This window comes from Eretmochelys imbricata, chromosome 10, assembly GCF_965152235.1.
Source record: "Eretmochelys imbricata isolate rEreImb1 chromosome 10, rEreImb1.hap1, whole genome shotgun sequence".
Taxonomy (NCBI): domain Eukaryota; kingdom Metazoa; phylum Chordata; order Testudines; family Cheloniidae; genus Eretmochelys; species Eretmochelys imbricata.
In genome coordinates, this window is record NC_135581.1 from 77,134,634 (window position 1) to 77,377,532 (window position 242,899).

At 45.1% G+C, this 242,899-nt stretch overlaps 2 protein-coding genes across 5 annotated transcripts; both read left to right on the forward strand.

Moving 5' to 3' along the window:
* The first annotated feature begins 7,344 nt into the window (after positions 1 to 7,344).
* On the forward strand, positions 7,345 to 55,419 carry ALDH1A3 (aldehyde dehydrogenase 1 family member A3). Its single transcript, XM_077828000.1, has 13 exons — positions 7,345 to 7,480; positions 12,191 to 12,295; positions 23,369 to 23,509; positions 27,805 to 27,934; positions 29,649 to 29,710; positions 33,403 to 33,531; positions 36,220 to 36,333; positions 39,681 to 39,783; positions 40,575 to 40,759; positions 48,690 to 48,854; positions 51,307 to 51,464; positions 52,740 to 52,814; positions 55,291 to 55,419. The coding sequence occupies exons 1-13, from the start codon at positions 7,382 to 7,384 to the stop codon at positions 55,361 to 55,363; spliced, it is 1,539 nt and encodes a 512-aa protein (XP_077684126.1). The 5' UTR covers positions 7,345 to 7,381; the 3' UTR covers positions 55,364 to 55,419.
* Positions 55,420 to 63,670: 8,251 nt separating this feature from the next.
* Positions 63,671 to 169,414, forward strand: LRRK1 (leucine rich repeat kinase 1). Of its 4 annotated transcripts, none has more exons than XM_077828354.1 (34): positions 63,671 to 63,799; positions 68,559 to 68,774; positions 91,237 to 91,400; positions 93,181 to 93,352; positions 95,934 to 96,113; positions 96,742 to 96,890; positions 108,575 to 108,801; positions 109,184 to 109,311; positions 109,599 to 109,762; positions 110,567 to 110,704; positions 114,939 to 115,051; positions 116,286 to 116,362; positions 121,768 to 121,897; positions 122,743 to 122,855; positions 124,127 to 124,341; positions 127,454 to 127,618; positions 128,594 to 128,766; positions 131,459 to 131,579; positions 131,864 to 132,023; positions 132,981 to 133,257; positions 137,981 to 138,152; positions 139,360 to 139,523; positions 141,055 to 141,194; positions 143,739 to 143,988; positions 147,567 to 147,733; positions 149,571 to 149,768; positions 150,434 to 150,711; positions 151,530 to 151,724; positions 152,614 to 152,765; positions 154,314 to 154,431; positions 156,179 to 156,295; positions 163,178 to 164,022; positions 165,830 to 165,931; positions 167,873 to 169,414. In XM_077828354.1, the coding sequence occupies exons 2-34, from the start codon at positions 68,708 to 68,710 to the stop codon at positions 168,048 to 168,050; spliced, it is 6,009 nt and encodes a 2,002-aa protein (XP_077684480.1). In that variant the 5' UTR covers positions 63,671 to 63,799; positions 68,559 to 68,707; the 3' UTR covers positions 168,051 to 169,414. The 4 variants fall into 4 exon arrangements, with proteins under 4 accessions (XP_077684480.1, XP_077684481.1, XP_077684483.1 ...); XM_077828355.1 differs by lacking the exon at positions 63,671 to 63,799 and adding an exon at positions 63,898 to 63,997; XM_077828356.1 differs by lacking the exon at positions 63,671 to 63,799 and adding an exon at positions 67,649 to 67,748 and having other exon boundaries at positions 68,562 to 68,774.
* The last annotated feature ends 73,485 nt before the right edge of the window (positions 169,415 to 242,899 follow it).

Sequence of the window (242,899 nt, forward strand, 5' to 3'; positions counted from 1 at the left end):
TGGCATAGGTAGACAAAACTGAAGCACAAAGGTGTGTTCAGGTCTAACTGGCGGCAGTGCGGGAAGATCAGTCTGCTTGTGACCCAGCACCAAGAAGGCAAAGGAGCTAGTGCTGGATGACTGAGAGGAGATGGGAGAAAAGTGTTGAGAGACGTGGCTCTGCAACGATGCAAACCAACAAAACAACCCAGAGCTGAAGCTGTCACCCTTAAGGCATCAGGCTATGCCGGAGGTATTGCAGACATCCGTAAATATTGCTGCAGTGGCTGGATGGAATAGGGTGAGTCAAGAGTGGTGTGACCTTTATTTTAATAGTCTCTTCCTGCTACATCTACTTCTGACACATCTATGAACAATTATGAGCTTACCCATTTTTCACCATCTAAATGGCAGCCTGGTCTTATTGCACTGCGTGTAGGGTTGAGAACCAAAACCACCCGAGTTTGAATCCTGGCTCTGCCTCAGACTTGCTGCATGGCCGTGGGTGACTCAATTAGTTTGACCCCCGTCTCCTACTGAAGGCATCTCAACAGCTGGCAGGACCCAGCCCCAAACTCTCTGGATGAAATTCAAGCACTGGCACAAATAAATACGACTCCTGTTGAACTGAGGGGAGTTGTGCCCCCTTATGCCAGGTCTGCATTGGTCCTTCTGTGTCTTGTGTTCCCTATGAGTAAAAGGGGGGTGGTCATTCTTGCCTGCGTCACAAGGGGATCAATACATGTTTTTAGATCTCTTTTTGAAGGTGAAGAAGTTTTTATTGTTCTTATTGGTGGTGTTATTAGGGGAGTTATACCAGAAGGCTACACATAAATGTGGCTGGTCAAAGTGCATGATTTCTGCCCATCCTTTCTGTGTCACCAGCTCATACCCTATATTCATGTTAATTCCAAACCACCTTTTAAAAGAACCAGTAGCATGCAAAACATCTGCCTTAAACACATCTCCCCCCAAATATCCATAAATTCAAACAAAGAACAAACCAGGTATGACTAAAATACTCTCCCAACAATAGTGTATAAATAGACCATCTCCCTTTATGCTGTGAAATACACGTTGTTTTGTTTTCACTCCATCAGGGGTGACCCACTGGCATGACTCGTTAGATTGTTCTGGAATTTCTTCTTCCTCTTCCTACTTCTCCCCCAGATATTTTGTCCCGCTATAACACTCATACTTGGCACTTCAGCTGAGCAGTCCTGGTAGGCAAAATAAAGACCGAGGGCAATGGATTAATTCTAATAGTGTGCTTTCCACTCTACCAATTTTCTAATGCATTCCCTCTGGCCAGACCTTACCCAGTTAACTTCCTCTGCATATGACAGTGGATAATCAAATCCATCGGGAAGTCACCCACTCGATAGTCCAAATTCTGACGGCCAAAAAGAGTACATCCATAGCTACCTGGAATGTACAAACTCTAAATGGTGCAGGAAATTAGCACAGGTAATTAAAGAAATGGACAGATATAAAATTGACATCCTAGGACTTTGTGCAGTTAGATGGAAAGATCAAGGTATGATAACATTTGGAGAAAAAACAATGTTATATTCAGGTGGAAACAAATATGAGAGGGGTGTAGGAATCCTCATGAATACTGCTGCAAAGAAATTGCTTCTGACTTGGCAGCTAATATCCTATAAGCTACTGGCAGCTCGATTCCACTCTCGGCACATTAAGTGCACCAGAGTCCAGGCATATGCTCCAACAAGCAATGCAGATGAAGAGAACAAAGAGCAGTTCTATACAGAATTGAACGGTGTAATGAAAGAAACACCAGACCACAATCTTGTCCTGGTTACGGGAGATTTTAATACCCAGATCAGAAGTGAAAGAAGAGGTTGGGAAACAGCCATCGGCCCCCATACAACTGGAACAACGACAGACAATGGCACAAGACTTCTTGAATTTTGTGCCGAAAATAATCTTAGCATCTGCAATTCTTTCTTCCAACACAAAAAGACATGGATTTCACCAGATGGCCATACACAAAATGAGATTGACTACAGCTGTGTTAGTCAGAGGTGGAAAACATCAGTGTTAGACACAAGATTATTCAGAGGAGCAGATATAGGGAGCGGTCACTACTTGCTGAAAGCAAACATCAAATTGAAAATTAAAGCGCTCAAAAAGAAAGAACCCAGACTCCGATTACTCAATACACAGAAACTACAAGATTGCAGGATACAAAAAGAGTACCAGAGAGAGGTCAAGAACAGGTCTGAGGCCCTTAAAGATCTTGAAGAAAACAAAGTGGGAAAATACTTCAAAAAAGTGCTAAACCAACCAGAACCAATTACAAGACTGGAATTTAACAATGATACATCTATATCTAGGTCTAATGGTTTATCTGAGGTAAAAATTGAAGAAGTAAAAAAAGCATTGCAGAAGCTGAAAAACAACAAGGCACCTGGGCTGGATGGCATTCATCCTGAGATACTTAAATATGGAGGTGAAGATGTGGAATCAATCATCTGTTCGCTGTCCAACAAAATATGGATGGAGGAGAAAGTGCCGGAAAAACGGACCCTTGGTATCATAATCAAGTTACCAAAGAAAGGTAATCTAAACAATTGTTCAGATTGGAGGGGAGTAACACCTGAAAAGTATTAGCAACACAGAACAGAATGAAAGAAAAGATGGATACCATCCTACGTGAACAACAATCTGGATTTAAACAAGGGAGATCGTGTACAGATGCTATTTTCACCCTGAGACGGATTATTGAGAACACAATTGAATTCCAAAGCAGTCTTGTCATCAATTTTGTGGACTTTCAAAAAGCATTCGATGGTGTAAACAGAGAAACAATGTGGAAAATTGTGGAACAATATGGAATTCCAACAAAATTAATCAACATTATGAAGGCATTCTATGCCAGCTCAAAATGCTGCATTAAAATGGATTGAGTAAGCCATTCAGCATCAAGACAGGTGTAAAGCAAGGGTGCGTCATATCTCCTTTTTTATTTACGCTAGTCATCGACTATGGATTAAAACAATGCAACAGTGATACATATGGCCTAAAATGGAACAATTCAAGGCTATTTGATCTGGACTTTGTTGACGACATCGCTTGTATCAATGAAGGTGCCAACGGACTACAAAAATGCACAAACCAACTAAAAGAAGTAATGGAAATGTAAAGTCATGTTAATGGAGACTACAGGGACAGAAATCAAAATTGAAGAGGAGGAAACTGGAGAAGGTGAATAATTTTATGTATCTTGGAAGTAGCATCAGCCAAGATGGTACTAGTTCCGAGTAAATAATAAGAAGAATCGGGAAAGCAAATGTGGCATTTGGAAGACTCAGAAATATCTCCCTCAAGACAAAACTGAACATGAACAAAGTAATTATTGCCATCACAACATAGATCAGTGAGAGACAGCAACTTACCAAGACAGATACGCAAAAGCTGGATGTATTTCATCACACGTCTGAGAAGAATATTGGGAATAACAGAGAGAGATAGGAAGACTAATGAAGAAGCCAGAAAAATTACTGGACAAAGTACCCTCTCACAAATCCTCTACAAAAGACCTCAGTGGCTGGGACATGTGCTGGAATGGAAAAAGAACGCTTACCAAATACCGCCCTTGAATGGAAGCCAGAAAACGCAAGAAGAAAGAGAGGAAGACTGCAAATAACATGGAGATGAACAGTCATCAAGCACCTCAACATGAAATGTGAAGATTTGGAGCGAAGGGCAGCTGACAGGCAAGGCTGCACATTGGGCTACCCACATTTGCCATCAACGGATGGGATGGACTAAGGTAAGGACTGCTCACATAGTCCCATGTCATCTACTGGCCCAGTTGGGAATTGCAATTTATGGGGGACCAAAAAAATCTTCAGCACTGAGATGGGCCAGCGAGCACAGGTTTTAGTTTTGCAAAACCAGTCTGAAATCAAGGCTTGTCCTGATAAAATGGACTCTAGATCTGCTCCACCCAAAAGGTCATGGTTTTGTCCAACTCTTGCAACAGGCAAGCTAGGATGATTTTGACTTTGCAAAATCTTATCAGCCAAGTGTTAGTGAAACCCAATGAAAACTAGGGATAGTTTGGATCCAAGTTCCACGTTCTCAGAACCACCAAAATTTGGGGATTTCATTAAGAGATTCTTGCTTTGACCCTCTCTAGCCTAAATGAGAAGTGACAAGCTCAAAGGTGGTGGGTAGTTTATAAACAAATTTATTCCATAATTGTCTATGTCTGACTCATTTGACGACAGTATTCTCTAAAGCGACACCTACATACCAGGATAGCTGCAAAAAAAAAAGTGAAAAGTTATTTAAAACATAATAATATCCCCCACAAATTATTTAGAAATAATGCACATTGGCACTCGGTTTTGTTATTGCCAGGCATCTGTCCCTTTCAGTGTTTGCAGCTCCCAAGGGAAAGCTGGCTAGCGATTTGTGACTAATGTGGCTCTTCTGGCTGTGGAAAATATTATGTTGCGTTACTTATCAGCTTTCACAAGCCGAGCCGAGCCAAGCAGTGTCCGACTGGGTTCTTACCTGGATGGAAGATCTCAAAGGGAATACAGGAAGTCATGCTTATGATTCATGCTGTCGTGCTTTCTCTTCTAAATCAGTATTAACCATTAGACTGGCGTGATGTTATGAGGCCTACCACCACTGGTAGTGCTATTCTTTTAGCCAAGATATAAAAGCAAAATCCTGACTTCTCCTGGAGATTCGAGACCCCATAAAACATTTTGTAGGGTAATTCTGGTGTCCTGACTCATCTTAATATGTTGTATGGAACATTTATTTTATATCGGACAAAAATAAGCATGGTGGAGTTTCATTTTTATATGTGAAATACTCTACAAGGAGAATTTACTAAGTGTGTGTGTCTATATGTACATACACATGTACTGACTTGCCCTCAGTATTCATTAAGTCCTGCAAAGACTTACACACATGCCTAACTTTACTTATAGTGAGTAAAGTTAAGCAACTGGGTAAGCCTTTGCAGGATTCAGCCCTAAATCTGACTCTCTGGACATGTTCTGAGTCTCTTACAACTCTTTAAAGGAAAGGACTTCTCCCGATGTTTAACTTATATAATGTTATTGATAGCTTGCCCTAGGTGTGAGGCACACACGTAATGGCTGATCACCTCCCAAAGGGAGTTGTAGCTGAAGGACCCAGTTCTGTTTCCTTTCAAGTCAATACAGCAAAACTGCCATTGTCTCAACTAAGACAGGCTTGGGCTTGAAGTCAGACCCAGATAATACAGTAGACACACATGGGACTTGGGGAATCCAGGTATCATATTAGTCTGGAGTTTTTGTTTACTTCTTCTTTTTCTGTCTCTTTTTAGAATACTCTTGGGAAGATTTTTGGTTTGCAGAAGACGTGAGTGTGAAGGTTGCCTGAGGAAAGGGAGGTGGTTTGGTGCACCAGGGAAGTGAGGTGTTTCCAAACAAAGGCAACATAGAGGAAAGCATGATGTTGAGGTCAGGAGAAAGATCCAAAGAGGGGCGGGGGGAGTGAGCCAGGAGACAGGGATATAGCGCAATTCCCCATACATCTAATGAGGAGGATGCAGCCTTTTCTGTGGGATACGGACATTGCTGCTGAGATCACCTTGAGAGTAGAGGACTGCAATGCGAACAGGGTCAGAGTTTCACATGTGGGGCTAGTCTGGGAAACTGAAGCTAGTAGAGATTGTGGCAGCTCATGCTAGGTGGAGCTACTCCTCATGAGTATATATCAGTCAGTTCTCCAGGGTGTGAACAGGCTGCTGCTTGGCTTTGGGAGGTGTGACTGTGAGTATCCTGAGGCTGACTCACTGCTCTTGGCAAGTGTCCTTCCATAGGCCAAACTGAGGAGATAATTGGTAAAGGACTGGATGATTAACCCATTAACAATGTGATTCAGCTGGTCCGGTGAGGACAGGGAGGAGAGGGGAAGGCCAGAAAAGTGATATCTCTTGCCTTGTGCCTAAGGAGAAGACAAAAGCCATATGCGGGAGAGAAGGCTTGTATAGCAACTTCATAGAATCCTAGAATATCAGGGTTGGAAGGGACCTCAGGAAAGTCCAACCCCTTGCTTGAAGCAGGACCAATCCCCAATTTCGCCCCAGATCCCTAAATGGCCAACCCTGGGTTTAGCAGGTCAATGCTCAAACCACTGAGCTATCCCTCCCCCCACTGAGCTATCCCTCCCCTTGCCAGCAGTGTGTGCATGAGGGCTGTTTGGAGCAAGGAATAGAGGGGTGAGGGGCCCCCACCCTTGTGACACACACCCTTGTGTTTAAGATTTTAGTTTTGACTTAAAGGCATGAATGACTTGTGATATGCATCCTGGAGAGACGTCCTCACTGGGCCGTGCAGTCATGGAGGTGCCCAAACTGGATCTTCAGGGTTTGAAATAGGAGCTGCCAACAGGGCATTCTCCAGAACTCTCTGCCTGCCCTCCCCTGAGCCAAAATGCCCAAGTCAATAGCTTCCAGGCATCTCTTTAGAGACGAGTCTTAACGCATCTTAGACCTTGGGGGGAGGGATGGCTGTGCTGAGGATGGGATATGTATGCCAAGTGCTAAGGTTCATAGAATATCAGGGTTGGAAGGGACCTCAGGAGGGCATCTAGTCCAACCCCCTGCTCAAAGCAGGACCTTTTTTTTCTTCTTTTTGCCCCAGATCCCTAAATGGCCCCCTCCAGGATTGAGCTCACCATCCTGGGTTTAACTAGGCCAATGCTCAAACCACTGAGCTCTCCCTTTTGTTGGGATGAGTGTAACTGTTCTCAAGGTTGCCAAAGCTCTTCGCCTACCCTGCAGCACCCAAGCAAAGTGGAAGCCGGCCCTGAGCCAAAGTCAGTGGGTAAACTTTTAAAAGGGGGGAGGAGGGGGAACGCGGTTGGTCTCTGGTTGCCCCGAAAAGACCAGAGAGACCTAGCTGGTGGGCTCCGTGCCTAGCCAATGGGCTGCATGTTCCAGGCTTGCTCTTGGACCCATGCAATTTTGTTAGTAGGTTAATTTGCTATCACATCCCCGCCCCAAGGAGACCCTTACAATCACCCTCATTGTTTGAGCCCTGCCCTCATTCCTAGGGCCACAGCTCAGGGCCAGCTGCTGCTGCAGGCGCGGGCTCAGCAGCGCCCCGGGCTGGAGGGACGGGGAGCGCGAGCGGCAGCGGGCAGAGCGGGGCCGAGCCCCCGGGGGACGCTGTACCTGCCCCGCCGCCGCCGCCGCCGCGCGGTGCCCGGGGATGGAGGGGGCGTGGCGAGGGCGGCGCGCGGAGCCTGTGGGCGCTCGCCGGCCGGGAGCCCTTAAAGGCCGCGCCGCCCGGCTGTCAGCCGCAGAGGCAGGGCTGGCGGCGGGGCGGCCGGAGCGCGGCGCTCGGCCCGTCCTCTCCCTCCGGCGATGGCTGCGGTGAACGGCACGGTGGAGAACGGGCAGCCGGACAAGAAGCTGCCGGCGCTGCCTCGGCCCGTGAAGAACCTGGAGATCCAGCACACCAAGGTGAGCCGGCGCCGCGCACCTGCCGCCCGAGACCCGGCTCTGCCCGCCGGAGGTGCACATGGCCCGGCAGGAGCTCCCCCAGTCTGCCCGCGCTGGCCCGGGCGCGGGGCGCCCCGGCAAAGGGGACCCCGCTCTGAAAGGAGGCACCCCGCTTAGATCCAGCTGGGTGGGGAGATGGACAACCACCCCGCGGGAGACTCTCTGGCTTTATTCTAGCCAGGATTCCGGGTGCCCGGGGGGACCGTAGATTCTGGCCAACCTGGTCGGGAGCCAGCGGGGATTTAAAGCAAAACAAAATCTAAATGTCCACATCAATGTAAGCTGACTCTAAAACCAAACAGCTCCGGCGCAGAATGCACTGGGCCCTGATCCTGCGACGCCCTCAATCCATATTGAATGCCAGGGGAGATCTGGGTGCTGCAGGAACGCAGGGTCTGACCTCTCAGGCAGGAAACTTATTGTTGTGCACCTCTTCATTGTATTATGTCAACAATAAGATTAAAGAGTAGATGGGGAAAATTAGGTCATTTCCTCCTCAAAACCTGAGTTTGCAAAAACTTTCCCTTCTTTGTTATAATTCTTCTCTGTAGGAGCGGGACTCCAAACACAGAAGTGTTGCACTTCCCATTGTTGCAGGATACATCTGTCTAGTACTTTTAATTAACAGCAGATTTTCCCCCCTGTCTGCTGTGATTCAGAGGCTCAGTTAAATCCTTATTGATCATGCAGTGTTCTGTTTAATTCCTTTTTTGTTGTTGTTTTAGCTTGATATTCCACAACCTCAGTCTGTGCTCTTGTATTTTAACAGACTGGAAGTTTATTGTGGTATTTGTAGCAAGTGGAGAAAGGTGCATGTTCTAGGAGGGATACAAAAAGATATTTGTCACTGGATGTCTCCTGCCTCCTGCAGACATGTCAACTGCAGGAAATCAAGTGAAATTGATTTTTGGGGTGTTTCCCCCTCCCAAAGTTTATGATTTAGCAATTTCTGCTACAGGTTGAAGTTATAGTTTTCCTCTTCTGCACATTAGACTCACTTCAGCCCCAAATGAAGTTGCATCTGTGTGTTCCTGAATTTGTACTGCTTAGTCACCCTTTCTTTGGGATTTTGCTATCGAAGAAGAAAATGGTTTTTGTACTGAGTATGGACCTAATGTGCCATCCTGGGTCACTAACAGGGTGAGGCCATATTCCCAAATTAGTATGCTGGGCATACAAGAGCCAATCCTCCAAGATATGGAGCACTTCTTGGGAACTCAGAGGGCTCAGCAGTTTCCATTGAAGTCACATCTGGATAGAGTGAAGCTGCGAGGAGGATTTAAAAAATTCCTATAAAAACAGGGTTTTTTTTTTTCTGTGGATTCAGTCCTGTTCCCATTGTGGATACTGGGGGTTTTGCAGTGGCTTCGTTGATGGCAGGATCAGACCCTATATTTATAGTATAGGAAAGGGAATTGGGAATCAATGTTGCAAAGTTCAGAGGGCCCTCAGCTTCTGCCAGAGGCACTAGGAGTGAAGGGTGCTCAGCAACTTTTAGGATCAGACCCAAAATTGCTGGTTGCGCTGATCGTACCCCTCTCAAAATGTCTGATTTTACACTTGGGGGAAAAAGCTCCTGGTATCCTTGCTAAAGTCAGGGCTTCAGTGTAAAAACACACAACCAAAAGTCCAGTCCGCTCTTATGCGATCAACAGAGCTTCCCTTTAAAACACAAAAAGAAAAGGAGTACTAGTGGCACCTTAGAGACTAACCCAATTTACTTGAGCATAAGCTTTTGTGAGCTACAGCTCACTTCATCAGAAAGCTTATGCTCAAATAAATTGGGTTAGTCTCTAAGGTACCACTAGTACTCCTTTTCTTTTTGTGAATACAGACTAACACGACTGCTACTCTGAAACTTTTAAAGCACCTTGGTTATCCCAAGCCACTGAAATGTAAAACTTCCAAAGCCCTTGTTAGAAGACTCCTGGTTTTCCTACTTTGTTCTTGATATCCAAGACATCTGCTCATTGCTGGTTTCTAAGGCATAGAGTTGAGTCACTGCAGACCTCAACATCCTTTTTTAGGAATTGTCACATTGTGGTAGTTAAACCCCTATGTTGTTTTCACCAGTATCATACAGCACTGTTCCCTGTAGTGGAGGGACTCCTCAGGTCTATTGACGTATGACCTTTACTTTGCTAATTTCAACTATGCGACTGGACTAGACAGGCTAGTGGGGTTTAGAATGTTTTAGTTAATATAAAAGAATTCATGCTGCTTACATTATATAAAAGAGATCATTATAATTTGTCTCCCAGCTGCGAGAGGACAAATAAAGCTGAACTGCATTAATTTCTCAAGTTGAAAGTTGTTCCTTCGATGTGTACCTGGATCCAAATGTGATTAGCCATTTATTAATAATTTGTCAGCAGATAAGCCGTCTTCTTAAACCAGTTTTCCCTACGTTACTTTTTAAAAGCTGAGCTTTCTGCTAACCTGGGACTTGCACCTTCTGCTGCTGATTTCAGAATGGCGTAATGTTACTTTGGACAGACTTTTATTAACTTCACTGGCGGTTGCATGTGAGATGGGTGTGGAGAATAGGACCCCTAGAGATGTCTAGACAATCCAATAGACTGTCTCAAAAGTGGAAAGTGTTATTAATTAGAGTATAAGTTCTGGTTTGATGCTCAGAACACATCATCTGATGAGGAAAACTGTGGGCAATATTAAGCTTAGAATGATGATAAATACACATCTATGGGGGGATTCTGCAAACTCTATCAACTTCTCCCAGATGTTTGCAGCTGTCTCCCACCAGCACTCATCCCTCTGTAAAGTGAGAATCTTCTTTTCAATTCTACTAGCTACTGAATTGGGGAAATGGTTTTAAGACCAAGTCTTGTATTGATCAGCATGATGCTTTTATGAAGCAATGATCGCTCACAGATGATCTTTCCATAATGTCCCTAGAGATGAAGATGAAAGCGAGGTGCGGTGATGATCCATGTCATACGCTCAGAGTGACTTCTTATGGAAGAACCAAGCTTAGTTGTATGACGGTGAAAAGAATCTTGGCGAGTCTGTCAGTCACTTTGCGTCCGCCATTCGCTGGAGTGATTTCATCTCCAGCTCCCTGGTCCATAATTAATGCTAACACACAGATGCAGGAAAATGGTGCCCCATTCATTAGTATCTGTAAACATTCCATTGTAGTTTCATGGGCTCCCCTCCCTGTATCTCTCAAGTTTGCAGTGAAATGTTCCCCATTTTAGACCCAAATTTGCCTTTGTCTTCCATAAACCTGCTCACTCTTACCATTTAAAAATGTTTGCATCCAAAGTGCCGGATTGTAATTTGTGAGCTCCAGGCTACTTAAAACTTCCCGTGCGGTGAGTTCCCTTCCAAAACTCCATTTTGGTGTCTTGTCACACTGAGTATGGTAATCGTGACACCTCTGCCCCCCACCCCCCAAAAAGTGGAAAATCCTCCAGGATAGGTGGATCTAAAAATCCACTTTCAGACGCGTTCACATATAGGCAGCTTCCTCCAGTATGTGCTGCACACACTTTGCAGAAGTAGTCAGAGAATAATATTTATTTATTTTCAGTACTAATGTTAAGGAGTAATTTATGCTTTGAAATGGGCAAGAAAAGAAATCTATGCGATCCAATCCAATGGGCATGTTGAGTGTGCAAAGACTGCAGGATTGGTTGGGTTTTTGGTTTTTCTTTTTTGTGGGACAGAACTCTAGCATGAGCTGATGTGCCAATAGACTTGTACGTTGCATTGGAAAGGGGAAACACTTTTGTTCAAATAAAATAATTTACTGTCTTGCAAAGATTAACCAGGGCTCATTATCTAAAGACTATTTGATCTCATTTTATTTACAAGGAATCATTAATAAAAGCATCATCAGATAGTGTCAAGCTGGGTCAGAATAGTGCAGATGCTTGTTGAATCAATTCTATACTGGTGTCTATGCACAGTTCATACTAAATATCAAAATTTTAATCATTTTAAAAGTATTTGAATGCATTTTTAGTTACACAACATTGGGACTCTTTGTCCTTGCTATAGAAAGGCTTATGGGTTTGTTTGCTTCTTTTGGTGTGTGTGTTTTTTTTGTTTTTTTTTTTAATTGGCATATAAGAATAAACTGCCATAGACAAAACTTTTCCAATTGATTATTGACAAAAGACTGGCAAAGTGTTAGGGGCGTGTGTGAGTAAGGACTCCTTGGGTGAGGTAGCATTGCAAAATTGGGTCCATACTGCACATTCACTGGTGGAAAATGCTAATGGAGAAACCACTGATGAGTAGCCCAAAATAAGCAACATCAGCAGCATATACCCAACATCTATAATGTTTGTGCTTGAAATATGTAGATTTGTCTCGGTGATGGGATGGAATAAATCCTGGCTATTTCACAAGTCTAAATCACATGAATTACACTGCGCAGACCTGATCCTGCATTCTTTGGTCAAGCAAAACTGCCTTCACTGGACCTCTATGTATGTGTACTTCCCTCGGTTTGGTTTGTTTAACTGCAATTAAAAATGGAACCCTTAGGGCCTAATCCTGCAAAGCTGCTCAATGTTCTTGACTTCCTTTGGCTTCAGTGGGTTCTCCACTCCTTGCAGGATCAGGCCCATAGAGAGATATTTGAGCTTCCACATGGTACATGTATGTTTGCTATTTTTTTTTTTTCTTTTTGACCCCTGTTAGATATTTATTAACAACGAATGGCACGAATCCATGAGTGGAAAGACGTTTCCCACATATAATCCCTCAACGGTTGAGAAAATCTGTGATGTAGAGGAAGGTGATAAGGTAAGTTTCTCTGGGTTACAAGTCAGGAAAGCATCCTGCGTTCGTTTTTCCTACAAAATGTGGTTGGCCCACCTGTAGGTTTAAAGCCTGTGGTAGCTAACCATTGTGGCATGCTCATTCAAATGCATTAGAGAGAATCAGTTATGTCCCACTCTGCTAGAATCATGAGTTGCTTCTTTGCTAAGGATGGTGATTACTGTAACGATTTAACTGAATCCTAGGAGTGATACCAAGTATTGTTTAGAAGGAAGTAATTGATTAAACACCTACTGCCCCATTGCAGCCCTTTTTTGGTCACTTATTTGATGTAATTCAGCCCCCCCCACCCCCCAGCTTAGCTTTACGCACATGAACAGGCTCAGTGATTTCAGTTGGTTTACTCACATGTGTAAAATGAAGCCTTTTCAGGGTTGGGGACAGAGATTGAGACCAAAGAAGGAATGCACATTTATTTTTAAAGATCCTTTTAGGGAAAGTTTTTTAAAAACAAACTACCTTGGATTCTGGTCCCTTCTCTGTGGATGTGCATTACTCCCATTAATAGGTGATGATCAGTCAAACCAAAGGATGAGTGGGAGTGCTCAATATTTTATATTGGCTTTAGTATCAAGCACTCTATAGTCCATGCCTTGTGCATAGGGCTGGATTAACCATTCGGCTAATAAGGGTATAGCCTTAGACCCTCCTATTTTTTTAGGCCCTACTGATCAGGCAGGGGGCATGGCCAGGTGGGGGGAGCAAGCTTGCCCCCTGTGGCTTGGAAGGAGCTCAGCCTGCTGCGTCTCCCCATGCTGCAGGAACACACTGCCAGGGATCCGGTTAACACTGGTGACCAGACACTAAAAATCGGGTTACCATGGGAACCCATGCCAGCCATGGGTGTAGTTTGAGCAGGCATTGTATACACCCCTGATTTCTCCAGAGCTCCTCTTAGCTGACAGGGGAGGGAAGAGGCTCCCTCTGTCCCTCTCCTCCACTGAGGCTGGCAGGCAGCTCCAGACGCTGGGTCCTAGTGCTAATCATCGTCCTCTTCTATGTGTGCTCGGTCCCATTTCTGGACAACTGGTGAGTGCTGGGGGGGAGGGGGCAGGGCAAGGGGATAGCAAGGGGAAGAGACCGTACGAGAGCGGTAGGGTGGGAAGCTTGCACAGAACCTGCACGCAGTCTATCCAGCTCCTGCCAGAACTACTGTCCCTCCCGTGTATAAGGAACGAATTCCCACACATTTGTAGGAGAAACAAAACATTCCATTCTGGATACCAGTCCTTTAACTTTTACAGAACCTTCCCTTGTGGGGCTTCAGATTGATGAGGCACTGTGTTCAATACTGTATTGAACTGTACTAAAAATCAAAGAAATCCAAATTTTTTTTTCTTTGATGTATTTTTCTGTATTGCACAGGCAACCAAGTTCTTTCCTTATGCTCAGCCTAGTTCCACATGCCAACGCATCTTTGTACATTTAAGGGGTTGAAAAATTACTGCAGGAAGCTCAACACACAATGTTGTAGGTTTCTCCCTCCCCACTCCCTCAAGGATTTTAAATCCACTTCTTAGCAATGTATGATAGAAAGACTGGCTGAATAGGTTAAAGGCAGGTTCTGTCCATTTGCTAGTTCTCTAGAAGTTCAATCCATCATAAAAGTAGCTCACATTTGATTTCTTTTGAGTTTCATTCCAAAATCTTAAAGCTAAATAAACTTGAAGTTAGTCCTCATTTTTCTGCCCCAACTCAAACCAACTTCTTTCCCAAGGGGAAATTGTTGGGTAAGCATGGGATGTGATTCGAGAAGGGAATGAGAACACAGGCCAGTTCCTGCTGACCATTGCACCTGTGTAGCTGTATTGACTTCAGGGATTTTTGCACAAGACTAGATTTTTGGTTCCTTCTGCTTTTTCACACCTGGTATAAACAGAATCTCATTCACTTTCCTCCCCTAAACTCGGAACACTTAAGGGAAAAAAATAAGCAAGGTCTGCTTGATTTACACAAATAAAACAGGAACACCAGACCTGATGTTACAAGGGTGTCCCTGCAGCAGCCTTGGTCGGATTGTTCTTTTGAAAGGTCCTCAATAGTTCTTTTAAGAGACTGATTTTTCAGTGAAGTCTTTTTGTCCAGGAGAGCAGAGAGCACAACATGGAATAGCTCTGTTTTGTCAACTCCGAGTGATTCAAAAGCTGAAAGGCTTTAGATTGTTTAATGTTTGTACAGTGGTTTTTGAAGAGCTAACACAGTACAAAAGTGCTAAATATTATGACAGGGCAACCACTTACAGATTGGTGTCCCTTCTAGCTGTTACCTTTTTCTTACAGAAAGCTTAAAACAAACAAATGCAAACCATAGAACTCATGCCTAGGAAACCTCGTATCAGAGCTGCTGATCACACGTTCTAGAATAGATAATGCTTAGCCCTTCCATGAGCACAGGGGACTGGACTAGATCACCTCTTGAGGTCCCTTCCAGTCCCATGATTCTAATTGAGGAAAAGCTTGGTGACAGAATGGCCTGATGTGGTGCATCACTGGAGATTAACTACACAAGCTGGGTATCACCCCACAAATATTTGGGTTCAATGTGAAAATGGCAATTCATTGTCCTCAGCCAGTGCAACACTGGAAGGCTGCTTTCTGAGCAAGACAGCCTAAAATTATGCCACCCCATGTAACTTTCCCACTACTACTTGCTCTACTTCAGTGGATTTTACACCTGAGTGTTTTCTTTTACATAACAAAAGCTGGCTGCCTCCCAAAGTGCAGTCAGAGGGAGATGGGGTCTGTGGTGTAGAGGCCATAGCTTGGGGAAAACACCTGCAGGGCTTGGCTTTGCACAGTGCCATGTGGAGAGCTGAGGGCTGAAGCACCAGGTTGAAAGAGGTGAGCAGGATGGGGAGTGTTGGAGTGTTCACCCTCATACAGACGAGCATCCCACTAGCTAGGAGGAAGGAAGCCTAAGAGAAGGACTGCATAGCATCCCCTGTGCTACCTCCTACTCAGAAGTATCTGTTTGAAGAATGGAGTGTCGAGGGAGTAGAATAAACTATTTAATGTTACAAAAATAAATGTCAATATGTATGTAGAGAAATGTTTGATGCCTTCATAATTTCTTTTGCAATATGTCATTCATACTTAGGCCTTTCCCTCCCATTAGATTTAGGTTGCTCATAACCTTAATCTGGCCCTGCTTGTGCACACAAACCTCTGATTGGAGTCAGTGACACTAGAAGGGCTGCCTTCTCCCCATACCACAACTCTTCACAAACATGGGCCTTGTGGAGGTGCTGTAGGGGGAAGGACAGGTCCAAGAACTTGCCTTTTTCCATCTGATGACTGGAAGGCTCTCCTGTCACCGTTGTTAGTGGTGGGGCCTCACCCTCATGTTGTGGAACGACATCCCCTCTTTATCAGCAGTGGGATGGGGAACGTTTTAAGCACAGTGAGTATCCTCACCTCTGTGGCCAAGCTACACACCACAGCTCTAGGATAGGAAAACTGAAGGGCCAAAGGTTCTTTGTTAGAAGAATGCCCCTGCCCATCCCAATGAAGTTCCCATGGACCCTAATGCTATAACAGGGTTGCCACTTCTGCAGTACAAAAAATCAGGATGTCTCGGAGTGCTGGTACAGTACACTGAGCACCCTTCCAGATTTCCCAGAAAGCCACCTCCAGAAAAAAGGAATGATCCTGGGAAAACCTGGGCAGGTGGCCACCCTGGCTATATATGGCAATGGGGTGGAGTCTATGACTTGGCCTGAGGGAAGAGGGCAAGGCTGGGTAGTGGTGCAAGCTTGTCACCAGCTTATTGCAGCCATATCCAGAGAGAGGAACCCCTTGGAATAAGGAGAAGCCTTCCTGCCTGCAATGTCCAGAAGAGTTGGCCTGTCCATGGACAATGCAGCAGTGGAGGCAATTGTAAAGTGGCCAGATAATATCATGAAATTACATGTAATTATAGGCTAATTTTATATAGCACATCATTGTATCTAATTATAATTACCATATAAACTGAGGGCTGAGGCTAATCCTGAGGTAACTTTGTTTTACTAGGCAGAAACCGTGGCTCCGCTATAGCTAAGTGCCTCTTCGAGTAGTTACAAAGTCGTTACATGGGTATTTCAGGCCTGCTTTTCATGCCTCTGTTAAAGAAACCTGTTGAGCAAAACCAAGAAGACAACCTCATGTCTTGCCTACAGAAAGAGCCCTCATTACTCGGTTCTCTTCTGGGTGCCAGGGAGAGATTTTAACTTCTAGCTCATGGGACTATCATTGGAAAAATCCCATCTCTGGGCTCTCCTGAGAGAGACTCTCTCTGGCCTATAGGGATCAATCTGTGGAAGGTCTGGAAGTTTCTGTGGATATCCAGTGTGCAGGCTAATCTCTATACAGGGGGGAAAATGCACTATATTCTGATCAGAGGGTATGTCTACACTGCAGTGTAAAGGCCTGTAGTACGGCCATGGCTGGCCCAGGTCGACTGACTTGGGCTTGTGGGGCTTGGGTCATGGGGCTGAAAATTGCACTTAGACCTTTGGGCTCAAGCTGCAACCTGGGCTCTGAGGCCTACTAAGTGGGGGGAGGGTCTACATTGCAATTTTCATCTCCATAGCTAGAATCAATTGCCCCAGGCTCTGAAATGCAGAGCTGTGGGTTTTTTTTATTGTGTTTTAGCTGTACCCAGAGAGTCTCTCCTTGCATCCCCTAAATCCTACATGCAGACGCTCCTGCTGTATGTATGGGGTGGCAAGGGGGCAGCAGGCAAGGCTGGCGTTGGAGCTGAGTGAGTTTAAAAACTTGTGTTCGGGGCCCAAAACAGGCCAAACTGGGTGTATTCACCTGAGCTTTGCTTTGCAACTTTGGGTTTGTTGGTACCTAAACATGACACTCTGAGGTTAGTGGTTGCAAATCCACATGGCCTGGAACCAAAGAGTCTTGTGCAAACCGAACCCCCTGAGACTAACACAGCCCCAGTTTAATTCCCCCCATCCTAGATCTCTGGAAGTTTCATGCAGGCAGACTTGGGTTTGTTAATGAAGAACGCTGTGGAACTGGGCTCCGGAGCATTCTCAGTAGGGTGCCTTGAGGAGACAGAAGCTACGCAGTTGCGGTGGCTAAAACTCTTGTAGGGGCTGCAGTCACTGGTGTTGTCGCTACAGAAGCTGCTGCTCACCCTGACTCTAGATTGTGGGGGCTGGATTCCATCTCCCTTACCCTCTGTGTAAGTCCCTCCCGAGATGCCTGTTTGCTTAGGCTGTGCATGAGGGATGGGAATTTGGCAACTAATAATCTGGCGATGACGGTTGGCTGTGGGGCTGAAACGTGGCCAACTTGTTGTTCGCTTGGGAGCAAAGGTTTTGTTTTTCTTTAGTTACAAAATTAAAATGGAATTACTTGCAGTCAGAGGGAAATCCTGGGTGGGGAAAGAGGAGCTGGCAGTGATGCTCTGCTGGAGTTTTCCTTGGCCTACAAATAAGGGCTGAGTGTTCATGTCTGTCGGGCTGATACCAGGCATGGGAATAACTGATTTGACTAATGTTAAGGCTGTGTCATTGTGCTGCTTGCAGGGCTGTTACCCATCCTGACGTGGCAGACCAGTTCCCTGTAAAATACTCCATCTGTCCCAGTTTGCCTCCAGTGCGATCACAGAAAATATTCTCTGTTTGCCTGTGGTTGGCATAGTCCTGTGTGCAAGAGTGAATGTCGAGTGCTCAAGGGGTGCCTCGCTTTGTTTTGTCTTTCTGCACATGGCTGAGTTCCACCCTGGAGTGGAAAACCTGCAATGCTATGCCCTGGCTTTATGGGTCACAGCCAGGCCAGAGGAGTCGGCCTTTCCTGTGCTTGTGATTCTTAGGAGTTTTAAGGGTGTCTGTTGCTATCCATGCCACCCATCCTTGTATTTTAGGGATGGACTGAGATTAGGAGGAGCAGTTATAGATGGGTACTTACTACAGGCTGAGCTGGTGGGGCTGCTTGTAGTTAAAGTGACCCAGCGTTTCCCATTGTTACCCTCCTGCCCCTTTTTTAGTTGCTTGTAACTTTGTCCAACATTGACCGTTTGGGCTGAAACTTTCCATGCTGAATGTCTGCCTCAGTCTGAATATTCTTGGGGTGATTCAGCCATTTATGAGAGAGATTGGAAGGGAGAATACATTGTTTTTGCCCATGTTAACAAAATTCTTCATGCTGCTTCATTGAGAAGCTCTAGTGACTCCATGCTTTGAAACAGGGACTTGACATTTGGCAGGGGTTGTCACCTTGGTCTCGGGCATGTGCCTGTTGCTGTTCCTGTGGAGATGCCCAAATTTGACTTAAGTGTTCAAAGACTTATTCATCTGTTTGCCCATGATCAGTAGAGACTTTCCGGAATTCCCTGGAGACTCTATCTGCACTGGGCAAGCTCTACCCCCTCTCTTCACCTACTAACCATAGTGCACGTGTGCTATCCTCACAGAGCCTGGAGCTGACCAGGACTTTCTTTGCCATTGCTCCTCTGGGCTGCTGTGGCACTGGGCTTGGGAACTAATAGTTGGGGGACCGTCTTCCTAATGGACTCAATGTTCCACCTGCTGGCACCCTGACAGGGAGGAGGAGGAAGGGGCCTGACTCTAATGCACAGGTGATGAGCTGGACCTGTGAGTTTGAGTAGGAGGTTGGGGAGGGGGAAGAGAGGGTTAGACTGGGATGAGCCGTAAGGGTCCTGTGGAGAAAGTAGTCTGTGATCATGTAATGAGAGACTGTATCACAATCGCATACACACAAGGGGGCTGGATTAAGGTTTCACAGGCATCTTTAATTCTAGCGTTTCATAACCTTTTAGCATTTGACTTTGCAACCTTAACACTCTTGAGGTAGTCTTGTGTGTGCAATACTAAATAAATTCCCCCCACAGATTGAAACTCTGTGAATGGTTAGGTCTTGTGTGTCCCTCCTTTTTGTCCCATGTTTTGTCCTTGGCACCTTGACAGCTATGACTCTGTCCTTATGTCACATATTGTGTCTACGGATTGCAACATCTGTGTACTGTAATGCACCGTTCTGACCCCTTTCGTGCCTAGTTGTCATAGGGTGGATTAAGAATGGAATTTCAGCCTTACCTAAGAATTTCCTGGTCTTTGCTGGTTTGAACTCAGACACTTAATGTGAGGGGTAGCTGAGTTTTATTGTGCCTGTATTGTATGGCATTTCCACTGAGGTATTTTGGGGAAGTCCTCCTGCTTGCATGCATAATGACTATGCAAAACACCAAACCATGTATGGTATCTGGGAGCGCAGCGAGTAGGAATGAACATAGCTAACCACAGAGTCGCCCACATGCCCAGTTTTGGAGAACAGTCATGGTCCATAGTAATGCTGTGTTCTGTAAGATTGCTCCTAGCGTGACTTCTGGAAAGGGCTGGATTGTTGATGATGATTGATGATGATCTCAGTGGAAAATTGCAAAGCAGCTGAGGGCTAAGTCACTTCTTTTTGTGATGCTAGCACACAGGGTAGTTAGTGCAGGAAGGGGGGCCTTTCCCCAATCATGGTCCCATGAAAGGAAATGAACAAGATCTTTATGTAGCTCTCAGGAGCCCAAGAGGATGTGGTCTGCAGATTAGGGAGTACATCTAGCATCCCAGCTGGCTAGCAAGTATTTTGCAATCACCTGAAAGTGCTACCCAACAGATGATGCTCCCACGCAGAAGCACTAACGGCCATCCCACCACCTAGGACTTCTGCTTTGGCTTGCAGGTCTCCTTTTGTGGAGGATGTACCAGGCAGCATTTCTGTTCCTTCTTCCTACACTAGCCAGGGCAGGACTGAGCCTTATAAATACTCCACTCCTGAGTCTCAGATGTCCTTTGCAGGGAGGTAGTCATGGTATTCAGAAGGGATGTTTGCTCTTTTAAAGAAACAACCCGGTTTTAGTAACAGTTTGAATGTTCAGTAATATACTGCAGATCAATTAGCTTGTCTACTTGTGAGTGCAGTGTGTAAGCAGCCTCAGGTGACCAGATGTCCACATTTTATACGGACAGTCCCAGTTTTTGGGTCTTTTTCTTACATATTCTCCTATTACCCTCCCCACCCCTGTCCCGATTTTTCACACTTGCTGTCTGGTCACCCTAAAGCAGCCAGGGTTCTGTACTGAATTATCCCCGTCTCTCTTTCATTTTGTGCATTGGTGCCTTTCTGCTGGATGAGGCAAATACACATTTGGGTCTAGATTGTGGCTTTAAGCCCTAGCCCAGTGGTAGCTCATGGAGCATCACGCCACAGATAGTGACTTGGAGCACTGGGTGAGCGAACAAACCACCCGTGATTGCTATCCCAGTAAGCTTCAGAGCTCCCAGTTCTTGGAGCTTGACTCCACTCCCATTGAAACCAATGGAAATATTCCCATTGACATCAGTACAAGTTGGATCAAGCCCCAGGTGTGCCTGGGGCCTGGTGAGCACAAGCCTGTGCATTGCACAAGTGTGCAAGGCTGGTGGGAAGGCTCTTTGTGCTGCATGCCTGCCATCCCATTTGTGCACTCTCAGAGCTAGGGGCAGTCCTTGTAACTTCATTTCCCACAGGCCTGGCCAGCATGGGCGTAGTGCTGCCTCGTGCATCACCTGTGCTAAGGGTCTTCCATATCCCAATAAACACAACAGCGTTTAAAGGGAATGTGTTTAAACCTGACGCCTTCATTATGTTTTGTGTCCTGCCTGATTTACCGTTAAAATATTTTTCAGCCGTGGCTTGCAGATCCTAATTTCAGCATGAAATTGGGGACTTCTTAGAAGTGGGAAGGTTTGACACTGGTTTCTGCTCTGATTGGCAGGTGCCAAATGAGTTGATTCAGATTAAACCAATTATGTCAAATTGTGCCCTGTATGTAACCTGTGTGAATTCAAGGTAGGAGCTTGCCAGTAATTCCAGAGCCCTGCTACTGTCTGTTAATGCATCCACCCAGTTACAGTGTGCATTCACTCTGACACCCCCCATTCCCACATACACGTCAGTCTCACAGAGCCTACCATAGTTGTGGAGATAAAAATAGCCTGACATGACCAAGGTAACTGGGTGCCCAAATGCACTAAAGTCATAGAATATCAGAGTTGGAAGGGACCTCAGGAGGCCATCTAGTCCAACCCCCTGCTCAAAGCAGGACCAATCCCCAATTTTGCCCCAGAACCCCCTAAATGGCCCCCTCAAGGATTGAACTCACAACCTTGGGTTTAGCAGGCCAATGGTCAAACCACTGAGCTATCCCTCCCCCCTCTCAGGCAGCAGCATAGCCAATGCCCTTCTGACAAGGGTGGGGTTCTGTATTCAGCTGCTTGTACAAATAGGCTGATTAAATACCATGTAACCCATTGCAGACCTGGAATAAGTAGGTGTGCCTGTAACAGGGTGGCTTGCCTCTTTAGACCTAGAGACCTGGGGACAGCCCACCCTAGTTATTAAGGAGGCGCATCTGAACTCTGACTCCCCTGTAACCAGCCTCAGGAAGCTACAGAGAGAGAGGGTGCCCAGGGAAGCTCAGAGGCTGTTGGAAACAAGTAAGCTCCAGCAGAGAAGCTTGGGGTGAGACTACAGGCAAGAGAGGCCTGGGAGCGAAGGGTTAAATGGATGGATGTGTGGTGGGACTGGAGAACTTTATTTTGAATGCTTGTTCATTTAATACAACAGGACCCAAGAATGGCTGTGAATGGACAAAAGGGGGGGAAACTGCTTGCAGGACTACCCTGAGGTGATGGGGGGGGGGGGGGGGGCATATAGGAGGCAACTTGCCCAAGAACATTAAATAACAATGGGATATGGCTGTTTATAAACCTTCTGGTGTAATTTTAATCACCAGTTGTGTTTTTCTGTAGCACTCTTCCATGACCCACTCCTCCCTTGAAAGTGTCTGTCCTTAGTAAGGTGTCATTTCTTGTTTGTTGGCATTCAATATGTTCTGGGATAGGTCTGTCTTGTTGTCTCCCATACTAGAGGATTATGTAGTTTCACAGAGTTAGAATAATCCTGGAGAAGAAGACAAGATGTGTTCTAGAAGATCTTGCACAGGGCGGAATTCCTTCCAAAGAAGGCGGCAGTGTCCATCAAACATACACTTGGGGTGAAATCCTGGCTCCATTTAAGCCATCAGCAAAACTCTCATTGGTTTCAGCAAGACCCAGATTTCACCCTGTTTGAAAAATATCAGTGTACATTTAGAGGGGAAAAATTGCTGGGGCATATCTTGACCGGATAAGATGTATGTAGGGACACTTCACTCATGTGAGTAATCCACAGCAACGTCTTGTGTGAGTAAACGTAGCAGCCAGTGGTACAACAAAAAACATATTTATCGTCATGGGGCCCTATCCCCAGCTGGAAATTGACTTCAGTGGAGCTATGCTGGTTTGCATCATTTGAGGGTTAGGGCCATAGCATTGAGCTAAAAACACTAGTAGCCCCCCATAAAGGGGGACATGTGGTTCTTCTGAAAATGCTGTCTAGGATCTAAGTGAATTTTGTGAATTTAAAACTGTTATTGACACATTTGATTATGGGTTTATAAGGGAAAACTAATTTACAAGGGAAAACTGGGATTGTCCAGTGAGGTCTGTGAGCTGTAACTATTCCCTGGGCTAAAACCATCATAATATCCATACTCTGAATATATCCTCTTTCCCACCTCTTTGTTTTAAAAAATACTGATCCATCCAGATTTGGCTTGTGAGTGCACCAGGCCCAGTCTTGCTGTCAATGAAAGTCTTGCCTGTTCCCCACTAGGACGGGGGCACACTTTTCACTCTTGCCAACAAAGTATGTAGATAAGAAAATATAGGGGCTTGAATATCTGATTGTCTCTGCAAAATTTGAATTTAGGTTCCTATCCGGCAAGGTCAAATCCTACCAGAGTCTGAAGCCACTTAGGTCAGATCTTGCTAGATTCCATGTTCAGCAGCAAAACAGCAGACTCTCTTCGCAGATGATTCAATATTACAGTAGGCAGGCTCTGCAGGACACTGCATAGGAAGCAACCTGCTTGGGAGCTGTTCATAGCACTATGCAATTTCTCTCTCTCACCTGAATATTTCATGTGTGTGTTTGGTTGCTTTAGCCAGATGTAGATAAGGCAGTAGAGGCTGCAAAAGCAGCATTCCAGAGAGGATCTCTATGGAGACAAATGGACGCCTTAAGCAGAGGGAGGCTCCTCCACAAACTAGCTGATCTCATCGAGCGAGACCGAGTCATTTTGGCGGTAAGTGAAACGTGGTGGGGGGGAGCGATAATAAACCAGAAGCAATTGACTGACTACTTAATTCTGTCCCTCTGACTGCCCTGGAGATCTGGGGCTGTTTGTAGCTTGTGTTTAGTTTGTTTGAAAGGGGAATCCCATCTGCAGGGAAGCTTCCGTTTCCCAAGCTCCCAGCTTGGTTTAGTAACATCTGGATAGAGGGACTTTTTAATAATAATTTAAACAGCTCTCTCAAAATCAGTGACTTTTTTTTTTAAGGGCATCTTTGCCTTGTTAAAGGGAAAAATTCCAAATCCATCGTTTGTACTTTTCAGTGCTCTGGATGAGGTCACCCTAGACCTTAGCATTGCAGGTGAAGCCTACCTCCCTCTTCAAACTTGAATAGTGCGCCCTCCCCATTTCCCCCCCACACCTCCCCGCCACTCCAATGCCCACACACCATGAGAGGGGAAATCCCCTGGCTGACTTGGAAAAGCTGCCTCTCCTCCCACCGTTTGATCTCCATGTCCCATGCAATGGGAGGCTAGGAAAACTTTCCAAGTCAACGGGCTTGAGTTGTCCGGGAACAACAGCAGCGAAGCCTCACCTTCTTAACTCATTTCTTTTTGCCATATCCTCCCCCAGCCCCGTGTCCACTTGGTGAAGTACAGTTGATGGTTGTCTAGCTTTTGGGGGTGGGGGGACAAAGGATGCTCAACACTTAATGCTGCTTATACTTACTCTGTGAGGAACACTGTTTTAAACTACTAGGTGGCGTTTGCTAAACCAATTTTTTAAAAAAAGAGAGAGTGAGCAAGAGAGCCATGGAGCCATATAAGCATTGTCTTTGGGGCTGCCTCTGTGCTGATTGTTTAGCAGTCTATCGCAATTCAACAAAGCGCACATAACTTTAGACAGGTGCTTAAGTGACATTGACTTCAATAGGGCAACTGACTTGTTTAGGCTAGGCTGGGCAAAACTGAGGCCGACCTGAGTAAAGGCTGCAGAAAGGGGCCATGAGGGCCTGCATCCACGGAGTGGATTCATGGGAGGTGGTGGCACCCATGGGCAGTCATATTCATCCTTGGCTTAACGGCATTGGTGCCAGGGGTGAATTCAACTCCCTCATTTTAAGAGAGTTCAGGTCATGCATCAGATGTCTGTATCATGTGTTATCTTTGAGTTACTGATGTAAAAAAAGACCATATCCCTACTTGAATGTAACGTTCTTGCCTATGGTGTTGAATAAATCTTTAAATAAATGAAGTCCTAGAACAAAATGAGCAAATAACCCCCACCCTGTTTAAAACTAACAGACAAAGACAACTGACTAAGGCTAAAAGCATCTATAATCACTATGTTAACTATTGAATCGTCTGTAGAATTAATGAAAGAAACGTGAAGAGAATAACAAAGATACAGAGTTGGGAACAATCTTGCATTGGCAAAGGATGACCTAAATAGGTCTGTGCCATGCCTGACTTGGGTGTTCTACTCATCAGAACATTAAAGGGGACAAGTGACAATGGCAACAATAAAACAACGTGACTGATCTGCAGTAAACCACATCAAATGGACTGTCTAAAGGATTTAACTTCCTTATAGCAATTGAAATAAATGGCAGAAAGATGTGTGTGAAGATTTTGAGCTATTCACAAAACATCCATTTGTTCCTCTGGCTCTTCATAAAAATTATTCCACGGTGACTTGACTGCTCACAGAACCAATGCACCTGCATTGTGTATTGCAACTCCTCCCTCTTCCTAATCTGGTTCCCCCAGGAAGCTTGGTCCGTGCAGTTCGGTCCTGACCTACTTCTAGTTCCTCTGCCAGATAGAGAAGTGAGTGATGCTAGACTGTGATGGCTGTGTGATATGGGACCAGAAGGTGAGACACCAGCTCATTTGGACGTGACATTTGTCATCTTTTTTTTTAAAAAAAAAAAAAAAGGCAAAAATTAATTTTTGCCCTAAGCCACAAAGTTCTGGCTCAAATTTTTGCAGAAATTAGAGTGGTTAGATCTCAGTAACCAACAAATTTTTTTTAAAGTTGGCCTTGTGCCCCTTTTTCTTTCCAATGGACAAATTTTTCTGCTTGGTTTTTAACCTTCAATATCAGGAATGTCCTGTCTGGTCGTCTTTGTTTGCCAAAGAATTTGATGGGATTTCAGAGGATGTCTGTTAGTTCTCACATTTTAACTGAAAGAGATTTAACAAGAATTTCTCCGAAATGTCGACTGGCCATTGATATTAAATGTGTGTTAATACAAACAGTTCTTTTAAACTGTTAAAATTTTCCTTCTCCGCTTTTTCAGTCTTCACTCTTGTGATGCTGTCCTGGAGTCTTCCAGGATAGACGATGTAAAAACATATATGCACAGAAATCTCTTGACCTTTTCTATATATTACAGAGGAGCAAAGAGGGTGCACATCCAATTCTTGTCAATTTGCAAGTTACTCTTAATTAAAAAAAAAAAAATGTAAAAGGTAGCACAGGGTAACTACTTCCTGCTGCTTTTAGTTCAGGACTTAAAATGCATCATTGGGCATGCTTTTCACGAACATGCTGCTCGCAAAATGAAACTTCAAGTAGGATGTGACACTGTGTGAATTTGGACACGCTCTTGTTTACACCGAAAAGAGAATACCATTTTGCAATAACGTCCCGGTCTTGAAGAACGAAGCCTCGTGGTCAGTTGGAAAGGAGGACCTGCTCCACAACCTGATAGTCAGTGGAGAGACTTCCATTGATTTCTGTGGGACTCTCTTCTCTAATTTTGGATGTGGGGCTAAACTAAAAAACATACAAGCCCTCCTGGAGTTCAGGGATGTTGGATCTGTACTCAGGCCAAACTGTATGTTCATATTGGCCCTGATTCAGCATAACACTAGAGCTTTTGCTTAGTTTTAAGCACAGGCTGAAATCCACCCGTACCTAGCACTGCACTTCAGAACATGCTTATGTCTTGTGGCCATTGGGACTTAACCACATGCTTAAAAATTAAACACCTACTTAAGTGCTGCGGGGAATAGCAATGGGCTCAGCCGTGTGCTTAGAGTTAAGGATGTGACAACTTGCTGTGGTGAGCTGAGGCTTTTCCTGGGGCAACCTCATTGACCAGTCTTCATGGTTGACTCAAATCTCAAGAATGAGCACAACCAAAACCCCAGTTCTGAACATCCCTGAACTCAGGAAAAATCCAAGTCTGCATCCATGTGGTCTGCATCAGAGTATCATAGAAGATTAGGGTTAGAAGAGACCTCAGGAGGTCATCTAGTTCAACCCCCTGCTCAAAGCAGGACCAATCCCCAGGGCTTTGTCAAGGTCTTAAAAACCTCTACAGATGGAGATTCCACCACCTCTCTAGATAACCCATTCCAGTGCTTCACCTTCCTCCTAGTGAAATAGCTTTTCCTAATATCCAACCTAGACCTCCCTCACTGCAACTTGAGACCATTTTCTCCTTGTTCTGTCATAAGCTACTACTGAGAACAGTCTAGCTCCATCCTCTTTGGAATCTCCCCTTCAGGTAGTTGAAGGCTGATATTAAATCCTTCCTCCCCCCCCAACTCTTCTCTTCTGCAGACTAAATAAGCCCAATTCCCTCAGCCTTACCTCATAAATCATGTGCCCCAGCCCCCTAATCAGTTTTTGTTGCCCTCCACTGGACTCTCTCTAATTTGCCCACATCTTTTCCGTGGTGCGGGGGCCCAAAACTGGACACAGTACTCTGGATGTGGCCTCACCAGTGCCAAATAGAGGGGGAATAAGCACTTCCCTCGATCTGCTGGCCTTGCTCCAGCTAATGCAGCCCAATATGCCGTTAGCCTTCTCGGCAACAAGGGCACACTGCTGACTCATATCCAGCTTCTGCAGAAAATGACTTGGGGATTATAGTAGATGAGAACTGCCATTTAGCCAGTCGGTCCCCAGGTTGTAGCAGTGCATGGGGTTCTTCCATCCTAAGTGCAGGACTTAAAACTTTTTGTCCTTCTTTTGGCCCAATCCTCCAATTTGTCTAGGTCACTCTGGACCCTATGCCTACCCTCCAGCATATCTAACTCTTCTCCTCCCCCCCACCCCCACTCCCCAGCTAGGTATCACCTGCAAACTTGCTGAGGATGCAATCCATCCCATCATCATCCATGGTGTGGGGGAGGGGGGAAGAAACCACCTCTCTCCATTGTGCAGGGTGGGAGAAAGATGAAACCTTGTGGATTGCAGAAAATTTTTTGTCTAGAACCTTTAAAAACCACCCCAACCCCCACCCCAATAATTATTAAGCAGTATATAACCATGCATGTGATTTGTTGTTTCAGACCTTGGAAACAATGGACACAGGGAAACCTTTTCTTCATGCCTTCTTCATTGACTTGGAAGGCTGTATAAAGACACTTAGGTATTATGCTGGGTGGGCTGATAAAATCCAAGGAAGAACTATCCCAGTGGGTAAGTTGAATCATTCCATGTTCACCTTTAAAAACTCCTTCAGTCTGTGATATCAAGTACATTGAGACAATCAGTTTAAGGAGTTTCCCTTCTGAAAAAATCATCCCTCCCTCCCACCCCACAAATTACTTTATGCCTTTTCCCTTATGGAAAGGCCATAGAGTTTAATGGAAGATTATATTCCTCCCTGAGAGTTTTGGAATTGCCCTATAGACTTTTATGAGAATTCTATCCCTGGTTATTGTACATCCAGTTTCACTGAAACTAAAGATTTCGCTGTTGGTGAGAGTGCATTGGAAATCAAAGTTCAAAGGATATTTTTGAGTACCTTCTTTGTTGTTAGTTAAATTAGGTTTATTGGAGAGAGGCCAGATCTGCTAGCTCAGATCTGTCGGTAATCCAAGTACATGGCAGACATTCAGTTCCTGGGGGTTCGGTCAAGCTCTAGTTTGTAGGGGTATTTAATTTATTTCTAAACACTTGCAGCACTCGTTAAAAACTCCTCTCCTAGGGTCTGTGCTTCATTACACCCATGCCAATGAATTTAGTGTGAGTAACTTAGGGAAGAATCTATCCGCTCATGTGTGAGCACAGGTGTGGCCTTGGGAAATGACGGCTGGTTTTTAAGATAACAAGGGTGTTTGCACGAAGTCAGCGAACAGCTAATTGAAAGTCATCAGCCTGCTCCTTTCCTTTGCCCTAGTGATAGCTGGTGGTCTATGAAGGAAAGAGCACCACAGACAAAGGTTAGACTGGCTCCTTCTGGTAGCTGTGAAGGACTGCACTCCTTGCCCGCCTCCCGCCAGTCAGCATTGATTTAAGGGTAGCAGAGTCCAAGCCGATGTCAAATCAGATATTTCTGTCACACAAGCTCAGTTTAATTTGTAGAATTTCTCTCTATGGAGATGGCTCTCAGTCTTGTCTGAGATCACTTCCAAAGTGCATAATAACTAGAGACCGCCCCCTAACATGGAGCTTCATAAAAAGCAAAAGTTCTAGTGGGCAAATGGTTTTATTAAATAGTCCTTTTTTTTGTTTTGGTTTGTTTCTGTTCTCAGAAACAAAATGATTCTAATTGAATCAAAACAAAGCTTGATTTTTGTATCAAATTGAAATACTGTTGTGTTTTTGTTGTTTGTTTTTTTTTTCCACATATTTCTTGTGGGAATCTGTCACAAAACTTAGGAATCTTTTCCCTAAGAAATAAACCTGTTTCCCCCCCACCACCACCAAAACTAAAAATCATAAAAGTGTTGATAATTCATTTTCTTTTATTCGTCACTGAAATGAAGAATTACACCAACTGAACATGTCTGAGCAGCAGGAGCAAGTGTAAGGGAGGAACTGACCCAGTGGAATTGATGTGATGCAAGTCAGTGGATTTCAAAGGGTTATACCAGTCTGAATTAGAACAGCACTTGGCCCTCTGTAGATCGCAGATCTGAATTGTTCTGTGATAGATGTATCCTATTGAATAACTTTCTTCCTTTTTGAAGAGCACCTTGCCTGAGTGTGGGATAGAATGGGTGACTCCACAATCTTCTCAGATTAGCTTCACCTCATATAACTCATTTATATTCATTCTGCCTCACCCTTCTGTTTATATCATCATTTTATATTGTTTCCACTATTCAGCCCTGCACAAGTGCAGTACATACAGGTATGTCACAATATTGGCTTTGATCCCTTACACATTTTGGTTTTTGTTTTGCAGATGAAAATGTTGTCTGTTTCACCAGGCACGAACCGATGGGTGTCTGTGGGGCTATAACTCCAGTAAGTATAAGACTGGCTAATGTTTTTAGCCAAGAGGTGCTCGGACCCTGAGGATCCCCTCTATTTACAAATATATGTATGCCCCACAGCATTACAGCCATTGCCCTCTGTCGTGGGGCAAGTGCGCCCTGTCCCCTCTTGGGGCAGGGTAATTACTTCCCCACAGTCATGTCCTTACAGCCACCCCTTGTCTTGGAGTTGTGTGGACTAACAGTAAAAGTCAATATGGCCGCACTCTCAAGGTTGTCTGGCCCAATGGCCAGAGTCAGGGTGATGGCCCCTTCCCACAGGGCTGTGGGATCCAATGGCCCAAGTCACTATGGCTTCAGCTTGACTGGGGTGTATTGCCTAGTGGTCATCAGTCAGTGTGGCCACCTGGCAAGAATCAGTAAGTTCGCCCTCTCTCAGGGCTGTGTGGCCTGGTGGCCAGAGACCGTATAACTGCCCCTTCCGTGGGGCTACGTGACCTAGTGGCCTGTTAGAGGAGTGGGTGGCAGCCTGGTAGGAGGGCCCAGGCCCTCCCTGCTTCACCAGGTCCCAGCTCAGGGCTCGGTCAGTGGCAAGTATGCCTGTCACTGGGGAATCCATCCAAAATATGCTGATTCCACTCGGCAACAGAACTAGTCTCCCTGAGCTACTTCCTACTCAGTTCCTGATGCCATGGTCCCAGCGTTGCCATGGTCCCTGGGCTCCTCGGTCAGTGCGGCTCCCAACAACTCCGCCATGCATTGGGTGTCCTCCAGAGTCTCAGCATCCCTGGCTTCCACTCTCTGGGGCTTCTGTAGTTCCTGGGCTGGAGCTTGCAGCGTGCATCCTCTCTCTTTGGTGGTCAGCCCTGAATGAGCTGAGCAGCTTCCTTTTATACCTAGTCTCTAGCCAGAGCATGCCTAGCAGGGCCACAGGGTTGTGGCCTCTTCGGCCCAGAGAGTGGAGTTAACTCTCGCAGTAGCAGTGCGGGGCAAGTGCGCCCCATCACACCCTCCTAGGCAAGGAGGCTGGACTGGAGGGCATTTCCTTTGGAGCCTGATGATGTTTCTTGACTCATCAGAAGGAATTGGCCTATGGTATTCCAAACAGCTCTCTGGCATAGAAGGCTGGGTCTCAAGATCAAGTGTCAGTCTCCCATATGGCACTTACACAAGAGTCACCAGTGACCAATCCATGATCATCTGCTATTCTTACCTCTTGAGCCTTTTCTTACTGAGTGGTTGCAAGCTAGTTGTCCTGACAGTTATGGTTGCTGACTGGCTCTGAGGCATTGTGGTTTTTTTTTTAGTTTTAAATTGTCATTTTTTAGTTTTTTTCCTTGTTCCGTAGTTCGGTTTTATAGCTGATCAATACCATTTTTCTTCTCCTGGTGGGTTTGTTTCTGATGCTGAGAAACTCTGGCTAGTACTTGAAATTCCTCAGTTCTTCAGCAAGTGGTATTTGCTTTATTTAAATAGGCAGCCGGACTTTACAGCTGTTGAGGAGACCCTAATGGCTGTAAAGTGCTTTGACCATCTGTTATAGAGGCAGAGTAGTTTGTGAGCTACTCTGCTGTGAGAGTCTGTTGAGGAAGGTCAGAGAAAGATCTTGGGCCAGTGTTGTGGAGGGTGAACCAGACTATACTAGAGGCTAAAACAACTCTGTGTTTTTGCTGGGATGCTGGAGACTTTGAGCCTGATCCAGTTTGCATTAATGTCAATGGACGTTTTTGCTTCTAACTTCAGTGGGAACAGGATTGGGTCCCTCGTGACTGACTTCTGACCTAGATCTTGGAGTTGAATGGGCTGTTTGTTTGGTTTTTTTGCCCGATAGAGGTGACTGCAGAGAGAATAGAAGATGGCATAGATGAGTGTCCTGTAGATGATAGATTGACATGCGGAGACCGAGTTTGGCTTGGGAATGCGTGCTGTCTCACTCTGTTTTACAGAGCCTGGCTTGGTTGAGGTAACAGAGCATTGTCATTTTGTGACTGTGCTGCATTTGAGTGAATCGAGTCCAGTGAAGTTGAGACTCAAGTGTTTTGCATTAGGGGCATAAGACTGAAGAGGCCCTCTTGGGTCATTGAATCTGCAGCCAGCCCAGTCCTACAATCCTGTTCATACACTTTGCAAGCTCCAGCTTGCATTGACCGCTGATTTAAATGCCTCCATTTCCATCCTCCAAATGGACCTGACTGTTCGCAGATGCTTTTTTGGATTTACGCCCCTTCAAAAATTCTGTGGTGGCTATTTTCAGGCAGGAGGTTTGGAAAGCCACCATATCGTGGGGAGGGGGAAAGAACTGAGCAGATGCTATCTCAAGATTCTATCTCTAGTGTTGCTATTTATGGGAATTGTACACAAATATTGGGCTTAAACTGCAAATGTAATCGTTATCCAGGCTGATATGACTCTGTGCACCCTGAGGCATATTGTTCCACTTTAAGGACATTGTCATAATAAAAAACCAAGGCCACTATCCATTCTGGTGTGTAATTGCCTTGATTTCAGTAGCATCTGTATTCGTATTTGCTTCTGTAAAACCTCTTATTTATTTTATTTTAAAATATCTGGACAGAATCCCTGTACATTTGAGATTGTTTAGCTCAACGTCAATTATGTGGAGTTAAATGATTTGATTAATGATCCCTCCAACGTACTGAGACCCACCTATGTTCAGAGGTGCTGACTCTGTGGGTGCACCAGGGCTGGAGCACCCATGGTGGGGAGGAGTGGGTGCTGAGCACCCACTAGCCACCAACTGATCAGCTCCTTCTGCTCCCCTCCAGCAGCTCCCACCTGCCACCATCAGCTGTTCAGCAGCAGGCAGGAGGTGCTGGGGGGAGGGGGCGGAGCTGGGGCAGGAAGAGGCAGAGGAAGGCCGGGGTGTGTTTGGGGAAAGCTGAAAGTCAGCACCTGTGCCTTTATTTACAAATTATACCAACCTCCTTTTGTAAAGTGCTTTGAGATCTACTGATTGTAAGAGCTAGGTATTATTGCATGGTGGTTTGTCCCAAGTCTGGCTCTCTGGCTAGTCTCTACCATTGTGCTGGTATAAGTGAATTCTGGGGTGGGGGGGATCCTGGCAGGTTTGGATCACACCTTCACAGCATGGTTTTCAGGTGTTGATTTTTAAATCATGGGTTCTAAACCTGAGCATTCTGGCCTCCAGGGAGGGCTGGCAACAGGCATTGGGGAGGGGTCATGGCCACGGTGCCCTTCTCAATTGCCAAATCGGTGAAGGTCCCAGTTTGCTGGGTGAGGCATCATGTTGTGGAAAAGCGGGTCCCAGTATGGGAAAGGTTGAACCACTGTGGCAGATTATTTAAAATTCTGCTTTGTGTCTGGAGTTATGGATTAGAATACCAGAGGTCTTATCTTAGAAGTTACATTACTGTTCTGTTACCTGTGTGAAGTTCTGGATTCCTGTCTTGCTTGCCTCCATATATTTACAAAGAAGACCCTTGACTTGAGACTATGGAAGTCTTACTACAGTAAGAGAACCCGTCATTCGTGACTGGTACAATTTGTACTCTAAACTTTTTTCAAAGGCAATAGCTGTGTAACCCACCTAGGCGCTATACGCGATGTAACGGTGGATGTCTTTCTAGTCATTTTATTTTCTCTGTAGCCAACAAATGTCACTGAAAGCAAAGGGGAATACTGCACAGAGGTCAATAGGGAGCTGACTGGTGCTAATTTCATCAACTTTATACTCTCTTTCAGTGGAACTTTCCATTGCTTATGCTTGTTTGGAAGATGGCACCAGCACTGTGCTGCGGGAACACACTGATTATTAAACCAGCTGAGCAGACACCCCTCACATCCCTCTACATTGGCTCCTTGATCAAGGAGGTAAGAAATCTTAGCAGCACATTCAAGGAGATTACGCAAGTTACCGTTTCTCATAGGCAGCGAGTCCAATTCAAAAGGCAGCTGTAGCCATCGTCAGCTCCCAAAGATGTTGCTGCCAGCTCCGTTCGATGCCAGATCTAGAAACAATCTCCCCTTTTTCTTTCAAACTTTTATCTCTTGATCTTCTGTGCATGAATGCCCTAATTCACCAAGGTATTTATGCAAGTAGTCCCAGTAACTTCAATGGGACCAGGCTAGCCACATGCTTAAAGTTGGGCACGTGTTTAAGTATCTTGCTGAGACAGTGCTGAAATCACCAGGTATGTCGTGGGTTTTTTCTCCCCCCCCCCTCTTTTCTAATATGTTTAGTGAGACTATTTGGAGCTAAATTCTGCCACCCTTAGTCATGTTAGCAGCATTGTCCCATAAATTGTCGGGCTGATCACAAAGCTTGAGACTACTTGGCACGAGTACAGGGGGCAGAATTTGGCCCTTAGAATATGGGACTGGATCCTGCAGCTGCTTCATGCACAGAAATTGCACTACATCATTGACTGTTTATTATGATTTGACTTATGAAGGTGTGCCTGGTGCTTAACAGAGAACGAAAGTCTAGTCCCCATACTGAGCAGAGGGCTAATGACCCAGGACCCTAATCCTGCATGGAAAATAATGCAGGTGCAGGCATGTGCCCTCTCAGTTGAAAGATCAGGACCCAAGACCCTCCCAGGAAAATACATTTCAGATTTATGGCCTAAATCATCTTAACCAGGGAGTTGACTTCACCTGGTTAAGATGATCAGCAGGCCCACTGATGTCAATGCAGTTAAGACAAGGATGAATGCCCCCCATGGACACCACCACCTCCTCCACCCATCCTGATGGCCCAGTCCTGCAGTCTTTACTCACATGGGCCTCAGTTTTGCCCAGCCTAGCCTAAACAAGTCAGTTGTCCTATTGAAGTCAATGTCACTTAAGCACAGGTCAAAAGTTATATGTGTTCTTATGTGCTTTGCTGAATTGTTGCCATGGGCAGTCCCAAAGACTATACTTATATGGCCCCACACATCTCTTGCTTGCTTTTTTTTTTTTTTAAAGTAGTTTAGCAAATACCTAAGAGTTTAAACCAACGTTCCCTGCAGAGCAAGTAGCAAAGTGTTGAGCATCCTTTGTCTCCCCCCTCCCCTCCCACAAGCTGGAACAGGCAAGCTAGACAACCATCAAAACCCTAAAACGTTACCCAGAAGAAAGTAGAATTTTCCAAGGCAATTTATAACCAAACCATGTTCTTTTTATTTTATTTTTTTTTTCCTGTGTCAGATGAGATTCCTGCAGGTGCATTCTCTTATTCTCTTAGTGCAGGTGCATTCTCTTATTCTCTTAGTGCAGGTGCATTCTCTTATTAGCCTCATGAATGTGTGCACTGGAAGAATCCACCAGAAATGAAGGGAGCTGAATAACAAGTGACTCACAGGATACTAGGGTTGTGTGCCTGCACTTCCCAGTCAGAAACAGACTGGCCAGCCTAGAAATATATATCTTCACAGCAGCCCCTGTTTCAGAGAATCTCAGGGTTGGAAGGGACCTCAGGAGGTCATCTAGTCCAACCCCCTGCTCAAGGCAAGACCAATCCCCAATTTTTGCCCCAGATCCCTAAACAACCCCCTCAAGGACTGAACTCACAACCCTGGATTTAGCAGGCCAATGCTCAAACCACTGAGCTATCCCTGCCCCCCATTTACTGTTTCAGAGAGCAATAAGCAGATCAGTTGGGCCAAGACTTTGGCTTGCATTTCACTAGAATTTTACCAAAGTTTTTCCTATTGTCATTGTGCCAGAACACACAAAATGGCTGTCATAGGTTAATACATTATAAATGTGGTTAAAAACTGGTTACCATCTGCTCTCTTGGCACTAGTGGGGAAAAAAACGCATCATCTAATGGTATCTTACTTACATCTTAATTCTCCTGGCCTCTGAAGAACCACAAAGGCAACCTTGGGAACTTTCTGCTCAAAACAAACTTTAAAGGGCCAGATTTTGCCTTTCGTCTCCCATTGACTAGGGATGCATAGCTGTGGCTGGAGGCTAAATTTGTCCAGAAGACTATTTTGTTATAACAGCAGGGCTGCAAAATGCAAATCCTTCAATAATTCTCTCTCTCCTGGTGATTCCAGGTACTTGTGGGTGGCTCTTATTTTCATCATGTCCAATCCAGGAGGTAGCAAGCAGCCACAGTGCTGGAAAAGATCATGAAAACCATTCTTAATCTGGAAAATTGTCTGTTTGCCTTTGATTTCAAACCTTTGGGTGCTACATGCTTCGTTCTTAAAAAGTACTAAGCATACTTTGGGGTTTAATTAACATTCGGGCCCTGATTCTGGTTTCAGTGTGACCACTTATATGAGAAGTCATGCATATACGTAAAGTGTTTGCAGGATCAGGGAAGAGGTGCTGGTTAACTCGCTGTGGCATTGAGAGGCTCATCTAATTAATGTTTATAAAATTCTTTGAGATGCTCAGATCAAAAACACTATAGAAACTATTTCCATTGAGTGATGGTAAAATGGGAGCATAGTTTACATGTATATCCTGGTTCTTAGTCCAAGAAAATTGGAGTGCTGAGAAGAAATCTGAATGGTTCTTATTACCCTATTTCTATAGTATAATCTCTCATTTCATTTTCAGGTGGGCTTTCCTCCCGGTGTGGTAAACATAGTGCCAGGATATGGCCCCACAGCTGGGGCCGCCATTTCTGCCCATCAGAACATTGACAAAATAGCTTTCACTGGATCAACAGAGGTAGGTGATCACTTCCTGCTTTAAACTTGCCTTTAGCCTTAGTGCATTACCGGATACTGCTCTTCGCAAGGAACAGTATTTCTCTGGTAGAAGTGCTATCTGTGGAAGCTTGGACCATTGTAAATTTCAGTGATACTCAGTGCTTGGAAAAACGAAATCTACTTGGTGGAATTTTTCAGAGGTTTTTGGCTGCTCCCACTGTAGTCCACTTCTGTCGAAAGCATATATATATATGCTTATATATAACCCAGTGTTATATCCATTCTGGGCCAAATCCTGATCCCATTGAAGTCCAAGTCAATGACCACTTTTGTTATGAAAGGGACTAAGAGTTGGCCCTCTGATAGTAAAAATGGTATCATAAAAACACCTTCAACCCAATGTTTTCTTCTCCCTTTAAATTTAGATACAATTAAAATGTCACTACAATAAGCATCCTTTTTGGCTGTACATGCATGATAGAGACGTAAGCCTGCTTTGCTCAGGGAAAATGATCTCTCCAAGTGCTCGCTTGGGGTTAGCAGTCTGGGGGAAGGGAGCGGGGTGTGCCTGGTCAGTGTTGTGCTGATCCAACTCTTGTTGTCTGTTAGTACTGAGCAAATAACTGGCAACCAACTTATATACTGAATTTCACTTTTTTAGTGAGGTGATGAGCCAGATATTTGCTACTAAAACCTGAGCGCTCTAATGGCAGGCCGAAAGAGAACATGCCAGGGTGGTGAATGCTGCTGAATCAAAATTTGCCGGCGAGTTTGAAGAGTTTTGTTTTAAGAAAAAGAGGACTTGTGGCACCTTAGAGACTAACAAATTCTGAAACTTGTTTTCCCCCCCCCCCCACTAGTTGCTGAGTTCCTTTGCCCCGTAATAATAATGCAAGAAAATCTATAGCAAAATGTATGCAGCATGTGTATATCTTCATCTGCTATGACAAAGGGCAGCATCCAATAAAGGAGGGTGCGTTATGCCAAGGATCTATGCATGTTGGCTATTCAACCAGGCCATGTGTTGGACTTGTTTGTTTTTCATTTTCCTCTGAGTACTCGCATCCTACTTGAGCATTCTTCCAACGCCTTCATTTTGACATTCACTGCATGCTTTTTATAATTTGCATAATTATGATAAATTACACTGAGCTGCCTTCTCCAACACCAGAGGTGTGTCTCATTTTATAGGTTCAAAGACATGCTGAAGGCCAAATGTTTTGTGTTTAACAACACCATCTAGTGGCTTATCATACATATGTGCATTCCCATTGGTTATCCCAAAGGGGACATGGCACAGAGCATCCTTCTTCCTTATGAAGATTGTAATATAAATATGAATGGGATCGGCAGCATGCTCATGTTGAGTGTTGCCCTTTATTTGATACTCTATATAATTAGACAAAATATGTAAAATACATAGAATTATCTTTGTAGGCTAAGAATAATCTTTCTATAATCAAAATCAGGCACTCTGTTCTAAAATCCTATAAACTTTCTTGTTTTTATGGATCCACTTTTTATAAAACATGAACAGATCTGTCATTACAAGAAAGACTATCTAATGCATTATCTTAATGTTCGGGCTGAAATCCTGTCTCCATCCAAGTCAGTGGGAGGTTTTCCATCAACTTCACTGGAGTCAGGATTTTACACGTGGTATTTTTATCTTTGAGTTGTGGGTGGGCATTTAAAAATCAAAGTGCTTTGACACAGTAATGAGGGTCATATTGAGTACATTATTTAGGTAGATATTTCTAATCCTTTTCACTTTCTGGTTCTTGTGTATTAGCATCAGGATTTAGTATTTGGGTGCAAATACTGCAGGCGATTGTTTAAATCAAAATGAACATGGAAAGGTGGAGAATGAAAACGTTTTTAAAACCATGTTTTAGGTTAACATAAATGCCGAACAGTTTTGATCTTCAATTACCTGACAGTGTCTCCTTCTAGCTTCCTACTTTTCAGCATATTTAATTTATTCCTAATCAAGCAGCTACCATATAAGGTCTCTCTTACTCAGTTAGCTTTATAGCAAGTTATGTTAATTTTCAGCAGAAGACCGCTTTCTGTTTCTATTATCTTGAGGGCTAGCTGGGAGGACTCTGCACTGCTAATTGGAAGGACCAGGTTCACTTCTGGTTTGGGAATCTTGCTCTGGTTATAAAGGTAGCAGGTGAAACTTGAGTGTAACAAGCTCTTCAGCTGATTGAAACTTTTATGTTTTTTTACTGTTCTGATTCAACAAGATCTGAGTGTTTCTCCCAGGCACACAACTGAGTACAAGGTTGAAAGGACATACCATAGAATCAAGGAGCACAATCTCTTTAGTGGAACAAAGAGAAGGCTAAGGAGTAACTTGGTCACAGTTTGTAAATGCATGTTTAGGGAACAAACATTTGATGATGGACTCTTCAGTCGAGCAGGCAAAGGTAAAACAAAATCCAATGTCTGGAATTTGAGCCTAGACTGATTCAGACAGCAAATAAGGCCTACATTTTTAAGGGCCAGAGTGTTCTAATGGTGAACTAATCTACCAATTCTTCAGTTAAGATTAAATCTTTTCCTAAAAGATAAGCTGTAGTTCAAACACACATTGTTTGGGGAAAGTTCTGTGATCCGTGTTATGCAGGAGGACCGACTAGATCACAATGGTTGATTTTCAAATCATCTTGTCAGAAAATACTAGGTGAAAATTCAAATGAAACAATTTGTTTTTATTTTTTTTAAATTATTTTTGTTCAAAAATTTTCGTGGAAAAAACTCTTTTTTTTTTTTTGACCAGCCCCATTTATATGACTATATTGTAAATTCTTAGGGCAATTCGTTCTGTAGTCAAAAATTAAAACCTGTCATGTGGTAGAGGATCTACTGATACCAGAGACCGAATCCCTTCTTTAATTGTGGAGCCATGACAGTGATTTCATAAGAAATGGCAGGGTGTCACCTGATTGTTCTTTTTATAAGAACAGTAGTCCATTAGTAGTCCTTCCTGCATTGTCCAATTAGGGGCCTGATCCTGCAGCCCTTACTCTGTCCAAAAAATGACTTCCAGGGGACCGCTTGCATAGGTAAGAACTATATAATACCAGGCCCCTACATTTCCCTTATATCTAAGACAAATGATAAATATTTGTGATTTTTTAAAATTGCAAGGCCCACCTTGGATGGCTAAGTACCTTGTAGAAGCAGGTGCTGAGAACTAGAAAATTCAGCAATTAGAAACCTGGAAGAATTATTTTGCAATTCCAGCTGTTTCACAGCCTGTCCTGCTCTTGGTAACCTCATGCATTTTACGACACTTTGAATGAAGTAATTTTTTTTTTTGAGGAATAAACCTGTGTCCTGTGAATCCCAATGCCATAGGTTGGAAAACTGATCAAGGAAGCGGCCTCTAAAAGTAATCTCAAAAGGGTGACCCTGGAGCTTGGAGGGAAGAACCCCTGCATTGTGTGTGCAGATGCTGACTGTAAGTATTTGTCACATTGCAATTAATTAATTTTCTAGTCTCCGTGGCCCACACAGCACTGCTAGTGACTCCCATGTAACCTCTCCAGCAGAGGACACAGCGTGGTCCAACTTGCCACAAAGCCTGGCCAAGACCTCTTTGCTAGAGGGTGTGCTACACCACTCCCTGCACCAGCCAGGCTATAAAGGGAGGGCTCATGTGAACAGGAGCGGACTGTTCTGAATGCTGCCCTCTCTGGGGCAGGGAAGAGCCCCGCTGGCTGAGGCTGCAGAGATGGTGTATTGTAGCCATGCACCCCTGCTCGGCTGCCCACACAATTTTCTCAGCCAGCACTCCTGCGCTGACTTGTTTTAGTCTCCCTGACGGAAGAGAAGCTGCAGTTGTTTTCTGTAAAGGCAGCATCCGTCCCACAATACTTCCCATCACAGGGGATAAGGACTAAATTCTGCCAAGCTTAATGGGACTACTCGTGGGGAGTAAGGTACTACTCCGTGTGAGTCAAGGTGACCGAACTGGGCCCTTAGCTGAGACATGCGCAACCAGAGACTGTACCGGGAGGGAGGATGGTGGTGCAGACAGTCAGAAGATTTGGTCATGTCTTGAGGCTCACAGGGAGCTTTCTTTTTTGGTATTTTTATAGGCCGCCTTGAAGTGAGCATGTTTGTTTTTGTTTTTTTGAGGAAGCATTGAGAGGGGGAACAGATAACAAGACTTGTTGAAAGTCCCTCACTAATTTCTGGTTCAAGTCAGTAGAACGCCTCACTCTCTCTGTGGTGACCTTTCCATTCCAGTGGACTTGGCGGTCGAATGTGCCCATCAAGGAGTTTTCTTTAATCAAGGCCAGTGCTGCACGGCTGCCTCTCGAGTATTTGTGGAGGAGCAGATCTACCCAGAATTTGTCAAGCGCAGCGTGGAGTACGCCAAGAAAAGACTCATTGGAGACCCATTCGATGCCAAAACTGAACAAGGGCCACAGGTAATGATGATGTGCTCAAGAATAGTTTTCCGCACTCCTGGTGCGAGTGGTGCTCCTGTGTGAGCTGCAGTCCTGATCCAGTGACTAATACCTCATTGTATTCTTTCTTCTCTCTGTTCTAAACATCAATTAATCATGAGGGTTGACATGTTGGCTCTTTCCATAAATGAACTGAAAGCTGGACAATAAAGAAATTTACCCAAGTGGGCTGCCCTTTTGCATAGTAATGCAAAACCTATTACGGCACGGAGTATCTTGTGCAGGCAGAGTGTGGTGGCTGCAGATGTGTTATAATTCAGCTATAAAACAGTGATGCCACCCCCTTGCAGGAGGAATAATATGTAGAAGTGGAGAACAAAAACCCCTAATGCACAGAGAGGGGTTTAAGCAGAGTCCTTTAAGCAGAAGGCAGGACGGTGCCAAGCTGAATATCAGCCTTGCCAACATTTTGGGCTTTTACACCTCTTCTTATCCCTTCTAAGGAAGCCATAAAGATCCACGATTGAGGGAAATGTTTCATCTTCTCCTAGGTCAACCAGTTATTAATAAAACATAACAAACCCGTGGCACCTTAAAACTTGTGCTCTGCCAAAGGTAAATGGGAAAATGCCACTCCAAAAAGTTTCACGGCTTGTTCTAACTCTGGAATCCATAACTTTCTACTAGTTCAGACTTTTCCCAACACAGACTTGAAAGGCTTAGGCCATCACCATGATAGCCCTGTATGAAATAGGCAGGTTCTGCTTACAGTTGGAGCTCTGAAACTGATGAGGGCCCAGCTCTGCCAGCCATTCTGACTGCGCATAACAACCTCCTCGTGCAAGTCATGGCTTTGAAATCACTGGACTGCTTGCATGAGTAAATTACAGCTCAAGGTGAATAAGGATGGCAGAAAGGGGCCCTTGATAACAGGTATGTGGTAATTTAAAGAATGCTAACTAATGGCTAGTGAGATAAGACCAGATTCTGATGCCTTTCCCTGGGCCTAGTCTACAGCTAAAATTTAGATCAACATAGCTACATTGCTCAGCAGTGTGAAAAATTGGTATGCCGGAGTGCTGACCTCCACCCCAGTGTAAATGCAGCTAGGTCAATGGAAGAATGCTTCTGGCTCCTGCCAGCTGGGGGGAGAGATGACCTACCGCACCTGGGAAACAAAACGTACCTCCTGGTCCTGTAGGAAGCATCTACGCTACAGTGCACAGCTACAGTGCTGTGGTGTAGATGTGGCCTTACGTTGAGCAACACCTTCCTTTGCAAACAGTCCCATTTGAAGCCAGTGGTATTACTTGCAGAGTAAGGGCTGGTCTACACTTAAACAACTGCAATAGCGCTGCTTCATAGGTATCTCCTTCACTGCTGACGGGAGGGGTTCTCCCACTGGCCTAGGTAATCCGTCTCCCTGAGAGGCAGTAACTCAGTTGGCAGGACAGTTCTCCTGTCGACCTTGTGCTGTCTACACTAGGTCAATTTAACAGTGTTGCTCAGGGGTGTGGATTTTTCACGCCCCTGCCATGAGTGATGTAGTGTTATAGATTTAATTTTCTAGGGTAGACCAGGCCTTAGTTGCTATTCAGTGAGAGTGAGGGTACTTTGGACTGAAAGCTCCTAAGGGTTGAAGCTGTCTTTTTTTTTTTTTTTTTTTTTTTTATTCTGTGTTTGTACAGCACCTAGCACCACAGGGTCCGGGTCCTGGTCCATAAGTAGGTGTTATGGTAATACAGATGATAAAGCAGCTAGTAGTGAAGTTGGGGTGTTCACTGGCTCACAAGCAACATGACCACATGTCCTATTTCTCCTGTTCTACCTGATCTGATGCATATGACTTTTCCCTCTTTCCCGCATGTCTGTGTGCTAACTATCTAAACAAGAGGAGACCCAAGATAGGGAGTGGAGCATGGGAGGCTGTTTTCAGCACGGTCCTGTAGCTTCCAGTACAACACAAACCATTTCCTCTGTCTTCACATAATCAGAACAGCTGCTTCTCTGGAGTCTGGCTTTTGGACAGGGTGCATTCCAGGCTGGCAGTGGGGAAATGTGTGCATTTTGGAACAAATGGCTCAAATCTCAAGGAGGGGAAGGAAAAGGAAAAAACCTTCAAAACCATTTAAAATATCAAAAACCAGTAAATCCTCCAGAAGTAGTTACCAAAGATACAGGGCTCAATCCTTAGCTTGTGTACACCATTGAAACTCTGCTTACACCATCTGGCCCAGCGTGTCTGAATCAGATTCTCCTCTTACTTACACCTATGTAACTCAGGAGTTACTCCATTTGTAGTCAAGTTATTCCTGATTTACACCAGGCTGAATGGTCTGGAATTTTTTTTTTTTTTTTTAAATCTGCAAAATATTTTTCCAGAAAAAAATCCCTGATGTCCCAAATCAAGGTGGTTCTTTTGGTCCTGCTGTGAGAATCTAGGAGCAGCTCCTCAGCTGGTGTAAATCAGGATAGCTCCACTCAAGTCCCGTGGAGCAATGCAGAGTGCCAGCAGCTGGAAACCTGGCCCATGGTCTAGACATTTTTAAAAAAACACAGTTGGGAGACTTTGGCTGAATGGCTCCTTAGGCCTGTGTCCACTGTCAGAGCCGCAGCAGGCAGATTCCATTGTTCTCTCCATTACCTTCTCCTGGGCAGGGAAGATGAATATAGAGAGAGCACGTCTTAGATGTATGTTTAATAACTTGCAATACTTAAAAGCCTTAGCTGTTGCTCTGGGCATGGCGCACCCAGAGGGGCGTCAAATAGGCATTCAAACAGTAAGGAGAAGGAGCACAATGTCAGGGCAAGGAAGCTACATAGAATATTTCTTCTTCTCCTTGTCCCCTCCCCCCCCCCCCCCCCATGTATGCTATTTTCCCTGCTGCAGAATATCCGTGTAGCTGATGGGCCACATAGTTGCTGGGCCCCAAACTCCTTTTCTATCTGCACAAAGGGTCTTGTTCCCTCTGCATCAAACGTCAAAATGTGTGGCAATAGCCCCAACAACTCACGCTGCATTGCTCCTCTGGGCTGGGTCATAGCATGCAGCTGGCGCAATGGGAGCAGGCCACAACACTACACTCTCTCCCTGAAGATGCCCAGGAGCTGGGAGGCTGCTTTCCTGGGGATGCCCTGGCCTTACATCCATTTGTGTCTCCCTGACCCATAGGAAGGATATGTATGGCCCATGCATATTTGTATATGAGCAGCCGAGTTACTGCATTAGCTTCCCCTTTGTAGGGCCGCAGGGGAACACATGTGTAACCCTTCTGTCAGCAACAAGGTCCAGGTTCAGTGTCTAGGGGTTCCTTTTCAACAATACACCACGAAACTGGCTCAAGCCCACACCCCTTGGGACAATAATACACCACCCCCTGGGCGCCTCTAAGAGGCAATACTTCCCTTCTCCCAAGCACAGAGTCTGAGTTTAGCAAAAAACTTTTAATAAAAGGAGGGAATTAACTCAGCATTAATTTGGGAAAACACCACCACTAGGGCTCATAAACACAAACCATGAGCAAAAGACCCACCCCCAAATAAGTTGGGCAGTGTCCTTTTCCCCTCTTAAGTCCAGCAACCCAAAAGTCCCTTTAATGTGCCCATCCTTCTCTGTACCCCACTCACAGTTGCCAGTGCAGCCCCAGACTTCAGAGGTTCATCTGCAGAGTTCATCTGCAGAGTTCATCTCCCACCTTGTGTGGAGGGGGGCAGGGGGAGAATCAGGAGGCACCTTACATGCTGCACTGTTCGGGCACTTGCTTGTTGCCCCCAAAGGCAGATTGCCACGCCTCTGTGGGGCTCTCCTCTGGCCCTCTCCACCAGCCACCCTGCTGGCCACTTGCTATGCCTCTCCACCAGCTGCCCCCTCACCAAGATGTCTTCAGCCCCCACCCCCCACACTTAACACAGCTGTCAGTGATTTCAGCTGTTAGTGGGACAGCCTCTTGCAACAGAGACACTATCACAAAGTAGGCCTAATATTTAGACCAAGGTATCAGCGATTTCAGCTCTGCAGCAATTGAGTCCGAATTAGCTCTTTTGTTATACCATGGAGAGAGGAAGGGTTACATGGTATCTGGGACCCTTAAACTGGGCCCATACCACCAGATACAAGTACCTCTCCCCACCCTCTCTCAATTCATTGAGCTTTGGGACCCATGTCCCCTGTCTAGCGAGTGCCGCTCAGTTGAGGGTGAGTCCCTCCATTGGGGTATGCCAGGTGCAGTTCTGCTGCCCTCAGATCACGCAGCAAGGATAGCAATCCTCTATTACTCCTGCCCCAATAACAAGGAGACTGGGGATCCAACACCAGCCACAAGTGATCATTTGAGCAAGCAGTCCCATCATGCTGAGCACCTAGGCAGGGTGGGTGTGTCCATCCAACCTATGTTGCAGCATACATGGCATCCAGCATGGGGGGTCTGAGCCAAGTGCTGATTTCACATGCAGATCCAGGGAATTCTGGTGCTTGGGGTTGAGTGACTGTAGAGGATAATACAGTAAGTCAGTCCAAACTGCAAATTTGCTACTTAATCCATCAATAAATGGTGCCTGGCAGACAATATTCAGTTGTGTTAAAACCCTAATAGACTGGGACAGATTACCACTGTCTGCCCATTCTGATGAGATATTGGTGGATTGGGTATCTAGTCTACTTGCACAATTACCTGCTACAGCCGGTGGAGGAAGAAAACCGTACAATGTTCTGCCACACATTGGTTAAGGGTATTTTACCTTACATTTCTAGCAAAGATCAAAATGGTCTGGAGAAGGGCCACAATGATGGCTAAAGGCCTGGATGGGGCATGCATGGGAGGAGAAACCACAAATAAGAAATATATTTTGCTTGGGAAGAAAATGTTGGCGGGACCTTGAGGGGGGCCCTACAAAATTCTGAGTGGCATCTTGAACTCCAGTTAGTCTGTGGTGTGCGTTTGTGGGTTGAATACCTTTGCTTGTAATAAATGAGCGAGACAACACCCGTAAAACAAATGAAAGTGAATATTCCTTTATGCAACCTAGAGTCACCCTGTGGAATTCAGTGGGCAGAAGCCACTGAGTCAGACATTGGTGCTGGATTTTAGGAGGCTGGATAATTTCAATAACGTGTAGTTGAGCAAAGCAAGATAATAAAAGAGTAATCAAATCTCGCACATCAGGTCATAAACATCTGCTTATGAAATAATATTGAAATACTGCAGGCATCAGGAAGGTAAGGCTTCTCCATGTAGACCCTTGCCCAACTAATCAGGTGTGCTAGGAGGGGTTGTTCGTTTTTTTTTTTTTTTTTCTTTTCTTCTGATGCTTCTACTATGGTTGTTGGGGGAGGGGTATACAATATTGTCTGTGTGTGTGTGTATATATATATTTCCTTTCCTCTGAATCAGGTATTGACCACTGCTTTCTGGTTTAGATGGATCAATAACAGCATTTGTCTTAGCAGATCAGGCATCTTTAATAGAGGGTAAAACCAAAATTCAAAACTGTAAATAATAAATAGCTCTTGTTTGATCAGAAGCATAATATATCAGAACATTTCGCAGTCTTTAATTTATTTCTCCTCACAATGCCCCTGGGAGGTAGGGCAGTACTAATATTGCCATTGGACAGATGGGGAAACTGAGGCATAGAGGCTAAGTGACTTGCCCAAGGTCACACGGGAAGTCTGGCAGCCCAGGGAACTGAACCTGAGTCTCCCAGGGGCTACATTACTGTCCTAACCATTGGATTATCCTTCCTCTCCTTGATAAAGTAGTGGTCAGAGTTAAGAGTCTTGCAAGCTTTAGTTGAAATGAAAAGCACCAGCAATCCTACCCTTGTATGTCGCTTTTGGAAACAGGTTGTTTTGTTTTTGTTTTTTTCCTCAATGTGTTTCATCATCTAACAGGCCTTTGCTTTACAAGAAGTTACAGCTGTATAAATATTCTTGTTTTTTTGTGATGCAGAGTGGTTGATTGACCTAGATTGGTCATGGCCAGAGACAGGTCAGCATGGGAAGCGCTCACAGATCCGTTCAGATTATTCACGTGTGGCAACCAGGCAAATAAACAATATGCAAACCACCTGCCAACTCTTGCAGGTGGCACCCTGCATCATCTGTGATCGCAGCCATTTCCCCAGGCAGTGCTTTGCGTTCTTGAAAGATTGTTTTCCATCCTCTACTTTACCCTACCCTATGTGTTACATGTGAGTGCAACACGTATACTTTAAAAGAAAAGGAGTCCTTGTGGCACCTTAGAGACTAACCAATTTATCTGAGCATAAGCTTTCGTGAGCTACAGCTCACTTCATTGCATGCATCCGATGAAGTGAGCTGTAGCTCACGAAAGCTCATGCTCAGATAAATTGGTTAGTCTCTAAGGTGCCACTAGTACTCCTTTTCTTTTTGCGAATAGAGACTAACACGGCTGCTCCTCTGAAACCTGTCATGTATACTTTATATTTGCTTTGTGTTTTTGTTGCAGAGGCAAATTTTGCATGCACTCAACAACACGTACATTATATTGTGTTCTTCCTCGTGTACCTGGCTTCCCAAATATCTCATTATTCCCCAGAGCTCTGATGTTTGTTTTTTGGGTAAATTCAGATTGGAAGCATGAGGTCAGAATTAATTATGGCGAACTGTCGCGGGTGGATAATCTAGCGGGGGTTATATGACTGCGTCTGCTTTGGGCTGGGTCTTGCATCCTGATGCCCGCATCTACTAAGGTCAAAACAGGACCCTTCTCTGACTAGAGGCCAAATTACTCATGAAAGTTTGTAGTGAGTGGGAAAGATTGACAGTCCAATACTGGATCATTTTGATGTGCACTTGCTATTAAAAACCATTTCCAAAAGGAACAGGCTGTAGTACTGCCCACCTGAGGGCTGTGGTATGCTTAGATCTTCACTGGTTTAACAAGGTTGGGGATGAACCGCGTCCTAGGGCTGTCTGGTCCTGCCAGTGTGGAAAGAGGATGACAGAGGACCAGAAATTGTTGCGACACTGTTATGGGTCTGTCTGCATTAGTACCACAGGGTGCGGTGGCAGGGGGTGATTTGAGGTAATGCAGACATACCTGAGCTAGTTTTAATCCAGCTATCTCGGGTGCCGTTAGCAGTGTAGCCATGGCAGTTCCCCGTGAGTGAGGACCAGGTTCCAGGTAGGCTTGCCCAGGCCATACTGAAATGCATTCTGCCACAGGTTCACTGCTTCCAGTACCTGAGCTGGCTAGACTACCGCTGGCTTGGGTATGGCTATGTGAGCTGCAATCACTTCCCATGACTGTGCTGTAGACCAATGGTTTCAACCAGAGGTACCGTACCCAAGGGGGGTACACAGAAGTCTTCCAGGAGGTGCATAAAAAGCACTAGTGAAGTCAGTACAAACTAAAATTTCATACAGACAATGACTTGCTTATACTGCTCTAAGAACAATATTTATATTCCAATGGATTTATTTTATGATTATGTGGTAAAAATGAGAACATCAGCAATGTTTCAGTAAAAGTGAGCTGTGACACTTGTATTTTTATGTCTAATTTTTGTAATCAAGTAGTTTTTAAGTGAGGTGAAACTTGGGGGTAAACAAGACAAATCCGACTCCTGAAAGGGGTACAGTAGTCGGGAAAGGTCGAGAGCCACTGGTGTAGACATACCCTTAGTCTCCAAAAGGCTTGTCTACATTTGAGTGTTAATTCACATTAAGGGAGGGGGTGATTTTTAAGTGCAATAGCTATTTTGGACTAAGTCCAGGTATAGACAAGCTCTGTTAATCATGCTTAGAAATGGTCATTTTCGTAATGTAGCTGAATCCTAAGTGAAATGCAAACCTCAATAGTACAATCTAACAATGTGCTGAAATTGTTTAACCATTGTCCGATAATATAGCTGCAATTGAATCAAGTCTTTGGAATTACAGTGACAACACAGAGCTGCTGTTCCATGACATGCCTTTTGTATCTGACAGATTGACCAAAAACAGTTTGATAAAATTTTGGAGCTGATAGAAAGCGGGAAGAAAGAAGGTGCCAAGCTGGAGTGTGGGGGTTTAGCCATCGGAGACAGAGGTCTGTTCATAAAACCCACCGTGTTTTCTGAGGTTACTGACAACATGCGAATTGCCAAAGAAGAGGTACAGTACTCATCGGCGGGTTTAGATTTCCGGTCACGTGTAGAAGCCACAGCCACAGTATTTTAACAGTGCTTTTCCTTCATTATTTTCAGTGAGAGTCCCACTAATCTGAAAATTTTTCAGCCACGATCTTAGTAGATGTCAAGCAAAATAAACTGCTGAAAATTGCAGAATTTATTAAGTTGACAGAGCATCCCAAAAAGCTGCGTGGGGCAGAAATGAATTTCTAACGTATCGGTAATAGGGGAATTTCCGAGGTTTATTTAAAAAATAATCTGCCAAATAACCAGAAGTGGCAATTTAATAAGAGGGGAGAGGGAAGGGGATATTGTCAAAGTTGTTAGAGCCAAAGTGTGATTGCCTGTTTTTCTTTTATCTGTTTGCATAGTACGTATAATTCCTGGGGGTTCCCCCCCCCAAAAAAACAAGTGCTTTCTTGCCCTTCTTTTTCAAAATAAGTGCCAGCAGCACAGTGCCAATGGGCATGCTACAGTAACGTATCTGTGTATGAACTTCAGTTGTAAGCGTTCAGGCCCCTATTCAGAAAAGCACCTCTAATCAGGAAAGCTTCCTAAGCCCCCATTAAAGTCATTGACACTTAATCACATGTTTAAATTTAAGCATATGCTTCAATGTGGTGCTGAATCAGGGTTTCATGTAGTTGCTATGAACGTTGTTACTGAAAACGAAACGATTTTTAATGGAAGGGCATTGACAGTATTTTTCTGACTTGCAAATTCAGCAAATTGCAATAATTCAGGCATATATTTACTAGTTACAGAAATTCCTCACCTGTCTGCTCCCTCTCCATGATCAGAAAATTCTTGGACCATCTAAATCCACAGTTACATATTATACGGTAGGGTACCATGTGCTGTTTTGTGCCCCCTACTGGATGGAATGAGAACTGCTCAACTATGCATGCCAGGGTTTATGCTGCCCAAAGTTAGGAGATGTTCCCCTTTAGCTCCAGGGATATGCCCCCTGTGCTTTTGGGCATGGTGATCTAAGTTCTAACCCCACTGTTGCTATAAAGCCATGAGTACTTGTAGTGCCTCCGAGTGAAACCCTGACGTTGGAACTCATGGACAAGTTAGAATATCCCAGGAACCTACAAAGAGAAACTTGGTGAGCCCAATAATTGCAGATGTAAACGCTATTCTTCTCTTGCTGTTATCCTTGTTTGTGCTGGCTCAGTCATCCTAGTGTCAAAATACTGGGAAAACCAGACTTGTTAGTCAGAAGCTCTGGTTTTCAGTATTGAATAGCAAGCAAGCTGAAACAAGCGGCATGTGATTAGACCCTGAGGTGTCCCTTTGAAACAGTATTAACTAATGTATTTCCATTGGGAAATGGAATGGGAATAAAGTGGCTGCCAAGGTCCTGTTGACACTGGTGTCTGATAGTTTAGCCTAGACCTTTTTATGGGGACACTTACTGTGTACTCCTGGGAAAGCAAGTGTTGTCTTGATGTGTCAGATCTGCCATGCAGTCTCTGAGGAACCTGGAAAAATCTCAGTCAGCCTGGGCGTGAGTGTCCTAAAAATAGAGAAGAATAAGAGCTGAACACACAATCCCATGACGAACCTCTCTCAAATGAGTTACCTCCAGATCCCAAACTCATGATTCATGGGGCTTCTCCAATTTCTTTCGTTTGCAGTTTTGCTGCAAATATGTCCTTTTACTCTGTCTGCTAGTAAGACTCCATTAAGAACACAGACCTTAAAAAGGCAGGAATTTGCAACAACTTGTTTGGAGTCCATCTTTTTGTGAAACAATTGATTTAAGCTCTTGCAGGGGATGTCCCTGTGGAAAGCTACATGTGGGAGCATGTCTCCATTTCATCAGTGGAGTATCAGCCTGCATAGCATATGATCATCAGCACATAGAAGTCTCCTGGCATTGCTTCTGTATTGTACTTCGTGAGAAACTTCAGCCCACTTGTGCTCAGAACAGTAGGCTTGTACTATTTTGTGGCTGCAGATTGCCCTTATGAATATACGAGCCAGGTTATGCACCTGCAGAGCGAGTGCATGCAGAAGTGGTGGGCAGCCACTTGTGTGTGCAAAATCAGTGGCTTGTATCAACAAAGCTATAGAAAACCAGAGGCTGTAGAAAACCTGGGTGAAAATGTATGTAAATGTTGCACATTTCAACTACAGCAAGTGCCTGTTGAGCCCATAGAAAGTTAGAGTTCTGAATGGAGAAAGAATGAACCATTTTAAACGTATCCAGAACTTTCTCTTGCCCATTTTAACCAGATAATTTTTGCTCATGTAGATTACAAGATTCCATAATGCGAAGGAAAATCTTTAATCTTCTGAGGTTTGCATCATACAGATTTAAAACCTTAAAACACCAGAACTGAAGACATCCATACAACATTTCTAAGTTTTAATTTTCAGAACACTCCCTGATCTTTGCAGAGTAATGCCGGTTTAATTGCTTACAGATTTTTGGACCAGTGCAGTCGATAATGAAGTTCAAAAGTATAGAAGAGGTCATAAAAAGAGCAAATAACACTGAATATGGACTCACAGCAGCAGTGTTCACAAAGAATCTGGACAGAGCTCTGACATTAGCTTCTGCGCTGGAATCTGGAACAGTCTGGTAAATGTGTTTCTGCCTATGGGATTGCGATACACCGAGGTAGTTTACAATGTGTCTGAGCCCTGCTGACCAGTAGCACTGACCCTGAGCTCCCTTCCTCTTGAAATTTTGTCCTAAGAAGCAATAGCTATTGCTCAAAATGAGATAGTGAGAGTGAAATGTATTTTAGAGAAACCAAACTGTGTTAGTTCCCACACATTTTAAATGTACTCTCTCCTATGGAAAATCCCAACAGCATATGCTGCCTTATCGATGAACATGGTTATGCCTTCTGAGAAGCTTTATTATGTAATTATTGTATAAGGTCTCAGACAAGGTAACAAATCGGTTTGAACAGTAGATGGCACCATGTTACCGGTTAACGAGGCAAGTGAGCATTTTGTGTACAAAGCTCCTGATTTAATATTAGGACAGTTTAAAGAACTGGGCTGAAATCCTGGCCTCGCTGTAGTCAATGGCAGTTTTGCTCTGGTGCCTGATAGTATGGTTTTTAAAAAATCTTTTCTATTTAGAAACAATACTTTGTATTTATCCAAGATTTTCAGCCTCTGCCTCGGTAAGGATATTTACTGGAGAATGGGGTCTTTGGTTTTGAAGAAGACCTTCACCACACTTCTTCATGTGATGCTAAAGTCCTGTCTGTTGCAACAGACCAAATCCTGCTCACCTTGCTCAGGTGCTGTAGTCAAGGGATCAGGATTTGAATCCTTGTAATCACACCACAGCTAGTGTCCTATAGAAGTAGGACCTTGGTGGAGCTAGTGTGACATTCGCTCACCAGTGGGTTACACTAGCAATTTCTACTCTCACCACATCACAGATGTGTCTAATACAATTGTATTCCTACGCCCATCGCTACAGGTTGAGCCGGCATGCACTCTGGACAGTAGCAAAGCTGTTGCAGCTGAGGCGGGCATGTCTAGACAAGGAACCAGGTTATATTTTTTAAAAAGTGTGTTTTTAAACGAGGCTTGGAAACTAGCATAGATACAGTTTAAAACCTTTACATACGTGTTCGCTGGTCCTGGCTGGAAAATGGACAAAAAGGACCAATCTTGGTCGAGAATGATGGTTTCTCAAATATTCTGTTTCCTGCTATGAAAAAATCAAACTCTGTGGCTGAAATGACTAAAATGTAGTGAATAAAACACCTAGTGAAGTATATAAAAGGGAAGAGATACACGTTTGTCAGGCAACTCATGGCTATTAATAAACATGAATATATTTCCCCCATCTTCCAAGTGTTTTAATCTGATAAATTATGTTTGATCATAGGATCAACTGCTACAATGCCCTTTATGCACAAGCTCCTTTTGGTGGTTTTAAGATGTCAGGAAATGGCAGAGAACTGTAAGTTTGTTTTGGTTTTTTGGTTTTTAACTCAGTTTTGTTATCTCTTTTCTATCTAGAAATTTAAATGCAATATTGTAAGTGTGATGACTTAGTAAGGATTTCACCAAGCTTGCCTTAAACTGTTGGGGTTGGATTGCCCTTACACCTCTATGTTGTGATTTATACCAGTGAAACTTATCACAGAGTTCGAGAGCAGAAGGGACCACCAAATCAGTCTGACCGCCTGTATATCATAGGCCACCAACCCCCCACATTAAACCCAGCAACCGAAAAAAATGAGACCAAAGTATTACAGCCCACCGGAGACTAGACTGTTATGTGCCCGAGGCCCCTACAATGGCAGGGAAATAATGGAGTGAGAGCAAGAGGGTGTAAAAACTTCCATTGTGATTTGTTCATGTGAATAGTGCCCTTAGAATCCCCCTCGCCCAGAGTGCAAGTCATCCACAGCACTCAGTGCTCTCTGTCCTAAAACCGCTTTTCAAAACTCAGTTAACTAGCTCCTACTCTTGCTTTAACGATAAAGGATATTTCCTTGCCAGGTAAACATCAGACCAAGGCTGTCATGTGATGAATTCCCCTTGCTTCACCTGCTGATAGAGGTTAGGGCTTGGGAAGGTGTTTGGGGATGGGTTCCTGTGGTTATACAGAGAGCCTGCCAGAGAAAAATGAATTCTGCTTCCCCCATTCCAAGGCTTTTCAGTTACTGAAGGGCTGCTAGCTTTTTCTCAGTACCTCTGGAAATCAGGTCTGTCTCAGGTTGGTCACCCCAACATTCTAGCACCCAACTTAGCGTCCACCCTTGAAAATTTTGGCCCAACGTCCCATGAGAATCAGTGGCAGGACTGGGAACAGAACTCACATTTCCAGAGGCGCATTCATCGCTGCATAGGCATAGGAGAAGCAGCTTGCAATTACCCTGTTCAGGGGCTTCCTAAGGACTTGCTTTGTCCTAACCACAGAGCTCCTTCCTAGGTGTTAACACACAATCTATTATTAACCATCTCAATTGGCTTTGTTTTGGAAGAGAAATGTGTTCAGATGCTTGATTTGCTAAACAAGATGGAGAGTAAGGATGATGAATCATCCCTCCAAAGGATTATAAAGACCATGAGAAAATGTATAGCTTTCCTTTGCATGAGGGCCTGCCTAATTAGATAATCACATCAGGGCTTTATCCCCTGGCCAATGAAGAGAAAAGGGGCAAATCCCCCTTCCCCCCTCCCCGACCTGGATGTAATATAATGAATGCACCTATCATCCAGTTAGTTGTTCTATACTAACATTATCTGTTAGGCCACACACGACAAGTTTCCCCCACCCCCATATTTTATATATGTATATACAGTACATGCTTCCACACAGAAGCTTATTTTATTCTAAGGAAGAAGAGAGCAAGTGTAATTTTAGTTACTGTCTGTAATTTTAGTTAGTGTGCACGCAGTGCCTTTCCTTCTGCAGACTCCCAAAACGCTTCATGAATTCCACCAAGCTGGGAATTGAGACATTCCTCATGTGAATATTAGCCACTCAACTCTTGCTAGACTTGTATCAAAGCGCGTGTGCGCTCTCTCTCTCTAGAGATAGATAGATATGTATATAGAAAGTGCATTATGAGTAGGGCCCTACCAAATTCACGGCCATGAAAAATACATCACGGACCATGAAATCTGGTCTTTTGTATGCTTTTACCCTATACTATACAGATTTCACAGAGGAGACTAGCGTTTCTCAAATTGAGGGTCCTGACCCAAAATGAGTTTGTTGAGGGGTTGCAAGGTTATTTTAAGGGTCGGGGGGAGGGTGGTATTGCCACCCTTACTTCTGTGCTGCCTTCAGAGCTGGGTGCCGGAGAGCCCTGAAGGCCGCACCCAGCCAGCAGCAGCGCAGAAGGAAGGGTGGCAATACCGTACCAGGCCATCCTAATTTCTGTGCCGCTGCTGGCCTTCAGATCGGGGCTCCCAACCAGCCACCCCCGCTCTCCAGCTGCCCAGCTCTGAAGGCATCGCCACTGCCAGCAGCAGCGCAGAAGTCAGGGTAGCAGAACCACAACCCCCCCCCCACACACACAACGACCTTGCAACGCCCCCGACAACTCCTTTTTGGGTCGGGACCCCGACAATTACAACACCGTGAAATTTCTGATTTAAATAGCTGAAATCATGAAATTTACGATTTTTAAAATCCTATGACCATGAAATGTACCAAAATGGACAGTGAATTTGGTCGGGGCCCTAATTATGAGACAGGACGGGTCCGCTCTCTAGCTGCGATAAGTCAGCAGAGCGCCATTGGCTTTGGAGGACCTATGTTGATTTAAAGCCGCTGATGATCTGAGCCTGCATAGCATAGATAAAATGTAGCGATACTATGAAGTAGGACCTGCTGGGTGAAAGCAGCTGTCCTACATGAAAATGTGGTATGGTAAAAATGGCAAACGCAAGCGCTGTGATTGCTTTATTTTTTCTTTCAGTGGTGAATACGCTCTGGCAGAATATACTGAGGTGAAAACCGTCACTATTAAACTATCCCAGAAGAATCACTGAGAGAGCTGGAGGCCTAAAAATTCTGACACTCTGAATGTGACACGCAGACATGGGGGACAAGTTCAAAACATGGGGGAAGGGGTGGGGGGCGGGGAAGAAAACGGCACTTCTTTTTTTCAAAGAGAACTTTTTTACTCTGTAGAAACTTTGAATCTACTGGAATGCTCGTCAATTAGCTTTTGGAGACAGAATTTAATTGACCTATCGGCTGTTCATTCTGTGCCCTCGCATGCTGTATGCTGCATTCAGTGGACTAGTCCTTGGCTTTACATCAGTCTCTTACCAGTGACCAAACTTCTGGTCACACGGTGCTTTACAGGAAGTCTGCTTTTATCGTACCGTGGCTTTGAAGGCAAAATCACCCCCAATGCCATATTAGAGAGACCCAAGGCATCACTAGAATGGAATGCTGAAAGACCTGTGGACTTTAGCTGGTGTAAACCAACATAGCTCCATTGACTTCAGCGGCATTGCTGCTGATATAAGCCAGTATAATAGCACTGAAATCACAGGAGTTATATTGGGGTGAAGAGGAGAATTGAGCCCTATGGGGAGGGGGGAGTTTGTTTTTGTGGAAGGTTATGTAAAGCACTTTTATCTGAAAGAGTTGTCTTGGTCTCTCTAATACACACACATCCTCCATAATGGTGACAGCGTAGCCCCATTGACGTCAATAGCGGGTTTGCCATTGACTTCAGTGGGACCAGTTTCATCCTACATATTTAGACTGGAGGGGGAGGGGAACTTTTGTACCCTATGTATTGTGATACATGTACTCTACAGGTACTGAAAACAAGTCATTGACTCACCAACCTGTCTGGCTTCAGAAGAGTTCATACGGTGTATGATAAATCTTCACTAAGGCACTTTTCACAAGAGGATTTTGCACTGCATCTACAATAATGACGCCAGCGCTCCTGCCAGTCTTGTAGCAGGGCACGCACACTGCAGAAAACATCCATGGGATAGAAAACCAAACAGAAATCTTCCAAAAGAAACAGAAGGATGGAGAGACAGCGAGACCTGCGTCTCACTTCTCTGCCATCATCATTATCCCAACATGTGAATCTCATTTTGCTCAGCTGGAGCTGTTGAGCAGGATTAGTAAACTCTCCTAAACCTCTGTTTCCCCCCACCCCCAGATGAATGTAATTTAACAGATTTCTGAAAATATGCTATGAAAAAGAAATTGCTCCCAGGCCACGACTGTTATGCAAAGTTTCAACTGTCTTCATTCCATGGGCTAAATCACCGAGGATCTATGCTGGAGGAAGCCATTGTGCCACCTGTAGGTGGGCAGTGGTATAAAATTCCTGCCATGCTGGCAGTCAGGCCCCAAATTGGGTAGCACTGGCTGGGGAGGGCGATTTGTGGGGAGGGTGGTTGGAAGGTGCTCTGATTGCACAGCCAGTTCCAGCAAGGCTCTGTGTAGAATCCTCAACCAAGATCCAAGCTGAGGGAAGGTAGGTGATGGGCAAATACCCCACTCAGGCATCATAGGAGCAAATTGGCCTGAAGTGCATAACTCCTTTGTGTTGTACCTAGGACTCCTAAGGCAGCAAATGCCTGTTGACTTCATTGGAGTGCTCATAAGGGCCCTTTGTTGTCAAAGGGAGTTATGCAGGTGGCTAAAGCAGCAGTAGATCACAAACCCCAGAAATTAGGATTTAAAGTGGAAATGCATTGTGGGGCAAACCGCAAAGCTAGAGCCTAACCCAATATCTTTCTTCACCAGAGATGCACCTCCTGGATAAGTAAGAATTATTACCGTGCTGATGGATGAGGAGGTATGGAAGAAGTATGCGTGGGGCTGAACTCCCTTGTCAGTCACTGAATCTTGAAAGAAATTAGGCTTTTGTACTCCTTAATCTCTGATCACTCATAAATAACATACCACTGACAGCTGTACACAACTGGCTGGGGGGGGAGGGAAGAGTGTCTGCTCTCCCATGGATGTTGGAGGTGGGACTTCCACAGATACATCTCCCCATCTAAATGCAGAAGAGATCCCATGAAAGTCCAAATGGGAAAACTGTAAATATATTTCTATTTTTATAGGTTTCAGAGTAACAGCCATGTTAGTCTGTATTCGCAAAAAGAAAAGGAGTACTTGTGGCACCTTAGAGACTAACCAATTTATTTGAGCATAAGCTTTCGTGAGCTACAGCTCACTTCATGAAGTGATATGAAGTGAGCTGTAGATCACGAAAGCTTATGCTCAAATAAATTGGTTAGTCTCTAAGGTGCCACAAGTACTCCTTTTCTATTTTTATAGTACATTTAGCGAGATCTCAACTGTCTTATCAGACAAGCATTTTACTATTGCCAACTTACGTTTTCTAGAGCTACAAGCAAATGATCTGGAGGCAAGGTAAATAGTAAAATGAAACTGGAATAATAATAACCAATATAGCTTTCCGTATTTTTTTTTTGTTTGATAAACATCTTGGGGGAATGAAAACGTGACAACATCTGAAATGTACAATCTTTTTTAGCATTTGGTTTTTATATATAATATTTTCACCTCTTTTTTTTCCTCTCAAGTTAAACAAATGACTTAGTAATGTATTCTCTTACTGTATAAATCAGGGTTTGACTTTACACACTGAATTTTCTAAGTGATATATTAAGTAACATTAGCCACTAACATAAAATGACCCGTTAGAGGATTTATATTCTTCATTGCACAGTAATACTTTTCATATGAAATACTGCTTAATTTTTTAAAAATATATTTATAAATTAGAGTACAGTTAATCTAATGTATTTTTATAGCTGAAGGAACATGGAAATGCTATATGTGGTTAAACCTCATGTATATATTTAGAATATGGGTATCTTTTTTTAATATTAGCTTTTCAATTCTTAATAAAAATGTTTAACTTGTTGTGGTATGGTTTGTATAAATGTTACAGGTGCGATCTTTCTCTTTCTTTTCTCCCCACCCCCCCCACTCCATTATCATTCTGGAGCTGTCTGGAAGTTTACAAAATTTGGAATTTTGATTTTTGTGAACATTTTGGCTTGTTTCTGGACCAGCTCTCTTCATTCCTTACATGGTGTCCTCTGCTTCTTCCTCTCTCCTTTGTGCTTCTTTCCACAACTTCTCTCTAGTCCTGTCCAATCATTTACACCCTTGCATCACCACACACACGGCTTGGAAATGTTGCCACACGCTTTGGCCTTGCGTAAGCGCTTTGGGTAGCTGGAGCTTTAACAACCAGAGTACCTAGCCTACTACCCAAGATCCATATGCAAGAGTCCCAATGTCCAAGATCAAGTCTCAGATGAAAAGCCAAATCATGGTACCAGCTCCCCCTACCATTGCTACTATAGCGCTAGCCCTAGTCCCTGCTTGGGAGCCAGGGCCTTTATTTTTCCCTATCATCCTGTAGCTAGTAAGTGCCTGATAAAACAAAGCTCTTCCGACCCATTCCCGCTGCTTCTCCGTTCCATATACACGTCCTGCCCTACAATTTTAGCCTAAACTGCTTGATATGGCCCCTTTAAGAAAAGGTAAGCAACAGTGAGGATGTAGTGGGCCCACTCTTGCAGTAGCCTGTCATCCAGTAAACCTTCCATTAGAGGCAGTGGGTTTTGCCCAAATACAAACTGCAGGAGAGAGACTGGGATGAAACAAAAAAAACAACCCTGTGCTTGTGGGGGACATGGTTCAGACCTGGGTCTGTGTTTGTAGCAGGCTAGTGTGTCTGGCTCAGCCAGACAGGGTACTGAAGTCCCAAGCTGGCAGGGAAAACGGGCTCAGGGGTAGTCTTAACACATCAGGTGACAGCCCCAAGGGGGCCTCCATGACCCCACCCGTCACTGCGATCAGACTTGCACCCACTCACTAACTTTCCTTTCACATCATCTCTGAATTTGGCCTGTTGTGTCAAAATGTTTTTGTTTAAAGTTTTCGTGTTTTTTAAGCCAATCTCATGATTCGGAGGCAGCCGCAGGACTTTTGGCAATACTGATTGCCAGGCTCAAACACAAAAAAATCATGCATGAGGCCAGAAAAAATCATGACATTGGCATAAAAATCACAGGAATTATAAAAATAATAAATTCTGAATTTTTATTTGCCTTTATGGTTACAGAAGTGCATATATTTTTAAAAAATGAAATCTGAGTTTTTCATGCAATCGTAGAACTCCAGGAGGGGGGGCTTTCAGAAAAATACTAACTACTAGAAAACTTGTCTACATGATTCATCAATTCCAAAGACCGAAGGGTTCACTGTGATCATCTAGTCTGCCCTCCTGTATAACACAGGCCATAACGCTTCCCAACAATAATTCCTAGACCCTATCATTTAGAAAAGCATCTAATCTTTAATCTGGACTGGAGGGATGTCAATTTTAGCCCACACTAGCGTGTTGTGCACTATCTGATCCTGCTGGTGTGCACAAAAAGTTTCCTAGTGCGTGTTAATGTAGACTTGTTTTAGACAGCACTATGCACAGAACAGAACTTTTAATGCATGCCAGCAGGGCTCACAAGGGCCAGTTTGTGTGCGACATGCAAGTGCAGACTAAACTTTACACCCCTCTGGTGTGGACTAAAGCACTGTGCAGATAAGCCCTTAATCAAATTGTGAGAGTGGCCACATTAGCAAAGCGGGCGTAAAACACTGCCCAATCCCCTTATATACCTCTGTGTGCATGTAAAATGACACATACACATACACTCCCCTTTCTCCTCCCCCCACCCTCAACCACACACATACTCAGCCCCCTACCCATGCCCCTTTCTCCCCCCTCCTCCCCTCACACTCACCCCCCCACGCACTCCCCTTTCTCCTCCTCCCATACTCAACCACACATATACTCAGCCCCCCATCCATGCCCCTTTCTCCTCCCCCCTCCCCTCACACTCACCCCACACACTCCCCTTTCTCCTCCCCCCACACTCATATTCAGCCCCCCATCCATGCCCTTCTCCTCCCCCCTCCCCCACACTCACCCCCCCACACACTCCCCTTTCTCCTCCCCCCACACTCATATTCAGCCCCCCATCCATGCCCCTTTCTCCTTCCCCCTCCCCTCACACTCACCCCCCCCACAAACTCCCCTTCCTCCTCCCCCCACACTCAACCACACTCATATTCAGCCCCCCATCCATGCCCCTTTCTCCTCCCCCTCCCCTCACACTCACCCCCACACACACTCCCCTTCCTCCTCCCCCCACACTCAACCACACACATACTCAGCCCCCCCTCACGCCCCCTTCTCCTCCCCCCTCCCCTCACACTCACCCCCCCACACACTCCCCTTCCTCCTCCCCCCACACTCATATTCAGCCCCCCATCCATGCCCCTTTCTCCTTCCCCTCCCCTCACACTCACCCCCCCCCACAAACTCCCCTTTCTCCTCCCCCCCACACACACTCAGCCCCCAACCCATGCCCCTTTCTCCTCCCCCCTCCCCTCACACTCACCCCCCACACTCCCCTTCCTCCTCCCCCCACACTCAACCACACACACACTCAGCCCCCCCCCGCCCCCTTTCCCCCCCCCCCCCCCCGCTGCTCTCTGGATTGAGGAAGTGCTGGCTGCCCCGGCAGGCTGCGCACAGCCCTGGTTCCCCGCTCGCCTCTCTCCCGCCCCGCCGCCCCCCCGCGCAGCCCCAGCCCGAAAGTCGCTGTGGCCGGAGCAGCCGGCGGCGGCGTCCCGGCCCCGCACCCCCGAGCGGTGCCCCCCCCCTCTCGCAGGGACGCTGCCCCGCCGGGGGGAGACAGGAGGTACAGTGGCTTCGCGGGGTCCCCGCTGGGCTGCGCCGGGTTTCTCTGCTTCTGCTTCTTCCCCTTGCAGGCCCCGCAGCAGGGCTGGCAACCCCCTGCCCTCTGCAGCAGCAGTTTCCCCTTCGTGGAGGGGGAAGCCGGGGGTCTCCCTAGGGCGACCCAGGCCGGTAGTTGTCTGGCCCTCCTCACCATAGTACGGGCGCCCTGTTCCTGAATGCCCCTCCCCGCGCTGGCAAACACACCCCTGCCGTCCTCAGGAGCGCTCCAGCCGGGTGCTCTTGAAGGGCACAAACTGCATGGAAAAGGGGCTTGAAGTCGGTCCTGGAGGAGGGGATGCTGCCATAGGGAAGAGGAGCGTTTCCCCCCCCCCCCCGGCTGGGGACAGGGCAGGCCCTTGAAAGGGACCCAATGGGGCACACTGCGCTCCATACCTTTGCCAGGCCTATGGCGAATGAGGTGTGGCGCCTAAATAGCAGCAGGATAGTCACACCTGAGGTTTGAAGCGGCTTGGCCCTCTGGATGGCTTACATTGTGGCTGCTCTTTGGTAATCCGCAGTCAAGGGGACCCTGGTGGGGTAACCACTTTCCTTATAAAAAGAACAGGAGGACTTGTGGCACCTTAGAGACTAACCAATTTATTTGAGAATAAGCTTTCGTGAGCTACAGCTCACTTCATCGGATGCATACCGTGGAAACTGCAGCAGACTTTATATATACACAGAGAATATGAAACAATACCTCCTCCCACCCCACTGTCCTGCTGGTATTGTTTCATATTCTCTGTGTATATATAAAGTCTGCTGCAGTTTCCACGGTATGCATCTGATGAAGTGAGCTGTAGCTCACGAAAGCTCATGCTCAAATAAATTGGTTAGTCTCTAAGGTGCCACAAGTACTCCTTTTCTTTTTGCGAATACAGACTAACACGGCTGTTACTCTGAAACACTTTCCTTATCTTTGTTAGAGCTAGTTGAATAGCTTGCCCTAATATTGGGTTTTTTTCAGTGAAAAGTGGCTTTTTGACAAAGGGTTAATTTTCATGACCAAATGTTTTTCTTTGGACGTTTTCAGGTTTTTGTTGAAAAAACCAACTTTAGGGTTTTAATTTTTTTTTTTTAATTAAAAAGAAAAGTTTGTTTTTGCCAAAATATTTTTTTTTGGGGGGGGGGGAGGGCAAATCATTTCTTCACCCGCTCTCATCAGAATTTTAAAGATCGAATTTATTTTTAATCGTTTATGCCGGCCACATTGTTTGCTTTTCACCTGCTCTGAAAGAGGAAATTATACTCGTCTGTTTCGCCTTTTGTTTATTCTATATGTGTTTGTACAGAATAATAAAGACAGGCAACATATTAGATAGCACGCAACAAGTCTAGATCCCTTTTCCTTATGGTCTAAGGCCCCAAGCTTCCAGACATTTAAGCATATGGTTAATTTTACTCATGTAAAAGCTCACATTGATATCACTGGGACTTCTTATGTGAGTAAAGTTAAATACATGCCTATGTGATTAGAAACTCAGGGCCTGTCTCAGTCTGGTTCTCAGGAGAAATAAAAGAGTGAGAAGAGGTTCATGAAAAGAAAACATTTCTATAAATGTGGATTGTTTGGGGTCTTTTTTAATAGAACCTAAATTTGGGATCCATAAAGGAAATGTTTGGGTTAAATAAGTCATAAGCAGGAAGCTGTTGTCCTTTCCTGAAAGCTGGTTGTTGAAGGGAAATAGCCTATATTAGCTTTAAGGAAAAACTTCTTTTTATACAATCACCATTACAACAGCCATCAGGAAGCACTTGGGGCTCCAGAATAGAAACAGTTCACTTTTATAGTACAGAGTATTTATTATTATTATTACTTTCCACTAATATAGACTTCTCAGACAGTAATTTCAGAGTGCTTCATAAATAGTAATTAATCAAATGTTACTATGTGTCTGGAGGGAGATAAATAATATAACCACTTTGCAGATTTGGAAATGGATGCACATAGAATTTACCCGTGATTTGCTTAAGGTCACACAGCATACTTTTGTCAGGGGGGGAAACAGAACCCAGGAGTCCTTGCTCTGACCACTAGTTCTCCCTCTCTCTGCTGCTATGACCAGTGAAACAGTGTACAAATGCATTGTCACTTATCCGAAAACTTGAGGTAGATTCCCAATTTTGACATGTGTCACTTGCGGAGCACTTAAAAAAGTCCTCGACAAATGACTTAAGTTGAACGATGAGGTGCAATGTCATGGTATTGTGACAACTGATTTAGTCACATGGGACATTAGGAGAAAAGTGGCAATCCAGTGGAGAATGCAACAGGTACAAAGGGTTGGCCTTGAATACAAACTCTCTTCTGTTTCCAACTTCTGTTATTTTTTTGTATGTTTCTAACATTCTTTATCTAAATAAGCACTGGGTGCTTTATTTTTCACTCTGTCTGCTTTTATTACACGTGATGAGTGATATTAGTGTCTGCCAGCATGTCGTTGCAGGGCACTAGACTAGATGAGCTTTTGAGGTTCCTTCCAGTCCTATGATTCTATAGAAGTAATTGGATTCTATTTTTCTTCACAGAGTTTCTGGTGATCCAAGACCGCTGAGGATACATTGGCTTCCTATAAAGACCAAAGATGGATTGCTGTTTAGCAGGGATTTTGCCCTAACCAAATACCAAGAGCCACATTCTCTTCTTGTTGCCTTGGTAGGTATTAGAGGTATTAATACCGCTTCTGAGTGTGACTACATCCTCACACTGCTTCATCCACATTCATGCTCCACAATATTACCTTGTGAATACCTCTGACACCATCCCTGGTCTTGGATGTGGCATAACACTGTTTTCAAACGCATTGGTTTGAGCAAAGGACTCAAGATGCTATTCCAGTCTGCTCTTGACTTGGTGAGTAATCTTGGGCAAGTCATTGCAGTTCTATGTGCCTCAATGTACTTACCTACAAAATGGGTCTGATACATTCACAGGGGTATTGTGAGACTTAATGAATGTTTCTGAAGTGTTTTAAGATCTTTGGATGAAAAGGGCTGTGAATGCAAAATATTTTATACGATTTTATTTTAAAAAATTGGCAATAATTTCTTTAGCCTGTCTCTAAAAGTGAGCCATTTGCCTGCTAGTGAATCTTGAAGGAGAAGCTGGGCAGATGCTGAATGGAATCTAAATCTGCATTAAAATATATTGTTCCTTGCTCCTAGTCCTGCTGAGAGGAATCTCGCAGAAACTACAGAATCTTGTGTAACACCAGCCTGTCTAATAGTCAATAGTTACTATACATTCCAGGACAAAATCTATGTTATTGGAGTTAAACGTTGAGTGTATGTATCAGCATCTTAAGGGTAAAAAGCATTATAGTCGTGTTCCCCAAACCAACCATGACAAATCCAGGAAATTCAGGTTATACATAAAAGAAATTCAAAGGTGTTAAGGTATAGAAATGCATATGTAAAACATCCCAACAACCTTAGTTCAGTCTTGTATTGAGACCATGCAATAATAATATAATTATGGTTAAGGCATTTTGTAGTCTCAGATTCAGTGAAATTGATTTTTAAAGACACAGTGCCCTTCCCCCACCCCCTCATCCCCCAGGGTCACTATGGGAGAGAGTGACTGGATTAGGAGTTCCTGAAATCATGAATGGGATGATTTTCAAATATCTAATGGGCACTAAGTCCAGAAAATGAAAATTACTTTCCCCCATAATTTCTGAAATTGTGCGAATGTGTGCCATGGATTGTACTGCAAAGAAATGCCACATAAGTCTGAATGTGTGCTGGAAAGAACTAGTCTCTGCTCTGCTCTGCAGATTCATGCTTGATGTAACTCAGTGGAGTTATGATCAAGATGAATTTGAGCTGTGATCAGAGGTGGATTTACTGTGAAACAAAGAGTGCGGTGGCACGGGGCCCCCAGTGACAGGAGGCCCCCCAAAATGCAGGACGAATCTCATCTGACAACCTGCCCTCGGGTCCCTGCCAGCAGCGCAGCAGGGCTCAGGCAGGCAGGCTGCCTGCATTCAGTGGCTGGTGGCCAGTGGCCCCATGCTGCTCCCGGAAGCTGACGGCTGCTGGCACGTCTCTGCGTGCCCCTGGTGGGGCGGAGGTGGCTCCACATGCCGCCCCTGCCCTAGGCAGCCCACGGAGACCCGCTCTCCGCAGGGGGCGTGCAGAAATGTGCCAGCAGCAGGGCTAAAGCGGCTCCCTGCCTGCGTTGCCTCCCTCCCTCCGCGCCGCACCGCTCATGGAGCGACTGGTATGTCCCTGCAGCCCCTGTGGGGGGGAGGGGGGTGTCCCCGCACGTTGTCCCCTGCCCCGAGCACTGACTCCGCAGCTCCCATTGGCTGGGAGCTCCAGCCAATGGGAGCTGCAAGGACAGTGCCTGCAGGCAGCAGTGCGCAGAGACCCCCGGTTCCCCCCCTCACCTAGGAGCTGCTGCCAGAGGGGTGCGCCAGTCACTTTGGGAGCTGTGCCACCCAAGGTAAGTGCCGCCCCCCGACCCCTCCTGCACCCCAACCCCCAGTCCAGAGCCCACACCCCACACCCAAACTTCCTCCCAGAGCCTGCACCCCTCACCCTTCCCACACTCCAACCCCCTGCCCCAGCCCAGAGCCTGCACCCAAACTCCCTCCCAGAGCCCAGTCCCCTGCACATCCTCCTGCACCCCAACCTCGTGCCCCAATCAAGGTACCTCACTTTATTGTCATTTACGTCCTATTACTTATAATATAGGAGGAGGATGAAGAAAAAAAGAATGAAAAATGGGGGGTGGGGGAGATAAGAGAGAATGTTCTTTTTCTTGGCTGGGTCTCAGGGGGGTCCCCCAAAAATGAAGCTGCGCACAGGGCCCCACTAACTCTAAATCCGCCACTGGCTGCGATGTCAATCGTTCAACCCTGCAGAAATATCACACACACTAAATCTTGGACTGCAGGCATTGGAAAGCAGAGAACCCCCGTGTTAATAGTTTGCAAAATGACATGCTCTGTTATTCGGCAAATATTTTTGCTATTTTAGTTGTCTTAAAAAACAAAACAAACAAAACCCCTAAAGTTGTTTGTCCCATCATTGTTGGGTGGTTTCACATGAAGTGACCCAAATTATCTGCTGATTTAATAATTCCCATGTTGGTCCTTGAAAATAATGGACTAGATCCTCTTTATAGAACAAAAGGGAGGAGTGGGGGTGATCAGGTATTTTCCACTGAATGCATCTGATGAAGTGAGCTGTAGCTCACGAAAGCTTATGCTCAAATAAATTTTTTAGTCTCTAAGGTGCCACAAGTCCTCATTTTCTTTTCATGGAGGTTATGGCTCCCTGATCTTCAAGGCCTGATGCCACTTAGAGCTGCCGCCAAACATCGCTAGGTTATGCTACTGATGTGGGGTCCTTAACAGACCATGTACCAGTTGAGGACTGGCATGGCATAGCATAGCAGGGCTCGGCCGTGCCTCTTACCTGCTCCAATGATACCCCCTGCATTGGGAAAAGGGCCAGAGGTGCGGGGACTGGCTGCAGTATACATGCATCAGCAGAGAGTGCAATTCTACCACAGAGAAACACTCTGCTGGCCACTTGCAGTTGGGTTACTGCTCTTTTCACCCACCTCAGTGGCACACAAGAGACATAACCCACCTAGTGAATCTGGCCCTGCTCTCTGTCTACAGGTTTACAGGGAGTATAATCCTGGGTCAGCCGCAATATAGACCATTAGAATTAAATGATCACTGCAATCGGATCTGTAAAAAGGTGAACTTGTCAAATCAGACATGTGCAGGGTAAGCAAACACTCCCTATCTTGTAATGACTGGCTAGTAGAATTTACCATGTCTAATTCCAAAGCAGGTCAATCACATTGTTATTGGCTCACGCATGTACTCCCACAAGCTGTAACATATTTTACTGGCAACCAAGGAGCACACAAAAATGCATGTCCTAGCTTTGAAAGCATCAAAAAATTCGATTCAATATGACCTTTAAAATCTAATATGCCACTGATCCACATAGCCTTAGGGCAAGCAGTAGCTGGAATGGGCATTTGGTCTTTGTTGCCAGACAAGCTCCGCAAAGTGGGGATCACTAGAAATTGCATTTGTCTGTATGGACATAAAGTAGGACCAGACTCAAACCTCTGCATAGAAATGAATCACTTGCCATTCACAGGTTTTGTAATGCATTGCCAACTGGACTTAAAGTCCTGTGAAATGAAGGAGGAATGTGAGGAAGCGGAATCCAGATCCGTTGAAGGACGAGTGTATTTTGTACTGCCCTTGCTCTTAAACCCCAATTCAACAAACAGCTCTAGTTAGTAAAGCACTGAAGCATCTGCTTAAGTCTCATTGACTTTAATGGCACATAAGCACATACTTAATGTTAAGCACATGTTTAAGTGCTTTGCTGAATTGGGGGCTTCCTTTCATGCCTTTGATGGCATGCAGCAGACATGAAAGAAATGGATTAAAATCTGATCTTTTTAGTGATGCTCTGTTACATTAATGAAATAATTTACATACTGAAAGTGAAAGCAGAAAATAAAGGAACAAAGTATGCTAGTTGTGTGCATACTGTAAATGCCACAGCAGTGTTAGACAGGAGACTTTTAAAAAGAGAGAAAATTTCAGAGACTCGACTTTAAACAGGTAAGAACTTCAAAATTCCCTGGGAGAGTGAGACAATCAATGCCCTGGTCATTGCTAATTTTGCAGGGTGGTTAAAAGAAACGAACAATTTGTAGCTCTTGGAAATCAAATATGGCTCCTTGGATATGTTCCTGCAAAATGTTGTTTATTTTGCAATGAAATCCTTGTGCATTACAGGTCTAGATACAAAGTTTGTGCTCTTCTTTTCCCCTTGTATTCTTTCCTTCCATAGAGGATTTCCCCTTTTTGGTAACCAGAACAGTATTTGTTGGGGGTAATATGGAGTTTCTCAAGTGCACTCTTACTGGGATCCACAATTTCTGCTTAGATTTCGACTTCTTTTGTGACTGAAGATGGTTCTGAAGTGGAATTTCTTTAGGAATTTTCAAGAATTCCCACCAGCAGGTATACACCACTTCAGTGCTCAGCCTTTACACTAGCCCACTGAGAGTCAGAAACTAGATCTGCATTCCTTATCCAAAATATCCCAGCTCTGACTGTAGTCTCTTTAGTAGTTTTGGCTGAGAGAAATTGAGACTAGCCCCCTTTTTTTAGTGTGGAGACATTGTCACGCTATTTTGTTGATTCACGCTATGGGTAGCTAAAGTATTATATAATAAATTGTATTTACACTGGCATGAAATGAATGCACTTTTGCAAGGTAATGTCTAGAGAAGCACGTTTTGTATGTGCAAAGGAATAAACATCTTGCCATTCCCGTGCTGGGATGATTTATGGTGTTTGCTTTTTCTTTTCTTTTCTTTTCTTTTCTTTTCTTTTCTTTTCTTTTCTTTTCTTTTCTATTTAAAGCAGGGCAGATGGTGTTTCTTCATGACTGTGACAACTAGCAGTGACTCCAATCCTGCACCTGGAGAGATTTCGTTTGACTTTGACAACACCATTTAATTTTAAATGCTGCAGAAAGTTGGCTTATTGAAACTTCGCAACTGCAGCCCAGAATGTACTGGTGCGTGGGAACTGAGGAATCCGCTGTTAGCCGAGAATGCAACATGGAGCACCAAAATGGTAAATGGAACAGCTGTTTCTTTCCTATTTGGAGCAGCAGTAAATATTTAGACTTTGATTTTTTGAAGGTGCCCAAGGGACTTAGGTGCACAGGTCCCATTGGAATTCAATGAGATTTAAACACCTAATTCCCTTAAGTTGCTTTGAATATCCAAGACCATATCTTCAAGAATCTACAAAATGTAACAGTTAATTTTATTTGCAAGAAGAATGACACGTATCTATTAATAAAGAAGGAACAGTGTTCCTTACAAGTGGAACTAGTCAATATTTCTATCACATACCATTGATTCAAAAATGTGTTATGAGGTTCATAATTTTTAGCACATGAATACAAATGTGCTGCCAGCTATTGATGTAGTATGTGCTCAGGGTACCAAAGCTTTTAAAATCAGAGCATCATTCCTAAGGCTGAACAGATCCTGCTCCTATTGTACTATAAGCTTTAAGTCAGCAACTACTGATAATTTAAGGTTAAAAATCCGTAGCATGGATTAGAAAATTTGTGTTTATATAATAATATTTTGAATCCATAGGTAGAAATCCTTCTTTAAAAGGTGATGTATGTTTCAGGTTAGTTTCTGTTGTTGTGATAATTTCTTCTTCAAATATTATATTTGTTACCAAAATTGTCAATCACGGGACAATAACATTAATTTTCTCCAAGTCAAAAACAGTTATGTCTCAGTAACAAGAACCAGTCTTTGGCTTATTATATTAGTGTGTTTTCCCCCATAATAAACAATTCATAAGGAGGCAGTCTTTGCGTTAGAAGTGTGGGATGAGGTGTTTTTGACGCTGGGTAGTGAGTAAGCAAAGCTCAGAAGAGGCTAATGTTTTAGCAACCTTATTTTGGATTTTATCAGCAACTATGAAGCAATGCCTGATACTTTATTCAGAGGCCTTTTTACCTTTATCAAAGACATTTCGCACCAGTGTCACACAGAGCTCCGGGAACTCTTTCCTTTCCCCGTATGTATTATGATTATTTTGTGGTGGCTTTTTTTTCTATATTTAAAGCTTTATCTTTGTACAGTGATCAGGAGCTCTTGGGAATAAGGATTAAATCTGGTATTTGCCTTAAACTGTTAATTGTATGTCTAAACTCTCTTTCTGGAAATCTGAATTCATTTCTGTTGGCATACTAAATTATAAACCATGAGAAGAATTTTAATCTGCTGTAACTATTAGCAGACTTTAATGGATCACCAACAGTTTTAGCCTGTAATTCTGATTTGACAGATTTTCCTCAGTGTTTCAAAGAGAAGGTAAATAAACAAGTTTGTCTGTGTGTAAATAATGAGGTGGGAAGGGGAAAAAAAGCTATAAACTGTTTTTCTATTTAATGATAGAAAAGAATTTTCATGAAGAAGCTGGCTTTCTTCATGGAAATTTTTATATTGCTTTGTTGTGTAAAATGAGCCGTAAGTTACAAGTAACATGTAGTGTACAAAGCACACCAGTATAACCACTATACATAGAATTGTGTGTGTAAGAAATTGTAGGGATAGGGAAGATTGGCCATGTGGTATTGAGGTTAGGTTTTCAATCATGTACTACTTCAGGAAGTTTGCTCCCTGTGTGTATGCTGTATGTTTTTAAACTTATTTTGGTTAAGGATTGCTTAGTTTCTCCCAAGGATGAATTATGTCAGCTAGTCATTCCACTCCTTAGATTAGATGGTCCTTGTTCGCCATTTGGATTTACTTACCTAACTTGAATGCTGGAATGCAGTGAGTCATTAAACCTTCACATGTGAATGTATTGTTTTCATGCTTTTCATGCAGATGGTGTCAGCTGCTTTCATTGTGCACGAACCACTGGGAATAATAATAGGCCATAGCATCTCATCTGTAAATATCAGGGATTCCAGTAGAGGTATTTCTTGTAGTCCTGTCATCTTATGCTGGGATCCAATCAGCTCTCACAAGCTGAGCAGGGTAGCTCTGGTCAGTATATGAATGGGTGGCTTCTAACACATAGTGTAATGGTCTTTTGGTTCAGTAACTGGCTACTGCATCCAGGAGGGTACTGGAGGCCATGTGCTGCTGGAAGCCCCTTCTGTCAGATGAGAAATCACACTTGTGTTCTGATCACTTACCAGCCTTACAATCCTAGGCCACTTTTCATGAAAGCTGAACATTGGGGCAGATCCTCAAGCTGGAGCATATTGTCCTAGCTACGTTGACTTCAGTGGAGCTGTGACAAGTTAGACCAGCAGAGAATCTCTCCCATTCTGTGTATCTAAGTTCCCCCTGCAGTTTAAACTTGATATGTTATTCCTGCCCTAACTTGTATGCTGGTTTTGTGTCCGGCTAAACTTCTGCTCTACTCCCGCTCTGAGGTAGCTGCATTTCAGTGGTATGTGAAGTGCTCCCTATATAGCCTTTGCTACCTCCCAGGGATGTTGCTAAGCTTAATTAGCCAATGTCTGTAACACACGGTGGGTTCCTCAGATGGAAGGCATTATAGAAGTGCAGAGTAATATTTATTGTTTTTTCAGCTGTCTAAATAATTGACTCACTCCCACCCCACCTCTGCTTCCCCTCGCTATTACACATTAATATCATGCTTATTAAAAGAAAGCATTGTGACCCATATGGGGCAAGTGTAGGGATATGGGGGATATTCCTGCCTTTTGTGAATCAAAAGATCTTTATCCTTATTGAAAAGTTCTATAGAATTTAATGGAGATGAAACCAAACGGGATTTTGCAGCAATTCAGTAGGGTTCTAAAGAAGTTACTCTACAAATTATATAATTAGAATTAGTTCCTTTCTAGAGTGCTATTTTTTCTAATTTTATAGAATTTTGTAGCAGGGATATAATTCTCTATTAAATTCTATGGGATGATTCAAGAAAGCTACAGAAAGGTAATCACTGTTGATTGAATTCATCAGGGCTCTCCTTTGAAAAATACTTAGTGACACCTCTGTTGGTAAAGCCTGTCTAGGTGCAATAATAAATGTGGTCCTGAGCCCCCGAGTGGCCAGGATACCTCTGTATGATGGTTTCTAAGGGGAATTGGGCCACACTACAAAAACATTGAGAGAGTCTCTTCCTTGGTTTCAGTAATGATTAATATTAAAGAAATAATAATGATCGCTATCATAATACTTTTTATTTCCATAGCAACTTTACAAAAATTAACTAATTAAACCCTTACAACCCCCCACTGAGACAAGTCTGTACAGTAAAAGGATCATGCTGCCCACCACTGGAATTCATCAGCTGTCCAATGGCACAGAGACACATTGCATTACAGTATAGGGTAGGAGCTGAAGGAAAAAGAACATAAATTTGCCCTGCAGATTTAGGTGGCCAGAGCATAATTACATGAGTTGGAATTCAGAGCGGCCCAGAGGTTTAATGCCCTTATGTCTCTTGAAAAATGCAAGAAGATCTTTGATTGACCATGTGTGGCCCAATCCACCTTTTTATTTCACCTGAAAGGTAGCATTCCTGTCATTACAGAGGCGCCTACAACCATGCTAGGGCATTAATTCAGAACTGAGGGCTGGTCTACACTGACAAGTCAGGTTGACCCAACTTCATAGCTCAGGGGTGTGAAATATCCACACCCCTGCGCGACATAGTTAATCTGACCTAACCCCTGGTGTCGACAGCAAAGTGTTGATGGAGGAATTCTTACATCAACCTAGCTATTACCTCTTGGGGAGGCGGATGAACTAGTGTGATGGGAGAACCCATCCTGCCACTACAGCGAGGGTCTACACTGAAGCACTCTGGCAGTGCTGCTGCATTTTAAGTGTAGACACAGCCTGACTCAGATGAAAATGAGCTGCCTGCACATCACCAACCCCACTTCCTGCATCACGGAAAAGTCTTTCCTGTAGGTATCCCATCCAAGCTGTGACTCACCCTGACCTTGCTTCGCTTGTGAGATCTCGCAGGGTCATTTTAAGTGGCTTCCTCATGAAATAGTTAACTCTGCAAAGCAATTTCTCGGAGAAAATTTCGCACACCATTAGATAGTAACTACTTTTGGTTACTTAGTAGCAGCATAATCCATATTTGAACGGCTTTCCTTGAAGAAGAGGCCCCCTTCTCCATCTCTGCTCTGTTTGCATTGGGGGTCAGATTTGCAAATGTGGAAGAGAGACTCTGGTGCCTTAAGCAGCCTTTGGCTCAGCCCCTTTTCTAGTGGGTAGGTGCCCCCATCAGTCCCGGCCCCCTCACTAATAGCAGGTGAGAGGCTGAGCTGTCCTCTCCCGCTGAAGCACACTGATGGGAGAAGGGGGCAGGGGGCAGGAGAGAGAGAGTTTACAAAAAGAAAAGGAGTACTTGTGGCACCTTAGAGACTAACCAATTTATTTGAGCATAAGCTTTTGTGAGCTACAGCTCACTTCATCGGATGCATACTGTGGAAAGTGTAGAAGATCTTTTATACACACAAAGCATGAAAAAATACCTCCCCCCACCACACTCTCCTGCTGGCAATAGCTTATCTAAAGTTATCACTCTCCTTACAATGTTTACAGTGTTGCTGCCCGTGCTGTTTCTGCAAATTTAAACCACTAGTCCTGTTAGTCTGGCACCAACTTTACATCAGTTTAGAAAATAAAAGTCTACAGCAGCAACTAGTGACTGCCTCCTAGCAATAAAAATAGCTGAAGTCCACATAACCCTGGGCGTTAACATATGTGATGCCTCCAGATTAGACCTTTGTTTTTATTTCTGGAAAATTCTGCCTGGTTGACTGTGTTTCCTTTAATGTCAAGGGCAGGGACTTGCACTTATTACTGTGACTGTTTTGTTGGTTTTTTGTTCATAAATCTTTACTGCTGAATGATTTGGGGGGGGGTGGGCGGGGCGGGGCGGACACAGGTTTTGAAGTTCCATGAACAGTAGTGGATCTAAATGTTCTCTGTGTAACGTTTTACAAGGAGGAGTTATGCCAGCAGAAAGGGGTCATGGTTACAGCACAGGACTAGGGGTCAGGGCACGGGCATTCGAGACCCAGCCAGGTCACGATGCACTGAATAGCCTTCAGCAAAAGGCTCACAGTTGCTCTCAGCTTCCCCATCTGGAAGAGAGGGTGGTGGTGTGAGGATGAATTGGATGCACTTGGGGTGGGCAATGCGCTACAGAAGCACTGTATGTAGTGTTAGTTTGGAGTTTATGGAATAGGAATGAGAATAAACGAATCATGAACTTTTTTTCTTCCTGCTTCTGAATCTGAGGTCTTTTGGGGCAAACAGTGAATCAAAAATAATCCTACAAGCAAAAAAACCAAGTTGCTATGTGAGCTGGACTTATTGTGCATGCCCTCCAGAAACAGAAGTAGGAAATGGCAAGCAGAAATAGGAAGTGCCCTTACACAGCAGTAACCAGGTTTTATTTTTAACCCTCTTGAAATGTAGACCATATACAGAAGTGGTGAGATTTGGTGGAGGCCCAAAAGCTAACAGAAATTCAGCTTTGTTTAGAATGCATTGAGATTGCTTGCTGTCACATAAAGATGCTGTGTGATACCAAGGCAGCACATTGCACATTCACAATTATCTTGACCAAGATTTTCAAAAAGTGACTAGTGATTTTGGTGCCTCAGTTCTTTGACACCTTGAAGGGGGCTGATTTTCAGAGGGCAGACGCTCAGCATATTCTTAAAAAACAGGCCCCTCCAAGGTGTCTCAAGGTGGGTGCCTAAAAATGATGGAGGCATCCAAAATAATGAGTCACTTTTGAACATCTTGGCCTTTGTGAGTAGGACGCATCTGCGATTACACTCCTAATCATTGCTCAGTGACTTAGCCTCGTTGGTGCTGTACGCTTACAGGGGCCGACATTTATACAATAGTGAGCAAAGCGAAAGAAAAACAAAAAACAACTATTAGCGGTAGATTGGCTCTGCATCTCTTGAACCCGTGCCCCGCTGCAAAGAGGAGAGACATGCAGCAGGGAATCAGGAACATATCCACAAAACTGGAGAAGCCGGCAGCCTCCTGAGGGGCAGGAAGCCAGGGGCAATGAAGGGAAGGGGGTTTGACTAGGAGCCAGGCACAGGAGCTAGCAGGAGCTGGACCTGGACATGTTGCTCTGATAAGGAGGCACAAATAGAGCAACAACTCATGGAATATAATACAACAGTTCATGCAAGCGAGGGAACTATTCCTCACCCAGTTACTGAAGACGAGCCGATTAAGACAATCGAAATTTAGTAAGACAAACAGACCAGGTGAGCATCTCCTTCCAAATCATAACCTAGGTGTTACAAAGGATCCAGTTTACAGAAGCCAGATGCTCTCAGGACCAAACTGAGACTAACTTATGCTGGCTCAAAATGTATCTCAGTGACTATAAAGCACATAATGGTAATGCAGAGAACAAATCCCACCAGCATGCGCATGAACTGGAAGGAAAACCAGCTGATCTTAAAATAGGAGTCTACTGCTACACATGCTGGATAATATAACCTGGTCCAAACCCACACTGTGAAGAAAGACACTGTAAAAGGAATGAGAGGCCATGGAAGTGGACGAGATGGTAAAGAGGATAAGTAGAACCTTGCAAAAAGAAATACAGATGTCCACACTGATTCAAACATATCCAAGAGCATCAATAGTAAATTCTTTGTAAGCACCGAGAGGATAATAGGGTGACAAGTAATAGCCGACATGGATTTGTCAAGAATAAATCATACCAAACCAATCTACTTTCTTTCTTTGACAGGGTTAGTGGCTTAGCGAATGGGGGGAAGCAGTAGACGTGATATACCTGGATTTTTAGTGAAGCTTTTCACACAGTCCCACCTGACATTCTCATAAGCAACCGAGGGAAATGTGTTCTAGATGAAATTACTATAACATGGGTTTAAAACAGTTCAAAAATTGTACTCAAAGAATAGCTATTTGTGGTTTGCCATGTTCACTGAAGGTAGGGCAAGAAGTAATCCGCTTACTCTGCAGCAAGAGAGATTTAGGTTAGATATTAGAAAAAACTTTCTACCTATAAGGACAGTAAAGTGCTGGATTAGGTTAACCAGGGAGGTTGTGAAACCCCCATCAATGGGGATTTTTAAAAACAGGTTACACAACCACCTGTCAGGGATGATCTAGTTATACATGGTCCTGCAGGGGAGGATGGACTAGATTAGTGGTTCTCAACCTTTCCAGGCTGCTGTACTCCTTTCAGGAGGCGGATTTTTCTTGTGCACCCCTTGTTTCAGCTCACTTAAAAACTATTTGCTTAAAAAATTCAGACATAAAAATACAAAAGGGTCACAGCTCAATGTTACTGGAACATTGCTGATTTTCTCATTTTTAACATATAATTATAAAATAAATCGATTGGATTATAAATATTGTACTTACATTTCAGTGTATAGTATATAGAGCAGTACAAACAAGTCATTGTCTATATGAAATTTTAATTTGTACTGACTTAGCTAGTGCTTTTTATGTAGCCTGTTGAAAAAAATCTAGATGAGTTGATGTACCTCCTTGAAGACCTCTGCATACTCCCAGGGGTACACATACACCTGGTTGAGAACCACGGGACTAGATGACCTCTCAAGGTCCCTTCCACTCCTACATTTCTGGGAGCAGAGTCGACTGAGCAGAGGGTACAACTCCAAATACAGTTGTTTTACTGCTTGGGGAAAGTGTGATCTTTATTTGGGCAAGAAGAAACAAGACTTCCTATTTAAATCCTTAGTTTTTAATATAATATACAACCAATACATAGGAGTTCAAGCAGCCTGACAGAAGTAATGGTAACAATATAAGGGAGGCAATTGGAAAACCTTTTGCAAACAGGACTTTTATATAAATGGGTCTTAAATGCTCTTGCGAGTATGTGATGATAAAATAGTTGGGGGACAGGGTTCAATCTGATGAAAAACAAAATCACTGTCCTTAGTTACATCATGAAATTACTAATTGCCTGGCGTGTGTGCACATCCAACACTTACAATCGCGATCATGGCTACCATTTTGCCAATAGTGTTGTAGATACATTGACACGTGCAAAAGGAATTGTGCTGAATAGTTACTTTTCATAATGTCAAAAAGACTATATAGGCCTGTTCCAAAGCCCATTGAAATTTACGGGAGCCTTTACACTAACTTCAACAGGCGTTCGGTCAAACCCTCAGTGATGGTCAGAGCCATTTGGTCAGATTTTTTTCTTTGAAGGCCAACTTCACTAAAGATGCTACCAGTGTTTTGCTCTTCAGAATACAGCCAGCCCAGAGGAAATGTTTGCAGTGCAGAATGGGGTGGGATTTTTGTTCCATCCTGTTCTAAATTTTCTATAATAGTTTGATTTTGTATTTATATTTTGATATGGTTCGAACCTGTACTTCATTCCAACTCAAAGGAGGGTTGGCTGATCTGAATACTAGGGAAGGGCATTTAGGCCCTGATGCTGTAAAGAGACCCTCACAGGCAGACCCTGCAATCAGCGTGGTTCTATGTTGGTACAGGTGTCTTTCCCTGAGTGCTGTCACAAGAGTCCTGCTGTTTGGAGGAGTGGGAGCTTAGTGCAGTTAATAAAAACAGCTAAACCCATAAACCTAAACTGTACCCATGACGTTTATTTTTACTGTATCTAGCCAAACTTTTAATGACTTTGTGATATAAAAATAAAATGGAGCAAACAATGCAAAGTTAAAGTCTGATTGGTTTAAAATAGCTTTTCCATCATAAGAATAGCAATGCTGGGTTTTTTGGGGGACTGGGAGGGGTCACTATGTAGCTGATTTGGCAGTCTTTGCAAACCCACACCTCCCCAGAGTAATACTTAGAAGTGACATCCACCTTCAAAGAGCGGTGGAGGTGTTAACTAATTCAGCCCCACGAGCGAGGCAAGAATTATTGTCCCCATTTTGCAGATGGGGAGACTGAGATGGAGAAATACCATGACGTGCCCAAAGCCATAGCATGTGTTGGTTGCAAGAGCCAGGGTTAGAACTCAGGGGTTTACTCTCTGCCCTGTGTTCAAGACTCCCAATTATGCTGACCTCCACTTTAAATCACTGGGCCACATTTTTATGCTCAAATGCTGTTGGATTCTGCCCAATTCTAGGACCACTTTTCCTCACCCTTAATCTGTATCATCTGTAAGGTGTAGATTTCATAAGACTGAACTCTTTATGTCAATTGCTTATTAATGTGGTTTATCAAGGACTGTGTTGGAATCACAAGCAATCACTGTGGTGGGGTGTTTCCTGGAAGCAAGGTGATGTGAGCTGTATCTTGCTGCCTTAGAAAGCAGTCTGTTTGCTCTCTCTCTGTTTTGGGGTTCTTGTGTGTTATCATGGAGTTTTCTACAAAATAAAATGGGGTTACACTGCAACCTTCCAGCAAGAGCATTTGTTTTTATCTAACTTTTTGAGTATATGCCATGAACATATCAACTAATCCCTGGGATACATGAACAGAACTCTCATTTAAATCCATTGGAGTCATACACATATGTGTAAGAGGGTAGATTGTGTCCATGAGCAATTTCCCCCCCTTTCTCACTGCCTCTTTGTGGTTTCATTAGTAATGCTGACCTACTGGTGCTGTCTAGGGATTGATTCCTGTTGCAGAATGAAAAATAAGGAGAATTTTCCTTCCACTTGGCAGTACCACAGAAATTCTTTCAATATGACGTATTTCCATACATTTGGTATAGGCTGGGGCAGGCACATATCATAGAATCATAGAATATCAGGGTTGGAAGGGACCTCAGGAGGTAATCTAGTCCAACCCCCTGCTCAAAAGCAGGACCCATACCCAATTAAATCATCCCAGCCAGGGCTTTTATTATTAGTACCTTCCATCGAGCGCTCTCGTGAAGGTGGGATTTCCCTCTCTGCTTGTGTGTTCCTGTTAGCAGTAACATAGCCACCTACATACAGAAAGGGAAAAGTCTGTTCTCCGAGGAGTTTAAAACGCTGGGTTTCTAAGGTGCTTAGCTGGCACAGGCAAAAGAGCTTTTGCAGTGGTTAATCTGGAACTTTGGATGTCTGGGTTCAGTTTTCTCCTCTGCCACAAACGTCCCATGTGACCTTGGGTAAGTCACTTAGTGGCTCTGTGCCTCAGTTTCCCATCTGTAAAATGGGGATAATAGCACTTCCTCCCTCACAGCGGTGTTTGAGGAGACTGTGCTAACAGAGTACCTCATGAAGACTTGTACTGAAATTGTACTTAGGGAACGTTAAACTCCACCTTTCCCTTCATTTTCCCTGCCTTCTTTTTTGTATTTTAGACTTCAAATAGCCAATAAATGGCTTGCAGTGTGACAGGGCACAATCTCAGAACTCACTGGGAAAAGCTCAGTGAAAACTGTCCATAATCCCTTGCTGCATACAGTTGCAAGTTCTGGTAAAATAATGAATAATGAAGCAGGGCAGAGATTCAAACTTAGAAAGGAGAAGTCTGGATAAATTTAGCTCAAATATTCTTGGTATGTTTGTGGTTCCTGTGGAATTTACACTGCTTCATGCTTTAATGATTGCATTATCGTTTAGAAAAACTGGCATCACTGACTGGACAAAACTTTACAATTAAGACTCTTTAAAATTGTTTTAAATGATTCACCTGGATTTCTTGTTTTGGAGTTACTCATTCCCCCCCTCCCCCCTTCTTGGGGAAGGAGAGTTTGACTATAGATTATTACTTAATTGAAAAGCCACAAAGCTGGGTTTGCAAGGCTTAGAGCTGATACACACTTCAGTATGATTATCTACCTTACATTAAAAGTCTGTCTAGGGAGTAAGATTCAAAGGGAAAGCTGGTTATCACTTCAGACAAGAACTCCCCCAGAATCTGTCTCTCTCGCATCAAAGATGTTCGAAAGCTTTTGCGAAAGCTTTTATTTTTGCATCAAACGGAATTTTTTTAAACACTAATGGACGGGATCCCCTTTCATATCTCAAACATAGCTCCATATTGTTAACTAAAGTATAGCTCTCTGTATTCAGCCCACCGTTGTGGGTGTGATTTTTCACTGCCTTGCATCTTGAGTACTCTTCCTCACCTGGGCAAAGTGAGAATAAAATGCTATCACATCTGAAGTCTCCTTTGTCTTTACATAAATGGTAGCCATTTGCACCCCTTTGCACTCATTGGGCCAGATCCTCAGGCACACTGGATTTGTGTTTAGCACACATTGGTGGGAGGGTGGATATAAAGTGGCTTTCCTGTTTTGGCCCCTGGTGCAATTTAGATCAGCCTCTAGGTTGCTCTGAGTTGCACTGGCTTGTAAAGGTCTCTTAAGGCTCTCAGCTCATTCAACCCCCTCCCCCTTTAAATTATACCAGTTGATCACTGCATTACGCTGTCAGTATACTCCATGGGTGAAATCCTGACCCCATCCATGTCAGTGACAAAACTCACATTGACTTTCCTGGGGCCTGGATTTTACCCCATATATTTTGCAAGATCAAAGTATATGTATTTCCAGCAAAATACACATAGTAGAAGTTTGTTTGCTCAGTGGTAACGCCTCCCTCCCAGTGAGAGAGAACGTGTGTTTACTATGAAAACAAATAGTTGTGTTCCCCAGTCCTTCTTTCTTCCTTTTTGCATACACAAGCATCTCTGGTACCTAAACTTTATCACAGACTAAGGGAGACATTTTTTGTGGGAACCGCTTGCTGAAATTTTGGCTGCACATCACTTGTCTCAGGACCAATGCTGCTTATCTTGGATATTGCTTGTGGATGTTTGACATGCTTTCCACACTTTTCAGTCCATTCAAAGCACAGCTGCTAAGATAAACTTCCTTCCATGTTGTTCTCTCCATACCCACCTCTCTGAGGATCTGATCCAGCTTCCATTGAAGCCTATGGAAAAATTCTCATTGAAGAGAGGAGCAAGGGGCGGGGGGGGGGGGGGGTCGTGCAGGGAAGAGGCCATGCAGGAGCAGGGCCTTGGGGGAAGGGGTGATGTGAGGCCAGGGGCTTGGGGAAAAGGGGTGGTGTGAGGGTGGGGCCTTGGGAGAAGGGGCGGTGAGAGGGTGGGAGCTCCAGGGGAAGGGGCATCTTGGGGTCAGGGCCTCAGGGGGAAGGGGCAGTGGAGGGGCGGGGCCAAAGTTCAGGATCTGGTGGCCACCCCACTTTTAGGGACCTTCTGCCATTCCTGCCCCGTGCTCCCCCAGTGCCCACCACAACCACCCCTCGTCTGATCCTCCCACAAGCCCGTAGCCTTTTCTTCTGCTCTACCCCAACACATGGAAGGAGTATCCTCTCCAAACAAGCTTGTAAAGCCGCTAACCCTTCTTCAAATTCCATCTCTAGGCTTGCTTCTATTGTGAGCCCTACCATCAATGGCTAAGAGCTATGTGAAGGGCCAGCAGGGATTGGTAGGATAGTTGAACCATCTATCGCATATATAGGCCCTAATTCAGGAAAGCAATTAAATATGTGCTTAAGTCTGACTGAAGTCAGTGGGACCTACTCACATGCTTAAAGCTATGCTTAAGTGCTTTCCTGAATTGGGGTCATCATCAGCCTATGGAACCCCATGTTCTTAGCGTTGTGATCTCTTCCCCCTTTCCTCATATTGTTTGTAACATTCACTGGTGTCTTGTCTTAAATTAGGCCGTGATTCAGGAAAGCGTTTCAGTGTGTGCTTAAAGTTAAGCATGTGCTTAAGTGCTTTCCTGAATAAGAATGCTTTCAGGCCTCAAATTGTGAGCGGTTTGGGGCGAGGACGTCATCGTATGCGTTTGAACAGGGTGGCCCTGTTCCCAATTCACTGTTGGTATTGCTGTAGCAGCTAATACAAGTAATCATTAGTGCTGGTTGGAAAATAGTAAACACGTTTTTGAAAAAAATATTTAAAGGAATGAAAACCTTTTTTTTTGTTTTTTAGGTGTTTTTTCCAATGAAAAATGAAACACTGGAAAATTTCCCGGGGGGTTGGGAAGAGAAGGTTGCTGTGGGAAAGCTGGAAAATTTCAAAAGAAAGTAAAATTGGCCATGGAAATTTTAATTGCGAAAAATGGCCATATTTCGTTTTTTAAAAATCAGTTGAAAATTTTGACCAGCTCTAGATATACTAATTAATTCCCTCTCTTGGTCTGGATTTCATGGGTTGTATTTTGTTCAGTTGAACAGGGATGGTCCTTATATCTCCTTTTTGTCACTTCCCACTGGAGACCCAGGAACGGTGCTTTAATATTCTCTCTTTGTTTGGCATAGTCAATATTTGGAAAAGCAGCGTGAAGGGAATCAAAGAGAGAACAGTAATTGTACTTATGCCTGTTCCAATTAAAAATATATATCTGGTAAAGAAAAAGAGTAGCAGAGGTGGCTTATATCCATATTCACATTTGTGAATGATGCAAACTGTAGGACTGGGATGAAATCACTGAAACCATGCCGCAGAAATAGAACTTTCGTTTAAAAGCTGAGTCATTTTAATTTTTCTGCACAATAACCACATCTCTGGCCATTTTAGGGGTCTGTTCCCTGATATTTATTTTATTTTATTTTATTTTATTTTATTTTATTTTATTGTTTTCCCTACTGAATGGAATTTAATATCAACTCTTTCAAAAAAATATTGATGTTCTATTAAAGTCTTTTGTTTATGCCTAGAGGAGTATAATATGGGTAAGGACGGTGTAAGCTTCTTCACACTGCTCACCAGGGCACCTCGCCTTTGATCTGGAGGGGCAATATCTGTGGGCAGGAGGTCAGCGCTTTCTGCATGCCCATTCTGGTCTTGGCCTAAATAGAGTGTTGACACCTGGCCTCCTGGTTATGATGATGATTTCATGAGTCTGACACCTGCCTACTAAAAACTGGATTGTGACCACGAGAATTTTGAAAGCTCTTAAGTAATGGGGAATTAATTTGTTACATAACATTAAAGTTAATGGGCCTGATCCTGCACTCAGTTAAACAGGTGAAGTCACCTGTGTGTCTGATTAGCCCAATTAATTCATTTTTTCCCAGTGAATTAAGCAAGTTGCTCTGACTTGTTCTTGTGCCCCTCCTACTTGCTTCTCTGGAAACCAGCCAGGATCCCACCAGCGCAAATGCATCAGAACAAACTTTTAACTTGGTTTCAGCTTCATCTCTTCCTCTTCAGCACACGGAGCAGGAAGGGCAAACAGGAACCAAGGGACTTTCGGACAGATAAGCATTCTGCATTTATGATCTGAGGACAGCAGGGTTAGCTATCTAATGCCTGCTAGTGTTCCTAACGCAGTCATTCTGAGTCCCATTCAGAAAGAGAGAGGGGCAGGTCTAAGTTTGCTTTTCGCTTCCTGTCATTTACTTGCGACAGTTTGGCTAGCTTGCCTAGGATACGGGATCTATGTTACATGTTAACTCGCTCAGTAAAGGACAATGTTTATAACTTGAGTTGAGGGAGCTGGGGATGAGAAGTGGAGAAATGTACATTTGAATGTCTGAGTGTGTTGTGAGTTGAGACTTTACATAGGGTTTGTCAAACCAGATGATATAGTATTGGTCCCTCTTTAAGTCTTTCATTGTAGCCCAGACATACAAAATACCACCATGCACTTGAATAACTAGCCTGGTGGTTCTCAGACTTTTGTACTGGGGACCCCTTTCACATAGCAAGCCTCTGAATGCGACCCCCCCATAAATTAAAAACACTTTTTAATATATCTACCACCATTATATATGTTGGAGGCAAAGTGGGGTTTGTGGTGGAGGCTGACAGCTCACGACCCTCCATGTAATAACCTTGCGACCCTCTGAGGAGTCCCGACCCCCATTTTGAGAACCCCTGAACTAGCCAATGGTGCGATGCTATGCATAAGGCAAACATTCCTTCCTGATGACCACAGGGGAGTAGTTACAGCTTTAAGTGTGAAATTTAAATGCCCATATTCCCTTACCATTCATAGCTACAAATATAGCTAGTAGACATGAACTTATCCAGCTCTGTTGAATGTGATTTAACTTCCTATAACACAAGCCGCAGGTTGATGCTGATGTTGTGATGCACTGAAATGTATTTCTTTGCATGTGCTCTAAACTTGCTGCCTTTTCATGGGATTAAGTGGCCTCTTGAATTTGTGTTATGCTCCAGCACAAAAGGAATAACTGACCCATTTTCACTCAGACTCCCAGAATAAAGTAATTCATTCCCATAATCCAAGGTAGCAGGCAGATATACGCCCAAATGCAGATGATTCATTACAGAAAATATCCTATAAATGTAGAACTGAAGCTGCAGCTTCCTAGGCCTGCTACGTTTTTGTAATTTACCTCTGGGTGTAGCTTTTCAAGGGAGTAAAACCCCAAATCATTTTCCTTCCCAGAGTCCATTTTTTTCACTTTCTTATTTTCATTTACAATTTTAACAAATGATTTCACTTCCAGATTAAGAGAATTTTGCTTTTGACCATTTCCAATGGCTTTCACTGTCATGGTGCACGATGCGTCACTGAAATTACCGCTTGACAAAGTTTGTCATGTAAAGTCCTTTTAATTTAGTGACAAACACTTTATATGGGACAAAATTTGACATGCCAGGTACTGGCACTCAAGCAATTTAAAAATAGTGCTAAATTAAACAGCAGCAGCAAAAGACTCCTTCAGTTTCTGATTTTTCTCTGGAGTCAGCCTGGCACTATTCCTCCTGATTTCATCTTTGGCCCTCTCTAATTATATAGTTACCAGCTCCATTTGTAGGGGAATTGGGCATTGATTATACTCTATGTGTTGTGGGTGATGCCCAGTTTTACATCCTCTTTTCCACTGGCCTACCCAGGGGCTCTCAGTGTAGAACAATTGCTGTAATTAGTTTAAATAATGGATGTTTGATTAAACTGAACTGCTAAGCCCTCAGAGTCAGCACAGAAGAGATTTCCTCTTTGCTTGGAGAAGTGATGTGATGTTGGTTGCATGGAGAATGAGAAGGTTTGGTGTGATCATAGCCCGTGTCTCCAGTCATTACATCACATTAGTCACAGAGAGAAATCACTTTACCATCAGGAGGGCTTTGCCCACTGTCACTTTGGCTCTTCAACAGATCCAGGCCATTTTGTTACCTCCTGGATGGATTTATTGTAACCTCTCTGATGGGTCTCCCAGCAGGGACTTTGTAATGGTTCTGATTGATTCAAAATGTCTCCACCAGGATCATAAATCAGACAGATGGGACTTTGTATATTTCATCTAAATCATAAGAACCATGTAAATTAGATTATAAACTCCTCAGAGCAGGAACCGTGTCTCCCACTGGGATTGTACAGTACCTAGCACAATAGAGCTCGATCCTGAGTAACGGGGCTGTGATGTAGTAAAGCCACTCTGTGGCCATAATTGCAGCCACTATGGCTATCCTCCTAATCCCCATGTGCATGGTTAACGGCTGGTGGAGCTCCAGAATTGTCACTCCACTGTCCTCAGAGTGAGCTCCCTAGCACACAGGGTGGGGCGGGTGGGCCTGCCACAACTGGGGCCTGCTGTGGTGAGTGGGGGAAGGACGTGTGGTTTGACCATACAAATTTACCAAAGAAAATAAAGAATATGCCCCAAAGTAGTTTGTCATCCATGGAATGAGATCTTCTTCCCCGCCCCCCTTTGTTTAATCTGGAGAATAACAATCCAGTCACCTGTGCATGGTTGGGGCACTATCTAAATTCTCTCCTAGTTTGATTTTGTTCAGAGGGACAGGGGCCTTTCACGCCGTGTCTCCCTTTCCTTCTGCAAACCCAGCATATTTAACACCGATTTCAGGGTTGTTGGGGTTTTTTGTTCAATAAATTGGGAGCCGCAAATACGCAGGCAGGGGATTTGTGAAACCTGTTCTCAGACTCTCTAGAAAGTAGAGCTCCAGGTACCTCGTCTGGCTACTGGCACCTTTGGGGTGAATCAAGGAGTAAAGTACTACTTCGAATTAGTGCATCATGGTGGCAGAACCTGGCCTATAATGATTGTGAAGTACTCTCTAAAGGAGACTGATCCAAAGCCCACCCAAGCCAATGGGAGTCTTTCCACTGACTGCAGTGGGCTTTATTTAGGGTCCTAGAAGTGCAAAATAATTGTTAGTATTATTAATTTAAAACTTTTCATAGAAACAGGAAATAAATGGGAGCGTGGGTCTGTTACAGAAGGTGCAGGAGGCATGCTAGTATTAGCATGGCCTGGAGTTTGTTTCAGAGTTTCACACATACCTGCTAAAATGTCTGGATTATTATTGTAAAATTTCAGAATCTGTGCTGGGTTTGGTGATTTATTTATTTTTAGTCTGAACTATTTTGCCCATTTTAAACAAGGCCAGTACCCACCACTTTTCCTTTTTTCATTTGCTCTGTGACAATGTTCAAGAGTCAAAATGGCAAAAGATTAATCTGATAAACCTCAGCACTAGCCATCTGGTGCTGCTGCTGAATTAATGTCTGAGGTCACCCTGGAGCCGCTATCTCCCCACCCACCCACCCATCCATCCCCATCCCCATCCCCCGAATCCTCTCTTAAGAACCAGAGGGTTGAATTTCACTGTAATAGGACATGGAGATGAAAATTACCATCAAGGCTAAAATGCGGTAGTCACTTCAGACAAAGAGCTATCTCTCCAGCCAAGAGGCGTTACATCTAGTGGCCGCAGTAAGGACTGTCTGGAAGCTATTTCTGCTGATGCAGAGTTCAGATGGTTAAGAGTTCAAGGAATTAATAGCTTAATGGACCATCACTGAATAGGTTGATACCTTATGGGAGATGGTCTTAAAATAATTATCTTCGATTTGCTCCAGTCCTTGGAATCGTCTTCCTAAAGTATGACAAGGTTAGTAGCAGTTTTAAAGCAAGGGTGATTGGGGTTTTGTTTTGTTTTAAATCCTTTATTGAAACAGAAAAACTCCCCGCTCCCATTTTATCTTCTCTCAAACATCTCATTTGTGTCCTGTCTGTTTTATGGTAAATGAAATATCCTGATATGAAAGTATTTATGTCTATTGAGTCCAAAGATCTTTTGCCTAATCTGTTATAGGGAGTTGTGGCCTTTTAAAACTTTATATTGTGACTTCTCAAAGACAGGTACTACTCATATATTCTGGTGAGTAGATAATTTGGAATGTAAAGAGACCCATACGATACTGCACAATCTGCCCCTTTACTGTGCTATCGTTCACTGACATATTGATAGTTTGCTGTGGAGTTTACCTGCAGTCACTTTTTTTAATTGAAACAACACTGTCAGTTTAGAAATGGTATATTTTAAACAAACAGATTCCTTATCCAGGTTACTAACAAGGCCTTAGAGTTAATAAAACTGCACGTAATTATAAAATCCCCATATATTTTCCATTGTTAATGACATTTGTTTACTTTTTATTGCATTTTGCTTAGCTTGGAGAATGCTGTCAATTTCACTTCCAGGTTGTTAGTGCCATAACATTTAGGTTGCAAACAGAGCAGGGTCATGTTTGTTTGTAAACAACAGTTTCCTTGCATACTTTTTAAAAAGAAAATCTGAGATATTTCTACTGCTCTTAGCTTTAAAAAGCCTGATATTGAATAATCTGCATTTGAGTTGATGGTGACCCCTTAAATAATATTGAAATCAAAAGTGTGAAACATCTCCTAAATTAGTTCTTTTAATATGAAGTCTAAAGTGGGTTCAACTGTGAAAGAAACAAGCACTGTTAAAAGTCAGTGAATGCCTACAACTTTTCCCTTTTAAAACAATGCTTGGTTCGCTTACTGTCCTCATTGGAACAAACAGAGTCTGGGGCTTCAGAAGTCTCAAATAGGGCAGATACCAGAGGTGGGGGTATGAATAGGCAAGAGAAAGCCCATGGGCCTTATTTTGTTTGATTCTGATGGCCTCTTACAATATTATCAGAACTTCTTGGGTATATTTATAGTAGTGTAATTCACTAGTCCCTATATGTTATCTTATATTCATTTAGACCCCTATTCAGCAAAGGACTTAAGCACATGCTTAATGTTAAATCCCTGCTACTGAAGTACATGCTTAGAGCTAAACTATGGGCTGGGTCCGGGCTGGAATACTCAGCACCTTGCATGATGGAACCCTTAAGGGCATTTTCAGAGTAATTTGTCTTCAGCAGATGGCCACACGTACATTCTTTCAGTAATTTTACACATGTGAGTTGGCCCATTCAGTGAGACCCCTCACAGGTGTTGAAGTTATTCACATGTGTAACAGTTTGCAGGATTAAAGCCTTAGGCAAAACTTAATTTACCCTTGATTTCAATGGGGAGTTCTGCTTAAAAATGGATGATACAATATGGCAAAATTAACATATTTTAGCAAAGAATTTTCCCAGAAACATAAATGCAGGTATTAAAGGTAGTTCAGTCATAAATCTTCTAAAAATAAAATCGTCTTTGATCAAAGAAAGGTAATTATTCTTTTCTTTTAATACTTAATATAAATTAAGCAAATAAACACACTTCTTACCCATTATTTCCTATCTCTTAAATAATGTTATTAATATTTTTGCAATTGCTTTAAGAAAACCAGTGCAAAACTTATGACAAAAGTAGAAGCGTGGTTTCTCAAGCTGCCATTAGTAAATCAGGTAATTACTGTGACCCAGTCACACCCATTGCTATGCAACAGATGACATTTTTTCTTTTGAGACCCCAAGAATGAATGAACTGGGTTCTACTCTCACTTAAATCTGTGGAACCTCATTAACTTCAATCTGGTCACATGGAGGTAAATGACTTTGAGGGAAGAATTTTTCTTGCCCTGTGACTCCTCAGTTTTGCTCTCTTTCTGATTGGAAGTTGGTTGAGTTGCAAGCTTTTTCTGTTGCTAATGATCAGATGATAGCTCGGGGTCTCAGGCTTTTGAGGAGTGAGATCAGTTTCCCTTAAGCAGAGTGTTATCTTAGAAAGACATTGTGATGACAGTTACAAAACTAAGTTAAGTAATATGCAATATCAACTTTTTGCCCTTGTTATGACATTTAAACGTAAATACAGTCATTTCAAAGACTAGAAGTTAGCTAGGTTCAGTGAAGCATTCTTCTTAGCATATGCGCAATATGCCTCAGGTGGTACGTGACCAGCAGTCATCACTTAATTTGGTCTGCTGGTTGGATCTTTAGCTTCCCTGGCCCGGGCCAGGTACCGATGGGGGGTGCGACATGAACGCTGATTCACGTCTCCCAGTGAAGCAGTTATGAGCCCTATCTTTCCCACATGATATGAGTGTTCAAATGGAGCATTAATGGGTTAGTTCTTGGTTATACTTTAGCAGGTGCTGAGCTCACTGGGGTAGAGACCCATTTTCCTTTCCTAGCTAGTGAAGTACCATCTTATCACCATTTGAGCTAGTGTCTTATAATGAATTACCTGTGTTGATCACCTTCCACAGCCATTAAAAACCTGCAAAGAAATGAATGCATTCAAATAGACAATTTAAAAAGTAACTTACTGTATAAAAGCACAGAAAAATATAGTTATTCTGATAGGTCAGCTATGGCTGTGCAGTGATTTTTAAATGATCGGGGCAGGAGATTAGTAACTGTTAAATGTTCTTCTATATATTCAGCAAAATCCCTACGAATTGGGGGTGAAAATTGTCCCTGTTGCGTGAATTCAGAGCTGCTGCCCATTCCACTTTCATTTAATATCATGTTCATTTGGTTTGAATTCTTGCTGTTTGCCCTTCACACATTTTGCAGCTCCTGAGAAGGATTACTGTTGCCTGCATATCTTAATAGCATGAATCTCTGGAGCCGTCTCAGATGTCTCAGTGAGTTGAGCTTGATTTAAATAATTAATGAGCAATGTTAGTCAGAATGTATTGGTAATTCAAACTGCGTTATCCAAGGGTATGTACTGACAACTATAGATTGATTCAAATGTATTCCTTATTCCAGCCTGCATTACACTAAAATTCACAAAGATCTCCTTGTTACCTCATGCAATAAACCCAGGCACACAACTAGTGTGACCAGATAGCAAGCGTGAAAAATCGGGATGGTGTGGGAGTAATTGCTTATATAAGACAAAGCACAGAATATTGGGACTGTCCCTATAAAAGCAGGACATCTGGTTACTCTGTGCACAACTGATCTGCTGGTGGCTTTGAAGGGTTCTTTGAGACAGATTTTAAAGGAATTATAATGATGGTTTAGTAGGAAAAACTTCTTTAACTACTAACAGATCTCTCTTCACTGGGGAGAAAGCACCCCCATTTTCTTTCCATATAATTATGTCTCATTCTTTCAGGCTTTTCATAATTTCATTTTTAATGGAGTCAGCTGTTGCTGTTGGTGGTTGTTGGTGGTGTTGTAACATTTACAGGCCTCAACCAAAGTCAGGGCCCCATTATGGTAGGCAGTGCGCAAATACATGGTCCAAGACAGTCCCTGGCCCAAAGGGCATGCGCCCTGAATAGACAAAACAGACAAAGGATGAGGAAGGAAACCGAGGCACAGAGAAGTGAAATGACTTGCCCAAGGTCACACACCAGGTGAATTACTGAGCCAGGAACAGAATCCAGACTTGCTGACATTGCTGGCCAGTGCCCTTCCTGCTAGGCCCTGATGCCTCTTGGGCACTTTTTAGTCATGATTGTTTTAGATATAAGCTTATTTGGGATTTGGTTTTTTATGAGCTGAAAAAGCAGCCTTGCAAATTCGTTGCCCCATAATGCACTCCCCGTCAACACTAGCTTTATGGTTGCCTCTTAATGAAGGCCTCTGTCTGCCGGTCCTGACAGCTCATGCACCTTTAAAGGGAAGAGTTAATCCCTTTGCTCCCCAACTGGGGGCGTGGTGCATATACACCCCATCACACATCCTCAGACAAAATGGATCTAATCTTTCTAGGATGGTTTTGTAGCTAAAACACAGGATTTAGGGCTCTGGTTTCTATTCCTGGCTCATCCAAGGTGGACTTGTGTGACCTTGGGCATCTTGCTTAATCTCTCTGTGCCTCATTTTTCCCATCCAGAAAACGGAAGATGATAATTTTTCCTCCCCTCATATGGGTGTTGTGAGGCTTAATTAATTAATGTGTATAAAGAGCGTGCGAGTCCCTCTGATGCGAGGTGCCACAAAATGACAATGGCTTGTTATTTAGTGTGACTGTACTGATGGTGGAAGAAGACTTTCGTATAAGAAGTAGGCCTAAATAATAATTCAGAGCTGTCTTGCTACCTGTAGGGACCACTCAGTTCCTCAGAACTACTCCAGGTGGCAACCTTGCCTAAGTACTTGCTCAGCCCATGTTGTTCTGCTAACAGACTCTAACAGAATCCAAAGTGTGTCTGCTTTTATGCACCTCCCTTTGGAAAGTCCCTCTAGCAGAGATTAAGGAAGTCATTGCCCTTTTCAGTTTCATGTCCCCATTGGAAAGTTGTCTCAGCACCGGTTTTTAGGATGTTCTTTGGTTGTTGTTGTTGTTTTTTACTGTATGCACAAAATAATCCACAGCAAATGGATTGCCGTTTGTTCTTCTCTGTGTGCTTTGACATTGCAAAAGCGCACGAGTAATAAGCAAATGCTTCTTCCTTTCTTTTCTTTCCTTTTAACCCAGGTACTGTGGACATGGGTGGCAAACAGTCCACAGTTGGCGATGTCTCCGTAGGCCACTCCCCTGTGATAAGAAGCATTCAGGATGCTTACAAAAGTGGAGACACCAGTAAGGCCCAAGAGCTGATTAAACTCTCATGTGAGGAGAACATATTACAAGTGGAAAAGGTAGAGTATGTGTTATCTGTCATTGGGTCTCATTGGAAAAGAAACCTACCAACTCTGGGCTTGGATCTGCAGTTGTTTCTCATGCAAAAGGCCCATTCACTTTTATCTTACAATATTACCCAGAAACCCGCAAAAGCTTGGAGCCTTATTGTGCTGGGCACCACACAAGCACAAAGTAAGAGGCAGACCTGCCTTAAACTTTCTAAATAAACAAGAGAGCCAATGGTGTGGAGAGAAAACAGGCACAGGTAGGTAAATTGGCCTATCCAAGGTCACATAGCAGGTCAGTGGAGAGTGGGTAAAATCCTGGTTCCAGTAAAGTCAGTGACAAAACTCCCATTGACTTTGATGGGGTCAGGATTTCACCCCAAATTTCCCAACTCCCAGTCCTCTGCCCTGGCCACTGGACCTTACTGCAGTTTTGCCTGGGTGAGGACTGAGTAAGCCCTGCAACATTTAGCTCTTTACTTCTCGACGCTATTTCAAGATGATCTGCTTGGTTGCAGGGAAGGGAAAAGATAACTTTTGCACCCTCATTTCAGAAACTGTCAATTAACCATTCGTTCTTCACTGAGTGTTTAAAGTGAATGGTTTTACTCAGAAAAATGACTTTGTAAAAATGGTTTGCGGAGGAAGGGGGGGGGCGGTTTCCATGTTGTTTCATGATTCTAGAAAAAGAGGCCACTCATGGCAAAATACATTTTAGATTATGGGGTAAATGGTTTAGTAATCTGTATTCGCCCAAGAGGGGCTTGTGCTTTGAGTTTTGTTTTTGTTCCATTTCTGTTTGGATGTCATTGGAGATGATAAAGGGGCTGTTTCAGCCACTTGGACAAAGCTATTGGCTTCTTTCATGCCAAGAGTAGTGTGACTTTTACCTCGCCTACCCTACTTATGGCTGCTGGTTCTTTTAGCTTTGACAGGAGAGGCTCATGCGTTAGATCCAGAGGTCCCAGCTTCAGTTCCCAGCAATGACCTCTCCAGGGGCATTGCATAAAGCCAGCAACTGAGCGGGCACTAGTCATGGTGCAGTTTGGAACGATTGTGCAAATCTGCTTGGCAGGAGCTGATCACTCTAGATATTCTGGGAGGTGGGGTTCCTTCAGGCCAAGGTTGAGGTTTCATATGAGGTAATTCAAAGGAAATGTACAATGTGTCTGGCTGCCCTGAGCCTCTTCCAAAGTCTACATCACAGACCTTGATTATCTTTGGAAGATACTGAGTTGTTTTAATATAGAATGAAAATTTGCATTCTGTGGTTACACAAAAAATGTAAAATCTTATCTACTCAGTGTAGTAGACTGTTCCAATACAGAAAACAGATGGAGTCAGTGAGATAATTTAGAAGGGCATTTACAGAAAAGAGATTTTGTCAGCTGAGAGATTGGTTTGCCCAAAAGCCATAGTGTGTGTAATACAGTAATATAAAGTACTGAGTATTACAATCGGCAATGAAAGGCGGTCTGTATTCAGGCCCAGATTTGGGAGGTCTGTATTCAGGCCCAGATTTTACTATATGCTTCCTCTGTGACCCTGCTCTCTTAATCTCTTTCTGTCTGAATTTCCCATCTGTAAAATGGAGATAATAATTCCCAGGGGTATTGTGATGATAAATTCATTAGTGTTTGTGAATAGAGTTCATATACCACAGTGATGGGGGACATTTAAGTACGTAGCTAGAAGGCCTCCGTCATCACTGTCTACCTACTTCATAGTCCTCAGAAAAAGATGCCGGAGGGAGAGATTGCCTTGCCTTATTCTGCTGTGTTTTCTCCACTAGTGCCAGCTTTTGAGTGTTGCATCAGCGTATGGAGATCTGCATGCAGTGCGGTATTTACTCAAGGAAGCGTTGGTGGGGTTACCGACGGAACCCAATGATGATAATCCGGCTGTGGTGGCAGCATATTTTGGACATGAGGACATTGTGAAGGAATTATTGGATTCTTTGCTCGGTAAGTTGTTCGTCTGACTGACTGTCGGTGACCAGCTTGTTCTCTACCTTCCCCGCCTACTTTTGCCTCAGCCTCATGGGATTGCACAGTTGTGTTGCAGATTCAGACCAGCACTGCTTTTCTTTTGCCTCCTCCAGAAAGGGGAAACGGGTGGCAGGATCTGATATCCCTTGTGCCTTGAGACAACTTCCCTTCTGGGAAGAAATATTCCATGTTTGCTGACAAGAAGCCGTTTTTGGCAATCAATTCCTATCAGTCATCACAGCTGGGTGACATCCCAGCCCCTGCAGAGAACAGAAAGTATTTTCAGAAAGCACAATCCCACTTAAAAAAGCGTTCTGGCACTCTGCAGTGATACAGTTCAGATGAGCCAGAGCCAGAGCCTGTTGAGTGAGCACTGGTTCGAGCTCACAGGCAGCCCTACATTTTCTTCTCTTTTGCTGTTGGCCTTTTCAGCTTGTCTTTTTGGGAGGGTTGTTTGTTATTTTGAACATGTTATTTATTTCAACGATGTGCAGTTACTGCTGATGGAAAAGGCTAAAGCTCCAAACCCTAGCGTAAGAGCAGATGCAGGGGTCTGGTGCAGCCCTACAAGGTTGGGTACTCTAGGCATCAGGGCAGTCTGTTTTAAACTCCTGGTCCTTCATTCATGAGGGCTAATGGGTTTTTTGCCGTTGACTTCAGTGGAAGCAGGATGAACCCGTTCAAAGACAGGTAGATGAGCTTTTAATTTTTAAAAACACATTTAGAAAATGAAATAGCAATAGAAAAGTTTCCATCTCTATTAAAAACAGTTTGGGAGTTGAGTTTAAACATCCCCCTGCCAGGTTTGCAATGCAGACATTGCATTATTGTGCTGGGTCGCTGGAACAGAAAATCACACTGGCCAGACCATTTTTATGACCCAAGCTGAGCAGGGGAAAGAGGAGGAAGCGAGCCACATTAAACAGTGAAAATTAAATTTGATTTTAAAAAATCTGTTCAGTCTCAGTCATCAACGATGGTTTTAGTAAGACAGGAAATTTCGATCAGTTTGAAGCTGACCAAGTCCCTGTAGATTCTGAAGCTAACTAATAAGAAGATTGCAATGATTTCTTTTACACTTTCTGGGTTTTTTTCTGAGTTACAAGCAGCATAACCTTCAGTAGATTTTTATGCAGGACTCCCCACTGATTACCACCAGAATATCATGCTTGGATCAGACTAGGGCATGATGATAATAAATGACCTATATATCCCGTGCCAGAAGTCATGCTCTGGCAGATTTGCTGCAATGACTCTCCTTGGGAAGGGATGGCCCAGTTAAGGTGTTTGAGTCCGTAGCTCACTGTCAAACTGGCGCCTGGCTTTCAGGAGATTTGGTGGTGTTATGGAGTTGCTAAGGGTGAAGAGGGTGAGGTAATTTCAACTGAGAAATTATGAAGAAGTTGCATGTAAATTCAAGCATATACAGTAGACCTTGCAGGGCTCCAGCTCGCACCTGCTGTGAACGTTTTATGCAGGATGTTACTTGGTAACATAAATGGAAACTGACAGTTTGTGCGTATTAAATGTAAGTCTGGGAAGGTTTATGAGGAACACCTGCGGTGTATGCTGAGAGACCACGTCAGGAAGCCATTTAATCATATAAGGCAAAAGGCAGGCACATCCCTGCGCAAAGCCTAAGGAAATGGGCTATCTTGGGGGTTGGAAACCAACCCTCATCCACTCTGAAGCCTCTGGACTCAGTCATCCTGCTAGGATTTATAGGCCCTCGATTCACCTAATTGCAGCCTGCTAACCGGCTGCCAACCCTCTTCTGCACTGGCCTGTGAAGAGCTAGTACAGAACTGAGCACTGCCATGGGTCTGGCGTCTCCCTGAGTACCTGCTCTGCAGCCACGCGTCCCCTTGGCAAGTCTGATGCTGTTCTGGGCCCCCAGCGCTGCTGGGTGAATGTCGTGAGAACTGCTGAGGGAACGGGGATTGTTTAGTCTGCGGAAGAGAAGAATGAGGGGGGATTTGATAGCTGCTTTCAACTACCTGAAAGGGGGTTCCAAAGAGGATGGATCTGGACTGTTCTCAGTGGTAGCTGATGACAGAACAAGGAGTAGTGGTCTCAAGTTGCAGTGGGGGAGGTTTAGGTTGGATATTAGGAAAAACTTTTTCACTAGGAGGGTGGTGAAACACTGGAAAGCGTTACCTAGAGAGGTGGTGGAATCTCCTCCCTTAGATATTTTTAAGGTCAGGCTTGACCAAGCCCTGGCTGGGATGATTTAGTTGGGGATTGGTCCTGCTTTGAGCAGGGGGTTGGACTAGATACCTCCTGAGGTCCCTTCCAACCCTGATATTCTATGCTTCTGTGCCTCTTGTCTTGATGGGAAATGAAGAACAGAATGGACAGCACTTAGCATCCACCTCAGTTAAGAAAAGAGAGTGCATCTAGTCAGGTTAGGATTCCTCTAAAGGATGCGGTAACAGCATAGTCGACGGTCTGGCCATTTGGGGGCCCCTTCCTGTACGTCCTGCCTTTTAAGTTGTTAATGATCAACTATTTCGCATCAAAAGCAGCAAATAAAGCCCATGTCTTATCGTTCTGATAGGTCCCAGTAATTTCCAGCGACTCCTGAACTGGATGCTGGCCATCTCCTGCCAGCAGGGACACTTGGCGATAGTTAAATTCTTAATCCTCACCTACAATGCTGACCCCGGGAGCTGCGCAGTAAGGAAGAATGAATTTCCAATTCTTAAGAGATTACCACTGTATGCTGCTATAAAGGCAGGTATGTAATTGCACATTCTGCAGCTGTGTCCCTTTTTTGATGATAATGTCTTCTAAAGAATGGGACAAATTCTCTCCCTCTCACACTGATGTCAATGTGGATTGACTTATCTGGAGTTATTATGGATTGACACCATTGTCAATTTGGCCCTGAGCCTTTTGTCAAATTTAAGGCAGAGCCCTGCAAAATGGAGTAAACTCAAATCATGGGAGACTCAGAACTTCCTCCAGTGGTAATTCTTATAATAAATTCTCTGTTTCAATTGTCTAGTTAGAATTTCTTTTTCTTTTTTTTTTTTAAACAAAGCAAGAACCTCATAAACAAACATATATCAATCAGATACACTCTTTGAAACCTAGATCGGATCTGGAATGAACATCATGTATATTACAACACTGCCGCACATACAGCTTTACAAGATGCTAAAAATGAAGCAGCAGCCAAACTTGGTTCAATGTTTTGAAGGTTTGACTGTAGCAAGGAGCATAGCTAGAGGAAACAGGCTTATTTAGTGCAGTTCCTTTTTTGCACACCCAAACTGTTTTTTTTTAAAGGGTTAGTTCCATAGCTCCTTGTGGCTTCGTCCTTTTGAAAACAAGAGTACACATAGTCTGTCTTTTCTTTCAAGGGAATGAAGATATAGCTGTGTTTTTACTTCAGAACGGGGCTTGTTTTTGTTCTTACATCCTGATGGACAGTCCTGATTCTAGCAAGCACCTTTTGAGGAAATATTTCATAGAAACAATCTTACTACCTGGTAGCGCTCCAGCAAAAACAGTAAGTAGCCATTTATGTGTCTTCTGAGAAGGTGTTATAAGAAAGCATCATACTAATAATTGATGCTTATCTTTGCATATTGTGCAATGAGTATTTTTTCTTCTCATCTAAGAGGTGGTTTGCTATCAGATACAGAGCAACCTGACACTATGTCTGCTACAGAGTAGCTTACAAGTCAATGATGAAGTATAAGCCATAAATAATTGGGTCCATTAAACGATATCCTTTTGCAAGCCACAATATATATATAGTCATTTCCACTTGGTCATTTTAATGTTATGCATGAACTATGATGGTGTTTGGGAAAGGAAAGGTTGGTTTTGTAGTACAGGCACTGGGCTGGGACTCAAGAAACCTGCATTCAATTCCTTGCTGTGTCACAGACTGACCGTGTGACCATGAGCAAGTCACTTAATTTCTGTGTGCCTCAGTGCCCCATCCATCAAATATGGCCAATAGAGCTTCTTTTCTCTCACCCTTTGTCTCTCTTGTCTATATAGATTGTAACAACATCAGGGCAGCCTCTTACTGTGTCCATGTACAGTGCCTAGCACAGTAGGGCCCAGGTGTCAGTCAAGGCTGCCAGGTGTCACTGCTGTAATAAAATGGTTCATATTTACTTTTCCACGCTCAGGTCCTTTATATGCCTTTTTTGGTAGGATGTATATGGGGTGCAGTCATTTTGTTCCTCTGTGAATAAGAAGCTAATAAGTTTTAGGTTGATTGGGGTCGGGGCGGGGGGCATTCATGACTTAGCCAGTGACGTATAGCATGGCCTCGGGCAGATCACTTAACAGCCTTGTGCCTCAGTTTCCCCACCTGTGATAATTGCTTTGAGATCCTCAGATGAAAGATGCTGTGTTAATGCAAAGTATTATTATATTTCACTGTTTTATCATACTTGTTTGACTACACTATCCTCTTCATTATTTCAACTTCAGTTATCCACAGTTCCCTCTTATCCAAAATTGGGTTATGTCCCACAACACCTGCTTTCGGAGCTACATAGATAGGTATGTAGATGATCAATAGAACATTTTCTCAGTACTCCAGCACCTTAATGATCTCAAATCACTTTCCTTCTCCCTTGATATTTAGATAACTGAGGCTAAAAATAAATATCTAACCCTGAGCCTTTAATAGTCATGTTCTTCATCAGGTCATAGAAAATCGGGTGAGGGAGATGACATTGGCAAAAAGCTCTGCTTATACAAATCCCATTGCAGGGTCAGTGCCGCTGTTTGCCCAGCACTTAGCACAATGGAGCCTCAATTCTGGCTTTATAGATATGAAATACTAATAAATAAAGGGCCTCTAGTGTTATACACTTCTCCATGTGATTGCCAGAGCTCCCTCTGACTACTCGAGATAAAGCTGTACAAGACAGGAACTTCAATCCACACATGTCAATTCTGTTTTACCCAGTTGCCCTTTGATTTACCGACTCTCTTAATTTAATTAGGAACGCTAAATTGTGCCTTACTCACGCCGTGTTTACACTTAAGTCATACCAGCATAGCTACATCAGCTATGTCAGCAAAACCCCTAGTGTAGACGCAGCTTTGTTGGTGGAAGAGGGGTTCTATCAGTATAGCTAACTGTCATCTGGGGAGATGGTGTTCCTACACTGACAGAAAAATTCCTTCTGTCTGTTTGGGTTGTGTCTACACTACAGAGCTATGCTGATATAACTATGCCAGCATAGGTTCCGTAATGTAGACATTGCCTCAGTTTTATATGGCCTGGTGATGAGATTGATTCTTGCAAGTTCAGGGCTTGTTTTTAGCTTGCCCGGTGAAAGGAACTGCACTGTACATCCTTCTTCACATTTTCAAACCCACCTGTTAGAACTTAATATTAGGTATAAAGCACTGGGGTTGGGATATTCAAAGGAAGTTAGGGACACAAATCGCAGACACTGGCTCCCGAAAGTTCCTTGGAAACTCCGAGCTATGATTTTATTTATATTCATTCAAAGTCTGTGTAGCCCTCACTAAAATACCCAAGAGCTATGAAATATAGAAAATCTCTGTGGACCAAATCATCAGGGGAGTGTTGGGGAGGACGCCATTTATGTGCGTACAACCTTGCACAGACAGGTAACAGGATACCTGTTTGTGTACACAAATAGCGTTTATTTTGCAACTTCTGTCAGTTGAATGCATAGGTGATAGTGAGCAAAAAAACCAACAACTCTTTGTGGAAGTGCACGCACTTAAAAATTGCATGTGCACACACAGACCATATTAAAAAAATTGTTCTATGCATATAAATATTGTACTATAAATGCATTATTGACAGTCCATTAAAAGTCTTGTAAAGTCATGCAGGATTTACCCTTGGCCTTTTTTTTAACTTCACTAGCCTGTACATTGGCCCAATTTATACTTGTCTGCAATCAAAATGGAATGACATAAAGTGAGTAAAATCTCCAATAAAGCTGTTCTTTTAACAGATTACGCCAAAACACTTGTTGCCAGAACACTTGTCACCAAAACAGTGATGGTTTCCCAGACTGCAGAATTGCACAGGACACAGCTTACTGTGCAGCAATAAATTGTCCTGTGCAAAACACTCAAGTTTAGGCTCCTGGCCAAGCTGTCACTTTAGCTCTGTGATTATATGCTACTAGCTTCACAGGAGGCTGATGCTTGTAAATTTAGGGGTTGCATTATGTAATGTGAGAAAGAGGCTGGATGTCATATGTCACAAGAACAGCAGGTGAGTTTCTGTAGAGATAAGGGCATTTTATTACAGTCTGGAGCTAGCAAAATAGTTTTATATGAGACTCCCAAGGAAGTCTCATAGGTGGAGGTGGAAGAAAGTGGGGATGAATCTAAGGTGATTTCTTAGCTTTTGATGACAGATGAATAAAAGGAGATTAATTAAGCCCAGCAATGCCTGAACAGCAGCTGAGACAACTAAGTAACATACTCGTGCTTGTACAGAAGAGGTGCTTTCCAACGGAGTGGATATCCCATCGCAGAATACAGGTCTGAAGTGCAGTACAGGAATTTGTTTTCCTTGTGAATATCCTGACAATATTTAACATAGGCTCTGTTATAAATGGCTTAATACTTTGCTGTTGTTACACCAAGAATGAAGAAGAGACGAGTTTGGAATGATTAATCGATTAGCAGAAACTTGGCCCTGTTTCTCATGGTTGCTGTTTATTTTTGTATGTTGAATATTTTAGGTTTTCTGTTTGAATTAGCTTTGATATACTGGGCCAGAATTCACACCTAGTGTAAATCCCCTGACATCAAAGGACTCCTGCCAGGCATGAAATTGGCCTGATGTCTCTGCGAAGTTCAGATCTTTGAATAACTGGAACGACACAGTTCAAGAAAGCGCTTTCGTGTGCACTTAAAGTTGATTGCGTCCTTAAGTGCTTTCCTGACTAGAGATGGTTTGCTGAATCCGGGCTTGGACAAATACGCCCCCAAAGCCCAGCTTGAAGGAGGAGGAAAGTAAACATTATCTTTTTCTTTCCTCTAATTAAAGCAAGGACTAGACAACAGCAACCACTAAGATCGGCAGTGGGCAATTTGGCACCAGACTCCATAACATCCCATGGGAATTGGAGACTAACTCTCTCCATTTGAGTGAGGCAGACCAGGTGGTAATATTTTTAGTCTCAGGACAGGACAAAAAAAGAAAAGAAAAGAGATTACTCCATCTTTGCTTTCAGAGGATGGAAAACATCCCAGTTAGGTGCTCAAAAGGGGGTGCTGGCCCTTTGCACAGCAGTGAATTTCACCTAGTATGCATACAAGATTTTATTATTAGGACAGCCTGTTTACACCTACTGTACCTCTCAGACAGCCGCAATGCTGTTCAGAGCTCTACGTGCTTTCACTCCATCACGCTACAGAAGGAGAAAGATGAAGGGCTAATTCTCACTTTTCTTAAGCCTGTTTCTCTTTTTTCCTAATATAAAAATCCACCCAGCCACTGCCACAATAGAAAGAGGAAACGCTCCATTTATATAGGAACAGGTTGCAGTCACCAAAATATCCACTGCGTTAAAGCGTAGGTTGAGCAGGCCACAGATTCCGGACATTCAGATGAACGTGGTCTGTACACAGATATATCTAACTTTCCAGCTGCATGTAGTGTCAGGAATATTTTTTTCCATTACAAATAGGAAAAGAGCAAAATAAACTGTTGCAACTTTCCTAATGAGCCCTTTTGCCAGGGGGTGTGTGTGTGTGTGTGTGAGAGAGAGAGAGAGAGAGAGAGTCTTCTCTGGCTTCTTCACCATGCTGATTGCTCCACTGCTGTTACAGAAATCTTCACTGGCTACGCCCCAGCGTCACTCTGGCATTGGGCCTACAATCCTTACATTGTCCCTTCCATGGCAAGAGTGGCAGTCTATTAGACAGGTACAAGAGCTTATCAGACAGCCTAGGTTTCTAGTAAATACTATTTGCTCATTAGTAATTAGTAAATCAGCATCACCACACCCAGCAGAAGAATTTTAACTAGGAAAGAATTTTAGAAAGTAATTTAGCTAGAAAGGATTTTTATACTTCTGCAGAATCAACTAGCCAGCTGCTTGCCAAGATTGAAAGGAAATTACAGAATAGGACAAACAGCAAAACTCCAGCCAATTATCCTACACCTCCTTCGATTGTGGATGCATAATGTAACCAAAGTCTTCCATTTAGAAGCAGCAGGCTGCTCCTGACTAGTTCCAGTTAGTTTTCAAGACTGGGAAGGGGTCAGATGATTGCAAAATGCTTACCACGGTAGGAGGAAAGGAGTCTGTAGAAGCCTTCTTTGGTGGTATTGAAACCAGTAAGTGATTCACGGGCAGGCTGTGTACAGAGACTGTTAGTCTATTAGGACTTGAGAGCATCGGGCGCACTCTGTGGAGCCAGTAACAGAACAGCTGTGTGGCCCCAATGCATTGCCACTCTACGCTTGTTTATTCGAGTCCCTGGGGTTCTGAGAGTTCGACATTCACAGAGACAGGCTTGCCGGCGAAGCTAGGGGAGATCATTAAGTGCTAGCTAGGAAAGAAAGCTCCTTTCTTGATGGCATTGCAGCCAAGTTTTGTTTCAACTTATTACCATACAAACACAAAATCCAGGGCCAAATTCATCCCTGCTGTAACCCCATTGATTTTAATGTGTGTACACTAAGGATACATTTGGCTCACTAAGCTTAAGCCAGACAGCAAGGTTTGACTCATGCCTCTGGCTTCCAGGGCTCATATATGAGAACGTTGTGAGTCCAAGAACCAAAATCAGAAGGACAAGTCAGTACAAAAAGCTTAATGCCAAGATTTTCAAGATGCCTAGGGGATTTGGACGCCCAGTTCGGGTCTTAATCCCTTAGGTGGCTTTGGAAGTCAGCCTGAGTGCTACAGTGATAGATTTCTAGAGCATTAAATAACCTCAGGATCATGACTGTGCATTTTCTTTGTAAATGATACACAGTAATAGAAGGGTAAGACACGAATGAGAGGCAGATGAGACACATGGTCTTTCTTGCACCCACAGAAGCATGGTAGTTCTATCTATTATTATTTGTTATGCTTAGGGTAGTGCCTAGGGGCCGACTGAGAATGGGCCACATTGTGCTAGGCCCTGTACAAACGTAGACACAGTCCGCCCCTAGTTTTTTACAATCTAAAGAGACAAGATGGACAAAGGGCAGAGGAAGGGGACAGAACACAGAAGCAGCGTGAACAATGTGATGGTGGCAAAGGTCGTGTCAGCGCCATGATTTGTTGCTTTTGTTGTTTGAGTCCACTCAGAGGCGTTGTGTTAGAAGGGGATTAGCTCAAGGGAGAGACAGAGAGAGGGAGGGGCTGGAGCAAACAGCCAGTCAGCGCAGCAGGGAGAATGCTCAGCATGAGGTCTGTAGAAAAAAGTCTGACAACCCCATCAGTGTCCATCACCCCTTGCTTGAACAGCTTTCTGCAGCTGCGGTGCCCTTTCAGTCTCCGTCCGGTTTCTCTCTGCCCTTTCTTTCCAAAAAGCCACGTGGCTGAGGAGAGGGGGCTACCACATGGGCCCTAGTGCCTCCAAAGGGTGGAAGGCTCTCCTTTACGGTTCTGGGGCTGGAATGGTTCCAGCTGGGCCCCATTTGCCTCCTTCCCTTCCCCTGCTTGAGCTGTCCTTATGTATTTCTCCTCCCAACACCCCTGTGAAGAAGCAAAGTGCTGTTATCCCCGTTTTGCAGATAGGGAAATGAGCCATAGAGCCTAGCCCAAAGCCACACAAGTTGTCTGCAGTAGAGCAGGGACAGAATCTAGGTCTCTGGGGTCCCTGTTCACAACCTTCACTAACCCATCCTTCCTCCCCTAGAATGGAAACTAAACAACCAGGCTGGCTAACACCTGGCACTTGATTCCCAACACTGCGAGAATGTCAGAGCACTGACATAGGTCCCATATGTGGCTGCAGTTCCTAAGTATAGCATTTTGGATGGAACAATAGCCCAGGGTTTTGGCTGTAACTCTGGATTTCCGTATTTTTGTGGGTTTAAGTCACGAATTCAAATGGTCTTTCACACATCCACAGCAATTTGGAGTGGAGTGGTTGGGGAAACCCTTACAAATTTCCGTGCAAAATGAGTGCTAGAATGTCGACATAAAGCTCATGTGTGAAACATTTTCCTTGTGTGCCTAGCCAAGGGGGGGTCCTCATTTTTGACTGCCTATCCTAGGCGCTATGGTAATACACATAAATAATAATAATGATGATAATGCTAGTGGCACCTTAGACTACTAACACTCAAATAACCTTTGAAATATAACTTCACTGTTTGTTTTGTTCTTTGCAACTTGGATGAGGAAGTTCTGCTTATGGAAGGTTTCAGGGACAGTCCGGACTCCCGCCCTAGTCTGTATTGCTCCAGAAGAACAAAGCACGGGGAAAGCCATCTTAACCGGCTGGTGGAGGATTTCCCCCAGCCAGGGGTTACCTCAGCTGGTGGAGAGCTTCTCAGCCTTAACAAAGCGGGCGTGTTAGGCCTGGCTGGAACCCTGCTGGGCTCCAGTGCTCCTTGCCTGCTGGAATGGTCCCTCGGGCTCGTAGCCAGCAGAGAACAACTAAAGCTGTGTCTTTGATGAGAGCTAGTGGGTATAAGTAGCCGTGTAGCCCCATGGGTAGTTGCCGCGGAGGCCCGACGGAGCCATGCCACGTACAAACCCTCCCGAGACCAGTGGGTATGTACGCAGGGCTTCTCGGCCGTGCCACCTCTGCTTCGACCTGTGCGTCCGCGCCCACCGAGCGCGCAATACTTCCAGTGTGTGCGCACCAGCAGGGGAATCACCACCCCTAGTGTAGACGTAGCTTTAGAGTAATCATGAGGCTACCAAGTGACTGCCAGCTGGCCCCGGGATAGGTACTGAGGAACAAAGGTGGCACACAGCCACCTTGTTTCCAAACCCTTCCCCCCGGTCCCGTGCCGAGGACTGCTTGTTGCAGTTGCTGGGCTCTGCTTCTCAGGCCTAGCCTCTCCAGATGTTTATATGAAAACAAACCTTGTCACTGAAATAATAATCAGAAACTGATGAAATATTTCAATTCTTCTGTTTCTATAGGGGATCTGACTCTTCCCTCTGCTCCCATAAGGGGAAGGGGCCCAGATCAGACTCCTCTCGTACCAAAGCGGGGAGTGGCATTGCCACTTACCTGCCTCCTGCTGTGGAAGGTGCACAGCAAGCTGGAAGGAGGCAGGCTAAGAAGATGGCTGATTTCCGTTGAGTCATTGCCCCTGGTGCACTCCTCCACGGAGTGAGAAATGCTTTGCAGGGCTAGGGGAAGGATCGAGTAGACAGCACATGACTTGTCTGTCTTTCTGCCTAGACACTTATACTGTGGTCACCTTCGTGGTACCAGCTCAAACGCTATTCCCAGTCTTGCCTCCTGATGCAGGTGTCAGAGACGTGGGGAGCAAGGCAATCAGTGGACAGCCTCTTGTTCCCTAGATTTGTAGATTTTTAAGGCCAGGCAGGACCATTATGATTTACTCTCACCTCTTGCATAATGGGCCGTAGAATTTCACCCAGGCCGTTTCTACACATAAGAGGTTTTCTGGTTATATCAGCAAACCCTCCTAGTGTAGACACAGTTTATACCAGCAGAAAGATCATTTTGCTGGTATAGCTTGGACCAGTTCCCCAAACAAAACAGGCTGTGCTGGCAAAAGGACTGTTTTTGCCAGTATAACTGTGTCTATACTAGAGCTTTCCCTGGCAAGACTATGTCAGTAAAAAATCACTTCTTTAACTGACATAGCTGGCAAAACTTTTAAGGCTAGACCAGGCCCAGGTCACTCTTGCATCAAGCCCATAAATTCTGGTTGAACCAGAGCATGTCACTTAGAAAAACATTCAGTCTTGATTTAAAGACTCCAAGTGATGTAGAATCCCCTGCAGAAGTTGTTCCAATTGTAAGTTCCCCTCACGGATAACAGATTTATTTCTAGCCTGAATTTATCTAACTTCAGCTTCCAGCCATCGGATCTCGCTGTGCCTTTGTCTTCTAGATTAAAGAACCCTCTACTATTAGAAATCTTATCCCCAGGGAGGTACTTACAGACTGTGATCTAGTCCCCTCTTAACATTGTCCGAGGCCAGGTCTACACTAGAAACTTTTATCAGCATAGTAATGTTGGTTAGGGGTGTGATTTTTTGATTGATTGTTTTGCAGATTTTCCATGCTGGCAAATAGCCTTTGGGTAGATGCACTTATAGTGGCATAAGATCAGTATAAGCTATACCGGCCAAAGCACTTTTTGCTGGTAAAAGTTTTGTCTATACTAGGAGGTTTTGCTGGTATAGCTAAGCTGGTAAACCTTCTAGTGTAGACCTAGCCTTAGAGAGGCTTCTTGAATCCCACATGTTTGAATCTTTCCCCCACCTCTTCCTGGTGAAGGGGCAATCTGGGTAATGATCGAAAAGAAATTCTGCTAGCTTATCTGCCCATGTTTTCTCTCCTCATATGGAAGAGTTTTTCCCATGTTGGGGGATGATTTAGCTGAAGTTTTATTAACTCCCACAACCCTGTTGTGCCAGCACTAATTGGCAGCATCCTTCTGATTGTATTCTGGAATGATGGCAGTGGAGGAGGGTGCCCAGACCTGTCTGTGTTTTATGCCCTCTTTATACCATAACTCAAAAGTGTGCCCACTGATTTTTGTCTAATGCTGTAAATAAATTTGCTTTTGGGCTGTTACAAGCTTCAGCTGGGAGTAAATGTTTACAGCTGACATATAAAATGTAGCCACTGGGGTTTGTTAATGAACAGACCATTAAACAGAGAGGCACAAGAGACTCTGTGATAAAACTGCTTTCACTTGGTGTCATTGCAAAATCTCTGAAATGTACTTTGCACAGGGTGCTCTGTAGTCACCATTGCACTGGATGCCCTGGGTAATTTGATTTCTCACTGGGGACTGGGGAAGCCTGTATCAGATGCCATGGCCACACAGCAGTGTGATGTGTGTGGCCTTGGGCAAGTCCATGGCCCTCTGTGCCTTATTTTCCCCATGTGCATAATGGGGATAATAATAATTATTTCCTTCTTAGTTCACAGGGAGTTTCTGAGGTTTCGTTAGTGAATATTTGTTAAGTGTTTTTATGTCTAAAGGACTATATGTATCCTATATACGGTTACTGTTATTTGTTAGACTGCACAATTATTCATAATAATTCCACTTTCCTCTGCATCTTCACCACTTGCTCTTCTTTATCTGGAATTCTGTATACCAAATAAGCATTTGGGATCAACCTGGAAACCACCTTTGTATTTCCTTTTCATTTAAAATAAAATGTAAAAATAAATCACGGGGCTATAAATTCAGAATTTAAAAGGAAATGAAATCAGCTTATCAGTTGCTTGCTGCCTCCTGGTGGTGCATTCATGAATCACTCCATTAATCCCAGTTTTTAGGGTTTAGCATTATATCGTATAGCACAGGGGTGGGGAACCTTTTTTCTGTCGCAGGCCACTGACGCACATAAAAAAATTAATCGCGGGCCACTCACCCGTCATGGGGGGCACAGAGGCTTGGGGCTTTCCCCTGAGGCAGGGCAAGCCGGCGCTTGCAGCTCCAGCCCGGGGGAGAAGTGCCAAGACTCAGGACTTCTCCCCCTCCCACCCCCCTGCAGCAGGGCAAGCCAGCCCTTGCAGCTCCAGTGCTGCGGGCCAGGTGAAATTTACCAATGGGCCTGATCCGGCCCATGGGCCATAAGTTCCCCACCCCTGCTGTAGCATCTGAAGCCACTCTTGGGGTAAAATTTTCAAAAGCACCTAAATCTCATTTTCAAATGTTACTTAGACTCTTTGCAGCCTGTGTCTCCACGCAAATGAATGGCACTTAGGCTTCCAAGTCACTGAGGCACTTTTGGAAGTGTTGCCCATGCGTTGTTTCAATGCAGAGATGATCATTAGGTGGTCACGTTTTCCCAAGTGTTCATGGTAGTTCAGGCTTCCACTTTGTTTTAGCCTTTAATAACTTTCAGATTTTCTTTGATAAGAATAGGATGCAGTGTTCTTTTTGTCCTGTTCTCACAGGCCGCTGTGCTGCCCAAATGGTGCTATTTTGCCAATTTATTTCTAACTTCACGAGCAATTTCCCCTGTTCACAAACACTCTTTCCAATAGGGCAGCTCTCATTCTTCCCCTGGTCTGGACATGCCTTTGTAAAACACTCCTTGAAATGGCTCAGAGCTGGTGATGTTCCAAGGTTTGATAGGGAAGAATGATACATGTGAAAATATTATGTATTCTAGCAAACAGCCCACCAGCGATAAATCTTATTCTACTGCTGCTAATCTCCTACGGGAACTCCCTCTTAGGGCCGGTCCAGACTGGGCAGTTTTGGACTGGTGTTGCTCGACCGATGTTGCTGCAGTGGTACAGACCTCTCGTGTACGTGTGACTTGCATTAGTGTAAGTTACCGTAGTTTGACCACACTGGTGCATGAAATTTTTTACCCAAGTGCAGCATATCTACCCTATGGGCTTGCACCGTCTCCTTTCCAGAAGCTTTTAGGCAGCACTCCTTGAGTGCTTCGCACTCTCCACCCCACATCTCAGATGTGGGTGCAATCCTGCACCTGCTTCACACACACAACTCTAAACTAGTCCTTGGAAGAGTGTCACTTGGAGGAAATCGAGCCTGTACATCCAGAGGTGCAAGGATCCCCCTGGCAAAGGACCCGGTATAGCTTCAAGACACGAAAGAGGTGGGGAAGCTGGGATTTAAGAAGGACTTGCAGTATGAATCCACATCTAGGTTCTCAGGCTGTGTCCATCACTGAGGCATCTGAGTGCCTCCTGGATGGCACAGAGCTCCTCTCCCTGCACAGTATAGGATGGGGCAGGGTTTGAGGATCTACCCTGCATCCTACAGAGAAGAGTGTGTAGGTTTCATGGAAGACCACTTCACCCTCAGTGGACCAGCTCTGTAGCGATTCCACTGCTTAGGCTGGGCACTGGGTCATTGGATGAAGCCCACGGAGCAGCTTTGTGATCAGGGCCTCTGACATCAATGCATTATTTCATAGCTGGGTCATCTGAGTTCCTAGAAACTAGTTGCATGGAAAGTGAAGCACTTACAGCTACTTGATGATTTGTCAGTATTGTAACAGGCCCTGGCTTATTACCATAAGGCAAGTGAGTCATATTAAAATTGCTTTTTGTTCTTTCTTTGGCATACAGGCACTGTCTGTGAGTTGGTCAAATCTCAAGCTGCCTTGGGTGGATCTGGACTGGCTGATCGATATCTCATGTCAGATAACTGAGCTCGATCTGTCTGCCAACTGCCTGGCCTCCCTCCCATCCGTGATTCCATGGGGACTGATAAACCTCAGGAAACTGAACCTATCTGACAACCAGCTGACCGAACTGCCCAGCGTCCAGTCATCCGATGAAATTATATGCACAAGGTGTGTGTGCTGTATCCTTAAATCAAAGGATAGCAAGTGCAAAGAGCTGCTTCAGATCAATCAGTTGTGCATGTGTGACAGACTGAAACCTGAAGAGAACAAATGAACCTATGCCCCTTGGGCAGATGAAGAGCTTCTTGGTTTTATCTTTTCACTACAAAGACTCAGTTCTGCTCCATACTTTATAATACAGTTATTTCCAAGTTAATTATCAGGATGGTCATGTTTTAAAGTGTGGCTTTTGCCATGGCTTGTGAGAACCATACCTCATACCTCTGCCCAAGGGGAGCTAAAAATGTGATAAAATAGATGTCTTTATACAACACTAGTCATTGCTCATGCTTTTATTTATGCTTTGTTGGATGTTTTTCCATACTTGCAGGTTACTTGAGGTGGATGTGTCCATCAACAGGCTCTGTATTCTCCCTTCTGGATTCCTTCATCTCACAAAACTTCAAAAACTCATTGCCACCAAAAATTATCTGGAAAAGTTATTTGATGAGGAAAGTGGTATGTTAGCTCCAGTGATCAGTGTTACCCTTACACTTTTCACTCCCAGGCCTGATCTTGCAAGGGGCACCCAGGCTTCCTTTGACCTCTAACCCACCAAAGCCAATGGTGGTCGTGAGGGTGCTTAGTACAGCTATGGGATCTTCATCCAAAGCACACTGAAGTCAATAGTCTTTCTGCTGACGTCACTGGGCTTTGGCTCACACCCACAAAGTACTGAGCACTATGCAAGATTAGACCCCGAGTGACAGCCCTTCACTAAATTTGTGGTGTTTTGTATTTTCTAGCAACTAATTGGATTGGATTAAGGAAACTGCAAGAACTTGATGTGTCTGACAACAGATTGGTGGAGCTCCCCACACTGTTCCTTTACTGCTTCAAATCCCTAACCATCCTCAATGTTTCCAGAAACAATCTGAAGGTGTTTCCAGACCCCTGGGCCTGCCCCTTGGTAAGTCAAACTGCTCTGGTGGGAGCAAAAGAATGAGGAAAGCTTTCCACGCACAGGACAGTGCAAAGAAATGGGATGTGCTACATTAAGACTCTGTCTAGCTTCTTAGGCTGAAAAGCTGGTCTCCCAGTGCAGTGGTGATACCAGGGTGATTTTAACTTTTGGATTTTCAGGGTGGGTTTTTGGAGATCCACTGCGGTTCAACTCTGTTCATGTGGATATTCCCAGTAGGGCCAATGGTACCACTGCCATGGATAAAGCAAACAGCTTGGACCCTGCGCATATGACCGAAGGATGTACTGGGTCGTGTTACAAAACCCACAGCTTTCCTTCAGATTAACTTTAATCAAGCCAGTGGATACATTATGAGACGTCAATACCTACATGTCATTGTGTATTTCAGGAGGAGATAAATGTCAGTGTTTCATGGATAGTGGTAAAAAATAATGAGTGCAAGAAAGTATTTTGTTGGTTAAATATATATTTGTGGGGGAAGAGTTACAGTCTTCAAAGTAACAATTAAAATGCATATCCTTAAAAATGGATTTGCCTATCAATTAAGTGTATGCTTGTAGAGTTTATTGGGGGTTGCTTGGAATTAGACTTGCAGGAATTGGATCTTAGACCTACAAGTGCACAATTCCTTGTTGTGCAGTAGTTACTCTTAAAAAAAACAAACTAGGAAGGCTGCATGAATCAAATGTGTTAATGTATAAAACGTGACAATTGATCAGCATGTTTCTTGAAAGATGTATGTGTCTTAGAATTTGTTATTGTCTCAGTATTTTTTTTTCATGCTTCCAGAAATGTTGTAAAGCATCTGGAAATTCATTGGAGTCCCTCCCGGACACATTGACTGTTTTCTGGAAACATCACCTCAGAGAAGTGGATTTTTCTGAGAACTCACTAAATGAAGTTCCACAAGGACTTTTCCAACTTGAAGTAAGTGTAAAACCCTCCTAGAGCTTTTTCAACAGAACCTGTTCAGGACAGGAACACCAACTGCAGCGTGTATGTGATTATGAACAAGGGATTAGAGGATCTTTGTGTGTTCAGTAAGATAATGTCCCTTTGCTCCCTGTGCAGAGCTATTGTGCGGGCCTTCCATGCAATATTTAATAGCTGCCCCATTTTCTCCAAAGGTGCACTTTAGCCATGTCCCAAATGATCCTTGTGTATTGTTTGTAACATGCTTTAGGATTCCTTTGAGAGCTATTTTGGTGCTTGCAGCTGTGTCTTTAGGACTGCATTTTTTTAAACCAACCTCCATTTGGTAGTTGCAAGTCAGAGTTAGACGTCCAATGTCTAACTTAATTGCACCCACAGGTCATTATGAGTGCAGAAGGGAAGGCCAGTTTGTTAATCTGTCCCAGAAAGCACTATATAAGCAGGAAGTATTATTGTTCATTGGGTCCATATTAGTGCTGTGTGAAATACTTGCTTTGAAACCTGGTAGCATAGGAAACCTGGGTTAAGGTGAGTTACAAACTCAAAGCGCAGACCACGTTCATTGAAAGGTTCATTGTGTTTGACAAACCTTTCATGCAAATGCAGGGCCTCTTTCCAGCTAATAGGACAGATTCATGATTTTGCTCCAAACTTGTTCAGAATTTGTGGTTTCAACATGAACCAAGGCAGAACTCAACGGTTTCATCTGAGTTTCCATTTCAGATTGTGAAGCACAGGGGCATAGTCTTGAGTGGATTGAAATCAAGGAAAACATTTGTGAAAGTGCCAAGATTTTCACAGCTCTACCCAGCATGGAAAATTGAGTGGTGACAGCATATGTCCATGTCTGTCTAAATCAGTTTACTTGGACACCAAGGGAGCAGTTGTAGCAGGAAAAACATCTGACAGGAAGGTGTAAGATAAGCCACATTCAAGAGAAGCCATCCTGGTCAGCCCTGATTTCACTTGAAATCCCCATAAAGTTAGTGGGAGAACAATGCCACTGAAAATAATTCTTCACCTCCCTCCCCAATCCCACTCAGCTAGCCTGTTCCCAATGGAATGCCCACAAGGGAAAGGAGGAGCGTGCTAGAGAGATGCCTCTGGCTTTGTCCCGCTAATAGGAACAGAGAAGATCACTTTCTTCCTAAATTATTATTTGCAGAAGGCTACAAGTGACCTCTGCATGTGCGAGTTGCCTTTTCATTACATATATTTTTAATGATTTCTGCTCATCATTTCCTCTATCCTGGCACATCTCCGGAAGGATGAAATCTATGTGCTATTGACTTTAACATCACTTTTTTTTCTCTGAAGATAGTAAAAATACAAATGGGAGAGATTCAGTCGACACAGCAAATGCTGGACACTAGATGGTGCTCCAGGGTCACATTTCATCCTACACTGTAGTTTTTGTGTATGGAAGGCTGGATTTGTGCATGATGTGATAGCTCCCAGGGCAGCATGTCTAGTGGAGTTGGATAAATTCTCCACTGGGCTGTGTGATTTAGAAGCTGGCATACTTTGCAGGCACTTGGGTATCCTAGGTAGCTCCAGCTCACATCTCTGTTTCTTTAGTCCTAATCAGATAACATTAAAAAGTGCCAACTCACCCAAGTTACCCAGAGCTAGACTGAGATGTGATTACATGTGTGCCTAAGGGAATCAGAGGAAATAAGAACAATAAACCTTCATCTTGGATGTGGGTGCATTGGAGCAAATGAGACTACTCACCCACTTGCACCCTCTCTAGGTTTAGATAGGTGGCGAGGGGTGGAAAACGGACAGAACTTTGATGCCAGCCCGCATGTGCGTACATGCTCACTGGCCAGCAGTAAATTACTATCCCAAGCCCATGGAGCAAGGAAGAAGTGTGTCTCAGAGGAGCATCTCTGGTATAATGCTGCTGCTGGAATGTTGTAGTCCACCCATCACCCTTTGGTCAGTGCTGGGTCTAAAGTCAGGATCTGGTCCACGGTAAAGAATATGATTTAGATATGTCATTGTTCAGATGTGGCAAGAGAAGGGGAAGCTAAACCAGCTCATGTTCTATGATTCCTTGTGCAGCACAGATGTTCCTACACAAGGTCCTTTTCAGCTTTGCTGTAGAGCCCATTATCCTTTTCCAAAGAAGCTGGTACTTTTCCAAGTCATGGCTCACTTCTCTAGAGAAGTTGATCACTCCTGGAGAAAGACCAGGAACTTTTCTCTGAGGGACATATGCAAAGCAGTCATGTCATGTTTTCCAGATCCCTTACAGGTTGACTCATGCAGCCCCTGTCATAAGTAAGTGACAGTAGCTTTTTCCACTCTGTTTTAAATTATATGACAGTTCCCTTATTGTGTGTTGTGGCAGAAAAGAGAAGGAAGTTACCTACTATGGTCCATTTCTTGCTCCTGACAGCGCCCCATCCCCCTGAAACTTTGCCAGTGGACAGTCACGATTCTGGAAATCTGTGGTGATACCTGCAGGGAACTTGGCACAAAGTGTTGGGTGGAGGCAGATTCTTCTTGTCAAACTGAGGTTGATTCCAAATGTGCAATGATTTTGACAAAATGTGGGGGTGGAGTAGAGGGAAGGCTGTATGGTTAATTTGTTTATACTTCTCTGGAAGTCTCTGGTGTTGTTCAATTCCAGCATTTAAATTGACTCAGCATGTTCCTTCACCAGTTCCCTTCCAATGGCCTTCTCTAATATTTCACAGTTATCTATATTTGTTACTTTTCTAGCATTATGTCAAAGCTTTGTTGTGCCCCTGTCCTGGCACTGTGCAAGTTACACATTAAATACCGACCTACTCACCTGATGATAGGCGGCTACCCTGGTCCCACTCCGATTTCTTATTCTTCTATTTGACCTCATCACAGAGGAACAATCTCACTTTCTGAGACAGTGTTATTGTGGCTTGATTAAGTACTTGCCACACCATGCCAGCACAACCTCTTAAGTGGTATCCACCATTTACACTAAACCTTAATGGCATATGGAACATAAGTGGTGTCTAAAATACCTAGGGCCAAATTCTCTGCTGGCACAACTCCATTGACTTTGGGTATATTACACTAACTTCAGTGGAGTTATGCTAGAAAGAATTTGGCATTTCTAGGTTAGAATTCTGCTTATCTCAGATCACATCAGGGGATGTATTGACTAGGACTTGATTAAATTTTCAGTCAAAAGCTGTTTTCCTATGGATAATTGGATCTTTGACAAAATGAATATTTTCTTGGAAAACATTGACTTGCTGAAAAAACAAAAACATTGTGGCCAAAAATCCCAAAAGTTTCAATTTTAGGCCAAAACATTTTTTAATCAAAAGTTGAAATTTCTCATGGGGGAACCCCTCATCCCCAATTTTCCATCTAATGCTGACACATTTCAAAAACTATCTTCTTTTCCAGCTTTTAAAAGCACTTTATAGTGCCTTTGGGTATTGTCCTGTTGCCTTACTACCTTGAGAACATCTCTTCAATGAAAATCTACTCTTGTTTTATTAAAGGGACACCATCAAATGGTTTTAGCTTCAAATTTATTTGTAAAGCAAGGTGGGAGAGTGGGGAGATTTAGAAAATCTGGCATAAATCAATTTTTTGTAAATTTCAATTAACTTTTTAGGAGGGAGGTGGTATTTGGAATTTCACCATATCTCCGTGGTGCTACTTAATACATGAAAGCAAGCAAATGAAACTGAGTACAAGTAAAGAGTAAACTAATAGTGTAAATGGTGAAAGGAAATGTAAATCTACTTTTAATAATCTAAACCACATGTAACAAAAATATATGCAGATTCTACTGTATAGGTAGCTCACATTTTACATTTTGGATTTATACAAGAGAATATATAATCTGAAATATGAATTAGTAGGAGAGGGCCCACTCATATCTTAATCCACACACATATGCAACACCTATGACAAACATATGGCATAGTATCCATATAAAACATATCTCTTATCTACATGGGACTGTTTCATTAACACCAAAGCTGACGTTTGGAATTTATAGTTGAATCTTTCAGTAATTGTGTTGGGCTAAAAGGAGATGCACTAAATGTGTGTATTGGAGAGAGTTAAGGAGGGGAATGTTTATATCCTAGGAAGCTAGTCTCTTTGTTAAATAAGAAGTGCTTTCTTAGTTTTCCTGTGATTTAAGGAGCTGTACTTACCAAACCTCTTTCTGCTTGTTTAATGGATTGCTTCTTGTAAGTGCAGCCTATTCCTCTTTCAGGCGCTGGTGTCACTGAAGCTTTTGGGAAATCAGTTAGTTTCGTTGCCTTCTCAAGATAAGTGGACTTGTAGGCAACTTAAATCACTGGATCTTTCTAAGAATCAGCTTGGGAAGTAAGTGTTCCTTTTAGTTTGTGTCAGAGCTAAAATTTAAACTAAATATTAAAAATTAATAACAAAACCGATCCCTTACATGTGGTAGAAAGTGACGATGCTTTGACAGACTCGCTGGATTAATTCCCTCTATATAACATATAGTTATCTGTACAGCATGGACCACATCTTCTTTTGCATCTCCAAAGTGTCTTGTACACCCATGGCATTGAAGAAATATTACCCATAGTTCCTTTGGATATAGCACATGACATTATATCATGAGTGAATAATTATTAGTGGTAATAAAATGTAGAACATGCTTCACTCTGAGTGGTTTACCAATGCAAGTACTTATTTGTGGGGAGCATATCTTAACCATAAGCGTTTTGTCTGGGCTTAAACTTTTGTACTTCTGTTGGGAGTACGTGTTTTGAAAAATGTTAATAATCTTTGGGTTTGGTTTTTTTCATTAAAATGTAACAGGCCATTAGCCCATAGCCAGACTAATGACTTTGGTGATTTAGAAAAGAAAAGAAAAATTCGGAGTGATATTTTTTCCATTTAGAAAACATTATAAGGACGTTTGATAGGCAGACTTGCTGGTCTGTTCCCTTCTCCAGCGGTGACTGTCAGCGCATCCAGCTTGCATGTATATCATCTGGGTGTATGCCCAGCAGCTCTGCTAGATTCATTATGATTTGCCCTGCCACTAGTCTGCATGGTCCATGTCAATAAAGAAGGATGTATAAATGCTCTAGAAATGTCTCGGCCCGCCTCCACAATAGCATTCGTGGGCCACCATGTCACAGTACTAGCTGTAGCAGGAAAAGGCTATTCTCCAGAGTCTCTCAATTTGCTATTTGACAATCTCCAAGCCTTGATACCAGTAAAGAGAACGCAGTCAAGTGTGCATTTCCCAAATGGAATCAACACGATGCCCCAGAGCTAGGCTAATATGCTGAATGACAGAGATGAGTCTGAACCAAAACCCTTGGGTCCAGACGGTTCTGAGTTTTGGTGGTGTTCAGAACTGCTGCTGAACTGTGTGGCTCAGACTCCTCTTCCACATCCATGGGAATGGGAACCAGCAAAGGCTGTACTCTGACATTGTGAAGCCTTGCAGAGGTCCAAATCCTACAAGGTGCTGAGGTCCCAAAGGGTGGGCCCATAACAGTACGGGTTCATGTGAATGTCCCCCAGCGTGGCTTTGTCTTTCTCAAGCATCGCTTTGTGCATTTTGTTTCGTCCGCAGGAGCGAGGAGGGGTTTAAAACAAAGCGGATTTCCTTTTTTACCACAAGAAACCGAGTGCGTGCAGGCACAGAGGCAGGTATGGTATGTGGTATGTCTCCTGGGAAGGAGATGGTCAATTGCGCCAAGTGAATTCCAAGGGTAAGGGTGCAGGGATCCTCCTGGAGTCTGGCAGATGAGTGGTCAGTAGTGCAGTGACATGAAAATAAGACGGGAAATGCTTTTAACGTACAGATTATTGTAGAACTGGTCTATCCCCTCTGCCCAAATGGCTAGTGGGTGAAACCTGCTTCTCTCCCTGAACTATCAGTCCCTCTCTTTGTCCAAATTACTAAAGTGCTTGATTCAGAGTAGCAGCCGTGTTAGTCTGTATCCGCAAAAAGAAAAGGAGGACTTGTGGCACCTTAGAGACAAACCAATTTATTTGAGCATGAGCTTTCGTGAGCTACAGCTCACTGCATCGGATGCATTGTATTTCTGTTGGGAGTACATGTTTTGAAAAGCTAGTCACTCTAGCTAGTGTGCCCGTTAGTTCACTGAGATGGGGAAATGAACCAATAATTAGATGATCCCAAGGGCAATACAACTATGTCGCTGAACTTGCAAGGTAGGTTTTGCCCTTTGCCTCTTTGATGATTGCCAAAGGTCTGGCAGGAGATTTTCTGGATTACCACCTGTGAAATCCCATAAAATTCAAAAGACCATTTGAAGATATCCACACTGATCCCTAATCTCTGTGGAATTAATTTGCTTTGCTTTGCTTTTTGTTTGTTTGTTTTTATTTTAGGCCACTCTGATCTTTTATGTGCTGCATTCTTCCTTGGGAGTACCTTCCTGACAGTGCATTTAACAGTGTCCCTGGGGAATTGCACAGAACGGAATAAAATTCACGTTTTGTGGTGACCGTTAACATTGCCCTGGACATCCTGATGAGAATAGTCCACTAACCATATAGTCTCACCTCACTGCACTATGAATGAATCCCTCTATTTTTCCCCTTCCTTCATGGGTCATGGACAAAGCAGAAGCATTACCCCCAACACACCCATGACCCTTGCAAATCTGCATTAAGACAAAGACTATAATAAAATCTCATGCTTCAGGGCTTTAGCTGGTTGGCTACAGGGGTCAGGAAGGAGCTTTTCACCTGGGGCACCATTGGTCAGATATATTCTGGGAGTAGTTTTGCCTTGCTCTGAAGCATCAGGGATTGGCCACAGCTGGAGATAGGACACCTGACAGATGGATCTGAGGTCACAGAGAGAATCCTCTTCCTAGATGCCTGGCTGCTAGGTCTTGCTCAAATCCTCTGGGTCAAACTGATCTCTAGATTTGGGGTCAGGAGGGAATTTCCCCCCAGGTCAGATTTGCAGGGATCTTGGGTGTTTTTTGCTTTCCTCTACAGCATGGAGCATGGATCACCTGCTGAGATCATCCAGGCACACCTCACCTAATCAATAGCCAGCCATTGCAGGGGCCTCAGGCATTGGAAAACATAGTCCCAACTACATATATAAAATGATGGAGTCTAAATTAGCTGTTACCACTCAAGAAAGAGATCTTGGAGTCATTGTGGATAGTTCTCTGAAATCATCCATTCAATGTGCAGCGGCAGTCAAAAAAGTGAACAGAATGCTGGGAATCATTAAGAAGGGTATAGATAATAAGACAGAAAATATCATGTTGCCTCTATATAAATCCATGGTACGCCCACATATTGAATAGTGTGTGCAGATGTGGTCGCCCCATCTCAAAAAAGATATACTGGAATTGGAAAGGGTTCAGAAAAGGGCAACAGAAATGATTATGGGTATGAAACGGCTTCCGTATAAGAAGAGATTAATAAGGCTGAGACTTTTCAGCTTGGGAAAGAGACAACTAAGAGGGGATATGACTGAGGTCTATAAAATCATGACTGGTGTAGAGAAATTAAATAAGGAAGTGCTGTTTACTCCTTCTCATAACACAATAACTAGGGGTCACCAAATGAAATTAATAGGCAGCAGGTTTAAAACAAACAAAAGGAAGTATTTCTTCACACAGTGCACAGTCAATCTGTGGAACTCTTTGCCAGAGGATGTTGTGAAGGCCAAGACTAGAACAGGGTTCAAAAAAGAACTAGATAAGTTAATGGAGAGTAGGTACATCAATGGCTATTAGCCAGGATGGGCAGGGATGGTGTCCCTAGCCTCTGTTTGCTAGAAGCTGGGAATGGGCCACAGGGGATGAATCACTTGATGATTACCTGTTCTGTTCATTTCCTCTGGGGCACCTGGCATTGGCCACTGTTGGAAGACAGGATACTGGGCTAGAGGGACCTTTGGTCTGACCCAGTATGGCCATTCTTATGATTTCTCTTGTTCTCTGCCTGTGGCACACAAGAGTCACGAGGACTGAAATGCTTTGTTCAAACCCAAGTTATTGGGCTCAATACAGGGTTAACTGTATTGAGCCCAATTAACTGGGTGAAATTTAATGGCTTGTGATACAAAGGAGGTCAGACTGGGGGATCTAATGATTCTTTCTGGCCTTAAATTCTAAGGAACCATGAAACTTGCAAAATTTCCTCTCCGTGGAGGTAGAAGCTGCTGTCCAGCAAGTAATGTGTGTGTTCATATGAAGAAAATAAATCTCTGTTGTGCGTAAGATTTTCTTTAACTAGTTACAAATGAAAAGAGAAATAGCAGGATTTACCTAGAAAGATAAATGCTGTGACATCAATCCCGAGTGTAGAACATGTGGGAATATGACCCTGAACCTTTGTTCTAAAGAGTTTGTCAGCATCAGGGGCATCATATCCTCTCTGTAAAGCTATTACAAAGGCTGGGAGCCGGGGGCGTGAACGGAGGACTAACCCCAGGGATGCTTTGAGCCAAAGATCTGTCCTGGCCTTACTACCAACCCCACCCCACTCAAATCCTCCGGCTATTCCAATTAATGCCCATCTTCTGTGCCTACTGTTGTCGAATAATGTGAAAAGAGGAGCTGAGAAGGAGAGACAAAAGGAGAGAAGGAGGCACTTTCGTCAGGTCATGGAGCAAGGGGATAAGAGGTGCATTTGTCAGTATGGGCTAGGTGATGTCGATCCAGCAATCAGCTGCAAATGGGGAAGGGTCTCAGCAAAAAGGATTGGTGTGTGTTATGTTGAAATAAGAAACATGAATGTTATAACAAGAAGATGGAGATTCAGAGGGCCAGACCTTCAGCCCTGCCATAGCTCCTTATGCTGATCTGGCCGTGCAAAGGGACATAAAGCTAGTTTAACCAGCTCCCTGGGGATTCCTTGTGCAATGAGAATCCCCAAGCAATGCAGAGCCAGCCCAGTCTTCATAACAACCCCTTCCCCTAGAAAAGGGGGTGGGACCTAGTGAAAGGGGGTATGGCCTGAGCGCCATGGCTCTCTGACAGTCCCTAGCTAGAATGTCCCCTTTGATACGTGGGTATCTGGGTGTGACTAAACTTGGGCCAGGGGCCAAACCAGCTCCCTGGCTGGCGCCAGGACTGGACAGCCACAAAGATGGAGTAAAATCACCTTTGTCTCCCAGCTTCTCCTCCTGTCCCAAGTGCAGCTTGGTGAGACCAGAGGACATGACCAGGAGTTTAAAGGACATTTAGTGAAGACAGGAGTCAGAATGCATCAGTTTCGTACAAAAAGCTCCCTATATTTAATATAGTTTTACCAAGTAAACTGTTTACTTATGTCTAGGAAATTATTTACAGAGGATGATTTACGGATACTCAGTACACTAGGTTGATAAAACTCAGAATAAACTTCTTGCATATGTATGTGGTTGCATTTGTGTAGTTTACCCATCCAAAAATATTTTTAGGATGGGAATTCTTTTAACAGAAAATCCAGACCCAAGCCAGAAAAGTCATACATAATTCATGAATAAATAATTACAATTCATAAACACTTTGAGCCTGCTTCTAACATAACACACTCTTTTCTATCTAGGGTTAGGAAATGAATTGGGAGCATTGCTGCTATTTTTGGTAGTTACTCCTGTGTGTCCAGGATGGACTGAATCTGTCTGTCTATAGCTAGATTAGTTCCATTCATCCATACTGAAGAGGAGCAATAAACACTAAAAAGATTAAATTCATAACGAGTCAAAAAATGAGTGAACTGAACCCAGGAGTGTTGGAGGAGGTTCATCCTCAAATTTAAAGACGTTACTTTTTCTTGTGATTCACTTTACTGGTACTTTCCTCAATTTCATTTTCACTGTGGCAATGCACAGTTAGTTGATGATCACTGCCTACATCTGCCCTTCTGTATACTTGGATGTCTTGAGGTGACGATCAGAACTTTATTCATATGATTTTTGCCATCATGTGAGAACCACATTGTTTTATGGTGGTGTATGATGAAGGAGTATCCCTCTAACAATAAGATGGTTCAGTTGACATAATTCAAGCAAGTGTTCCCTGTTAAGTGAGCCGGTTTCACCTGTGCCCTTTATGTCTGTCGTGTCATGATTGTCTCTCCCCACCACAGCATTTATATCACCCATAACAATAAAAATATCATCATGTGGGACTTGCTGATGAGCTTCTGAAGACCGTTATAAAAAGTATCCTTATTGTCATCATTGAATTCTCTTGTTGGGGCGTAGCATTGAATGATGGTCATTTTTATATAGCGTTTCTGAAATCTTGCTCATATCATTCTGTCATTCACTGGTTGACAGTCTGAAATGGCTCTTTGTGCAGCATCATTCCAGATCAATGCAGCTTCTTCTATGCCTCCATCTGGGGCCCTTGAGTAAATCTTAGCTTTATTGTTGCCTGTGGTGAGGGCCTACATTGACTCATCTGCCCACTGTAGTCACTGTCAGATCCTGCGGCTCGCTAGCTCCCCCTCTGTGCAGGGTTAATTCCATAAATTGACCTGATTCTCTGCTCACCCTGAACTCTTGTTGAGTTATTCACATGTAGTTATCAGAGAGTATTGTGGCCACATTTTGGCTGCTCTTGTGAGAGTGCAGGGAACAAACTTCCCAGTGCTTGTGCTCCTTGCGTGCAAGTTATGCGGCTGGATTGGGCATGGATGTCATTGCTCGGACCGTGATGCATCTCAGAGCAGACGCTGTCCAATAAGGAAACACATGCTACTCCACCAAAAAAGAAAAATTAAATGTTCTTCTAGACACATTCCCATCAGTGACTGTGGAGACATTCGGTCTGCCTCAGTGCTCCACAGGTAGAAGGTCTCAGTTCACTGCTGGGGGTTTGCACCTCTACACGAGGGCAAAATCCAACAGTGCTGTGATTGTAAACACCGTAATCTGGGCCTGGATGCTTTATTACCATTGTTTCTGTTGGTGGTCACTTGCTTTGCATGTATTGCTTCATGGTAACTAATTCAATTACCTAATGACCTTGCTGAAATGTTAAAGACCAAGGGTTATTGGTCTAGAGCCTTGTGGCATGTTCTGTTTGCTTTCATCTCAGCATTTATTTTCTCTCGTGTTGTTTCAGGTCCCTTCTTGGAGTTTCCGGCATTCCTGAGTGACTCTCTGGAAGTCCTGTATGTAAATGACAATAAGCTAGACACCGTCCCACAATCCATTTGCCTTCTGAAAGGTCTAACAGAGCTTTATTTAGGGAAGTAAGTACATGCCATGAAAAGCCACATTATTACTCTGCTGCTTTGACGACCAACCTTCTGTCTGAGGCTACATCTACACTACAAGCTGGGGGTGTGATTCCCAGATCCGTTTGATAGACTCATGCTAGCTCTCATTGAGCGAGCATGCTACAAATACTAGTGTAGACATGGTAACTCGAGCAGCAGCGAGCCACCCCCCAGGACAACCCCACCCAGACCCCGTGGGTACATACTCAGCCTTGCCACTCTTTGCTGCTGCCGTTGCTACTGCATTTACACCACTATGTTTAATGCTCTAGTTCGGTGAAAGCTAGCACAAGCATGTCTGCTTCAGCCCAATCTCCAAATGTAGACGTAGCCATAGAGTCGAGGCGATGAGCACATGTAAAGTCAGAGGGAGTTGAAGACACTCAGCAGCTCATAGGATTGGGCCCATAGATTTGTATAATTGGGTTGGAGATTTTAACCTTTAAACTCTAGAGTAAGGACAGTGGTTGTAATAGGCGGAGCAGAGAACTGGATGCTGCTGGCCTGAATGCTAATCCTGACTCTCCACTGTCTCCTTCTGTAGCCTTGAGCTTTAACCATTCTGCCCAAGCTTCCTCATCTACAAACTGGAGATGATAATACTCACCTGCCTTACAGGGGTGCTGTGGGGGTTAATTAAATTTTACCAAGCACTTTGAAGATGGAAATCACTATGGAAGTGCTGAGTATTATGAAAATGTTAATGGAAGAGAGGGGCAGATCTTTGTGAAGACAGAATTGTGTAATATGGGAGCCCCTAACAGTAGCTACGTACTTACAAAGCCTGGTTGTTGGTAGATTGATTTATTTTCCAACAGTAACCCTGGTATCCGAGAGCTCCCTCCAGAACTTGGACAGCTGGCTAATCTTTGGCAGCTGGATGTTGAGGAACTAAATATCAGCAACATTCCTGCAGAGATCATAAAAGAGGGTAAGTCTGTATTCTACACGTATTTTAATAAATTCATCTCTTTGAACAGAGCATCAGAATTACTTTTTTTTTATCATCTTGGACATGAAAGAACTATATCTGCATAGGGAATGTTAAAAGGAATTGCATAGGGAACTTCCCACACAGTGCAAAGTCAACCCCAGGACACAACAGGGGTCCAGGCCCTCTCTTGGCCATGGATGCTACCACACAGTATCTTCCAGTCTTTCCAGTGGAAGGGGAGGGGACACAGAGAGAGGTCCGAGTCTCTCTGAGGGGAGGGGAGGGGAGGGGAGGGGAGGAGAGGGGAGGGCAGGCAGGAAGAGATCTGGGCTGGTTCCGATTTCTTTGGTGGCAGGGGAAAGGCTGAGAGACCCCGGTTGATCTGCCTCACCCAGGGCCAGTCCTTGGAGATGGGGAAGAAGTAGCAATTGAATCTCTCAGCCACCAGCATGGCCTGAAGTGCGGGCTGCATCTCTTCCTGGGGCTTTGGCTCCTAAGACACCGTGCAGCTGGCTCCCCATTTCCCAGAACGCTGTGAACCATCTCCTAATGCAGCCTCCTCCACCACTTCTGGTTCCAGACCCCCACCTTGGGAAAATTCTGGTTGCGCCACTGTTCAGCCCTCAGTGCAAAACGCCAACTATTGGCTCCGTTTACGAAAGATTTTTACGTCAGAAAAATGACCTGTAAATGCAACCTTTTGTTGGCAGTATATTATGCCAGAGAACTTTTGTGGTGGATTTTATAGGACTGCAAATAGTTTATAATACTTTGACAGCCCTTCTAAAGCATTTTTCAGTAATGGCCCAAAACATTGCAGAGTAACGTGATGGTGTAAGCTGTCGTGTTTTTGACCAATTATAACAGCGTAGTCTTTTATTTAAAAAACCCTAATTTTTCTTAAATCAAGTGCTGTGGTCTAAACCTCGTTTTAAGTAGAAACATGAAAGTATAAGAATGTACTGAGTATTTGCCAATGCTGCATTAGTATTTTATGTTTCCTTTGAGCTTTTGAAGAGTGAAAATGAAAGTATTTTTTTTCTCTTTACACTGACTCACTGTAGCCTCTTGCTGTGTTGACTTTTTGGTGGGATCAGGTCTGTCCATTAGGAATTTCGTTCCTTTTGTTTATTCGCTGAGCCCTTTCAATCAACAGAGAAACTGCCGTGAAAATACTTCTACTACCGGCATACCTGCTGCACTAGATTTTAAATGTGCCCTGCTGCACATTGCTAACCACAGGATATGTTCACCCTTTTTTCCAATAGGCCCTAAAACAATATTAGCATACTTGCGGGCACAGCTGCGCAAAGCAGAGAAATGCAAGCTGATGAAGATGATTATTGTCGGTCCTCCACGGCAGGGAAAGTCAACACTTATAGAGATCTTGCAGACAGGGAAAGCCCCACAGATGATGCACAGTGATGCCACCATACGGACAACAAAATGGGAGCTTCAGAAACCAGCTGGACTCAAAGCCAAGGTGAATAATGGTCAGAGATAGTTTGCTAGTGTAGAATGGTTTGGAGCAGGAAGGATCTCCAGTGCGTCATGTAGTCTGCCCCTTAAAACAGTGGTAGACTGACTTCATTACCCTAAACCAGACCTTGTAGATGGTGTTAATTTACTCTTGTGATTCACCATTCCCTTTGTCAGCTTGCTTCATTGTCCAGTTGTCTACATTCCTACACTGTAGTTAAAAATGTTTTTCTTATTACAGCCTAAAGCTCTTTCTTCTGGTTCACTCTTTGCTTGGTAGTCTCTGCCCTCTTTAAAACATCCTTTATTCAGTGCTTAATTTGTAATGAAAGACATGGCAGGGCTCAAGCAATTTTTTTTACATTCGTAACTGATACAGCAAGCTTGGAGATGCCGAGGCTATGAACTGCCAAGCCTAGAGGTGCCGGGCTCAGCTCTGGCAAGCCCTGGCACAAATTAAGCATTGCCTGCGTTAATCACTAGTCATTTCTCACATCTTCCCTTTCTACTAAACATGCCTAGTTCTGACAACCCTTCATCATTTTATTCTGGGCACTAAGGCCCAGATCCACAAAGGTATGTGGGCTCCTAACTCCCCTTGAAACCAAGTGCATCTAAGAGAGTCATCTAACTGCCTTTGATTTCAGTGGGTGTTAGGAACGTAACTCATGTAGGCATGTTTGCAAATCCCATTAGGTGCCCGTCTGCATCTTAGGTAGCTAGTTATCTTTGAAAATCTGACTCAGGGAACTGGTTGAAATCAATGTCCCTACTTGGCCAGCTTCCAAGTGGAAAATAAGGATTTGGAAGAGAAATGAGTGGTCATAGGCATAAGGCCCTGCTTTGCTAGGTAATGTATTGACAAGAAGGAACCCTCTTGGCAGAGAGAGCCTGGGGAGACCAAATACTGCCTTATAACCAGTGGCTATAGCACCAAATTCAGGACTACAGCAGAACAACTGTGTTCAAATCTTCAGCTGGCCAAGAGCTTTTCCCCCTAAACTGTTTGTTTCAAGACACTGAGCCCTCCCCATTTTTGGCAAACCTTATGCCATGTTTTAAATAGATGCTCACCATATGAAAGATTAAATCTGGCTCTGTGAGGCAAGCTCCTGTGGAAGAGAAAAGGGGACAGTTTAAAAAGAAAAATTCCAATAGCAAACAGATGCTGCAAAACATTCTTTAGATTGGTGGAAAAGGGAAAGACATTTCTGCCAGGCCTTTATGATAAAGCCCTATAGAGTTTAATTGGGATGAGACCAGTAGGATCCTACAGAAACGTAACCGAATTTACGGTACAATCCTATGGAATTTAATGGAGAATGATATTTTATGGCTAATTGAACTAACGTATAGAATTGTAAAGCAGGGATGAATTCTGTGGGGTTCACATCCGCTATAGGAATGTAAACATTTTCTATTTGGTTCCATGGAACTTTTCCTTAAAGCGGGGGTGTTTCTTTTCCATTCTTTCTAAGTTGGGTGCAGTGAGTCACAGCCTAGTGAAAGAACATGGAGATGTTTGTATTGAACAGAGAGCCCTGGAGATACAAACCTTTCAAGGATTAGCATCCATGGAGCACCCTTCGATTAACCAGGTTGTCTCCTGCATTTCTGCAGAATGCAGCCTCCAGGCAGCACTTCACTGATCAGGAAAATCTAGTTTCAAGTCTTAGGCCTTTAAAGTGGAATTTAATATTCTGACAAAGTTATTGCCTGACCTGCAAAGGACTAGAATCCTATAAACAATGGCCAAAGGGTCTGGTTCTCACCTCACTTACAATGGTGTAACTCTGTTATCTCGAGTGGAATCATTCCTGATTTACCCCAATATGAGATCAGTATCAGGCCCTATGTGGCCATAAGACTCTGCCTTTACTAACACTGAATTCCACCACAGGACAGTGGAAATGAGCCTTCTCCTTCAGTTGCATCAGAGGAGGCGGGGACACAGGGCGGTTCTCGGGCTCCCGCATCCGGGGCAGGCGGAGGGGCCCGGGCTCCCTGGCCTGGCTCTGGCTTCTGCCTTGGACGGGGCTTCGGGGGGAAGAGGCGCGGCGGATGTGGACCACAGAGGGGGCGGGTCCTCGGGGCCCCCCACTTTTAGGAGGAATCCATTGCCCCAGCTTGTATGGATAAATGCATAAAAGATACTGAGATACTACACTGATGGGGGTTTATAAGCACCATAGATAGACCCCAAGCTGTAGGGGGCAGAATCATATGCAGTACTTTAAAACTTCCTATCAAATTCACAGCAGCCTGGATTTGAGAGTGCTCTTTTGGCCCACCTGTGGCATTACATTGCACCTGGCATCAGGGTTTCTAATGACATCCAGCAGGTGTTAATCAGTGGCATGAGAAGCTTTGAACACCAAAGTATCTAGACAGATCCTGCCCTTGTGCAAGGTAAACTCAGCCTTGATGGGAATCGGGACTAAGGATAATCTACATTTCGAGCTGGAGATGTGAATTCCAGCTCAAGGAGACATACCATGCTAAAAATAGAAATGTAGCGGCAGTGGTAGGAGGCTCTGGTCGCCCAAGTATGTGCCTAGCGGTCTTGGACAGGACTGTGCTCAAGGCAGCTAGGCCCTGCTGCAGCTGCTCTGTTTTTGGCTCAGTAGCTCGACCAGAGTTTACCTGTCCAGCTCAAGGTGTAGACATACCTTCTGTGGAATGAAAATGGTTTCTGCAGGGGGCTTCCCTGTACCCCAGCTCTCTATGATTCACTTTTTGGCTAACTAGCTTTAGCAAGTCTATCAAATATACCACAGTCAAGTCTGGAAACCGTTCTTATTCCTGAGCCAGTGAATTACATGGCTCAGAATCAGTCTTTCGTTTGTGCTGGAGCATTAGCTGGAGATTTACCAGTATCAGCAGTGCACCTATAGTCTTAGCAGGAAGTGATTCGTTCCCATTTCCCGCGTGCAAGTGGCAGCCACATTTAATAATTGCTTGTTGATTTTGATTTCCTTGAGGCACAATTGCAACATCGATACCGTTCTAATGGCATACAATATGCAGACACCTAGGCCTCAGTTTAGACTTCAGCTGTTATCGTCCCATGACGTCCTGTAGCTGTTTTATATGACCACTTCTCTTTGTCTAAGTAGATTGATTCCGTGGAATTCAATGTCTGGGATATTGGGGGCCCAGCAAGCATGTCGACAGTCAATCAGTGTTTCTTCACAGACAAAGCATTGTATGTAGTTGTATGGAACCTGGCACTAGGGGAAGAGGCTGTTGCAAACCTTCAGTTCTGGCTGCTGAACATTGAGGTAAGAGGTCCCTTCGGGTTGTGGGATTTTTTTAGTCGTATTTCTGCCCATCAACGGGGATGCTTTACCTTCATTTAGAACCTCTCTTATAAGCTCATCTATCTGTGAATTTTATGTTGTTCTTGGGATATAAATTGCCATTGTACCATAGATAGGTCAGTACATTTAATGGTTTAAATTCATCATCTCTGCACATCAGAGAGTGAAACAAAAGCTGATTTGTAAATTCAGACTAAGACAAAGCTGCAAATACTCATTAGTGCCTAGTCACAGTTTGGTTTGAGGGGATTTCTAAACAGTTTCTATCTTGTGCTGGTTAGTCGCACTTATTCTATTCTTCTGGCCCAGAGAGGTTCTGTTTTAACATTTTTTAGTTCAGATACGTAGGTCTCCAGTGCTCTATGTAGCTGAATTCCATTCCCATGCATAAAGATAGGTCCGAGCTACAGGGTTGAGATTCAGCATGCAGAGGTGTTTGGATCTGGAGATCGAGTTAATACCATAACAGAGAGTGTGGTTACACGGGAACCCGGGGGTGTGACTGTAGCTTGTGCAGACGTTTCCACGTTAGCTTTAATCGAGCTAGTTCAGGTATCGGAGCAGTGAAACTGTTGCGGCACGCACATAATTACCCAGAATTCCAGGGGGCTTGTAAAGCCTGTGCTGAAGATTGTACTGTTGCAGCGTCACTGAGCTAGCTAGAGTAAAGGCAGCTCTGGTATTTCTGCTTGACAGCGGATACCCATATGTGTAGCGTGGACGTACCCTGAGCTAGCCGCACAGTTTGATTCTAGATCCGAATTTTCCTGAAGTTCAAAGTTGTTTGGATCCAGGGGTTTGGTTCTGACTCTTCTCTACTAAAGTCTAAGCGATCCCATTGAGTTTGGTGAAATGTATTCCTTGACTTCTGATCACTTGTCAGTTCCGTACATTACATAGTCTGGGGCAAATCAGGGTCCATGTTTTTCCTTTCAGGCCAAAGCCCCGAATTCTGTCGTGTTAGTGGTAGGAACACACCTTGACCTTATTGAAACTAAATTTCGCGTTGAGAGGATAGCAACTCTTAGAGCATATGTCCTGGCTCTTTGTCGCTCTCCTTCTGGATCAAGAGCTACTGGCTTTCCAGATATCACATTCAAGCACTTACAGTAAGTACAATATCTCTTATATCGCTGTGTATCAATCAGTGGGTTATACTTTATGGCCCCTAAATGTAAGTAGCTTTTGTAAATTGTACGTTTCCTTGGCAACAATAGGTCTAAAAACTCATTAGCTTTGTACTTCTTCTGTATATTGGATTTTTTCTGGTATAATTAGAGAGAGAAGTACAGCATGCTATAGTGGTCTCAACATGGGTCTAAGAGGCAGGAACTGAGTTCTAATCACAGCTGTGACCTTGGGCAAATCACTTACCCTGCCTTCATTGCATCTCATTTTCCCTCTAAGTAAAATAAGGATAAATTTTATTAACTAACTCACAGGGGCGTTGTATCCATTGAGTGATTAATGTTGCAAACACTTTAAAGATAAAGATGGCAACTGTTCTATAAAATCTAAGTATTATTACTGCCAATTAGCAATATACTAATGGGATTTGTAATATTTGCAAGATAAATGCCTTTATAACTTTACAAGACTATAACTACACATTCGTTGCATTCTCATAGCAACTAGGATTCCTGGTCATTGTGCTAGGTGCTGTACAAACCCAGAACAAAAGCTGGTTCCTGCCCCAAAGGGCTTACAGTCTACATCATTTTTTATTTTAGAAAGGCCAAAGAGTCAGCGACTGCTCATTATATAACCAGGTCATGGAGTTCAGCCCAACTTGCTCACGTCTGCATGGTGTGAGAGTGCACTTGGGGAACGCAGAATCCTCGGGCTGGGAAATTGAACAGAGGACTTACATTTCCCAGCGTGTGGGATTGCTGAGCACTGTGCTGAGACAGCAGCAACTTGTCACTGACCCCTAACAGCTGGAAATTCCTGATATCTCCGGTGGGAACAGTTGACTAGGCCCAGAAGCTGATGTTGAATTCCCATAGCTGGGAAATGGGGTATTCTGCTGCACCAGCTGCTCACACTCTGCACACACTGTCAGTGTGAAGATCTCTGCCGGGACATTCTGCATCTGGTAAACAGACCCTGCACTGAGCTTCCCAGCCTCCTGGTATCCTTCCCAACGTCAGGAAAGCCACCCGACGCTTGGTGTATGGCCTAGCTCTCGCTCAGACAAAGTGTTCACGCTCACAGTCAGGGCGGCTTCTTTTATCAGCGTGCAATAGGCACTGTATTTCCTAGCTGCACTAAAACTAGGTCCAGGATACACACTTGTGAGTCCAGCTTTTACCTGGGCCTACCCTGCATACAGTGCTGGCTGCACTCGCAGCATATCACCGAATTTACCCTGGTACCATCATTTCCTACTCACTCTCATTACAGCCACTCTTTTGCCACTATAAAGCAGCCTGCCCGGACCTCTCTCTCCAAAGGGAACTCCCTTCACCCTGACCCTGAACTCTAATTAATATTCTTGCTCAAACTCTCCCGAGCACAGTCTGCTCTCAGCTCCTGTCAGCCTCCAGTCTCCTGTCCAACTTTCCTCATTCATTTCCTCTTAGCTGGAGACGCTATGCCCACTTCCTTCCCCCTACCCCCACCCCAAACAATTTAATTCATTCACCATCATTCACCTGGAGCTGGCAGGAACACGGCTCCCCCGAGCACTACTCGGGGACAGCCAGAGTAGTTGCAGAATGCCTTTGTGCGGGTGAGACAAAAGCACTCTTATAGGCCATTCATTCAGCTCAGCCCGGGTGTGTGAGCGCATACTTTCCTCCATCCCCCTGCCCCCCACCACTCAATGGCCAGGGTTTAAAATACAGGATTTTCCTTTAAAACAAATTTCTTCCCTTTCCCTCCCTCCCCACCATATGTGGAATCCATAAGAAAGAGTCTTTATGGGGAAAATCAGAAGAGGAGTGCTCCTGTGCAGCAAACAAGGAGGCCAGGAATAGCATGATAGGGAGACAAGCATTTCCTAGCTGTAAGAGAGATGGAGAAGGCCAGCTTGTAAGGACCCAGCATAAAGGGGGTCCAGCCAGCTGCAATTTGTGCCGGATCCAGGGTGGGGGAAAGGCAGCTGTGAGCCACCATTCTAACTCCCTGAACCTGAGGCTGGCTGAACCAGTTGGACAAGAACGGTCGCCTATGGACTGCTGACATCTCATACTCCCGGCTCATCCCAGAGCATTGCCGATGCAGGGGCTGGAGATTGGATGGTGGAGCGCTAGATACATTGACTTTGTGCCACCGTGGCATTCCCCCGAGGGAGGGAGCTCTGTGTCCCTGAACAATGCACAATAGATGGCACTGGGAGGGCCAGGATCTGGACCAATGTGTCTTTTTCTCACATTTCTTGGTATGTTTTCCCCAAGCCAAGGACCCTCATTGAGAGCACCCTGCACCCATCCCACCTCATTTATTCCGGCACTGGAAATTAGAAATTCCAAATAACAGATAAAGAAATAGTGGGTCCGTCTACACTTCAGTTAAACACCTGCAGCTGGCATGTGTCAGCTAACTTGCACTTGGGCTGTGGGGCTGTAAAATTGCTGTGTAGACGTTCAGGTTTGGGCTGAAGCCCCAGCTCTGGGACCCTCCCGTCTCTCAGGGTCCCAGAGCTCGGACTCCAGCCTGAGCCCAAGCATCTAGACATCAATATTACAATCCCATCGCCTGAGCTTGAGTCAGCTGACATGCAGAGTAGACAGGCCCTAAAGGAAGAATCATAACCTGTATTAACATCTCACAATCCTTCCCCCTGGTTTTTGTTTGCAGTGAGCTATCGTGTAAGACCCTAGAAGGCCTTGATGGGCTCCGCCAGCTGATATTTCAAGTCACTTGCAACATGAAGGATGTTGGCAGCTTTATTTGCTCGCAGAAGCTTGTAGCGAGATTGGTAAGTGTTTATTTTTTCTAATGAAAATTGTAGCGAACCTGGGTAATTTTTTGTTTTATGTTTTTATGTTTGGCTTTTGGTTATAGCTATAGGAAATACGTACAATGTATCAGCAGCCATAAACCAACAACAAAACAAGCAAACACAAATATTGTAAGTTATTTGATTTTGGAAAACAAACAAATTCATAAGCTTGCTTCTCAAACATGTTTTTGAACCCAACTGCTGAGTAGCGTGATTGTTGTTTGGAATTGGTTGTGCTATTTTTCTCATGTGACTTACAGATACCAAGAAGTTACCTTAGTCTCCAAGAAGCTGTCCTAGCAGAACAACAGAAAAGGAGTCAAAATGATGACGTGCAGTATCTAACAGACAAACAAATAGAGCAAATCGTAGAGCAAACCCCTGGAAATGATATCAAAGACTATGAGGACTTGCAAGCTGGTATGTCTCGGGAGCCCATAATTGCTTGGAAGTTAACGTTCATTGGGATTTATAAATATTATGAGAATGAAAGTAGCTGCTGTTCAGATCGTTACTGTAAAAGATTCTGAGTCTGTGCAGATCTCTATTCAGGTGATTGGTAACAATCATGGGTAGTGGAATCAGTGTCTCCAGGAGGTCTCCAGGGCTCTAAAATCAAGTCACATTCCACCTACTGTCATTAAAAAGGTTTCAGAGTAACAGCCGTGTTAGTCTGTATTCGCAAAAAGAAAAGGAGTCCTTGTGGCACCTTAGAGACTAACCAATTTATTTGAGCATGAGCTTTCGTGAGCTACAGCTAAAGCTCATGCTCAAATAAATTGGTTAGTCTCTAAGGTGCCACAAGGACTTCTTTTCTTTTTGTCATTAAAAAGAGCATCCTTCTCCAAGTGAGAATCAGTCTGCTGCCAGTTTAGAATATGCTGTATTGTGCATGCTGCTAGTTTGAAGCACCATCTCTTTGTCTGCCCACATGCTGTGACACGTTCTCAACCAGTCCTGCAGAAATTAACATGGACATGTTTTATTAAACCTGTCTTGAGTTTCAAGTATGAAGGACCAGTCCTGCAATCCTCACCCAAGCAGTATTCCCACCAGTGGGGAACGCTGCACCCATGAGAACAACAGGATCAAGATCTGAGTTGGGGCAGGGGCAGAGATCTGAAGAAGAGTTCAGTGTAGTCTGAAAGCTTGTATCTTGCAAACAATAAAGATGTATTTGCAGCTGTGTTGCAAGAAATGAGATCTCGTTAGCTATAGCCTCTGCATGTAAATGCTATATGCTGGTTGTTGACTACATGCTGGCATGTTTTCGGGTCTGTTCCTTGTCTGGATGAAGTGATCAAGGCTTTCTTCTAATCTGCTGTCTGTAGTATTGTTACATAACACTGCTATCTTGCTCTTCTGGTTTTTTTACAGCCATCAGTTTCCTTATAGAAACAGGAACGTTGCTGCATTTCCCAGACACCAGCCATGGACTGAGAAACCTCTATTTCCTTGATCCAGTCTGGTTATCAGAATGCCTTCAGAGAATATTTAATATTAAGAGCTCAAAGTCTGTTGCTAAGAATGGATTGATCAAAGCAGAGGATTTCAGGATGTTGTTAGTTGGGACAGGGTTTACTGAACAAACAGAAGAACAGTATTTCCAGTTCCTGGCCAAGTTTGAAATTGCACTACCAGTAGCCAATAACAGGTACGTTGGTAATGATTAAGGCTAAGATTTTTAGTAAAGTACTAAGATTTTTAGTAAAAGTCACAGACAGGTCACGGGCAAGGAACAAAAATTCATGGAAGCTGTGACCTGTCTGTGACTTTTGCTGCTGCGGCTCCATGGTTTCCTCCCGCACCCGTCACTGAAACCCTGAGGAGGGCCCCCATGAGGAGGCTGTCGCCTGTCACTGGAACCCTGCCGGGGCCCCGCTGGCTGCCAGCTCCAGTCCCGTGGTGTCAGAGGCTGAAGCAGAAAATATCAGGGAGGCCTCTGGACGTCGGATTCCGTGACATAAACGCAGCCTTAGTAATGGTCACTGGTGATGACTAAGCCAGGGCAAGAGCAAATGGTTATTTAGGTAGGGAATATTAGCCAGCCATGTCGCTGGAGGAAGCTTCCATGGTTGTTTGCAGACTTGTTGTAGCTTTGTGTGTCCCAGGATGTGAGAGAGTCAAGGCAGGTGACGTAATATCCTTCTCTTGAACCAACTTCTGTTAATGGAAGGGACAAGCTTTTGAGCTACACAGACCTGAAGAAAAGCTCTGTATGGACCTGAAAGTTTGCACCATCCACCAACAGAAGTTGGTCCAAAAAGAGATGCTGCTTCGCCCAACTTGTCTCACTATAGGTAGCTGTCATAATGAAGGAACTTGTCTCACCATCAGAAAGTATTGGACTATGTCAACTAGCTATAGTCAAAGATAGCAAAGACAAAGGCTATGTCCACGCTCGCAGGTGCTGACTTTTATTTTTCTGGGTGGGTGCTCCACCCCTGCTCTGTCCTGAAGCCCTGCCCCCGTTCTGCCTCTTCTCCTAAGGCCCCGCCCTTGCTCCGCCCATTCCCACCCCTGCCCCACCCTCTCCCTTGAGACCCCCGCTCACTGATCTCCGCCCTCCCCTGCGTCCCTCCCGCTAGCCTCCAAACAACTGATCAACGGCCCCACCAAACAGCTGTGGCGGGTGGAGGCTGAGCACCTTCTATTTTTTTTCTGTGGGCGCTTAAGCCCCAGAGTACCCATGGCGTCGGCACTTATGTCCACACTGGCACTGGAGGTGTAATTTCCAGCGCGGATAGACATACCGGGGGGGAGGGATAGCTCAGTGGTTTGAGCATTGGCCTGCTAAACCCAGGGTGGTGAGTTCAATCCTTGAGGGGGCCATTTAGGGATCTGGGGCAAAAATTGGGGATTGGTCCTGCTTTGAGCAGGGGGTTGGACTAGATGACCTCCTGAGGTCCCTTCCAACCCTGATATTCTATGATTCTATGATACCTGTGCTGGCTTTGACTGAGCTAGGGCACTAAAAATTGCAGTGTAGCTGTAGCAGCATGGGCAGCCAGATAGGCTAGTCACCCCATGGACAATCCCATCTGAAACCCCGGGCACATATCCGAGGCACTAGCAGCAGCTGCTACGCTGTTATTTTTAGTGTGCTAACTTGATCAAGGCAAGTATGTCTGCCCGAGCTGGACATTACATCTCCTGCTCCTGTGTAGACCAGCTCAGAGTTCCACCAGTGACTGCCTTACGGGAACTACAGACCATCTGATTCGAACGGAGGATCCATGCTCCAGAGCAAGGCAGAAAATCTTTAGGTTCCCACTAGTATTGCGCTGGGGACAAATTGCTCTCAAACGCTGGTGATCTCGTCAACCCTGAGAACAAGAGTTAAATATCTAATCCCCAGTTCAGTGAGCGCAAGAAAGCACATCTTACGCGACAAGGTTTATTTCTTACGATAAAACTCATCACTAGATATTCCTCCATGTTGCACTAGGAATTTGACATGGGGACCATGTTCACTTCAATGTTATTGGATCCCTTTCCCCATTCCTTCCCCTCCCCACTATTTTTCTTTCTGTTTGTCGACTGTCTGTTGAATTAATAGTTAAGTCTTAGCCCTATTGCCTTTTCGGCATAACATTTGCCCGTCATTTCCTAACTCTGCCGCTGTCACACTCCTTCCTCATTCTAAATCCCTCAGGAGTTCTTAATGCTGCGACAAGTGCTGCATTCGCAATGCTGTCACTGGGACTGTCAGTTATCCAGTCCCGGTTGCCAGCACATTTTCTCAAGCTTAACACAGATAAAGCAATAATGTTTCTGCTTAATCCTAAATGCCTTCCTGACTCCTTGTCCCGCTCTGCTGTTTTTCTCAAAGGCAATTACATTGTCCCTGGCTCAGTAGTAAGGAAATGGATTGTTATTTTATACTTCAGCCGATCTATTTGGAGCCATCTAAGCTTCCTGGTTACAATACGCCTGCCCACGATTGATGGAGATACAGCAGGTTGCATTAATTTTTCTGCCTGGCAGACCAAAGCAGTTATTTGTGATTGGACTCTTGCAATTATTGTCTAGATTGCCTGATAGGGCTTTCCACACCCTGCAATTGGCAGAGTAAACAGCTGCCAGTTTACATACTGAGAAGGGTGGATGGGGATACGTTTCACATATTTTCAAGATTTACGTTGGCTGCTGCTCAAACACTGTGTTGAATCTCCATCTGTATTATAAGCCATTCTATGGTTTTGGTCCAGCAGACATCATTGGCCTTCATATTTCTTACATTCCTAGACACGTTTTGAGATATGCTGAGACAAATTTATTGGCTGTCACAAGATGTGTCCACTAGTTTTATGGAGCAAGAGCTTTTCGTTTAATACGCTCTGCATCTCTGGAATTCAATCTGCCTAAGATGTATGTAGCTCAGCCTTGTCTTGGTTGTTAAATTAAGGCTGAAAGCCTTAACTTTCTGTTTTCAGTTTCGAAATGGAAAGGTTACTGTTTTAAATTCCAAAGGTGTTTTGTAGGATGATTAATTTTGTCATGTAAAATGTTATCATACATTATATGTACGATATACAAAAATATGTCCTTAAGATCGTCTTTCTGAATTGATTATTCTAATACTGACATTCACAGGACGCTATAGGTTTAACTATGTAGGAGGGATTGTGATCTAGTGGCTAGAGTGTGGGACTTTGACCCAAGATTACCTTTTGTTTTCTCACCTCTGCCACTGACACCTTGCTACCTTGGTTAAATCCTAGTCTTTTGCCTCAGTTTACCTTTCCAGGGTATAATACTGTAGATTTGACAATTCTGCAAAGGGGTTCTTTATAAGTGCAATTTCTTTATTTATTTATGTGTGTATGTATTTATTTATTTATTTATTTAGCCCCCTGGACCTACATTTTTAGAAAAATCTTCTCCCAATGAAGCCATAAATTTTCCTTCCACATTCAAAGAATGAAAAGAACTTGCACAATGCACAAACGATAAAATTTAGCCAGCTGCTTAGCTACTTGGCTACTTGATTGTGACTACAAATTGGATATTTTGGTGTCTAAATCTTGTTATTCGTGTGCACAGTTTTGCACATACAGTTGACAGTGATTACAAAAGTCCAGGCTGCGCTGAGAGCCCTTTAAATTAAATGTGTGGCCATTAATGTATTTGTTGTTGTAGTACGTATCTGGTTTGGAAAGCAGTATTATTAGTAGGTCTCAAAAGCCAGAAGCCCATTTTAAAGGGGTGTTACGCACAATTTGCTTCTTTGAGGACCTTTGCTAGAGCAGTCATTGAAAACTATAATTTACCTAGATAATCACTTGTGCATGAATTTCTCTTGCAGATCAACAACCTCTCATTTTGCTTTTCAAAAGAGCAGTGTTCTCCTACCATATCTTAGCTTCTCAAATACCGTGCAATAGGACAAATCAGTAGTCTTTGCTTAACACCACATTTACGGTAGCTTTATGGAAACCAAAAGCTTTCTGTTCTACTGTGACTCTAATATGGGTCTGACTCTCAAAAACAACCCAGCCCTTTTCTGTGGCTCTCATGGCCTGGAGTAGCTGGATTTCGGTCATAACAGCAGAGAATTCCCCCAGAGAAAGGTTTTCTCAACGAGCACAGCTGGCTACTGTACCAGCTGCTCGCCTCCCCTACCTGAGCATAGGGACATATTGAGAGAGGAAAGAAGTTTGTCTGGGGCTTGTAGGGGATAGGACAGAACTGTACTCAGCTGATCCTCACCTGCATTATAGTCCTTTAGGGACCATACAGTACGGGGGTAAACTATACTAACCCGTAGGCTGCACTAATTCATGGGGTGGGGAGGAGGGGCAACACAGCCTGGCCCTCGCAATTAGGGAGTTGTAACTGTTGACTCTCTGATACCTCTCATCTGTGCTGGGTGAAGCTCAGCTGCAGTAAACAACTGCCCCTAGGTTTTTATATTCAAAGATTCCTACAGGATTGGAGCTGTAATTCTCTGCTATCAGGACAGCATCTTCACATGTGTCAGCCTGAATGAGTCCAAAAGTCACTTCAGAATTTAATGGAAACCAAATACCATTCCAGTGACTATATCATATTTGTATGCCGTTAATTTTTGTTTATACAAATGTTCTCCCCTTCATATTGCTTTTATCTCCTCCACTCGACCGTACTGATTTGGGTACAATGCTTGCTCTTCACATGCCGATTTCCGCACCATACATTAAGCACAGTCCTCAAAGCAGTAGCTCTGTGTCCCTTCTTTGTATGTTGCTGCAGTATCACAAAGCTTGTTATCTGCAGTAGGCTGTGCTATTAAAATGCTCTGTGGAGGCTGAAACTGAGTTATTACACAGTACGAGGTATTTGCTGTTGTAAAACTGTAATTGAAGATTTGAACTGTCACATTTGATCTGTTTCAGATACCTCCTACCTCATCTCCTCCCAGCCAAACCAGCATTAGATATCCATGGCTTATGCCACCAGTCCACAAACACTGTCCAAAGAGTGTTCAAGATGAGTTTTGTCCCAGTTGGCTTTTGGCAAAGGTTCATAGCTCGGATGTTAATTAGTCTTGCAGAGATGGATCTCCAGGTAAGTTACTATATTCACAAAATAGAAAGTGAAAAAATAAAGGATGTCATTTAATAATAACATAAATACCACTGGGAGTTCATTCACAAATACTCTTCGACCACATTCTGCTTGCTTTACTCATGTGAGAAATCTCATTGACTTCAATAGCACTGTTCGCATGAGTAAGGTGAGCAGGAAATGTCCTACTGAAATTTGATTCCATTTTTATACACTGAAGCATTGTTTAGAGTCAATATAGCCCAAAGGTTATTTTCCAGTCATAAAAATAACGTTGGCATGGTTGGTTAAAGCTATTAATGTCGTTGCTGGTGGTGGCACAAGTTAATGCTGCAGCATCTCCCCAGTGATAACCTGGAAGCTCCATTGGAAGCCATTATAATTACCCATTAACTCTACCCTGCCACCTCTTCAAACTGCCCACTTAACTTGCATCAGCTATGTCGAGACATTTTCTTTTGGTGTCCTATAGTATTAGTCAGATTTGGAGATGCTCCAATTCCAAGGCTTCGCAAAATGTTAGGAATGTCCATTTTTTTAACAGGTAAATTTTTTTTTTAATAGTAAAAAAATTTCTCATAGCATTTCTGATTATATCCCATTGGGCAGGAAGTAAATCTTAAGCATCTCGCTAGTGCCTGTATCCAGTACCCACTGACGTCAATGGGAAGGATCCCATTGACTTAACTGGGCATCAGGTCAAGCCCCAGATGGGTAGGCCTCTGAGTGATGATGATGTTGAATTCTCAACACACTATTTTTAAACAGCATAGAGAAAGTCATTTTCCACCTATTGAAACAGCTTCTGAAATATTGACACAGGTGGATTTACTAGCTCAGTGCTCTGGAGGCAGATAATTGTTTGCTCACCCAGTAAACGGGTTTATTCTCCTTTGTGTTTTCAAATACAAAATCCATTTTAATTATTGCGCACGAGAGCAGTAGAATGAACCATGTTCACTGGCTTGAGGCCATTCCTCTATACGTGATCTGGAATTCTTGTTTTGCTGCTGACATAGTCGTGACTGTATTTATTTTAATCACTTCACAAGCTGTTTTACAAGTCACGGGCACTTTAATTACAAAAATAATGGAATATATCCAAGATGGCCAGAGAAAGAAGGGTCGGCCCTGTTTGCTTGATTAAGGGGAATCCCCATGTGAGGCGTCTCGGTGTTGAATTATTGTGTCATGCTGCTCATTTCAGCTGTTTGAGAACAAGAAGAACACCAAGAGCAGGAACAAAAATGTGACCATCTACAGCTTTACAGGCACTCAAAGAAACCGCTGCAGCACATTCCGCGTCAAAAGAACTCATACAGTCTACTGGCAGGAAGGTCTGTTTGTTACCTTTGATGGAGGCTACCTCAGGTAATCTGTGCTCGCCTGTAACCTACTTCATAAAACCGCATGCTAAATGGACGCTAACAGACCTGACCCAAATATTACACATTCACTAATTTCAACTGAAGAGGAGGCTTATATAGATATATATATAAAAATTCAGCGAATAAAAGCAAAGCTCAACAGTAATGGATCAGTCTTTGTTTGCCAGTTAGGAATGTATCACTTATTATTTCTTACAGATATTGTTGCAGCTACAAATATGAAGAACTCCAAAAATATAAAGTAACATTTGGAGCAGAGCTGTTTGCCTGTGGAAAATTTTGCATTTTCACATGTAAACAAATGTTTGGATGAACAGATCTCTGCACAGTGCTCTTAAAACTCTCTGCCATATGGCTTCAATTCACACCCGCACAGAGGACTTTTCTTTTCTGTGCAACTTAAGCCCTGTGGCTTTGCTGGCAGAAGGGGGCATGTGAGATGTGGTGGGGCTAGGCCAGTGCAAAGCCTTCCATTGGGTGAAGCAAAACAACTGCATTTATTCTTACAAAGATGCAGTGGCCAGGAGTCTGGATACTGGGGGTATGGACACTGTTCCACCCACTAGGATAGATTAGCAGCCATGGAGTTTTGTCCTGCAGCCTCTTCCTCCTTACCTAAGGTACCCTCATTACTGTAGTATCTGAGCACCTCACGATCTTAGTGTATTTCTCCTCACAGCAGCCCTGCAAATAGGAAAGTGCTGTTCCCATTTTACAGATGGGGAACTGAGACACAGAACAGCTAACGCCCAGATCCTCAAGGGGACTTAGGTGCCTAACTCCTGTGAAATGTATGGGAGTTAGGTACCTAAATACCTTTGAGAATCTGGGCTGAGTGACTCTCTTAAGGTCACACAGGAGGTCCGTGGGACTTGAACTCAGGTCTCCCAAGTTCTCGGCCAGTACCTAACCACTGGACCATCCTTCCTCTCTCTTGGGTTTGGTGGATGTGTACCATCTACCTATCCATATTAAATTCTCACACAAAGCCCATTTACTCAGGCTTTGTTGGGGCAGAAGGACGTTCAGCTCTTTGCATACAATTACCCAGTTTGCACAAGAGCCTATTATTTTGTGCACAAATACCCGGGGCTGTACACAAAAGGATATATCCACATATTTTGCAAGCATGTTCTTGAAGCTCCTTTGAAAATATGGTTCTTAGAGTTTTAGTATTGGTTTTTAAGACTCTTAACCCTTCAGCACTTTACTTATTGCTTCCAGTATAATCTCCACCAGCCTCTCTTCACTCAGACTACGACCTTCTTTACCATGTGCACTTTGTAAGCATCCAGCTTTTGCTTATTTCTGTGCAAGAATGCTCTCTCCAGAGAATGATAGATTCAGTTTGGGGATCATATTTATATGTAACTGAAGACACTTTCCTTTTAAGTACTTGTTAATTACTTGTGGTTTTGTGGCTCTGCTTATCAATGATTTTGCTAAAGAAAAACTGTTAACATTCATGCTTTACAAATGCCTTATTTGGGTGTTTCATGCTCTCCATTACTTAGTGTGGAATCTTCTGATGTGAATTGGAAAAAGAAAAAAAGTGGTGGAATTAAAATCATTTGCCAATCAGAAGCAAGAGATTTTTCAGCAATGGCTTTCATCACAGATCATGTCAATTCCTTGATAGATCAGTGGTTTCCAGGTAAGAAGAACAACTGTAGCATTCTGTACATTGTTTTGGAATTTATTTTGGAAATTATTCCTGTTTTGGAAATTATTCCTTGATGGTGCTGTCAGTGTGCACAATGGGATGCACCAGTAGAAGAGTGCTACAAAAAACTCAAAATAGGTCCCTGCTCCAAGGATTTTACAATCTAGAGGCAACAGCAGATTCAATGCAATATAATATAAACCTTTACTGACACCGCGTGGTGTGAACAGTGTATCCAGAGCGCTCAATCCCTCAAAATCCGAAAAGCAAACACAAATTAGATGTTATGGCACAAACAGGGTCCAAACCTGCTCCTGCAGAAGTCAGTGACCAGATCCTCCGTTGAATTTCGTGGAAACAGTGTCAGGTCCATACTGCTTAGGTAAGTTACATCAGTGTGTCTGAGCCCCTTGTGCTAGTTTTATACTTGCATGGAGTTACTCCTGATTTACACCATAAGGGAGATCAGAATCAGGCCCACTGTTTCCCCAAGTGATGTTTGTAACCCACAAATAGATTTTGATTTAAAAAATGATGTGCTGTATCCCAGGTGACCGCATGCTGCTTTAGAGATTAGTGTTGGCAGGTATTGATCTGAGATCTTTACCAGAAAATAGTGCTGTGAGCTGCCGTAGCTCAACCTTTGCTCATCTGTTTTATCGGCGATCACTCTGCAAAGGGGGAAAATAAAACTTTCATTTGTGTTTGGATTGTTTTTTTTTTTTTAATCATTGAAGACTGACCAGCGCCGTGATCCCAAAGAAGCATATTCGGACATGGAGGGATGATCAGCAATATAGATACAAATGGAGGATGCCAGCCAGTGGGCCGTTTGGGTCAAAAGACAGGCCAACAGCCCATCCAGCAAGACTTGTTGGCCCATTTCTAAAACTTACAATGCACATGTCTAGTGTCCCTGTCCTGTGCCTCTAGTTGTCTAAGGAGGAATTCTTATCATTCCTTTTCAGACTGGTAACTACAGAACTATATATACTAAGGGCTTGGCTACACTTGCAAGTCACAGCGCAATAAAGGAGCCCCGGGCGCACTAGCTCACGCCCCGTCCACACTGGCAAGGCAGGTACAGCGCTCTGAGTCCGCAGCTACAGCACTGCTGGTATTCCACCTCGGCGAGTGGAATAACGTTTGCTGCACCCCCGCTGGAGCGCCGCCGTGCCAGTGTGGACAAGGTGTTGCGTTACTGCGCTCTGATCAGCCTCCAGAAATGTCCCATAATCCCCTTAAGTCAAGTGGCCACTCTTGTCATTGTTTTTGAATCGCTGCAGGAATGCAGATATGCCCTTTGAAAGCTCCGTTTCTGACAGCCAGCTGCTTATCTGCTCCGAGACAAAGCAACCATTAATGTGGAAAGCTGTGTGAGACAGAGAGAGAGGAGGGGGGACTGCTGCTGTCTGAACTTACAAGACAGTATGCTGACATGCTCTCAGCCCCCCAAAAACCCACTCTCTCTCCCCTCACATACACACAGCACACTCCCTGTCACACTCCACCCCACCCACCCCCATTAGAAAAGCACGGTGCAGCCACTTGCATGCTGGGATATCTGCCCATAATGCACCGCGCCCAATGCCGCTGCAAGTGCGCTTGAAGCTGTCAGGGTGGACAGACCGCAGCGCTTTCCTTACTGCGCTCTCCAAAGGCTGGTTTAACTCAAATCACTGTACATCTGCAAGTGTAGCCATGCTCTAAAAATTTCCCGTCATACTGTTTAAATAAGAATATATGATAGCATACCAAATGAAACAATGAATTCACACTCCTGTGGCTCTTTTGGATAATGTTGATTGCTAATTTGGCTCCTGAACCACTGAGGTCTGAGTATGACTGCCTCAGATTGTGGCTGGTCACAACCCTCTAACTCACAGGTTCAGAACCCCCGCTGTAAAGTAACATTTACAATAGATTCTGTTAAATGAAAGACTACTTTGGCCCATGACCCCTGGGTGCTGTGTCTCTGATTCTTTGTCTGCTTGCTTGATTCTGGCTAAAGCAGTGTCAGAAAGAGGAAGGAGCTCTGCCAGTTTTTCTCCCTCTCTGTTTTAAAGGGACAGACATACTTGTGCCTTTCTATTCATTGCAATGGAGTCCATCTTTCTGAAGTGTCGCTAACTAAAGCCATGGAGAATTGCTTCATAAGAAGGCTTTTCCTATCCATGAACTTTTAAATTTCTAGTGCGCTGAAAATGTATTACTTGCATGCCCTGCATTATACTTATTCCTGATACCTAAATGAAAACCTGCCAGGCCTCTTGAGTTATCTCAACAATCCAGAGTACGTCTCTATCCAACCCTGTCCTTGCTGCCTTTTGTGTATTTGGCAAATAGCTACTTTTTATCACAGGTGATAAACTAGAGGAGCTACTACCCCAGGTTTGAAAGCATGGGAGTCAAGTGAGGGATTACACGAGACTTACATGGGACTTCTCAGGCACTGATTTCATGCAGAAGAGGTATACATCTGAATGCACTGGACATTGCTGTTCAATATCACTTCTTTTTTTTAATTATTTTTAGCACTGACGGCCACGGAGAGTGATGGAACTTTGCTAATGGAACAGTATGTCCCATGTCAGATCTGTGCAACTTCTAGGACACAAGAGAATGGGACACCTGATAAACCGGAAGATGAGCAGTACTTTAACATGGAAGATTGTGTTCTGACTGCTATAGAACTGGATTGTATCACATGTCCTAGTCACCCTAACATCCCAGTTCCTCTACAAGAGCTGGTCCCTGAGCTCTTCATGACAGATTTTCCTGCCAGGTAATGTTACTTGTCAGTCATTGATTGGACTTCAAAATGTCTATGAATAATTCAGTTTGCATTTCCTCTAGTTCACGACCATTGGAGGTCCATATTGACCCTTGATAGGGAGACAAATTCATCTACCCATGACTCCCAGCCATGTCATTGTATCCTAGCCTATATCTGCCTACATAGTCATTACATTTGCTTACACAGTCACTGTACACTGTCAGTATCTGACTCATCGCCTTGTAAAGGCTCCTGAGGTTCCTGTGGTACGATGTGAAAGTCACTTTTTAAAAAGTGACCCTGTTCTCTACTGTCTTTGGTAACATATTCTGGCCAGGGGTTGGTGCAATATGTCTCTTCCAGGAGATTTTTAATAGGGCACTAACAATATAGAGTGCTGCAAAGTGCCCATCCCGATCTGCATTTGAACGTCCATATGGTTTGGGGATGTTTTGATTTGGGGATCAGTCACAGTGTTCAGACTTGGATTCAAATTTGGATTTGTTCAGAGCTGGGGTTTTAATCTGGAAGCCACGAGTGGGTTACTGAAATGGGTTAACTTCAACCTCTAGCCCTTACATGGCCTGTGTGCAATGAATTTCTTCAGACCCTTCCTGGTGAACAATTACAAACATCCCTTCGTGGCAGGTGGCAGTTTCTGCTCTTGTGGGATGATATCGGACATGCAGCATCAGGAGCAGATTCAGGGGCTTTGGCTGCGAATCAGAGAGACTTCTTTCCTCCTCTGCAGAAAGCCCTGTACTCTGTAGAAGGCTACGCTGCCCCAGACGGAAACTTTAAACTATTTAACTACTTTTCTAGGAGGATTGACTCCTGTACCCTGTAATTGGTTTGGATAGCACAGTTTCCTTCCTTGAGAAAATTAAAGCACTTTTGCTGTCGAAAGCATATTTGACCCACCAGAAAGTGGGCATTAAATCAAATCTGCTCTAGGAAGTGATGATATTTCCTGAAGTTTACACAGAGACCAAAATCCTAGACCTTGGTCCCCTAAAAGCTATTCTAGGTTACTTTTCCCATTACTTCAGGAAAACTTTAATCTTCTGAGTAATGGAGCCTATTCCACAGTGACTAATGCATTTTACAAACCTAATAATGAATGAGGCTGGGAGAACTGATGCTTTAAAAAAAGAAAAGAAACGAAACACTGGCACAATTTTTTCCCCTCACGCCCTGAAGTGAATCTGAACGATTTGATAAAGGCCTTTATTTCCTTCATATATGTCCGATGGTTTCTGGTTTATTGCTTCTTCCCAATTCCTCTGCTGTTTCTACCCAACCACAAAGTCTAAATCTTTACCCTTTTCCTCATGCTCTTCACCCCCTCTGAACCAAACCCTAGCCCATTCCTACTCACTCCCTGTGTTGGCGCATTGAAGGAAGAAAAGAAAATCTCCCAAAGGATTAGTGGGTAGGGAAGTTTCTCTTCCAAGCTCATTAGGGAGGTCACCAGGAGAGTGTAGGGTTGGATCAAAAGGTTTTGCACGTCCAAGTTAGGGACTAGATAAGCATTCCATATGGAGGATGATTTTCTATAAATGCATCTCTGTCTGTCTGTCTGACAGACCTTTCCTTTTGACTCAAAGGCCATTCCAAGTTGCACACCAATTTTTAACCAGTGTTTGATGCATTGTGTACTAAAACACATACAAGAAAAGGAGGGCTTGCCGTAACCTACTACAGGGTCTGTAGAAAGGCTGAAGGAACCCATTTCATTTTGATTTTTGAGGCCCTCTCAGTAATGAAATAATTTAGGGTTCCATATGCTGTGAGATGAAGTGTTTATTTTTCTGGATGTCTCCAGTAAAGGAGCTAGGCGCCTGACCCACTCACAAAAACCCATTTCATTGGCAATACTGTGGTTGAGACACTCTGACCTATGAAGCACAAGGAGAACCTTGTTGAGGACAGTCAACCTATGAAGAAAGTTAGGAGGCCTTTTTGTGTCCTATCTGACATACATGACCTTGGATGTCTTCATCAAGGCTATTATATGCTTTGTAATGGGGGCGGGGCGAAGAGTCACAATCTAGGAACAGATTTAAGGGAAAAGTAGACATTTTTATTCCCAGGCTTAGATTAAATTGTTGAGAGTTTCATATAACTAAGGGTTTCAGAGTAGCAGCCGTGTTAGTCTATATCCGCAAAAAGAACGAGGAGGACTTGTGGCACCTTAGAGACTAACAAATTTATTTGAGCATAAGCTTTCGTGAGCTACAGCTCACTTCATCTGCATCTGAAGAAGTGAGCTTTAGCTCACGAAAGCATCTGATGAAGTGAGCTGTAGCTCACGAAAGCATCTGATGAAGTGAGCTGTAGCTCACGAAAGCTTATGCTCAAATAAATTTGTTAGTCTCTAAGGTGCCACAAGTCCTCCTTTTCTTTTTTCATATAACTAAGATTCTATCTTTTGCATTGCACCTATTGTGTAACATTTGCTTTTGGTTCATGCAGCTCAGTTTTGGGTATAAGTGAACACACGTACTCAAAGCAAATTGAGCCAGAGCCATGAAGTTTCACCTGGATTTGACTTGAAACCTCTAATGTTTGCCCTGACCCTTTTGATGAAACTGGGCTGAATTTTGCCTTTTCATGAAGCCTGTAAGCAGCCATCATTCACCTGGTCCCAGTGCAAACATTTTGCATGGCTCTGAGGATAAATGACCCCATATGTGTGATGTGTATAAGACGGGCACACACTGGGCTCCAGAGGGTAAAGAATCCACTCTTACTAAGTAGAGTATAAAATGTCTGGGGGGCCTTCATAAGGCCATCTGGGCACTTAGACAGTCCGTGTCCTTTACAGCGCATTCTGTCTGTATGACTCAGATCTTTCTGTTGGGCATGGTGCAGAGCTCTGAGGGCTCTAATCAGCTGCTGCCTGAGCTCCCAACATTTGCGCTGAGTCGTGTGTGCCTGTCAAATAAATCATTTTAACTGCGGCGTTCCTTTCTCCAGGTAGTTTTAATGGGTCATTCTGGACAAACTCGCCAACACTGCGGCATGTGGGCCCTCATCAGGGGTGTCATTTGTTAGTTTTATTTGACTAATACAACAAGGCAAGTAGAAATGTTTGATGTCAGAGTGGCTGTAAAAGCTGTCTCAGGAAGGGTGGGAAAATGATGAATTGCAGCCTGGTAACAGCAGGCTGGTTAGAATATTCAGATTTCAGAGCACAGTCCAGTCCTGCTGGAAGGCAACAGAAGTAAAAACCTATTAAACTGGCCATACATTGTCCATATCAGCTGGATTTACATCATCAGCCTAGAAACGGAGTTTGGCACCCTGATGCCTTTCAGGATCTTGTCGGTTTCCGATGAGATATGTTTGACTCAGTGGACAGCTCATTTTGCAGGTTTGCCCACGTCGCTCTTCCTGTGCGAAAAATGTGCAATGTGTACTGGCATGCAAAATATCTCAGGACAACAAAGTGACTTTCCAGTCTTGTCTTCTCAGTGGAAACCTTTTATTGAAATGAAAATCTGTTTAAAAATGTGCAAAAAATCAGATTAAATGTACAAATTACAGTTCCTTTAAATATTATTTTTTTGTTATATTTCTGGCAGACTATTTCTGGAAAATAGTAAACTAGAATACAGTGAAAATGAAAACAATGTTCTTGGCCAGGGTGGAAGTGGAACCATTATATATCAGGCAAAATACCAAGGAAAACCAGTGGCGGTGAAGAGATATCAGATTAAGAAATGCAAGAGTTCTCCTAATTCGGCTACAGGTACAGTGCACAGAACGCATGGGGAGGGGGGGTATGTTTTTAAATCTGCTCTGTCCGCAGTGAGTTTACAAGTTATGATTGAATCGTCTTCAGTCTGCTAAGGGCTGGCAGCACCTATTTAAATACAGCTTCCCAATATACAGCAAAACTTGTAAGGGAAGGAATATTGACGTATTTTTAAAAAGCCTTTTTGTGTACATCTCCACAGCAAAAAACAACAACAACCCTGTAGCTGTAAATCTCAGAGCTCGGGTCAGTTGACTTGGAGTCACGGGGTTTTCGTTATGAGGCTAATAATAGTAGTGTAGATGTTCCTGCTTGGGCCGGAGCCTGGTCTCTGAAACCAGGGGAGGGAGGAGGGTCTGGAAGCCAAGGCTCTAGCCTGAGCCTGAATGCCTACACTGCTATTTCTAGCCCCACAGCACAAGCCCGAGTTAGTTGACCTGGGCTCTGAGACATGCTGCTGCAGGGGTTTTGTGCCGTGTAGGCATACCCTATGAAAACATGCAAAAGAAATGGAGAACTAAGGCCAGCTGGCGGTCATTGGCACACAATACACTTCTGCACTGGGGGTTCGAGTTTGAATTCTCAGTTTTGACATGAAACCTCATGTGCTGGCCAGCAGGGGGCTGGGAGCTCTAACAAGACAGAGCCTCAGTATGGGGGAGAAGACAAAATCTCAATGCTCCATCCTTCTTGTGACTCTCATAACCCGAGCCGTCTGGCTGTAGAGAGGTGGTTGCGTGGACAACGCACTTGACTGGAACTCAGGAGATCAGGGTTCAGTTTCTAGCTGTGACCTTGACCAAGTCATTTAATCAATCTTTACCTCAGTTCTCCACCTGTAAAATGCGGGTGATGATACTTCCTGTGTCTTTTCTACTTGGACTATCAGCTTTTTGGGGCAGGGACTGTCTCTCGTGTCTGTACAGCACCTAGCACTCAGCTTAATTGGGACCTCCACCATAATACAAATACTACTAACTCAATCATCATACCTTCTAAAAGCCGGGCCTTCCCTGAGGTGCTCCCTTCACTGGGACTGTTAGCGAGTCCTAGAAGTTAAACACAGGAAAGGTCAGTTAGATCATCCAGTCAATCACATGGAGGCTAGTACAGTGAGTCTACCAGTACTCTGGCCAGTTTAGTTTTAGATCACAAGTCGTGGGGCTTCCTTCATTTTCCTTGGGAGGCTGTTCCACCTCACTATGCTCACTTCTGGTTTTAAGCATACAGTGCCTCCGTGAGCTGTGGAGGAGCACAGCTACTGCCCCAATGGCACACGCCCTTTGGAAAGACCAGTGCTAACAGCAAGGCTAGCCATGAATGGCCTCTGCTTTCCCTTAGCACAAGGACTGCTATTGTGCACGGCTCCTGTGCTGGGGTTGCAGCCAGAGCGGGCAAGTCTCTTGCCCTTGAAGTTTTATATAATAGTAACATGCTGCTTATGTATTGCTGACTCCCTGCTCTAAAGAGTATAGGGAAGGATTTTCAAAAGCACTTACGTTATGGAAGAACACAAGTCCCACCAACTTTCAGTGGGTCTTACACTCCTAAGTCAAAAAATCCCACCCCCAGTTGCTTCCTATTGCACTCGTGTAACTCCCACTGACAGTACCAATAATGCCTATTAGCAGCTCATGCTAAGGAGGGGATGGCCCAAAGCACCATCGTCAGAATAAGCAAGGACATGGTTTGCTTCCTACAGTAGTTTTCTCAGCTCTTAGAATCCTATCAACAGTTTTAGCTTTCAAGAAAACCGCTAATGCCGCATTGCTGGGTTCCCCTATTGCAATGCCATGTGCTGAAGTGAAAACAGGCCTGTGTGTTTTGCTAGATACCATGCTGAAGCACTTGCAAGCTATGGACGCCATGAAGAACTTCTCCGAGTTCCGCCAGGAAGCCAGCATGCTCCACTCCTTGCAACACCCCTGCATCGTGTCCTTGATTGGGATTAGCATCCATCCTCTCTGCTTTGCCTTAGAGTTGGCCCCCTTGGGCAGCCTCGCAACTGTGTTATCTGGAATGTCCAAAGGTAACAGCCCCGAACCTGCTCCCTGAAAATAATGAAATCCCTATGTCCCAGTGTGAGCAAATGGCCTGCAACACTCAAGCTATTTTTTGAGTGGTAGAATAATGTTTTTTCCAAGTTTGGTGGGCAGTGATGGAATTTCTTTCAAATTGGGACTTTGGTGGGGGTCTCATGAAAACTGCCAATAAGGCTGAGCTTTTCAAAACTATGTAAAAAATCTGTATACCCAGTTCCCCTTAAAATTAATGGGGACTGGGTATCCAAATCTCATTTTAATTCTGCATGTGCAATTTTCCCCCTGCAAATCAGCTATTTAGAGATCTAAATGCTATCCTATGTACCTGTAATTTTGCCGCTGTTAAATTAATGGCATAAAATCCTGAACTGGGATGAGGCCCCTTTAATAACTTGGCCCTGTCTGCATATCAGCACTTTGTCTAGTTGCAGCCCAACAATGGGAGTGTTATGAACCGCTGAAATTAAGGGGTTAAAAAAAAACCTGACAGAGTTCTGTCTAAAGTAACATGAATGGTGCCACTTCAGATCATCCCATTCAGAGTGACATTTTAACAGGTAGATTGTTTCCACTAGGTCAGATTAAAATGACAAGAACTGTCATCCTTTTGAAAGTCTGCTCTAATGAACACAGCGTTTTTCCTTTATAACAGGGGCTTCCTTTGTGCCACTGGGGCGCCTGCTGACCCAGAAAATAGCATATCAGATTGCAACAGGCCTTGCCTACCTGCATAAGAAAAACATCATATTCTGTGACCTAAAGTCAGACAATATTTTAGTGTGGTCCCTGGACATTAAAGAGCATATCAACATCAAACTGTCTGACTATGGGATTTCTCGGCAGTCATTCCATGAAGGAGCTCTTGGAGTGGAAGGCACTCCTGGGTACCAAGCCCCAGAGATTAGGCCTCGAATAGTCTATGATGAAAAGGTAACTAAGAAATGTCCATTGAAGTGGCACTATTCTCATCTATAACCCAATGAAAAAGATGCTCCTCAAGGCCCTTCATGGAGTTTTCTCACATGTGCTGACTAAAGCCAAGGTTTTCAAAAGTGGGTACCTAAAGTTGTGCTCCTGAGTACATATTTAGGCATCTAGGTAAATAGCTTGATTTTCAGAGGTGCCCAACAACAAATTCTCTTCAGTCGGAGCTGTAGGTACTCAACACCTCTGAAAAATCAGACCATTATTTAGGTGCCTAACTATGGATTTAGGAATCTTAACTTGAGGCACCCACTTCTGCAAAGAGACCCGATTTAATGGAATCACTGATGAAGAAACTAAGTGTGTCATTGTGTTAACGATCCGCAAGATATGAGCAAGGCACATGCAAACTGGACTCCTTATTCATAGCACTGATTGCAGCTAGATTGGAAATGTCTGTATGTGTCATGGAAGATTCCTTGCTGGGAACAAAATGATTTGGATTGTTCATTTAGGTCCATTCATTCTTTCTAGAAGAAATTAACCCCGTACATAGGAGCCAGCCTAAGAGCTAGGCAACACTTAAGATATGCATAAGCCTGGCCCACTGCATGGGGGTGCATTTCACCTTCCGTGCATATGCTGAATGTGCTGCTGATCTTATTTTATTACCTCTTAATGCTTATTCATGTATTATTTGGTTTCCATCACTTCTGTCAATGTTATCCCAAATTCTAACCATACAATAAAACTCCCTTCCAAAGAAATAGCCATACCCATCTATGGGAGCAGCTTTGTGCTTAACTGTGTGATATTTGCCTTAGGTGGACATGTTCTCCTATGGAATGGTCCTATATGAACTATTGTCTGGGCAGCGGCCTGTGCTTGGACAACATCAGCTTCAGATTGCGAAGAAGCTGTCTAAAGGGATCCGTCCCATTCTGGGGCAGCCGGGGGAAGTGCAGTTCCACAGGATGCAGACGCTCATGATGGAATGTTGGGACACTAAGCCAGAAAAGGTACAAGAGGAGCCTGAAAATTGGTGCTTTTTGACCATTTATCCACTGCTTGTTACCGGGGCAGCCACCCCTACATGCTAAGGGCTAGATCCTCAGCTGGTCTCAATGGGCACTGCTCCAGTGACATCAATGGAGCGCCACCTGTTTACACCTGCTAGTGATTGGGGCCCTAAAATTCCATAGACTTCAGTTTGGGTTTCATGAATGGAGCAACTGTATGCTTACCCTAATGGTGAAATCATGGCCCATTGAAGTCGATGGCAAAACTCTCATTGACTTCAGTGGGGCAAGATTCCACCCTTAATTATTAAAAACTACTGACGTGTCATGCTGTGAATGCAGCTAGAAGGAATTCAGGAGCTTTGAAAAAAAGGCACTCTGGGGACAGGGAAGGGTTCCAAATACAAACAGAGATTACACTGTACTACAGCTTTCTTTAATCATTTTGCATTTTTGGAGCCACAGTCCTTCACCTAAGGGCCAGGCAGAGCTTTGATTAACAAGCACTTATACTCTATAATGAGTGTGGCTCTCTTCCCTAAATTCTCAAAGCACAAGAGGTTCATAGATAAAATCCTAATGAGAGAGGGAGGCAAGGAAGAGGGGAGGAAAGAGAGAGATGGGCCTTGATTCTTGTAATTTATGTTAGTTTTGCACTGAAATGCAAAACTCAGGGAGCACCTGTGGGACAGGATTTTGAAAGAAGTTTAAGGGATTTGGGTGCAGATTTGGGCACCTAACTCCCTTAGGTTCTTTTGAGATCCCCAACCTCTGGAACTATAGATGTAATAAATAGTAATTATTATGAATGTATTGTTCATTCTTAACCTGCAAAAGAATCTCTGATGTGTACACACCATTCAGTGTATGTAATTTTTTTCCCCCTCAGCGTCCATTGGCCATTTCTGTTGTAGGACAGATGAAAGATCCTACGTTTGCTACTTTCATGTACCTGCTCTGCTGTGGGAAGCAGTCTTCCTTCTTCTCTTCCCAAGGCCAAGAATACACTGTGGTATTCTGGGATGGGAAGGAAGACACCAGGTAGAGGGCTTGTTTTTATCCTTTTTGATTCTTCCTTGATTTAACATCGACTCTTTCAATGTCAGCACTCATGCCACGGGGCAGTAAGAAAGGAAGGTGAAAGTGAATTAGGAGCATTTCCAAAGATACATACAGCATCATTTCCCCAGACTGCTTTAATTAGTAATATGTCAGTGGTTATTTCATAAAGAGTATTACTGTTCTTAGCTCATCTTCAAATAATATCAGGTCAAGATTAGGAACCTATAACAAACACAGAGACATCAGACTAGATATGATCTCTTTTTACTAATGAGGCCTTTTGACACGAAGCCTTTCCGAACTGAGGCACCAATTCAGCATTCCATGCCTGTTCAGCAAAGCACTTAAGCCCGTGCTTAAGTCCCCTTGAAATAATTAGTCTTAACCACGTCTTAAGTTTAGTATGTACTTAAGTGTTTTACTGAATAGGGATGGTCTTAAGCAAGTGCTTAAATGCTTTGCTGAACTGGGACCTGATGCTGGTATTTGATTCAAGAACATGTTGGTCGAGCTGCTTTTTATAAATAATATTCAGGGATAGCTCAGTGGTTTGAGCATTGGCCTGCTAAACCTAGGCTTGTGAGTTCAATCCTTGAAGGAGCCATTTAGGGATCTGGGGCAAAAATTGGGGATTGGTCCTGCTTTGAGCAGGAGGTTGGACTACATGATCTCCTGAAGTCCCTGCCAACCCTGATATCCTATGATTATGAATTTATAGCCCCTTTTTGGGTTTGGAAACCATTCATGAGCTGATCCAGATTTTCTATTCAAGTATTCACTATTGGCAAGTATTTGCCAAATGGTATGGGTAAATAATTTTGGCTCTGCACATTGTTCATGAACTGTTTGCTTTCACTATTTGTCATTCATAGCGTTTGGTTGGTTACTTAAGCCATACATTATTATTTCTGCTCCCTGATTGGATAACTAATTCATTTTTGAAAGGAGAGTAACAAGGTATGCGCATCTCGTATACGTTTTAGAACACAGAACTACTTGTGCTAAAATAGTTGCAACTTCTGGGATTCATAGAACCATTTGTGAATACCCAGTGTCTGTTCAAATACCCATATACAATGTGACCCCGTGAATCATAGTGAAACAAACGAAGTGCTTTTATTCACAAAAATATTCATTCATCAATTTGTTAAAAATTATTTGACCGTCTCAAGGGCCTTCATCCTTTCTTGATGTGTCACTTCTCTTTCATTTAGCCAGTAAAATAATCAGAGTAACAAGACAACAGTTGTAGTACACTTAGCAAACAGTTAATAGCAGAAAGAGCTTTTAAATGTCTGAATTTTTCTCCCTTTATGATATACTTTCCTCTCCCCCAAAAAAGATTAAGAGCATTTTATACATCTGCAGGATGATGGGTAGCTAAGGAGCTGACAGTATGCATGACCTGGCCAAAAACATTAGGTGATCTCCAAATTGTACAGTGCAAACACATTAATTGCAAATACTTGCTAATGCTGTTTTACTATTGGCACCGTTGCTATAACAAATTACATTTGCTCCTTTCAGAAACTACACGGTGGTAAATACAGAGAAAGGTCTCATAGAAGTGGAGAGAATGAGCTGCCCAGGAATGAAGTTATGCTGCCAGTTAAAAGTTCAGAGTGCACTGTGGACTGCCACAGAGGTAAACGTTATCTGACATGTCAGCTCTCTTCTTGTCAGTTGTGCGCACTTCATTGCTGTGCTGCAGAAATCTTTAGTCGGGTGTGTTATAAAGCAACGTGGTATTAGCTTAATAAATTAGTAATGTAAAGCTCAGAGAATCAGCATGACAATGGATGTCTTAAATGGGCAGTCAAACTTTACATATGCTTTCTCACTGGTATATTGTTTCCACCTGTTATTTAGCTAGTGTCTAGAGCCTACTGATCCCAAGACCATGTTCTGCTGTTCTGAATGAATGTGGAAACAACAGCTGTCCAACATAAAACTGTCCCAGGTTATAGCACATTAGCACTGAGAGATTCTATCTGGTAAAGAATCTTATCTGTAGGTGATAAGGGGAAGGGGTGGAAGAAAACACATTGAGGCTGGGGATTTAAAAAGAGGCTGAAGGGAGTTGGAAGTCTATGGGAAATGGGGGCCTAACTCTCCTATGCCCTTTAAAATCCCTGCCTAAGAAGATAAGACCAAGATAGCGCAGTGGATTTATCTCTCTAGGTCCCTATCTAGTCCTCAGACAGAACTGTGTTGAGTGTAACCAGGCTCCAACACAAAACAAAAATGTTCTTGCAAAGCTGTTGAACCATTACAAATGAATTTCTAGAAGTCAGAGCTTCACAAATGGAAAAAGGGCTAAATGAATTGGGTGAATTATTTGTAATAGGTAATTCAGTCAGCTCTAATTGCATGTGTATGGACAGTGGAACTGAGTGAAAATTGGAATTTACATCCTGCAAGTAATTCTGATATTTTGACATTTCATTCGTCCTGAATCAGGTAAAAAAAAAAAAGTAAAAATATACGCATTTTTTCACAGAAAGAAAAGCTCAGAAAAATTTCAATTTAGAAAGGTTGAAACATTTCATTTTGACACTTTTTATTAAAAATTAAACATGTTGACAAATGAGATATTTTGTTTCAACTTGAACTGAAATTAAAGGTTTAGCTTTAAGTCCCTTTAATATTAACCCGCATCTTCTTACAGTGCCACACCGCTTCTTCAGAGCTGTAGTTCTGGTTTTTCATGCCCTCATTCGTTTGTATGGGCTGGGCTCCCTGGCTGGACTACATCTCCCATGATACACCCTGCAGCTTAGTCAGAGGGGAAACTGCAGTGCATCATGGGAGCTGAAGTGCAGCCAAGAGGCCCAGCCCATATAGTAGGGTGGGGGTATGAAGCATCTGAACTACAACTCCCATAAGGAAATGCAACACCACAGGGAGATGCAGTTTGACGTTGACCTGACTGAAAACGAAATATTTTGGTTGGATTCAGCAAACTAACCAAAACAACATATGTAATTTTGATTTTCCTGGCAGAAAATTCCCTAACAACACTAGTAGATGTGAACTGTGTGTGGAGTCAATCATATTTTCACCTGATTGCAGATTTGGTAAAAATCTGATCCTTGTACTACCAGACAGTGTTTGGTATCATGCACTGCATTAAGGGGAATCTAAGGTAGCCTCTCCAACCAGTGTGGATCACAGAATCCAAAACAATCATCAGGGAGAGGACTTTTAAGATAAAAGCTGGCCGAAAAAGAACTACATTAACTCCAAAGTGGAGATTATTAACCTCCAGAAACACAAATTGGACAGTTTTATAGGGAACAAATTTGAGACTGTTTATGTGTTAATGTGAAAAGCAGCTAAGTTAAATTATTACTGAATTAAACATAATTTCCTCTGCTCTTGTTGATTTGCAGGACCAGAAGATTTATGTATATGGCTTACAAGGCATGTGTCCTTTAAATACTCCACAAAAAGGATTAGACACTCCAGCTACCGTGAGCTGCTTCTTAGCGGTGCCTGTTATAAAAAAGGTAAAGAGGAATGTTTCTCACAATTGGAAAGGGTATCAATGAAACTAAAGACTCTGCTTATGGAGCCAGGAGTCCAAGATAATGTTGTTTTTCACTATCCTTTGCATAATTAAAGGGCATTGCTGTGAACTCCTCTACCCTAGAACTTGCTGGCAGAGCAAAAAGAGCAGTTTTCAGGTCTCTGTGTCCAAGCCAAGGAAAGCAGAGGTCTGGAAGTGGTATGGAGAGAACCTGAGGCAGGAGGGTCTAGAAATGGCACTTCCGAATCCGCTGGGGAAGTAGTCAAAATACACCTGCTTTCTTTACATTAAAGCTTTCCAGCTGCATTTCCACCTCATCATTAGAAAAAAAATTAGTGTAAGTGAATGAGAAAGATTAGTAGAGGGGAAGTGACTGAGTGATTAGGATAGATATTGATTAATTCCTAATGTAGGACTTGAGTATTTCTTTTAAGCGCATATTTATTGGACACTCTACATCACGGATGGCCAACTGGAGCCTGAGAAGGAACTGGAATTTACCAATGTACATTGCCAAAGAGCCACAGTAATACATCAGTAGTCCCTCATCAGCTCCCCCACCCCCGTGCCTCCTGCCGGCTGGCAGCCCTGCCAATCAGCGCCTCCCCCTCCCTCCCCACACCTCCCGATCAGCTGTTTCGTAGCGTGCAGGAGGCTCTGGGGCGGGGGAGGAGCCAGGGCACTCCAGGCTCAGGAGAGGGGGCTGGAAGGGGTGGAGTCGGGGCAGGGCCTGTGGCAGAGCCGGGGGTTGAGCAGTGAGCATCCCCGGCACATTGGAAAGTTGGCGCCTGTCGCTCCAGCCCCGGAGTCGGTGCCTATGCAAGGAGCCGCAGATTAACCTCTGAAGAGCCGCATCTGGCTCCGGAGCCCCAGGTTGGCCGCTCCTGGTCTACTTGCATGCAGTCTATACACGCATACGTATCACCTATGCCTTATCAACAGCCCTTTTTCTCTTGGGTTAGGAATTGGCATACAACAAAAAGGCAGGCTAGGGATATTGTGATCTCCCCCTGGTAATAACAAAGGGAGGCATTATGTGGTGTATAGCTAGTAGTCTTATTTTTGGAGACATTTAAAGTCCTATCATAAGCAGGCTCTTAAGAGAAATGTGGCAATGTGGCATTATTGGCTATTGCAGTCAAGTTTTAGGATATATACACAAATATTTTCTAATTGGTTAGATTATCCTCAGTTTGACCTGTAGCAAGCTAGAGTGAAAAAGTCACATTATTATCCATTTATTTTCAATATCTCTAATGATCTGAAAGCTTATTCACACGCCAACATGCTACGTCTAGTAACTGCACAGAGCAGGTTTCACAGTGTGTGTGGGGGGTATTTTATTCCATGTGCCCATTCTGTGTTACTGCGCATATCTGATTCAATGGCTCAGACTGCTGTATAGTTAGTGAGATGTGTCCCTGAGCAGAGGGTGAGAGCAGGAATAGTGTGCACTGCTTACATCCCACTTCACCCTTTGGGTAAGTGGGATTTACAGGAGACACCAGGCCTGGTGCTGACACAGGAATGAATTTCACCTCCTGGGAGACTGCTCCTGTTGACTTTTTCTGGCTCCCAAAGCTACAGAACTTTTCCTCCCCAATGTTTGATGCCTGACACCTGACTTATCTTTCGTCTGCTACCTTGTATTTTGTCCAGAGAAGTAGAATGTGCCTTTCATTTTGAGACTTTCTGCTGTCACACTGATTACAACCCTATGGGATTTCTAGTGGGTTTTAGGTCTCCTGGATTATCTTTCCAGACTGTGATATGTCTAGTGAATGTAATAAATAATTCCAGGCCCTACAATAATATTGAATCTACACAATTCTCCCTCCCCACTCCCTTCACACCCCCACCCCCCAATCAATGCCCTTTCAGCAGAATTCCTTATAGGACATTTTTCCCTCCTTTCTGTGTATGGCCAGGCCAATCACCAGGAGGAAGTGCAGGCAAGGTCTGCAAGAAGCTAAACTGTTTACAAGTTAAAGAAGTATGGGCTGGATGAATGGACTATAAGGTGGATAGAAAGCTGGCTAGATCGTCGGGCTCCACAGTAGTGATCAATGGCTCCATGTCTAGTTGGCAGCCGGTATCAACTGGAGTGCCCCAAGGGTCGGTCCTGGGGCCGGTTTTGTTCAATATCTTCATTAATGATCGGGAGGATGGCGTGGATTGCACCCTCAGCAAGTTTGCAGATGACACTAAACTGGGAGGAGAGGTAGATATGCTGAAGGGTAGGGATAGGATACAGAGGATTGGGCCAAAAGAAATCTGATGCGGTTCACCAAGGACAAGTGCAGAGTCCTGTACTTAGGACGGAAGAATCCCATGCACCACTACAGACTAGGGACCGAATGGCTCGGCAGCAGTTCTGCAGAAAAGGACCTACAGATTACAATGGATGAGAAACTGGATATGAGTCAACAGTGTGCCCTTGTTGCCAAGAAGGCCAATGGAATTTTGGGCTATATAAGTAGGGGCATTGCCAGCAGATGGAGGGACGTGATCGTTCCCCTCTATTCGACATTGGTGAGGCCTCATCTGGAGTACTGTGTCCAGTTTTGGGCCCCACACTACAAGAAGGATGTGAAAAAATTGGAAAGCGTCCAATGGAGGGCAACAAAAATGATTAGGGGGCTGGAACACATGACTTATGAGGAGAGGCTGAGGGAACTGGGATTGTTTAGTCTGCGGAAGAGAAGAATGCGGGGGGATTTGATAGCTGCTTTCCACTACCTGAAAGGGGGTTCAAAGAGGATGGATCTAGACTGTTCTCAGTGGTAGCAGAAGACAGAACAAGGAGTAATGGTCTCTAGTTGCAGTGGGGGAGGTTTAGGTTGGATATTAGGAAAAACTTTTTCACTAGGAGGGTGGTGAAGCACTGGAATGCATTACCTTGGGAGGTGGTAGAATCTCCTTCCTTTGAGGTTTTTAAGGTCAGGTGTGACAAAGCCCTGGCTGGGATGATTTAGTTGGGGATTGGTCCTGCTTTGAGCAGGGGGTTGGACTAGATGACCTCCTGAGGTCCCTTCCAACCCTGATATTCTATGATTCTAGAGCTGACAGTTTTGCTGAAGGAGTCACATAAGGCCTGTTGTATTAAGCGGTCGAGGTTGCTGTATGGAATAAGCCTCTAAAGAGAAAAGAATCTTGCACTAAGGTAGATGGGAACATTGGCCTTTTCCAAGCACAAGAGCCAGCTAGCTGATGAAACTTGAAGAAACACGCAGTCAGATTACTGCCCTGGGATTTTGCTCATAAGGGAAATACTTCTGACTGGCTATATTTGGGAAGACAGATCCAAAAGAATCGTTTCCCATGCTTCTTTTCTCATCCAAAGGAAACATCGTAGACATTTGAAAGAAGCAGAGTGAAGCCCTGAAAATAAACTCTCCATCTCAAAAAAAACCCCAAAAAAACAAAAAACCAGAGGAATTGAAAGTGTAATTTTGGAGGTTAATTTTTATGATTAATTCTGATGACCAGATAACAATGAAATCCTCCAGACCCCCAAAAAGCAACTTCCTTTTCAATCTGTTTCCAATATTTTCACAAAGAAAAGCAAAAGAGAGGTTGGAACGTGTGTTGGGACCTGGCCTGCATAAGGAGCCTAGAACACATAAAAACAAAAGCTGCATTTAAAGGCTGTAGCCTGCCAAAGTCTTCTGTGCCAGAAGGATCAGCCAGGGAAATGGGCTGGGGGAGCGACAAAGTCTGTGTTGTTTGCGGGCTTCGTTTACATGGTATCTGATGAGTTCCAATAGGCTCGAAGCCTTACACTGTACTGTAGTTATGAGGACAGAACGTCTTGGCGCAGGCTCATCCTCTGTGCTGTACAGTATGGCACACGCCCCCATTTAGAGGCCATTCTCACTGGCACAGCTGGACTTTTGGCAGGCCAGAGGCTTCCAATGCAGTTTTGTTTCTGTGTTTTCGTTGGCTCTTCTCTCCGCTAAAATGTCGAAAGTGAATTCCGAGAAAGTTGCTTCACGCTGATGGAGGACGCTGTGCTGCTTGGGTTTGGTCACTTCTTTTAATATCGCGGTTTGGAGACGTCTGCCTTACGTCCACCACCTCCCAACGCACTGGTGCCTTGATAGCATCAGTGAAGTGTATAGCCCTTGTGAGCATGTGGCTTTCATAGCACTTGCATGTTAAGTGGCTAGCTCTCTTACCTCGGGACATGCTGTGACAAATGTGGGTTCAAGCCCCGTCTTGGGTCATGCCTTGCTTTCCAAAGTGTTGGGGACAACCTCAGTGCCTGAATAAAACAGGTTCTAGTGCCCAAGGCTTGAGTCATGCTGAGCTTAAAATGGCTGCTGAATTTGCCTCCACAGTGATCGTGTTAACGTAGTCTAAGTGTTTTGTAATATTCCTTGGGCTGTATTGGGCCCGATCCCCATCTAGTGTAGTTGGTGCAGCTGCGTTGACTCTGAAAGCTACCTTGTTCTGTTCGGTTGTAGCTGACGCTAACCAAGGAGATCAAATAGATTTTTGTGATGCTAAGCCAAAAGAAATACATCACTTGCTAGCCAGACTGTCCTCTCCCAAGGCACTCAGTTGCAGAGGAGTTTAAAAGATCTAACAGTGACTCAGAGCTGGGGATGGGGGCGGAAGGAGTGAAAGGTCAGAGAATAGCTTTCACTGTCCGCTAAAGCCTGCTAAAATGTAGCTAGTAGAACTGACTGAAAAATTCCCATCAAAACTCTTTAATGTAAAATGGCTTTCTGTGACGTAATGTTTAAGACACCCAGAACTGCGAGCTACTATGTTATCCCTCTGTCTTAGCAAGAGTGAGAGCTTTGTTACTGCTAAGATGTGTCAGCTCCCTACTGCACCAGCCTGTCTGCCTTGCAGCAAACTCTTCAAGATTGCCAGTCTAAACTTGGCCTTACAGGTAACAGTCAGTGAACCTCAGTTCCCCACAGATATCCCACTGCAGTGTCCTGTCACTCTCACTGGACACTCTTAGAAATTTCTGTGTTCGCTGCCTCCAAAAGGGCAGAGCACACATCAGCCTGTCAGTGTGAAGACTCACACTTCCCTTTGATACGCAGCATGGAGATGGTTTTGTAACAAAACAAGAATAGGTTTGTTAACACAGAACAGAGATCTAAATGACACTAAACAAGGGGGAAAGAGACAGGTCTGGTTGCAAACAAAACAAAATGAAACACACTTTCTAGTGACTAAAACTTAATCTTAGCAAGTTACAGTCTTTGCCTAAGCCGTTTTCTTACTCACATAAATACTCACATAAAGTTACCAGCATCTCCAGCCTGTCAGACCAGGGGATACAACTTTCACAGGCTCACAGGTTGCTGTTTCCAGTGTCCCCTAAGTGATGGGTCACTCAGTGTCTTTTTGTTCCCCTTTATGTTATGGATATAGATGCTGATTTTTGACCTCTTACAACCGAAATGGCCTGTGACTCACCTCCTTGTGTGACTGCCCTTCTCCCTGGTTGATAAGCAAAGATCTGTGGAGGAGCTTGGGCTAGAATTTCTTAGTTATACACAGCGGAGGGGCCTTTGGGAGGGCCCTTGAGCTTGGAACTCATTCCACCCGCCTTGGTCTGAAATAGCCTGAATTTGCTGACCTTTTGGGTATGCTGCAAAATGCATCTTTGTACCAAGAGTGGGTCCTGGTTTGAGGGTTGGTACCTAGGAAGGGTAAGGTACTTGTCAGGGTCTGGCTGCTGGGTTTGGTTTTCACAGTATGATAAAGTATTAAGAGGCACTGAGCACCTGGGATAGACACATTCTTACAGTCTGATACATTGGAAAAACCCAGCTCCATCTCTCCTGTGAGGTGAGTGTTATTCTGTCTGTTTCACAGCTGTGGGAGCCGAGACATAGGGAGGGTTCTGGTACATGCCCGTGGTCTCACAGTGAGTCAGATTCCCAAGATACCCATTTCCCCGTCCTCTAACCACTGTCTCCCGTGTTTTCACTGTCATTGGGATGACCAGGCCAAGCAGAAGTTCTGACAGGCTGTAATGTTCTTTCTTGATGGCTGTTTTGTTATGCTTTGAGCATTCTGCTGGGGAGCAATGTTGCAGAATAGCAATCTGTGCTGTGCATAATTAGACACCTGACTTTGCCTGCCACACAAAGGAGACCCTCTAGCTGTGTGTTGAGAGTGACTATGCTGCAGAATATTATGGTTTGGCTATGACGAAATCCGTGCAGCGTGCGACTTGCTCACTGTGCTGTAAGTTGCCACAGCCAGTGCGTGTTCGTTAATCATAAGCACCTCTGAATTCTCCATCGTGCATGTCAGCCTGTCAGCTTGTTCTCTGAAGTGCTGCTGACATCTCCATGTGCCTACAACATAGTCTGGGGCCCCAGACCTGCAGCCTTCATCTGGATGAGTCATGCTGTCAGATTAACCACTGCTAGAGGTGCAGTTTGCATGGCATTGGGTTGAGGATCAACAATTTCATTTTCTCATTGGTCAGAGTGGCTCCCCTGGCAGAAACACCATTCTGCTTTATTCTCGGTTTGAACTAATCTGGACTTGACCAGTTGGGTTTCCAGGTACATGATGGCTGTCTCAGAGTGTATCACAGCCGGCGTTTGTGCCTTCAGGGTGGGCTGCATGGCCCATCTTTCCTCCCATACCTGTAAGGTGATGGGGGATGGATAGGGCTGGGTAGAGGGAGCGGGGGCGTTGTGTGTATAGGTTCATTAGGCTTTTTAGGTAGTGACGTTGTTGTGGGGTAATTTAATTTGCTTTTGGGGTAACAGATCAGTCTATTCTGATATTGTTGGGGCACCCAGAATATTGGATGGGGAGCTCTCTTGTTGCAAAACTGTAAACGTCTACATGGAGAAACAAATCTCTCTCTCTCCCACAGAACTCCTACCTGGTGCTGGCCGGACTGTCAGACGGACTTGTGGCAGTTTTTTCAGTGGCACGCGGCATCCCAGAGGACAGCTGTTCCTACTTGTGCTCACACACTGCGAATAGGTCCAAGTTCAACATCTTGGACAGTGACCCCCGGCAGAACCCCTACCCTGTGAAAGCCATGGAAATAACCAACAGCGGGGCTGAGGTCTGGTACAGCAATGGCCCTGGCATTCTCATCATAGACTGCGTGACCATAGATATAAACAGGAGGCTGGAGCCCTACAGCCCTCCATCTGTGATCACATCTATGGCGTGTAACTCGGAGTACCATGGGGAGGAAGTGATTTGGTGCCTGGATGATAAAACGAACTACCTGGTGATGTACCATACTGCAACCTATCAGCTCTGCGCACGGTACTTCTGTGGCGACTGCAGCCCTTTAAGAGACATGTTTACAATCCAGCAGCCTTCCGCAGGGATCCCTGCTACAACAGCTATACACAGGACTGTGCTTGAGAGTAACTCTTTGGCTGACATGAGCATTATCTGCAGCCCAGAGCTGGGCACACAAATATTAAACCATCAGGACTCCCTCACAGACTATTGCTCCATGTCTTCTTACTCATCCTCCCCTTCTAACAGAATAACTAGGTCCTTCTCCAGCCTGCCGAGCTCTCCTGCAAGCTCATCCAGCGTGCCTTTCTCCATGGAGTGCGAGGAGTCCAACAAGTTTCATGAACTGATCCCTTCCCCAGACAGATCTGAAAATGATGCTACACCAACAGATGAAAACGCATCGCATCTCCAAGCTGTAAAGATTCTTCCAGTAAAAGACCTCATCTGGATCCCTAGGTAAATCCCTCCTTAAAGTACATACTCAGCAAACCAGATCCGAGTCACAAGTGGAGCATGAGTCCGTTTGGGTTTAAGGAAGCTCTCAAGGACTTGGGTTTTGTTTCTAATTGTAATTTCACAGCAAATTTACCCATGGTGGTGACTAGCAATAAGATACAGCAAAAAAACTACGTAACTGTCCCAGAATTTCAAGTTAGAAACCAACGTTTCTACAACTTTTGGATGGTATCTAGTGTTGCCCCTTTGGCAAATTTGGGGTCTTGCAGGATTGTTTCCATTAGGACAAGAAATCCTGATACAAATCAGGTGTATTCTTGGTGCCATTTTATTTACAAAAAAATGTACTCAAAATCCTGGTTCCTTGGACAGAGTAGAAACAAACATCCGCAGGCAGTTTTCTTGCCCAGAAATCCCCAAGCCTGCCACTCCTGTGAAACCTCTGCCCAAGAAGCTGTCTCTCTGTCTCCTCTCAGGGTCATGTTCGCTGCTGCTTTTGCTGGCTTTCTGCTTCTAAGGCAGAGGTGAAAGTGGGCTGGTACGGGCTGGTACAGCGTTCCAGTAAGAAGTGGCTGCTGGTACTGGCCTGTACACAGGCCACATTAAAGCACAGCCGCGACAGCGCTTTAAGGACTTTAACGTCACTGCCCCTTTTGCCGCCCCACCCAGGGCCGCCGATGGAGCCTGGCGATTTAAAAGGGCCCAGGGCTCCCGGCCGCAGCCGCCACTACCCTTTAAATCGCCCCCCCAGCCAGCATGGAAGGACAGGCTGGGGGACACTGGCCCTCAGCCCCGCCCCTTCTGCCCAAGGCCCCGCCCCTTCCGGGAGCCCGGAGCCAGTCCCCCATACCAGTGAGTAATTTACCTTACTTTCACCCCTGCACTAAGGGTATGTCTATGCTGCAATGTAAGCCTAGTGTTAGTGGAATTGGAGTTAGCGGACCTTGGGTTAGAAAACCCAGGGCTTCAGCTTCTACACTGATTGTCAACTCTGGGTTAAGAATTTTCTAACCTGGACCCGAACCTGGGGCTCCAGCGTCCGCACCGCGGTATGGAGATCTGAGTCGGACCAGCCATATCCCAGACTTCCTAGCTGCCTTCCAACATGGAGCTGCTCTAGCCCTTTGTTCATGGTGCAGTGTGGGAAGACTTGAAGGTCTGCCAAACTTGATTGTCCAGAGGACAAAGAAAGTGAGCCAAAAGGATTGTGGGATACTTGAGCGCATTCCCTGAGCATGAGTCTAGTGGGGCTGTGTCCACACTGGAAAGCAATAGGGCTTTTATCCTGGGTCCCGGTTTGACTCAGGTTTGGACCCTCCACCTCCGTGGGGTCCTTCAACCCTGAATCTGAGCCCTGGGTTAGCATGATATGTGTGTAGAAAGAAGGGGGTTAGGCTTGAGCCTGAGTTCAAACCCCCTAGGCCTACATTGCAGTGTAGATGTATCCTAACCTGCACACACCCTGCTACCAATATCCCTGCATTTGTAGCCAGGGAAACCCCTCAGTCCACATGGCTTAATGCTGACCTGCCAGGTGGCCTTCACTGGCCTATTGCTTTGAGTGGGCAATTGTCTGCAATTGATTTTACTACATAAGTAACTTGATTGCTCCTTCTTTTGAGCCTGAAAGAGAGTGTTTGGCACACCCATTGTCTTTAACAAGGTCTGTGAGCCTCTTTGGATCTCAGACCTATCCCCCTGCTGGCAGCCTTCAGCATAAGTAATCGGAAGAGCTACCGTACATGTGCTTTCCCTGACTGTCCGTGGCCCACGTTGTTGAGCATGACTGTCTCTCTTTTGTCTGTAGGAGAGGTGGCGACATCATAGTTATTGGGCTGGAGAAGGAATGTGGCATGCAGCGCGGCAGAGTCATAGCCGTATTGAAGGCCAGAGAACTGGCTCCCTATGGGTGAGATTGAATTAGAGCCTGTATTTCATGATCACAAAGGATTCCATCAGGGGAAATGCACAGTCAGTGTTTGAGTGCAAGGCCTGCAGTCCTCCAATTGGCCTCTCTTCTTTCAGGGCATTCTAGTGTGGATTCTACACCATAGGGCAAGCTCCCAGCTGGAGGAGTCACTGTGATTAGGCTCCAATTACACAGGCAGGCCCCCCAGTGCAAGTTAGAGCAGCCCTGAGGCTGGGGTGGCCCTGGATTGGTAGAGCAGAGCATGCTGTGACTGTGCCCCTTCTGCTCCTTATACTGGGACAAGCAGGAGAAGCTGGGGTAGATCTTCTCCCACGTGCCAGATCAATCCAAGCTGGCTTCTTCAGGCAATGGTCATGATCTGCCCCAGAAACATCACAGCAAGTTGCATCTCCAGCTCTCTAACTAGCTGCCTTGTTTCTGAGGCTGAGTCAGTGTTAGGATAGTGCCTCTCATTTTGCAAAATGTGATGTTGTGATAACTCTTGGCCCAATCCTGCCAGGTGCTGACTTCCCTGGGCTTTGCAGGCACCGGCACCTGGCAGGGGTCCTCAGTGCTTGGCAAACTCAGTCTCTGCATGAAGAACAAGAAGTGTATTTACTACAGAGTGCAGTGCTTGTCTGTGGCTTCATTCACTCAGAGCAGGTTGAAGTTCTGGCTCTAAACAAGCACCTTTGTACCAGCTGTAGCTCCTGGCACTCCGTGGAAAACAGTTATGGACGTTCATTTAAAATGCTTCATGTAGCAACTGAGCTTCCAAGTAAATAAATAACCATGGGATAGTGTGGAGTTGTTTTTTGCTGACCATTTAAACACCAATATGTGATTGTGCTGTTCATGGCAAGACAAAACAACTAGAAGTTAAGCTGTGCTGTGTGTTATTAATGGCCATTTATTAATAAATCAGCACAGGTAACATGAAATCAAAGCCTTGCTTTCATTCACTTCCGTTGTTCGTTTGTGCCTTGGCATGTCAGGTATAGTGCTTTGTCCCTTTTGTTACCTGCATAGGCCCACTTAGCTAGGTGGACTCGTTTCAGAGATTCAGCTGATTTAAAAAAAAAATAGGAAAGAAAAAGTATGGGGAATAGAAGACCAGATGAAATGGCCATTGCTAGGCTTGTCCTATTTTACAATATTGCAGCCTTGCTGATTCAGGCACAAAATCCGTCGACTCATCCTTGACCAGCAGGATGAAAATGATGAAAAAGCCAACAATATTGCACTCCCAGTGGCAACAAATTACTTCCCCTGGGTGTGGAGGCATCTGCAAGGCTGCAATATCGCTAAGATGGAGCCAGATACTGTACTGCGCCTCTGAGGAGTGGAGGGGAGGGAGGGAGAGGAGATGACTTCCTTGGGGGCTGCTCTCACTTAGGACAGCTTCCCCACAGCTCCAAAATACCAAACTCTCTAGCTACTCCCACCATTCCTGTTTCCCTTGCCCTGGTGCTGGGGCAGTTCCCCAAGGGGCAGGTCCCTTTCCTTTATCCCAGCACTCCTTTATAGAGTGGAATCAATCCATTATTTGGGTCTTACTAAATGCATGATGGGGCAAATTCTGCCACCTTTCCTCACATTGAATAGGGCCGCACTTTGTGAGCAGCCTCCTTGAAATCAATGGGATGAAGGTCTATCGAATCTGGCCTTACATTAGTTCACAGTACTGTTGTAATCAAAAGAGCCTCGTAGAACTATGTCACTGTGTTGGGGTTTTCGGAGGGAGGTGAGGGTTGCTATTATGTAACTAGTAGTAACACAGCTTTATGTTTTCCTGTGTTAAATATCTCCAGCTGTCTTAGAAAAGCAGATTCACTGACTGTAAGACAAACTCTAAGCAGCCAGCACTTCTCACTTTTGCTGGGCTGTCTGTTTTCTGGGAGAGCTGCACTCCATTCTCCAACCCTGTTCTTGCTTTCCCAGGGCGCTGGTCGAAGCTGCTATCGTAGCAAGGGACACTGTTGTGTGCTGCTTTGAGAACAAAAACATGGAATGGTGCCTTGCTGTCTGGAGGAGCTGGGGTGCCCGAGAGTTTGACATTTTCTACCAGTCCTATGAAGAGCTGGGAAGGCTTGAAACCTGCATGCGAAAAAGAAGGTAGTGCTTGTCAAATTTAAAATCAAGCATCCAGGAAGGACAGACTACAGGGAATGGAACCTGATGCCCTTCAGCATTCCAGCCTGGGCACTTTTGTATCCTTAGAGAAGGGTTTGGTTGTTTTTTTTTCCACATTTGCTGCTAAGGAACACTGCAGGGTTCTTGCAGAAGCTATCTCCTCTGCAGTGCATTTGCCAGAGATGCAGAAGACCAAACTAGATACCTTTCTGTTTGTTTCTGCCTTTCTTTTCAGCAGGGGATAGAGATGTATTAAGTCCAGAAAGCGGGTGATCTCTCAACAATGTTGCCCTAATGTGTACCACCCTCCTTAACCCTCCACCCATTTCCATTCACTTCTCTATTTTGAGCCACCTTTCTTCCATTGTAAATTCCCTCACAATCCCCAAACATCTGGGCAGCTGCTGCTTAGGTCCTCATCCAAAAGAGCTTCGTTAACTACACAGATATGCATCTCTCTCTCCCTCAGAGACTGAGCTTTTACACAATACTCCTATCACCTGCTCTCCCAATGGGTGAGAGCCCAGCAATAATCCTTCAGTGGCCAATATATTTCTGGGCTGTAAAGATATTGTGATACAGAGTTACTGTGAAAGACCCAAAGATGATGATCTGTCATTGAATACTGCACAATCTCAGTACATTAATGAGCTATTTAATTGCACTGCTGCAAAGTAAATTGTACACAAAGTCCAATGCAAAGCAAAACATGTCAGCACTTCAGATGCTTTACCAGTTGTTAAGAGAAGGGAGTAATTTAATCAGCAGAACTTGGAAATGGTCCATGCCCCTCTGTTACTTTCCTCTGTAAGGTTTCAGAGTAGCAGCCGTGTTGGTCTGTATTCGCAAAAAGAAAAGGAGGACTTGTGGCACCTTAGAGACAGACCAATTTAATTAAATTGGTTAGTCTCTAAGGTGCCACTAGTACTAAGATGCTACAAGTAGTCCTTTTCTTTTTCCTCTGTAAATACATTTGGAAGTAAGCTCAGTTTACTGGTATATAAAAGTGTCTGTTATTTTTTAGATAGAGTTGCTTATATAGTTTATTTTTCACATCACTAAGGTCACACTGGCCCCTGGAAAGCATTGTACCCAGTGTACACACAATCCCATTATCATAGAATGTACAGAAGAGTGTAAAAAGTGAATCAACTCCTGATGAATGAATGTGTACTGTGTATTGAACTGTTTTTATACTGAGACCCTTATACTAAGTTTGAACATATATGCAAGGCTGCTTGATGTAGAATTAGCAGGTTAAATGTCAGATTTACACTTTTACTGCAGGCTGTTAAAATAACCATCAGAAGCAAAACGTATCTCAAAATAAACAGACTCCTCCAAGAATTACATTGCGTCAGTGTCACCGTTTATTGGCGGCTGGTGACTGCATCAGCCACTGGATGTTTGCACAGCTCCATGATCAGGTCAAGAGTTGCTGTATCTGATTAAAATGCAAGCCTTCTCTCAGGGAACAAAGGGTAGGAATAAATGGTAAATTTTCAGACTGGCGAGGGGTAACTAGTGGTGTTCTCCAGGGGTCAGTCCTAGGACCAATCCTATTCAACTTATTCATAAATGATCTGGAGAAAGGGGTATACAGTGAGGTGGCAAAGTTTGCAGATGATACTAAACTGCTCAAGATAGTTAAGACCAAAGCAGACTGTGAAGAATTTCAAAAAGATCTTACAAAACTAAGTGATTGGGCAACAAAATGGCAAATTACATTTATCCATATTAAATTTCAAGTAATGCACATTGGAAAAAATAACCCCAATTATATATACAATATGATGGGGGCTAATTTAGCTACAACTAATCAGGAGAAAGATCTTTGAGTCATCATGGATAGTTCTCTGAAGACTACCATGCAGTGTGCAGTGGCAGTCAAAAAAGCAAACGGGATATTAGGAATCATTAAAAAAGGGATAGAGCATAAGACAGAGAATATCTTATTGCCCTTATATAAATCCATGGTACACCCACATCTTGAATACTGCATACAGAGGTGGCCCCCTCATCTCAAAAAAAGATATACTGGCATTAGAAAAGGTTCAGAAAAGGGCAACTAAAATGATTAGGGGTTTGGAACGGAGAGGTTAAAGAGGCTAGGACTTTTCAGCTTGGAAAAGAGGCGACTCAAGGGGGGGATATGATAGAGGTTTATAAAATCATGAGTGGTGTGGAGAAAGTGAATAAGGGAAAGTTATTTACTTGTTCCCATAATATAAGAACTAGGGGGCACCAAATGAAATTAATGGGCAGCAGGTTTAAAACAAATAAAAGGAAGTTCTTCTTCACTCAGCACACAGTCAACCTGTGGAACTCCTTGCCTGAGGAAGTTGTGAATGCTAGAACTATAACAGGGTTTAAAAGAAAACTGGATAAATTCATGGAGGTTAAGTCCATTAATGGCTATTAGCCAGGATGAGTAAGGAACGGTGTCCCTAGCCTCTGTTTGTCAGAGGGTGGCGATGGATGGCAGGAGAGAGATCACTTGATCATTACCTGTTAGATTCACTCCCTCTGGGGCAACTGGCATTGGCCACTGTCGGTAGACAAGATACTGAGCTGGATGGACCTTTGGTCTGACCCAGTATGGCCGTTCTTATGTTCTCCCCCATTAGATAGCTGAATGGTGGGGAGAGGACAGGGGTCCCCTCCTCCTTGGCCTCTCCAGCACAGCTAACAAGAGTATCACATAACTGAGATATTTTAGACTACATCAGGGCTACAGATACAATCTGCCTGGATGCTAGTTAGGAATGGTGCAAGGGACTGTGGTTTTTTTTAAAAAAACACATTTGGGAAGGACCAAAAGCAGCCCCATCAATGTGAAAGACATGATCCCATCCGCTGTGCTACTGTATGACACAAACACTTTGGAGAGAAGCTGGACGCCAACTTAAAGCTGTTCCAACTGTAGAGTGGGACTTGGATCCATTGAGGAGTGCAGCTTGGATGCTCCTTCCTGGAGCTCCTTCCATCCGTCTCCTGGTGATGTGCAGGGCTTACTTGACGCAACTGGAGTAAAGGAGAGCACGCCAAATGGAGCGTGAAAAGCTAAGGTGCCAAATCCCCAGCTGGTGTAAAGCAGGGTAACTCCACTGCAGCCAATGGCGCGAACTCAGCTGAGGTGCCGCCCCTAAAATTGCTACCTTTGCAGCAAGCTATCTCAGCCCGCTGGAATTGTGTCCCTGCCATTCTAGCCCAGTCCAGACCCTAGCACCAGAGTGTGCTCAGCTAGACAGGCTGCGTAGACCCAGAAAACATCTGGGGATGCCCCATCTTTAGCATAGCAGTGACAAATCATCCCCTGCTTGGAAGCTGTATTCAGGATGCCCCACCACACCAGCACTTCCCCAGGGTGAGGGCCTGAGAAACACAGCCAGGGCTTCCAGTGACTATACACTAACATGAAGCCCATTTGTACCATGTCCTGGGCCTCCTCCATTAGATGGCACTAATAATACCTCGTTGGTATTATTAGTGCCATCTAATGGAGGAGGCCCAGGACATACCTTCCCATCTGTACACTTCACATCTGGTACCTTCCCATGTGTACACTTACAAAGGAGGGCAGTATCATTATCTCCATTTTACAGATGAGGCAACTGAGACCCGGACAGGCTAAGTGACTTGCCAAAGGTCACCCAGGAGGTCAGCAGCAGAGCCGGGACTAGAACCCAGGTCTCCTCAGTCCCAGACTTGTATTCAGCCCAGAGGGAGACGCATTCAATAGGTGACAGCCTGAATGGTTGTAAAGAGCGTATTTATTATTATTTTATTAGCAGTCCTTAAACCATACAGAGGACAAAAATGGGCTCAAATGTGCCAAAACCTGGTTTGTTCCAAAGCAGCATTGGCTTGTACATTTCTTTGAGAGAAAATAATAGCTCGGATGATCAAAGCAAGCAGGAAACACCAGCAATCTGGACACAGTGTGACGGGACCATATCGGAGGGCAGGCGAGAGCCGAGATGGCTGGAATGCAAGCATCTGTCAGTGCACACCTCCCATTCCTTCAGCTGTGGGAATTTCACACTGTGGTGGCTTCTTTCTCAAGCAGGAACTCCTGGGCATGCATTCAGGCAGCACACAGCACTGGTTCCTGGGCCCGAGGCCTCTGTTTGGCTGTGTGCTACATGGGCTTGACCCAACACCCAGCTGAAATCAGTTGGAATCGTTCCATTGACTTCAGTGGGCACTGGATCAGGCTCTGGTCACATGGAAGAGCCTATGCTTTCAGTAGAGTGGCTTAGTATTATTAGTTATTACGCACCACGCGTGTGCACAGCCCCTGCCCACCCCCTCTCCCAAAAAGCTCTTACCTTCTACAAAAGCCAGACAACAATTGAGCAAGGGCCACCATGGGAATGACTAAGGCGGTTTATACTGGTTACTGTTCTAGCGTTACTGTTATTGACTCACTTCTTGTGGGCAGCTCAGAGCATGTGGATCTTAGCAGGGAGGTGGAAGACGTGAAGAGGCTTCCACCCAGCCGAGACCATTCCAGGCACCGGGGGCAGGTTCTGAAGCCAGCGGTGGGACATGACTGGGTGGGTATAGACTGGAGCCCTCGACCTATTTCAGTGCCGTTGACCCTCCACAATGTGAGTAAAGCAGCCTGTCATTGGGGGCAGGGAGAACGTCTCCTACCACTTGTAGAACCTGCTTGAGCCCAGTAGGCTCCAGGTTTAGAACACAGCACTTTGCAGGTCTGGGCCGATGAGTGGAGGGGGTGGGTGAGGTTCTATGGCCTGCGATGTGCAGGAGGTCAGACTAGATGATCACAATGGGCCCTTTGGCCTTACAGGCTATGAGACCTGCGTTCCATTGGCTCGGGCATGAAAATCAGTTCTGGAGGCTGTATGGGTGGGAACGCTTACATTTTATTCCCTGGGCTTCCTTGGAGCAGGACAAGACCCACCATCAAACCAGACTGTTTATTAGCACAGGCCTCGCTTCAGTTAGTAAGCCATAGGCAGATTTAGTAATGCTCCAAAGGAAAAATCACAAGCTAGAGGATTAAAAAACAATTTTCATGAGACTCCCCGAAACTCTCCAACTACCATTCCGCCCCCCTCCCCGCACCCTAATACAACCCAGCCAAAATCAGAGCAGAATTAATCTGCACAGTGAGGCCTCTCTCCACTGGGCTGGATGAAGGGCACAGAGTGCATGGTGTCATGCACCCACTCCATGTACGATGAAAAGCACAATTTGTTGAAGACAAAAGGATACTGTGGGGCAGGCCTGCAGGGGAAACAACAGGGCCAGGTTCTTGTTAATAGTGTCATGGACTCAGGTGCCGTTCAAGATGAGTAACAGCATTGGGATCTCGCCCAAAGATTGCGCTGTCAAAAATCAGTCACTGGTAAAACAGCAGCTAGAGCAGGAGTGGCCAACCTGAACTTGAGAAAGAGACAGAACTGACCAATGTACATTGCCAAAGAGCCACAGTAATATGTCAGCAGCCCCCCATCAGCTTCCCAGCCCCCCCAGCACCTCCCACCCACTGGCAGCACTGCTGATCAGTGCCTCCCCATACCTCCCGATCAGCTGTTTCGTGGGGTGCGGGAGGCTCGGGGGGAGGGGGAGGAGCGAGGGCACTGCAGGCTCAGGGGAGGGGGCAGGAAGGGGTGGAGTGGGGGCAGAGCCAGTCGTTGAGCAGTGAGCGCCCCCCCCGGCACACTGGAAAGTTGGCGCCTATAGCTCTAGCCCCGGAGTCGGCGCCTGTACAAGGAGCCGCATATTAACCTCTAAGGGCCGCGTGTGGCTCCGGAGCCCCAGGGTGGCCACCCCTGAGCTAGAGGGTAAGAGCCTCTGGGGCGGGGAATCTCCCCAGTTAGGCCTTCAGGGAGAGGGACTTGAGAACACTGGCACGTGCTGACCAAGAGGCAGTGCATTCGAGCTGTGTAGTTTGATGTATGTTGCAACATATTGTTTTAAACAGAAAGTCAATCTCTTCCTCTGTTGACCAACTGGAGCAAGCCAACGGCTCGGCCTTGTTTTGTAAATTGTACGAAGGCGAGGCCAGTAGGTGCACAAGGTCTCAAGCCTCTCCCCCCGCTGCAGGAATGTATAGAAGGGTTGCAGATGCCTCAAGCCAGAAAGCTGCACTCAGATTAATCCACCACAGACAATAAAACCCAGGGTATTTTTAATTCTGTCAATGACCAAGAAAGCCTCAAAAAGGAAATACACAGGAACCATTTTCCAAATGCCTGAATGACCTGTCAGGCCACTCAATACAGGAATAGGCTGTTTTAAAAGGCCAGTCAGTCACTACAAAAAAAAAAAAAAATGAATCAAGGAAGATTTAAGGGACTCAGCTGTCGGGTTTGAGGCCTAACAATCCTTTAGGTATGACCGGGACCTGAAGGAATACAGGTTCATTGATGTCAGCGTTAATGCTACTAAAAATGTGTGGGCATTTCTGTGTTTGCATACACTGCCATGGAAAATCCTGCCTGTTTCACCCCACCGACATGATTGCCAAAACCTAGAAGAATCATAATCCTGCATACTCCTGAATACACCACATTTATGTTTAATCAAATCAAACTAGACACATGCTCCTGTTTTAACACAGCTGTTTGATAAGTGTCGCATTAGGGATGAAACCGCTCCTCAACTTACCTGACGGACACATTACTAGCTTGGCTCGTATCATTAGCTATTTCAGTGGCAAAGAAAAGTGTAACAGCTCCCCTATTTCAGCCTTGGAAAGGCCTTAGCAAATTGCCCACTTAATTCCACATCCAGTGCGGCTCACATAAAGACTGAGCGCTTAGCTAGATGCAGCCAAGGGTACACAACTTGTTCCTGCAGTTTAAATCTGTTTCCTGGAACGTAGTTTGGCGTGCACAAAGCAGGTCTGGCTTTTTAAGAGCTTAACATTTAATCAGATGTCATTTTATCTAACATTTTAAAAAAAAGCCATCTGCGTCTAGAAGTATTCCTCTGTTTAAAGCATAAGACGAGGCCATCTTTTAAAGAGTGTAGACAGGACATTATTTTGCTAGGCAATGGCTGCACTGCACCCCATCATGGCACAAGCAGAAGGTTTTTTTTATAAGCTCATTAGGGCCCTGATCCTTTGACTAATGACTGCGTGGTTATTATCTAGTATTAGGCTTGGACCCCCTGTGTGGAGAAAATGGGTCGGAAATCCCCTGTTCTTTAATATGCAATTTTAGTTGCCTTTCATGTGACCACTTTGTGGCACTCATTAATAAAGAACGAGCCAAGCTCTAGTACAGAGGTTCCCAAACTGGTCCACGAGCTCCGTTCAGGTGGTCTGCGGACAGTTCCCTCTAAGGTGCACGCCTAGGCAGCTGCACACAAGAGAACGAAGGGCCACCACCCACGGAGGCGTGGCTCCGCTAATTAGGTGCCTGGACCCTGGAGAAGACACACATGTAAGATGAGGGTGTGGCCTTGGGAGGAATAGGGGATAGGAGGGAGGGAGCAGTGGAGTTGGAAGAGGGGGTGGGGGGAATTTGGGATATGCATGGCTGCTGCAGCCAGAGAAAGAGGCGACTTTCCCCAGCTTCAGGGCTGTGGCTGCTGTGGCAGGGGAGATAGGGAGAGAGACCCCCTTCCTTCCCAGCCCCAGCTAGGGGGCTGCCACAGCGAGGGAGAGAGAGCACATCCATTGCATTAGAAAGGTAAGACCACTGATATTCAAATATGAGTTGTGTGCTTTTATTTGTAGAACAAAAAAAGGTTAATTATTATTACGTTTTTTTTTAATATAGCGCTTTTATCCAAACCATTTTACAATAGTTAACTAATGGTACAAACAACATTTGGAAAGTTCATTAAGTGGTCCGCCGAGACCCTCAGCAATTTGCAAGTGGTCCGTGGAAAAAAAAGTTTGAGAACCACAGCTCTAGAATAGCCAAAGGCGATTAAGAAAACACTGCAGAAAGACAAGGTAGGTGTAAATGCAAGCAAACGGAACAGGTGAGGCAAATCAAAGCCCCAGTTCTTTGGGGCCAACAGGCACTAACCTTAAAGGAAGAGATGCTAATGAAGCGCAAGTGCAATTATTACGTAATAAACCCACCACAGCTAGAGCGAGAACATCTCTTCGATAATGGAGCTGAGGGTCTGCCCTCACCCTGTGCTGGCTGCATGTAGGATTGAGATATCTCTGCCGCTTTGCTCATTAGCTCCCAGGCAGGGCCGGATTAAGACCTTTAGAGGCCATAAGCACTGAAAAGATTATGGTGCCCCCCCACATATGTAATTCAAAATAAAAACAAAACTATACCGTAAAATAAAATTTTATTTTTTGAAATGACATAAAACTTACATATATGCTGAAATTAAAATAGCTTCTTTCTAGATTTTCTGATTGCAAAATTCTGGATAAGTTCATCGAAGCTGACTCGACGAAGCGTGTCTGCTTCCATACACAATAGGGAAAGTGAATCAAGTCTGTCCTGACACGTTGTTCTCTGAGGGTTTTTTAGTCTTTTCAGCTGCAAAAAAGAGCGTTCTGTGGCGCAGTTAGTAATCATCGATGTTAGAAAAAATCCATCGTGCAATCTCTACATTTGGAAATACACATTGTATTCCGCCCTTCAGTATTGTGTTATGAAGACCAATGTGACTGAATTTCATTTTTCCTGTTTCATTAAACTTTGTGCGCATATAACAGTGGAACTGCTGTACATCTCCACAGAGATTCATGTTCAAGTTAACAGGCTACGAGTCAACTAGCTTTTGGGAACCTTGTGAAAATTGTTTGTCAGATAAGTCCATATTGTTTAGAAAAGAAAATCTACTTGATACTTCTTTGTACACTTCACGTCCCCTCTTCATATGAACTTCACGTGTATCAATTATAGCGTAGTAAGTAGATATGCAAAATTTGTCTCTAGGATTCAATGCTGTTTCTGTTGCACTGCTATCATTTGCTTGTTTTTTCCTGATTCGCTTGCGGGACTGGGCTTCTTTGTAGTTAGTATCAGGCAAGATATCTTTTGATATGTCTTCAAATCATTCGACATCATTCCTCAAAGTGTGTAAGTGGTCTGCTAATGATTGACAGAGATCTGCACATGTTTTCAAATCCAATTCTTTTTCTTGGAGAGCTTGACTTGTGTGGTAAAAGCGTTGTAAAAATTCATTCCACATGGTCAACATGAATACAAATTCAAGTTCTTGCATCTTGTTTGCAATGTTTTCTGCCTCTCGTATAGTTTCTCCCTTTTGTGATTGGTCTTCAGGTCTACTTTCTAATGCATCCACAATCTTTGAGTAGGACTCCAGAATTGCACGTGTTGCCACTGCATGTGCCTCCCAGCAAGTATTAGAAAGAGATTTCAACACACGATCATTGCCCAAATAGGACTGAGAGAGTATGCAGCACATGGTGTGAATATGGCATAGTTGTTCTGTTCTAAAAGCTTCTTCTGCATTCCTTGATGACGCCCTGACATGCTGGCAGCGTTAGCATAAGATTGATCTCTGCACTTTGAGAAATCTATTTTGCAAGCTTGGCATAGATAATGCAGTACTTGTTTTGCCATTTCTTCACCAGTGTGGCTTTTCAAATTGAGGAATGTTATAAATCGTTCAACTGGTTTTTCCATCTGTGGGAGACACATATCTTAGTACAACACTCAAGTGATCAATATGTGAAAGATCAGGTGTAGAGTCGACAGATAAACTGCAGTACTTATTTCATCCACAAAGCTGAATGAACATTGTCACTCATTAGACCAATGAGTTCATCACATATTGTCTTGGATAAGTATGATGGGTTACCTTTGCCAGCATTCCCATATTTTGAGATATGGTCTGCTAAAAATGGGTCAAACTGAGCCACAAGCTTCAACAATCCCAAGAAATTTCCATTCTGCAATGATCCAAATGTGTTATTTGATCCCTGGAAAGGCAGACCACGTTCAGCTAATGACAGGATCTGATTTCCTCGCATTATTTCGATCTACGTTAGTAGGCTGGCCCCCTGGTTTAGGGGGATAAGTAATAAAAAGAGAACAGAAAAACAGGGGAACAGGGTGTAGTGGAGTGTAAGGAAGTCTAACAAAGTTCTGATTTTTCCCATGATGACTACTTCGATGCTTTTTTTGAAATATCAAATATCAAATTAAAAAAAAATTTTTTTTGGTGCCTTCTGCTTTGCTGGTGCCCTAAGCACGTGCTTAGTCTGCCTATCGGGTAATCCAGCTCTGCTCCCAGGTCAGGCAGCAGGTCTGATTTACTTGTGTAAAAAAAATCTAGGCCCAGGTTCTCCCCTGCGCTCAGGTTGCTTTGCTCTGTGGTCACTGCACAAGTGACCTGGCAACTAGTAACCAACGGCTCCTCATCACATAGCGCCATAAGAACAGTTTGTACCTGGCCCCTGACACAGGGACCGTGACCAGGGACTGGCGATGGTTTCCCTGCACCCCTTTAATCTCCAGTCCTTGGCAAGCCGCGTGCATTGGAGTGGTCCTCAGGCTACTGTAATGTCAGGGTATCGGCCTGGTGGCCAGCTGGCTGTGGATGAGGGGAACAGAGAGGTGATGCCAGTGGCGTGACATTAATTTACAGCAGCTGAGGATCTGGCTCAAACTTTCTATACTGAGTCTCCTACTGCATTAAGATCTTACCGGGGGCCTGCATTTCTAGTCGGAGTGAAGCAGCTGATTTGATTGTTAACTAGGGGCTTGTCGTCACTTGAAAGTCAATTTGGCTGAAGGTAGGGAGTGCGTTTCAAGGGCAATAGCTGTGCCTGAATAACTCGGACTGTAGGTAAGCCCTTAGTCTGTCAGCATTGGCATCGCTGACCGGCAAAGGTGGTTGTTTTTGTTAATCATAAATGAGTTTACATCGCTCACTGTTGCAGCTTTGTCCCTGTTACCAGCGAGAAGGAGAAAACATCTGCTAGCTCAGGGTATGGCAACACTAGGGAGACTCTCCCAGCGTAGCTGGGCTTCCGCCGCTACGCTGGCATTACCCAGTACCTTAGAGGAGGCCTACGCTGACAGATGGGGTTTTGCCATCAGTGTGTGGCAACACCAGGCGGAAGCATTCGTCCATGGCCATAGTTGCGTCTACCCTCTTACCTGGCCATAGCCTGGGCGCTCAGGGGTGTGTGTTTCACACGCCTGCTGACATAGCTACGTTGACCTAACTTGTAAGTGTAGACCAGCCCTTGGTTTGGGTGTTTTCCCCCATCTGGGCACTAGAGGGCGCGCGAGCTTCAAGGAGATTCGGACAACGGGAGGGTTCTATTTTGTTCCAGACGAAATAAATCCAGATCGCAAAGTAAGCCCCATTCAGACCTGTACCGTAGCCCCCCACACCTGCAGCTAGCACCAGTGTGTTGAGGCAGGTACTGAGCAGTGCACAAGGGGAGAGCCGCTTCCCTGCTGCTCTTTCCTCAGTGTCTGGACGGCACAAAGATTTGAGTAGGTCAACTTTTCCCTAACTCTCCCTGGGTTCCTATACAGCCCTGCCTGCCTCGTCTTAAGGCGTTCATTGTTTGTTTCCATACCTAGCTAATCCTTGGCCCGACCATTTTCAGCTTGGCAGTTGGTTTCTTGCCGTTCGGTTACATTTTAAATTCTAACAAAATTTAACGGGGTTAGGCGTCTGGCCCTCTTTGTGCAGGTCTGAGCAGATTCTATCCACACACTTGGGCCCCTATTTGCCACCTCATTAGCTGAACCACAGAAAGCTGGAGAAGCATTTCCTCCCCAAAGAGAAATTGGGTGAAATTCACCCCTGCACAGGGGCCCTGCCCAATGTTTAGCCCCATTTGCACTCTAGTGCGAGGACTTAGAGCGGTGCATGGGTTTAGGGTGGGAGCTTTGCACAGGGGTGAATTTTGCCATAAAAGAAGAGTGTGTAGATGAGATATTAAGAGCTTGCAGAGCAGCTACTGAGCATGTTCAGTGACTCCAGTCGGCTAAGGATCTTTGTGCTTAGTGAGCTTTTTTTTTTTAGGGCACAAACTTGTGCAGACGCTCTGCTCTCGGTAATCTGATCCGTACAGTATTAGCCATTATACCGCCCTTGGTGAGAGCTGCAGAAGTCATCACCATTTATTAGCGAGCGCTGGCAACTGCCAGGAAGCGCTGGGTACAGCCAGCACCTGAGTGAAAATAAAAGCACAACTGAAAGTCACCACCAAGCGCCTACACTGGCATATGGCATTGCCTCAATTCTGTGGCCATATTAATCCCACCGCTCTCTGCCCAGCACACATCAAAGATGTGACACACCAGCCACAAAGCCAAGAAAATCCACAGCTCCAGTTAATTCAGTGGCCGAGTGCCAGCGGAGACGTGGCAGGCGCCCCTTTAATAATCCGTCTCAGCTCGACTCCTCAGAGGACCAGCGTTGCAAAGGACAGTGCAATTAAAAACCGCGTACACAAACTCAATTAAACAATAGAATTGTCACAATGTGTCGACATCTAAAGCAACACCCCCTCGGGTGAATGGGGCCAGGATTTCATTCCCGGTCCCCAGGTGTATGTCCCCTTCGTGTCCCTGCAGCTGGAGCTTTCTGGCTAGCTGTGTGTCCCCCCCCCTCCCCCCCCCCCCACACACAGCTCCGCTCGCTTGTGCTCGGCTGCAATGGCCCTAAGGGGCTGTTCCGGCATCAGGAGATGGCTGGAAAGCAGAGCCATTCTGGCGGCGCCCACGCCTCTGACAAGCGTCTCAGGAGAGGTGGTTTGGCAAAGAGCAGGCTACGTGGGCCCTTTGCCACACGGGAGTGCTGACTACGTGGGCTGTGTGGAGCTGGTTGGGCTCTGTGGTGGCAGTTGGGGGCAGTGGGGCACCATGGGGGAGCTCCAGGAGGCAGAATACCCAGCGAAGCGCCCCTGCATTTGATGGTACCCCCCCCAGCACGACCTCCTCCCCTTGAGGCCTGCTCGACAGGCTGGCATGCTGCGGGGAGGCAGGCCCAATGGCAGGGGCTGCAGCTGTTACTGAGCCTGAGATAAGCCCCAGCTCCTGCCTAAGGCCAAGCCGGTCACAGGCTGGCAGTTTCTCTGCTTCCCCTTGCTCTGCCATGTCGCAAGCTATGGCTACATGGCCCAGGAAAGCAAAGCAACAAGCTGTGTGGTCATCCACGTTAGCAAACACAGGTTAAACAAGCCACACAGCGCAACCAACTCGGCCTTGAACTTGGCTTAGCCACTCCCATTCAGCCCCCGACTCCCAGCTTGGCCTTGACTCCAGATGTTGGCTTTTCGCTCAGGGTAACAAAGCCTAGCCCGGAGCCTGGGGTTTCAACCGGCGCTAAGCCAAGTTCAAAGCCAAGTTGCTGCAGTGTCACGGCTCGCTGACCCCCCCTCGCCCACCCCGCCCTTCTGCAGTGTAGACGTAGTTTAACTCAGTGGGCTTCGTTGTGTAAGTGCTATGCGGTTAGGGTGACCAGCTGTCCCGATAAAAACGGGACTGTCCCGATATTTAACCCTTTGTCCTGCGTCCCGACCGATGTACGATCGGGACCCCATTTGTCCCGATATGCAGGTAAGGAGGCGAGTGGGGGGGGGGTGATGAGGGGAACAGTGAGGGGCAGGAGGGGTGAGGAGACGAGCGGCAAGTGGGCAGGCTGGCGGGGGCGTGAGGAGGAGAGTGGTAGGTTGGGGAAGTGATGAGCGGGGTGTGGGGGACTGAGGAGGGACGTGGCAAACCAGCAGCAGGCCAGGGGGGTGAGGAAGGCCACGGGGGCAGCCGAGCGGGGATGGGTCAGGCCCTGGGGCACAATGGGGGGGGGGGGAGCTGGGAGGAGCAGGGGTGGACTGTGGGCGCGGCCGATGTGTCCCGATATTTTACTGTTGTGATGTGGTCACTCTAGATGCAGGAACAGGCTCAGACTGCCAGCAGGGCTGTTGGTTTGTAAAGCACCGTCCCCACCAAGAGAAACAATAATGCAGCCGGGTTGTGTGGCGGGCGGGGGGCATGTATCAGCTACCCTTTCCGGGAGCCAGTCATTTCAGCCTAATCAGTTTGCATTTGTCCCTCCAGGAGGGTTTGCTTAGTGCAGAGGGCCCCAAACTGTGGGGTGCGCTCCCCTAAGGGGGTGTGGAACAACGTTTGGGGCCGGGGGGGGCTGCAGTGAGGCCTGGGTGAGCCCCAACAGGGGCATTGGTGCTGGACCCAGGGGTGCTGAGCATGGGTGGTGGGTATCATAGCAGGCTAAGCCTCCCCTGACCCGGGTTGTGGCCCTGCCCATGTTCCACCCCGAGGCCCTGCCCTTCCTGCCCCTGTACCTGATGCTGTGTGGGGGGGGGGACTTAGAGGCGACCCAGGGCGGCACTGGGGTTGAGGCAGGCCGGCAGGCTGGGGCTCCTCTGGCCGCGGGGGGGGGGGGGAGGGGGGGGGGAAGGTGTTCAGGGTGCTGGTCAATGGGGGGGGGCAGAAGGGGGGATGGGCTAGCCTCCCCAAAGGGTGGGGGGGGTGTTCACCCTCTGCCCATGCTACGGTGCTGCAGCACCCCCGGCTTGAAGTGGATTTCATTATTTACAGAGTTTATAGTTTGGTTCAATGGCTCTCAACACCCCCATTATAAAAATTGTGCCAGCACCCCTGCACACGGGGGGGGCGGGAGGGGGAAGGGACGGAGCGCCACCCAGCCCCACTCCACTCTCAGCTCTGCACTGCCCTGCCCCAGCCTTGGCCTCTGACCGCAGCGCACATGTGCTGGCCCGGGTCCTGGCCCTGTCCCCTAGCCTCAGCCCCTGGCCACGGCCCCACCTCCAGCTGCAGCCCCAGCCTCTGCCCCCTTACCCTTGCCCCCCTCCCCCATGGAGCTGCAGCCCCACTCCCGGCCCCGGCTCTGAGGGACGGGGGGGCACGGACAGGGTAAGTGGCGGGGGGGCACGACCCTGAAAAGTTTGGGGCTCAGTGGCTTTTCTTTTTAAACACAAGCACACACTGTGCAGGGAGGGACAGGCAGCTGCCCCTGGATTATGAATCAGGGAGGCTACCTCTGTCCCTAGATAACTCGCCCTCAAAAAGAGAGAGGGTGACTCACCGAAACCTACAAATTGAAGGCCTTTTGTGCCTGGGCTGGCCTGCTGCTCAGCTGCCAAAGCAGGCAGGCAAAGGAACACTGCCTCCAGGGCACGACCCAATTTCATGACTTATCACATGCAACGTAATCAGAGGGCCCAAGTCTGCAAAGCCCGACTCATGTGAGCAGCTCTTACGCGCATGCGTGGTCCCAGACAGTGAGGGGTGCAGGAATGGGCCCTTATCAAACCACCCAGCGCCCGGGATCAAGGGGCTTGTTAACCACAGTCCAAGAGGTCACGGCCCAGGCCTGCCAGGCACACACATTCACTCCGATCAGTGCCACTGACAGCGACCCCTGTTTTAAAGGGGAGCGGTCACGTTTCCATGCAAGGCCACAAGGGCTAATAACCTTTTCAGATGGTGCCTGATGACAAATTGGGACTGCTAATAGAGAGAGGTGCCTAAATTAGAGGGGATCAGCGCTAGAAATGAACAGATGGGACTGTGGGGCCTTAAACATGGTGTTAGCAGCAGGAAAGCAGAAGCACAGATGGGGGAGGGGGAAGAAGAAGCTTCCGGAAAGACACTGTCGAGCTGACACCGGGGCTCCAAACACCTCATTTATTTACTCTTTTGATGCGAAGAGCACGCCAGGCTTTCAGTCAGGCCAAGAAGAAAAGCCGTCCCCAAAGCGAGAGCTGTTGGATCTGCCAATGCAAACCCCATTGGTCTGTATCCCGAAGCATCAGCTTGCAAAAGGGTTAAGCAAGAGGTTTATTTAATTAATGTATATTTATTCACTGACTTACCCAGCCCCCGAAGCATTTCTTTGGCAGCTGTTTAGCCCTGAGAGGCCTGTTTCTGAGCTGGCTTGCACAGTTTTGTGCTGGGATTAACTCTGTTGACTTGAGCGGAGTTTCTCTGGATTTACCCCAGGTAACCAAGTTCAGAATCTGGCTCTAAATTGTCAAATGCGCCTTTAGTTTCTACTATATCAGCTGCTTCCTTGACTATGGGATGAACAAGCTACGGTGCTTGGTTGAAATAAAGGGCTTAAATGCAGCATGTACTTCCAGAATTATTTGCAGATGGGAAGGAACAGCAGAAGTATTTAGGGTTCCCCAGTCTGTTGTACCAACTGCATTTCACTCCTATTTCTGCATTCTGATGATTAAAGTCTGTGCTGCCTTTTCCATTGTCCAGTAATCCAACAATTTAGCGTCATTACTGTGGCTTTGATGTTGACATGCTGGAATACTGCTCCCGGGATTATGCTATGAGAGTCTTATCAGTCATCTCATAATCCACACTTTGTCTATTGAGAAAGGAAGAGAAAGGGTAATTTAACTGTATTCAGAGTTTCTCCAATCCCAGCCAGGCAAATTTATCTGCGCAGAACCTTGCTCCTTATCACCAGTAAAAAGGCCTGCTGCAATCTTTACATTTAGATTGACCTAGCTACGTCGCTCTGGATGTGAGAAAGTCACACTCCTAAGCACCGTAGTTAAACTGACCTAATGCACGGTGTGGACGTGGCTAGGCCCATGGAAGAATTCGGCTGTGGAGCAAGCTTCCGCCACTTGGAGAGGTGGATCAACCACAGCGATGGGAAACCTGAAGCGTCTACACTACGGCACTATAGTGCCAGTGTGGGAGTTGCGCCATTACTGTGTCAGTAGTATAGACAAGCCCTAATATTCCCACCGAACGATCCCGCCGTGCAGGGTCTAGCTACCTGTTTACATGGCCCGCCCCTTCCTGGCGTGTGAGAGTCTCGTACTCATTAATGGAGTGTATCCAAACACCTCTGCAGACAGGAAAATATTATCTTCATTTTACAACGAGGGAACCGAGCCCTGGGATAGATGAAGGGACTGGCCTGAAGTCACACAGCTCTGGCCATGCTGGGATTGGATCCAGGTCTCCTGAGCCCCAGTTCAGTGTCCCATCCCATCTCTGTTACTGATGTAGGCACTCACACCGGTTACAACACAGAGTGATACACAGGGCCTTGCCCTCAAAATTCAAACAAAGCCGTTCAGCAGGCATGGTTTTATCTTCCTGTCTCGGGGAGGTTCCCCCCAGCTGCCCCATCTTGTCTCCCACTCATGCCAGTCCCTCGTTCTGTGACAATTCTTTCTACGTGGCTCTCCTTTGAAGCCACAGGTTTTCCTGCAGCTGCAACTTGGCACTGTCCGCTTCCCACCAGCTATGAAATGTGCAGTTTGGCAGCTGAGCACTTGAATCAGCTCATTAGTTCACTCCTGGGAGTAGCCCACCACTGATCCTTGCTGTGTCTCTTTCTCTGCGATTCTATCAGTTGCAGATGTTTTAACAAGAGCTTTTGGTTAGAGAGTTAATAGGCTTGCGCTAGCATCAAGGAGACCTAATGAGAACCAAAACAGTTCCGTGAATTTTTTTGGTGACAGCAAGAGGCCCTTTTGTGCTCCATTCTGGAGGCTGCGTACTAACATTGGAATTTGCATGGGAAAGTCATGGACAGAATTATGCATGCATATAGGATGTCATGGGGGAGCACTGTTGGCTCTGTGCTAGTTGGAAACAAATGGAAGGCCCAGACTCGTGGCTAATACTTGCGCTGTGCTGGGCGAAAGGGCTGCTGCCTTGCCACAGGTGCATTGCATGAGGAGAGATGGGAAATCAAAGTCTTCTCCCTGCTATCAATGCAGCTCAAAGTGAAAGACCCCTGTATGTAGTCAGGAAAGTAAGGATTTCCCTGGGGACCTGGTCAGCACCCTCTTTTCTCACTAGAGGTTCTCAGCAGCCAGGCCAGGTCCTCAGCTGGTGCAAATGGATATAGCTACATGGCCAGCAATGGAGCGGTTCCAGTTTACACTAGCAGAGAATCCTGCTGAGGCACATGTACAAAATGTACTAATATGAATACAGGCTTTTCAGCAATCAGGCCCTTTTTGAGTCTGGGTCTATTTGGAAGCTATTCCTACACACCTGAATCAGTCGTTCATTATGTGCTATTATTTCCTTTGCAAGAGATTGATTGTACTCAAAAGCCCATTGTTATTTCTCACAGGTCAAGCAGGATTGGAACTGAAAAATCTTTCCTAGGAAGTCTCCCTCCACATCCAGCATTCATTAAGATTATTGATTTCGCACTAATGCCTGAAAAAATGGAATTTCATGCTAAAGCACGACGCCCGAATGGAAACAAGAACTGCATTCAGTGTGAACATTTGCAGCCTTTATAATCTCATCCCACAGTAATGAGCCCTGCTCCCTGCATGTCTTCAAACCCTCCTTGAGACACTGCTATTATCCATTTGTGTTATGGGGACTCAGCCACGACTCAGCTCAGAGTCCCCTTGCATGGAGTGATGTTCATAATAAGCAACAGGCTCTTCCCCCAAAGAGCTTATAATTTAAGAGGGGTGGGAGACGAGACAGAAGGAAAGGGACTTGACCAAGGTCACACAGCAGGGCAGTGGTTGAGGCAGGACCAAAACCCAGATCCCCTACCTGGAGGGCACAAGGAAAGGTTAAGCACACTTCACTGTGTCGCCAGAAAACATGAGCATTTGTAGCACGCAAAGGGTTAATGGCCAATTCCTCTCCCTCTGTGGTTGTCCTGGCTGGTTTTAATGGAGAAGAATGCTCTCCATGGTGTTTCTAATGTGCCCATTCACCTCAATATCACAGCACCAAACAAGCGAAGCCGGAACGAACATTGCTGTCGCTCTGTGGCCCTGGGATCAGCTGTGTGGGAGTTTCTACATTCAGGGTTTTTTTAAAGTTTATTATTTCATTGCTTGGGTGACATTCCTGGGAAAAGACAACTAATGGGAAATGCATGGCCTACACATTGCCATCTGCATGTTGTCACGCTTGGCATCAGCAAGGCATTCCATACCCAGGCTTTCGCTGCTGGGAACACTCTGCCTCCAGCTACCGAGCAGCTCCATCTGGGTCTCTCCTGCTTGGTCACACTTGTGAAATGTAGACGTGCATGAGGGTCACGGAGGGCGAGACCCTCAGGGCTGGAGCCAGGTCCCAGTCTGATAAGGGTTTTGCACAGTAGGATCAAGACTTTGAATTCTGTACCAAAGTGCATGGGGAGCCAGTGGTGTTTGTGAAGCAGAGCGTGTATCTTGATGCTGCACGGACTTCATTCAGCCTGAAGCAGGAGGAGTTGTAGCAGCCTGTCCGGGAGGAGATGAAAGCATGGACCTCAGGGGAGGTCCTCATCTGACACGAAAGGGCAGAGTCTTCCCAGTGAGTCAGAGGTGAGAAATAGTATTTTCTCTCTGTGGCCGTCCACATTACCCATGGGAAGGGAAATCTCTTAGGCACCACTAGGAGACACTGATCTGATGCCTTCAATCGCTGGTGAGGTCAGCACATTTGCAAGCTCTTCCACGTGTTTCCCAATTCCCTACTTATATCACGTGGGCTGAGCTTCATCCAGCTGCTGGTTTCTTCCAACTGCTGGGAAGAAAACAGAAGCAGCGTCAGTGGAAGAGGAAACGTACAGTCGGGTGCCACTTGCATATTGGTGGCTCATGAGTCTGTGGCCTCTCACCGCCTCCCTGAACAGCCTCACGTCATTATGGAGGAATGAGGGAACCAGCTGAGCCTTGTGGGCATCCGTACAGTAGAGCGCTAGGCGATGGGGAGCAGCTGGACAAGCCTCAGGGATCTGTTCTTCAGGCATTAACGAAGTCACCTGAGCACTGCCCTGTTTAGTCCAGCAGCCTGCCGCGTGAGTCACCAGCATCTGAATGGTGTCACAAGCCAGAAAGACAGGTAGCGGCAGCCGTACACTGGTTTGCTTCATATCCCAGGCCGTCCATCAGCACCATTTCTGTGCTGGGCAGGGGGTTCAGTCTCACAGGTGGAGAGTTTGAATGTCCTTGGCCCAAGGATTTCCTCAGAAAGCTGCTAGAGGCCTCAATGCCACTTCTACCCCTTTCATCCCCTTGCCCAAGGAGATGTAGCTGATGGGGAGAGGGGCCAGGGTGTGGTTGGAATGCAGCTGGGTTCTGGCTATTTCCAGCAGCTGGGCTGGCCCTTTGGGCTCACTGTAATCCCACCACCCTGTTGTTAGTTCCTGTGGGAGCCCTCTCCGGGTAGAAGGCCACACAAACCATTCAGAGGTTTAATACAACATGACCCCCAAAGACAGTGCATATGATTGCAATAGTGGTCACAGCTGCTCCGTAAAGACTTTTGTACCCCCTAGTGCGAAAAATCCCTAGGAACGGGAATTCCTCCACTGCCCTGGGCAGATCATTCCCCAGGCTAATGCAGTGTCAGGGGGATTGCACTGATGTTCAGTCTCAATTTTGTGTCTCTCCCCATCACTCCTAGTAATACCCCATCATCTGTCACGCCAGACGAGTCCTCTCCCTCTCCAGGGTCAAATCCTGAGATGGCTGATCAGCTGCGGCTCCTGGCACCCTTACCCAAGCCTGACCCTCTGGCATGGATTCTCTTCCAACAATGGAAGCTGCAGGCTCTCAGGCCCAGACCCCTAAAGGTATTTCGGTGCTAACTCCTATTTAAATTGATGGCAGTTAAGCACCTAAATAACCTTGAGAATCTGAGCCTCAACGTCAATGGAGTTACTCCAGTTTTACCCCGTGTAACTGAGATCATAGCCTGGCCCTGCAGATTTATGGGTCATTCAGGTTAATAAAATAAATGTGTTAGTGATTGGGTGGGTCACATAGCCTCGTTGCCTCAGTTTCCCCCACCTGTAAAACAAGGAACTGGTACTTATTGGCAACAAGTATTTTATAATTTACCATTCATATTTAGTCTGGGCTGCTGAGTGTGTGTTCCATGGGGAATGGCTCAAGTAGCTTTGCTTGGGACGATTCCCTGTTACGTAATTGCTTAACGCTGCCATTCTTCTAGCCCCGTTCCTTGGAGCTCGCATGTTTGCTCAGTAATAGAGTGCAATATTTTAATGGGAAAATAATGTGTGCTAATGGAAACTCAGTTCCGCCTGTGCGAAGGACTGTAATGAGATTTTATTGTAACAGGCTGCTCCTACAGAGACACAGGCTTTCCTTTTTAGTGAGGGCACTGCTTTGGCTACACACGGCATTCAGGCCCGAGGGAATTTTGCTGCAAAAAAGACAACACGACATACCCACGGGATTTGATTCGAGAAGAGTGGTCATTAGAAAACCACTCATTTGGCATTGTGCTAGACCCAGAGTTAAACAGCTGGGGGAGCTCCTTTTGCTGAGCACAGTCTGACATCCCAGAAGAATTCAGGGCAAAGGTGGGAAAGCAGAAAGGCCTAGTAACTAGGAAACAGAGGCTGCCTTCCTAGAATCATAGAATATCGGGGTTGGAAGGGACCTCAGGAGGTCATCGAGTCCAACCCCCTGCTCAAAGCAGGACCAATCCCCAATTTTTGCCCCAGATCCCTAAATGGCCCCCTCAAGGATTGAACTCACCACGCTGGGTTTAGCAGGCCAATGCTCAAACCACTGAGCTATCCCTCCCGCCCAAATGCCTTCCTCGAGTGACATCTGGAAACAGGTAGGGAGGTGCAGGCGGTAGCCGATTCATGTGTTCTTAGACACTGCCACCTCCAATAGGCTGTAAGGTCTTGATTAGAGGACTGGCTGGTTTGCACTTCTGTAAACCTTGCAAAACAAACCACAGTGGCGAAGGGAGCTCAGGGCATGTTCAGATTGCTGGAGACACCAGGAATGCTCACTCCGCTGAAGCCAGTGGGAATGACACCAGTGTAAAATTGGTGTGAGAACAGACTCAGGCCCTCTGTAAGTAATGTTCCAATGCCACAGGTGAGCATTTCCCAGTGCTAGCAGTGAGCACCCCATACATTCTTCATTCACCCCACACTAGTGCCTGGGCTCTTCTTGTTTCAAAATCTGGACTGCCATAACTAGAATGTTAACAACTCCTTGCTCACTAGACAAGCGATGTCACGGGCTACTGATCCCATGGTTAAAGCAGGGGGCTGGGAGGTTGGCCTCCACAGTTCTGTTCCTGGCACTGCCATGGATGCAGCGCCTGACCTTAGACAAGTCACACCACTGCTCTGTGCCTCAGTTTCCCCCTATAAAACGAGGCTCACACTGGTCTACTTCAGAGGCATGACGAGGCTTCACGATCAATGAACTGTGAAGTGCTTTGGGATCCTCAAATGGAAGGTGGGGGAAAAGTGACTATTGCTGTAAAAAAAATCCTGTGTGCTACAGTGAAGCAGAAAAAGACCTGGAGAGCATTTCCATGAGAAAGAATTGCCACCCACAGCTGCCTTAGAAATAAACCCATTCTTATTAAAAGCCACTGCACACAATAGGGCCTTTTCATTGCAAAATTGTGCAACACGCAGTTGTTTTAGACTGCATCCCTCTCACCTTTGTAAATAAACTCCTAGTTTATTTAAGTCCCCTGGCCTTGCCACCCACAATCACTTGCATTTACATTTTGATGAGGATCCCTATTTATTTAGCAACTAGTGCAATGTATATTTTTCTACAGTGTCTTTCATTCAGTGCACAAAAGGATGGGGGACGAGAGACCTTGCTGTTTGCGGAGTTGGGGCCCCCCTGCTCTGCTCCTGATGGACGGACATGCACACCTAGGCCCACATTAAAAGCATTTGAATGGGCTTTGTCGCTGGGAATCAGCCAGTTTCTCCCACGTACAGCGTCCGACAACATTGTGCAGCTGCTATGGCACCCTGCTAGCTTTGCGGCTTTAGCGTCCCACTCCCCTTCCGCTCCTCCTGGTGACCTTTATCATTCTTTATCGCAGTCTGTGTCCATGCATGTGTGAACCTGTTCTTCCGGCATCAAGACAGCACAGTTCAGCAATCAGACCTGTTGTAACAGGACCTGGGCTAAGCCACCTGGCTGCCTCGTTGCTATAATTAATGGGAATCTCTGTTTCATCCCTACTCTAGCTGTCAGTAGATAACGAGTACCATGTCAGTCATAAGACAGGGCGTAACAGCACTGAATCAAGCGACAGAATGTGTGGGTTGGGGGTGTAGGAGTGGTGCTGTCTGGATTTGTGTTTAAATTGCTTTTCTGACATGGTCACATGTGCTGCGCATATGGCACCTGAGTTAAATGGAAGACTCCACGCACCCTTGAGCAGCTGTCAGAGGATTTTGGTGTCATCTTCCTAAGGCCATGATTTTTTGCAGAATTGCTCTGCAGCAACTAGACCCTTCAGGGAAAGTCCCATAGACGTTAATAGAACCGATACGATTTCTATAGAAACTTAGTAAGGCTTTATAGAAAAATAAATAGCCTGTAGAATGAATAGAAAATGACAAACTTTCCAAAAAATCTATAGAATTGTATAGGCCAGTTCTAAAGCAGGGATAGAATTCTGTATTCAATTCTGTAGGATAGGCGGGGGGGGAAACAACCCTATGAAAACATTATCATTCCCCTTTAAATACTGTAGGACTTTGCCTATCTTGTTCTGTTCTATAGGAAAGTCAAGTAGCGTTCCTGGAACTAACCTTTGCTGGCAAACTATTACTGGACTCTCCGGCACTGCTCAAAAGGCAGCTGCTCACAATGACTACCACTTTGTTATCTATACAGCACCATAAGCATGGTGCATTTCTGGGTTTTTTTGATCATTTTGACAGAAAATATCAAGTCTTATTTTAAGCATTTTTCTTAGATGATCAATTGAGGTGTTCACAGGTGCACAAAATTATGGGTTTTAAGCTTTTTTTCATTTTTATCAATTTACATTTTCACAGTGTGACCGGAGTCCTCGTGGGGAACCAGCTGTGGTCACTCAATTAGGGTGAACTGCAAAGAATGGGGCAGACAGTCCCCATAAAGCTGGTGGATATTCCAATGCTTAGATTTACCAAGTCAGCATAAAACAGCTTCTTTATTACCTTACTGGTTACTCAGAAGTCCAAACAACACAGTTCCCTTCAAGTGATCCAGCCTCAGGCCTCCATCCAGGTACCCACATCAAATATGGTGAAAATTTCTTTAAATCTTATTTCATCATATAAAAGAAAAGGTTCTACCAATCCCAAAGGATCGGACACGTCACCTCCCAGGTTAATCAATGTTTCAGATCTTACCCAAATACACACTACAGCCAATTCTTACTAACTAAACTAAAATTTATTAAAAACAAAAGAGAGAGAGTCTGGTTAAAAGATCAATATACATACAGACATGAGTTCTATTCATTTAGGCGCAGATTCATAGCAGAGATGGTGAGCTTTGAGGTTGCAAAGAGTTCTTTCAGAAATAGTTCATAGTTAATAGTCCAATGTCCAAATATCACATTCAGGGCGTACCAGCATAACTGAGACCTCAATCTTGCGACTCAAACTTCCCCTGAAGAAGCTTAAGCAGATCTGAAAGGACAGAATCAGGACCCAAGGATCTTTTATATAATTTCATGTCCTCGTTGACAAGTTGGAAGCTCCTCAGGGAACAAAAGGTAATTTGGATGGCTTTGAAGGAGGTCCATCACCGGTACTTAGCTATACGAATTAACATAAGGCCATTTGCTTTTTCCTTCACCATTCGCAGTACACATTCGCAGAATACCGAGATATCCTGTGTTTACAATTCATTGAAATGATATCAGAATACAGCACAGACAGGAACTGTTGATTACCTTGTCCACCCTACTTATACATATGTAAATACACAAAACCACAAATATTATCTCCCCACATGGTTTTTGAGGATTATTTAGTTTGCGGGCTATTTAACCCTTTCTCACCATGCGTCACACACAGATGGGAGAAATTATTGGGGGTGGGGGTCAGACAATAATTATTTAATGACCGGAGACATTGAGATTCAAAAAGTTTAAAACTCTATAATCATTAATATACAAATTGTTGACTTCACATGTCAAAATCTACAACGGAAGTATCCTTAAATCAAACACTAATCATTTCTCAAGTGGCATTTTTCAAACTTTGCCTATCTATAAATTTCAGTCATCATCAATGGAAATATTTTTTCTTCAGCCTGTGTGCGTTCCATGAAATCAGTGTTTACTGCCAGTTACCAATAAAAATCGAATCCTTCTGAGCCTATTTAGCAACAAGGCAGACCACCAAGCCCCTGCCCCAAAGAGTTTGCAATCTCAGTCAAGTGACAGTTTTACACAGTGGCTTTGCTCATTATTTTAGAGCCCTGGATTACGTGGGGAAGGGATCCTCTTGCATGGGGCGGAACCCAGCAGGTGCTGCGCAATTGCCTTTGCCCCCACATCCTGCTCTGCTACAGTGCACCAGCCCTAGCCAGCTGCAGAAGTGGCTGTTCGGTTCCTGGGCCTCCCCAGAGCAGACGCAGGCAATAATGTGGACACTGGCTGTGGCCTGAGAGCGGGGAAGGGACTGAGATGGCACCATGGAATCGGTTTTCCTTCGTGACCTTGGCACACTCCGATCTTGGATGAACAGGGCATGCTAGCCCATTTCCACCAGCAAAGCTCCCTGTTGAGGCCATGGAACAGAATCACAATGTACTTAGATAATAGAAAGAGGGGGCCAGATCCACCACACCAGACAACTGTGCTCAGCAGCAGCCAGGGCCAATGTGGCCTTAAACCTGATTCCGTGCTGGCCTGGACCCTGACATCCGGTAGAATAGCTTGAGGGCTGCTCTAAATTACACTGGCTGCCAACCATGCCACAGGAGTCCAGAGATCAGCTAGAGGCAGAGGTGTCCCAGATCAGACCCCTTTCCCTCCAGCCATCTCCCCAGGACTTATGGCCAGGTGGATGGTTGAGTTAGGACAGTGGTTCTCAACTAGGAGTACGTGTAGCCTGGGCGTACGCAGAGGTCTTCCAGGGGGCACATCAACTCATCTAGATATTTGCCTAGTTTTACAACAGGCTACATAAAAAAGCCCTAGCGAAGTCACTATAAAGTAAAATTTTATACTGCTCTATCTCCTGTCCACTGAAATGCAAGGACACTATTTATATTCCCATCGATTTATTTTATAATGATATGGTAAAAATGAGAACGTCAGCGATGTTTCAGTAACGGCGTGCTGTGACACATCTGTATTTTTAGGTCTGAGTTTGTAAGCAAGTAGTTTTCAAGTGAGGTGAAACTTGGGGTACATGAGACAAATCAGACGCCTGGAAGGGGCACAGCAGTCTGGAAAGGTTGAGAGCCACTCGGTTAGGAGCTTCAACAGTGGCACTGTGCCACCCAAGCATTCCCCAAGGCAGACAAAGAGCCTCAAGATACCAGATCCATTGTGGGTCTAAGGCTGCTTTGTGTCACTAGGTCAGCGCAGCCTGGCCTGAGCAGCTTGGAGAATCAGGCCCAGGGTATTTAATTATACTTGGCCAAACTCAGGGGTTGGGGGGCAGGTTATGATCTGAGAATGGTCCTGTTGCAAAAGCACAGAACTAGGAGTCAGCTGCTGTTTGCAGCTTGGGTGGAGGGGAAATCACCCAACTCTCCTAGTGCCCCACCCTCCCCATTTGTAAAACAAAGATAATGATATTCCCCTGCCTCCCAGGGCTCCTCATGTTAGCGAAGCCCTCGGAGATTCTCATGGGGAAGGTGTCAGAGCAGTGTAAAGTATTATCAATGTGGTGGAGGCCCTGTTGATGGGCAGATGAGCACTGCCTGCACCAACCAGTTGAATTGAGCTGGTGGAGTATGTACAGCTGGAAAGGATTTCCTAAGGGTCTGACTACACAGTAGCTGGGTGTACCCGCGCTGGGAATTAGACATACATGGGCTAGCAATGCTCGAGCTAACGCCTAAACATAGCAGTGTGGCTCTGGTGGCTTGGGCTATGTACCCGGAGAGGTGAGGCAGGATTCTACCCAGATGGCTGGTCTGAACCGCACAGGCTGAGCCACCTGGGTAAAATCCTGCCTCACCCCTCTGGGGACCTAGCCCAAGCCACCAGGGCTACACTGCTATGTTTAGGCATTAGCTCGAGCAGAGCGAGCACATGTATGTCCCCCCCGCACTGGAAAAAACACCTTCCTGCTGCTCTAATTTCTAATTTCCCTAGATTTCTCCCTATATCTGCCCTGCTTGCACCTGCTGGGCATACTTTGCTCTGTGCAACTACCCTCGCTTTGCCCAAGTGCTGAGCTGAGCATCAGTCAGAGCCGGCCCTTTGGGAGGAACAAAGTTGTTTTAAAGATCACCCTTGGAACAAATGTGAGAAAAGAATTAAGATGTGCTTATGGACTCCCCGAGAGGCGTCGAGGTCTGCGGCACGCCGTCAGCATGATGAATAGAACAAAGCCTCTAACACGCACGCTGATCACTGAGGGCTCTGGAATGGGCTCTGCACTGGGAAAAGGGTGAACACCACTGCCACCAACCCCAAGCATTGAAAGCAAGACTCAGGCCCCGCGCAATTGACTCACAGAGCAGCGGCTTTCAGGGCAAACATCAAATAGCAGGAGACTTGTAACAAAATCGCAAGAGTTTACAACACTGCAACTTCCTCTATGGTACTGTTACAAATCGGGTCCTTCACTGCTGTTGGCACTTCGCCAACCTGTGTTGTGTGCCATTCCCCATTGCTATTCAGCTGATAAGGAAGAAATGAATGAAGGCAGAAGGTTTATGCCTCAAACTTTCCCAAAGTTCAGGGGAGAATGGGGCTGGAGTTTCAATTCAGGCCCATCCCCATTTCCCTCTCTCACACAAGATGTTATAAAGAGTCATAGAGAGAAATATGGTGCCAAGCGTCCCAAAGAACCTGATCCTGCACTTCCTACTCACGAGAGCAATTCCAGTGATTACCCACTAAAGGAAGAAGAGAGCTGTACAGTGGGGAACTGATGGAGGGGGTATTGGAGCTGTTCTGTTGACTGTCTCCTGAAGGTGTGTGTTTTATTGCACTTAGTATACTTTGGGGTGTATTGTCAAGGCACCTTCAGTGCGTGTGACTAGATGCCCCTTTTTAAAATATTTGCATAAATCTAAATAAATGAAATCGCATCTGGCCCAGCGACTTGCTAATATAAGGCCCAACGTTTGGTCCAGTTATGGTCCCACCCCCAATCTACTGCAGACCTATAAGGAAGCATCAAGGGACAAGCAGCAGCATCCTTTACATTTACTCTGTTAACGGTCTACAGCCACACGTTAAGGGCCAAATATTGTTCCGATTGGAGCCAGTGGGAGCAGGCTCAGGTCTCTGATCCTGTACCAAAGGGAGTTCAGTGCCATTTGAGCCAGTTGCTTTCAGGAAAGACATTAAAGAGTGAATTCAAGCACCATTTGATATTTAAAATCTGCACATCACAGACCAACATGCTAGCTGTAATTGAACGCTAGGTTAAAATCAATTCACATTAAGGCCTGATTTTCAGGCCCTGGCTTGGTATATTTTTTATATGCATGAACAGAGCAAACAGACCCTTCCAGTTAAATGACCTTCATTTTATATTAAGCAAACAACAAAACAGGAAAGAAGACTGTCTGCCAGAGCTCATTGTGGAACTGTCTGTCCCCCTCCCACTGGTACAGTCTTCTACATCCATGCAGAGTGAATATAAAACGCTAGAGTAGCATTTTGCACTGGTGTAACTGACTATAACAAGCTGTAGGGCAACAGAGAGTCAGGCCCGGGGTGTGTACTCGATTCTGCACTATACACAAAATAGCTGTAGATGGAGGAGTCTGCAGAGATGCAACAGAGCAGAACACAGGACACAAGGACAAGTAGATAGATACATACGTTGCACTAGCAGGCATGCATTTAAATGGCTATTTTCCACAGGCATGGCAGGTGTGGACACAAAAACCCCCTTCAGTGAACACGCACGGCTAAAGGCCTAGAGACACAAGAGTGTTCAAATCACAAGTTGCATGAGCATATCCCACAGTGCATGTGCACAGAAGGCCCATAACCAGAGCCCTACCAAATTCATGGCCATGAAAAACGCATCCCGGACCGTGAAATCTGGTCTCCCCCATGCCATCTGGCTGTTCTAGGGGGTTGGTCACGGCATTGCCACACTTACTTCTGTGCTGCCTTCAGAGCTGGGCGGCTGGAGAGCAGCAGCTGCAGGCCGGGATCCCAGCTGCGAGGACAGAGCCACCAGCAGCAGCAGGGCAGAAGTCAGGGTGCCAATACCATGACCCCCCCATAATAGCCTTGCATCCCCACCCCAGGAGTCATTTTTGGATTGGGACCCCCACAGTTGCAGCACGTGTGTCATAAATATAAAGGGAAGGGTAAACCCCTTTGAAATCCCTCCTGGCCAGGGGAAAGCTCCTCTCACCTGTAAAGGGTTAAGAAGCTAAAGGTAACCTCGCTGGCACCTGACCAAAATGACCAATGAGAAGACAAGATACTTTCAAAAGCTGGGAGGAGGGAGAGAAACAAAGGGTCTGTGTCTGTCTGTATGCTGGTCTTGGCCAGGGATAGACCAGGAATGGAGTCTTAGAACTTTTAGTAAGTAATCTAGCTAGGTATGTGTTAGATTATGATTTCTTTAAATGGCTGAGAAAAGAATTGTGCTGAATAGAATAACTATTTCTGTCTGTGTATCTTTTTTGTAACTTAAGGTTTTGCCTAGAGGGGTTCTCTATGTTTTTGAATCTCTTTACCCTGTAAGATATCTACCATCCTGATTTTACAGGGGGGATTTCTTTATTTCTATTTACTTCTATTTTCTATTAAAAGTCTTCTTGTAAAAAACTGAATGCTTTTTCATTGTTCTCAGATCCAAGGGTTTGGGTCTGTGGTCACCTATGCAAATTGGTGAGGCTTTTTATCCAACATTTCCCAGGAAAGGGGGGGGGGGGGTGCAAGTGTTGGGAGGATTGTTCATTGTTCTTAAGATCCAAGGGTCTGGGTCTGTAGTCACCTAGGCAAATTGGTGAGGCTTTTTACCAAACCTTGTCCAGGAAGTGGGGTGCAGGGTTTTGGGAAGTATTTTGGGGGGAAGGACGCGTCCAAACAGCTCTTCCCCAGTAACCAGTATTAGTTTGGTGGTGGTAGCGGCTAGTCCAAGGACAACGGGGGGAATATTTTGTACCTTGGAGAAGTTTTGACCTAAGCTGGTAAAGATAAGCTTAGGAGGTTTTTCATGCAGGTCCCCACATCTGTACCCGAGAGTTCAGAGTGGGGGAGGAACCTTGACAACGTGAAATTTCAGATTTAAATATCTGAAACCGTAAAATGTAAGATTTAAAAAATCCTATGACCATGAAATTTACCCAAATGGACCTTGAATTTGGTAGGGCTCTACCCATAACTGTATCTTTCTAAGAATCTGAACTTCAGGCCCTCACCTGGGAAAAACAAAACTCATCTGCGGTTGAAGGTGGATCTTTTGAAGAGTGGAATCAATGGCAAATGACCTTGGCTGACCCCCAAATGCTTGGGGGGGGGGGTACATTTTTTTCCAAGCGAATTATTCTGCAAATGCACATTAGAAAATTGTTATTGTGTTTCTAAATAGTCCCATGCACATTTCATGAAATGACTCTTTCATCAAGCTTTTATTGCCATCCTTGATTTGCAGGAGCCTTTGATTGCTCTGGCCAGGTATGCAGCAGACACAAACAAAGGCCCCGTGATTCAGGATGCCTGGCTTGAGCCAGCTGGGGCAGATGGATGTCAGAGTATTTTCAGCATAAGGTGAGTGATAATTCAACAATGGACCTGGCAGACAAGCCATTCAATTCTGACAACTTGGAAATGTCAAACATCTCCTAAGATTGATCAGTGGTAATGATCAATGAACTGGAAATGACCAGCTACCTCTGATTTAGCCAACCTCACGGCCACGATATAATGAGGCAGCTCTCTATAGGAGATAGCTGGGAATTAACTTTAATAGGTAAATGGCGATGATCATCCTGATGCTCTGGTAATCCAGCTTGGTAGTGACGTGATACACAGGGCTCATATTTAAAAACAAAACAAAACACCTCAGCCCAAACTTGGAATTGCAGTCACAAACGTCGGAATTTAGACTTCTACCGGACGGCACTCAAGAATCAGATAGATAGCAGTGACACACTAACCTTTGCCTCCTCCCTTAAATGTACGCATTAATTGTGGGTGCAAAAATTAGAGGGTGGGTTGATTCTCCTTTAAAAATAACCCACTAGGTCTGTTCTTTTCCTGTCTTCAGCCAGCCCTTAACCACAAGCCTTTTCTGTTTATTTTATTTGTTGACTTCCCTGCCTTGTAAAAATACAAAGAAGCAGAAGAATGCAGGTCTCAGACTCAGCCTTGAATATGGAAACTCCCAGCAGTTAGTTTGGCGCGCGCAATCTTTACGGTACTTGGGGTCAGGTTCTGCCCTCCAAGGCACCTGCCCAATCTCACTGGTCGAGCCAAAAACGTAGCTGAAGTACAGCCCGTGCAATCTATTGGACCCATTCATTGTACACCCAAGTTGGCACTATATATATGGTATAAGACAGCTGCCCCATTCCAAGTGTGCTGGGATCCCCTCTTCTTAAAGTTTTCCTGCTGCAGGGGGGCAACTTTCTGCACTACCCCCAGGGAGGTTAGTACCAGCGATAATGCTTTCCCCCAGGAGGCGTTTATAGCCCAGTTCATGATAAGAATCTCCCCCCAGTTCAGGGTGATCCTGCTTTTCTTTCAAAAATTAATACAAAATTGAGGGGGAGGGGTTCCTTTTAAATTAATCAGAACCAGCCCGGGCTTTTCATTACCACACTCAGGTTTCATGTGGCGTTATGACAACAAGGAAACCATCGAAATCCAGAAAACATCTCAGATGAGAGATGCAAGCCAAACCGTCCTCTCCACATTAGCACCTTGTAAATCCTGTGGATGCTGTTTCTAAAGACAGCACGGTAGGTGGTGCGCAAGCCAATGCGGCTGCACTCTGTGGCTTTGCCTGAGTTTCCTTCTCTATCTTAAAGCTGAGCCTACAGCATTCACTGGGAAGGGGTTGCACTAAATCTATAGGTTTTACATCTGTGCTGGGAAGATCGGAGGTGTTTTTCTGTGCCAGCCATGGCAGTGGTAGAAGACATAGCATGTCAGCTGTGACAGGTTTCAGAGTAGCAGCCGTGTTAGTCTGTATTCGCAAAAAGAAAAGGAGGACTTGTGGCACCTTAGAGACTAACCAATTTATTTGAGCTTTCGTGAGCTACAGCTCACTTCATCGGATCTACTGATCCTGCTCAGAGATGCAGAAATGTTTTCCTAGCATAGACAGAGCTTCACTGTGTCCTAATCTAAAAAGTTGATAGGGAAACTTGATCCCTCTTAATAGGACTAATAATGAGCGCTCATCTTTGAAGCAGCATTGCACATGAAGTGCATGAGTGGAAGTAAGGATGAAAATGGTATGGTCTAGCAATTGACATATCTGGCAGTTATCGGGCAGGACATCCTGCTTTGCTCAGCCCTATGTGGTCTGGGGGATTTAAACAAAAGAGGCTTAATATGTGCGTTTGTTGAGACAGCCCCTGTTGTCTGTGGGACAACAACCAATCTGCACCACCCATTTTTACTTCACACAGATCTACCAGCCAGATTCTGTGTCCAATCAAGACCAAGTTTAGTTTGGGATCAGTCCAGCACCTGGGGTGGCTCCAGAATAAAGTTCTAGGACTGCTGAATCCTAATCTTTGGTGGTAACCGAATGACTTCATGCTATAGGTCTGATTTGGTTTTGAAAAGTGCCAGGCCCTCTCATTGCGGGTGTGTGTTAAACACGTATATGAACCTACTCCCATGAAAAGCCATTAAAGGGAGCTTGAGCAGTTCTGCCCTCTATATTTTTTGTGCCTTTGCAGAAAATTTGATTTGTAACATATTTTCCCTCTGACAGCCAGTGGCTGTAAAACTGCGAGTCTCCAACTTTTAATTGCTAATAATTTTCCTTGTAGAGTGCTGACTTTGAACTCTTTGCGAAGACAAAGGCTCCTTTATAAACTCAGTATCAGAAACAGGACAAGGGAGAATAGCAACTCCAATTATATTTTGTAACCTTTCAGCATGATTAGAAAATAAAAACGGCTTTATTTCCAGAACCCTTAATGGGCCAATTTTTCTGTGGCATGTTCCTTAGGACAGTATATAAAGAGCTAACCTTTGGCAGGGTGCCAGCCTAACCACTACAGTCGTTGTGGTATGGGGCCTGGGCCAGCACAAACTGGTAATACATCAGTCTTCTGCTCTCGGACGGTGCTGAGATCAGCTCATAATGAAACATGGTATTAATATTTTTTCCATTTAAGTCTAATTTCTGCTGGATGCAAGGGAAGAAATTACTCCCTCAGCCACAGCTGGAAAGACAATGTTTGCATCTGGCTCTCCTCCCCCACCCCCACCCCCTGACAATTTGTATCTTAAATATTTTAGGAGTCGAACTGTTCTCCTCGTAACTTCCTGGTTCCGCCCCAGTCCTCACAGGACAGTGGAAATCTGCCACTCCAAATGACTGACGAGCTCAAAGGCCTTGGAAAGCAACCTCGCTCTGCTCCTTTATGGGAAATCCCAAGCCAGATCCATGCTTTCCTTAACTCTTGACAGAACAGTTCACCATTTCGAAAGGAACACTGAACCAAAAAAAAAAAAAAAAAAGCCCAAACTCATTGCTTGTTACAAATCTCGTGGCTTTTAAGCCAATCGCGTGATCCGGGGAGTCTGATTCATGATTTTTGAACCTGTGGGGTTCGCACCTCTGCCTTTGTTACTAGCAATGTGTTAGGTTACCAAAACAGAAAAAATAAACATTGCACTGGCTTTTCCCCATTTATTGGGTTTACTTTTTGCCTTTTAATCAGCTCGGATGATGAAGCCAGCTTGGACACTTCCTCTTTTGTTTAGCATGAATTTCCCTTTCTGGTTCTCAGGCCCTTTTGTGGTACTGCTGGCACTTGGGTCCAAAACACAGCGAGAGGAAGTTAATTCACATGAAAAATGTTTCCCTTGCCATTCTTATAGGGTTTGGTAAATCGGAAGATTCCATGACATTAGAAGTATGTGGCAATATCCGAGTGGAGGAATCGATCACCTTCGGAAGTACCATTTTATAGTATCAAACATGATCACCACCATGAGCAAACACACGTGTTTTGAGCGTACAGCACCTGGGACAAGTCTATGGACCCGAGCCACCACAGCAATACAGATAATAATTATAAGGATAACCGCCCTAGTATCTGAGGCTCAAAACTGAGGACCAAAATTGGCCCTTTTTGAGCGCCAGCATGGTCTACTGCACTGGGAGTCCTAGGATCTATTCCTGGTTCCACCGCTGACCTTGGGCACATCTCTGTGCCTTGGGGTGGGGTTGGAGGCGGTTTCGTTGAGCCCTGTGCTTGAGTGGTACCATGTGTACCAACCACGGCGCCGAATGGGGTTGTTTACCCTGAGACTTCTCTATAGGCCCACTTTCCATCAGTAGTGACATCTCCCTCCCACAGGGGGTAGGAGCCTCTGCTGGAGCCAGACCAAGCTGCAAGGTCACCTCACTCCCAGGCCCAGCTACTACTGCCTCTGAAAATGAATCCAATGGAGTGCGTAACTTGTAGCGTAGGATGCAAATTTTGAGGGCCTGCAATCTTACCGCACTGTGCTCCGACCCTCATAGGTCTCTGGCTCAGTACTTGGATGGGGAATCTGCAAGGTGCTATCAGAAGGACAGCTGGCGAGTCCTTACATGGCACTAAATCAGCAATGAGCAAATGCTTCAGTGTGCCATCAGGGGGTGCTGTGCTCCTGGAGCTACACAGAGGAGACGCAAAAAGCAGGGCTGTAGTCACTCAGTCATTTAATACCCTTGTGCACCGTTCCCATCACAGCTAGAGGGGCTAGCCCTGCATCCTTGCCAAATTCCAGCTGAGGTGATTCCACCCCACTTTTCTAACACCCCTGCCCCTTGCTATTTCAATGGGATATGATATTTCTTAATATTTCTCAATTTTTTGCCATGTTTCACACCAGAGGTGGCTGCATTTCAGTGATGGGATTCCTCTCTCTCTCTCTCAGCCACCCCATAAATGTGTTGTGAGGCTTTATGGAGACAGGAAAGATACTACTGAGACTCAGATGCTCGTGACTCCCAACCGGGCTTCCTGTGTGACCTCAGTCAAGCCACTTAACCTCTGTGCCTCAGTTTCTCCATTGCTCTTTTGGGGATAACAACACTTCTCAGAATGGCTGAGCTCATTCATTTTTGCAGGGTGCTTTGAGAGCCTCAGATGAAGGACACTGTAAGTTTTACTATTAGCTAGTTGATGTGGTGTGCCCTGACCTCCTGGAGAAAGGCGGTACAGAGGCGCAGAGTGCCATTCCTATGGGGCATGAAGATAATAGGCCTGGAGAGGCCACCCAGGGGGAGGTAAAAAGACAAAGCATCTTACCGAGCTCAGATATAAAGGCAAGAACTTCTGCCTACTACTCCCACCCACTGTGGGACCCACTTCCCCGCTGATCAGCTTATCGGCCTGCTGATTCCATGCCAACAGCGCTGCTAATGCCATCTTAGGGGACGGTCCGCGAGCAGGAGTCCAGCTGGCTACTATGCTCCTGGCTAAGTCTGGATAAGCAGGACAGCCGTTTGGCTTCCTTTTCATTTATTTATACACACTCACTTCGCTTGCAGGGCTGATGTCATTGGGATGGCCTAACACTGCCTGATTATTTAGCTAATAAGGGATAGAAGTGGCTGGTTCGCTCACAGAGTAAAGGCTGACAGGAAGCTACTCACTCAAAGGGGCTCACTGAAAACACAAAGATCTGCAGCCTTCCCAGAAAGCAGCTTTCCCCCCTCCCTTCCCTTCCCCCAATCTGCTTAAAGACCCATGACAGCTCTTTGTTTACAAAGCTTTGTTTCTCCATCTGGATCCAAGCAGAGCAGATAGCTAACAGGAAAGCCTCTGGTAATCACAACACAGGGGATTGTGAGGATGCCTTTAGCTGCTGAAAAGAGCCACCATTACTTCTCTCCATTTCCAGGGCAAATCTCCTTCCCCCTTTCCTGGGATGTAATAAATCGGGAAGGGGAGGGGCAAAGAGGAAACTGAATTTTATTTATAACCTTTCTGCTTTCACCTCCTCCATCACTGTGTGTCTCACAGGACAATAGTACCACTGTTGTATTAGGTTAGCCTTGGATATGTTGCATTCTGGTGTATGAAGGAGTTTAAGCATTAAACTGTTCTTGATGAACAGTCCCAAACAAGTGGCAGATTTATTTTCACTCCTGTTCAAAGTCTGAAAACTCCATAATTCATATATTTTTCAAAAGGAACAAATCTGAACGATCCAGTAATGGCGATCTGTGAAATATGTTGTATTTGGTTACGTGCTGGCTTTTGTCTCCTAATTTGCACTACATTAAGCGCCCCTCCTGTGAGTGGTTCCAAGTTACCCCTCCACTCAGGATACCATAAAGAATTACATTTGACCAGTAAAAATGAGACTGATTAAAATGCTCTAACTATTCACAGCCGAATCTTTCCCCTTTTGGGGAATTCAAAGTCTCTTTGTCCAACATAGTTTTAGAGTCTTTGGGGCAGATACCAGGCTCCTTCCCAGTTCCAAGTGAACCCAAACTTGGATCCCACACCCCCAAACTGAGGGGAAATTCTGATCCAGATTTGAATGTTGCAGCTGGCCACAATTTTTAGAATGGTTTCAAACTGGATATAAATCCAAAAATTTGGGGGATGTTCATGTACAAATTTGAATCCAAATGTTTCAACTTGAGCCACCTTTCCTGCCTATCAATTTCTTCCAGTCTATGATTGCCAGTTGACTCTATGTTTATCTGCTCTGTTCTCTGTAGTTTCTCAAGGTGCCATGTGGAGGGGTATTGTATGCTTGTTCTGTAACATAACCTTCAGAGATACTAGCTTTGGGAGGAGAGAGTGCAAAGTCCTCAGCCAATATGCCCAGAAAGCATGATACATTCTCACGTTCATGTCCTCTGACAGAGGGGAAATGGCTTCTGTGCTGACTGAAAGTACACACAAGAAAAGCCTTCTCCTCAGAGCCATGCCTTGCAAATGAGCTTGCTAGGAAGTCTTGATTTAGAAGCAATCATGTCTACCTTGCTGGAGTCATTTGTATTCTTAAGCCATTGCTGTCTGCAGCAGAGTGACACCAGTTACCAGGCAGGCAGCTCTCTTTCTCCACTAGGTTTTCCCGTTTTTTGTGAAGAAAGCCAAATAAATGCAAAGCAGCAAATGCAAAATGCCTGACCTGCTAATCACCAGAGGGGAGAGCAAGAGAATGCAGCCCTGCAAGACTGTGTGATGGGAAAGAGAAAAGGTGGACTTGTGGCACCTTAGAGACTAACCAATTTATTTGAGCATAAGCTTTTGTGAGCTACAGCTCACTTCATCAGGAATATCCTGGCTCAGGGGGAAACTGATCAACGTCAGGACCACAGACCAGGCCAGCCCAACTCAAAGCGGCACCCTGCCAGAACAACAGATGCAAAACCCGCAAACATCTCCACTGCTGCAATGATCAACACCCCTCCCCCCCCCCCGACACATCTTTCCAGATCCATAGATCTTACAGGTGCCTATCACAACATGGGGTGTACCTCAGACAATCACTATGCTCTCGAATGAACTCACACTGGAAAATGCTAAAAGACAAAAACACCACAGCAGCCGTGGGGGAACACTTTTCATAAAGCAATCACTCTGGCTCTGACCTATCACTCCTCCTCCTCAAAGGAAACCTGCACAACACTTTCAGAAGATGAGCCTGGGAGCTTAAATTCCTAACTTTGCTGGACACTAAAAATCATGGTCTTACTACAAGGGCCACTTGTGAATGGGCCACTTCACCTTGAATGGTCCCTTAGTTTAGCATAAGTAGTTCATAATATTCTCTACCTGTTGACCTTGTTCTGGATTTAGCTGTAACACTGAATACCTTTCCTAGGCCTGAAGAACAGCTCAAAAGCTTGTTTCTCTCACCAGCAGAAGTTGGTCCAATAAAAGACATTACCTCACCCACCTTGTCACTCCAATATTAGGAAAGTCAGCAATGCCATCCCCACTTGACCCCTTTGCTACCAGGTGAACAGGGGGTAATTTGACATGCCCTCTCAGCTGTCATACCCAGGAGAAAAAGTTTGTCTAAAGAGCAAGCCTTGGCAGTGAATTTCCTGACTTCCCTGCTTGAAGGTACATTTTAAAAATCAAATTCAAAACTTGTTTGGTTTGGTTTCCATTTCAAAAAAAGCTTGTCCAAGGAAAGTGCATTTGAGCGTGGAGTAGAAGGAACAGTGCCAATCCTTGAATATGTACCTGTAAGACATTAACCCATGCAGCTCTGGGTCCCCCCTGCATGCCATCTTCCCTGTATCTATTTTGAAGTCTGATCTGGCAGCTCTTGTGACCAGCAGCGAGTAGTGGCTGAGGCCACGCACCACCACACACAAGCAATGGGGAACCAGGTGAGCCCACTCCTTGGATGTCCCTGTCCACACACAAAAGTTGGAGCCTTAGATTGCAGCATATCTGGCCAGGTGATCTCTTGCACTTCAGGTACTGTACAGGGCCAGAAACCTTGCTGGAGCTAAACAAAGGCTAATGTGAATCAAGCCTGGCTAACATGGCCTATGGCTAAACAGAGGTCCTCAGGGAGAGTATATAACAGGCCTGTCTCACATGTTGAAGCCACTTGCATTTAGAGAGAGAAATCAATTCTCCTTTTTCATTTATTTCCTGTATTTCTCTCTCCTACTTCTTTATGAATAGGGACAATTTGAAAGCAGGCTTTAGCGGCAGCTTTCTTCGGCCTCCATCTGTTCTTCCTGCTTCTGCCCCCGAATGAAACAATCACTCTCTGTGAGATCCCAACTGGCTTGTCAGGAAAGGAGTAGGGCAGCACCAGTGCAGGACTGGAGCTTCAGAGGGGGAAGAGAAAGTGAGTTGTTAAGAAATGAGGGACCAGTTTCCTAGTAACAAATGAAGGGGGGGGGAGGGAGGGATAGCTCAGTGGTTTGAGCATTGGCCTGCTAAACCAAGGGTTGTAAATTCAATCCTTGAGGGGACCATTTAGGGATCGGGGCAAAAATTGGGGATTGGCCCTGCTTTGAGCAGGGGGTTAGACTAGATGACCTCCTGAGGTCCCTTACAACCCTGATATTCTATAAAGAAAGAGGGCAGAGGCCACACAGGAGAGGTAGGCAGAATAATTACTGCACTGGAAATAGGTTCAAAATTTTCATGAGTCAGCAGCTTGAGCTAGAGAGGGAGATCTGGGTTCTGTTCCTGCTCTGATGAGTGAAATTGAACGTCACTTTCCTTTCCTTCTCCCATCTACTTAGATTTCAAGTTCTCTCATTATGTGTTTGCACTGCACCCGGCACAATAGACTCTTTCTTTTGGCTGGACCTCTTGACACGTCTGTAATACATCCTCATAATCTGGCAATTTTGCAAGATAGGATGTTGTTTAATTAAATTTCTCCCTCATTCTTCCCAGCTCTCCTTTCCCTCACATACATCTCTCTACTCCGTGCTAAATATCCATGTGCCTCGAGTGATGGTACCAAAGTTCTGCCTGTCTGTCTCATGCAGAAGGTAAGTATGAAGAAAACTGCACTTATGTTTTCCCTTCTCCATATGCAATTAATAGAAAACCATATTCAGCTGCTCGATATAAAAATCTTTTGGGAACACAAGGGGTCATGCATAGCAAATATGAGCGCATGAGGAACAGCTACTGTTTATGACTCCAAGCAATACAGCCCACTCCGTTGACTGAGCCAGTGCAGAGAGGAGAAGAAAGGAAGCGACACGCCAGGCCAGCACAATTTCGTGGTGACTTGAAACTCACTGAAAGCCTGCTCAGAAAGGACAGATCGCAGATCCTCCAGCAGGCAAAACAGCTGCCAAATGCTCCTGACCTGCAAAAGTTTATTTTAAATCCAAACATTCCCCCATGTGCTGCGGAGCGTTCAGTTAGCAGCATGATGGAATCTGCAGACACCGGAGGGGGAGAAGGCAGCACATAGCCTGCAGAAAAGACAAACCTTCTGCTTCTTCTCCCCAACTGGAACACTGCACAGTCTGATACAGATCAATGCTGACTCAATGGAAACAACAAATAATACACCAGCCGCTGGACCACCCTGTCTTGGGCTTTATCCCATGAGAAAAAGCAACTCTACTGTGAGCTAAATGCCAGTAAAAGACGCTGAAGGGTGATTCAATCTCTGTGTTGAGCCATCCCGTGGCCACCCTGCTAAAGCTACCAAGGAGATGCCAGTCAAGGTGGCAATATCTGAAGTCACTATAGACCTGAGCTAAAAAGCTCCATGTCACAGTTTACATCCCTGGTGCTTTGGAGATATTCCCCACCAGGCAAAGTATTTTGAAATACACTTTCTGACCTAAGCCAAATCGATAGAGTGATACTTCAGCTCCTCCATAGTGGTTCTCATTCCGATCTCTGAAAGTGGATGACAAAGGAGGGTGAATAGCAATATCCTCGTTTTACTGGAGGGGAACGTAAGGTGTGGAGAGACAACGTGACTTGGTTAATGTCACACAGGAAGTCAGTGGCAGGTCTCCTTCCCCCCATTCCAATGCAGGGTCACTATATTATGAACACATAAGACTTCTGAAAAGCCAGGAAGTGTCAAATGCATGCTGATAATTGAAAAAATAGTCCAGTCTTGAGCCATTAAAGCAAAACTGCTTCGCACAACCCTAAGTCCTGAGTGTTTTAACAAAAACCAAACCACATGCAGGAAAAAAAACAAACCCAAACAGCATAATGAGTTATTGTATCTTTGTATTTGGCACCGATGCAACCACTGTTGTAATAGTCCAGTTCTGGTGTCCAAAATTCAAGAAAGATGTTGATCAATTGGAGTGGGTTCAGAGAAGAGCCTTGAAAATAGTTAAAGGATGACAAAACCTGCTTTAGAGAGAGAAGCTAAATAGATTGATCTAACAAAGAGAAGGTTGAGGGGAAACTTGCTCACTGTCTATAAGGAACTAATATTTAATAAAGGACTCTTCAATCTAGCAGAGAAAGGTCTAACATGATCCAACGGCTGGAAGTTGAAGCTAGACATTCAGACTGGAAATAAGATGCAAATTTTTAACAGTGCAAGTAATTAATCATTGGAACAATTTACCGAGGGTCATGGTGGATTCTCCTTCGCTGACAATTTGTAAATCCAGATTGGATGTTTTTCTAAAAGATCTGCTTTAGGAATTATCTTGATGAAGTTCTATGGCCTGTGTGATACAGGAGGTCAGACTATATGATCACAATGGTCCCTTCTGGCATAGGAATCTCTGAGTTTCCTAACAGGATTTTGTCACTAGCATCTTCCCTCCAGAGTGGCAGAGAACGCCAATTCTGCCACAATATGAAAATCTGATTGAACCTCCTGGCTGTTCTTTTCCGCAAATCCTCAAAACTCAGCTTTTATACCTGAACTGGAACTTGGTGGACACTAAACAATCCTGCGCCATTGAAATCAGGAGGAGTTTCCCCCCCCTGACTATTAGGAACAAGATCAGGCCCTGTAAGACCATCACACCTGGAATTGGAACTCATCAGTTAAGATGGCGTTAAGAGTGCACTGAAGGTTATGGGAAATGGGACTGAGTCTATTGACGTCAATGATAAAACTCTCATTGGCTTCAGAGGGAACAGGAACAGGCCCAATGCTAAGTGCTTAAAAAACAAAACAAAGGACAAATTTCTGATTTGTATTCTGCTATCAAATAGACAAAGGAAATTAACTTTTAAAGACTAACTTTAAAGGACAGGAAATTCGGATTTTAGGCTGCCAGGCTGTCCTTAGCTCACCCTGCCATAAGTACACATAGATATTTCAACAAATATGGTTTGGAAGACTGCAATGAAAGCCCTGCGTCCTAGGTAAAAGCAGAGGGGAGGGTGTGGGGACAGCAGAGGGGTTGAATCTGAGCATTCAACTCACATCTGAATTTTCACTGATTTCTGTTGGTTTAAAGTAAAGCATTCAACCCAATTCTTTTATTTTAAACAACCAAGACGTTTTCTCTAATCAAGGAGGATTTTTAGTCCTGGGCATTGCTTCACTCCTAATTTCTAACAAAACTTCATGAAAATTAAAAATAATTAAATAAAGAAAATCAGCAGACAATTGATATTAACAACATGTTCACAAACCAAAATTCAGACAGGCTTTAATAAATCTGTTTGCTCCCCTCTCTCTCCCAACACTCATGCTTAATGGCTGATGTCTCCTGGAAAATAGCCAAGTGCATTTAGAAACTATTCCATTTGTAACATTTCTGCCTACGACAAACCGTTTTCATGTTTTATTTCCCTCATTTTTTTACTTTATTTATTTGATTAGTACCGAAGACATTTACATCCAGATCTTTATTGTTCGGTGTTTCACAACAGTTCCGGCTGGATTTTTAAATTCATATAAAGTCATAATCTACTGCACTGTGACCTCAAACAAGGAGTTGCTTTCACGGCTGACGCAGGAGTGGATGAAGTCCTGTACAGGTCCTGTTATCAGGATACTGTCTCCTTTGTTATACAAAACCATGTGTGTCCTTTCTAACCTTTTGGGCAAGTATTGTCAGGAGCAAAAAGGGCTGGGTCCAATTTCCTAGAGGTTCCTTCTGAAGACTTAAATGCCTCCAGCTCCAGCCCCAATCCAGAAACCTGGAAAACTATATATAGCCTCCCCTTCCCCAGGCCACTGCGATAGGCAATACTTCCCCACTCACAAGCATGGAGTCTGGGGCTTTAAAACAAAGAACTTTCCGGGGGTGGGGGGGGACCACAACTGAATAGACTGAGGAAAGCCAGCAATTAACAAGCCTGAGTGGCTAATGTGTTCTAGCCATGTACCTCCTGTCCGGCTCCCCCGCACAGTCTCTTTGTCCAGGGTTGATGGAGTCCAAAATTTTGGTCAGGTCAGTCTCCAGCCCCTAAGGACAGAGCTCCCTGGGCTGCTCCAGTGATTTCAGCTTGGATTGCTGAGTAGAGGGTTCCCACTGGAGTCCCTCAGGCGGGCTGTTGCTCTCTGTGACTACAGCCCCAAGCCATCTCAGTGCCACCTCTACACTGTCTATCACCCCAGGTCAGCCGGTGCCTTCAGCACCACTCCGTCCACCCCCTCAAAGCCATCTTCTGTCTGGAGGTTTCCTCTGTGCTGTGCCTTCAGCAAGGGTTATGCAATAATATAAGCCACTAGTAGTCTCTCCACACTCTGCTGGCTCATGTTTTGCCTAGGTACCATTATCCAACTCTGCCAGCCCACAGTCATGGTCAGGGTGACCCCCACATCAACTGTGCCTGGGGTGAAGCTCTCTTGTCCTTTTATTTCCCAACAAAGACAACAGCATTTATTACCCCCAAACTCAAAACTTAATGGCATTTTAATCCATATGACTCAAACAATCACATAACTGCAATGCAAATGACACCTGGCCCATCCACTCATTTCGCCGTGCTGGCCAACAGATAGATTCCTCCCCTCTGGAGCCCAGGGTCCATCTGAAGCTGTCAAGCAGCTGTGGCCTCTTTTCTCTATTCACCAGCAGGTGTCAATAGCGAGCTCCCTGCTCTCGGGCTTCAGGGCTTACAAATACATCAGATTCAACATTCAATAGCAATGAATAGGAATATTCCAAAGCGAAAAAGAAAAAAAAACAACAGAGAAACCCTTTTAGCTGCCATTGGGACAGATCAGAGTAGATGGATTTTTTGAAGGTGTGGCAGACTACAAAAAAGGTTAAATATTTTGCTAAAAATATAGTACAGCATTTTCATTAGAGCACTGGACCAGCTTTTCTGATGTGCTTGGGACTGAGCAGTGTCATCATGCAAATTGTAGGATTCTTATCCCTGTAGGCAACCCCCAGCCTCCAAATGGATCAGCTCACAGGATCAGGACCATGAATTTCAGCTGTCCTACTTGTGGAGGGACATTTCCTCTGAATCAGGCTCTGATCTCAGCTAGACCAGAGTAAATCTGGAAGAACTCGTTTGACTTCAGTGGCACTGTCCTGGATTTACACCAGTAGACTGGAAATCAGAATCTGGGCCATAGGAAACATCTCTCCACAACTAAAACCGTTAAGGCCCACGGCTCTGTTCTTCTGGGATGCCAGGGTCAGCTAGCAGTATCAGGTTCATTATTATTACAGCAAATTGTTTCCAAATAGAATTGAAACCATGAAGCAGCGATGGATCTTTTAGAAAATAATCACCATGGTTGTGTAAGCTACATTTTGTGAGCGCTTGTGTGAGAGAGAGATTAATAATTAAAGGCTCCTGGTTGTATATATAAGTTGCCAAGCAATTTTTGGAATTATTGCAATTACCTACTTCTAAAAGTTGCAGCCCTCTGTTCGCCTGTCCATTTCCTCTCCCTCCAGGAACACAATGGATACCACCGGTTCCAGTGCGTGTGTGGGTTAGTGAAGAGTTTTACCCTATTCCGCAGAGACACAGCTGAAGATAATCAAATCTTCATGTAGGGCACAGCAGAGCACAGTTTTACAATGCTGCTTCTGAAACTGCAAGCAGTAAAGTATTGGAGTCTTTCGCAGGAAGTTGGCCACTCTCATCTGAAAGGGTTACAAGAAAAACTTCATTTCCAGAGCATCAGATCTTTTCCTTTCCTGGTTCTGTTGAGCTCGGTTCTGCTCTCAGGAACACAGGTGAAATGCTAGGGAGTTGCCAATAAATTCAGGAGAATGAGTCCAGCTTTACACTGGGAGCAGGATTTAACTCATAATTCTGACAGTTCTTTCAGCACTGTTGGCTGATGTTGCTCAATCATTTGCATTTTGTTTAAACCAGATGAGCTGCAAACAGGTCTTATTTTAAGGAAGTGAGCTGCTGACAAGCCATCTGAGAAATGAAATTTAACAAAACAGCAGGAGAATAACTGAACTCTGCCTTTCTTCAGTCATAGGATTTCTTTTCTCCCTGATCTTTATATGCTGCCCACAGATCTGCAAGTGAATCACAGAATCATAGAAGATTAGGGTTGGAAGACACCTCAGGAGGTCATCTAGTCCAACCCCCTGCTTAAAGCAGGACCAAACCCAACTAAATCATCCCAGCAAGGGCTTTGTCAAGACGGGCCTTAAAAATCTTTAAGGATGGAGATTCCACCACCTCCTTAGATAACGCATTCCAGTGCTTCACCACCCTCCTAGTGAAACAGTGTTTCTTAATATCCAACCTAGACCTCCCCCACTGCAACTTGAGACCATTGCTCCTTGTTCTGTCATCTGCCACCACTGAGAGCAGCCCAGCTCCATCCTCTTTGGAACCCCCCTTCAGGTAGTTGAAGGGTGCTATCAAATCCCACCTCACTCTTCTCTTCTGCAGACTAAATAAACCCAGTTCCCTCGGCCTCTCCTCATAAGTCATGTGCCCCAACCCCCTAATCATTTTCGTTGCCCTCTGCTGGACTCTCTCCAATTTGTCCACATCCTTTCTGTAGTGGGAAGCCCAAAACTGGACGCAATACTCTAGTGGAGTAACTCTAGTTCTTTTAGCTTTCCTAAATCCGTGTAGACCTTGTAGTTTATTAACCATAAAGTCCTATATCTTATCAGGAGCATGAGGCTTGGAATATAGGAATAGTTTCAAAACGTGAGAAGACAGTAATGATCCCTCACTACAACCACATAACCTGCACAGTTAGTCAACATTTCCCTGAGCTTTCTGTCTCTCGCTGTACATCTAGTGAATCATCAAATGGCAAGAATGACATTAACATGTTTTAAGAAGGGACACAGCGATTCTTTTCATGGACTTTCTCAGATGATTCAGAAGCTTGGCTATAATACAAATAAAAAAGGCCACTCATTATTTCTCTGCTAATACCACCCATTTAAAACCACAACGTACCATGAAAGTTTAGCAGAACATTCAATTGAGCTCTGCTGCTAGAAGAGATATAAACCATATGTTTTACAGATGAGGATTTACTAGGAGAGCTAATAATGATTCCAACTTGTATATAAGATCTTGATATGTACATCTGTGCACTCTAGCTTCACAGGCATGGAGAGACTTTATGCTAAAGTGTTCACAGAGCAGCCTTCTGCTCCTGAAATGTATACACAGAAAAGAATTCCCAGCAGCCTGCAGGAAATGACCAAAATGATTTCAAAGAAGATCAAAGAAAAATGCAGGAAACTAGGGAAAGTGAAGCTTTCACGGGCCCCCTCTTCTCACCTGAGATGTCATGAAGCCTCTAAATTCACCTCTTTATGAACTGAGAGGTCCAACAGCAAGACACTGCCAGAGATCTGTCAAGGAAGGGTCTAGCTATTTCATTATATGTATCAATGACTACCCCTGGGAGAATCGCATGGGCTACATTTTCATAAACTGGACCTTCGGGCATGCAAAAGGGACCCATAGCCCATTTAGGCACATGATTAGAGTAACTCCACCTGGGAAAGCAGGCACTGCCATGCATGTGGGGCACCAGCCTCGCCCTATGAAACTCAGGTCATAATGTGGGAGTATGCAGCTCCTCTCATTCCCCATGTGACTAGTCACCTGAACTGCTTTGCTTCAGAGCTCTAACACAATGCCATTGCCAGAGGCTCCCAGCTGGGGGGTTGGGAGTAGGCCATTGCTATGGGTAAAAAGATACAGAGCCAAGAGTAGCCTGGGGAAACGCTGAACCGATTAGTAGTCACTAGAGCTAGCCTGGTTCTATAAAGGGCGATAGACAAATGAGTTGATATTTGGCTTTCCATAGACTTCAATAGACTTTGCACGCGGCCCTTTGTACACATAGCATATAAGGGAGAGCAGGGCAGAAGGTGGAGAAAGGTAATGCGAAGCACTTTGAAGTGTAGCTTTGCAAGGGAGTTGCACAGGGCCGGGAAGAAGGCATTGAAATAGTGTGGAAATCACCAAGGCAAGCATAGAGGAGACCAGGGCTTTCTTTGCTGTCATGAGATCCTCGGATATAATTATTTCCAACGCAGCCAGTCACAAGTTCAGTCCTTGTGCCTGAACCATCAATGTCCAGCTTGTTTGCTATTTTTAGGGTGAAAAATAAGAGAGACTTCTTCTCTTCCAGTTGGAGGTTTGGGTCTGCTGATCACAGAAACATCCCAGAGACAGAAAAGTTAGGCAATTGCTTCCCTCTATGTGTTCTATAACATGGCCCTTCCTCTGATGCTTGTAGGCATGGTGGATGGCTAAGTGGGATAAGCACCAGGGGCGGAATAGCTAGCAAAGCATGTCCTGAAACAGCACACTCCCATCCCAGCAGGGCCCACCGAGCCCTGGAACCTTCTAGGGCACATTGATCCCACCGTTTATCATATGAGAAACTTTAAACCCAGAGGTTCTCTGGGGACATAAAGGTCCCATAAGAATAGGTTTTTGAACTAGAGCTCTGGAAAGCAAAAACGTCCCTGCACTTCAGTGCCTTGTGCGCTAGTCACTGCTGCCTTCCACCCCCAGAAGTGGCTGCATTTCAATGCCCTGCCTCTGCATGTGTCCACATGTATTTTGTAAAATGCTTTGGGATCATCCAGGATATTTTATGGAACAATAAAAATCACATTCTACCTGCTGCTTCTTCTGTAAGGGCCTGGCCACAGACTCTGTGCTAAAGAGCAGCATGGGGACAGAGGAAACCCAGGGAAACTCACAACCCTTCCTTCTTCTCCACTAACGTTGCGTAAAGCTCAGATTTGCATTAGTGATAGGTGAACAGTAAAGGGTTCAGAGATTCAGAGAAGGACCCTAAAATTCTTGGGTGGATGCAAAGGAACAGAGTTATTTTCATCTATGGCTGAAAACTGCTAGATAAGAGCTAGGCATTATTCCTTCCTTGGTTCAAGTTATAAACGGGATTCTTTGTTCAATGTAGAAATGTTATCAAGAAGGAATCAGGCTGAAGCTCATGAGACCTGGGGAGATGTAATAAATCAGGCATTGAGTGCTGAACTCTGGCTAGGAGCACAGGGGTCGGGGGGTGGGGGGGAGGGAGAGTGGGAGGGAGGGGCAGCAGGACATATTCATTCCCAGTATAACTCTATTAATGTCACTACAGCTACACTGGGGTGAGGGTGAGGGTGTCTGACTTGGAGCAGTTAAAGTGCAGCGTTGTTTTTCCCCTCTCGGGCCAGAGGTTTGGACAGAAATGCTCGTCTCCATGGATGTGCATTAAGGGAAGCCTGGCCTCCCTGCAGTAGTAAAAGCCGACATGCTCAGAGGAGCGATCACAGCGTTACAGGGGAGGGAAGCTGAGAAGTGGATGCCACCTGTTCTGTTCGTTCCCCCTGGGGCACCTGGCATTGGCCACTGTCGGCAGACAGGATACTGGGCTAGATGGACCTTTGCTCTGACCCAGTATGGCCGTTCTTATGTTCTTATGATTGACTGGTACAAATTGACTTCACTGAAGCAAGGGCAGTTCACACCATGGGAAGATCTGCCACAGCATGTTTATATTGCCACAGAAGGAAAGTGTAGAAACATGGTGTATAACTGCTAACCTCAGTTACAGAACACCTTTTTGATCCTTAAGCTTCAGGTTCTCTTCAGGCATTAGATCTGGTTCTCTGGCTCCTCAGAAAGCAATTCATTGTTATTAGGGGAGGGCCCAGGGTCCAATCCTGAAGTGTGCTGAGTGCCCTCAGTTCCTGTTTGCTTTAGTGGGAGCAGAAGGCACTCAGCACCTTGCAGATTTGGCCCCCAGTGGCAGACCATACAGTTGATATGCGTATCTACTCCCAAGTCCTCCTAGCTTTACATCTGCTTAGAATGGGAAGATTTTCATGGCCAGCGTTACGCAGCACATTCAGAGGATTATATAACTCCCCCTCGCCCCAAAATATCAGAAATCGAAATAGGCTCTTGGCTCTGAAAGTGCAACACAGGGATCTGCTCAGGCTAGAAAAATGAACGAGAAGCTTTGGAAAACTAGCAGATCCCGGAAGCTCCATGGAGATTTCACAGCTCTAAACCTTCTGATGAACGACTTACCTATACGCGGTGACATATTTGCAGGGCTTTGCAATTTTGTGGTAAGCAGGGGATGGGCAATTGAGACAGCTATTTCCCCCTGAAATCTCAATGGCTATTGTCCTTCCAATCTCGCAGAGACCTAGGGCAGAACAGTGATGCTGAACCCTGCCCCCTGGCTGTCGGAATGCAAGGGGGTAGCCCTCCAGCTTTGTGAAAGGGACTTGGAAGTTGTTCAGGGAAGCCCAGTTCAAGTGTTTCAAACCTTCCTTCAGGCCATCCTGTATATTTGTCATTTGTACCAAGAGGAGGGGCCAGCACAGCTAGTGACTTTGCAATAGCTGGTGTGTCACGTGGGCTCATTCCTTATTCAATCCAGATGACACTGCCGAGAGGCTCCGAATCCTACATCTCTCTTTATACTGGCTTTGCAGTTTTCTTTAACCAGTCTTGATTCATGACCAATATTGTTCTCCCAGTGCAACCCCCACCCCCTACCGCCCTCGCTAACCGTGTGAGAATGAAAATAAATCACTACCTGCAGGCCCCAGACCGCACAGCGAGGCTACAGGGCCCCATTCATCCCAGGGCTCAAGAGAACCATAAAGGGGCACTTATAGCAGAACAATTTCGGAATGAAGCATGAAGGTATAACGTAGAGTATCATTCTGCCGCACGGCTTCAAAGTGCTTTCCCTCTCCCTACCCCTCCTCCCTTAGGGATTGCCCCATATGAAAAATATTAGACGTCCAAGGCTCCTTTATATGTCTGTAGTTCTTCTTGACAATAGGTTCCTTTACACTCCTTCAGAGTCAGAATTTTTGCTTCCAGCCGTGGGAAGCCATTCGTGTGCGCTGATTAGTTACACTGCCCAGTAACAATGGTGATTCACAGGGGTTGTGACCCCTCGGGGGGGGTCACAAGGTTATTACATGGGGGTCGTGAGCTGTCAACCTCCACCCCCCAAACCCCACTTCACCTCCAGCATTTATAATAGTGTTAAATATTAAAAAATGTATTTTTAATTTATAGGGGGCGGGGGTCGGACTCAGAGGCTTGCCCTGTGAAAGGGGTTAGCAATACAAAAGCTTGAGAACCGCTGGGCTAGAGTGCGTCTAAAGCTCTACTGGTACCAGGTCACAGAGATTTAAAAGCGAAAGGCCCAAGCGTGCTTTTGCTCAAACCACCGAGCTGAACGAAGAACAGGAGGACCTGTGGCACCTTAGAGACTAACCAATTTATTTCAGCATAAGCTTTCGTGAGCTACAGCTGACTTCATCGGATGTATGCAGTGGAAAATACAGTGGGGAGATTTATATACACAGAGAACATGAAACAATGGGTGTTACTATACACACGGTAACGAGAGTGATCAGTTAAAGTGAGATATTACCAGCAGGAGAGCGGGGGGACGGGGACTGGACCTTTTATAGTGATAATCAAGGTGGGTCATTTCCAGCAGTTGACAAGAACTTCTGAGGAACAGTAGGAGGGGGGAAATAAACATGGGGAAATAGTGTAATGTAACTTTGTGTAATGACACATCCACTCCCAGTCTTTATTCAAGCCTAAAAAAACTTCAAAAACAGACTCCAACGAGAGACTGGTGAATTGGAATTAATTTGCAAACTGGATACAATTACCTTAGGCTTAGTGGGTACTATTCCCAGCGTATTCTGCAAACACAGGGTGCAAAGTTCAAATTCGCCCCCGGCTACCGGAGGTTGGGCTTCATGAAAAACAAATTAAGAAATTCAGCTCAAACCTTCCCATCCCTCTTTTTCATTTCACCCTCAGGACGACACAGCCCACACACTAAATACCCAGAGAACCTACCCCCAACCCTACCCAACCTAACCTCCCTCATATCCATGAGAACCCACTTAATTCCCAACAGCCGCTCACAAGGTGAGGGTGTCTTGGGCCTGTCAGCCTGTTACAATCTCAAATCCTTGATACTGCAGGAAAGATGTTTGCCCGGGCCTACTATGAACACATAGGGGGTGGAGGAGGGTTATTACCCAATGAAAATGGATCATTTTGGTAAAAATTTTCCAAATATATTTATGGTTTCGGTTTGAAAATAGCCACCTTGTCGAGCTCTTTGTTCACACACAGCTTCTGGGTCCTGGGGAGAAAGCGGCAGCTCTAAGTGATCAAGCCCCTGTGCCATTGTCTGGAGGGGCAGCTGAAAAGAAGAGTGAAAACAGGTTTTTCCCTTTCCAGAAATAAATAGAAAGCTTCAAATAAAATAAAGATCAAAGACTCCCACTGGCTAAGTCTGCAGGACGCTGTACCCAGGGAAAACCGAGTTGGATAGAGCACTTCTCTTCCTAGCACCCTTTTCTGTCCAATGGTGAGACCTATTACCCGTCAACATAGTGCAGATGACACCCAAGGGAAGCAATGGGACCCCATCAATGGGGCCATTTAAAGTAGGATTGCCTTTTCTGACAATAATGGGCCAGATTCTGATTGGAGCATCTCCAGGGAAGCTCAGCCCAAAAGGGAGGGGCCTATGGTGTCTTTAAATCAGGGCCCCCACTCTCAATTAGAGCAATCACTAATTTATGGCAGCTTCCCACAGCCACCTATAGGCTGTGGCTTCGCAGCTCAGCTCAGCTAGAGTGCAGAGCGACTGATCACACTACTCCCTTGTCTCTGACAGCCTCCCGTCCCCTCATTCCCCATCTCGGGGGCTGCAAGAGGGAGGTGGTATAATCTGCCATATCTCACTCAGAGAGTTCTCCTGTGCTGGGGGGAATCCTGCTGCTTTCTGGGCCCATTACACTGCTCCGGAAGCAGAAAGGGGTCAGACTGTGGCTGGGAATCAGGACCCACCACCTTGCATTGAGCAGCGATAGGCTAGAAGGGAGAAAGGAAAGACTGGAAAGGCCCATGGCTGGGAGTCGGTCATTGTTATCACATCACAAGAGGCTGGCTAACCAGATTCGCTCTGGCTGTAGGGTCCTTTCGCATGTGGGCAGCCAGGGAACATTTCTGGGGTGTTGTGCTTTGTCTGTCCCACCGATTTCTCTAAGCATCTAACCCACAGCCCCATAACATTCTGGACACCTACGGGGCCCAACCCTGCAGCCCTTCCTGAAACGCCGCTCGATCTCAAAGGATCTTTGTCTAAGTAAGAACCGTTCGGATCAGACTCATGCTCTGAGGCTGATCCAGGAGTAGCCAGAGCGATTCAGTCTCGAAATAAACCACACAATGGAAAAATCCTATTTTTTTCAATGGAAACTTGTCTATCGCCCATGAGCTAGTGCAGTGTAGCTGGCAGCAGCCCATGCCTCTGGACAATCTCCACGCTCTTTGCATGGGAGAGCTGAATTTTACACCCAGAGAAAAAAAACAGAGTGACGCTTTTGGATTCACATAAGTGGCATTTAAAAATCCTGCTTTCAATTTGACATTGGACTTGAGGACCAAAGCCTTCCTTGGGCAATTTGATTTATGGCTGTGTGCGCATTCCCATGCCCGGACAAGGACCAGACAGAGACCAGCACCTGCAGAGGTCTGAGAAAGAAAGGGAACTGGGAAAGGGCTCATCGGTTGAAGTGCCTTTGCTGTGACAGCGAGGGCATAGCGCAGAGGAACGACGTTAGCAAAGTCCCTGGGGAATGCCCGGCACAGATGTCAGTATTTCAGGGGCAGAACAACAGAAGAGCATTTTGTGAGCGTGTTAATCACATTGCAGTACCCATTCATTACAATGTGCTTAGATAAGCAGCACACATCTGGGGACGTGTAATTTAATAAGAACTAACAGCTGCTTATTAAAAGAGCTCAAATCAGGCCAATTGACAGCTCTGGTCTGAAAGTCAGTTTGCACAGTGAGCAATGCTGGTTTGTTCCAAGGACATTCCAGGTGTAAAAATCTATCCCTCCAGGTGCTTATATCAATACCTGTACCCAAGCCCCCCTCCTCTCTGCCTGCCCTGCTCCTGTCTTAGCCCACCCCACGTGCATCACAACACCGGGGCACTGCAAAGAAAAACCCGGGAGGCATACACAGACCATTTCGCACCCCTCTCGAAATGCAGCCTACTCTGGAGTGAGAGACGTCCGCTGGTTAACAGTGCACAGAAACAGTACACAACAGTGCAAACTTGAAGTGAAGAACACCCTAACCACCAGAGGCTGAAGGGAGTATTTTAAGCAGTATCTGAGGGGGAATTTAGCCAGTGCATCGGGGGAGTGGGGGGGCTGAACATCTCCTTTTTGCGTGTGAAAAGCAGCCTGGGGTCTCTGATGCCCCTCGGTGGCCAGGTTTTTGTTTTATGTGACTTGAGAGCTGCTACTTCCACCAATGAAGTGGCCTTGCGACATCATGCTGGGGCGCTGGCTCAGGGGGAAGAGTGCAAACGACTACACAACGGCCACCCTTTTGCAGTGACAACAGGGCCGGCGACCATGATTTAAGATCCTTGGCAATCAACAAACCAGAGCAGGGAATGCCTGGAACGATCCAGTGGGGCTGGGGCCGGGGAGCCATCGCCACATCTAAACAAACTAATGTTTTCTCAGTTAGCGGCAAGCAAATTTGGATCCTCAGCCCATAATCTTGCAAGTGAAGCCGAGTAATTTTAGATTTATAAACAATTCAACCTCCTGAGCTTTGTCTGTGGCCACTGAGAACGTACATTCCCATTGGAAAGGCTCACAGAACCATGTCATCACTGCACATTATTCCACCAATGCCTCACTAGCAGTTTGTCCCCGTTGATATTATTATGGCTGATGGGGGTGAGAATGGCCACCGGTGATGTCTGATCTGCTGAGCGAGAATGGGAATGTTATTTTGCTCGACCCATTGCCCTGAGCTGAGTGTGTCAAAGCTTCTGGATCTCTCCGGTACCATCTATTTATTTCACCATTACATCCAGGGCCTGTGGAACGCTGCCCAACAGCTGCAGAAGCCCAGTTAAATTGGTTTCATAGGCTTCTTCCATCGTGCGTCAAGGTCTCCCAAACTAAACAACCCCCAAGCAAACAAACAATGGAGAAAATGACTTAGAAAGAGAATCTGCAAAGAGATTGCAGCCGATGAAGTGAGATGTAGCTCACGAAAGCTTATGCTCAAATAAATTGGTTAGTCTCTAAGGTGCCACAAGTACTCCTTTTCTTTTTGCGAATACAGACTAACACGGCTGCTACTCTGAAACCTGCAAAGAGATAGAGAAGCGTGCAGACCAGCAGCCTTTGCTCAGGGCCTATCTCCCTTCTTTAAATCCAAGTTAGGCCATGTGTACATGCTCCTCCTGAGAGGGCACGCCCAAGAAAGTTACACGCACACAGGGGCGAGCAAAGCATATGCTTTCTCTGTGTCACACAGTCACACTCTACCTCTCAAGTTAGAGCCCATTAAAAGGTTAAAGCCAAGTTAAAGACAGAGACCAGCTCAGAGACCAGTATCTCCGGCTTCAGAATTGGACTTTTTTGGATGAAAACTCAGGGGCCCGGGCAAAGGGCACTCCTCTCTACCCAGGTATGTCCCCTGGCACTTTCAGTGAGGAGTAGATGGCGGTCTCACCCTCGCCTTGTGCGCTCCACCCCAGAGGGGACTGCATTTTAGCCCAGTCTCAAAATCTTTACTGATCACCGTCTTTACTCACACAAGCAGCCCCTTGGTGGAGGCAGCACCAGCGTCAGAAGGAAGCAGCAACAATTAGCTGGAACTCCACACTCAAGTCACAGTCACGTCAAATGAAGTGGAATTCTCTGAGCTTTTAAATAAACAGCTAAGTAGCCAAGGAGAGGAGGCCGTGATCACTTTTAGTCTCCTTATCTCCACCTACGCCTATCAGCTTGTCTCTGCAGAGTCGAATTTCCATTACAGATGAGAAAGGAAACAGCCTTCTTCCTGGAGTAGATGTTGATGAATGACTAAAAGAAGCCCCAGTTAGTTGATTTAAAGGAAGAAGCTGATTCAGATTCAAAAGTTTAAGTATCTGAGTTATATTTTCCCCAGCTTTTGCTGCTTATAATGGGATTCACTGAATGTTTTCCCAATTAATTCCTCTTTCCATCTACATCTTCCAGAGCCTAACCAGCTCAAGGTATGTGTAGCAAAGTGAGACTCACCGGTGCGGCGCCTCCTGCTGGTTGTCCTGGGAATTAGCTCGATTCCAGCTCAGAGCGCACTCTGCTGGCTGGTGGCTCACCTGCCTCAGGCCCCCGTGTCCCTCCCAGACCCCAGTGCCTCTTACCCTGGAGTTCTGCCCCAGCAGTACCCCCTTACTCTGGGTTTCCCCTCCCAGGGGAACCCCCAACCCTCTAAGCCCACCTCATCTCAGTGGCTACTGCCAGTCATCATCTAGCCCCTGTTCACTGGAGCAGACTGCAGTGTCATGGCCACTCATCATTGGCAAGGCGGAGTTGGACCTGCTGCCTTTCCCTGCAGCCCAGTATCTCTCCAGGCCTTCCCATCAGGCTGCAGCCTGGGAGGTCGCCAGGCCTGAGCTCCCCAGCTCAGCCTGCCCCTTCCCCAGCACTGCTCAGTCCACAGTATCCTTTGCTCCTTCAGGCAGCTAGGCCCATCTCTCTACAAAGCTAGAAAGAGACTGACCCAGCTCCTGGCTCACAGCCCTTTTATAGGGCCAGCTGTCTCCTACTTGGGCGTGGCCCCAGCCGTGGCTGCCTTCCCAATCAGCCTACCTTTTCTCCTTGTTTTTCAGGAGCAGGGTAATTGCCCCGCTACAGTATGTTTCATCCCCACAGGATATAGTATATTATACACCTGCCACAGCCTGGGGAACCCCATGGCCTCTCCAGATTTCTGATGTTCTTTTTATTTTGGATCTTACACAACATAATTCTGCTTTGCGAGGAAGGCAAAGGGTGGAGAACAACAAATCTACGACCTTAATTCAGCAAGCTACTGAAATCTGTGGGCCTTGCCTGCCTGCGTAGGTGCTTTGCTGAATCAAGGCCTGAGGTGGAGAGGCAATGGCTGAGGATTGGCATAAATCAGCACTTGTTTTGCTGTTGTCTAAGCTGTTCCGGTGCCGAGCACAGTCCCTTCTGCAACCCACTCTGATGTCCCATAACCTCCCCTTCTGCAGCAGCAACATAATTAGGGGTAAGGTCTGATCTGTATCGAACGTGACATAAAAGTAAAACTTTAAAAAGAGACCCTTCTATTCTTGTAGAGAAGAAGCAGAGAGATGAATAAAACATGTACCACCTTAGTAATACCAGGTACTGCAGTGGTGTGTGCCTTATAAATACATGGAATTATCATCATTGCAAGTGCCAAGCGCAATGGGGCCTTGTCCAGGCATTTGGTTCCTAGGTGCTACCGTAATACAAACAATAAATAAAATAATAATGCCAAGCTCTTACCTATGCAGTGCAGTCGTCATGCCAGTCCCAGGATATTAGAGAGACAAGGTGGATGAGGTAACACCTATTATTGGACCAACTTCCATTGGTGTGAGAGACAAGCTTTCAAGCCACACACAGCTCCCAGACCTGACAAAGGGCTCTGCTTGGCTCAAAAGCTTGTCTCTCACCAACAGCAATTGGTCCCATAACAGATATTTCCTCACCCACCTTGTCTCTCTACGCTCTTCTCTAGCGGCTTGTCATCAGTTGATCTCAAATTGTTGTACAAAAGAGGTCAGCATCATTATCCCTCTTTTACACATGGGGAAACTGAGGTACGGGGACGTGAAATGACTTGCCCAAGGTCACCCAGCAGGCCAATGCCAGAGCTGGGAATAGACCCAGGTCTCGTGAGTCCCAGTCCGGTGCTCTAGTCATGACACCACGTTGCCCCCATCATAAATAACATCCCCATTGCTACTATCCCTCCCAACTGGATGCTACGGCCAGCAGCAGTTGTGCATCCCAAAGCTGAATACCATAAACATCGATTATTTAACTGTGGAAGGGTAGACTCACTCCTGGGCGTGGCATAGCTGGCTCTCCTCCTCTGCGCCCCCGTCTACGGCACCCGGGTTCTACGTTGGTTCACCTTTTCTCATGACTCAGCTCTCCGGCCAGGTCACATTCAGTCCCACGCCTTCCAGGATAACAAAGTCCAACTAAACCAAGAGTCCGCTCCTTCTGTCACGTCTGCTGTCTTTGATTCAGGGCCCAGTGGTCCATACACCCTTGTCTCAAGGCTTGCCATAGTCCATATTCCTGCCTCAGGGGCTTCACGCCACCTCACAAGTGGCTGGTAGGTGAACCCAGGCCTGCCCTCTACACTGTGTTCCAGGCCAGGGAGCTCAGGACAGACAATCAAGGTTCACTCCACCAAACTCCTCGGACTTCTTCCTACCACCCAGGCCTGTCAGCAGGCCTCTCCCACTGCTTTGCTAAGTTCACCCTTCTTGCAGGGATCCCCCTAGAATCCCCCAACAAAATTCCAAAGTAAAAGTGAAAACCCACTTCTGCCCACCTCAGGCCTGACCTTTCCTCCCTTTGAATATCCCCGGCTCCGTTCCTCCCTGGGCGTCCAGATCCTGCTCTTTTATCTGGGCTCTGGAGCGTGCGCCATCCCAGTGTGGGGTTGCCACCTCTGAGGTGCAAGAAACCCGGATGTCCGGGATGACCCTGAGCCCTTATAACTGAACACAGGGCTGCTACCTCAAAAATGGGACCATCCTGTAAAACCTGGATAAGGGGCAGCCCTACCCCTGGGGCTGCTCTGTGTCTCCCCTGGCCTCTGGCCAGACTTTGCTATTCAGGCTGACTCCCAGGGCCAACTCTCCCCCTGTCCTTCCCTCCTTGACTCCCCTGGTCTCTCTATTCTCTAGCTCTTCCCTGTCTGTCCACAGGCCCCTTCTGCTCCAGACGTCCTTTCTGTAAAGTCACCATGCAGCTCCTTCCCCAGCTGGGCTGCATCCTTAACTAGGCCTGGCCCACTCTCCAGGGGCAGGCATATGGGTTAATTGGCCTCAGACTCACATTAACTCTTTCGTTGCCTGTGTGAGGGGGGCCACACTGAATCACACTAACCCTTTGCGTAGGGAGCCCTGATATTTGATCTGTTCACCAGTATGCCCCACCAGCTAGGAAATACCCACAATCCAGACTGCTCATCCTCTGTCATCAGTTTGTATTCTACCTGGCCCATAGAAAAAACCTTGAAGTTCGACCAGCCATCTATGGGAAAGTAAAACCACACAAAGCTTTCCAGTGTAGTCAGGACAAATCTGAGATGTCATTTCAACATCAAGGGCTGTATTCATCTCCAATTCCCAGCTGTGGGAGGGCCCGTCGCAAAAGATTCATGATGGGGGCAGCAGAGCTGGCTAGAGAAAAAGGGAAATAAGTCAGTGACTTAAAAAAATAATACCCCCCCGCCCTGTAATTGGAAAGTTTAAAAATTTTAAATTATTTGCATTTTGAAATATCTGAAGACTGCCAATCACTGGGCAAAACATGGAAGGGGGAGCAAAATTGCTCCAAATTTTTGTTTAACTTCTTTTTTATTTCCAATTTTTGCCAAAATTTTGAACAATCTTTATCGGCTCTACGTGGCAAGGTGGGGTTCAGGGCTTTACAGTTGGGACGTCCGTCCCTCAGAGCAATGAATGTGCACAAACGCTTCTGAGGACAACATACCCTTGACGGCTCTCCATAAAACAAAGCCATTGTCTCAGTGAATTATATGGAACATGCTCCCAAGGGCACCAGGAAAGGCTAACTGGCTCCTATTTTATGTTAGCTGCACTCCAGGAGGGAGTGAATGATACCAAATTAAAGGTTTGGAGAGAAAAAAGACTAATCCGAGGCTTTTCAATTTCCATCTGTAAAAGGAGACACCAGTACTATATAGGAAATATTTCTCGTCAGTTAGAGTGGGTCCTGGCACCCCGTTTAAAATGCATTTGGCTTTTAAAGTTGAAGAAAGAGCCCATTTTAAGCTCCCGTAGAAGAGGGCACCGAGGCAATGAGGAAAAATGGATGGAGTCATTTACTAAGCTTACACTTGCCAGTCTTGCGTGGCTCTCCACAATCAAACCCCTGCAGAAAAGAAAAATCTCCTGGGACCACTGAAGGAATAATGATCTAGGACCTTCTGCTACTGCCAACTGCTGATGCAGTCAGGAGGTCACAGATCATGGGAGATGAATACAACCCACAGTGAGTGATAAGACACAGAGCAGCCTCTTTACAATTTACTGCTCTCAAGTTTACTTAAGAAAAGATGGCAAAAGAAGGTAAACAGCACAAGCCAAAGTTTTGTCCGAGAAGGTAAATGTTGCCCGTGTCCCAGAGAGCGGTTCCTCCCCTGCTGGGTGCACTCCGCCTCCTCCTTACCCAATAATGTTGCAGCCGCAGGAGAAAAGACAGACATATGCTTGGTATCCAGAGCCAAGCCTCTGACTGGCAAAGAGAGCGAGGCGCCTTCCAGGCCCCTATTTGTCACTCAGCATTGAGGAGAAAGGCTGCAACTCAATGACAGAGCCTCTGCGAGCTGTCCAGGTTTCCTTACAGCACCGAGAAGGGTAAAATCTCGACTGCAGAGAAGGAGAGAGTACAGGCAGGTGTAATAGGGTAGGGGACCCTGTGAGAACATGCTTAACTCCTCTTCCCTCTGCATCTCAGCCTAACTCTCTGTTGAAGCAAAGGCAGAGGTTTGGCTTTTCAGGAAGCCTATCACAGAGTCAAACCTCAGGGCTGCTGTATGTAAAACCCTGACTGTAGCAGCGAATAACAGTTCCCAGTCAGTGTCAAAGAGAAACCAGTGTACAATTCCTTCGCAAACAGACATTTCATACACAGACAAACAAGAAATGTGGTGCCAGCTTTTAACAGAGCGAGTAACTGGCCATTGGAACAACTTACCAGAGGCTGGGGGAGGTGGTCCATGGCTGGACATTTTAAAATCCAGAGGGGATGTTTTTCGGGTTCAAAAGGAATTCATTCAGGAAAGTTCTCTGGTTTGTGTTATCCAGGAGGTCAGAGTAGATGATCCCAATGGTCCCTTGTGGCCTGAGAATGTATGAATGAAAACACCGTCAACAATATTGGGAAACCCTCTGTATAATTTTTAAATCTACTGATTCTTATATAGCCTTTCCCACTTAGTTGCTGTTATATATATTTAAATGCAGGATAACATTTACATTTCTATACATTAGGACCAGGGCACTGGAACGGGGAGAGGGGGGAGAGGTTCATGAGGCCATGGCCCCATCACTTTTTACTGGCTGTAAGGGTGAGCAATGGGGGAGGGAGGGGCGGAGAAGAGTGAGCGGGGGTGGGGGCTAGGGGCAGCGCAAGGGCAGGGCCACGGTTCGGGCACTGGTGCCCCCCCCACACTTTTAGGGACCTTCTGTCACTCCTAACCAGGACACACATTCCCCTCTGATCTTTTTTCAGAGAGGAATCCCATGCAGCGTGCGTCACCTGGACTCTTCAGAGCTTGACAAGCAGGGCAGCGTCTCGATTCTTTCCCAAACTCTGCAGAGTCTTGTCAGCTGGGATCCTTACAGCTGGCAGCATTCCTGATCTTGGGTTAGTCGTAGATGGCTTTCCCCAGTGGCCAGGGTGATAGGACTCTGTAGCCTCTAACCAAAGTGGTGCAGGTACGGAGACCCCGCCCGCACAGCGGACACACCTGTTGGCCCTGCGTCAAACTGCTGCTAACTCGTGTGTTTATAATCTTTTCCTTCCTGAGCTGCGGTTGGCTCAGGTCTCGAACGGTGACGGCGTGTGGCCAGACTGCCTCCCCTAAATGAAAATGTCTCATATAGCTTCTGAAACAGCCGCTGGCCACGTCTAGCAACTGCCACACCCTATTTCCAATGCTCAGGGCACCCCCCTGCAGCTATCAGGTGGTAACAGATTTCAGTCACTGGGGACTTGGGCTGGATTCGAAATGGGCCCTCAACATAACAAGCTTCTCTTAGGGTTTTCTCCGGAGGAGACACAAGTTTCACTCTTCTGGAGGGAAGAGGGATCTGCGGGTCAAATGCTCCCACATCTGGGCAATCATCTCCACAGAACAGCCTGCAAAGCGTGTTCCTGAAACATGAAACAAAGACGACGGAGAGAGAGAGAGAGACTGGGTTGCTAGAAGCCACTGTCCATGCTACTAGAGAGCTGTGTGCCAGAGAAAGGGATAAAATGGGCCAGTGACATTGTACAAACTCCTAGTCTCAGAGCCCAGGGCCTGTGCTCGGCCTAGCACTCTCAGGCCTGCTTGTCGCATGAAAGAAGAAAGAAACCCCAACCCCTTCCTCTCATTTCTTCCAGTCTCTCCCATCGCTCCAGTTTCAGCCCCCCTCCCTGCGGCCCTTAGTAGAAGGTGAGCCTTGGTCCCTCACCAACGGATGGAAGTTGCCAGGCCACGTTCTTTCCCATTTGTGTGTGTGGCAGAAATTCTCTCCAGTTGCCCCACTTCTGGATTTGCCCAAGGGGACTGACGACTGAGCCCCCCATAATACTCGCTGACTGTCAAAGGTTCGCATAATCACACTCCGAGGCCCCGAAATCAAGCACAAATCACTTTCCCAAAAGGCCTGGCTGTGCACGTAAGCAGCTTCCACACAGCCCCTTGGCATTACCCACGGACAGGGCCTGTCAGAGCCACGACCTGTCAGAGCCACGGCTGAGGCCCGCAAACAATCAATGGGCCATATGGTGAGTACCAAGTCAGGCCCCTGTGGGGAAAGGTGTGGTGGGCATGATACCCAGGGCAGAGTTAACGGAAGGCTACTGTGCCCAGTACAGCATTGCCAGCTCCTGCAATCTCATCCTGAGTCTTGCTATCTTTGCTACTTTTCTTAAAGCCCTAGCGTGAGACCCTCCACTTTCATTTCAAACAAATAAAACTAAAAGTAAGTTTCTAGCCATCCTGGTTGCAGAGATAAGCTTGAAAATGGGAATCTTAAAAGGTTCAAAAGCCAGCAGGCAAATAAACTCCACATTAAAACAAAACAACACAACCCCTCACAATCACGATTTTTAGGCCAACCTCACGATTTTGGGCAGCCTGAGTCATTTTTGAAAGCTTGGGGTTGGTGATACACTGAAGGTATGGATGATTCTGCAGTATGAGTGGCTCATGGGAGACTTTTTTCTGACTTATATGTTACTAATCGCACTGTGCTATCCTGCTGGAGTACTTTGGAAACCCAGGATTCTCCCACCCCCCACAGTTCAGTTAAGCGCTTATTGAACACAGATGTCATTTTTCTAATCCCCCTCCAGACGCTTATTAGTGCTCCAAAGAACGCATTTCCTGATGAATATTTCAAAATGATCTCTTGAAATGGTCCAACTTTGGGGCATGAATTTACTCATCCATGCACTGGAATAATTTATGGGTGTCTTCTCGAAAAATGCTGTTCCACGTACTCTGTGTTTCATATCCTGCAGTTCACTCCCATCTTTTTGGGGAATCGTTTAACTTTATGGTGCTTACAGAGAATTTGCCAATCTCTTGAGTAACATCTACAGGAGGACTCAATGTGGCTGGCACCAAAGTGAGTAATGAATAGTCTGTCTTCTTGTCAGGTAGGTTTGATATATTCTTGGATTATGAAGGGCTGGCTAATTCAATTTCTGTCCTCCAGCTGGTGCTTCATCAATTGCCTGAATTCGCCAGCCAGGGTCCTATGCAAAACAACTTCAGAATCACGATAAATGCTTTTGTACTGAGCAACGTGGACACAACTTCCATTGTAGTAGCATGTATACTTCATGCAGGGAATTTGGGTTCATGCCTGATGGCCGGCTAGTGAAAACTCTACCAGGGAATTCTCTCTCTCTGTGCCCATGCTTAGTGTTGCACTACAAACTAGATGTGGCATTTGGGGAGTTCATCTTCGCCAGACCTTGCTAGATGGAGGGTCCTGGTCTGGACAGAGCAATGGTCCGACCCTGTATTTCCAGGGTGCCAGGCTTTGGAGTCTGGCATGAGAAAGTAAATCTCATTGATGTCTACAAGCCTTTCTAGTTGGAGAAAAGCCAGCAACAGCCACAAGGTGCACAGTGGTGAACACCGGCATAAGCTCCTGTGAAGTCAATGAAACTAAGTGCATTTACACACCAGATGGGGATCTGACCCAGAGGATGATATCCTGCCCTAGGAGAAAAGCGGACGGATCACAGCAGGGAGCAGCACAAGCTTACTCCGGGCTGAGAGGAGCTTTCAGCCGGGTGCATGCTTCCTGCTCCTTTGAAAACCAGTATGGCATCTCCTCCTAGATTTTAAGGTCAGAAGGCCCTGGCACTTGGTCATATGCCAGCAGGCTAACTGCATGAGCGAGGCCTCTAGTTGGCAGCTTATTATTATTAAAATTTGTAGAATCACAGTGCCTGGGAACTGCAGCCATGGAGCAGGATCCTGTTGTGCTAGGCGCTGTACAAACAGAGCAAACCCACAGTCCCTGTCCCAAACTGTTTAGCGGCTGTGTCACCGTGTGGTGGTAGGGCACAGACTGGCATCCAGGCGAGGGAGGTTCTCTCTGTCAGCATCCAGAGCCGTAGGTAGATATCCTCCCCTTCTGCCTGCAGAGTGGGAAAGGCTCCTTTCTCCTCAGGCTTCTCAAGTACTTCCACATAGTGCGGGGCAGACAGGAGCTGGGCAAGTTAAGCAAAGTTGTGTCATAAATCTTCCCCCCGTACCAGTGTGGGCACCCGGTGCAAGTGCCCTAAGATGTCCACACTGGAAACCTGTAACAGGCTGCAAACAAGCTATAGCATCCTCATAGCGACTCTCCACACCCTACACCCCACAGAGCAACATTCCCAACGTTCTGCCAACGATTCGTCATGCCAGCCAAATTAGGCTTGCTTTCAGCAGGGCTCGGTACTGCTTCAGCCTGAACTGGTTTAATGCCCGTACAGACACAAACTATCTAAAATGGTTTAACTGGTCCTCCTACAGCTGTCCCCCGCTGTACCGAAGGCCTTGCGAAATCCCGCAACGTACACCACGTCTGGGAGCTATGCCAGAAACCAGGGGATAAGTTCCATGTGCAACTGAGCACAGCTTAGAACAGCAGTCCATCAGCCAATTCAGCGTAGACACCCAAAAGCAGTTGTGCTTAACTACCAATGCAGATGCATCCATAGGCCTGGTCTACACGACAAAGTTTTACTGGTAAAACACGCCTTATCAGCACAGCTTTGCACGCGTCCACACACAACTCTGAGTCCTGCCAACAAAACCCTGAAGTTCTGTCAGTCAAGTTAAACCACCCCCCCAAGGAGTGAAATGCCTGTGAAGACCCTGCATTGTGTGTACTGAAACAAACCGTCCTCCGGAAACAATCCCACATTGCCTGTGTCCCCATGGTGGCACTGACCACTCTGGTCAAATTTTTGAATTCTGCTCCACAGCGGTCACCCCCCACTTCACAATACCGAGTATGTTTTGGAAACGCCTCTCCTCCTGCTAGTCCACCTTTGCAAGGTTTAACAATAGGTGGTCGGGGGAGGCGCATGAGGAATAGGGCTGTCTTTCAGAGGAAGAGCTTTTGTAAAGAAAAAATTTTAAACACAGGTTTAACTTCAGGTAAAGCCACAGGTAAAACCGCAGCTAAGCCTCTTGCTACTACCTAGTCCAGAAAAGAAGTTTTGGATTTGCTCGGCCTGTGGGGGAAAGCAGAGGTGCAAGCCCAGCTGCAGAATTCCCACAGGCATAAAGACGTTTATTTGCACATTGCAATGGAGACGCAGAAGCTGGGGCATGACAGGGATGTGCCGAGCAAAGGGCAAGGAACTGCAGCAGTCCTACCAGAAGACAAAGGAGGGCAACTAAACATCTGTTGCTGCCCCCCCCACCCCCAGTGGCTGCTACTGTGCGGTGCTGTGGAATCCGTTTTTATTAATTTAGATGGAATATATGGGCTTAAAGTGTTACCATAACCCAGTTACGGTAATATTCAACCCTGTAAAACCAGGTCTGAGGCTTGGAATACGCAGACTATACCCTGCTTAGCACTCTGGCCAACATATAATAAAAAAAATCTTTTTAACGCTTTATTAAACACACCGAAAAGAAGGAAAAACAAACAGTTAAAACATTTCTAATCTAAGTATTAAATCAGGCTCTCTTTTTACCACCACTTTTTGTTTTCTTTCCCTTTAGCTGGAAAGGCTTCTAGAAGGAAAAACCCCTTGGAGGTGGTATCACAGATGGTAACTGTCATCCCAGGAGGTGTGGGGGAGTCAGCTGGAGCCAGTAGGGGTGGCCATGCCATCTAGGTCCCTCTCTTTTCAGCCTGTTCTGATCAGGATACCTCCCAGGAGCAGGAGGACGAAGGACCGGAGGTCCCAGGAGAGGCGAGGGGTGTGGCAGGCATGATGGGGATGCTCACTCCAGTAGCCTCTATCTGTTCTTTCCCATTTTTTAAAATTTTTCTCTACAAAAGCTCTTCCTTTGAAAGACAGCCCTATTCCTCATGCGCCTCCCCCGACCACCTATTGTTAATATCAGTGAAACATCCCCGGTGATCCACGTAGGCTCGCACAAACATGGAAAATTTTTTAGTTCTGTTTATGTACTCAGGTGGGTGGGGTCAGAATCGGGATCCCATCTATCGCCCCAGCACTGTTAGGGAAGCCCATTTCCTCAATTCCATCTGTTATATCCTGCCCGTTTCCCAGTGTCACAATGCTGTGAAGCCGGATATGTTTTATGGCCTTGTGTACCCAGATGATGACTGCCCTCAACACAGATTTTCCAGGAAAGAGGTAGGGGATGAGTGGACTGAAATGCCTGCCCACCAACCGATAGCAACCCTCACTCGGGAAGCTTGCAACTCCAATCACTATCCTTTTCTCCACTGGAGGACTGCGGTGGGTTCAGCGCACCGCTCCAGAAATGTGGCCTTCTGTATCCAAAAGTGCTGCAGCCACTGCTGATGGGCCTGTATTTGCATCAGGATCCGTGCTCGTTTCACGGGCCAGAACCAGCACGCCACTGCACGTATCTGGTCAGTGAAGGCCTGCAGCATCTGTCGCCCTCCATTCCTCAGTTCTCACGTTCTCGGCTGCCCAGCTGGCCACAGTGGTGGTGGCAGAGGTTCTGCAAATAGAGACGAATCAGTCACCCTGTTCACAAAGCAGACAAGACGGATCTCCTGACCTGTGCTGCAGCTATGCTTTTGCCAGTGAGTTGACGGCAAGATTGGAATTTGGCAGGAGGAAAGAGGAGATGACGATGTGGACTAGAGGGACCTGTGAGAATTTTTAAAAAGTGGCACAGAAAAGATTATGGGATGGAACAGAGGGAATTATGGGAAGTGGACCCTAAACACTCAATCCCCAGTGTTCCACAATGCACTTCAAAAATTTCCCAGGCAGCAACCTGCAGAACAGTGGTGAGGGGGACACAGAGGCCTACCCACAGGGCTGTGAGTCTTTGGCCCAGTGCAACCTGTTGTTGTGAGGACACACTGCACCAGCAAAGGCAGCAGGGGCATCATTTGCAGTGCGGTCAGGGGGGCAGTTGCCCCCTCCAGACATTTGTTTGCTCTCCCCCAAACCCTCAACTTTTCATGTGTCTCTGTGCTCCATTTTCTGCCTCCGCAGACTTTGCAGGATATATGATAATTATCTATAATGTTCTAGATGCTAACAACTTTGCTCCCAGCCCCCCCCGAATGTTTTTGATATCATGGCCCTGAAATGCAGCCACGTGTGAATGGACACTAAAGCCACAGCAACGCTGGCAGAAATTTTACGAGTAAAACCTTCTCGCATAGCCTACGCCAGCCATGTATTTAAGAAAAACTTCTGCCAGCAAAATGACTCCTCTCCCTCCCCGCCACAACTACAGCACTCTCTGCAGCATTTCCCAGAGCAGTCATTCCCAGTGGGTCAAGTTCTCCAGCACCCCTTAAATTGCTCTGGGTTACAGCAGCATAAGAGAAGAGAATTTGGCCCAGGTTCTTTACCATGCAGGATTTATCCATCCAGCCACGCTGCCCATAAGACCTGGTGTAGAAGGCAGCCACTGCGCCCTTTGCCATCTTGCTCCCAATTCATTCGGAGACTGTTTGCTTTATTCCAGAGGTGAACGCAAAGGAAAGGATTCCGTTTTCCCCTGGCCGATCCTCGCAAGCTGTGAAGTTCTACGTTTATAACCGGATCCCTGCTTGGGAGGATGGAGGGAGCAGGGCCATCTAAAAGAAACTCTCCAGGAGGTGAGTTTTATTAAAAGGGAACATGAACTTACATTAAGAATGAAGAGTGTCCGGGGCTTGGCTGGAAGGGGCGTTGTGGGAAAGCAGAAGGCAAAAGACAGATGGCAACAGTTTGTCTGGTTCAAGCTGAAGCTCTGGGCTTTTCAGAGGTGAGTGAACAGCAAACAATCAGCAGCAAAACCAGTCACGCATCCTCCACCGAAGGGCGAGGGATCAGGGAACCAGCGGGTGAGGAATTCCAAGGCTCACTTGGGAGGGGCAGGAACCTCTTCGTGTTGGATTGGACCCTGGGCTGGATCGGACCCTACCCCCCATTCTGGAGAAGGGGAAGCACATCTCTGCCCTGCCCCAAGAGCAGGAGAGGAACGAGTGATTTGACTTTCCCTCCTGACTCCTGGAGGGTGGGGTTGCAAGGAACGCATGCAGCCTGTGCAGGGCTGGTCGTTGAATTAGTCTAGTTTATCGCCCGTGGGCTGTTGCCCACCTGAACTCAGCGAGTACCAGTCAGTGTCTGCTCCACGCTACAGTGACCCGGCTCCCCAGGTGCTGTGCTGTGTTCTCGGAATAAAGCCGGAGAACGCTTCAGTTGAAGCAAAAAGAAAAGGAGGACTTGTGGCACCTTAGAGGCTAACCAATTTATTTGAGCATGAGCTTTCGTGAGCTACCGCTCACTTCATCGGACTAACACGGCTGTTACTCTGAAACCTGTCAGTTGAAGCAGACTCTGCTGCGAGCGATACTTTGTTCCGCAGCTGGGGTGGGGAAGAACCTGCGCCAGCCTTTAGCGGGTCCATCTTACTTCCCCCGCTGCACCAGCTCGTCAGCGCAGGCTCACGTGTTGGGGATGAGCCAAGGTCCTGCCTCCACGGGAGGATGCGGGCACGGCTCACTTGCCTGTCAGCAGCTGCTTCCCCTTCATCCCCCTCTGTGGGTGCGCAGCTGGGCTCACGTCTGAGCCCTCAGAGGGCAGATTTACACACGAACACCTCCTTATTTTGTGTCAGACAGCCATCAAGGCTGGAAAACAGCCGGCAGAAAGCAGCTCCTGTGAAGGAGAGAGAGTCTGACTGCACACACTTGCCGGGTGGTAAATCTCCATAACCACAATTGATACGTTTTTACCCTAAATAAAGGGAACCCCCTTATTCACCTGGCCCAGGCGATCCACTGACATTTCATAGTCATTTGGGGAACGTATCAGGGGGTAGCCATGTTAGTCTGTATCCACAAAAACAACAAGGAGTCTGGGGGCACCTTAGAGACTAACATTTATTTCAGCATAAGGTTTCGTGGGTAAAACCCCCCGAAGAAGTGGGTTTTTTTACCCTTGAAAGCTTATGCTCAAATAAATTTTGTCTTTAAATAAATTTTGTCTGTTTGTCTTTAAGGTGCCCCCGGACTTTGTATTTTCGGGGAATGTATGTTCTTTGAAACAATGGGATGCTGACTGACTGGATTGGACATCCTGCCTGCTCCGTAGCTGCAAAATCCCACCTGTTGCAGGACCGAATAGTGCTGGAAGAGACAGGAGAGGAAGAAAGGACAGTGAGCCGCATTTATAAAGGCAGCTACCGCAGCCATACTCCAACTCTGGAAGTCTGCATCCATGCCAACAGTAAGAGAATAACTGCCCAAAGGCGGCTCATGGGAGATACACCTATGAAAGACCAGGCTACACTGGAGGATATGTGGGGGTCCAGTTCTCAGAAACAGGAAGGGTCCATGAAGGTTTCTCTGATTTAATTCCTTTCCCATTCTCTCACCGCCTCTTCCCTTAAAGGCAGGGCGAGAAGTCAAAACTAATAAAGCAAACAGGTTTTATCTTATCCCCTATCACAGTGAGTTTGCTTTGGAAGTTTGTTTTACCATTGCATTACTCATAGAATTTAGACTGGGCTCTTTGTATGAGCCTTTTCACATAAAAGTCAATAGCATTAAAGGCTTTTGAAAGACACAAATGAAAGCAGAGAGACGCCTCAGTGTCGGTGAATTACAGCCTGCCTCCATGTCCTTCTTTGTGGTAAGATTTCAGAGTAACAGCCGTGTTAGTCTGTATTCGCAAAAAGAAAAGGAGTACTTGGTGGCACCTTAGAGACTAACCAATTTATTTGAGCATAAGCTTTCGTGAGCTACAGCTCACTTCATCGGATGCATACTGTGGAAACTGCAGAAGACATTATATACACAGAGACCATGAAACAATACCTCCTCCCACCCAGTGAGTTGGGGGGGGGGCGGAGGGTGAGAAAACCTGGATTTGTGCTGGAAATGGCCCAACTCGATGATCACTTTAGATAAGCTATTACCAGCAGGAGAGTGGGGTGGGAGGAGGTATTGTTTCATGGTCTCTGTGTATATAATGTCTTCATCGGATGCATACTGTGGAAACTGCAGAAGCGAGCTGTAGCTCACGAAAGCTCATGCTCAAATAAATTGGTTAGTCTCTAAGGTGCCACAAGTACTCCTTTTCTTTTTGTGGTAAGAGGTTTTCAAATCTCTTAACTACACATGCTCTTCATTTTATTCCCAGAGCCAGAAATCTTGGAGTCATCCTTGACCCCAGCTTTCTCCTTCCTACATCTTCCTTTCATCACCTCTGGACCGTTGCCACGACTTATCCGGTCCTTGAACCTTCCTCTGCTTAAATTCTGAGTCATGCATTCATCCTTTGCCATCTGTTTCACTCTTTCACAAGCCTTCCTCTATCTGATCTCAGTGCTCCTGGGAATCCACGACTCCAGCCAACACGACCTTCCAGTCCAAAACTACCCCTACCTCCACAGCCCTCTGTAAAACCAAGTTAAAATGACCATCCTTGGCTGTGAACGCTAACCATGGATTTGTTCCCCTGACTTTCCTCAGCCTTAGCCCCTTCTACCACAAGGCCTCCTCTCTACCAGTCTCATACTCGTGCTGTCCCACCTGGACCCCTCACCCTTTTGAAGACACTGAGGGTGAAGTCCTATCTCTATTGAGGTCAATGGCAAAACTCCCGGCCCCACTGAAATTGGTGAGGTTTCACCCTAACTTGCAAACTCTCTGTAGTCTCATCCTCACACTTTCTTTTCTTCACTTTAGTCCATGATTCCCAGGGAAGTCTTCTGTCAACTTGCAAGGGGGTGCTATACAGTTCGTTGTACCATTTTAGTTGTACGTAAATTCAGAGACTGCTGTTTTCCGAGACACTTTAGAGCAGCACACTGCAACTCCTGGAGCTTCTGAGCCATTAAAATAGAGATTTAATTAAAGCATGAAACATGCAGCCAGCACAGTATTGTTATTTTCTGACGTAAATTCAGTTTTTCCAATCCACCCATAAATGTGACCCAGATTTTTGAACTGGCAACACAGCTCTTCTGTAGAAGTTGTGGAGGAAAAGTTGCGGTAAGGAAGAAAATTGTTGCAGCTGGGAAGGGGAGATTTAGGGCTTTTGTCATGTGGGAAAGCATCTGAGGTGGTCAGGGAGCGAGGGATAAACACAGTAAAGTGTCCTAAAAGACAGACGTCATAAAACTCCTCATAGACCATTGACCTCTCTATGGGCCCAAGCCTGCAAATCTTCACTTACAAGAGTAAGATTTGCAGAATTGGGCCCAGGAATGTCACAAGTTCAGTTTTTAGGACACCACCCTGAGGGCTAGGTTACATTTATGGGTGTGGAAGAACAGTAGTTTGCCACAGAACTGCGCAGAAACAAAGGCATAGCTCTAAAAGCAAGCCAAGCAAAAAAAGGTGAGCGGATAGATTTGGCTCCTGAATCAGGTTGATCCACAGCCGAGCCACACAGATGCCTATTAAGCTCCTGCAGGCACAGTAAAATAGAACAGCCTATGGAGTAGTTCTTGTTCAAAGTGAATGGAAAAAACATCAAATCTGAATTTGCCGCAGAGAATGCAATAAGATACTGACAGATTCATAGAACTCCTTGTATTGATCTTGGGGAGTATGCAGGGATTGCAAAAAGTTAGATTCATGGATTTATAAGAGTTTAAGGCCAGAAGGGACCATTAGATTATTTGGTCTGCCTTCCTGGATATCACAGGCCAGAGAATTTGACTCTGTTCCCTTGTATTGCACCCAATAATTTGTGTTTGGCTAAAGCATCTTCACGAAAGGCATCCAGTCTTGATCAGAAGACATCAAGAGATGAAGAATCTACCACTTCCATTGGATGTTTGTGGTTAAGCTCCAGTGGTTAAGCTCTGTGTAGCTCAAAAGCGTGCTTCCTTCACCAAGAGAAGTTGGTCCAATAAAAAAATATTACCTCACCCACCTTTTCTCTCTAAATAAGTGTGTGTAATTTCTAATTTGAATTTGTCTGGCTTTAGCTTCCAGTCACTAGTTCTTGTTCTACCTCTCCCTGCTAGCATAGAGAGCTCTCCAGTACTTGGTATTTTCTCTCGTGAAGGTATTTATACAGCATAATCAAGTTAGCTCTTGATCTTCTCGTGCAGAGGTTACTGGCCAATCAACACTTGATGGTGACATGGATAACAGATAACCCCCTCCACAGGCTGGCATGTTGGAAACTTACAGGATGTGCTAAATGAAATAGCCCAACAGACTAGTGCAATCCTGTAGGTAACAACTCTCTCTAGATCCCATAAAGACTGGGCCCCATCCCTCCTTGACCACATACTACTCCCCCAGAGGCTCACCCACAGATAAGGTTAGTTATTTTTTGTCTTACTCAGAAGCCTCAGTTTAAAGGTCCCATTGTAACAGGGGCCTCACAGACAACTGGTGAGACAGTCTCTGCCACAAAGAGCTCTGTGAAGATAAAGGGAGGGGAAGGGAAACTGAGGCGCAGGGGTGATTTGCCCAAGGTCAGTGGCAGACCTGGAGACAGAACCCACAGGGTCCTTTTTAGAAAAATCTCGACTCTGGAGCCCTTTAAAAAAATAAAATATTACATTAGCTATCCTCCAGTCACCTGGTACAGAGGCTGATTTAAGCAATAGGTTACATACCACAGTTAAATCTGCAATTTCATATTTGAGTTTTCAGAACTCTTGGGTGAATCCCAGCTGGTCCTAGTGACTTATTACTGTTTATCAATTTGTTCCAAACCCACCTCTTTTGACACCACCTCAATCTGTGATAGTTCTTCAGATTTGCCACCTAAAAAGAATGGCTCAGGTGTGGGAATCTCCCTCACATCCTCTGCAGTGATGACTGAGGGAAAGAATTAATTTAGTGTCTTCGCAATGGCCTAGTCTTCCTTGAGCGCTCCTTTAGCACTTCTATCATCCAGTGGCCCCTGATTGTTTGGCAAGCTCTCTGCTTCTGATGTTCTTAATTTTTTTTGCTGCTAGTTTGTCTTTTCCTCTTCAAATTCTTTTTTGGCCGGCCTAATTATACTTTTACACTTGGCTTACTAGAGTTTATACTCTTGTATTTTCCTCTGTAGGATTTGACTTCCAATTTTTAAAAGGATATCTTTTTGCCTCTTTTACTGTGTTTAGCAATGGTGGCATTTGTTTGGTCCCCCCTTTTTAAAATTTGGGATATACATTTAATTTGAGCCTCTATTATGGGGTTTTTAAAAAGTTCTCATGCAGCTTGTAGGCATTTCTTGTGACTGTTTAATTTTCGTTTAACTAGCTTCCTCATTTTTGTGTAGTTCCCCTTTCTGAAGTTAAATGCTACTGTGGTGGGCTTCTTTAATATTTTATGCCCCCCCAAGGATGTTAAATGTAATTATATTATGGTTGCTATTACTGAGCAGCTCAGCTATATTCACTTCTTGGACCAGATCCTGTGTTCAATTTAGGACTAAATCAAGAATTGCCTCTCCCCTTGTGGCTTCCAGGACTAGCTGCTCCAAGAAGCAGTCATTAATAGAGTGTAGAAACTTTCTCTGCATTCTGTCTTGAGGGGACACATACCCAGTTAGTACAGGGACAGTTGAAATTCCCTATTATTATTACTACTGAGTTTTCTATTTTTATACTCCATTTCTGACCCACTAGCACCCCCTGATCCTTTACAGCAGTACTATCACCTAGCCAATTATTCCTCAGTTTGTAGGACATCTGATTTTGCCTTCCTAAGTGTAGTACTTTGCACTTGTCTTTATTGAATTTCATGCTGTTGATTTCAGACCAATTCTGCAATTTGTCTGAACCCTAATCCTTTCTTCCAAAGTGCCTGTCCCAGCTTGGAGTTATCCACAAATTGTATAGAGATACTCTCCACACCATTATCGAAGTCATGAATGAAAATATTGACTAATAATGGACCCAAGACCCATCCTGCAAGACCCCAATAGACACATCCGCCCAGTCTGACATTGGTAACAATTCTTAAATCATAGAATATCAGGGTTGGAAGGGACCTCAGGAGGTCATCTAGTCCAACCCCCTGCTCAAAGCAGGACCAATCCCCAACTAAATCATCCCAGCCAGGGTTTTGTCAAGCCTGACCTTAAAAACTTCTAAGGAAGGAGATTCCACCACCTCCCTAGGTAACGCATTCCAGTGCTTCACCACCCTCCTAGTGAAAAAGTTTTCCTAATATTCAACCTAAACCTCCCCCACTGCAACTTGAGACCACTACTCCTTGTTCTGTCATCAGCTATCACTGAGAACAGTCTAGAACCATCCTCTCTGGAACCCCCTTTCAGGTAGTTGAAAGCAGCTATCAAATCCCCCCTCATTCTTCTCTTCTGCAGACTAAACAATCGCAGTTCCCTCAGCCTCTCCTCATAAGTCATGTGTTCCAGTCCCCTAATCATTTTTGTTGCCCTCCGCTGGACGTTTTCCAATTTTTCCACATCCTTCTTGTAGTGTGGGGCCCAAAACTGGACACAGTACTCCAGATGAGGCCTCACCAATGTTGAACAGAGAGGAATGATCACGTCCCTCCATCTGCTGGCAATGCCCCTTCTTATACATCCCAAAATGCCATTGGCCTTCTTGGCAACAAGGGCACACTGTTGACTCATATCCAGCTTCTCGTCCACTGTAACCCCTAGGTCCTTTTCTGAAGAACTGCTGCCTAGCCATTCGGTCCCTAGTCTGTAGCGGTGCATGGGATTCTTCCATCCTAAATGCAGGACTCTGCACTTGTCCTTCTTTCAACCAGTTGTGCACCCACCTTATAGTAATTTCATCTAGACCATATTTCCCTAATATGCTTCTGAGAATGTCAGTGGGACTGTGTTAGAAGCCGTACTAAAAATCAAAATATCGTATCTACTGCTTGTCTACCCAGGCTGGGAGGCTCGCTCCCAGCTGCAATGTAGACATACTCTGAGGTGTCTCTAGTTGGATCACCCTGCGCCCCAAAAAAATCAATCCCCAAAGTCACTAGTCACTTCTGGAAGCATTGGCCTTGGTACCTTGTATTTATAGAACACAAAATAGTGCCTCTCATCCCAGACACCGAGACCAACATTTTCAGAAGCAGTCACCGATTTCATTTGCTCACCCTGAGACACTTCAGGCCCAATTTCCAGAAGCATGCAAGACCCATAGCTCCTATTGAAACTAACAGAAACAGTGGGTTCGCAGTGCTTCTAAAGATCAGTAGCCACTTTACATAGTCACATGACTCCAGGAGTTGGGGGTTTAAGAAAAACCACCATTGAGAGAGTTCTGATCAAAATGGAAGAAGTAGCAGTGAACAGGTGCTCAACATATCTGAAAAGTGGGTCTTAACTTTTATCATGCATAGGCCATACAAAATATTACAGAGTCCTTCAGCCTGGTAATTGGGTGCATTCCGTTTACAATTATGGGTAGCTTCGGACATCTTGATTAGCAGCTGAAGCAGTATAAACCCTCTCCT

Coding starts and splice junctions, on each gene's coding strand:
- ALDH1A3 (XM_077828000.1), top strand. CDS start 7,382: ATGGCTGCGGTGAACGGCACGGTGGAGAACGGGCAGCCGGACAAGAAG. Junction 29,711..33,402: donor TCTGTGGGGCTATAACTCCA/GTAAGTATAAGA, acceptor ACTCTCTTTCAG/TGGAACTTTCCATTGCTTAT. Junction 48,855..51,306: donor TGCGAATTGCCAAAGAAGAG/GTACAGTACTCA, acceptor AATTGCTTACAG/ATTTTTGGACCAGTGCAGTC.
- LRRK1 (XM_077828354.1), top strand. CDS start 68,708: ATGTACTGGTGCGTGGGAACTGAGGAATCCGCTGTTAGCCGAGAATGC. Junction 109,763..110,566: donor ACCCCTGGGCCTGCCCCTTG/GTAAGTCAAACT, acceptor TCATGCTTCCAG/AAATGTTGTAAAGCATCTGG. Junction 141,195..143,738: donor GATAGATCAGTGGTTTCCAG/GTAAGAAGAACA, acceptor AATTATTTTTAG/CACTGACGGCCACGGAGAGT.